This window comes from Megalops cyprinoides, chromosome 1 (assembly GCF_013368585.1).
Source record: "Megalops cyprinoides isolate fMegCyp1 chromosome 1, fMegCyp1.pri, whole genome shotgun sequence".
NCBI lineage: Eukaryota > Metazoa > Chordata > Actinopteri > Elopiformes > Megalopidae > Megalops > Megalops cyprinoides.
Window position 1 is genome coordinate 25,027,842 of NC_050583.1, and position 288,358 is coordinate 25,316,199.

Below are 288,358 nucleotides of genomic sequence, written 5' to 3' on the forward strand. Positions count from 1 at the left end.
TGCAACGGGTGACACCCACTGTACATTTCCTTATGAAGTTTAACATGCAGCTCTGAACAGTTCATCTCCAAGGCTTCGTAGCCAGACTTTATCTTTAGACTGCACGTTTTTCTACGCGTGCAAGTTAATTATAAAGTCGGAAAATCATGTAGTAAACACATCAGCAATAAATTTTAAAAACACAAACAGAACTCTATGATCCCTACGATCCTTCTCACACATTTCTGAGGAATGACAGAGTTTCAGATACATTAACAGCAGCAAGTGGCACCATACACACAAGCAAATAACAGATGAAGAAGTTTTTCCACAAATAGTTCAGGTTCCCTGTGAATCAAATTAATCTCTTATACTTATTTTAGCATCTAAATGAAGATCAACATAAGCTGTGGTTTAGCGTGACATGCTCATCTAACTATATAATCCATACAGAGTGTTCTCTCACAGCATCCATGCAAGCAAGACATTAATTCAGTATTAATTCAGTATTTGGATGATCAGAACTACTATTTTCTTGATTTTATCACTGTCACCATTGTATGTCAGCTGTGTATTGTTATATGTAACATGTACTGATTTAGTGTCTGTCCGCACCTCAGTTTTATATATACATTTACCTTGTCTGGCCTTGGAAGTTTTGGAAAAAAAGCCTTGTCTCAAGTAATGATCTCCTTTATAAGATAATGGGTAATCATTTAAAAAAATAAAATATGTACTGACCATCAAAAGAAACATTCTATTATGCGTATTCATTTCTTCAAACAGTATACTGATGGCTTTGTCAGCATTTTTAGAATTCTAACTTCAGATAAATCCAAAAATGCGCATATTCAACTGTGAATATTGGCTGTATACCATGAGTTCCAGTCATTCACATAATAACACTCCCAATCAGACTTCAATATGTCTTGTCAGATAACAGCCCCATTTTCCACTGCATGTATGGTACTTCAGATTTCATATAATAGGTTATATAGTATTAGTTCTGACCAACTACTGTTATGGCTTGGCTGGTCAATTTCTATGTCCATTTACTGCCAGCTACACGGCCTTGTGCTCTTCCTAATGTTATTTTTACCCTCCAAACAAGGCAGTGTTTCCACCTTCTTGAAGGCGATAATGGCTTTTTCAAAACCCACTTTCTCACTCACACACTCACTCCCGCTCTCACTCACTCACTTAATCCTGGAGACTGTGTAATCAATTCCCTAATGTCTATACAGGTGAAAGTACTATGTCAAAATGAACAGTTTTTAAAGGTTTCTGAAATTTGAAAAACTGTGACTTCAGTCCAGAAAAGGCAGTTGCACATTAGTGTTAATTACTGATAAATAATAATAAGTCCACAGAGGCTGAACAAACTGGTTTCATTCTGTCAGGTTTGTTTAATAGCAGGCTGTCCTCATCTCAGTGCTGTCAGATACCCTATGACTCCTTCGGCACCTAGGACACAGATGACATCAGTGGAGACATGCATATCCTTCACTGTGGTGCACTGTAGGACTTGTAGTGTGGAAAGTATTCATTGCTAATGAGTAAGGTTTCCTTCAGGACGCTTTTCATTGTTTTCATCACTCACTCTACTTCCCTCATAAATGGGAGATGAGACATCAAATAATATTTGCATACACATTGGTCTTTATATGATATTCTGTATTGGCCTATATCAAATAAGCAAATAACTTGGGTGGCAGTGTAGCATAGTTGTTAAGGGGCAGGGCTCGTAGCTGAAAGGTTTCCGGGTCAATTCTCCGCTGGGGCACAGCTGCTGTACCATTGGGCAAGGTACTTGACCCACGATCGCCTCAGTAAATATCCATCTGGATAAATGGATAAGATTGTAAAAAAAAAAACTGTAACTGATGTAATTTTGTTGCTGTAAGAGCATCTGTTAAATACCAATAATGTAACGCAACTTGACTGAAGGAGTATCATGCTAAAAGTTTACACCATCAAGGTGTAATGTGGCTCCCGACTGTGTGCTGTGGTTGTTTGTATATCGTTGTTCTGTGTGGAATCCTCTACGCATCTCTTGATATTTCTCTTAAGTTTTCTTTTGAGGACAGAATGGTGAGTCAAACCTGTAAAACATCAAATGTCATTGCTGTCACGGCTAGGTTTTCCCCACAGCTGTTGCAGACTGTTCAGCAAGAATCTCCCTCACTCCAGCTGAAGACCTGACTTGTTTCTGCTTTTGACAACTGCATCCATCATTTCTTCATCCAACCACACTGACACGGCCCAGACATCTGTATTCTGTCATATGTGGCAAATACAGTACAGCTGAGAGGCCAATGTGATGACTGTAATTACCTCCTAAGTTACTCAGTAAACACTAAAGTAGCTCAGCCACGAAGGGCTACATTTCTTGCACCAAATGTGCATGTTTGAAGTATACTGTAAAAGAATCATCTTGAGGTATTGTAATTATCTTCCATGACTATGATCATTTTAATGGTCCTGCTTCATGATGTCACATGAGATGGATATGTGGTCTTCATAATGCATCAGTTGTATCAGTTTTCCCATGTTGTCTGAAATGAGCAACACTGGGAAATATTTCAATGGCACGGTCAAAGATTAAAATCTTTAGAATGCTGAAAGGCAGCCACAGACAAGTAAGAGCAGCTGTATTGCATACTTTCTGCTGAACCCTATTCGTGCCAGTCATTATCACTGCTCATGTCTCATAATCTTATCTCCACTGAGCATTGCATGAGGCCTCCAAATGTTTACTATACCATAGCTCTACTGTAATGAAGCACAAGTGAGAAGCACTCAGAAAGTGATGCTTACTTGTCAACAGAAACTATTTAAATCTGTAAAATATGGCACTGTGGAGAAGACATGGCATTTCCATGATTCTGTTTCTGAAGCCATGATCAGCAGAATTGGCTTATGTTATTTCACTTGACTGGCCTCACAGTGTGCTGTATCTGGACAGTGCAAAAAGCATAAAAAAATATATAAGAAAAACTATTATATTGTTATATATCCCTTATGAAGTGTGATGAATACTAAAATACAATGTTGAAATTTTAAATCAAGAGCCCAAAACCACTATATTATTGGATCCCTGTAAGGCATAGGTTTAAAATGTGACCTTTAAAGGTTGATTGTCTATATCTTGCTTTCTCACTAGTCCACAAGTAATGTGTTCCTCTCATACCCTTTACATCCGTGCTTTTTCAAATGTTTACATTTATATTGTACAAAAGAGTTTTTTATAGCAGGGTCAGTGGCATACTGCAAAATCCCACCCCACCACCAGAGTAAAACAACTATTTCTAGCTAATGATTAGTAAACGAGTTGCAATTATCTAACTTCCATCCCAGGTATTTTAGTCATAGCATTAATTGACATTCAAACTCTTAGCAACGTTTCTTACACTTGCCAATCACCCGCCTGTGTGAGTGATTGAAATGACCATAAGATGTATGCATTGTCGGTGGTCACGGGAGGGCGGCTGACAGGGGTGAAATTTTATTATTCATAGGAAAAGCATAATAGACATGGACATGGATATTCTAAAATAATCCTCGTTCTGATAACAGTCTAAAATCTGGTACAGTGTAATTAAGGAACTCTCACCATCACCTGCCTGGATGAAGATGTTCAGTTTCATTTTTTTCCTCTCAGGGACTTCAGCTAACAGTGAGATCCCTCTTTGATGCTACTTCAGTGCAGTCTTACAGAGATCTGCTCCCAAACAGTCAGCAAACTGCTGAATTGGCTAATCAAGGGCTTCCAGAAGTTTATGTCACAAAAGACTGAGCATTGAATATTTTCTTCCCATCACTGACTGTATTTCTCTACTTTTGACATGCTCCAGGTGCTTATGCACTTAATTTTAGTGCTTTCATCAGCAGATAGCAACACACATTAAAACACTTTGGCTTAATTGCAATAAAGTAATATGATATTTTGATGTCCATTAAAAAAAAAGCTTTTTGACAGATTTTACCAGAGGACAAGGAAAATTCTTGGGAGTATCACTGGTCTCCTGTCACACCTCAAGCATCGAACAGGCACACATGTATTTATCATGAAACTGAGGGCATATCCAGGCTGGTCACACCATGATACTGCACAACATAGCTAAAGAATGGGACCACTTAAACAGGTTGTAAGTGACATCAATATTGGCTCTGGTCATGGTACCTTGATAGCTGTGATCAAAAATTGCCATATCATTTAACACACCTACTGTATCTTATGGTCCAAGCCTAGGAGGACCCTTGTGTGGATCAATGCTATTCCATTCTGGTTGGTCTACATGCCACTACTAACATGTCTCATCCAAACACTAAACTGCCCACCCTGCTGTACTGCCTGCCTTGCCTCTCCACTCCTCTCTCCACCGACTGCTAGTCATGCCACACTTCCCTCACTGTTCTGCCTTTACCTCTTGCCAAACCCTAATTACTCCCCACAGTACTGCCCTGCATGCCCTGCTCCCAGTGATCCTCGGCTTCTAGCCATCTGCCTGTCTCCCGCAAACCCCTGAGGCAAAGGCCTGCTCCTATTATAGATTACTAGTTGCTCTTTTTGACACTTTTAAATTTTGTACCTCACCCTTTTCTTTGTGCACTGCACTTGTTTGTGCTAAATGATCGAAGTGCCCCCAGATAGGCATATGTGGCAAATAACTGAACTATAATAACAAATTAGTGGAAGTGATCAAACTGAAAGCATCGACCTGGGTGTCTCCTTTCAGTCCTTGTAATTAGACGATGAAAAGGCCTTCAAAGCGTTCAGTGGACAAAAAGTCATTTCTAAAAGTCATTCTTTTACCCTTGTTAGCTGAGTTCACTGTTGTTCAGTTAGGCCCTGTGGGCCAACACAGAGGAACACTTTGACTGGTATCAGCCATCTCGTTTCCACCAATGTTCCATCAAACAAGCAAAAAAAAGTTGCACTAATGCTCCACTGCTACAATAAAAACTGAAGACATATGTTTTCACCTAGAGCTACAGCTACTCAGTCTTATAATCATATAGGATACGGTGCCTTTGGCCTTTTGGGGTTGTTCTATAATGCATGTAAAATGTTTGAAACAATAAATTGTTTACAGTAAATGTGAATTTAAAATAAGTTTTAAACTATGTGATTTGCATTCAGGCATGAATTACCTTCACATGTATTTCAAATAACAATCAGATGTGTTGGGTTACACAGGTGTTCTAAAGAAGCATATTATATTAGAACAAATAAAAGGACACAACTTCTTCTGCCTTTTGTAATTAAAAGTCATTTAAAGTCTTGGTTTAGAAGACTCTGAGCAAGAGCTCAGCAAAGGTGAAAATCTCATGGAATTTCCCATGACACCTGATAAGGAGAGAAAGAGCTCTGGTTGGGAGAGGTGTGGGTCGAACAACTGGCTGCAGTCTGTCTTCAATAAAGCTTTTGTTCAGAGCAAAGAAAAGCAAAGCCTGTTTTATTTGGCCTCAAGCAAAGTAGCCTGTATTGAAACCACTGCAAAAAGGTCAGGAAAAAACATGTCATCAAAGTGTTGTCATCAAAATCGTGGTAGTAACAAAAGCTGCACAAACAGCACTATCACAGATCTATCTCTTAGTTCACCTAAAGGACACACACATCTGCTGATCAAAAATGTAACCATTGATTGAACTGTCTAACATAAACCATAAACCATGATGCGCCAACAACTCCTCCACCACTGGAGATCACCGAAATACAAGGGAAGTGATCCAAATCCAAAAAGTCATGAAAGTAGAGACACCTGCATAAACAACAGGTGACCAGTTGAAATAAGCAATGGAGGGATTTACTGCTCAATCATGACAGACAGGCTGGATGATAAAGACATCGACTGCTTCAAAGTCAGGCAGCAAACAGCTGCAAAACACCCGAGAGTATTCCAAACTAATGCAGATAGCTTTGAAATGCAAAGCTCCCCAAAGTAAACTTCTCAGAGGCTAAGCAAATTTTGAAGCAAGCCAGGCATATCGCCTAACCTTTTACATCTCATCTCCAGATTGAACTAATTAACGTTGAGAGCACCCAAACTTGAATTCCCCTGTCAGCATCATGCTTTTGATTGCACTGCATGTTATTTCCTCAAATTTCCCCAATGATGCCATTTTAACTTGACGATTGCCTTCCTGACTTCATCTTGATCACTGTATAAATGTACCAGTAACACATATTCAGATGTTAGCTGCCAGACACATTTTACTGGAGGGTGCTCATATGAAAGATCAAGACCTGTACATTAGAGCTTGCAGAAATACAGAACTATTACAATTCATTAATTTAGTATTTGTGGACCTCTTGCCTTTAGTGACCTTGAAACAGTAATATAATTGCTGAAAAACATTCTGATATATATAGACGAAGAGAGAGATAGAGGCCTATCTTGTTATACAACTTTGTAGCCATTTGAAATAAACAACAGCTAAAACACATGCAAAATAGTACTAGTTTTGCACAGAAGGAATTCCTCTTACAAACACATCTTGTTGGGATGATAAAATTATCCCTGGGTTCACTCACACACACACACACACACACAAATGCGTATATGTTATACCCCAGTTCTTTCATTATACTGTATCTTTGTGAAGTTTTGACAAAAGACCCAAGATTAGGTCCACATTAAATTAATCCTCGCCTTCTAAATTCTAACCCATTACTATCTGGGCTGGCTTTTGGTCTAGGCTCCAAGTCTGTGGAAAACAAAAACTCACTTAGAAGTACAGCTGTGCATTCATAGTTAGCAGTTGGCATATTTTGGTCTACATTTGGTTTTAAACTCTAAGCCAAGGTCTCTGAAACATGCACGGCAGTATTGTATGCTTTATGCAGGCTGTGAGTAAAAATACTCAGGCCTGTGCCCTCAGGTTGACATTACAGCATCACCACACCCACAGCAACGCTGCTGAGACACAGTTATCACAAAGTATCACGGGTTTCTCTTGGTATTAAATACTTTAAAAATTCCACAGCCTTATCATTAGCTATTACTACTACTATATTGTAGTCACACCGGCAAGATTCTACTCTGCTTTTGAACTGTGAGCTTTGAAACCACTGAGAATGATGGCAAGACTCACACATACAACCTGAAGGACATGGGATCACTAAGAAAGATTAGGAGGTTAGGTTACAGGTTCAAACACTATGTGGTACACTTCTCTTGTGCCCTTAAGTAAAGAACCTGTTTTAAAGGGCTTTGAAGAATTGTTTCAATACACATCCAGCTCTATAAATGGATAATGGATTAAAATATAAGGCACATTGGGTAAGAGTATGCGATAAGTTAATACATAATGTAAAATTATATCTGAGCAAGTCTTGAAAACACAATGTTGTTGTTGTACTGCATATTATACTGCATAATGATATGTTCTGACCACTTTAAATCAATTTCAAGAGAATTGACCATGTTTCTAAAATTTATAGGTATGATTTACTAATGCCTTTGTCCCGCTTTAATTTGAGCCTAAAAGTGAGTAATGAACCCAGTGAAAAAACACCAATCAGTATTATCATTCTTTTGGAAATTAAGGAAATTAAGTTGACATGTGTAAAAGGAACACTGATACGTATAGTAGCACATAGATGATCAATTAATTATATGGGCACATGCAAAATAACAAGATGATCATCACTAGCGTTGTCAACAATATAATGAGTACAAGCTAAACTGCATATTCCAAATTATTTAGTGGATTCAGCTCCCATGAAACTGAACATCAGGGCAGAGTAAAAAATACTCTTAAGTATAATACTATGTGGCAGGAATAATATAGCTGTAGACCCTGTTAAACTGTTAAACATTCCAAAGCTACTATACTGGAATTTTAGAAGAGAAATTTTACACTTCATTGTCACAGTGGTTTATGCTGTATTTGATTAGACTGCATGTGAATTTTACAATTGTAATAGTATGTTACCACTCAAATGTACATGATGGTAATATGCCATTAATCATATCTTATTTAGTAATCTAGCTCAGGAAGTACAACTGACTTCCTCTGGAACTCATCAACCCCGTTATATAACCATTTTTCTTCAGGAGTACACAAAAAGAGGAAAGGACAACTCTTTTACGCAGGCACCTGAGGGGACAAGATATGCCAGAAGGCAACAGCACAGGAAGTGTTGCAGGGCCTGGCAGTGACAGCCAAAGTGAGCAGGGACAGTCATTCCCCAGTCACCGTCTCAGATATTCCTCCAGGCTACTCTCTCCCCTGCAAAAATATAGTGTCCACTGGCCTAAACTTGAAGTGACACATCATAGCTGATGCAAAGGCAGGCTTCTGTTTGAAAACAGTGCAGAGGTTGCATGCTATTTTACACACCATTCAGCTACACAGCCCAAATATCGTGAATATGTCTCTTACATTTATGTCAAAATAGGATTGATGATTGTTATAAGACACACTTAACGATCACCTTTAACTATGACTCAGAAGCATAACATTCACCCTATGGAATCTGAGGAGTGATTTATGACAGGGTTGTCCTAAAAAAGGTCAGTTTTATAAAGTAAAGTGGGTTGGAGCATGAAAGATCAACAGTGACCTACAAACCTTTCCTTTCCTTTCCTTTGAATATAGTGTTGTGCAAGCACACAGAGAAGAGTCTGAATCCTCCTGTTTAGTCAGCAATCTGTATTTGGGCTAGGCCAAAGGGGCCACGGTGACATTTTACAGTCTGTCAGCCCTGTTGATAAAGGCTTTGCCAAGTGGTGCTTGGCTCTGCAGAGTGTGTTAGCAATGAAAGAAATGGCTAAAACCTGCTCAGTCAGCACATAGATCTGCAGGCGGAGGTTAATCATGGGAGGAGGAGGACTCAGGGGAAGAACGTCATCAAAACATCCTCCTGATTTCGGGGCAGTACACAGGAGCCTGGTGAGGGATATGAACACTAAAATCAAACCAGCTTTGCATAATAGCTCATGTCAGCTTTACAGTGGGCCAGGTTTTCACACTGATAGACTTGCAGGAAATATTTTCAACTTAGATATACTAACATGGCTCTCAAATACAAAGGTAGCACTGCTGATACAAATCTAAATTTATACAACTCCTTCCTGGGGTACAAAAAGATTTCCTGGGGGAGCTTATCTACACTGAGAAAAACTACTCTATCAACTAATGGGGGGTAACTTCCATATGCCACACCCATGCAGTAAATGTTATGTATGCCTAAAATGTAATACTACATAACAAGGTAGGAATCCATTTATCAAAAGATTACCAGAAGTACTGAGACATGTGTCCAAATATATTTTATTTCTGGGATGATTGCTCAAGTCTCACAGCTTGCACCTTATTATCTAAGTAGCTGGCCACTGTTTAGGGAAAAATCACTACATCCTCAATGTATTCTCTACATGCTCAAACCCTTGTTTGTATATACAAGTCATTTTTATATCCATAATATAATTTCCATACTTTCCAAATATAAACAGAAATCAGTAGTGGTTAGGGTAGTGCTTGTGTTGCCTCTCCAAAGAGACCCAAAGCAACAGGAACAAACTGGCAATCAATTCATTTTGTATTGCACACAAAACATGACATGAAGAAAAATCTAATTCCTTTGAGACAAAGATGTCCCCCACAGTAGCCTGTTAACATGGATTCAGTTATCCAATTAAGGAGTGCAGGGCCAACTGTGTATTTAATGCCATTCCCATTATTTCCATGGCTTTGTCATAAGTTGCATTGACAGGGTTAATTCAGGGTTAATATGAAGTGGAATTGATTAAAGTAGCCCCCCTCCCCACCACCCCCCACCCATCTGAGCATTCTTGGAAGACCTAGGACAAGGACCCTTATGCCACTCTTGTTCACACAGGGAATTATGCAAGCATTTTAGAGTGTGTGTTATCATCATCATCTAACTGCACTGCTCTTCAAAAGACACAGAGATATAGAGAGATATTCATGTGTATCTCTATTTCCATATAATGTCATACACATTGCAGAACATTATTTATCATTATCTTGAAAAATAAAGATATACTGTATAAGTCATCAAAACTTAACATTACCTTGTTATAAGAGAAACATATACAAAGCAAAGAATAACAAAGAATAATCTAGAAATTATATTTGAGTAAATATATAAATTAAAATTGCATAGAAATATACTTATAAAACATTACTGTTTAAGATTTTTAAGACATCCTATCCTGTCCAAATTTAGTCTAACCCAAACATGCTTCAACCTTACCTTTGCCTCAAAGTTTAGGTTGAAATACATTGAGACTTGGCTGAGTCTCGCTTGGAGCGGCTCAGACTGCTTTGCAGAGAGGTTTTAACTCTCCCTCCTGCAAATAATGAGAATGGGAATGCAAAGAGCAGAAATTGCATTCAAGCGCTCAAGACAGCTCTGAAAAAAAGGTACATTGGAGCAGTGTCAGGGGAGTCGAACGAAAGAACATTTTCATCGTGTCAGAGACCCATTGTCCCATCTGGTGGAGAGGGGAGATTCCTGCTCTCTGCAAAACCTCTCTTCTGCTGTTCAATATCAGGAAGTGGCTGAAGAGCAGCTCTCTAGGATACTGTAATGTTCGTAACGGTCACACAGGGGAAGTGATCTTGCAAGAGCTGCTGACTCATTGTTACAGTGTAGCACTGGTGCAGTGTCAGACAGCAGAATCAACCCTTAACAGCATCTGCATAGAATGTGTCTTTATCATGATAGACTTTGACCTACATTTTAACAGAATCTTTGGTCCATTGGATGGTCATTTTTATGTTCACTCTTACTTAGGTATGCTGGCCAACAGCAGCAACAAGTTCATGCCCTCATCATTCTATTGAAATCTAAAGGAATCCATGTACATCATTTCACAATCCAAAACTGCGTATTCATATATGTTTATGTATGCGTTTGGTGTGTGTGTGTGTGTGTGTGCATGCTTACATTCAGTTTGAATACAGTTTATCACTGTATCTCAGACCGGGAATTCCAAAGCCTACACTGTCTAAAGTCCTATGAAAAACTAAGGAGGCCTCACGTCATGGAAACAAATGTGAATTGGCAACTTAATTATCATGGAGACACACAGCCAAATTACAATTTTATGTTTTCATTTAGTTAAGGGCATTGACTGTGCTAAGGCATTGTGGCTCAAGCACTGTGGCACCAGCTACACATCAAAGTCGTGTCATTTTTATTTCATTAAAAAAAAACCCATAGTATAAAGACATTGAACGATGTAAAGTATGCCTTGTTCCATGTTCCAAGAACATACTGTAGCTAAGGAACCATCTTCATTTATTAAGAAAATTATTTTTGTAAAACATAGAGCTCCATTTATCCCTTCATTTGGAACTTGTCTTTTAACAATCAGAATGTGCTGGATGGATGCAGCTTTTATAAGAGAAGTTTAGTATATTTACTGTATGGAAATTTTGGTTCTGTAAATATATAAATGTAATTAATTTTACTAAACCATTAGCTTGCATGTAACATTACTGATTTACAGACAGAGAACAAAAAACAGAACTCTGACAGCTGAGTTAGCTACTTCAAGTGAACTGTAGACTAGGCAGGCTAAATGAAGGCACAGTGTGATACTATGTTAGACAGTTAATAGCAGCTCTCCAGCTATAACTAATACATATGGTTATCATAAAAAATGACTATTTACAAGTTCTTTCATTCATGGGAGTGGAAGGTTTGCTGATGTTGGCTCACTCTCTACAACAGACGTATCCTGTGTCCAGGACCGGACACAGTTCTTGGAAGGACACTAGTGTTGAAGCAAGCAACAGAGAGCAGGTCGAAGAGGTGAAGAGTTTGTCAGATTATTTTGGTAGCAAGTGACATAGAGAGAATGAGAAAAACAAACTTTTATTTATGCCAACATTTGCTCTTATCAGGGGGGGCTATTACTATAATCAGCATGAACCTATCGTTCCTCGGAAACCCACACACGGAAATAAACACACACACATACGACGCTGCTCATCCCCTAACCTCACACTCCACAAACCCATCCGCTTCTGCCTAATTATAGGATTAGGTGAAAGAGCACAGGCCAAACACAACAGAGCTCTCAAGACCCAGCGAGTCAGACACAGAGGCTGCTCTCTTCTTGTGCCACTCACACCTCCCCCCATCTTTCAAATCATGCCTAAACAAATATATAGGACGCATGTGTGTAGGTGTAGCTGCCCAAACAGACCTATAAATAAACAAACAGGAAAAGGAGACAGGAAGTGGGCTCCAAAGGCAGAGGCAGGCAGAGTCATTTCACAATGGCTGGTTATTACAGCCTCCCTCATGTGCTCCATCACTTTGCCACTGGCCGCAACAGCTGCAGACATCAGCTGCCGTCTGCTTCCGCCCTCCTCCTCCTGTCCAGCCAATCTCATTTGCTTCCTCTAAAGCATTACAGAGAATGTAATGTCCTTTGTTTGTTTGATAATCTACCGGTGTATCAAATTAACATACTGCAATATTAATTGATTCAGGAATTCAAAACATGCACCTAGTCTGAAGTAAACATGATACCACTTACATGGTAAATATGATGTTGTAGTAAATTGACAGCATATTGAACATATGTCGTCAATTAGAACTTCACCATTATCAGTTATGAATGTAATATTGCTTTATCAAATGTTACAACTTTTTTAATACTGCATTGATCAAATGCGGTACACATAAATCTTACTTGTTGCCATATTAACAAGCCCCTGTAAAAAGCATGGCTGCATGAAATAGGCAAACTTGTACTGGAATTGCAGCACATGGCATCCCACCTGATTGTTCTAACTGTGTGCTGCTGACCACACTGCCACATACAATGTAGCACCCTGGGGGTGAGAAGAATGGTGGGCTTCTTTGCCTGGTCATGCAGGTCCCTGGTGTTAACACAAAAGCAGAGTTCACATGTGATCAGGTCTACAGAGAGTCATCCATCAGCCCCTAATCTCTTTGTAGCTGGGGAGCTATGACAGCATTAGGACACTCAGTGACAAGCCAATCGCCTGGGAACCGCTCACTTATGGCCACTTGTGGGCCAAACAGGGCCACACTGCATCCACAGTCAAATTTAAACAGCGGGGTTTCAAACTGTGATCAGTACAAGAAAGAAAATGTAGGTGGCTTACTACACAGAAAGTAAAAAGGGGCTGATCATTTCATCATTTGCTACAAGTGATTCTATTAGTGGATGTTCAATAGTTTGTGTATGGCTAAAAGCAACACAATCATAGATGGCAGCTATAATAGCCGAATATTGTTGTAAAATGTCAAGATAAGACTAGTTGTGTTCAATGCGTGTCTGACATCATCCCAACCTCTCGAACATTCTTAGGTCATAGCCAGCAGATGCTTCAGGCCATGGTCCAAGAAAATACAGTGTAACAGATAGAGGCATGGGATTTTTGTGGCCAATTTATCTCAGGTTTCAGCCAGAGTTAACAGTGAACAGATAACTGTTGGGTAATAAAGCCCTTAGAAGATATTTTTATTGTTCTACTGAAGGATGACCGGTCTATAGAGCAGACACCCCCCTGCTTTCTTTGCCCCTGTGGAAATGATGGACAGAGATGGCAATATCTGTCCCTGTGTTGCAATATGGTTTTGCAATACTACCTTGGTGTAAGACAAACTTCAACCAACAGAGGCACTATTATCTGTAATACCACCTTTAGTTCTCCAACATCTAATGTGGTCTGGTAATGGGGTGGAAATTAATTGCATAGGCGTTTCATTCAATTAAGGTTAAACCAGATATGTATCCAGGCAAATGTAACCCTGGCATTGCATATTTTATGCAATGTTTGTCTTAATGTTGTTCCTGGATGAGAGTATGGAAATAGTGAGAGTTCTTCTCTGACCTTGATCTAGAACAATTGTCAACAATTTCCAGGAGGAATGAGCTTGAGTCTGACTTTTCAAATAATATTTAAATATGATGTAATCCCCACCCTTTCCTGTGAAAAAAGAGTTCTTTTTCCACTCCGGCATAGAAGTTCCAGATAACATCATTCCAGCTTTTACTTTATTTTTCAATTTGCCTTATAATAATTTTGCACTTAACTGCCCAATCTCACATTCAAATGCATTGACCCACAGGAGAACCCATGTCCCAGCACCTATACTCTTCACATCTGCATGTGGCTCAGACACATGGACACAAACGCGCCGCACACACACACACACACACACGCACACACACAGATATATATGCCTGACCCTATCCATCTGTGACATGTCCATCTGCAGGATGGAATGGGTTGCCATCTGTACTGACTGTCCTCCTTGATACCTGACATCCACATAAATCTGTACCTGCTTATCTACAGTCAGTACTGCAGCCAGCCATTTGAAAAGAACAAATCCTCTGCTATCTGTGCTATCTGAGGGTCCGAAGCACTCTATTTCCAATTTCATATCGCTGGTTGACTTGTCAGTGGAAGATAACACAAAGGCAGGTTTAATTGTTTAGGTGGCTTTCTGGCAACAAAGCAAGAGTAAAAGATCTTAGTCAGGTCTACTCCGGTGCTCTGCCTATAGTCCGGCTCTAGTAAAATCTGCTCATCACGTTAGTTTGTCTCCTCATGCTAGTGTCTGTCTGTTTCCTCTGGTGTCTTTCAACATTTTAGATAGCTGGGTGACAACTGATATTTGAAGTATGGTCCCATTCATATACGCAAAATAAAGATAAATAAATTTATTTAAAAAATAAATACAAATAAACACAATTAGATAAGTTTCACAAAGTGATGCACGTGTATTAAATGTGCTGTACAAATATTCCGTGCATTATACATATACAGCACAAATTCACAACAGACTTGTGACAACAAAAAGTTTGAATAGTGTGAGTTTATTCACAAATCAATAGCATACCTGGAATCACTGTTGTTTTTGTTGCATCTGTGCTGAGAAGACTATAATGTGCATTACCAAGACAAGTGTGTAGAAGCATGCTAAGTGTGTGTAAGTATCAATTTCTGCTGGTACTGGCAAAATCATTGTTTGTTATTATGATCTTTCACAGTATTGATACTGGCACTGATTGTGTATTAGTGTGATGACAGTGTGTTAGTGTGACCAAAGTGTTTTGGCAACATCATCAGAGTGTTTTTGCCCTATGACCAGTAAGCGTCAAAAAATGTGTTTTTTCCACATCATCAGCGTGTTTTGTTCAATGAGGAGCGTGTGCTATTATGAGCAGTGACTTTTGGCTGCATGATCAGTATGCATGTTAGTATGATCAGTGTGTTCCAGTGACATAATCAATGAGTGTTTTCATGATCAGTTTGTTTGGCTACATGAACAGTATGTTTGTGGTAGTGTTTGGTTACATATTTGGCTACAGAGTGTTTGAAATAGGGCTTGGCTGCGTGAGCAGTGTGGTGGTAGCAGTGTTTGTATGTCAGTGTGTGTTGTCATGATGACTGTGTGTTAGTATACGAGTGTGTGATCAGTTTGTCACACGATTAGCAAGCATCCCATGAATAGTGTATGTTACTGCAGCCTATTAGTGTGTGTCAGTATGAACATTTTGTCTCAGCTGACACATCACCCCAGCTTTCCTCTTTGACTGGGCAGTGACTGTTAATACAATGTTCCACTGTTGCTGTCAGCAGGCTATGAATCACATTTGCTCTGAGGAGAGGCGCTCATCTTCCACCTATGATTCGTTCTTATTCAGAACATGCTCACCATTTCAGCCTTCAATAAAAACACAATGTGGGACATTGATTTGTCCAAGAAAAACTAGAGGTATCTGCATTCAAATGAGGATGTATTGTATTGTAGTTTGTTTTCTGGAAGGCAAATCAAAGCAGAAAGATTGTTTCTCTAAGACCTACCATGTGTAGGCTTACTAATTCAATCCACACTGCAATAACCTTGCTGTCTAAAGCCCCTCTGGATACAATGAGAAAACTGCAATAGTGCAGATCTGAGCATGCTTCCTCTTTTCATTTATACAATACAGCAGTACAATTAGCTGAAAATTAATAATTCAGTCTCTGACAATAATGTTTATTTTCTTGTGTATCTTTTTAAGGAAAGCAAATAGATAAAATGTTTTGCAGACCATGTTAAAATGGGACAGGTTGCCTTGTACTGTGCTGGACATTTAAAATATCAAAACTACTCTGTGACGCAATGGAAGCCATCTGTTCATCAGTCCTTCTTGGACATAAAGCCCAGTGGAAATACAACGTCAAGTTCTGCTCATTGTAATGACCAAAGTCACTGCACATGCACCATAATACAGAAAATCCAGGTCCTCCAGAAGAGATAAGCAAAGCCTTGCACAAGCAAGGTATTGTCTCTATAAAATGACTGAGGTCTGTATCACTGTCATCAAACACCAGAGGTATTCCCTGTGCCCCCTCCCCCGTTGAAACTACACCTTTTAATTAGCCGCCTTTTCTCAGGTGGTTTTGCCAGTCAATGCACAATATACTGCCGGACACATCTGATACTGACCTCAATAAGCCGGAAATGTGTCAGCTTCCAGCCCAACAAAGGAGCCATCTACTTTCGCTGTATTTTATGGGTCAGTTGATTGATGTGGCTTGATTTCTGGGCAGCATATGCTGTCATTTCGTTATACAAACTGGACTAAAGTCAGTGGCATACCCACACACACAAAGAATGAGAGAGATGGAAAAACAGGCACATGTGGAAATATCCTGGTAAAAATGTTCATTGCGGACAGCAACTCAGTCCTTTTAAATGCAGGAGCTGAAGTTCACAGTTAGTGATCAGTAAGGAATTAAAATGACACTTAGGTGTCAGGCACATGACAGAGGGCTTATGTTCCTGTAAACACAGATGGATAACTGCTTCTAAACAAAAAGTATATCAGCATTGTCCTGGCTATCGAGGCCAAAAGCAAAGAGGATTTTATTTCATGCAAAATAATGCATACATAATGTGTATTGGACGGATTACTGCAATCTATTTCTGAGGCAGAGATGTTGCTCTACTCTGACTTGTAAAAGCCGTGTCATTTCCTGCTATCCAGACGCTGACAGAGTAATCCCAAGGCTGCCGGGTCAGTCATATTGGCACACTGGCAATTCATCACCCCTATTCCTTTCACCTTCAGACTCTTCTTTGTGCAGCTTTGAATGTGTTGCCCAGCCTTCTACATTACTATAATTCTTATTAAACACTACACATGTTTTTCACTCCTCCATTCAGCCATAAAGAATTGAGCAGAGATGGGTGTTTGGCAAGGATAGACACCAAATTAGGTACCAGCAAAATTACTGCCATGGGGGAAGATTATGAATGACATGGAGGAGAGGGGTGAAAAATGGTAATAAGGCCACATTCAATATTTGTCTGTAGCCTTTGAGACTGTCAAGGCAAAATATTTGTTTTAATGTTTTGGGACCCCAAAATTTGCAGATCCAGGTGCATAGACCAGAACCATGGAACAGCCTGCTCTGCACTCACAGAGGACTGCTGGACTTCTGCTCTTATGCGTACATAATCATTTTTATTTTCAAATGTAGATTAAAAGAAGTAAAAAAAAAAAAACTATTTTCAAAAGGACCGTATACAGGGAAACTAACCCAGTCTCCCATACATAATTGAAAACCTCTGAAGGTAATGCAAAATAACAGTATCAAGAGTGTTTTAGTATTCCTTTATATGGTTTAGCCCATATTAAAATTCCCTTTTCACCAAAGCAAAATGAGCTAAAATGAAATCAAGTATTCCACCAAAAAGAACCTAAACTACTGTAGAATATACATTATGCTCAAGAGGACCCTTAAGGTCCATGTCTATGCATTTTACAACAGAATTACCACTCACAGCATTGTCTGCGAGGAAAGACTGCACAGGGAGGTGTCCAGAATACCATTTACTGGTTTGGTAGTATGATTATAATTTATCTTTTGGGAGGGAGGGAGCTCTTAACTCTTTACAATTTTCCTCTTTCTCACGACCCACTTAAATACAAATAAATGGTATTATCACACAGTAGTAAAGTACAAGTAGTAAACATCATAATAAACATATGCATGCCCCTCCACGCCTTCACCACCACCCCCACCCCCTCATTTACTCAGACTGAACTGACTTCTGAACAAAGGCTCTACCTTGTAGCGAAAGGCAGGGAAAGACAGAGAGACAGAGAGATCTATAGCGACATGAGTCTACCCAAGAGGTGGGGAAACACAGAACAGTGTGTGCTGTGAGATCGTATCTGCACGACAGCTGCTAATAGTTTTTTCTTTTTTTCTGGAATTATATGGACTCATTGAGCTGTTATACCTGCTGTTACCTGAAACCTTTAAAATGTGCAATCAAGCCTCCACTTTCTCTGCTAACATGCACATAACTAAAGCAGAAAAGCTGTGTGTTCAGTGAAAGGGTATTTCCCTGTGCCATAGTGCAGACTAGCTTTGAATTCAGTAAAATGATCCTGACAAAAAAAACCCACTAGATTCTGGCGATGCTTTTAAAATGTCTCTACGGATATCTGACCTACCCTTGTTATCCCAATGTTTGCTGCTTAACATAAAAAGCCTTTTTTGGGTGTAGACTGGGTTTCAGCTCCAGTATAAATTCAGGATTATCAGCTATAGTGTCATTTCTAATTGCCAAAATAGTGTTTTTTTCCATTTTATCTTTATTTTTATGGTAGCATCACATTGTCTGAGGGACTATTTAAAAATGTCATCTCACTCCATAAACCTCTTCAAATAAAGTCTGTTTAAAAACATTGGCATATTGGTTTGGCTGCCTTCTCCAAGACTGTATATGTTAAAAAAAAACAAACAATTGATATTTTGAGGAAATGTCTTTTACAGTTCAAAATCAAAGTTTCTAAATCTATGGCTTTAAAAACTTCACAGCGACTTTGTTGTTTTCTAGGACACAGCACTATCAAAATTTGATAGACAATGCCCCCAGGCAAGGGTGACGCGAGATAAACTGTAATTTTAAACCCTCGAAAAGTTGTTTATACAGACATATTATTTTAAGCCTAAACTCTATCATACTCCTTTTGATCTAAATAAGAGAGACATAACACCGCAGACATTTGGAATTGTGGAATTCAGTACTAAACGTTAATCTCATGAAATGTTTTCCACAGTCATTTCACTTTATTGGCTTAGATCTCATTTACAGAGTGGTGCATTCCGCCAGCTATGTGCAAATTGCCAGAACCCATCACTGGGAAGCAATGGGCCAACACAGTAAATTTTGACCCAATGGTTGTGTTTTGTTATTGTTAGCTCTCCTTTGGTGAGACAGCCAGCCTCCCACTAGCTGCCCAATATAGACAAGTGTCTAGACTAGGTGATATGGAGTTGTCTGGAGGACAATGGCATGACCTCTCAATCCTGTTTCCTCAAGATGATCATATTGACTGCTCGTCTACTTTAAGCAAACCATTCCATTCCTCATTAAAATGTCTACGAAGTGGCCATTTTGATCCTAATCCTGTTCCTAATGTATTTCTAAATTATTGATAACAATTTACATTTGCTTTAAAGTGATGTATGCAGGGTAATGTAAGTACAATTTTCAACTTTATCTGAAACATTAAAGAAATTATAAGGTGAAGGGAATAGCTACCCAGTGAAGAAATGGTGCTTCTGTACCTAGTGTCACACAAGGGGTTGGTTAGGAGACATCCTGGTACAAGGGGCGTATTACACAATTGCTTATACTTTATCCACATAAAATAAACTTAAAAGGTTAGTCAACAGATGTAAACCTGCATACTGCAACACAGTTTCAATACATAGCACAGTAATAACCCCCAGTAAATTCGGATACTCCATTTTTAAATGAACAAACATCCTTATGGATCCAACAAGTAAAGATTCTTTTAGATCACTGCTTAAATGAAGCTCCGTCTTCTTTTTTTTTTTTTTCAAAATAAGCAGCAAGTAGGCCAATCTACTGAGTAACTTTCACCTGTTAATGAGTCTTTGCACCAAGAAAAACTATTATTGAATGTTTTTTTAATATATGTTAAGCTATAATAAATACATTTTCTCTCAGGCTGAGGAAGACTTTTCCCCATTAAAGACTTGAATGACAATGTTAACCCTGCAGCTGGGGTTGTTCCAGAATCACTCACCAACCACTACCTTTACAAATGACACTTCTGCAGAATACCGCCAAAGTGTTTTCCAGTCTAAAAAAGTGAACCATTCAATCAGGTCAAAACAAAACATTACTTTGACCAAACTACTCTTGATTATTTACTTCATGTCTGAAAATGTGTTCTTATATTTTTTCTACAACTGCAAACTGACAGCTTCTTTTGAAGCCAAATATCAGTTTAAAGTCAAAGCAAGTGCTGAGAAAACAAACTTTTGAGATTATAATTTAAACAAATTTAATTTCTGATAGAGTTGAAATTTACTCTCCTCTTCACATAAACTTAGAGGATTCTTTGGTATGATAGTTACCGTGGCTACTAGCCTATCATTTCACGAAGTGGAAAATCCCATAATTGGCTGACATAATGACTGACATTAGCAGACTAAATAAATAGCAGGTCTTGCTGTGTGGTTTGAAACATCAGTTTGCTAGCTCTCCAAAAATGTGTACATAACAAAAAATGCTGTTTAACTTTGAATGAGATTTTATCACATAGAATGCACCTTAGACATATTCGAACAGTACATGCATTTAACATGTTATTTTTCACAGAAACCTGAAAAATCACCTAATACGATGGTTTGCACAGAGCTAATAACTTAAGAAATTATGGATGGCACAAATTGCAATGAATAAGCATAGTCAGTAAGACACTTTCACAACTTGTCGCTATAAGTTGAAATAGCAGGTGGGGCTAGATGAGAGTTTAGGCATTGAAAATTCTGTAAAACCAGGCCTGAAGTACCCACTCCCATCCAGTAACGGCTTACTCTACTTTGTGTAGCAGATAACTTGGGGGTAATTGCCTCCTATACAAGCAATGTGATCCACTGACTATCACTTCAAGAAGTAAGATAGTTCTTTACATTACATGTATGATACAACAAATTATATTTCAAATATTGGCATATATTTTGTAATGACCACTGCAACCAGTACTAGAATTCACTTTCACACAAAGACACAACCATTTTAGAAAAAAAAAAAAGTTTGCACTCCCGCTGTTTCTTAAAGTTTTTATTAAAAAATCAAGCTCCCATGAGACTTACAAACCATTGCACCCGCATATAAACTATATCAGCAGTATTATAAATGCAATGCAGTCTAATCTTCCCTTTACTCTTGTGCCAGACTTGGCCCTGCTGTGCAGCCCAATGTTAAACTGGGTAAAAGTTGATGAAAGACATGAGCATGCATTATAAGTCTTGAGCATATGCCATGTAGAACATATAAAGCTGCACTTTAAAAAAGAATACTAAGTGACAATGGTCTGCGTCTGTTGAATAGGTTCATTCATCCATCCAGTGGTGACATGAAAGAACTAAGGAACCAAGAAAGGCACTAGGACTAGAACAGGAGGCTGTTTGGTGCAAAATCTTGGTGCAGAACCAAAGCAAAGATGAGGCTGTATCATTTATAGTCCTTCTGAAATGGTTGATTAAATTTGGATGTACGGTAAGATATTGTAAGAGTGATATTGTACTGTCAGGACTCACCATGTTTTTGATATTGTGATTTTAATAGACAGAGGTAGCCTAAACTTCTTTCTTTTGAACATGTGTATATATTGGTTTAATGTGATATTTTACCTCACACATTTTACCTGCCAAACTGCATTTTGGTTTCAACCTGTTTTTACCTAAATGTATTATTTGCAGCAGTAGTAGGAAACTGGAATCCTAATCAAAAGGTTGCCAGTTAAAAGCCTTACCAGGACATTGTTGCTGTACCTCAGCTACAGTATATTGCTAACCTCATTTGCATCAGTGACTATCAAGCCGTAGTGGCTGTAAAATTAGATAATTAGATAATTAGATAATCTTACATTATACTGTAAGATAAAAAAAATCTAAACTGTGTAACACATTGGGGTCACATTGGTTGCAGTTGTCTGTCAAAGGATTTCCTTAGAATTGTGGTATCTCAATGTACAGCATATCTGAGTAGAATATGACACCCAGTTCTGGATTTGTCTGTGGAAAACCTTGAAATAGAAAAACAAACTCTTTATTCTGTAACAGACAGTTTCATTTCCTTCAGGTGCAGCCATGGGCAGGTATGGTAGCACATCCATAAAGCCAAAATTACTCTCTGAAACATACAAAAAATATTTGACAAAATATTGTTGTTCAGATGGTTCTTCAAATGTATTTCTTGGGATCTGGACGATAAACACTTATTGATTGCAAAGTAAACACCTGCATCTTTTAAGCTTGTGCTGTAGGCCTATATTGGGGCTAAGTACACATAGAACAGAAATCTGGTGATTTGTGGCCCCATCAGTTTTTAGAGAAGCTCAGCACAAAATGAACTCTGGAGTATGAGTTTGACAACAACAGATCTCAAAATATTTCCCCTGGCACCAATTGTTCCTCTGCTGTCCGCGCAAAGAGGCATGGGGGATGGTGAACAGAGGTCACTTTCTGGATTAAAAGTGACAATCCTACAAGCAAACATTTCTGTCGTGACCATGAAGATATCTGAAGAAATAATGTGTCAATGACTCCAAAATACAACAATCATGTAATGCTCAGCAATCACATAATTCTCAGCCTGCACAACGACTCAGTTTAGGTTGTTCCTCCTTTAGGAACATGGGACCATTGACTTACAACATCCATACTCATGACAGAAGGGGCTAGGGATTTAAAATGAGATAAAGGGTAATAAAAATAAAGGGTCATATTTCCTACCCCGTTGTGTCCTTTTTATTCTTCTTATTCATGTCCCAGCATTTCTATGCCGTTATGCAATGTGCCACAATACTGAATACTGCAGCCTGCTTCATGCATATAAATGTACTAATATTTATATGGTACTAAAATCTTGAGCATGTTTTTCTTAGTTCTGTATTTTAGCCTTTTTTATTTTAAAAATCCATTCTTAAACCAACTCGCAACATTCTGAATATGAGAAAATAAAATTCGATTCCCGACGATTCAGTTTATGATGGCGTTTACAGGAAGGCAGTGTCGTAAAAGCGCGTACTGCCTGTATTACCTTCCACCCATTTCCTTGTATATTTGGAATCATACGCCCTCTTGTTGTTCTAATGGGAGCTGCAAGGGAAATTATTTGGGTAGAAAAAACGAAGCTTACAGTCTCAGATTGTTGCTGCCTTTTCATGTTACTACCGCTGCCTGTGTGTGGACTCAGCCAATCTCGTTCCTATGACGCTTGGTAAGGCTGGATTTAGAAGGGCTTGATCATAATATTTAACACACCCACCCAGCCTTAAACAGCAAGAGCACTAGCTCGACAAGCCTGCAAGAGGTACGGCTTCAGGGGTGAAACCAAAAAATCTGCACCTGCCAAAATATCTTCTCTTTACTCGCTTTTGTTGTTTTAATACAGCATATAGCCGCGTGTGGGTACGTAATATTACAGGAGCTAGGGCTTGAATACGTTTTCGAAGTCTTGGTTTATTGGGCTAAAAGGATGGATCATCTGTTCTATTTAAACAGCTTGTACAGTTGTTTTTTCTCGGACGTTTCGTTTTTTTGAGATTATTCTGCTTTAAGTTGCTTTACTGAAAGAGGACTGTTTCATATTCGCTCACCAGAGAACGGTGAATTGGTTCCATTGACATTGATTTGGACTTATTGAGGAATTAGACGAACAACGTTTGCTTTGCATTTCGCTTCTTTTGAAGGACGGGTTGGACAAATGTCTTCTCCATACTCAGATGATGTGAACCAGCCTCTCCACCACTGCAGAATACAGGTTCTGAAGATGGAACGCCGCTATCGAGACCTTGCTTACACATATTATGGATGATTTTCTATAACGTTTTGAACCTGATTTCAGTACCTGCGACTGTCTCGCACAATTTCTCACGCACTGTACACAGCAAAACCAACAGTTTTTTTTTTTCGATACGATAAGAGTTGCTTCAAACCTGCTTGCTTAACATTTTTGTCGGTTGGTGCGAGCGGTCACATCTCACCTGGCTGCATGTGAAGAATTCTAGACTATGCTACCTAGAAGAACAGTTCGCCTTTACCTGGATTTCTAAGCAGAGAAAGCAGGGATTATTCGGCTGAACACTGAGATCCTTAATCAAATCAGCAAATGATGACGGGAAAGTGTTCAACGTGTATTTTTCTAAATTTGCAACCAGTCTAATAAGTGCCGTTGGTGATGTAGTGAGCTTTTTTCTTTACATCATAATCCTCTCAAATAAACATTTCAATTTGATCAAGGTGGGCACTACGAAGATGATACTCTTTCGTAAATTCCGAGTTTTAATTCTCATGGTGTTTCTGATTGCGTGCACCATGCATATTATGATTGACTTGCTACCAAAGCTAGAGAGACGAGCAGCAGGATCTAACACGGGCAACAGCGCCTGCTCCTGCTCTCATAGACCGAGCGAAGAGCCTCAGAGCTGGGGTAAGCAACGAGCCCGACCAGGAGCAGAATCGGGCTGGCCTAATAAGCATACTTTGAGAATCCTACAAGATTTTAGCAATGAGCCCAGTTCCAATCTTACTTCCCACTCCCTCGAAAAGATCACCGGGGCCGGGGAAAGAACCGAGGCTTTTAAAAAAATGGAACACTACGCGCAGAATGGAGAAACCAAGAAGCACTTCATCCAGGACATGAACGTCGTGAAGAATCTACCTGTCAAGGGTTTTACCAGGTTATCAACTCTCTTTGAACACCCTTTGTACAAGACAGCCCTTCCACCGCTTACCGACGAAGACACTTTATTCAACGTCAACACGGACATCAGGTTCAACCCGAAAGCAGCGGAGAATCAAGAATGGTAAGATCAGGTTAATTAAACTGAGAATGGTGTGCATGGCGGATCAATCGTACAATAATTTGCGCAGTCTGTCCAAAATACATGTGACTTGCAGTCCCATCCATGGCCAAAGATAAATTAATTTTCCTTGTAGTAACAACCAGCAAACATCGAGGTGATTGTCATTCATATTCAGCAATCAGTTGCTCTACGAACAAATTTCCTGAGGTCGCAATTCATGTTGGTACATCAGTAAAAAGCTAGTAGGAAGATTAAACAAAAGTAACTGTACCTGGCATGCAGTCTCTTCTAACCATTTAGCACAGTTACGAACTCTATACTGTTTGTCAATCTAAACTATTAATGATAAACGTAACTTCAATAGTGAAGGAATAATAAAACACTCGCAAAAGTAGTACTGTTCATAGTCGTGTGTGGCACCCCGACATGTATTCAGTGTCGTTCCTGCTTATTTGCGATGGAGTCGTTGCAAAACTTTCATCTCATATAGGCAAGAAAAACCACAGTACCTACACAATACAGAGGTAAATTCTAAATTTAGGATTGAGCCTTAAATCATAGACCAATGTTCGTTATCTAAGAAAAGCTCAACGTCATCACATATTGCATCATTTGTTTAGTAGACAGTAATATTTAGGGCAGCTTGCATTTCGCAGGTCATCCATATAGTTACAGTTATTTACCGAAAATAATAAGGTGATGTACTTTTTGCTCAAAGGTGCAACAGCAGTGACGGAGCTTCAACCGGTAACAGTCTGGTTATAAACCAAGTTCCCCAACCATGACTCGACCCTGTGCATGCACTCCAAGCAGGAATTAAGCAGCTCCTCAGATAATTAGGCATTTTAGAGTCAGCAGTTTTCGATGCTCATCGGGTTATGACTACTGCCCAAGACAGAACGGTGGCCAGATCCAGTGTGAAAAGTGCGTCTGGACGAAGACGAGAAAATTATATTTGGCTAACTCCCAGACTCTGAGCAGTTTACCAATGTGATGCACTTGAATCAAGACTGATTTTTTTTTATGTGGTGACAAAGTGACTTTCTTAGATGCAGTGTTGTGTTCAAGTGGAGTTTGGAATTTATGCTCACTGCTACTCATTGCTCTAGGCCGAAATAATCACTATATTTGCACCGAAAGGCTATGTTACTACTTGTTACTGTTGTCACTAAATGATATATACGTATGCCGAGAGGTAGCTAGATAGGTAGATATTTGCAATGTTCACGTATTCCCTCAGGTATAAATGCAAATCACGTATGCATTTACGTCCCTTTTCTGTGCTTTCAGGCACAATGAAGGGAATGAGGAGGAGTATGCTCCAACTGGAGAGTCTTCTGCAGACTCTTACCCGAACTGGCTCAGATTCCACATTGGGATTAATCGCTACGAACTGTACTCCAGGCACAACCCAGTCATGGATGCTCTGCTGAAGGACCTAGTCTCTCAAAGAATCACCAGTGTTGGTAAGTCTGTGTTATAAAAATAACACACACACACACACACACATAGGGACAAAAATAAATGGTGTTTGTAAATAATTTAGATTTAGATTTAGACTTCGATTTTAGAAGGGAGCCCATCTTCATTTGGCTGCAGAGCTCTCTTAGAAAACTGAATCAGTTTTACTATTGATTTAATAATTACAGGAAACATAAGGGACTGGGGGAGGCATATTCATAGTATTTGCAAGAATAAAAAAAGGAATGAAAAGGTCCTTGAGGATTTCAGTGTTGTATAATTGTGTGATTTTGACTGGGAAAAGAATGTTCTCTTCTAAAGCAATTATTTCAGATGGTAAGATGTCAATATGTACATGCGTCTGGTCAAATAGGTCACTTCTGTGGGTGATGATCTTAGACTTCCTGTGCAGTGGAGCTTGAAATCCAAGCAATTGGATAAATTAGGCTGAAATAGTGTGAGGGTTGTTTGGTTCACAGAATTAAGGCATACGGTGTGTTCAGATGCATAGAGGCGGTAGGAAAAGGAGTGATTCTAATGGAGATGGACCCATGCAGGGGTGTGTGCAGGAGCATCTGGTCCATATCAGCTTATCAATCTTTCATAGTCAGTATGTAATCCCTCTTATTCGTTGAGCAATATGTCTGCCTGGAAGTTTGATGGTATTTTTTTTTAGTTTTGCATCAGGTCATCCTTCATGTCTGTAGATAGTTTCTGAATTAATTAAGCTTACTGCAACATTTTAAGATGTGCTCTGCAGCACCCAGCCATTCTGTTCACTAGAAAACAAAATCACCACAATTGAGAGCAGAATCATCTCTGACCTTGCGTGCAGAAAGCAATCAGCAATATTTATTTTGATGCCTTACATGTCACATATTGCTAATTATGTTGCATTTTTTCTGTATTTTAGTTTTGACCCAGGTCAGGTCATATGTTTTTTTCACTCCATAGAGGAAATTGATAGAGAAATATTAAGTCTGTTGGCACTTCAGAATTCCAGGTAGAATAATTGGCCTATTTCCGTCAAGGCAGGCAATGACAAGTATATCAACAGTGCAGCAAAAAAAAAAAAAACAAAATTATCATTTCCTCTTGTATCATGATATTTTTCGTCTAGGCAGCTGTATAGTGCTGCTACTAAACCTTATGAATATTCTTTTAAAATTAAAAGACATTTTGTGGTTTTAGTAGCATCTTCACTTTTGTCAAAGTGTTATTTGTTTGTTTCAGTGTTGTTTTTCTTCACATTTCCAAAGTAACTCATTATCAGCTGTCTGAGCTGTCATGTTTTTTATTTGCATGGAAACACTGAAGAGTCACAGGAAGCTGTGGGTCTGACACTTTCGCATTCCTCTTTTTTAAATTACGCGGAAAAGGAACTGCACTTGAACAGAGAAGAAGTGTAACATGCTAGTAACATGGCAGTGAACCAGGGACAGTTCACTTCAGAGCAGTAACAGAGGAATATACCCAGAGGAAATGTTTTTATCGAAGTAATATATTCACATTTATGCAATGAATCAGGACCCAGTCCTTCATAAAAGCAAGCTGTTTAATTGTTGTCATTTTTGAGCTCTTTTCTTAGTAAGGCAATAAGTGGTACACTGTGTCTGATTTATTTGCGTGGTGAAGCACCCCCCCCCCCCCCCCAAAAAAAAAAAAACTCTGTCCCCATTATCTCTAAAATAGGCTTGCTTTTATTAAGCACTAGGACAAATGGATGAAGCAGTAAGAACAAATGCTCATTGAGCATCTGGAACCTGTCCAACTTGGACGAGCTTGGTACACTTTCAGATCTGGAGGCATCTCAAGCACGCTGAAAAGATGACAATGTAAATATTTAAACAGTCTTTAGGGAATTGATTTAGTGGGCGTTCAAGCTGTGTCGATATTTAACCTTAACGTTTCAATCAACAGTGTAAGTGGCACAAATGCTAAGGAGGTAAACACTCATTTTCATATTTTTTCATTCTTAACACAGGTGCTCTGATTCTTTTTCCTCTGTTAAACGTACCTGCATTGATATGAAATTCATTGGCAAAGCAGTTGCAAAGATAATTTACGTAATGTATTCATAAAGTTTCGTATCATGTTAATGGAGTCTCATCTAATACTGTATGTTCTGCTTGACTACGTCCGGCTCAACTGCATTGCTACCTTCAGTCCAGATTGAGGTACAATACAAGATTACAATACTGACCAATAACTCATAAAGGCTATGCAGGAGAGAAAAACAGATATGTAAACAACTTACTGCAGTTTATGTGCAAATTTTGTTTAAGACTGTTAATTGCATAAGTCACAGGTGTTGCCTCAGAATAGTATGCTCAAACATAGCATAGAGGTTGAATGCTATATTAACACCATTTCATTTATTCACTACTTTCAGAATACATTATTCTCTTATTCATATTATTCATATTATGGTCTCTTTATTGCAGACAGAAATGTACTATTTGCATATTTCATTTATCCCTTGTAGGTTCTGAAAGGGTAAAACAGTAAATTGAAGCAGTCTAATTTTCATAATTTTACTGCTCCCTCATTGCCGTTACATATGTCTTATCTGGTTTTACCAAGAAAAAAAGAACAGTGAGTGCTAACAGACCATACTTGCTGTCCTTCACCCCTGTGTCCCTTCCTAATCAAACAACTGCAGTCTGACATTATCAGGCACTCTGAGTACATAGCCATATAATCTCTGCTTTCAAGTGAGTTAGCATTACAGGTAGAAGTTCCACTCTTTAAAGCCACTGCACAGCAGGAATACACCATATGCATATTTAATTTTTAATAACAGTTTAATTACTAATAGTACAAAGGTAAAATAATCAGAGAAAGATCTTAAAATACTGAAAAATAAAGTTATACTACATTACAGAATATATCTGCTCTATTTCTTAATAAAGTGTAATGGATGAGGAAAACCTGACGCAACTTTTATAGGGTTAGATGTAGGACATATAAGGCAAGATAGACTTGCAACACTAGGCTGGGCAAGTTGAAATCTGTGATATGTCATTTTCCATATGCAAGAAAGACTATAAAATCAAATATTTGTAATTAACAGTCATCCACAATGAATTACGTCAGATATTAGGGTTGCTGTGGGATGGTTAGTAACTGTTTTTATCCTTTCCATCAAATTTGTATCTCCAGTGACACACAAAAACAAACCTATTAAATTAAGACAAGATTAGATTTTTTTTTTAAGAAACATGCTTTTGGACCCCATGGTATTTCTTGCCAAAGCCTCAATGCACAGGAACTTGATTTCACACTCTGAATGTCCACATAGGCAATAAATCACAAAGTAGCAAAACAGATGCACTGCAGTATTGTGTTAATGTAAACAACTTTGACATTGTAACTCCTTTTTGTGATCCTCAAAATATAAGATGAGGTAAACTAATACAATTTCACTCAGTGGAAACATCAGTGTCATAATGCACTCTGAAAAGGCAAGATATTACTTTTTGAGAAAATTATCTTAAAATTTAAAAGATACATTTAAAGAGAGTACAGAGAATAGTGGAGAATATTTGTCTGCAAATAAAATCTTGCTAAAATTGTGTTGGATCACAATGGATTTCCCAAGCTTGGATTTAACTTGCCAGAGGTGGTGACTGCCCTGTGTTGAGTAACACAGAGTGAGCTTCTGGTTGCTTTAGTATTTGTGTGTGCGTCAGAAGAGATGAGGTGTAGCTGCATGGTTACACCACTTGTGTATCACCGCTGTTGTGTTTCCTTTTTCACAACAGCCATGAAGTCTGGTGGCACCCAGCTGAAGCTTATCATGACATTCCAGAACTACGGACAGGCGCTGTTTAAGCCAATGAAGTAAGTTGCAATGTGTACTAGTAAAGTCAAGGAGGTTGTCTGGCACATCCAACTAAAGAAAATGAAGGAGTGTTTCACAGTGCTCCCGTATCATCAATCATTTGGCCAATTGATCCAAATGATTCTGTTGAAGCCTGTTTAAGAATGAATCTGGGTTATTATTTTCAACAATAATAGTAATAATACTAAAGGATAAAGGCCTATCAAATTACATGCACAGAAAAGTATAAGGTCAGTTCTGTTTTTAAAGCACACAGTTATGTGATCTGATGTGTAAAAAACAGTTTAGAAGAAATGCTTCTTATATTTTATGTCGCATTGTTCACAGAATGTTTTCAGTGAATGAAACTTGCATTACATTATTTGAGACATTTGTTGATAGCCACAAGAGATGATGGTGATGACGATGATGATGATTATTATTGTTATTGTTATTACTGTTGATGTGGTTGCTCCTGGAATTCCTCAGCATTTTCATTCATATTTTTCTTTCAAACATTGATTGCTTTGAATCTGTGGGTGTTCAGCTGCACTTTGCTCAGAAGAAAAGTCCTAGTGTGAAACCACAGGGAAACATTCCCTACAGCCAGTTTCTTCCCTGTTTCTACCATCAATACCATAATGTGCTGTTGATTCCCTGTATGAAAACAAGCACTCAGTCTTATATACAGTATGCTACTCTTTCATTTTTTTTCCTTCTTGCATTGATGCTGTTCTGGTTTGTTGCACACAAAATATCTTCAATTCCACGCTTTCATCTGTGATTGCAGTTTTGTTGACAGATGTTCACATTTTTCTGCAGAGCACACACACTGCTAAAAGCATAGCCACAAATAAGAGATTCATTTTTTATGCACTACAATTGTAATTTAAATGTAATATCCAGTCCAGTGCCTAAGTGCATAATGCACTATGAATCATGGTACTATATTTTTAAAAAATGCTGAATTGCAAAGATTATTCCCAACTGGCTGTCTGTGAATTTCACGCTATGTCACCACAGTCTAGCTGCCCAGGTTTATCAGTGACCGCTAAGAAGGCAGGTCCATGTAAGATATGACCCTTAGCCCACCTTTTTAAAGATAATGGCAAGCCTGGAGTTTGACAGCTTGGCCTCTCTATGACCCATAATTTACTTTAACAAATGGGACTTACTTGCAAATGTATGTTTGCATGGAAATCACATCAGTCATTGGTAATTGGGCATAGGATCATATCTGATGTTTATACAGGGTGAAACAGTACAGCCATGAGAACAGCTCACTGATTTACATTTTCTTAATAATAATCATTTTTACTCTTATTATGATAATCAACTGAAGTGAATGATAGTGAAGTGGAGTGACTCACCTCAGCCACCACCAGTGTACAGCAGGGTGACTCATATCAGTAGTTTTTTGCTCATCAGACATCAGTTAATTGTTTTCACTTATTTTATAGACAGAACTGATCTAGCTCGTTGTGGGTTGGTGCTAATTAATAATGGCAAGCACAAGCTAACCATGTCTTAGCTAATTGGCACTACAGAGGATATGATTTAATGAAGATATAGTGTAGTACTATATTATTATATGTGTAGGTTTTACAAGAACTAGCTTTGCATATCTGAGCTGGCTTGGTTTTGATGTGATCTGACCCAGAGAAAGCTGGCATTAACATGAATAATGTACGCCAGTTATTTTATGGAGATTTCAGGTCCATGACATTAATATCTTTTTGAACTTTGATTTCATGGAATGTACAGATTCGGATGTGTTCAGTACCTACAGAAAAATAGAGATTGTTCAATGAAATAATAAGGGATATTTAAATGCTTCACATATTGTTTTTTCTGTACATCCTTTGCTGTAGCTGTGTGTCATTGTCTCGTGTTGTGTAGAAGCAATGCTGCAGCAGATTCGTTTGAACTGAATGCAGAAACATATCTGAGAGTCTGGGTAATGGGTTCAGCACCTACTGTTTCAATAGACTCCCTGCTGGCCAGCTGAGTTCTAAAATTCACGAGTTTTGTGTTGCATTGATCGTACAGCATTCCTCCTTGAGATAAAGGTACAAACACGCTTCAGAATATCAGTGTTTTCCCTTTGACAGCTTGAATGCCTTTTTATGGGTGTGGTGGAGCAATAGCAAGTGGATATGAAGCTGTGGTTGTGGATGCACTTTTTTGAATTAAAGGGCGGAAATCCTGGCAAGGCAGAGAGATCCTTCAGCTACGTATTGGACTATTTTACCATGCAGAATTAAGCAGTGGCTACCCTGGCTGACAACCATGGTTTTGAGGTTGGAGTAGAGGGAGGCATATACATACAGTGATGCTTATGGGTGTTTGTGGGACACAATGAATTTTACAGTACAGACAGAAACATGATTCTATTCATTTCAGTGGCTGCCAAAGCTTATTCATGTGGACTGTGCAAAAGGACATGCATGTTACAATATTATGGACATGCATCCAGAAATGACATACTCTGGTGGCCATTGCCAGGTAAGACCAAGCTGTCAGTCCATGCAGTGGACCATGCCATATACCAGGCTGAGTCCCTCCAGCACTGGTGGAATGTACAGGGATGGAGAGAACTCCCCAGACTGAGGGCAAGGGTTGATGACTCAACTCTATTTGTTGTACTGTTTTGTGCATTACCCCTAGAAGGAAATGCCAATAAGGGAGAGAAAATAAACTGCACTTTGCCAATATCAGCTTGTTTTGTCCTCCTGTACATCTTCTGAAATGTGTTAAATCTCTCAGTTTTGAACCAAGAGCTTGAAATACAACAGCCTTTGAAGCATTTCTTGGAGAGGGATCCCACGTTGCTGTCTCTTTAACTGCACTCTTTGCACTCATTTGTTCATTGTTCCTGCTTTGTAATTATTCTCTAAAAGTTAAGCTCGACACAGGCTAGTACCCCAGACATGCAGCAGGTATATCTAATGCCTGTGCTTTACCTTAATCCAAAATGGGAAGCAATATACATTTTAATATACTATTGTGGATTTGCCTTGGACCTGGTCCCAGCATTGTCCATCATCTTTAAAATTCATTGTACATTACAGATAGATGATATGCTGCCTTTTAGTGAGGGCCTGCCTTCAGATCTACACATAAACGTCATATGGCACCCTCTGTATTTTTTTCTCTCTGTGGTACAATGGCTATAGAATCTTCATACTCAATTCTTAGCTTCTTTACAAGCTGTTCCTGTAAGGTGTATAGGTTTGAGGCTACAGATTTCAAAAGGAAAATATGGCACATCTGAATATTTTCAAACAAGCTTCCTGGAACACAGCACTCAAAACAGCCAGAGTTGTGAAACATTGCTGCATGACAAATGTTGGTTCGTGTGACTCATGCCAAAAAACTGCTTAATCATCTTTGCTGTGAAAACTTGTTTAAAGTAACCTTTTTTTCCAAGTAAATCCATTATAAATATGCTCCAGACATTGACCAATTCTCAACATTTTTTACTTTTCACTGTGATCCACTTGTGTTTTATTAGCCTGGCTTTGATTTTTATTTACATATATGTTGAGTATTTACAAACATAGTTTGAAGACTATAAATACAAATTCCAAATAGCAAAGAAAGTCAGAAATTGGTGTGTAATCAGCAGGTGTTGACTTGAACACAACAGACAAAACCTAAATATGAAATTGGTGTTTTATTTATTATAATGTGGGTTTCACTGACTCTGTTTAAGTACTGCACAGTTCTGTGATCCTATTAATATGAAAAAACCACTTGGATTTGTGAGATTTGACATTGTTAACATTTAAAAGTGTAAAACTGTTTAAGACTGAAAGAAAGCAAACATATATTAAATGTTTACTAATCTAAAATAAAATCATACATTTTATTTTACTTTGGTATTGTATGTTGTAGTTATTAATATTAGTACAATATTATTACAATAATATTAGTAGTTGCTAGTTAATAATTAGCATTTTGGTTACGTTTCTGAAAACCCTGTTATGTATGGAATATTGGTGTGTTTCAACAGACTGCATTGTAATTCAGTGAGGGAATGAGTCAGCAGCGTTGGGGAATCTGGAGACACACGTTGAGACAATGCGAAGCTCTGAGACAGGCCTCTCTATTGGGACATGGCCCCATGCCAGGATAAGTGTCCCCCAGTCATGCACACACAGTGATGGACACTTTATCTAATAATTATTTTAAAAGCAGCAGGTCGTCGTAATTACTGATTAATAGTCTAAATTCTGCTGTGATTATTAAATAAGCCATTTTTTTTTCTTTTAGAAAATAATTTGAGGGTTGCTGTGCAGTATTCTGATGCTTGAATACAGAGGAAGATTTTGCCTTGCAATTTCCCCTCATATTTGCTCTGCTGTCTCCTAAACAGCACACTGTGTAAATACATCAAAAGCATACAAACAGACCTTTGGCATGTCTCTGTGGCCACAAACAGGCCGACGGGTGTGTGTCCACTGTGTATTAACAGGCAGGAAGATGGTGAGACATGCTGCCAGCAACAATCCGCGGAGGGACGCAGGGAAAAAAGGTTTTATATATTTATTTCTTTGATTACATGACTAATTATTTTTTCTTTCTCCAAAAAAAGATTAAAACATTTTAGGCTTTGACAGAAGTATTGGTGCGGGAAACCCCTAGTAGTTGTAGTTCAGGCAAAAACAACTCGAAGGTGAAGGTATTCAGATGAGCAAAAACCATTGCGTCTGACCACGTCCATTTTGAATAGCGGCCTCTTAGTGAAACCCAAGGGACTGCATAAGTAAAAATAAGTCCACAAGGCAATATTGTGACAAAAGAAGATGTAAATTACAAACAGGCCTGAGACTGGAATAAGCACTTTGAGAGACATTAATTAAAAAAAGGATCTGCCTTTGTCCAGGAACAATAGAGCTCAAGGACAGTGACACAAAATAGTTTATTTTTAATATAACAGCAGCAAATGTCAACTCAACTTTGCCTGTATACTCACCCCCCTCTCTCTACATTTTAATTTATTTTTTATTATTTATTTCATAACTACAAGGTAAATTATTCTTTCAGCATGGTCAGCTACTAATGTCTGCATCCACTTTTTGACATGCATAGACTTAGTATTGTTATTATATTTTAGCTGTGGAGCTGTGTCAATGTAGGATGTAATGAGAGCATTTTTTTAGACCATATGAGTGAAATTGGAGGGATTTCATCAGATTGTAAACATAGCTATTTCCAAACCAGTAAGCATATGTATTGTGCCCATGCATTTTCATTATACACATACACAGAAATAATATTCACTTGCCGCTACGCCTGGACTTTGACACAGCACTTCTCACGCATTGGCATGAAGCCTGCGGGATGGCAAATATGACCTCTTCAATCTCAGCTCTAAAAAAACTAAACTGTGTTGACGGCTTGCGCCGCAGTGCCGCACGAGTGCCGTAGCAGTGAGCACAGTGGCTGTTCACTGCTGCGCAGTAATGCAGTGTCTCCAAGGTCTGTGTCACTAATTATAGAGACGGTACCAAATCTCCAGGTTTGATCCATGGCCTCCCATTGGTGGGATACAGTTAAGACCCACCTACTGCATGTGTTGTTTCACTCCAGGTGTCACCCATGTGTTTCCACCGTAGGTCCTTATTTCACGTATTTCAAATTTGTCAAAATTAAGGCTAATGATATATTATTGTTTATTAGATTTTACTCCATTATTGCATATAGATATCTCACTTTGGAGAGTAATGTAGCTGCAAGGGGAAAACAATTATACTCCTACATAATTCTCATGAACTCTTATAACATGAGAGGAAGGTTCACTTTAAAACAGTCTGCTGTGTATCCTGAAGCACTAAGGATTCATCACCGGCACATATAAATAAGAGAGAGCAGACATGACACAAGGCTGAGTGTAGACAAAGTCACACAGAGGGAAAGAATTACAACAGCAGGATGAATTATGTTGTGTGAGCAATGCTGGACTGAAATCAGTGAAGGAGCTGAAGTGCAGATCAGCTCCATAACAGCTTCTGAAACTGTGAGTTTGGTTTGTGAAAAGGGATGCTGAGGAGGTAGGTGGGGACAGCAGGGGTTGTATTCAGGTAAAAGTAAAAGAGTATAGAGTAATAGAAATTGAAGAGGTTCAAATATAATGGCACAGTTTTTTAATGTGTCTGTTATAGGTCAGCCCCAAAAAGCCAAGCTTGGATCCAGACCTGTCATTTGCAAATTCTGAATGAAAAGGAAAGTTAGAAAATGTTATATAACAGATAATGAGCAACAGTTGACATTTTGAAGTGAGACATTATATTCATGTTTTAAATATAGAACATAATGAAATGTCTGTTGGCAGAAACACTTCCCTCATGGCAGACAATAGACAGTATACAGACAGTCTCAAAAATGTTATCTGTTGCTTTGCTTTCCTTTTTCACACAGTGTCATCAAAGATTAGATCAGCGTTACTCAACCAGGGTGACACAGCAGCATGCACCTTCACATGACCTGGTTCTAGGAAAATCTATAGCAAACTCTACACACCTGAAATAATTTTGTTCAAGCGCAGAATGGTTTAGAAGTAACAAGCAGCATGATCATATCAGCAGAATGTATTGAGAGAGAATGTAGTGAAGAAGTCCCTTAAAGGCAAAAATGTTCCCTGCTAAAATATCACCCAGGCTGAAGGAGTCTGTTCCTTTTGGCAACCTTTAAAACGTTTTGATATAAACACCATTACCAGAAATAAACCCTGCTTTTTCACATTATTTAAACTAAGTCCTAGCTCTGAGTGAGTGAGGTTGTTGTAAAATAAGATAATTACATTACAGGAATGATAAATAAGATCATGTATCAGCATGCCTCAGAATAAATTGTGACTGAAAAGAGGTTAAGAACCACTGGAATGAGATATTTATTTGAAAGTCTCCTTCGTATAAAACAAACATGCTCTTAATTCCAGTAATATAGGAAACGTGTTGAGAGGTGGGCTGCTCGTTGCTTAGATTAACTGCTTCCTCCACACATCCCAACAAGCACTGTGCAGTCTGTGGCTGTTGGGCCTGCTGGCCCTTGTTTTTGCATCTGAATCACAGGCGAGCCTGGAATACAGAAAAACAGGAAAGCAGTTTTACATGGCTTGATGAACACCCCAAATGTATTTAGGAAGTCAGAAAAACATTACACTGGGTAATTTCCCCTCATTCCATAACATCAAGTAAAAACTATGAAACCACCTTTCTTGACAGCCAGTGTTACAGTAGCCTACAGTGTGATTCCTGCAAAAGTCAACTCTTGCGTCTCTTCGTGTCAAGTCACATTTGAGGCGCCGTCCCTCTGTGCCAGCGGAGCGCGCTCACTTGCTGCCAGGAAACTGGGCTGCTCACGATAACTTGTCCATGCGGATCAGGCATCGATTCGTCAGGCCACACTATACTGGCCGCGCTCAACCCATTCTCCTTGAACACCAGACATTGCTTTCACAAACGCTGCCAAGACGCGAATGCATTAGATTAGTGTTGTACGTTCTGACAAAGGGGGTTTCTACTTGCTTGTTCTGCAATTTGTAAATTTAAACTTTAATATTTAAACATCATGTTGAAATCATGAATCTAATTTTTTGGTCTTCCGTTCTCATCTGGTTGTCTGAAGTTTTACAAGTGTCTTTTTTGTGTCTACAAGTGCAGGTTGCTTGGCTCTTGAAAGCCACGTCGCTCTAAGCAAAAAAAAATATCTATTTTATAACCCACGGTTAGTGCCAGGAAAATGCTCCGGGGAGTAATTAGCCAATAATGAAGCAAGAAGTAAAAGGCTGTGTTCATACTTTTGAAAATTCTTGATTGTCACTTTTAATCACAACAGTCCAGCCCGAGTATGTTTTGTTCCGTCTCTTAGACGGTGTGTCTAATTTGTCTTCTGTGAGCCAAACAAATTTGAAATGTCAAAGCGCACGATGACTAATAGGAGTGCAACAAATCTGCACTACCTAAACTCAACCACTGCTGACAATCAGAACAGCTCATGTCCCATATATGGCGCTGAGGACATCTGTTCCCCAGCTAAGCTTTAAATGAACACAGTGCTGCTCTCTGAGATTCAGAGCGAGGCCTTTTTCAAATTTCGCTCTTAAGCTGATCTGACGCGGATATGGATTGCTCATCTGGGATGACCTCCCTTTTCTCCCTTTTTTTCCCGTTGTACTGTCTGAAAGATGTTGGATAGTCAAAACAAGTGATGCAAATGGCCTCCGATTCAAGTACCAACACGCACTCGCTGTCTCAACACATACTGTCTCTAAAACACCCCGCTCAATAGACATGGGTTCAATTATATGTAAGACAAAAGCAGCTTTGAGATTTTGTAGACACATCATTATTGCTTTGTATTTTCTTCATAGAGGACAATACAGAGGAGGTGATTGCTGTTGCATGAAAAGATAACAATCTGAATTGTGTAGATCGGAATGTAGTTTGTCAGAATGTCAGAACTGAGCTGATGTTTAATGATCGTTGTAAAGCAACACTGTAATGTTACATTTCAAATGGGGATAGCTTTTGTCCTCATTAGCTTGGAATGCAAGGTAGCCAGAAGATTCATGCCAAGGTGAGAAGTGCTACAGTATGTCTGGGCTGAATGTAGATCAGTCCAGCAGTCACATTATAATATGAAATTAGATTCAAAAAGTGAACCATTGTTCTACCCTCTTTTTTTTAAACCCTCCTAGGAAAACCGAAAAGATGCATGCATTTCTTAAAACAAAAGCTTGTCCAGTGTAATGTAAGTTTTTCTTTTGCATCTTGTGCAAATTCTGAAAGACTATTCTTTAAAAGCTTGTGGCTAATCGTTTAAAGTATCAGTAAAATTGCACTAATCATTGGCACGGCTTCTAGGTGGGCTTTTATTTGTGTGTGTGTGTGTGTGTGTGTGTGTGTGTGTGTGTGTGTGTGTGTGTGCGTGTGTGTGTGTGTGTGTGTGTGTGTGTGTGTGCTTATCAGCCCCTGCATTGGTGACCTCCCTATAGTATTCATCTTCCCCTATTTTCTCCATACTGAGTTTGTGTGGGAATTAAGTGCAGCAAAATGAAGGGATAGAGACAATGGCTTGTGTCCATTTAAAAGACTAGAAGAAGGATGAACATTTGTTCAAATGAACCAAGGATAACTACTCTTGCGGCCATCACATGGCTGTGCTGGAACTTTTATAAAAGTCCATGGTGGATGAATAGAAGACAAACAGTTTGCTGGTTGTAAACAATAAACATCAAATTGTTTACTCATTGCTGCCAGCATGGCTCAGCCTCTTCCTAAAACTGAGAAAACCTCTAACGTTTTTAGTATACCATCTATTTAACTGTTCCCACTCTGAAATGCAGTCAGTCAAAACAAGGTATCTGGCCTCTTGTTATTGCTCAATCACAATCCATTTGTGGGTGGTGAAATATGACACTAGATTGACATCAGGGATCAAAATAAGCCTCCCACTGCAGTGTGTGTCTGTGCTAGCTGCACTTTCTTTTATGAGAATGTCTATTGAACGGGGAGTGATCCGCTGTTACTGCAAAGCAAGTGAGAGGGGTTGATTTCATGACCTGTCACACGAGTGACCATGAGCTGCATAATACCATGCCTGTGTGGCATTCGGGATATTTTTCACTAATTTAATAATATGAAATAAATGTAATAATTAAGCAAGGTAATAATAAAAAAATGTAAAAATGTAATAAAAAGTGTTCACAGTGCTTTTCCATTATTCTTACTTTATTCTTTATTACATTATTCTTACTCTCCCTATATGTATCTACAGTATGACTCTACTCAAGACCAGGAGGGTTCTAGTGAGCATGTGTGCAGTGCATACATTGGCACTGTGCAGTTATTAGACAGCAGGACCAGGAATCTGACTTCCAGTCTCAGGTTTGTAGGCTTATTTATGTAGCGAGTGATGTCCACAGGGTGCTGCAGCTCAAGGTGAGTGCATTATCTCTCCGCATATAGATGTGTTTCCATGGCTTTCATACTCAGCAGGGGTGCATTCTCAGAGCGGGTGCGAAATGTTTGAGAATGCCTGTGGCAGGGCTTGGGTGGCAGATTGACCACCATGTGGACAGAGAAGCGAAAATGCCCAGGCATCACAAGGGCTTTCTACTTCATATGTGAAAGTGGGTCCATTTTATGAACAGTGGAAAATCAAGGTGAATGCCTTTCTGTGGCTCCTCTTAGAAGTTTATTGTTTATATTCTCTTGTTATAACCAGCGTAAGACTTGCTGTCTGAGGGCTGAGTCTGTGGAAGTAAGCATGCTCCTTTAGTGCAGTTTGATGGCACAGCTGTTCACCCTCTGTTCTAGCTGTACTTTGTGTTTCAAATTTTATATAGGAATGTCGAAGGGTAATTTATATCCATGTGTCAAAAGAACAGGCATTTTAACACAAGAGTCAGTTCTGGCAACTCCACTTGAATCTGATTGCTGCAACTGTTGCTGTTCCGTACTTCCCAAGATAGTCAGCCTCATACTGTGTCACAACACAGAGCAATCCAATAAAGTTTTAAAAACACGTCAACAAAATAGATTCAAATAAGCGCAGGCTCCACCAGGTCAACAGGAGAGATGTTACCTGATGGATGTGTAATCAAACCATTTGTTTCTCATACCTTGCCAACAGAGTCATCAAAGGGGAATTCCATTTTCAGTTCTTCTTTTACATAGTGAAAATGGTTTGTCACAAAGGTTTTTTCTGGTGAGAAACTTGGCCAGCAAAGCATGGGTTTTGATTAAACTTCCCCAGGGCCATGTGGGTTTTCACAAGGTCAAAGATCAAAAAGATCAAGAAAGGTCAGAAAGATGTGATTTTTGATTTCCAATAACTTTGCCAGCTCGTGGATTATTTTTTTGTTTACACAAATTCTTACTTTTCCTCAGAGCACTATTGATTTCCAGGTCTCAGTGGCATAGGTCAATATCACAAAGGCCTATACAAGAACAACAATTATCCAGATCACTGAAAAGCATAATGTCAGCCACATTACTTAAAAAATGGACACCTGTCAGGGAATTAGGCATATCAGTGTCACAAATTTGACACAGTTGACTCTGGGTGCAGAGCACAGCTTAACACTACAGAGCAGATGGTGTCTTTCTCACGTTATACTTTTCTGACCGATGCACTGTTGCAATATCAGATAAACTCAAATGTGCTTTTACACACTGAATGGCCCCAAGCCCAGCAGATGCTTCTGCCTCTGGTATAAAATGACAAAATCTAAAAATCATAATAATATAGTCTGCAAACATATTTTTGAACAACAACATGAATGAATGCAATGTCTGGAACTGAGCTTTAACCCTCAAGGAGAGCTTTTTTTGGTGGGGGAGCGCTGTGACTTGTTTAGTGTGGTTTCCAGTCTGCCACACGGATGCTTTTGTAATGATTGGCAGCACATATAAAGCTCTCTCTTTATGGTGTCATGAGCAAAGTGGTCACGTCTGCAGAGCTTTCTTTTTTCCAGGAGGAGTTGCCATCTGTGTTTCTAATCATCACTCTCTCACAGCACTGCCTTCTCCGGGCCTGTTTTTCTATTCTTACTTCAGTAAGGGAAAGAAGGCGACCGTTTTCCTCTAGCGACATATGAGCCAGTATGTCATACATTCGTTCATGAGCAGAAAGAACACTTTTAAAATACTTGTTTTGTGTGTTTTTCCTACCCTTTGTTTTTATGGCCTTTCTGCTAAATGAGTTTCTACACAAAGTTGGAAAATGTGAACACTTCAAACCTTGTAACTGCCAAGGGTGTAGTTTATTCTTGCTATTTTTTACAAACTTGTTTTTCTTCCCTAGTAAAGTGTCTCAGACAGTTCTTATAAATGTTTAACAAGGTCAGCTTCGACGGTAGTTTCCACAGTGTATCCGGTATGTTTCCTGTTGGTTTATTGTATTTTCCTTGATTCTCAATGGCCCTCTGGTGAGTTCACAGACACTCTGTTCATTACTTCATAATTTGCATCATACTATAACTTTGCATTTTAGTGGCAGTCTGTTGTAGTTATGTATTTAACTACGCAGTGGTCATTGCAACTCAGTAAATAATGAATAATGATTACCATGAACAGAATGAACAGAGAAATGACTTAAAATATTCTGAGCAGTGCAGACTGGGCTTCATAGCTGCTTTGCTCATTTGTGTCCTCACAGTACACTGTAGAGATAGCCAGCAACAGAGTTTAGTTGCTAAGACTTATTATACTGTCTGGCTCATTTTCATAACCCAATTAAATGAGGTATGTTACCTTGAAACAAGCAATAATGAGTTGGATATCCCTCTCATCTCTCAGCTGGATATTTCCTTGCTACTTTAAAATGAAAACATTGGAATTAATTTCAGTCTCCAGTAGGCGCTCACAAAACTTGTAAGTAGCCGAATGCAGGAATGCTGAACTGAAGGTCTGCATAAGGAATATGACCCAGCTGATTTGTGAACAAGCTTTCACCAGTTCATTAGAATATGAAACGGCTGTGCTGATTTTCCCGCAGGGTTAGCATGATGATTGGAGCAGTCCTCAGTGTGGCATTTTGTTCCACCTGTTATTTAATGCCACCGTTTTACATTTGGAAATCCATGTACTTTGTGCTAACATTATTAGCATTTGCATATTAATGAATTTAGCCCAGAATGAAACAGATTTTGTGGAGGGGCTAATTACCGTGCCTGTCTGTCATGGTGCTTGTATCAGTGTGCCGTATGCATGGATTCAATAGTGGGCTCTTTGTGGCCACCTGAGCACCAGACTGGGAGTTGGCTAGAAGTCTCTACTTTTACTGCTGCAATGCCAGTCACATGGCCTCTTCCTCAAGTTTCCTTCTCCCTATATTTTTAGAGCATGAGTACTGCGCTGTACCTGCATATCAGCTACCATGGCTACTGGGGAGCCTTTAAATACAACAGTTCCCTCTTGGGTATGATGCTGACCCTGCACTCTGAGAATCCACCAAATTTACAGCATGCCTGTAGTATGCACTGTGCCTACCAATGTTTAGAAAATAGTACTTGCCACCAGCATTGAGTACATTTAGTCAGCAGTGTTAAAACTCAGCCTTTGTGTATAAGAGTTTTGAGACATGCCTAACACATTTTGAGGTTTATGAGCAAATTACCTTCACATTAATCCAGTGGATTTCATGGCTGGGATCATTGCATACTGCCTTTGCAATTAAGCACAAAACGACAGGGGACAACAGTTTACTATACACATGCAAGTTGAATCTTGCCTAAGGCCTGCTATCTAGTTACTATAGACTACAGCAGTGTAATTATTCTAATTGTTGCTGCAATAAATTTCAATCCAGACAATCCAGACTTGAAAGAATTTGGTGAGCATACTTAATTACATATACACAGCACACCTAATAAGCATCATTGCCCTCATGAAAGATTTGTCTGAGGAATTTTAGTCTGAAAATGCCTTACTTTTGCCAGTGGGAAAAGGTAGATGTGCTGGGACAATTAGGGGAGGAGGAGGGATGGGTTAGACTGTTCAGGAACAAAATGTACAGGAACAACAGTGCCAGTGTTTAAGATTCAAGTTAACCTTATGAATTCAGGAAGCATAGTCATATGTCATTGGCCAGCATGGAAAAGGGCATAAATGTCCCAGATATAGCCTAACTGTAAAACACACCAGTAAGGTATTCGTGCTAGTTTTCCTTTGTCATTAACGTATGACATACTTCATCAAGCAGGTTTTAAAGAGTGAATAAATCACATTTAGTGCCCACTTTAATGAATTACATTGAATATCCAATGGCTATTGAACAGTACATGCTGACAGTGTCAGTTGAAAAAAATTGAATGAGCCTAGTGGTTATTTAGTAGGGAATATATTTTATTGCCAACAAAAAGATTGTCAGAGCTGTAAAATGTCTTAAATGTCTTAAAAAGTTTTAAAAAGATAAAGAATCAGTACATGCTACTAAAAATGATATGGTTTGCACTCAATTCCCACTGTGGTATAATTATCAAACTATTGCTCTGATCTGCAGTTACATACCAACCTGTGATATACCATTGTTTTTAGAGCATTATTTTGCATTACAAAAATTTCATGTAAGTATGCCAGTCATATACTTTCAGATATGTATGTGTGAATAGGAAATGTAGAACTATCTGAGGAAAACAGTGACCTTGTTAGAGGTTAGATTACCAAATTGGAGTTTTAAGGAGCATGACATTTTGAATTACTATAGACATTAACTTTAACTCACTCTTATCACCACTAAAAGCACCTGTGAGCAAACATAACATACAGATATCTAGACGATTTATTTGGAATGTTGCTTAATTTACTCATGTTTCTGTGAAACCAGTGATACTGCCATGAAGAGAAATATCCTGATTTCAAAGAAGGGGCTTGTTTAACCTCACCAAAGAAGGATGCCTCCTTTGTGGGACTAAAGACTAAAGACTTCCCAAGGAGAGTCAGGCCGAGGGAGGTAATTACTGCTTTGATTATTCACGTCCATAATGTAACTTCAGTGGATGAAAACAGGAAAATAATTGTCTAACAATTATAATAGACCACTTCCACCCCCAATCTTTGTTCAAGCAGGACTATGGTGGGTATTCTATGAAGAGGTCAGGTGTTATTGAGTTAGGGCACAAGAAATTTGATCCCAAAGTTGTTTTTCTTTTTTTTCTCCCCCATTTTCTCCGGGCTCATATACGTTTTAACAGAAGAGTCTCTGTGCTGGAATTGTACCCTGCTGTTGGCCATTGTCTGCTCTGTGGCTCGCTGAGCTGCAAGGCGTGGGGGGTACGTGAAGGTGAGCGGCTTATTGATGGGAAATCTATCCAAAATTAAAAATACAGCGTCTAACCTTACATGCACAGCGAGGGGCCAGGGCCCTCAGAGGGCAGAGTGAAAGGCTATAAGTAAAGAGCGGGTATACATTCCTCCGTGGGAATCAGTGCTTCCGCCCGTCATTCTCCTCAGCATAAAGCACATACAGAGCAGTGCATCCCACACAAGTGGTAGGAACGTAAGCCGGTTTAACTCTATGCATTTGAGGTCTGATCAGTGAGAACACTCACTCAGTCACCGTCTTAGTCCGCATTAAGGATAAGTAATATTATGCAAGCATTATGTAAGCACAGGCCAACATTCTCTTGCATGATGTGCAGGGATGTGTTTTTGTTTTGGTGCGTGGAAACAGAACTCTGTGTGATTAGGTCATACATCTTCACAAGCGGTGGGGAAAAGCAGTGCATTCATCAGTTTTTCCTATAACTGTCTGTACAAACCCAACAGAAGTTAAATCTACACGAGAACAGTGCCACCTGCAACTGCAGGTGTCTTGTCAAAAAGAAAGAAAAGATCACTGGCTAACAAAATGCATTCATTTGTAAATCTTTCCAAAGCAGCTGTGTTTATACCTTACACCTTCATTGGACTGTACAAAAAATATCTTATAAAAAAGATTTAAAAGACTTTAGTGTAGTCCTATCTTTCTGTCTTTCTTTCTTCCCCTTTTGTTCTCCTTTGTTATTTCTTGCTGATCGGAAATCAGCATTGCTGTGGTCAGTAGTGACTGAGGGAGCTGTTTCTTCCTGTTTCTACAAATGTCTTCCACCCAAGCACTGACTAGACAAAACCTTCCTAAGTCAGTCAGTTGGCAAGAAGTCTGCTTGGTGGTAAGGTAGCATGTGTGTCAAAGAAAGCTGCTTCAAGTTATGAATGGGTTTAAAACAAATATGGTAAAACAATCTTTTGAAAAAAATATGAAATTTCAGCCCATACAGTTGAGCAGCTATAGAGCTATAGAGCTAGCAACCCCCTCCCCCTTTCAAAAAAAAGCAAAAAGGATCTCTGACTACCATAGCATGGTAAATTAAAGAGTCTCTATGTATAGGATCTACTGTGTATGTAGATGCAATCCAATTATTATGTTGTGACCACAGCTTTAAGAAACCACAAATTTCCATCTTCACAACGTTTATGTGGTGTGGCCATGACGTTATGATACATTTACATCTCAAGAGGATGGTATCTGCCTCATTCGAAGTGGCTATAAAAACGAGCTTGAGGTTTATGGATAATCCCCTTAAAAACAGTGGTGATAACTGGAATTTTTTGTCACCCATCCACCACAGGTTAATGGTTTTTCAGACACATGCTGATTTAATTAGAAAAGCAGTAATTGCCCTCAATCCACAATGCCTTTATGCATCTATTTATACAGTGTTGCAGATATAGCCAAATAGAAAGGCCACCAAATTTTCTTGTGGTTGTTGTGATGTGACAGTGTTTTTCATGAGACAGATGTAGGGCGGCTAAGTCGCCTCTTGTTTTGAAGAAGGTCACACAGAGGTTTGGGAGCCCTGGCTCGACTGCAGGCACGAGGGTGATAGCTGGAAGCAAGCGGCAGGACAGCAGCTTGAGGCAGGTGTTCTTCCAAACCCAACTCCATTCAGCAGTACCAAATCCTGAGGGGGTCCTCGTGGAAAATATGAATAGGACTGGAGTTCACAGTGGAGGCAGAGATCAACTCACTAAAGGATCCCAGGAAAGAAAATAGTTTGATGTTTTTGTCTTCTTCTTTCTGTTAGTGGGGCTTTGACTGGTAACAGATGTATAGGTGGGGATTTCATCAACACGTTGTATGGATTTGATTGGCAGTCAAGACTGGTGGACTGGAGTCTGAAAACAGGCAATGCACTTGTTAGTTCAAGCAAGGTTTTGCTTGTAAATAAAACTGCTCCAATGGAAGAACAGTCTGCCTACATGTGAGTTACTTGAACTAATTTTGCAGCTGTAAATAGCAGCTGTGACTAAACTGATTTCTTCACCTCAGCTGAGGTAGTAGTCTATGTGCTAATGTGACCGTCTTCTAGCATTTCCTCTCAAGCAGCTGTGTTTTCCTGTGTATGTTTTATTATTGATGAATCTCCATATAGTGATAAGGAACAGGGCATGTAAGCTTGACAGTTCGATTCCCTGGTGGAGCACTGCTACTGTGCCCTTGGGCAAGGTACTTAATCTGAATTGCCTCAGTAAATATCCAGCTATATGAACTGATAATATGAACAAATGGTAAGCTATGTAAGTCACTTTGGTTAAGAGAGTCTGCTAAACAAGTGTAATGCAAGGCAATGAAAGTTCAAGTTTGGATGCTTGTCATGAATAATTTGGATGGGACTCCAAAATCCGATGTAACACAAAGCATCACTCCTCTGTATCAATGTTTAAAAAAATATAAGAATATAGTGTAAATCTTAAAACTCCTCTGACTGACCAGCTCCTCCTTCCCTTTTCCATGTACTGTAGCTATCAAAAAGAATGGCAGCTCCTGACACCTTCTTGCAATCCTGCTGTGCTGTCATGTTTTTTTTTTCTTTGCCGCATTGACCGCAAATGTTAGCTTTTGTGACTTTTCCTGATAATGTCAACCCATAAAGATATCTTTTTTCATCCATCTGAAATGTTATGGTAAGGTACCATTGTAAAAACAGGGTTACCCAAATCAGAAAGTGACAGAGAATGGCTAGTAGCTTTATTCACCAGGCATTCCAGCAGAGTCGAGAGCAGAGACCAGCACTGCCTTCCAAAGAAAGCATGTGCTGTGTTTTCTCTTACATTTCCTTGTTTAATAACAGATGCCAGGAAGATGAAAGTACAAAGTTCCCCCGAGGTGCCATCCTCTTTTTACCCGGCCTCGTGTGGCTGTATTACAAGTTCAGAAGGAGAACCTTTTGCAAGTCCTGCACTTTTGTGACACGTTCTGGCTTTCCCATCGATGCACAGAATGCCTGTGGTCCAAGGCGCTCAATACCCAGGCCACGCTAGGATGAGCACTTAATATATACCCATTGATTTGAGATGGTAGAAAGACAAGGGAGAGTGGCCCCAAGCCGTATCAGAGTTAAGAAGCTGAAAGCGTTTTGACTCGTCCTCTTTAGTGTAACGATCAGTGCTTTGTAGTTCTATCAGCTTTGCAGCACTAAGAGCTTGACATTATTGTAAAACGCTACATTTTTACTTTCATGCTTTGTTTTGTGATGCCAAATATGGCACTTAACTGCCATTCCACCCATCTCCTCTGTAGTGAAGCCGCAAGGCACATAGGGATCAGCACTGCGTGAGACTCGCCCAGCTTCTCATAGGATGATTAATTTAGCCTCTATCCCTTTGCAGAGCATTGCTTTGGGTCTGTCCATTAAGCTGTGTGAAGCAGCTTTGTAATATGAAGGAATGGACTGCCCCTGGCATTCTGACATTCTGACTGTGTCACCATTATCTGGCTTCCTGTAACAGCCAGGCTATGTATTTCTGCAATACAAGGCTGCCTTTACTGCAGGACAATATTACTCAAATAGCACAAATTATGCTTTTTTTACGAGAAGTGCAGACTATCCGATTAAGTCTGAGAAGAAAAGTAAAAAAGTGAGGGATACACTGGCCTTGAATGGAATGAAAACCTCTCTGGACACCAAAGAGAATAATCCCTCTACATCGTCAGAAAACAGCGAGTTGCACCCAGCCCATCTTACATGCTTGGCTGCTTCCTGGCTGATTGATCCAAGAGTGGTCTCCAGCTGCTTTCTAGATGTATCTAAAATCATTCAGCCTGAGCAGCAAAGAAGAGGGAGGTTTGTTCCAGTCTTCCATAACCTTGCATGGAAAAAGCACCCCTTTTTCAGCCAGCCATGCATGCAGTTTGTAGCCCTAGATCGCCCTGCATGTTTCAATCAGCAGACAAAATCCACAAAATTGTGGACTAGTTTCTGAAATCCCTCACTTTTTACAGTAAACACCATGCCATAAGAATGCTGACTCGTAATGCTGCAGCTGCTGCTGTCACATACAGCCAAACTTGGCTTTCTGAATACAGAGGGGCTTGTTTCCTTGCTGGAGCTCCCAGGTTTAAGAGCACAATCTTCATGTTAATATATTTCACTGCTAGACTACTCTTATTCCCCCAAATCATAAAATCATAACTGGCTGGCTCACCGTTGAAGTGATCTGTATTAAAAAAAGTCCCTGATCTGTTGTTCATTTTAATATGGAAATCTTGCGTCTCTGTTGCCACAGATTGTAGCACCACGCACACTGGCTGATGACCAACAGGGAGAGATAAAATGCCAGACATTCCCGTTAATGCCTTCTAAGAAATCCATTTTATGGATAGGAGGGGGGGGGTGGGGGGTATAAATTATGTAAAGGTCTGTGCTCAAGATGTAAACTCATCTTTTTTAGCACAATGTTAGCAGAGAAATCCTGCGGCATTGTTTTCACAAAATCAAATAGAGTGTGGTTTATGTACAGACGCATGCACAAGTTGCAATAATTGAGCCATCAAACATGCATCAAGTGTAAAATCAAAATGGTTGAATCGGGCCAGCAAAGTACTGCATCATGTGAAGAGTTTTATTTATGGAGAAAGTCAGCCTCACTTTGTACTCAAGGTACAGAGTTTGCCGCACAAATATAAAAATATTTCTACACTTAATGCAGTGGAAGCCACTAACATTAGTATGTATATTGGACTTGCAAGTGATAAATGAGAAAGAGAAGCTAATGTACATACAGTGTACAGTAGTTATGTAGAATTGGATTGTGTTAAATTTGAATCCTAGGGACTCAGATTAAGATAATACAGTGCACTGTTAGTTTAAACAGTTGTTCCGACAGCAGAGTTCTTGCCTGTGCCTTGTAGATAATGAGTCTTCCTACCTATACCATCATAAGGATGCGCTCCCACAGAAAATTACTCAGAAGGCTTGAGGTAGCATTATTCTCAAACATTCAATTCACATGGCCCATATATTTCGTATAATCACTTGATCCATATCTTACATATTAATATGCTGGTTATATTACTAACACAAATGCATGTGTAAAGCTTAACATTTCTGCATGTTTCTTCCTTATTTTCTCTGGCTCCTTTTTCTTAATTATTTGCTACTATTTGTTTTTTTTTCTCCTGATATCCTAAGATTCCTGCTTGCTGTTTGGTAAAAGCCAGGTTTGCCTCCCAAGGTCCTATATATATGCTGTAGATCTGTATATTATACTTATACACTTAGAGCCCACATTATATTGATATCAAAACACCATTCTGACATCATGGCTAATTTTGTTCGTGCAATAGAAATGCATGTACTAGTACCATTTTAGTATACTATCTATGAAAACTAGCCTCTTTCTATTGACAGAAAACATTTTCAGTTCATATTAGCTCTCTTGAAAGCTTTGTACCCTCACAGGCACATTGGGGTTGGATAAATTTAGTTCTTGCTGTCCACAAAGCTGATTTTTGCACATTTTACTTTCTTTTAGCTTTAATGGTCACCCACTGCAAATGGTAGGATTAAGCTACATATAGTAGGATTTATGAAAGTGTGCTGTGAGAAAGTTCCCCCGCTTAGATATCGCAACATAAAGAGTCAGAATATTTGAATGCAATATTGGCTTTTTTCACATGTCTGATTTCATTGTAGTTGGAAGAATTTTCAACTATAGAGCTGAAACGAGGGACAAAAATAGTAACAGCATGTCATAAAGCACACCATTGTATTGGGGTTTGGAATAATGTACTCTATATGATTAAAGGTACACCCAGAGGACTACCTCATACTCCGCAGAGATTTAAGCCCTTGGGATTCAATCGAAATTGAAAGGCGAGTCCATTAAGAGCAGATAATAGAAAGCACATCTTTACACAAAGAGCCAGGGACGTCCAGGACAAACTACCTTTTGTGTACACTGAAGCTCATTCACAGCAAATTTTTTGAAAGGACCCGGGTCAGAAATACAGGGCCATTCCGTGAAAACCTGCCAAAACACAGAAGCTTAACTTATTTAAAGGAGGGTGTTAAATTTGCTTAGTTAACACAAAAAGGAGAATAACCAGTGTTGCACTGGAGACAACCATCAAAAAATGATTGAATACATTAGGGGCTGGGATTACTCAAAGATTTGATTCATCCAGACAATAACAAATTACATGTCTGGTACCAATGGTACTTTAGGTGGTGCTTGTCAGAAGTCTCAACATTACACTAGATGCCAAGCCCACTATCATTTACATTTACTCATTTGGCAGACGCTTTTATCCAAAGCGACTTACATAGGTTACAGTTCTTTACAATGTTATCCATTTTATACAGCTGGATATTTACTGAGGCAACTGTGGGTTAAGTACCTTGCCCAAGGGTACAGCAGCAGTGTCCCAGCGGGGATCGAACCGGCAACCTTTCGGTTACAAGACCTGCTCCTGATAGCTCCCACTATCACTGCCGCAGATAAGACTAGCTGGTGGGACTACCCAGTTATTTAATATGGTCTATAAATTTTGACCTTTAAACATTTTTATGAGAGTGAGGTAGCATGGGCTCATGGACCAGGACCCCACCAGCCCAGGCAGTGTCAGTCAACACTAGCAACTTAGCCCTTGTTCAAGCTCCTCCCTTCACCCCTACGGGTCCCACTGCTGCGGAGACAGACGACAGAAGGCCTTCCAGACAGAGTAAAGCCCGAGCTAGAGACCTAAGCGGACAGGAGGTAAATCTCAGTGTGAAATGTCAGTTTCAGGAAAGGCTGGGTCTGGACGAGAATCAATGTGCTATGCTCCTCATCAGAACAGGGGTCAATTCTAATTAAAAATGACAATGAGAGCAGTTATTTTTACTCCACTATATAATTACTGGGTAATTCTGTCAATTCCAGTCGTGAGTAAGTGATTAGAGTTCTTTTACAAAGCAATGAAAACACAAGCATTATGACAGTTGTATCATCATCTGCATTCATCAAAATTAGCCTTTGCAGAATCACATGTGTATCACACTGTGCACTATTAGACCCAAACCAGATAAAACGATGGCTGTAAAATTGTTAGTCTCCATAACTACAAAATGCTCGTATTGCATTGCCTCTCAGAGTGTGGCATCTAGATCCGCGGATTCATGTGGGAGGATAGTCCATTTCACATGTATTTTTACTCCTAATTATCACCATATGCTGTAACAGACACATGCATACACATATCACATTTAGTGGAATGGAAGCCATGTTAAAATCTGGATGCCGCATTGGGTGATAGCTTATCACACTATCGATGTTGTGAAGATATAGAATACTTTATTACAAAGTGTAAGTGATGGTTACATTATATAATTTAATATCTGTAATCTTGTTCTGTACCATCTGTGTATGGATAATTACAGAAATTATGCATGCTGATATGCAATTCAGGCTTTATCCTATCCCTCACTGTGGTGAATGAGAGTTAGACATGCATTCAAAGCCACCTGTTCCTTGTATTGGCAGAAGGCATGACCATTAATTTTGATATTGAAGTGACTGGTATGACATGAAGTGGAGTCAGGGGTCAGAACCACCACATGAGATGGAATTGAGCCTCAGAACTTATTTTGCTTGTTTTCTTAGCCACAAGAATGAAATGAGCCTGTGTTTGAAATACCTAATTGTATTTTCAAGTTTCATTTTTGAATCAAAGAAATTTTAATTAACTATCTCAGAATGTGTGCAGAGGCTTAACAGTTTCCTGGTGGGTTTAATTAACAGAAATTGGGCTATATATGCATACATTTCCAAGAATATTCCTGGAATTAAAAAGAACATTTTGCAGTTCTTTTTTATGCTCAATCTGTCTATATCCACTGATAAATAATAATTAGGAATAAACTTCATATTATTTATTTCTAATTATCACACCAGACCCTTTGAGACACACCATTATACAGCACTTTACACCTTTAGTATTTGGAAATACATATTTAATGTTATTGTTATCTGAATGTCTGTATGGATAGATGTTTTACTCAGAAAGTCATACTGCACAGAAACACTGTCTATCAGTATTGTGTATCAAAGCAGGTTAGACTTTCATAAGAAGATAATATTTAGACTGTGGGCATATTTAAGATTTCTGAGCTCACATCAGACACTGGATGGTCAGCTTTTTCTTAATTCTGGTGCATTTGTACACATGATGTTGCCATAATTTGGAACTTTCTCATAACATCTCTCATCTCCTCAGCATGCATGAGGTCTGCACTGTGGAGAACCTTGATCAGACTCCTGTTCAAAGAAGGTGGTTTCTGCACCCTCCCAGAATCTGGACCTGGGTCATACCTACTGGAGGGGTAGTGTTGGAAGGCAGGCAGAGAGAGATCAGCTCTGTCATATCTCTGATCGAACTCTGTGCGGCTCCTGTCTGCCTGCAGTGCCAGTGCCTGATCCCAGACATGGTGTCAGATAGAGATGCCTGTCAAAGGAGGCTGTGAATCTGCCCGAGATTACATACAGATGATGGATTCCTCTTTATGAGGCCTGTATCTGTTTATCGCTATGGAATATTTACAAGATGCCATTACGGGGTCAGTGTGCATTTGGGTGGCGTCGTCTCAGTTATCTGGGCCTGTGTGACAGCTTATCAGTGTGAGCGCCTTGAGTGTACGTCTGGGTCATAACAGACTCGCAGATCTGTCCTTTACTCCATACCAGGTGCGCTGTCACACGCTCTGACAGCTTGAAGGCCGTGCTACAGGATACCAGTGATATGCACTCAATAATACAATGTTATCAGCGAGACATATTGATAGGGAAAACATGGCAATGTCTAATGTGCAAATCTCAAAGTGCATCTTTTAATACCAAGTTGTCAAACTATACCCAGACTTCCAAGCTGAAGGCTGCAGAAGCCTTTTTTGTGCTTGCTTGGTTTTCGCTCCTGTTTTATGCTATGGGCAAAAGACAGGGTCAGTGTAGTCACCAACACCTTCATAATCATGCAGATATGAATTGTGAACCAAACGGCATTATACATGTGTCAGTGTATTGCTGACAATGATATTCTGATTGCAGGGCAAAATCAGAGTTCCTATGTTTGTAGACCATGCCTCAAATCCATGCCAAGCCAATGTAACCCAGACAAATATGGTGTTTCTGGCACACATACTTGGATCACATTTCCAAATGTTGCCTTGGCATACATTTTTGTGATAATGTGACATCCTTTTGATGTTTGAGTTAAAATATGTTTGGGAAATGATGGCCATATAATCGATGGTGAATTTGGTGACCACATTTTGGGTATGATTGCATGTGCATTTGTATGTGTCTCAAAGTTGTGTGCATTCTTTGATAGGCTTACTACATAAAATTTGTTTTGAATGTGCCTGAAGCAGACATCAGCCTGGAAGCCTATCAGGATGCTTGCAATCTGTAGTTTAAAATATAGTGTAAGCTAAATATTGTTGAATATAATAGAATATAATAGTTCACAAAGCAAACTTTGATTTGATTGACATCCTCCTCAGTAATTGGGCTCATCTTTGAACTACTGTAGTGGCCATAATGATACTGCACAAGTTTTCAGCTCATTGTATTCACACACTTTACATGAGCATACACCTTTTTACATTACATTTCTTAACAAATGTTTAAAAAAAAAAAACACCTTCAAAGAACATTTGCAAATGAGTTCCAGATTTAATAGGTAGAAACCCAAGCCACTGCCACTGTGTCCCAGGCTACTCATTTATCTTTTAACTGGTATTTTTTTTTACCATTTTTGTCTGGCAAACAGTACCATATTTCAGAGATCTTAATAGAAAGAGGACATTTTGGGAAAGGTCTGTTAGACAGGAAACAGAGGAGGAATGTACTGTTTCTGAAAAAGCCCAGTGAATAGGTAGGACTCCTCTGGCAGTCAGCTGCTGCGCTCTCCAGATCAGCGCCAACTCATTCCTCATACTGCAGCCGGACTGAAGGGAAACAGCTGGCCTGGGATCTCCTCCATACATTGGGTAGGGGGCGGAGGGGGACTTGGGGGGGGGGGGGGGGGACTGGGCACCTTGTAACCATTAGAGTTTTAGAGCTCTAGTGCAAATGCACTCACACACACCTGGACCTGCCAGCGTGTGTGCTACAGAGCTGTAAAAAAAAAAGACTGAAAGCAGCAAGCTGGGAAACAAGAGTCCTCCATTGGAATTTTTACTGCATCGCTGAGCATCAGTCTACACTTACTCGCATAAACAAAGGCTCCAGCGGAGATTCAAGGCTAGCATCAGACCTCTTTGCGGGCCCGTGCCTTGCCAGCAGACAGCTCTTGCCATGCCTCTGAGACAGAGCACTAAATAATGATCATCTGGGCTGGCACGTGAGAGAGCGAGGTGAGCCAGCACGCTTTGCCCTCAGGGTCCTTCCTGTTTACTGAATGCCATGAGTCTGGGGGGGGGGGGGGGGGGGGGAGGAGCTGTTCAAGAAGAAGAGAGTAAAATTACCTGCAACTGTACTGTCACTAAATTATGTTTAATCTCTTTTTTTAGAAAATAAACACCATGCCTGCCTCTTTTTGTGATGATAGACCATAAACAGAAGTGTTCTGTGCAAGGGTGAGTGGGAAGTTGCCTGTGCTCTGTGGATGTTTTTGCTCCCTCCATAGCACACTGGGTATCAAGGGTAACATTTTCTCACGCCGGTACATTTAAAAGAATGATCACTTTTCCAGCATCAAAATCTATTCCTGTTGTGTGCCATTATTTTCTGTTAGCCAACTTTCAGTGCTTATGAAGCAGGGACTTGTGGCTCAATAGGGCCTCCTTGTGGCAGGAAGAATAATAATACATGCAAAGCTCCTTTTCCGGAGAACAAAAACAAGCCTGGCTGTTGTGCTTTTGTGACTGTGACAAATGGTCTCTGACAGAGCTGTGGACTTGGTCTTTAAAGCTAATCTGACTATAGGGTGGCCTTGTATTGTGGGGTTGTTGAACATGCGGAAATCTCTCCATACCGTGTTAGTTGACACGTCCGTCTTATCTCAATGTCAGCCCTGCACTGTCACTGTAGGACACTGAACAAAATCATTGTGAAGCAAACCATTTGATGACCCTTTGTTCTGTTGTTACTTAAAAGCTGAGAATTCAGCGGTGGAAATGCTAGACTTTCCCCGTTAATCCCCTCTGTGGTTTATCACTGCTACATTCTCCCAGTTATCCACAATCACTGGAGAGCACTTCCTGTATCAGCAACGACCAGACATACAAGTAGCTGCTATTGGTGGCCCTCAAATCTGGGATGAGTGCCAGCGAGCTGTCTGACAAGCGAATGTAAACAATGTGTTTACCCTGTGCGCAGGGTCACGCAAACAGCCAACTCAGCACAGTTTTCCTGCAGGGAGGGACTCGGGTCTCGTCTGTGTGGTCACGCTGAAATAACTGCTTTATAGACATACCCCCAAAATGGCCTCAAGAGAGTGTCAAATGCAGTGATCACTCAGCCAGTTTCCCCACTGAGGTGAGCTGCCTTATAGCAGCGAGCCGGCGACTGCGCCGTGCTCACTGCCTGCCACTGACTGCTAATTCTCATGACACGCGAAAACTGCCTGTTTGCCTTTCCCCCTGTTTGTTTTGCTGTAACCATTTCATCTGGCCCAGAGATAAACGCTTTTATTGTCAGGCATTTATAACTTCAGCGTGCGATTTTGAGTATGATATTCCAATTACATTTGCTTCGTAAACTGCCAAGCAGCCGCACGCCGGCGGAGTTGTTATCACCTTGGTTTTTTGCTTTCAAAAGCTCTTCAGAGCACAATGGAGGCCCCGATATCTGCACTGTGCTGACAGTCATCAACACATTCTTCTCAGCCTCAGCCCCACAGCAAGCCAATAATACCATGTTTCTGATGGCTTTATTGGCATTTGAATCAGATGTATATCGCGGTAATTACCCGCTCTAGCTGCTCAGCCCTCGTTCATTGACAAAAGCGCATTAGCACAGTGTGCTCAGAGCCCTGGCACACAAACTGTCACATCTGACCTGTCAGAGGAGCACATCCAGCCACTATTTCCTCCCAGACAGGAAATTGCAGGCAGGGTCGTGGTGACTGGAGCAAAAACGCCAGTAATCAAAGCGGGGCGGTGTATTCCACAAGACAGCGGTGCACGTTAAGCAGATAGAAGATAGGGTAAATGGCTTTGATGGAGCAATTCTGCAAGATGGGGAGAAGGGAGCAGCAGAGTGAAGTGCTGATGAGCATGCTAGCGGCTGCGAGAACGCAGCCACCAGAGGGTTTTTGACTTACACCTATAGCGTGTTGAATTGAGAAGTATTCCTGAATTGCAGCAGTCTCGAAAGTACAGTAGTGCCTCATCATTTATTTTTCATCTTCTGTCATGCTTTATTCTGCTCCATCTCTGTTCTCAAAGGACAGCTGACACCCACTTGTCACAGATTTAGCAGAACAGCCATTTTGTTTTAGCCAATGTGTTTGGCAGTCACTTGAATGTCTGGAAAGCAATTCCTGAAAAAAAAAACCTTACAAAGCTGAAAGGTGCAAGCTTAAACAACCACGGGGCGGGGGAGGGGCACAGGAACTGCCTTACCGATGAATAAATGGCATTTACATGTATACCACTGTAGCTGTGGAAGAGTTAGCAAGAATAAAATGGGTACAATTAGGAGGCTAATAGTAATAGACAGATGCTGACTCTTCATCTCCACAGGGTACTACACTGCTATCCTTCATGCTACTGATATTAATACAAACCTTTTAAAATCCCAACATTTGTACGATTACTGTGTCAGTATTTGTCCTAGATATGTCATGCATTAGATAACATTGTGCAGGGAATCAACAGTGTATTGTGACTGTGCAAGTGTGGAGCTACCCGACTGATGGACATTGTATTACAAGGCAAAGCTTTTCTGATACTCAGTGAATCTGTATAAATTTTATTTGCTAGTAAGCCAGTGTTATATCTTTTATTTTTCCTTCCTTGCAAATAAAAGCCATTATTTTCTCGTAATCCAGGAAATTGAATTGGATCATAGCAGTAATGGGATATTTATGGTGAAAAGTCAGCTTTCTTGTCAGGAAAAAGAAAAATGCCTTTCAATGATGGCTGTCCCTGAAGTGGGGCTGTCAGGAAGGAGATGCTATGTACTCCTCTCAGGCACGGGCAGGAGGGGGAGAGAGAAATGGTGAATAAAGTGGCATGCTGCCGGATTCCATGCTGAGTTTTTAATGATTGGTGCATATGTCAGTTTCACAGCCGTGGGTGGGGGAACAATTACAGCCAGCTGAAGACTGGGTTGAGTACGTCGCACTGCCAAGATTAGGATCTGTTTCCGTTCCATCCCTGGCCTGGCTTTACCTTCCTTCACCTTCATCTTAGACCATTCAACATACTTATGAAATTATCACAAATAGAATCGAGTTACCGATCCCTACACCCCCCCCCCCCCCCCCAGATATTTGTTTCATTGTGCTGATTGTTTAAAACGAGAGTTCAGAAACAAAACAGACAGTGAAGATAAAGCTTGGACTAATTAGTATTCTGCACCAACTCTGAAAAGGTTCCTCTCAGAATACTGTATTTTCCCTCACTGCATCACTATGCTGATATACATTAGAATATCCTAAGACTAATTGTGAGTTATATGAAAACTGAAACTGCAGTAATTATGGATTATGAATGTGTCATCTGTCATAGGGAAAGGGACTATGCCTGTATGGCTGCTGTGTGTGTGTGTGTGTGTGTGTGTGTGTGTGTGTGTGTGTCACCCTTTTCATCTATGTCTGCTGTCTGGAAGCTCAGCAACTTCTCTGTCTGTCTGTCGTTTGGGTAATAGGATAACATCTCGTTTGTAGCCCAGCACCTGAGAGCACAGATTTCTCATTCACAAACACTATGCCTCAGGACGTCTCAGCAGGAAAAAGCACCGGGCGCCGTCTGCCACCTCCATATAACAGGCAGAGGTGTCGGCTGTCGCGGAGGAATGCTGTGAATGCAGCTTGCTGAAACACTCTCAGCTCCTCAGAATCTTTCACAGTGAAATCAGGTGGACAAATTTGCATCGAAGCATTGATCTCAAAAAAACATCGAATGTCATTTTCTTCGAACAAAATATGAAAGGTGCAAATTTTTATTGATTTCAATATGAATAACTGAATTTATATAGAATAAATGACCAGGTATGTCAATCATTCTATGCCATACAGCTTTCTTTTTGAGTTTATTTTGTTCATTTATAGTTTATTATTGCGGCATCATCAAGGGGGGGTGGGGAGGGGGGGCAGTGAGGATCGAACTGGCGTCTCCCACACAGCAGGAGAGATCAATATCACTTTCCTTAAAGATCCCAAGCTCTGAGCAAGGCAGTATATAGAACCATCAGAATGTGGTGTCACTAGCCTCAGACACGCACACTACACTGCTCCATGCCAGTGAGAGTCTGGCTTCACGCTGTGCCTCCACAGAGGGCCACATGCAGGCACTAAATCATTACTGACACCAATAAAGCATCTCGGGAGGAGGTGTCAAGAATCGAACTCAGGTCTCCTTGCGCTGCATATGAGATAGGGCAGCTGAAAGTTCAGGATCAAATAGCATGTAGCATTCCACCTGGGTGACCCATTTTTGCACCAAAGCACATCAGTGGAGGTGGAGAAGGAAGGGTTTTTTTTAATTAGCCAGCTAGACTAGAGGATGGATTGATGACCAGATTTATAGAGTCAGACTGGGACTTTGTCCAGGACCCTGGGGTTATACACCTGCTCCATTGTGAGTGCTGTCCGTGATGAGTTAGGAGGTTAGTTTAACCTTCCTCATTCAAAACAAAGTACATTCTACCACACAGAACCCCCAGCATTACGTCTGGGCATTTTTTTGTAAATTTTTTTTCAGCTTCATCAAGTGGGCATAGTAGCATAGTTGCATAGTAGCTCTCCCATCCAAGTATTAACCGAGCCTTTGCTTAGCCTCTACTCAAAAGAGCACGCCTGCAATCTTCTGACTCATCAACCAAGAAAGCCTTTGTTCCTTCAAGAGCAGCCAAAATGGGAGTACTGAAGACATCCATGAGTGTGGAAGCTGCATGTCTAAATAATCTTTCCACAGCCAACAACACATCTCCCTTCACAACTTGGAAAAAACTTCGAACATCAGTTTTGCCTTCTTAAATAACAAAACTGCCATGGGTTTTTGGTGTTTTTTCTGTTCATCGAATGGGATAACATTGTGACTTAACTTGTGTCTTCCAGACAAACAAGGGAACAAGAGACACCCCCGGACTTCTTCTACTTCTCTGACTTTGAGAGGCACAACGCTGAGATTGCGGCCTTTCATCTGGATAGGTAAATGTCACACCTGAGTCTCTAAATGTCAGCCGAAATGCTAAACAGGCTCCAGCATGTGCCTTTGTGTGCAGCAGGTAGTTTGTTTTAAGAGAGGCGTCCTGTGCACTCATCATAAAATGATACTGATCACAAGGACAAGGTGACGGCGCAGCGTTTGAAATGAGAGAGGCATTCCTGCTGTCAGCTCCAGATTGAACAATGACTGAAGGGTCTTTGTATCTCAACGCCACAGTTCCTGAATACAACTGGGTCTCCAGGGCTGAAGCTCTTGCCAAAATACCAATTTTACTTAATTAAACTCATCATTATTAGGTTTTGATTAGACTTAATTATATCAACTGCATAATCATCTCGCCCAGTAACTGTCAGGGGTAGCTTTGCTTGGACCGAAACTTGAATTTAGGACACACCAGGATCCCTAATCATATACAGACAACAAAAAAGCCAGGTACCATTTGTAGTAGGGCTTGAACTCACAGCTCGATTTCCTCCACGTTAGAACCTCTATGGACCCGTCTCTCACAAATTACAGCCCAGTGCCTGAAATAAGCACAGACCCACTTTTCCACTGTCAAAAAGGCCTCACCGGGTAATAGCTTGAAAGTATGCCGTACGGAGGTGGTTCAGAACTTGTGAGGAGGACTTCCCTGGAACAGATAAAACTATCTTGGAGAGCTGAGCGTTTCATAACTGACTTGTGAGTACAGTGTGTACACATTCACCGTTATCATTATCGCAGCGTCTCGGTCAGTAATGCTGTGAAGATTGCATCACGTACTTCTGCAACGCAGAAGTCTGCAGGGGTGTCAGCAGTGACCCTGTCTGGACTGGGTTCAGGCGGTTGGAATGTGTACAGCAGTGCACGTCTCCTCAGGAACAATATCGGCATACAGAGGGCCTGCAGCTCTCCCGGCTAACTGCACATCTGGTGCTGTGAAACATCCAGTTGGTGGTGCAGAGGCATGCATGTGGGAAGGGAGAGGAAACCAAAAGCACGCAAAGCCTGCAGTGTTTCTAAATATAAGGCAGCCTGGGTAACCCAAAAGAACAGGTTTTATTTCTGTTATAAATTAAATTCCCATCACCGAGTATGTAAAGGCCGCTGGCTTCCACCGAGGCCTCAGTAATCCTGGCTTTTTAACAATATTCAGCACACCATTAATTATCGGATTGGATTAAAAGGGAAACGCATTTAGAATGGTGGTTTCCTGGTGAATTAAACAAAGAGTAGACAGAGGGAGAAGGAGAAGTGATGAATGGGGAGCCGAAGCCAATGCTTTTTTACACTGCGTCACTCCACTGTCTCTAGCCTCAAAAGACCGCCCCACACAGCCTTATTAGAACTGAGGAGGGAGGTGGAGGAGGGGCGGGGGGGAGGAATGGGTGGTGGTAATACAGAATCTCTTTGTCACTGGCATCGACATGACTTGGCAATTTGTCGTCCCGAGTGTTTTCATCTCGCCGCTTCCGTTTTCGGTCCTTTGGCCACTTCCACTTTGGCCGTTCCAAGGATTAATCTTTAAAGAAGGCATGCTGCAGGATGCGCCAGCGGAATGGCAGCACATGCATAAAATAAGCGGGGCAGCACGCACGGCGGACGGTCCACAGCAAAACACTCGCCACGGTGCATGACAGAGGCCCGCTCCACCTCGGCCAGCTCTTTTAAGCTCAGTGGGGCTTGGCTCTGCGCGATATCATAAACTCGTGAATTATTCATGTGCTCCTGTTCGCAGGACACAAAGTGTATTCTGTTTCAGACACAAGTATGGAGCACCCGGCATCTGATGCAATGTTAACGTACAGGTCTGGTGGCATACATATTGTCTGCATGAATAATTCTCTTCAGTTTTTCAGCATTAATTTGATTCTCAATGGTTACGATTAGTCTTACTGCTGGTTAAAAATCTTCGCAGAGAGACCCAACCCCGCCGTCAAAACTGCCTGACTATATAATAGAAAACAGAAAATCTCCAGCGGGTTACTTTGCAGCACACAGTACACAAGTGGCAGTGCTTAAGTCTGAAATCATTTTCATTACACCTAGTAAAATAAAAGTCTGACATTATAGCTTTGATTTTAAAACAAACTGAGCATGCACCGTATTGTTATAGTTACTTTGCTTAGAGCGCCCTCTCAAGGTCACATTAAGTGACTGCATTATGTCCTGATTTTTTTCCCTCCATTAGACTGGACAACTTGTTTACCTAAGCTGAAGGGGCGTAAATAGGTTTTTCCGACACATCTTAATGAACACATGATTCAGATGCTGGAGGTATTTTAAGTGTCATGTACAAATTAACAGTAAAATTGTCCTTATTTCTGTATATAAAAAGGAGATCATAGAAGTTTACTATAAACTGTAACGCTGCAAAGGATGACTGCCTGTTTTTTGTTCACTCTGTGAATGCAGTGATGATTAATGCCAACATCTGCTTTACATAAAAATTTTATGTTACGAGTTATATTAAATTAAACACCCACTGTCTAAGCACACATTATAACCCAAATTTTAGATTTTGTCAGGCTTTCTCTCGTGAACCAAGAGCAAGAGAGGAGCCATCTAAGGGAAAAACCCACTAGAAGTTCCTTGTTCATTTCTAATTGGTGGATAGGCTTGGATTTATAGCCATTTCTCTGTGTCCAACCCTGATGCAATATACAATTTTGTCATTACAAGCTTAAAGAGAGAGCTCTATAAATAAAGTGAAAATCCATTGATTAAAGCCCTGGTGTAGTGGCCCTCCTCCCACCCTCCCTCCTAATAGCACACTACAGCGCATGGGGTTAGGGCTGAGGGAAAGAAACAGTTTAAGAGTGTGGGTAGATATATTATTTTAAAATAAGTATTGTATGCACACAGAAGCCCCAACATGCTTCCCACCGACGGTGACACTTTTCTGGCAGCGACAACCGCGCAGAACTGTGCCGAGTGCAGCTGGCAGATGTGCCGGGCAAGAAGTGTGAGCGACCTGGGGAATCTGAAGCCAGCGTGTCAGGGCACTTCTCGATACTAATCCAGGGATTTGCAGCCAATCTCTGCGCGTTAACGGCCAGCATCAGGAAAGCACCAGAATCTCTGACCTTGTAGATGTTTGGGCGGCAGCCTGAGAATGCAGCGCGCTGCCAGGAGCACAGGGTGCTGATGTATTAGGCTGAGTGTGTGTGTGTGTGTGTGTGTGTGTGTGAGTGTGTGATGCTGAAAGCTGTGGACATTAACAAGATTGTGATGCCATAAATGGGTCACCTCAGATATCAAGGTTATGTGTCTTATTTATTTATTTTTTTATTTTCACAGGATCCTGGATTTTCGACGTGTCCCACCAGTGGCCGGAAGGCTGGTTAACATGACGAAGGAGATCCGGGATGTAACCCGCGACAAGAAGCTGTGGAGGACCTTTTTTGTGTCCCCAGGTGCAAACTTTAGTAGAACAGGGATTTGCCTAGGTTGAGCTTTCAGAAATTGTAGCTGTGGGTGGGAGATGGTAGTGGTATAGAGGGTTAAGTACAAACATTGCAGATTGGGCCATGATGAATCATTTAAATGCCCATCCACAGTGCTAAATGCTCCTCTGTGGCACAAATGAGAAAACTTACCAAATGGCTTCGGTAGTGTTCTCAAATCAGATGTCAGCCCCATTAATTATATTCACAGAAGAAAAAAAGATTACAGGCAGAGTCAGATCTGCCTTGACAAGGACAGAACCAATGACTCCCTTTGGTTTATTTGTATGCTGTAAGAAGTCAATCGCAGATTTTAAGGTCTCTAGTCACAAACATGTGCCTACATTTGTAACTCTCACGATGCTAACCTTGAGATGTAAAATAGAAATACTCTGGTCCTTGAGGTCTGAATTCATTTACTAGTTTTGCTCAGGGCATTAAGCAAATTCATGTTTTACTGGTAGCCCTTTTCAGTGTTACGAAAATGTCTTAACTTCTGCTTCATATCTTAACTTGTACAGCCAACAACATCTGCTTTTATGGGGAGTGCTCCTACTACTGCTCCACAGAGCATGCTCTGTGTGGGAAGCCAGATCAGATCGAAGGCTCACTGGCTGCCTTCCTACCGGACCTGGCTCTGGCCAAACGCAAGACCTGGAGGAACCCTTGGCGACGATCCTACCACAAGCGCAAGAAAGCAGAGTAAGGTCTCCATGCACAGCCAACTGAATTGTTGCAATTTCCAAGTTTCAGTCATGAAACTGAAGTTGTGCCCCATCACAATGCTCCACTTCAGATTTCTACCAATGACTATTGCAGATCTCCAGCTGAGACCGAATCTTTCTTTTCACCGTGCTAAACCTGTCACAGTTCCCAGCTCAGACAAACAGTGGGTATTACAAAGAGGAATAAAAACCTGACAGAACATCAGTAAGGCCAATATTGCACAGTTGTGAGAGAACTCAAAAGCTCAGTGCCTTTGAGTGAAATGTTTCCCACCATCTCCTTTCTCCTCTTTGTCTTTAATTGCATGACATACATAGTTAGGGCTTACATCATTCCCTCTCCTTTCATTGGTATTACTTGTCGCTTGACAAGACTCCTACGTGTCTTCATTTACACCCTATGCACTGCAAAGGGAGACCAGCGGGAGGCTGTATTCAGCCCTGTGCTTCCAATGTTGCCAAAATAAGGAGCTGGTCATTTATCTGGCAGCATCATGGGAGTGGGCCAGAGCAACTAAGGCCAAACTGACCACAGTGACAATCATCTGCTATAAATAGCTAAATCTGAACATATGGGCAAAAGAGGGTTGCTCCAGGGAGTTATAAATCAAGTGCCCACTCATCGTTCATGCATTGAAGTGGAGTAATGCCACGTGTGGATGGCGCTTTAACTTGTAAAGACAATAAAAGTCTTGATCCTGAACATGAACAGGTCATTAGTCTGTGCCATGAGATGAGCCCATCAAATATTGAGTGTGCTGAAATCTGCAGTACAAAAGGCTGCGAAGGACTGCTTTAGAATGAAGTTAAAGCCCATCCTTTTCCTGTTTCTGACATGTATAGCTGTATCAGCTATTAAGTAAACATCTTTGTGTTGTTAGGGGTGATGAAAATTTGTTTTGGTTTATTACAGCACTCTTTTATTTATGAGAAGCATAAACTGGATATTTTATAAACTCATATCTCTTTTAGATATAGTATGTAACAGGTCTGTCAGAGCTGTTTTGTATAAAAATAACACACTGTACTATGCGTTACTTTGTGTGCTTCCAACTCTTCTTCCATCTGTTTCCATCCTTCCTTTGTGCTTCATCTTGATGTTTCCCTCCATCTGTTCTTACTATAATTAACAAATCTCTTTTTACTCATACAAACACTGATGGATATGTAAAGGTCAATACAAATAATAATCAGTGATTACTTGAAATGCCATCTCTTTCTTGTAAATGTACAGAGCTCTCCGCTCATAAGAATCACAACCATTCAGGAATATTTGATTGTAATAAGCAGCTGATTCTTAAAAGCAGAATTATAAATTAATCATAAAATGGATGTTAATATTTTAAAAAAACATTTTTCTTCTAATTGAGGAATGGATGTAGGCTGTATTCTTCAGATGTAGAGCAAAAAGTGTTTGAATGTTTAGCATTTTGGGACAATCCTTTGTTAAATACGATAAATACATTAATTATTGAAGTGTTTTTTTCTCTAGTGCTGTGAATGCTACAGTGCCGTGCAGTGTGTGCAATCAGTGTCCCCAGCTAGCTAAATTTACATTAAGTTAGTTCAAACCTGTAATAGTAACATAACTCGGGTTTATTGTTTTTAAGTGTCTCCAAGATATTTGGCACTGTTTGTTTTTCACTGCTGTAGCCCGCTGTTTCACCACAAGCTTGTCCAGAGTACCTTGACCATAGATATATTGCCAGTTTACCTTTGTTGCCTGTCTTGTTTGTTCTTCATAATTCTCTTCACATAGTAAGACTCAAAGGAACATCTTTCTTTTTTCTGTCACGTTGACTGGCATACAATCACTTAGCGAAATGTGCAACTTTGATGTGCTAGGTGTTGTTGTAGTTAACATAAGAAACAGGACTCACTTTCATGTTCAAAATTGAAATTCTTAACAGCCCTTGCTTATTAGAGGGTATTGGACTTGATTGAGTGCCCTGTTCCATGTTGTTTCTTAGAAGCAGAGCATTTAACAGCATTATGGGAATGATATTCTTAAATCAATAATTCATAAAATGAAGCACACTGTGTAACACCATGTACCAGAGTAAAATTCAAAGATTAATCCTGGTCAATTGAGCTCCAGCCTCTGTCAATTCAGAATGCAGATATCACCAGGACATGTTAAGAGTTTAAAAACTGACAGGAAATCCCTTTGTGATTCAAGTGGTGGCTCTCAGAACCTTGAATTCACATCACAAATATCTCAGGCTCCCATATGTCTGCTGTTTCTCCATGCCTTGTTTGATCTGGTGAGATGCCACTGCAGCCCATAGAACTGTGCCGTGCGGTAATCCTCACCCCAGCAGGGTAGAAGATGGAAGCATGGGGCTGTGAGCTGCTCACAGACTACGGGCAGGAAGTCACTCAGAGTACTGGGTCATTGTGTCTACGAGCCGCTCTTACTGTCGCAGTATAAAATGACATTACCACCATAGGTCTGAGGACAGAAAGTGTCTTTTGACAGATATCAGATATAAATTGCACTGAGAACGCAAGCACACTGAAACTGGTATATGACATAACCACATAGAGGGAGAGAGAGAGTCCATTTGAAATCGCTTTCATTGTATTTGCTCTTATTAGATTGCTGAAAAGACTGAAGATGATAACGCGGCGTTCCCCATGGCGTGGATAGTGCAACATGGCCAGGACCTCGCTGTGTAGATATCATGTGCTTCCTCTGATCTGTAACCACAACGGTCTGTTGACAGGTGGGAGGTTGACCCCGATTACTGTGAAGAGGTCAAACAGACGCCTCCCTATGACAGTGGCACGCGTCTTCTGGACATCATGGACATGACTATTTTCGACTTTCTGATGGGTGAGAGCCGTAGCTAACCCAAATTGAAATCACACTGTCCAGAGTCTTGTGCTTCCTTATTCCAGCACAGCCTTCCATTTGTCATGTAATCATAAATTCAAAGACTTGTTTCTTAAAGAACTGCTCATGTGTGCAATGAAAAGCAATACAATCTGGAGTGATAATATTGCACAGTGTTTTGTTTCTTCGCTGCAATCCTTTACTCCAAAAACCAAAAATTTAAAGCTGGATCCTAGATTTGGTTACATCTCATAATTTGTATTTTTTTGCTGTATCGTCTTATTTTAACCTTCAGGAAATATGGATCGTCATCACTATGAAACATTCGAGAAGTTTGGAAATGAGACCTTCATTATCCACTTGGATAATGGCAGAGGGTGAGAAGACTCTTACTTGCACTGTGTCTTTTCTGGAGAAAAATTTGATATTTAAATTCTCAGCTATTAGTGTGCATATGAGCAAAGACAAATCCAACTGAATATAAAGCAAGATTAGGAAAACAGAGCTCCACTGACCTCTGGCTCACGCTGCATGCAACCGTCCAACCTGTCCATCAGAGAGCTCCAGGATCAATTCAGTCCGGTATCAATTCAGACTCTGTGAATGATGCAGTATTTTTTTTTTTTTTTGTGGCCAGACCTGTTCTTATAAATGGTTTGCACCCATTTCAGAGAATAGCTCATCACACAGAAGTTGAAAAATGAAACACCAGAGGACACTGTGCATTAGACTTACTGACCTAATGATTTGGTCCCATTTTTGCGAAATGACATCATGCGACTCATGCAGCTGTTAATATTTCTGAGCTCTGATCACTGAGATCATTCCAGCCCAGCCCTTGGGCCTTTGTCAGCACACTGCTTAGTTATTACTCCTGTGTTTCTACAGTTTATCTACTCTCTCATAAAGACTCATTGAGAAACCACACAGAATACCAGATTGATTCTGACAGCCTGATACCATACACAGAAATTGTACCGTATGCTGCTTGTATTTTGCCATCAAAATTGAAAAAGAATGTGTTTTGGTATTCAAGTATTCAACAGCTCAACATGTATTTCAGCAATTGAGCTGCCTTATTGTGCCTAATTCACACAGTAAGAGTTCATGTTGCCATTTGTCATCCTTATATCAATAATTGTCAGATGCCATGACTCATGCATGTAACCAATACACTACACTACATTGTATTAGCTTAGCAGGTATTCTTATCCACAGCAGCTTACAAAGGTTACATTATTGCATGTTATCAGCTGGATATTTACTTTGGCAATTTGGATTAAGAACCTTGACAAGAGTACAACAGCAGTGCCCCACCTGGGAGTCAAAAGCCAGCGGCAACTTTTTGGGTTAGCAGGCCTGCTCCTCACCGCTATGTCACACCACTGCCATTAATAAATGTTATTAATAAAACATTGAATTACTTACTTCTCTCCTCAACCATTCCAGGTTTGGAAAGCACTCCCATGATGAGGTCTCAATTCTTGTGCCTTTAAGCCAATGCTGCCGGTAAGTCAATCAGCCAGTCCTTACAAATCAGTGATGCTTTTTTTCTGTAAAAAACATACATTGAAATAATATTCATGTACATAACATTTAATGCACTTACATATCATAGTATTCTAAAATTGTTCAGACTGTGGAGAGTATGTTTATTCCTTTGAAAAGTTTTGTGGAAAAGGTTTGGAAGGATTTTACCATTAACACCAGGGACAGCTATGTGGTCAGCTGGATGCATCAAGCAAACATTTCATGTCAGTCTCCTTATGAGGCTGATTTTAAAACAGAAGGTTTGCTCAACATTTGCCAGTTTTACAACATTTGCCAATTTTCAATGACAGGAGCTTTTTAGGTTCAGGTGTATTTAGAACAGGATGGAAAAAATGCGCAATCATTATCGGTAGCTTAGTATGCCTTTTGATGGATTGAACAAGCACAAATGTTAAAAGAGGAAACATTTATTTAAAAGTGATGAGATTCCACCTTGTAAATCCATGCACTCAAAATCAACAACCCTGTGCTGGCTAATCTCAGAGTGAAGAAGTCGACCCACCTGAAGCTCCAGCTGCTGGCAAAGGAAGAGTACAAGCTGAGCGCCCTGATGGCGGAGTCCCTGCTGAAGGACAGACTGACCCCCGTCCTCATCCAGCCTCACCTGGACGCCATGGACCGTCGACTGCGCCTGGTCCTCAAGGTGCTGGCCGACTGCATCGAGAAGGAGGGCTACTCCAACGTGGTGGAGGATGACCTGGACGGGGAGAGAGTTCACACGGCCACCAGCAGGAGGTAGTAGGCCTGGACTGGAGAGAGCCTGCTCCCCACACCACCACCCTCGACCACTGAGACACACCCCGTGGAAGTCTTGCAAGAGACGCTCTTATTTATGCTACTTTTTGAATTCAGTGAATTCCAAGACTCCTTTATTCCTCTATCACCCATGTAGGTGTGTTTATATATACTATGAGCATACATGCACATATATAAACATGCATAAATATGGTGATAGACTTGGTCTTAATAATGAAAAAAGGTTTTATTGCTTATATTTGATGGTACATAAGAGGAAGAGGAAACATTTTATTTTCAGTTTTTTTGTGGTTTGTTTGTTGTTTTTTTTAAGGCTTTGGAGTGCCGGTTTGCTCCAAGATTTTTTTTTTGTCCTGCCAACATTAATTGCCCTAAAATTATTTATTGAGTTACATTTTTTCCAGAAAGTCACTAACTTTATCTGTTTCTCTACTCTAACAGCCAAAAACTAGTTAGACTGACACATCATTTTAAATGTTCAGTTTCAGCATGAGGCAGAAGCAGAGGGGTTTCTCTGTCTCTCTGTGTACTACAGAGACTGAAGGGGAGAAGACAGTGTTTTCAAAGATTTTTTTTTTTATCAATACAACCATCCTACCTTGACTCAACAGTGTTATTTTGTGAGACAGGGAGCTTGAAACAAAAAGTGGTTTATTTTACTTCCAAGGTCAACAAAGCCCTCATTTATTATTATTATAGTTATATATTTTACTTTTAGATTTTAAAATCAATGCTGATTTTTTTTCTATTTTTTAACACTAAATTTCATTAATGGTTGGTGTTTATTAACGCTGTCATATCTTAAGGATCAAATTATTGTCAGAGCAGCACACATCCCAGATAAACCAGTAACAAAATGACATGAGTCATGTGACAAAACAATGTGCAGGGTTAAATTAGTCTTAAAGAAATAGGATGTGTGTGTGTGCGCGCGCGCGTGTGTGTGTGGACCATCTTCGCATTTGGCTTGAAACCACAATATGTAGAGCTGTTTCTCATCCTTTATGATATTACCTGTTTTCTTTAAGAAAAGCTTTTAAACTGCTCATCGTGAGGTGTTTCAGATGTCAGTGCAGTTTACCTATATTACAAGGCTGTTAGATTAAATTGGAACATTGGCTTTGGATTTATAAAACACAAATTTACTAAAAAACCTCAACTAGAAACAGAAACTGAATGTTTAATTGTTTAATCCTTCTCATTTTAAGGCTTATGAGTATTTTCTAGAGATGAAAATCTTTTAAACCCACCACTCCCCTTATATATTGTGGAAAAGCAGTCAGAGCATATTCCGGACAAAGGTATAATATTGTGCTGAATGAAAAAATAGTTTTGCTGTGTTCATGTTGTTACTTATTCCACAGTATTTAGCCCTCCCTTCATGCATAACAAGAAATTAGTAAATGTACTGTGAACAACAGTAACCATTTAATGTATAAGTATCCCCTAAAGTGCATCTAAGGCTGTTCACCGAAAACGTATCTGTAGTTTAACTCACAAACACTGCTGTCTAATTGTATGCTTTGATAATTTGATTTTTAGAAAGTTTTCTGGGAATAATCAGTTAGTTAGTTGGACATACCAACCAAATCAACTTTACTATAGTTTTTTTTCTGGTGCATCCAGCCAAACCTTTCCCTGTGTTTTTTTTTTTTTTTTTGTGAAGCAAGTCTAGGTGCCTTTCAATAAGGCAAGTATTTATAATGTGTTACTTTTAACTCAGAATCGAAGTAGGTGAAACTTTCAAAATATGTTCTCACTCAATAGCAACTTTTACAAATGCCTAATGATAGTTTGTTCAGAGATAATAAGCTGTACATGTATGCGTTAAAGGTGATTACTTAACTAATGGTTAGTCAAGTGCACTTGATTGCTACCAAAAATTTTCAGGGTGGAAAATATTGTTGTGGGTTGTTGGAGATTTAAAATTTTACCATGTTGTGACTAACACTGTTATTTTAGGGTTCTGCATGTCATATTGCAACTCTGGCCTCTATCCAGTTGGATGACTGTGGAAGGTTTTCCATTCCTGCTCAATGAGTGTAATGAGAGTCAAATTTTATATCCCATCCCACTTAAAAAAGTGCTAAATATCAAATTTGCAAATTGGCAAATCTGCATCTGGCCACCTAATAACAACCCCCCCCTTCCACACACACACACACTGTGCAATCCTTTGCATTCCTTGTCCACCTTGATTCCCCAGGTGATCACTGTGACTGCAAAATTAGTTTTCTGTTGACGTTCCAAGATAATATATGATAAAGAAGTCAAAATAAATAAATTAACATAAAGCAAATGGCCTCAGCTATTGCCTATGCCATTACCAGCAATGAGCTCCCATCTCTGTAGCATGCATTTTATCAAAGGTAGCTGACTTGACTTGGGATTTCCCTCATGTATAACAATATAACATGGGCAGCTAGTTAACTTACCTTTGGAGTCAATCAACATTTTTCTGTAACTTTTACTGTAGAATAAGTATAAGGGTCTTTTTTTTCAATATAATCACAATTTTGTTCATGGATTATGGTCGTTGCTTAAGTTGCCATACTGTGTTTTTGAATGAATACTGGCATTTAATCAGGGAGTTTTAAGGGCAAGTGTTGATTGAATCTAAGATTTGATATGGTTACCCGAGTTACCCAATATTAATGTCATTGTAATAACAGAAAATTGTTTGTTAGCCAGCTAGTTAGCTATCCTGTGATGGAGATTATTTGCCAGGTGGCTAGTTGGTTAACTACACAATAATTGCTTGCTAGATACTAATACCAATTTAGCTGTTTTTCCAGTATGGTGTCATTATTTAGCATTACATTTATATTAATAAGCATCACTTTCAAATAATATTAACACAGGATGATTAAAAAAAACGCTGCATACATTAAGTAATGTTTTGGGCATGTATACTTTATTTTGACTAAATATATGGCGCACACATGCTGTAGTCTGCGGTATTAACAGACACCACAAAGTTTTCAATGAGATGAGTGCAGAACCCTAAAATGTTCCAAGTGAAATCTGGAGGAAGAAGAATCCCAGTCTTAATTAAATAGTAAAATATAATCGGAACACATTTCTAAGTTTGTTTAATATACTCTCTGGTTTGAATTGAAATGGAATTTAATCATAAACGGTGTAAACATTAAATGTATGATCTACTGTTTTATCATGTTATTACAAAGGCAGGTTGAACCCCATTTTAAATGAATTGTTTAAATGCAAATGTAAACTGTGTTGTTTCAAATTTAAGCCAACTTTAGCAGTCATACTTTTAGAGCAGAGAAAATGTTTGTTTACATCTATAAAATGTATGTTGCTCACCACTCGTATGTGTAAAATCGTGTCCAAAACGCCATTGTTTCCCCCTGTGGATGTGAGTAGGTATAAAGCAGGAGTTTTGACTCATGATCAACTGTATGTAAAGGTATTGTGTGGATGTGAGTGTAAGTTTGTGTAATACTTTTTGAAGAGGCTGAACAATGACAAGACTCAGATGAAGGTAAAATCCTTCTATCTAGATTTTTCTCCATGGCCTTTTGAAGGCTCAAGGACTACCTGTTCGAACTGTGTGAAAGCATCACATGGATTGTAAATACCATCATGCTCAATACTCTAATGCAGAATAACATATTAAGTCAAGGTACCCGGTGAGAAATAAAGGTACTCTAATGTCCAGTTTACAAACATTCCCTCTAAGTGCGAATAGGAATGCTTATGTACGCTATGCTGTTACACACTCAACTAAATATGGTAGCGTTTTCTCCGGCAGTGAGGTTGTGTTACTATAAACACACAATGATCACAATGGAAATGCAGTGTAAAATAATAACTGTAAGCTAGGCTTCTTCATCTGTTTATCCAAAACATTGGATGCCAGAACTGCTCAAAGGTTGTATGTATGTTTGTTTCTCGATCATTGTTCACCAATGCATCACAACAATCCATACATATACTGATACAGTATGAGCCATCCTTCTTGAACACAATACACAGTCTATTCCATTTCAAAAGAAATAGGTACACATCCTTTAAACACTCTTGTGTTGTATATTTTTCTTTTGCAAATAATATTATTTATTGAAGACTGAATCAGAAATTGAGACAATAGAGGGATTTTTTCTGTATTAATGTTTTGGTTTCATGTGATGTCCAGATGTTGATCTCTTACTGATCAGAAAGATAGGTTGTAAATGTATTTCCTGTCAGACAGCCGAGTGCAATGCTAGAGTAAATATTTAAATTACAGCAGAAAATGAATATATGCGATAACCCAGTGCCTGTGCAATGATATGATAGAAATACTTGAATGTTTGGGTTCATTATCAAAACGGAACATTTAGCAGTGGTCTTTTTACCTGGACTCAAAAGACAAAGAGGCAAAGAGGGCATGGGGTTTCATCCATTCTCTCCTGGTAGAGGTTGCCAAGAGACTACTTAATATCTCTCCTTCAGTTTTCGTAGTTCAATGTAAATAACTATAAATACTTTGGACAGAAGAAGCTGTCTTTCTGCAGCGATAGGCTTCTTTTTCTTTTACGCATTGTTTCTGTGGAATTTGTTTGCAACATGGTAAAAGTGCAATAAAACAAAAATGGCAAAAAGGAAGTGTGTGTGTTTTTTTTCTGAGAGAGAGAGTGGGAATATGGCATTGGTGATTACATTATCAATTATCATGTCTCAGAGACAATTCTGTCTAGTAAGAAGTATGATTCTGCAGTTGAGATCATGCCTTAGTGAAAAGGTTACAATGCACCATCAAGTATGTGACATCCACTCCTACAAGTTATTGTCATCTAAGACATTGGCCATTCATCTTTATCCCATGATGCTGGGTCCTGACTCCGTTATTGATAATATGGTTTGTGACTGAAAGGTTTCTAAATTGTCTCTTACAGAATGGCCAAAATTTAAATCACTAAGACCAAAGCAGAGAACAAATCCCTGTTCCTGAACAAATGACTCCAACACTTGTGTGCTCATCATCATCTGGATTAATTGGGATGAATAATAGATAAATGAAACACTGAAGGGTTTAGATCCTGAAGCTGTTCACTGTTCTTTGGGCTCTGTCAGAGTAGTCGCTCGCAGCTGCTTTTTTGTCCTTTAAACATGTTGCTAGGGAATAATCTTCAAATGCAGCTCTGGATGCTCCTCAGTCCCTGCAATCACTGCTCATTTTCATTCATTTCATCTCCTCAGGGGGTGTGAATGCTACTTCCAGCTGCCATCATGCTCAAAACATGATTGCCTCACCTACTTCTGAGCTCCAGACTGCCACTATCCCACATCACACTGGGAGAGGGGCTTTTGCTTTTCACACTTCAAAACAACGCACACTCTCTGACTTCCATACTCACACTCGCGGTTCAGTGTGTGTGTACATGTGTGTCTGCCATTTCTTACACAAAATAGTGAGTTTGGCAGTAACTGAAATTAACAAAAAATGTTATGGAATAAACAAATAAATAAAACACTTACATATATACACTTAAATTTGGAGGGGACCTCTTATGAACAGTTCTCTTCAGGTCAGTCCAAAGATTTTCAACAGTGTTGAGGTCAGGGCTCTTACTCGGGCCTTCCAGGACACTGATCTCCTCTTTTTTCAGCCATTCCAATGTGGATCCAGTTGTGTGCATTGTGTCATTGTCATGCTGAAAGGTGAAATTCTTCTCCATCTTAAGGTTTTTTGCAGAAGGTAGCACCGTTCTCTCTAAAATGTTTTGGTATTTTGCACTGTTCATTTCCCCTCTATTCCTGTCAGAGCTTCTATCCCTGCTGAATAGAAATAGCCCCATTGCAAGATGCTGCCACCACCACACTTACCACACTTTTGACAGTAGGAACTGTGTTCTTAGGCTGATGGGTTGTGTTTGGAATTAAAGCCACAAAGTTCTACCTTAGTCATGTCAGACTACAAGACCTTTTTCCACATGGCAACAGGAGATCAAAAGTGTTTTGCATAATTCATGAGAGTCATAATCAGACTCTTCTTTGTGAGAAGCGGCTTACGTCTTGTCACCCTACCCCACATCTCAAAATTGGGGAGAACACATGAAATTGCTGCTATGTGCATATCATTGCCAGTCCTTGCCATGAAGTCCTCCAGCTCTTTTAATGTTTCTGTTGGCCTGTTGGTAGCCTCCCTGAAGAGTTTTCTCCTTGCACAGTCATCCAGCCTGATCCATGTTTAATCCATTTTTTGATTATGGTTTTTACTGTGTTTCATGATATATTTAAGGCCTTTGATACGTTTTTATAACCCTCTCCTGATCAGTACCTTTCAACAATTTGATCTCAGAGATGCATTAGTAGCTTAATCTTTCCCATAGTTGCTTTCCTATACTGGTATGCACTAAGAAACAAGAAAACCTGATGAGAAAACCTCTGAATCTGCCTCCAATCAGTTGAGTCCGATTAAAGTATGCATGCAGGATATACATTTTATAGGGCAGTCATATAGTATTTTTAAATTAATTCCCCATTCACTCTCATGGAGAAATGACTAGTATTACTCCCACTTAGGACCACCACTCGGAAGAGGTAAGTAGACTTACAATTCCAAAATGCTCAATAATGCAAGTAAGTTGCCTAGTTCATACCTACAGTACATAACATAAACATATCAAATATGAATTCTTAACCAGTCCTCCATTGTGTACGATGTCTTGCAGTATCTTGTTCGACCACTAGGTGGCGAAAAAATATAAGAAAACATAAATACCAGCTCAAAACTCATCTGTGAAACAAAATTCTGTCTACTGCAAATTGGTACTGCACGTGCCATTTAGAAGAATCAAGCGAAACCTTCCTGCCTAGCTAATGTATAATAAGGTGTGTGTGTGGAGAGAGAGAGAGAGAGAGAGAGAGAGAGAGAGTACGCAAGTAAGTATTTACTTAAGTCAATAGCACACCATCGTGTCAATGCATCGGTTAAACACAAAACAGAATCAACCCACATTGACAGACTCTGGACGCATATCTTAGGTAACGTGGTCTCATTTTAATTCCTAAAACACATGCTGTATGACACACAAGCTATCAATAATAGTAATTTTGCACCAAGAACATTTTTATGCCATGGCCTTGATGTACAGGTGTTGAAAATAGGGGTAATCCTGTTTGTTCGGTGATGTTGGTGATGTTCTTGTATCACAAGAAGAACATGTTATTATTTAGTTTTTATTTTGAATATCTGTAACCGTACATCCAAAGAGGTTTATGCAACGTTCACATATCATTTCTTGATAGGCATTTAAACACGAGATGAAACAAATACCAGCTTCTGTAGGCTGAAAAAATGGCATGGATGTGATAATTCGCCTTTGATTCATGCATTAAAGTCACAACCAAGAAATTTTATTTTCAAGAAATTAATTATGGTTTTTTCATTTCAAAGTTGGACAAAACCGTAAGAGGGCGCTACCGTCAAACTGTAAGATTTCATGATACCTGATCATAACACCTTACGTTTCTTATTTATTACTAGCTTTTCTCATGAGCAGAGTGCGTTCTAGCTGTGATACTATACAATTCGACAGTGTACGGATGCTTCATCTTGCATTCTGCGCCCCGTCTCTTATCCAAGTCTAGTTCGAAGTAGGTGTGTGAGCGCAACCTGCAGGTGACAAGGGATACCTTCTTAAATCCTACATAAATAGAAAGTTAGCAAGGCTTTTCGTTGCTGCTTATTTCACTGGATGTTATCGCAGCAGAATTTGAAGAGTGCCAATTTTCCTTCTAGCAATCTGAGTATGATGTAAATTAACAAAGATGTAGCTACAGTATTAGCTGTTAAACCGTGTAAAAAAAGACTGTCACTACATAATGTGAGGTAGCTCCTAAGTTAGCTAAAATCAGTGTGCCTTAGTGAGTTGAAATCCAGAACTGCCACGGACAGTGGGGTTACATTCAAACTACTCAAATATTGTAAAAACACGCGAATAAAACGCAAAAGTATATTAAAAAGCGCAAAAGTATATTAATCGAAATACACAATGTGAACAAGCCGTTGTTCATGCCGTTTAACAATTTTGTTGTTAAAAAGAATAGAACTTTTCTCTTGACAAAATTGTTCGAACGAGACCCTGGCAGCTCCAGTGTTTAAAACATGTACACGATTTCTTTCTTCCAGTTTTCATTTGAAATTGTGATATAACTACTGGCAATCTCTAGTTACATTAAGAATATTTTCAGTCTTTGAAAAAGTCACCCAAATGTGAAGTCATCATACATAAATTACACTGGTCGCAGCATTTAAATTCAATTTACTTTTCTTCGGCAACGCGAATTACGCCTCAAGTTGCAACGGAATAACAGAGATAAGTGGAAAAACTGAGGAACGTGCTGAGATTTTGCAAAGACTCAAATGAGCACTGCGTTCATGCAACATAATGTTTCACCCAAAAGCACTGTAGTACAAATTGCTTTGTTTATCTCATGTTCTTCTTTCCTAATAAACATTTAATCACTCTCACTGGACACATGCAAAAGTGAACTAGGATATTTGATATCAAGTATCTGTCAGTGCATCCCTTTTGTGGATGTGATGATATTTGACCCCATATGGGTGATTGCAATTAAAACCTCACATCCTTGAAAACAGTTTGCAGATTTGTGCGTTTTTTTTTTTATATAAAGCCCTTCATTTCAACTTTAAAATTCCATGATGCAGCTTCAGTGTTTCTATGAAAACATTCAGATACACTGAATATTTTCTTAGACACGGGGAATGCTAATTAAATAATAAAGGGATATTCCTTCTCAGAGATGATCTTTTTTATAAGAGACACGAAAACAGACCTCCATATGGCATTCCATTAATGAAGAAACTATCATTAAGGCAAACAGACAAGTAGCCCAAATTCATTTTGCCTTAAAAAGAAAATTAGCTATGCCGCATGAGCAACATGTCAGCAAAACAAATTAACTACCTGAAATGCAGACACACTGTCACTAATCATGACATGAAAAAGGGTGAATAATGCATACTTTCTTTATTTCAGTGCATGTGTACACTGGTTTTTAAGAAAATGGATGGTACATGGGTTTAAGCCTTTTACATATATATCTGAGGTTACTGCTATTATTTCATTGTTCTATTAGATACAATACTAGAGCAATACAATAAAAGATCATTTTAAACAATTACAGTTCATTAAATGGCTTGAGAATTTTCAGTTAAAGCCTGTCAAAAGTATGACATGTTCATAAAGTTAGTACATATTCCCTATATTTTATAAACTACAATCTTTCCTGTTAAAATATTTATATCAGGAACTGCTGATTAAAGGCCAAGATAAACGCAGCAAAAAAAGGCAAAACAGCTGAAGATTAAATTGTATTAAATATTGTTCAGATTCAAAATGCAGGTTTAACAAAGTTGTTTACCAGTTAACTACTCTCAGATATTTTTGTTTTGATAACCTTAACATAGGCCTACACATTGCAGTCCCCGGAAAACAGTCCCACTTTATAAATACAGCCCAAAGATTGCCTCGTGAATGAAGGAAAAACAGTTCGGACAAACATCTGAAGAGACAGGGACCACAAAGTAAAGTGCTATAATCAAAGTTGACCCAGACAGTCCAGCAGAGGAAACGTCGTCATGGGAATGCACAAGGGCTCCTGTGAGACTGTTATCTGATTGCACACTCTTACCAGTCCACTTTCCGGCAGACATAGTATTCTGGCTTCACCATCAATGTATACCCGTCTATTTACAATGTACTAAAAGGGTATGTAGTATATCTGAATGACTTCTCATAATGTTTTATAGTCTAAGAAAGAATGCAATATTTCCCTGGATAAAAATACTTTCTATCAGACTAATTTAATTTAATTCTCTGAAAGTAGGCCACACTTCTGTGCTGAAAGAAATTACAAGAGAACATGTGGCTTCAATGACTAATACAGACACCAACCCTCAGTGAAATTAACGTCTATATAAACCAGGGGGTAATTATCTTAATTATTTCCGCAGAGACAAACATTTTTTTCTTACACAAATACTGTACTTCTACATCAAATCTGATGGGCCATTGCTTTTTTTCTTGTCTGGGGGAGAAGTGAGATTTCAAGCCACCTGAGCCTTCATATTTGTTCTTTATGATTCATTCTCTTTGCCAAATTTTAAACTAAGCATGTACCTCCAAAACTCGGAATAAGACTTAAGGACAAATACATATGAAAATACTAAAACCTTACCTGTGCTATCTGTGCCAATATACATTCAATTGCCTTTAATCAAAATTCTATAATTCTGCAAATATATCTGAAATTCCCTCTTTGTGCTAGAAAATCATAACACAGACATGGGCAAAAACATCTTTGAATCCACTTGCAACCACGATACTGTCAGGTGCTGAGCTTCTGATTTCTGTTCTGTCATTAACATGTCCCTCAGTCTCCAGCACAACCCACTTAACTTTAATTGTCACAAGTGATTTTATAGCAAAATTATCATTTTTTATAGCTACAGCAACAGCTGAACAAATAATTCTGTGTCAGCAGAGCCATGTCCTTTTTATTCCAGTCTTTTGCTGGTACATGGAAATATTAGCTGATAATATGTCAAATGTTGTGGAATTCTCCCACCTTCAAACAGCATATTGAAGACGGTCATTCACTACAGGACTGCCCCACAACTCAGATTCTTCAAATAGCTTCTGTTTTTTTTGCCATTTTACTCCCTTTTCAGTCAGTGTTGTCCTTATAGTTCCTTTTTTCAAGGTCATTTTGTCTACAATGCAGCAGTTTACATTATGATTTGACAACCTTAATCAGGGTGATATTCTATGTTTGCATGGTATTTCCACAGGTAACCAGACTGTATGACACTGTAAACACCCTGTTGAAGTACATAAGAGTCCCTGGGAATTGAACCTGCAATCTTTTTTAACCAGCCCAAATTGTAAATCCTGCCTTGTTGAGATTTGTTTGTGTTACGGCATTTCCATAGTTACTCTATGAGCTCTGTCTAGGTTTATGCTCTGTGGGTCAGCCCCACCAGAGACTGCCTCCACTTTATCAGTCACAATTGTGCACCCAAACACCCCTAAGATGCTCTTGTCCTCACACTGTGAACCAAATGTCACTGCAAATTGTTTGCAGAATTTGATTGGCTGCCTGGAATTTGCTCCAAGTAAAAACACAATATTGTATAAACATGCCTTAAAATGCATATGCTATTTGTGAACAAAGGGTAGAGAGGATCAATTTAAGAAAGCTCAGACTGGAAAGCAAATTATGTAATTATCCATACACGTATAAGTGATTGATTTGCCATTGCATTAACCGGTCATCTCTACAGTTTCGTTAAAATTAACCCCAAAAAATGCACTAATGCACGAATAGCTGTTCTGCTATTCGCACTGGCCTTGATTTGCTCCATTTAGTGGAAAAGCAGGAAAAATAGCCTAGCTTTCTTAAATTGCTCTCGTCGAGTCGATGCCAGCGCACACTGGGCTACTACATTCATCTATCTCTCAGATCAAAGCCCACACACGGAGGCCTCGCGCCGAGGGCTATTTTCCTCGGTCTCCGCTGCCTGACAGTAGTCCAACAAATGCTCCGATTCGAGTCCCTTTGAACATACGTTCCCCTTTTAGTCACGGAAACACAAATTATGCCTATTACACAGTATTATAGATTAAATCTGCAGTGCTCGCATTGTTGGATGCAACTTCTGTAATTCGAGGAAACAACACTAAAAAAAGCATTTCGCTTCAGTGTATAAACAAAACATAGGGACGGGAAAACAGAATCGAGCCGAAGATAGAAAACGGACATCAAGAACTTGTTTGTTAACATTAGTTCAGTTGTTTAAATTCTGTTAGGTATATGTCACTATAAAAAAAAGAAATAAAGTAAAAATAAAGAAAATGCACTGCCCTCTGTATTTTGGACCACCCAGAATCAAAGAGTGGGACCTAATAGCAACTAGTTGATGACGCCCTGGGTTCAGGGGTTCACGCAAGCTTTGGGAGCTAACCAATTTACTCTGTTATCAGCACTAACTACCTAGGGACCGACAACCGTGGAGGGAAACGGGTTGTTCCAAAGACCCAGTCATTTGGTAGGCGAGGGAGATTTCGCAGTGAGTAGCGCAGGGGTAAGCAACACAACTCATTTGAAGGGGACAAGTCTTCGCGGCACAGTATCGGACGACGACACAAGCAGCATTCTACCATAGTTATATATGGCAATATCAATAGTCACTCTGCAAGTGACATAGTCCAATAATGTTTGATAACTCACAGTATCCTTATAATTGTTTCAATTATGATGGAGATGGATATCCCACTTGTAGTACTGATGAAGAGAAGAAAATGTGTCGACCTGCTTACAGGTATTATTATTATTATTATTATTATTATTATTATTATTATTATTATTATTATTATTTGCTGCTGTTTAACACGTGTAACATATGAATGATTTGTGTTTAAAATAAACGTTCACAAATTGGCAAACTCTGAAAAGTACTAATACGGGAGATACATTATATCATCTTTTATGCAGTGTTGTATTAGTACAGTTTAAGTAACCGGAGGCTTTATATCTGTTTTAGTAGACGCGAGCTAAAAGAAATAAAGGAACTCTTTTTTTATTCATGTCTTTTCAAAAACGTCAAAACATCTGTCCATATTATATGTTGACATATTAATAGTAGTAGTAGTAGCAGTAGTAGTGGCAGCAGCAGGAGCAGCAGCAATAATAATAAACAAATAGTACATTTTTTAAGAATCAGTTTTATCTTAATCAACTACATTATTGGTGTAAAGGCAGCACAGATGAGTCAATCAGAGCAATGTGGTTTTTACCAACTGAGGTAGGACTGAGGACATTATTTTTATTTAATTATAACTGAGGTCCTAAATCTGACCCTTCTCTCTGTTTCAGTTATATCGCACTTATTGCCATGGCCATCCAGCAAAGCCCAGAGAACAGAGTCACTTTATCAGGGATCTATGAGTTCATCATGAAGAGATTTCCTTACTACAGATCTAATCAGAGAGCTTGGCAAAACTCAATCAGACATAACCTCTCCCTCAACAGTTGTTTCATAAAGGTATGGTCGAGTTTACTCTTTCACATGTTGCCTATACCGTAATTTATTTACTATAATGTATGCAGTGAAAAGAATTTCATGTGGCTTCATTGGTCTTGATAATATTGACAGTAGTATTATGACAGTATTATTTTATGGTTTAATTCAGAGGGAGACAGCTGTAACAATTCATCATAGCTGGTAGAATAATTCAGACATTTATTCTTACCGACTCCAATGCTTTGTGTAGATCCTGTTTTTGGTTAACTGTAGAAATCTGACTTTAAAATAAAAGTAGTATTGTTAACACAGTGAGGGGCAAGTATAAACTATGAATGACAAGAGATGGGACAACTCACCTGGTTTTCTTTGAGCTAAAGATTCTTGCAGATATTAATAGTGATGTGGAATATCAATGTTTCTCAAGATAATCTTCATAGAAAATGATATTTTCTGAGGACTGCAAGGGGGGACAGTCTTTGTGCCTCATATGGTGTTTATATGCTGAGGCTACAGTTTTGGCTCTGTATTTAAAGTGGGAAACATTGGTTCATTTCATGTCTCTCAAGAGTTGAAAACATCTTTTTCTCCAATGTGCGATTTTGCAGAGACATACTTTAGAGTTGAAAAAACTGGACACAGATGCGCACAAACTTTTCTGCCTTTTCTCTACCTCCATCTGTGTTGATTAAAGGTTGGAAGATTCTGTGTCATGTTGCAACTGTTGTGCTCTAGTGGGTAGTTTATTTTCATTTAGCTCCTGATTGTTCGAAATGAACATGAACACAATATATGCATAGGTTGCAAATCTGGAAGGAAATTAAAAGGGGCACTTTTGAAAACTCAAAAGCCTGAACACACCTTTGTGAAACAGTATGTGTCAGATCTAGCATCAAATTAAGAAATGAAGAGTTGGGCAAATCATCCAAAAAAAACCATCCTTTTCTCTTTTACTCCTGTTCCTGTTCACAGGTTCCCAGGACAGAGGGCAATGAGAAAGGGAAAGGCAACTATTGGACATTTGCTACCGGTTGCGAATCCATGCTGGACCTCTTTGAGAATGGCAACTTTCGCCGTCGGCGACGCAGACGCAATATTAAGATGGGTTTCCGGGAGCCGGCAGAGCCTTTCCTTCAAGTAGACGGTCAGCATGGAGGCGCAGTGCGGCGACTGGACCCCGACCACTTCTATCCAACCGACCCAAGCCACAGACAAGCCCAGCTCAACCCCTCAGTGGGGAAGCCTGAGTCTGAAATCAAGTTCAGCATCGATTACATCCTCTCCACCCCAGACCCCCTTCCTGGTTTCAGACCCCCTCATTGCGGTGCTCCAGGGGCTTCGGTCCACCTTTTGGAGCCCCAGCACCTCAATCTGCACTTCTGGACTATGTGACTTTAAGAACAGATTGGCCCTCTTTTGAAACAAAGTGAATGGACCACTGGAGCCAACTACAGGGTAACACTCAGTCTGTCCCTACTGAAAATAATGGCATTTCTTTGAGAAATGTTGCTTTGTTGTTGTTTTCTCTTACTGAAAAAAATTGAGAAGTAATATACTATGGGCTTTATTGCCTTGTTTCTGAAGTAAGGTCTTAATCTACATCGCATAAACATACCTTTGAATTTGTCTGTTCTGTCCTGTAATTCATTCTGTGTCTGCTGTCTCTCTGTGACCAGAATAGATTTATAGGTATATGCATAACAATAGTAATAGCCTCAGTAAATGCATAACAATAGTAATAGCCTCTGTGAAGATGGTTTTACTGAGGCTGTCTCTGTATAGATTTCGGAGGGACACTGCTGTGTTACTGTAATTAAAAGGGAGATAATGGCTTATGCACAAGCAAGTTATCACTCCTAACCCAACACTGGGCAATGGTAGAGATGGTTGAAAATATATCATATCATATCATAGTTTCCAGATGTAGACCTGGCATTCAGGATCGCTGTTGTAGCTATAAAATATGCTCGACAAGCAAGGCTTTACAGTCTCTTTGACTCATCCGCTTAAAAAATACCACTTACATAGCTCAGAGGTTGCTCAGAGAAGAAAATAAATGGCAGTTTTTCAAAGCACATACAGGGCTACTAATAGCTCTGATACATTAGAAATTTAGATTAGAATATTGAATATTGCACGTTTGCCCATGGTGACATATTACAGATACTCAGTTACTCATGTAGTTAGTTCAGCTGGTGAATTTTTAGTTGGTAGATATGAGAATGTTTCCTAAATTTTCAATTTGGATCACAACGATTATGCAGAGGATGGACACAAATTGCCATGACAGTGTTATTTTGGGTCAAAAGAAAAGATGAAAATGGTAGATGGCCATTGTGACGGGAATTGACAAAGTCATTTAGTGAATTCCCAGGTATGCAAATTTTTTAACAAATTAAAGGAGGGATAACTATGTTGTACCGTCATTGTTGTCCCATACTGGAGCTCTGTTCTGGAGCCTGCATGCCATTCAGATATTTAATCTCAACACAAAGCAGAACAGGACATCCTTCACCGAGATGGAGCTGATCAGGTCATGTGCACTTACAATAATGGAGAACCAGTGTTAATCACCATTCATGGATCTGAATTATGGTTACAATAAATAACAAAGAATAAAAATGTCAAATGGACAATATAGAAATAAACTCTGACTTATGTTGTGATGTGTATGAACATTAAAACTAATAAAGTCTTGAAAATCCACACAGGGAACATACTGCATCCGGTCTCTCAATATCATTTTATGTAATTGCAATATAATAAATGTAGTGTAGTTTTTGTAAATTTAGGCAGAATGTTGCGAGAACATTACTGCGCATACAAAGCTGTCATGCAGGATTATATGCAAGGAATTTGCATCTGCTAAATAAACATATAAGAAAATAATATTCTCGACAATAAAAAGGTATCACTCTGAAATTACACACACATACACATATATATGTACATACATGTAGGTCAAGCATATTTTCTTTCCTGTTGATCTGAAGCAATTAAAATATTGCCAGATCAATCCTATTCAACCCTTTTCAACACCTGCTAATCCTCTTGCTTGACCTTTTCACTTCAAGGGAAATTGTAACATTCCAAGTTTAATCCTAATAGTGCATTTAAATACATTTTATTCATAAAGGTAGGAGTTAAGAATTGGGGTCTGTTAACATTTATTTTCCTTACAAGGGATATCAATCATCACAGGTTTTTCTGCTGGTGGAGGGACATTTTTCAATTTAACCTTTATATTATGCTGTGACTACATCAGGAAGGTTTCAATGCACTTAACATGAGTGGCATTTAATATAGTGTTACACTTGCAAGGTGAGACGGAGATGTGACCTTATTCAAATCCTGCTGCCATTACAACACCACTCCTGATGCAATTATAATTAAACACCTTATGCCTTCTTGCAAATCCTCTGATCGATCACTGATACTAACATTAATATTGCATTGCCCCCCAGCAAACGTCTACCACTCAAACTGTTATGGATCAGCAAGTTTCCATTAACAAAGTTGTTGATGTAGTACGGTGTGCTGTGGATATATTTAGGTAAATTAACTTAGCATAAAGTGCTCCAAGGCTGGATCTTGAAAGAGAGTAAGATACCAAAAAGAGAACACAAGAACCTGAGTAACAGCACATAAATACATTTTCAACATTCCCTCTCTGTTTTTGTGATCAGATTTACCATCATGTGTTGTTCCACAATCAAATGCAAGACTTTTTAAAAGAAAATATGTATTTTCACCATTCAATTCATATTCATATTTTGCTTTACAGTTCTTGTATTGTGTGTTCCCCCGTGTGTATGTGTGTGTGTTTCTCTGTGTACATATTTGTCTGGGTTTTCAATCTGAGAGTAAATGTAGTTTCAGGGGTAAACTGTAATTCTGCAGCTCATTTTATTCCAAGGTGTGGACTGCAGCTGAAGGTTGGAATTTAAAGCTCAAGGCAAAACAGAAGAGAATTGCATGTGGAAATTGGGAAGTCAGTGATGTGCAACTTCAATAACACCTAAATCATAAACACAAATAGGTCATTTAAATTAAAATATTTATTTTATTTTGTAATTTGATTTTGATCCGTAAATGCTTGCTTTGACAACGGTAAATCTAGATCATTTACATTTTCTTTAAATACGATATGTGTGTTTACCAATTAGAAAGCTTGTGTAATTTTACACTTCCTGATTAACAATCACCATTACCTTTCAGGGAGGGGGGGGGGGGTGTTAGGGGAGCATGTACATACATTAACAGCTTCTACAATCGAACACAGTTTGGTGGGTATTGATATCTGAGTAAGCTTTCAGCTAAATGAAGATAATTAATGACTAGGGGCAAATGGATGTAAAGGCATTGCTTTAGCTGTGCGTTTCTTACTGCCTCTGAAAAGTCATGACATTTAAGTGGGGGGATTATGCTCCCTGTGCCACATATTCTGAATGCGCCGACATACTCACAGACAAGTCAGGTGATGCGTGACCCTCGAAGCTGGCTGTCATTCAATGCCACAACTGTGGCAGACATGGGGTTTTTTCCATGTTTGTATTTGTATTTAAATACCTTCAGAGTGGCTGTTTTACTTGTAGCCGTTAAATGGATGCACTGAACAAGAAGAAATGGTGAAACATTTTTAAAACTCACTTGAGGCAATAGTCAAATCTGAGTAGCTTGATAACACCAAGACAGGTGTATAAAAAAGTAGCAAGGTGAAAGAATGTGGTAGGGATAGCTCAGCTACAGGGATAAATAAACATATTGTAGGGTTACCAATGCTCAACTGTCACAATTTTGGTGGAAAGAATTTATGAAATGCAAACTTGTTGCTTGGAATTATTTTTTTATGTGTCATTTATTAGTCCAAGAGCTTGTGATCCATGCAATGGAGGAATTTAATGGTGTTTTTTATTTTACTTTGGGTGAATAATTTGCTCAAATAATTGGTCAAGTCATAAACAAATGAAACATGAACTGAAGACAGCTTTCAATAGTATTTATTAGTCTTAATTGGTGATGATTTTAATTGTTAAATTGAATTGAAAGGAATAATTGTTTTCTTTGAAAGTGACACTATGCAAACTGCACAGTTTCCTATCGGAGATATGCTGTATCTGAAAAAAAACATAGATATATATATATAAACATGATTTAAGGAATGGATTGAGAGAAAAGTAGAGAAGTTTATTTTATCTTTCATTGACTCAAACAATACATACAAGCTATGAAGCTGCTGGTTGTTATACAGTATGATTTTGTGTAGGTCTGACCTTGACATCAGTAAACGTATTACTGAAGACATGTTTTGCTAGAAATAAGACTAATAAAGGATTATACGATAGATGATATGAAATGTTCATTTTATTTTTATTTTTTTACAACTTGAGAGATAGCATTTCCACATTTCCACGCGTTTATTAAATACGTAGCAGTAACACCACTGTTGCATGATAAAAATTTCTTTAGCACCTTTTACATATCATTTCTTAGTGCTCCCTGTCAACATGGCAATATGAACATTTCCCACTTATTTATAGCCATATGTGCAAACATAAAATAATACAGGTTGACATTTATACATATACGTCTACCTGGTACTTGTGGAGGTACAGGGGGTGAACAACCGGGGCCATTCTAACATAGCGTCTACCCTTTTTTGATGTGTGACCCAAAGCTGGGCATGTTGAAATATAAAGTGTTGTGAAATCCAGTCATTCCAGGCATTCTTGAACTGGTACAAAAACAGTGGTTATTGATTCAATTACCTAGAAGGCCATATGGATCTTTCCCTTTTCAACTCCAGCTAATTGAGTGCCAATTGAGCCTGCTTCATTTCTCCTCAACGGCAGGCCAGTTTGTTTCTTTAAGCCAGCACCGTGTACATAACAGAGCTTCCCTTAGGCCTTTGATCGTCCAGAAATGTCTTGCGCCTCCACAGTCAGCTTGTAACACACAACAAAATAGCATGCAATAAACTCAGCAGCTAAAAATAATCCATATACCTCAGAAAAGAGACACTGAGCACCTCAACCTCCTGTTACTGACACAAACATGGTCCCAAAAGATCAATGGTACATAATAATACCCTGAAGCAGAGGGTTACAGATGATACCTTGGGCATGCAGTGCTTGACCACCTGAAAATTCTTAAAAGCATACATTACATAGATTCACCAGAGGGGGGGAAACTATGAGGCCATTTCTTAGAGTCTGGGAAGCTTCTGACACTAAATTAATTCCTGGGGTTAAACTGGAAAGCCACAAAATGCAAGTGCAAATGGAAATGAATTTATTTTTTGGAAATCCTACATGTACAAATGAATTTTGTACACTTTTTTTCATGAGACCTGAGCAGGAATATGGACATCCTGTGTTGTGAAAATATTAATGTCCATGATTCACAGTAAGAACCCAGCAGTAGATGAAGCCCAAAAGAAGGCCCTGGAATATAAGTAGGTTATTCCACAGAAATGAATCAGATATTGTCACATATTTTCCAAATATCTGGTGCACCAAAGGAAAAAAAGTCTTTTAGGAAAGTGACTCAATATAACAACTCAGAAGGAAACAAGTCTGTAAACCTTTTCAGACACACCCATTAAATTCCATGTCATGTTGGCAGTGATTGTTCATCTCACTGCTCCAGGGCACCCTGTGACTCATCAGAAGCCTACAGGTTGCCTGAATGATGCCATAGAATCTGCACCCATCCTCCACTTTGTACTTAGCTGACTGCACTGGGCAACTTGCAGTCTGAAAAATATTTGCCGCTGGTGTATAAGCATATCGAAGGATGTGCCAGCATTTTTCCATGATTATAGTGATTGCTATGATGAGCATAACATATCCAATCAATGATTCCAAAATAGGGCTGCATTAAGGGGAAAAGCATTTTAAGACAAATTCCAAGCCGTGCTCCACATTAAGCATTTAGTGTCCACTACTACAGGGGTATCCTGATGGACTTGGTTTGAACCAAGGTGTTATGTCAATTTAAAAAATTATCTTTCAGGGATCAAACCTAGTAAGTAACCCCCCCCCCCCCCACCTCAATCCAACATAAAATATTAAACTTTGATACCTACCATGCATTACTCTATATTGAGCAGCCACACTTAAAGACAGGCAAAAGGACTATTCGGTATCTCTACTCTCAAACCATGATGTCAGTACCAAAGAGATCATTCTTACACGAAAAGGACCTTCTGGTTGAAATGCAGAGCTGAGCTGCCCTGACTGAGTAGGGAGTATAATTCTACACTACACCTCTGTAACCCAGTCGGAACAAAAACTGTATGCTGAGAGCTTCTCAACGCTACACGCGATATTGATGGTAGGGCTGCCTTTGAGAAACTGCTTGTGCTCACATACAGTATACTGTATACAGAATATAGCAATTCCTCCTGACACAGATGTTTATATTTACAACATGCTGCCACTAGAGTGAGCTCCAAAGCAAGAAGTTGAATATTTCCTAAATATAAACCTATTTAAACGAAGACCATTCATCACACATTACAAGATCTAAATGTAATATCTAAACCAATTTAGCTGATCAGCTGAGTCAATCTTGATATTGACTAAGCACAAGACTTAGTGTGCATATTATAGCATTTCATAGCAAGCAAAAACTGTATGCATGACAGAAAAACCTATGACAGAAGCTAGCTGCTGCTGTAACGTTACATAAATAAATAAATTTGGCAAGTTTCACCGATTTCCCCTCGCTAACTTGTCGTAGCAATGGTGGCATTTCTGTCTGCTTCGAAGTTCGGTCACGATTGAATGACAAATGTTTTTCGTGCTTAAGCGTGCTGACAAAATGGTAAGTGCACTCACTGATATAACTAGAGCTATAACTTGAAGAATTTTGATATATATATAGCTTAACGCTGTATGGGGAGACGGCGTACGGCACAATACGTCACCGGTGAGTCTAATAGAGTCACGTGACATACGTCACGTGGCATACAAAGGTGTTAGGCCAATTTTTTAAAAATCGTCTTTCAGGGATCAAACCTTAAAGTAACACCCCCACACCCACCCCCTCCCCAACACACACTCACACACACCTCAGTGCAATGTAAAATATATTAATAGAGTCACGTGACATGCATACGTAATTAATTGGAGCTTACGCGACTGTGATTCTCAGTAATGCAATTCATTACATTAAAAACATTACGTTACATTAAAACGGTATTATAAAATATGGCCACTAGATGACGTACTTAACACGGCTTCAGTCAAGCGCCAATATATAACTTGAACTTGTCTTGTTCCACTGCACGGTCTTGATGTTTTGATGTTTTGACAAGGTAAGGGACTATAGGTTAAAATGTTTTTTTAATCTATTTTTATTTCCATTTTGCCCTCTGGGCATAAGTGAAAGAGTTATGAAAGTTTCATATATTCCAGCTAACCACATCACCTCCAAAAATGTAACCGTGTTGTCTTAATTTTATGACCTAAAATCTGCTGGTTCGGTGATGATAATAGTATTCAATAGTCTTTGAAGGACATGTCTCAGAATGCTTACTGTCTTATTAGCATTCCACAGATCAAGACCTGTGTTTGTTGGTTTTGTTTATACAGATCAGTTCTTAACCTTGGAAGTAGAATGGGTCGTACTGGAGAGCTCAGTGACTTTAAACATGGCACTGTTATAGGATGCCATCTTTGCAACAAGTCAGTTCGCGAAACTTCTGCCCTGCTAGATCTGCCCCGGTCAACTGTAAGTGCTATTATTGTCAAGTGAAAGCGTCTAGGAGCAACAACAGCTCAGCCACGAAACGGTAGACCAAGCAAACTTACAGAGTGGGGCCGCCGAGTGCTGAAGCACGCAGCACGTAAAAACCACCTATCCTCTCTTGAATCACTCACTACAGAGTTCCAAACTGTCTCTGGCTGCAACATCAGCACAAGAAGTGTGCGTCGGGAGCTTCATGAAATGGGTTTCCATGGCTGAGCAGCTGCACACAAGCCCAACATCACTATGCGCAATGCCAAGCGACGGCTGGAGTGGTGCAAAGCACGCCGCCACTGGACTCTAGAACAGTGGAAATGCGTTCTCTGGAGTGATGAATCATGCTTCACTATCTGGCAGTCTGATGGACGAATCTGGGTTTGGCAGATATCAGGAGAGCGCTACCTACCGAAATGCACAGTGCCTACTGTAAAGTTTGGGGGAGGAGGGATCATGGTCTGGGGTTGTTTTTCAGGGTTTGGGCTAGGCCCCTTAGTTCCATAAAGAAGTTTAACGAGTTTGGTGTGGAGGAACTCCAGTGGCCTGCACAGAACCCTAACCTCAACCCCATTGAACACCTTTGGGATGAATTAGAATGCTGATTGCGAGCCAGGCCTTCTCGTCCAACATCAGTGCCTGACCTCACAAATGCTCTTTTGGCTGAATGGGCACAGCCATGGAAGGAAAGCCTTCCCAGAAGAATGGAGGCTGTTATAGCTGCAAAGGGTTAGGGGGAGGGGGGGGGGCAACTCCATATTAATGCCCATGGTTTTGGAATGGGATGTCCAATAAGCTCATATAGGTGTGATGGTCAGGTGTTCACATACTTTTGGCCATATAGTGTATTTCAACAGAGAGGTCCATTCAACAGAGAGTGCTACACATTCCACATATTGTGGAATGTTTTATATTGAATGGTCAGTTCTTTTGTTGTGCTGTGCAATAGGGCAGATCTAAGATACAAAGGCATTCTATTACATGCTAACACATACTTTCTGAAGTCAGAGTTCATAGGATTGTTCAAGAGACATTAAAAGTTTATTTTAATATTGGCTTCCCCCTTTCCTATTGGTCTGTTTCATCTCCTGTCAAAGCTCTTGTGTTCCTTGAAAACCAAGAATCCACCACTTCATCAATGACAGAGGTAAGACACTCCTCTGCACTCCACATGCAGTTGGTCCTAACCCAGTTTTGGTATTAATTACACCTGATAGCTGAGTCTGCTGAGGCAGGGTTTTGAAAGCTGCGGAATGTGTTCGAAACAGGTCAAGTTTAACCAAAGGAGAGATTAACTAAGGACAGAAGAACTCTGCCTAGAGCACACAGAGCCATTAATGTTTTCTTTTCCTGTCACTATATGATTCATATTGGTTAAATCGTAAATATGATCAAAAAGCTGGTAGAGCAGTGCAGTCTCAGCAGCTGTGCTTCTCTCTCAACTGTGCCTTATATATATATATATATATATATATATATATATATACACACACTGTTTCTTACACACAAACAAACACACGCACAGACACACGCACACACACACTTATTTCCTGCCATCAATCACAAAGGAAGTGTATGTGTCTGTCAAAATGCTAATCCTCTCCCTCTTTGCCTGTCTGTGTTAGGCCACTGGAAGGTCACACGTCTCATTAGAATGATTAATCATGCTTTTGGAACCCCTACTTGATGATGACTGTGAGGCCTTTAAATAAACACAAAAATCAGAAAGCTGAACATACTGTATTGTTACTAATGCTGTATTTCCACTTGCTACATGTTCTCTTAGAACTGATTATTTGTCTCCTGTACCTGAGAGCAATGACTGAATGCTATCAGACAGGCTATCTTTATGAGGATGGAACAATACTTGTTAGGGTCAGCAGTTGTGGTGCAGGCATTTTTTGATGACAGAAAGACTTTCAACTCATTTATCAGGGCCAAGGTCCCATTGTTCCCCCTTTGCAGACATGAAGGGATAATAGCGTTATGTTGAACACTTTACAAGTGCGTGCTCTTGCACTAACTACTGCAAATTCACAACCTCAAATGGTGTGACAAGCAGACATGACGCAGACAGGCAATGCAGGGTTTAGATACTGAGGAAAGAAGAACAGCCTCTAAGAATGAATGTGATCTCATTAAGTCAAAATACCCCATGCTGCTAATACTGTAATATACAAATGAATGTGTTATTGTATTGGATGATGAGGGATAGCTATACAGCGAGATTCACAATAATAAAATAAGCTATTTTAAAATGGCACGATAGGAATGCAGTCTCACATTATAGTGAATAATGATTAGTAGTGATGTTCACTGTATTTAAATTAGTACAAGTGCTATACCCAGGTCTATAAGTGAACAAGTCAAAATGAAGTTAAAGGTTATTTATGGTGTAAAAGCACTTGTGTCTATGCAAGCAGCCTGGCCTTGTATTTAGTGACAGCTTGTGGCACAAGTAACACAATGTGGATTGAAACATTTTCAGCATCGCTTTGTAGTTACCCAGATTGGTTTTTCACTACCTGCACAGCAATATATGCTCCAAGTTAATTATTTTCATAACATTTCTAGATCCTTTATAACAGTTTTGATCTGGTAAATATTAAAATATACTCCCCGCTTTTAGCAGCTAGGCCAATTACAAACAGTAAGAGCTGATAGTTCTTAATACAATTTTTCTGGATCGCATGCTCAGCTAGCTCGTAGACTTGATCTGCTCATCCTTGTTTTCCTTTTAAAAGTCACGTTCAGTTAATTTTCTGAGTACCACATCTGTATGTTTAACATCAATTTATAATCTGAATAGGGGACAGGGTCCTCATACACTTTAGTATGATTTTAATGGCTCCAATTAAAGTGACAGAGAGGCCAGCCAGAGCTGAGCATGTAGCCAGGCTAATTAGCAGGCACAGTCCTGTTCAGTTATCCCTAACACAGAGCTTACTTCTCTCCTCCTAACACTGCTAAATCCTATTCAAGCTGGCACCACTGCAGTGAGCATGCTGATGAAAGGCACCAATGGCTGTGTCCCAGGAGACCACACGATTGCACCAGCTATGTACAAGTTCCCTCATAGCCTAGTTATAGCTCAAAGCCCAGAAATCAGTGTAGGCTCTAAGAACACCACCGTCTGGTTTTTAATACTCAACCATCATAGCATATTAAACATATCTGCAGTTAAAAATGTAGCATAGCTAAATCTCCTAATGAAATGATTTAATTTACCATGACAGACAGAATTGTGACCTTTTAAATGAACTGCTTGTCATTATTCGCTATGTTAGCATATCCAATTAGTGAGTAGTATAGACCTGATATCTTTCTCAAGGACATGCCACCTCACTTTTTTATGTCATAACCAGCAAGAAGTAGATGAAATTCCGAAACAATGCAAAATCCCTAGGTTGATCCATGAATATAACCACATGCATATATGTATGGCCCACTGCAAATACAAAACATCAGTAGAAGGTAAATAATTTTGTTATGTTTTTGTGGAATGATTGAAATACATGGATGCATTATTAACACTAGGCACTTTGCATATTAGTCCACTGTTATGTTGTGAATTTCTGCTGCAGGTCTCCACTATTGGGGGGGACTGCTGCTCTGATAGACAGTGTGCCTTCACTCAGCAGGGATGAAAAGGAAACAGAGTGACACAAGCAAGGGGATTCACGCTCTACATGTACTGTCCAGATTTGTCTGGGCCACTGAACAGCCGTCAGTATTTTTAAAAGATTGGGGAGGGAGGGTTTTTGGAGAGATCAAGCTGGGAGGGCGGGGGTACTCATTTCCATTCTCTCTCTCTCTCTCTCTCTCTCTCTCTCTCTCTCTCTCTCTCTCTCTCTCTCTCTCTCTCTCTCTCTCTCTCTCTCTCTCTCTGGCTTTCTCTCTCACTCACTCTCTCCCTTGCCACCCACTCACACAGAGAAAAGCGAGAGCTAACCAGTGAGAGCTCCTCTGAAGCAGGCATCTTCCTTTTTTTCCGTCTTGCAGTTGACACTGCTGGAGCAGCTGGTCCCCCAGCTCGACCCTCCTCTTTTCTCCCCCCCCCCCACCCCCCCAGAGCATTGTGCAGTCACACTCTCTCTCTCTCCAGACACACACACACACTCACACACACACATACACACACGCACACACACACACATACACACACGCACACAAACAGTCACTTGCTCACTCCCTCGCTCGCGCACTGCCTGCTAGAAACACCAGTAAAGCAGCCCCCTTAGCTAATTCCATTATACATTCCGTCTGGAAGCTATAGGGCTGCCTTCTAATTGCTTTTGTATCCCCCTGAGCCAACCCCCCCCCCCCCCACTCGCTGTAGTGAACATGGCAGTAAATGGAAGGAGGAAGGCAAGTTAGAGAGAGAGCGAGGCGGACGCTGACAAGGAATACTGGTGCCATTTTCACCTTGCAGGAGGCTCCAGTCCTGCTCGGCTTGGCAGAGGACAGAGGCTGAACAATACTGCAGGTACTGTTATCTCATTCATTCTCTTAATATGCTGGGTTTCATTTCAGTGGCTGAGTGCACTTACGTCTGCTGGGCTAGGGGTCAAGGGGACAGGGAAAGAGAGACCTGTCATCCATGTGTCTGTATGTGTAAGTTGCTGACATTGTGAGTTGTGATTATTATATCACATACCGTGTGTGTAAAATGATTTAGTAGCTTCAAGTGATGCCTTTCGGACAGCGCGAGCTTGACTTTTGCAGATAACGTGTAGTTGTTCTTTCATGGTTTTGGAAATCACTACTTTTAGAGTAATTCTGATTTATGGCAAAACTAAGATTTCATATGAACAGCAACAACATAAAAGCATTTATTTGTCTCTCAAAGTGTCCCTGGTTTTGTGTGACAAAAAAGCCCTTGCTTGCCCCATTTACCTCAAATTCAGAGAGACCTAACTTTTGGCACGTTATACATACTCAATAAATTGGGACCCTTGCCACATTATTACACCTGCATATTTTGTTAAGTCCATCGTTTGTTTTCTTTTTTTATTCATAAGTCAGAGAAACTACAAGATAGCTCCCCTTTTTTATGGTAGCAACTACTACTGCATTTCCAGAGGATCTGATGGATTGTGTGGAGTCCGGGATGCAGAGTGCCTATAAAACAGAGACAACGATGCTAAGGTAGCTTAAACCTATTAAATGCTGCACTGAGATTGCAGTGTCATACTTGACTGAAATTGATGCTCTGGACAGCCTCCCTCTCTGCAAGAATCCATTTAGAGAGAGAGGATAAGAGACAGAGTGGGAGAGGGAGGGAGAGAGAGAGAGAGAGAGAGAGAGAGGGAGAGGGGGGTGGGGGGTGCTTTATGTCCGCAATGACATTTAATTGGCAGGGGGAGAATAATATCAACTGCCATAAATCATGATCATTCTTGAAAGCCCTGACTTCACCTGAAATTTTGTTTAGGTGCATTTGCAGTCGGAATACTCTCTATGGAGCTCTGAACAGCACACAGCCTTTACTTCACAACTGACAGAAGTTCATTCAGTCATTCTCAATGGTGGTTATTATTTTCAGTACAGGTTTCTATGTCTGCCACAAATAAGCAGCATTGGAGTTGTTTGTGATTGAACTGATTACCGGCACATGTGATTATGTGAAACGCATGTTTCTGTCAGACTGACATATAGAGGCCCTGGTGAAATAGCAGTGAGAGAACTGAATGCCGAAGCAGAGATGGTTAGACCTCCTCCTCTTTTAATGTACTTGTCCTCCAGAGTTGGTCAAATCTCTCCTTACTCTGGCTTCCTGGACACTCTGGTGCTGAGCAGACAATTAAAAGCACAGTGCAAAATAGGCACACAAGGCCTGAAAGGTGCAGATGAGAACAAGAGAGCAGGAGTGAGATTTCTTAATCATTTATTTATCTCCAGCTGTAGCACACCTGTTAATAATGCTCAGCAGACCCGGTCAATCTTAATTGAACTGAACTAATCCCCTGGTACCAGGTTTGTCAGGGAACTCAGAAAGGCTGTCTGGTCTATTAAACATTCAGCAGTCTCCTTCTCTCTCTTGGTACTATCAGACCCAAGGCAGCTCCTCAACCATGAGTCCCATGAAAGGTTATTAAAAAAGCGTTTTGGAGCAATAGACCCCAGACAAAGAATGGAAGTGAAAATGTGGCTATCATCAAAAACATAGGCATGCCACTGTGCAGATAGAGGGGCTTGTGTCAGCAACAATGTCGTGCCATGTATCGGAGGTCCCAGGGAACCTGAAATGGAAAGATAGGAGTCAGAAAGGCAGATCTTTTCTCCTGCCTATTTATATTTAATCTGTCCATAATTAACCTCTGAGGGCAGCCAAGGTGTGAAGCCCAGTGCTGATTCAGTGCTCTTTAGAAAAACTACAACAAGAAAAACTTCAATTCCCCTAATTGGTATCTGGGCTGTTAGCAACTGGACCTATGTCTTGTTATATTTTGACCATGCCTTTCAAAACACTTGTGTGTGTGTGTGTGTGTGTGTGTGTGCGTGTGTGTGTGTGTCTGTGTTGGTGATAAGGATGTGGGGAGGGGGGTAGGGGCAGCACTCTATCTGCGTTCATTGATATTACCCGGCGTGAGTCCAGAAATGTCCAGATTATTGGCTCCTCTAAGTGAATCTGCAGTTAAATTCTGATCTTCCCCTTGTGATATTTATGTGCCCAGTGGGTCACAGCAGAACCCTGCTTGTCCTCTAGTGTGGTACTAATGAGGACCTCATGGAGTGGTGTCCTGTACTTGTACCTTTTTCTGCTTGTTTTGTGCTAGATTAGGTGTGGATTATTGTTTATTGTGTAACATTTTTGTATTTATTTTAAACTATTATTTAATCATGGATTGGAATGGAACCCAACTGTTTTATGCATTGGGTTATAATGTGTACTTCTGGAATTGTAGATAGGAGGGTTTCATTTAAAAGTATTGACTGTAATGTAAACTGTACTTACAGTAGTAGATTTTTAAACTTTTAACCACTATTGCTGTGGTTATATGTTCTTCTTGATTTCAAAACAGTCATTTTTGCATGGGTGAGAGTTGAGCTACTGTATATTTTTATGTGATTCCCATCACTATAGGCAAATGATTTCTCAAAGTTATTTTTATCCACTGCAGAAAGGGCATAGTAATTAAAATTTTTTCATGTTTTTGTGATTGACTCAAATATTGTCAATACAGGAGGGTGCGTCTAGGCATATTTAAAAGGAACAATAGGCTTTTAATAATATGTAATGTCATAAGTGTGTACCATCATATGTGAACGGGAATGGAAATAGTTACTTCTAATGCTGTTAAAATCATGTTAACGGAAGAGTAATAGGGAAGTATGGCTTCATGATCCTCATAGTGGGATCATAATTATGAACCAAACTACTTTGCTGTCAATAGCAAAAGACTGATTTGAAGTATTCATTCAAATCATTTTAAGCATAGGATGGCTTCACCTGCTCTGGGGTTCATGAAGCAAAAAAAAACAAAAAAAAAACAATGGCAATAAAAAACGAATTGATGGTAATGTCTGACTTCAGGGTGAAACTTAAGCAAAGCCTGTCCCATAAACACTCCTTCACCTAGAGCACTGTGCTCATAACAGCTGTTATAAACAAGGCCATGGATTTCCCGTGGGAACACAAGATGCATCCCTACATTTAAAACTGTGTGCAATTGTTCCTATGGGAAATGGCATCACCTTTACTGTGTAAGATTACTAGAGATTACAGAGAACCTTGTTTGAAGGAATGTTACAATTTGTAATAGATTATTATTAGTAGTAGTACTAGTAAAAGTAGTAATAGAAGTAATAGTAATACTAGTTGCTGTTGTAGTTGCAGAGGTAGTAGTGGTAATACTAGTAATGCTAGTGGTTGTAATAGTGTGATAGATATATAATCATTTAAAATACAGTTTTAGAAATAGTCTATAACCACAACACTCAATTAAGACTCTAAGACTGTACAGTAAATTAAAGGTGCAAAGTATATTGTGTAAACAATAACAATTTCAGTGGTTAGCTTGACATTGTACACAATCAAAGCATTGGTTGGAGCTATACCAACATTTCAAAACCTTTTATAATGATACAAATACACTCCATTGATATCATCTTTCATAATATTAAACTTGTTAAGGCAACAATTACTGTTTGTTTGTTTTCAACCAACTACCACTCACCTTTGGTTGTTAGCCAGACTTTTAATACCACTGGCAAGCCTGTTCTTTGCCACCTTCAGGGTGGCCAAATATTACTTTTTTTGCTCTTCAGGTGTGTAGTTTAAAAATGATGAATTTAACCTACGATACCATGCTTAACTGTAGAAAGTTGTGAACTGTCAATCAAAGTCAGTAGAATGGTGTTGTGAAGGAATGTTGTGAAGGGATGTCATTAGTTGAACTAACTTTGCATAGGGAGGTATTTATAATCGTGCTGGCAATTTCTGCATGTCTACTCCACTCTTAACTTCTTGTGTACTAATGTTTACTAATGATTTTTAGGTTTGTCAGTATATCCCAGGTAGGATTGGCTACCTAGATTACCACCACTTTGCAATATGCTGGTGACGTCATAGTGCACTCCACTATTTATTTTTTAAACAAGGTCCTCAGATATGGAGGAAAACATATCTGAATGTACATCATTTCTATACAATCCATTATTAAATAGAGAAAAAAAATAATATTGCTCATGTTAATAATTTTGGAGTGTGGAATTGCCGGCTACAATGCTCTGCCATAGTTAATATCCTTAAGTAAATTCTTTCCTGCATAAAATGATCACTTGACTCACACTATTTATTTTTGAGTGTCTCCATGTTACTTGGTGCTGTTTAACTACAGTACTGTAGTACAATCACTATTTGATCTCAAAGTTGAGGTTAGGGGTTAGGGGTTAGGGTGTAGGGTTATGGTGAGACAAGTCCCAACCCAATCACAGGTGCCATGCCAGTTTTAATTTGTCATCTGTCTCCTTTGTTCTTCATGATGTCCTTTAGAGTCTTAGACAGTAAGACTGCCTGTGGAATGCCCAATTTATCATTTCTTTGGTTGGTCTTAAGAAGACGGTGACAATTTTTTTTCTCAGAGGAAAGGGCTTTTCTTTTTCCTACCAATCAGCACTAGCACTTTGATAACCATTGAGCTGTGAATGTGTAATTTTTCTTTATACAAAGTTGAATTATGAATACAGAGGGATATACAGTCACAGAACTATTTTATTAGTTTTATTAAATATTATATTGTCATGACAGCTTTTCTTCAAACTCATGCATTTCTTTAAAGCCTGAGAATATCATTTTAAAAGATTTCATAATCTTTGAACAGTCATTGAAATGAAACATTGCTGAAAAATTTATCCAATGAGAAATGGAAGAAGAGAAGCTGTGCTTTCATCACTCTTTTCAAATGATCAAGCCTTCATCCGACAGCAATAAACCACACACACTGCTAACTCACAGATGTTTAAGAGAGCTCTGTGCTCGGCACCCTTGAATATGTTGAGATTTTAACCTGCAAAGCACATTTCAAACACTGTGAAATGCAAACCACAAACACAAACCAGTCCCCGTGCCTTAAAATTCTCTTCTTTGTACAATGACGTCTATCCTTGCTGACATTGATGCATATTTTGTATGTGTGTGCATATTCGTGAATGTGTGTAAGTGTGCTAACGCATGGATGTGTGTGTACATGTGTGCCTGTATGTGTGTGCATGTGAGCCCATGTAAATTAGAAATACTTACACTGCACCAAGCACAAGTGATCTGCTGATGCTCTACAGAGCCAGCTGCACTGCACAGATATAAAGCTCCCCTCGAAATGGCCAATCCATAGGCCCGTCAGGTCTGCTGCAAAATGCGAGAGGTACTCTTGTGATGTGTTGCATCAAAGCCTCCACCCCAGGTAATGCCAAATGAAGGTTGTCCAGGGAGCCATGCCACAAGGAGGGATGGCAGCGTCTCAGGCTGACAGAACACAGAGCACAATGCAATGCAAAGTAGGCCATGAAACCCTCTGCACTGCCAGCACTCTGGGAGTATTCTTTTCTCCTAACTTTGTATGCCTCTGGGACACTTGGTCATGTGCGAGAGTGAGAGGGAGGAGGTATTCATATATCCCCATGGTGTGCTGGTTCATGAGGCTATTAGTGAACTAGTGGCATAGTCTAGAGGGCAGCTGATTGAATCTATGTGAAGTTGTCAGAGACACGGTTGAGGCAGTAGCTAGTCCTTCATCCTTTTGTCAATGGTGTTACATATTATACATCAGACTCTCTGTTCACTGTAGGATTGTAACTACATGAATTAGGACTTGAGGGGGGTCGGGGAGGTCTGACCCCCCCTAATTAAGACTTGGACCCCCCCCCCCCCCCCCCCCCCAAAAGAGGTAAAAACAACAGTTCGGGGGCGTCGAAACATTTATATATCCTTCTTACCTGTAATTGTAAATATTTCAAAGTATGGTCCACTTTAGGGGTGTCTGAAATCATATTACAGGATTCCTCCAGGCATGAATATGGGAAACATATTATAATATTTACAATTACAGGTAAGAAGGATATATAAATGTTTCTCCTCCCCACCGAACTGTTGTTTTTACCTCTTTTGGGGGGGTCCAAGTCTTAGTTAGGGGGGACAGATCCCCACAATCCCCCTGTAATTCAAACCCTGAATAAACGCGGGTTTTTCTGGAAGTCAATCAAATATCAACAATGGAAGTTTTACCTACTGTATCATTTTGACATGACCTTGACCTCCCCATCTCCCCTGTTGTTCAGTTGCCTGATATCCAAAGGCATGCATATATATGTCACTTTTGATTCAGAAACAGCATTGCCTACGCTCGATTCATTTACCAAGACAACATAGTAAAAGCATTTTTCAAAGGCAACGCCAACCCCGCACCAGTTGGGGAGACCTTTTGTTATGTCGGAGAGACTCCAGCATTAAGACAAAGGAGTCCCGCAGCAACTGTCTGTCATGGCAACCCAAGCCTCAATGCCAGCGCATTGCCCTCCTGCTCAAAGCAGAGTGCAGGCATTCCAACAGCAGAGACAAAGAGCAAACTGACAGAGAGCAGTGGGCTTCTCAGACAAGGAGCGTTTCATGCATCTGTGAAACAGACATGCTGGTGCCGGCCTACCCTTGGAGTGGAGTGCCTTCAGCTGTCAGACGGCAGCTCCACACGCGTGCAGACAGAGGGTGGGGTAGAAGCGAAAAGAGAAAGAGAGGGTCTGTGTGTGACAGCACCCATCCATCAGCAGAGACATCTGTAGACACACACAGAGGCCAGCAAATGAACACACCGCAGCCGTCCTGGCTGGCGGCCGCTTGGTCCCCAGAGCATGATGCGGACACCGCACCAGCCGGTCGAGATTCATCAGTCTGTCTCAGCCCTTACCCTGTACTCCTGCTTTTCCTAAGAGTTGTCATTATCGCACTTTGCTCACTTTTCCATGCTGATACACCAATAGCAGGAGCTCTCAGTGCTCTGCGGATTTGAACATTTTGGCTTTAACCAAATGTAGATAAATTAAATTATTTGAGGATGACAGGATGACAGGAAAATGCAATCATACTGAGATGAGTAGGGCCCATGCCACACTGTTATCTTGTGGGTGGCATATAATAGCCCTCTCCAAAACCCTTGGCACAGGCTTCTTTGAACTGGGAGGGTTGCTTCCATCCACACACTACAGAACATGCTGAACACACATCAGATTCACCTTGACTCGATTTCTTTTCAACTGCTATCTCAATATTGATTCATGTTAAATAGAAAATGGGGGAGGTGGAGTATGATGATAATCATTAGAGCACAGACATCTGTCTGCCTGTGGGAAAGAATATTCACAGAATAAGAAGAGCCATATTTCAGTCCTTGGAACAATAATTAGGCATTACTTCATCACAGAGAGTTAGTAAAAATCCACAGTGTTTCATATAGGGATTAGGGTGATTCAGTGCAAGATGCAAACATCATAGTGCAGTAACAGCAGAGAATCAGAGGATATTTGTTCCTTATCTCCCTCAGTGCGGGGGTTCAGCCTCAGTTTTAGATACATGCTTTATCACAATTAGAGCATGTCGAAATAGGGTTTGGGGTTAAACATCAAAGGCAATGAGATTATTTTGATTAATGATATTCCCATCTGCAGAATGGTAATCCCAATTTAAATCTGATTTCATTTGCTGAGGAAATGGAATTACAGTGACTTCATCTCAAAGACTTCTTGTTACTGTAAACCGATGCAGTCTGATCTCATACATTGATCACTGCTAGTATTACACATTTCTGCTGAAAGCCCTCAGTGCTGTCCTCTAATTGTACTTATAACTGTTCCATCCACTGAAGCAGTGCCTCAACCTCCTTTACTATGCAGGTCGTCTCTGTTGTGAGGAAACCAAAGACGCCCTCAGAGAACACACGCGCGCATGCACACACACACACACACACGCGGCAGAAGCGGCAAAGGTGGGGGGAGTAAGAGAGTCAGAGAGACAGGATAGAGGGAGAGGGAAAGAGAGGTGAGGTGAAAGAAAAAATATGTGGTATGTTTTAAGTGGATGGGATATAGGAATAAAGAAAAGGTGGGAAAGAGGAAGGAAGGAAGCGCTTCAATGTCTGCTCACGTTGGCAGCGGGAGCTGTGATTAAAGTGATATTTAGAGCGGAGATATACAAATTTTCAATAATTGGCGGGCTGGGGGGGGGTCTCAAGCAGCCTGTGCATTAGCCTCACACTCCTCACAGCTCCCTCCCATGGTGTGGAAATGAAAAAAAACACCTATGTCTCACAGGATTCATGCTAGCATTAACTATTAATACACAGCAATATGAAATGTATAGAAATAACAACAACAGTGTCTTGTTGTGGGGATGCATGCTTCTGTGGAAGGTAGCCCACACATGCCGAATAAACAAAGGGTCACTAGTTTCCGTATAAACAACAAGGGATTTGTGTTGTAGAAGTGATATTGTTGCATACTAAAAGCCCACTCAAAGCAGCAGAACGGACTGTGCGAAGCAGTGAGCTGTGTGCAGCCTGGTCTGACATGATTTGATAACTGGACTTCAGCCAAGGCCCTCCATATGCAAATGCAGCCTAGTTACTGACACCTGTAACGAAAAGGGGGGCTGAATAAAGAAACAACGCATTAAGAGCAAGGATATGAGAGAAGCCTTCCTTTGTGTGTGTGTGTGTGTGTGTGTGTAAATACATGTGTGCGTGTGCACGTCAGTTTGCGGTTCAGTTCTGGAGCAAGTAAAAAGCAAAACTGTCTCTGCCATCTCCTTTCCCGCATGTAATGGCAAAAGGAGGTGGCTGGGGCTGAGTGGATGTGCAGTGTGTGGTGGATGTGTGAGCTTGATGTGAGTGCACCATTTGCTACTGCAGAAAAACAGCATGCTCCCTGCCTTCTCACCCCTCCCTGAGATCACACAGCTCATCCTGCCTGTCTCTGCGCATGGACAGCCTGTCGCCCTCCCTCTCACGCTCTCTCAGTCCCCCCTCCTCTCTCTCTCTCTCTCCCCCAATAATTTATGCTAGCCACATGCATATGTTATCCTCCAAGGTTAACTGCTGAAGTGCTGCCAGTTTTTTTTTCTTTTTTTTTACTCCAAGACAGGGAAGAGTGAAGGAAGGATATTTGTGAAGGGAAATTGGCTGATGATGTGGAAAATATCTGTTATTTTTCTATGCAATTCATTAACTATAAAGCCCTTAGTCTGATAAATAGCATCATTTCGGATATACAGACGTTTATTTCTAATCATACTCAACAATTATGACATTTCATGCTTTGTTAGACTTATCCTTCTGCAACGTAATCGTAGTATTAAATAAAAATTATTGCTAAACAGTAGTTTATGTGTACATAATTCATTGTCATGCAGTGAATACAGCTATAGACATTTGACATATATCTGAGCTGTACATAGTTATAACACCGTACTGTAAAAACCTCTCCCTCCCTTGTTTTCTCTCTGTCCTTCGCTGCCTGCAGCCAGCTGTGTCTCTTGGCCAATGCTGTTTTATCCAGCCCCTCACCCCCCACCCCCCACCCCCATCCCCAACACACACACACACTTTCCCCATCACTGATTCACACAGACAGGACAGAACATCCCCCACCCACCATCCCCGCTGTCCTCAGCCACTGTGCGCCCCTGTGCTGTTGTCACCAGTCACACTAATGCTGTTGGAGGTCTACTGTTCCTGTTTCCCACCATGTCAAAGGGACATTGTGCAGTGGCCTGGCTTCAGCTGAACCGTCGTACTGCAGTAATCACATTTCCCATCACATTATCTTCGCTCCTCTCGGTGTAAGCACCATGACCGATCCAATAGGGATTTCCTTTTAACGCGGCCAGCCAGCGTACGAAAAATGCCATTGTTTCAAGTTCAGTCAAATTACAAGGGGAAAAAGGGTATTGTTCTTGCAGATTTGTGTATATGCATCTTCAAATAACAACCCCCCCCCCCCCCAAAAAACAGTAAAATAAAATGAAGAGAATTCTGTTATAACCAGCCTGCAAGGAAATAATAAGTACGGAGCAGGTGAAATGAAATATAAGACTGCAGAACCAATCATTTCTCAAAGCTGTGGTGGCAGCTGCCTGTTGCCAATTTGTCATCCTAAGGCCTCCCTGTGTTGTCGGCTGTGTGGGGATCGTTGCAGCTTGGGTGGGTAGATTGCTCTTCAAAAATGACATTTCCTAGCAAAAAAGTCCCCTGAGGCATTGACTTCATTCCCCTTTATCTATTTGAATGACTGTCTTTTTCCACAAACAAATATGGATAAGTAAGGGCAGAACAGAAGGCAAAAAACCTGAAACCAGCCCATTACACAAGTGAAACAGCAGTATGCATTACCTCACCTTCTTTTACACTGTATGATCTAATACACCCGCCCCACTCCCTGAGTCCCTACTCTTCCTCTGCCACTTCATTGATTAAATCGCTGGCTTTTTTGTCGTTTCACAATGATACCACCAGGCTTGAATATGGAGATGTGTTAATGAGGTCAACAAAAGCAGTTCCTCAGCTGTAGTGACACAAGACACAGCACTGTTACATCCCTGCCCACAAACCCAGCCCCTTACCACATCGGTTTTGTGTTGTGTGTGTGTGTGTGTCTAACTGAAAGACATGCAGTCTGAGTCTGATTTTACTCACAGACTGAAAAGCAATGCCTCCCTCTCCCACTAAATCTGCAGAATTCTCAAAGCACTTTCAGAGAGCACCATTAGAACTCATTTTGGCTCTGACAATTAGAAACTAATGTACCAATCAATCTTTCAGAATGCCCCCTCAGTAACATTGGACTGTTTTAGCCATAATGGGAGAGCAAACGTCTTTTTATCAAATTAGTTCACTGCAGCATGTATCAGCATTTTTTTGTTGCTTCTTTTTACGGGGCTGGGGTCACTAGGCGTTCATGCAGACATTTCTCTCTCCTCAGTAGCACAGGGTAACGTTCCTGCACTTAATATTCGGTGCGAGTCCCATTCATATGTTTCTAAATGATGAGCTAAATGATAAGCGATTTGGCTGTTTCAGGAAACGTGAGGAGAAATTACAAGTCTGCCTTCCCAGGATGGGAAAAATGAAAAACCCCTTGAGTCTTTTCTTCCTCCTCTTCTTCCAATTGAAAGTTAATTACTGAAAAGTATTGAATTGAACCCTGCCTGCTGGAACATCTTAGCTGAACTTTTCACATGCAGAAAAGACGCATGCTAGTGTGATTCTAACTGCAGAGTCGCAGCCAGCACCGCACCAGCCAGGAAGTCGATATAATCCTCTCTGGTTCAATTTTCAGAGCACCACACTGCAGGGCGAGCGGGATGGGGCATCTCTTTGCAAGTGTGTGAGCGTGTGTGTGACTGTGCAAGTGGGGCCTATTTCCATTTCAAAGACATCTACAACTGCAGACGGTATCGGCAATGAAATAACACAGTGGAAAATGTCACGTGTTAACAAACTCTAAAGGTCTTAAATTGAAGATCCTAACAATCACCATTGCTTATAGAGATGCATTCATACAGGCGCTAAATGACCGCCCCCAACAGACATGTGCACACACATACACACTCACACACACACACACACATAGACACACACACAGGTGAGCATAAACACAGGCGCACATGCTTGCATGCACACCCACAGATGCAAAGACACACACACAAACAAATCCAGAGGCTAAGTCAGGCCAATCAATGCCACTTCAGTTTTCTGCGGGTTAATGAAAGCAGTTTCCCTGTAATATTTCATTATGTTGGATTGTTCCTGTCTTCAGAGCACATTTCAAATCTGCTGTTAAGGATGGTAGGGGTTATTACCCCTACCCCTGGTACAGTGGCCTGACAGACTATTGTTCCAGGTTGGTAGATTAAAAATTTATTCTGAGTCACCCCCCTCCCTTTCTTCCTAACCAGTTTATACACTGAGATCATAAGAGATGTGGTCATACTGCTTGGACAGACAGTTGCAATGATAAGGAAATTGCAGCTGACACTATAACAATATTGCATAGTCTTTCTTTCCAGCTCTCTTTCTTTCCTGATATAATGCAGCATTGTAGGTTTTCAGATGTCTGTCCTTCTCCCCATTAGATTGTTAGTTGGGGCATCATGCTGAGAGCCTTTCCTTACTTGGGGGACAGGCTGCTCATTAAAACCTCTGACATTTTTCCAAGCAGACAAAGCAGCAACTCCTGCTTTGTTTCTCCACTCAAAACCTAAACATAAAAATAGATATGATAGGTCTATTTTCATAGCTTTTTTTTTTACAAAAGCCTGTTCATGTAGACTATGCTAGAGATTATTCTTTTATTTCTTTTAGATTTAGTAATGAATTTCCTCTCAGAAAGACAAGTGCGTATGTCATAATGCATCCCTGTAAAGTCACACCACTTTATCAATAAACGACATTACCCCCCCAAAAAAGTGACATTTTTGGCCTTGAAACCTGTTATTGTATTGCCTCCAGGACAGACTGCTTAAATGAGCTCCGGTAACCATGGTAACCTCCCCGGAGAGGCGAGCACACTTGTTTATCTGTGGCCAGTGAGCACGCTCGAGTCGCTCTGAGAGGCGTCTGCGCGCCCAAACAGATGTGAGATCCCTGCTGGCAGGAATGTTATTGATCCGGCGTCACAGTCACGGTTTCCGCAGCCTCCAAAAGACCCCGTCTGAAATGTCAGCCCTGTTAAGGACTGTATCCACACCCAACGAAATTTGAAATTCAAAAAAACAAAAAAAAAACAACAAAACCAAAAGACGAACAAGCCAAAAAATGTGGGACATTCGATTACACATTGCTAACTACAGAACAACAGAGACGGGTGAATCAGCACACAGGGCCTAAGTATAAATATTGAATACGTTTTGAAAGATGAGAGGAGACTTGTCAGCTTGGTCTGCATCAGTGTGTCTGTGTTTGGACTGGCACTGTATCAGCCTGATGTCAGCTCAGGGGTTGACCAAGCACAATCCCACAACTGTTTTTTTTTTTTCCAGATCCCATTGAAAGGGGGCCTAAGGCAAAGTAAACGATTGCCATGTATATCCAGCACTGTAATGTTGTGTTTGCCTCAGACGGTAAGGGGGAATTTACATTGCTATGAGTGGTGTACAGTGGCATTACTGTGTCTTTGGTGTTATAGCCTGAACTGAGGCTACAGCCATGTGCTAACATTGTGTTATTATCTGTGGTATTTCAGAATATATTTAGTATGTTATTTTAGTATCTGCTGGAATGTTTTCTTCATGGAGAGATATCATTTTAGTGTTCTATATTAGACTGATTACAAAAGAAAAGAACAAATGATTGCATTGTTTTAGAAATACTGCTGGTATGATATGATCATAGCAATAAAATCAGTGCACTGATTGTTCAGATTGAGGAAAAAACAGAACAATGCCTCACCTTCCAGGTAGAAGCATAAAACAGCAGGAAAAATAATGGAGGAAAATTATTAAAGAACACCTGAGAGGTTAGCACTAGAGTCACCTCCTAAAAATAAGCCCTGCTTCATGCCCAGTTGTCCCCCAGGAGCCAGCAGGCCCGTTCTCTGCAGTCTTCTCCTTTATTGGTGCCCTATTTCACAAGCTCTCTGCCGCATTAATAATAAGCCGGCTGTATTGTCATCCTCTCCTCTGTCTCACACAGCCAGCCTGGGGCGCTAATGTGCACCCCAAGTACAAAATAAGACCCATGCCTTTCTATCCAGTGTCACTTAGACCTCTCCTCTGACAGACGTACCGATTTGCGTGTATTTGTGCATATGCGTGTGCGTGCATGTGTATATGTGTGTGCTGTGCAGCCCTTACCGCTTCAGCCCACAGCGGTATTCATCCGTAAAATCACATTTCCAAGATGTGCACATGATGATACATCGCACAAAGCCCAGCTCTGTCTGTTCAAACAGAGGTGGCATGTTAGCAGCAAACGCACTCCAGAAAAACGTAGCGTGCGTGAGAATGATGAGAGGGGAGGATGGGGAAACGCAGAGCGTCCCTTGGCAGCAGCTGTGTTCGAGGCGTTCTCTGGGCCTGCACCCGACCTCCGACGCCATCAAGCAGAGAATGCATCAGTAATGCACGCTCCCCCGTCTCGTCCCTGCAGACTGAAAACACTAATTGCACGAGCGGTGCCAGAGCAGATGAGGAATGATTTGCCTCTAATGCGGCCGCTAATAAATGCTGGCTGGAGGTGAGAAGGAATCAATGAGTTGCGGAGGACGCAGCCTCCGACAGGCACTGCACTCGCGGCGCTCCTGCATGACTGATGGTGTTCTCCTCTGGACGTCTCACGCTCGTCTAACCCCGCACTGCCAGCCAGCAGTCAGGGAAGAGAGAGGAGGTAGGTGTGCCTCTGTATGTGTGTGTGTGCGTGTGTGTGTGCATGTGCGCAAGCAAGCCTGTGTGTGCGCTTGTATGTGTGTGTGTACGTGTGTGTGAACGTATGGCGACATTCTCAATATGCACGAATTGGACTGAGTGTGGGTCAAAGAAAGACAAGTAATGAAGATTGATGTGGATTAATGCTTTAGAATTTAGAAATTTTATCATTTTTATTTCATGCCAAGTTTTGAAGAGATCTGTTTGTAGCAGAGAAAGTGACGACTACTAAATCCTGAAATGAAGGCGATGAGAAAGGCTGTGTGTATGAAAGGCATTGTTCAAATACAGCTATCCATGGTGCAGCTCATGACAGTGTGTGTGTGGGGGGGGAGTGTGCAGGCAGAGGAGGGGGAGGGAGGGGAGCTGTCCTTCCTCGAGGTGTTGTGCCTGACCTGGCAGGGGGGATAAGAAGCTTCAGAGAGAATCAATGTGTTTGAACTGAGAGATTGCAGTGAAGTGCAGCCGCAGCAGCAGCAGGGCCAGCTGTAGAGGAGGCGGAGCACTCGCCCTGACCGTGGCCACTCCCACTACACGGAGCCAGAAAAGGCCTGGCTGCTAGAGTGCTGGAGCCCGCCTGCCTTTGACTTGAGGGAATGGATGAGAAAGAAAGCGGTGGTGAGAGAGAGAGTGAGGGAGAGGGAGAGAATTTGCGTTAAAGATACAAGCTGAAAAGGCTTCACTCTTTTTATCAACAGACACCATCGTAACTCCTTAAAACAAATCCTTTTTTAATTTTCCACTCATATATATGCAAATCAGACAGCCTATGCAAATGGTCCCAGGAAAGGGGGGTGGTGGCGGCGCGGGGGGTTGCTGCCATGCCCCCCAGGTTCCAATAAGTTATTCATGAGGCTGGCTGGTGCGCACCTGATTCAGGAGCTGAATGGAAATCCTATTGCGGATCAGCGATAAGCAGTTCAAGCTCACCTCGTCGGCGAACAATGTCATTCATCTGAGCGCCAGCCGCTGCCCGCTTTCATTACTCCTGCTGCTGTCTGCTCCGGCTCTCTGTGACACCGCCAGGAATAATGAGCAACCCACAGCTCCCTCCAAGTCCCACACTTCCTGCGCTGCACTAAGCTCTCTCTGCACGGCTGTTTGTGCCTTCTGCTCAGGGATTTTGTGGTGCAACAGCATAATTTGTTTTAACGCTCCAGAGAGGGGCCGCCTCTGCATAGCGTTCGGACCAGTTCAGGTGTTCCTGACATGCAGGTTGTCTGGGAACCGAGCATGTGCCGGAGACTTGAGGCCTGAGTCATTGATGTGTCCTTAGACCAAACCGACGTGATATTTTTATGAGGGGTAGGGTACACACTGTCCCTTCAAGTTCCACATTCATGAGAGATGATATGTAAATGCAGAAGCAGGTCTGCATGGTTTTATCATGCCAGGATTTACTGTGTCAAATATTCTTGAATCTAGTGGAATGCAGTGAGAGTAACTGCTCTGCTATGAATCACATTGCATGTTAGCTTCTGTTATGGCCATGGATTTGTAAAAAAAAACAAAAAAAACATTTATACATACATACTTAGACACGTCATATTAAAGCCATCTTAATTACTACCGCATGCTATAGGGAAGTTAGATTTTATCATCTGCTAACAAACAGTCAGGAGAAGGCTGAAGGCAGAAGACTGTAGCATAATGTATGCCACTGGTTCAGCATGCAGACGTCCCTCCCTCTCTCCACACAGACACAGGAAGCACTGGGGACCCCTATTGCACTGCAGCGCATTGGAGAGGAGCTACATCAAGGTAGAAAGGGGCGATGGGAAAAGGCTTCATTGTGTGGGTTTCACATTAGCCTAAGATAGGCACAGGAAGACAGGAAGAACAGCTGCACGGTCCCTTTTCTGGGGCATCGGTGTCAGTTGAAAGAAGGGCATTTTCCCCGCAGGAGAACATGACCTTCAGTCTACTTCCCTGGCCTGGACTTGCAGCCTTTTAACTGCAGCTCCGGTCAATTACGTCGCAGGTAATTTGCACCGTGCTGGAGATTAAAGTTTAATTAGAGAAACTAGAGCCATTTAGTCCTTAGTCTAATATAATAATGGTGTGCCATTTAGTCTGGATGTGCCTAATATCAGAGAGAGTGGGAGTGGGGTTCAATTCCACTTTTCATCAACAATGAACACAAGCTCCCAGCCCCCCTCCCCCACCCCCACCTCAGCCTGCTATCTTGGCTCCGTTCCACAAACACATTGACACTCGCCCATCCCTGTCCACACTCACTCCCCAGCCAGACTGCACACACCGGAACGGCACAAAGGAACAGGCCAGGAAAACACATAGTCTCACAGCATCACCCGTTTTAAAGCGTGTTTGATATAAAAAGGGATCTTTTCCAGCAAAACAACTTCCATCCCTGGCATATTTCAAAATGCATGCTTCTTTCTACAGGCTTTTTTGATCCATCCTATTTTGTGATGTATTTTGTTATTCTAGAGGTTGTGTATGTCATACTGTGGATCACCCTGTAAATAGTAAATCTAAGGAGGGATAAACCTGTACAGAATATTCAGGGTGTTTTTAATAAACACGTTGTGTAACTGCAGAAGTAAACAAAACCATGAGATGAGCCCTTTTTTGGAGAGTTTAGGTACAGCCTCACAGCATCTTATCTAAAATCACACACACATTTGTTGTGTTTCTGTCAATTTTAGGTAATGATTCAGGAAAAAAGGGATTGTATGTTTTTAATATGTCTGTTGCTACCAATTCAGTTCACCAGTGCCTTTTTACATGTATGTGTGCTTCTATGTAGATGATATTTTGAAAGAATTTTAGATTTACTTTGCATCAGCCATAGGTAACAAATACGTAAGTTGTTCAGGAAAAGTTATATTCATACTTATATCATTCAATGCAGCCACCATCAGTAATATCTTCTGCAAGATATGTTTTTGCACAAACACATCCTTCTCCATAACCATAAATCCTAGCAGCTTTAAATCTCGCATCTATCATCTATAGGTAACAGGCTCATAAAATTGCAGAGGACAAGTTCCAAAGTCATGCAATATTGCTCGCTGTGGTCCAGCAATTTTGCTCATTGGCAAGGCCCCTCAGAAGCCCATTGTCTCAATGAAAACACTATCCCTCAGAGCATCCCATGAGACATATCTTAAAAAGTAGTCTATAGCATTACATACTAGTGTCTACTGGAAGCTGGAGACGTGAAGTGCCTGAATCTTAGTTCAGCTGCCATAATGAAAACAACCAAAATACACCGACAGCCATTCCTTTGGGCACATTCAGGCTCATTGTTTTGAAATTTCAGAATGATACCGTTTTTATCAGCTTTGTAATGAGAGCGTTTTCATGATTATGCTTGTCACGCTTTAGATAACTGCATATCACCTCCCCATGCGCAAGCACATTTTAGAAGGCTTAGAGGCCTGAGAAGGAGCTTGCGAGCTCTACCCTCATTATGCTATTCATGTGTCACTGGCAGAGAGAAAGCCTTTTAGTCGTAGCCTGTCTAATTGCTCACAATGGCAGTTTCTTTTTCCTGGAAATACACCCATGTCAGTTCCTCAGTTAAGATAACACCAGTGCTGTGTTTGAAGGCAAAAGGACAGAGCTGAAAAGAGGTAGATGGAGATATTAATCAGACCACCTCTAGCTGGTGCCAAAGTAAAAATGGCCTCATAAAGGAGAAACTCACACATCTACAGACAATAAAATCAGAGATGTAACCACCTAACCGAATTTCCATCTTTATTTGTGCCACTTTGTCTCCTAACTATGTTATTATACTCTTTATTTTCCTTTTTTATGACAACATTGAAACACTGCCAGTTGTGGGTTTGTCTATACCATGACAGTGATATTATAAGATTACTCTTGCTAACAGGCTAATGGTAGAGCCAGATATTATAGTATGTGTAAATTACTGGAAGAAGTCACAGGTGATTGAGATGTACATGTATTTATAAATTATATACTGTTTACGGTAAATTAAATATTGTGCAAAGTGTAAGATAGGACTATGCAAAGTGCTAAAATGAATTGAAAAAGATTTGTTGTGCATTGATCAGTGCATGGACAGATGGTTGAAACTAATCTTAAAATTTAGACAGCACTTCAAAAAACAGACCTGTAGTCAGATTGACTAATGTCTTGAGGCACTGATACCATGGGGTGATCACAGCACTTACCTGCTGTGGGTGGACACTGAAACTGATGGACAAAGAGCCAGAGGACCCTAAATTTATTCTGCCACAACTGCAGACATACAACGATAGACCGAATGCATACATACTGCAAGGTTATCATGGCATTATCAGTGGGGCAAGGGGTTAGCAAGGGGTGAAAGGTTAATCTGTGATCCAGACAGAAATAAAACAGGGGAGAATAGGTACAGGCAGAGGAATAATAATGAGGAGAGGAAGGAGAGTGTGAATGAGAAGGAGAGAGAGGAAAGAGAGAATGACACTGCGACCGCTCTGCATCATCAATTAGGCAAGCTGAGGTAGCACAGAATGAACAGGAACGAGTGCAAACCGGTCTGCCTCACAGAGAGAAATAAATGACTGTGTCCTTATTGAAAGCAGCAAGGCATATAGCATTTCAGGCCAGTAATGTCACTGTGACTTTGCACAAGCACTGTAACGTCTGTTTAGACAAATGTAAACCCCTTGGTATATGCAGGGCTTTCCTTTCCGAATGAGGATGAGCAGAAATGTAGAAATAAGTTAGAGGGAAACAGCCAAGTAATAATTGCAGAATAAAGTGAGGAGGGCTAGGGTAGCAGAGGTGTGCAGATCAAAGGCTGAATTCCCTTTGCTTCACTGGAGCGTGGGACTGAAAGACTCAAACTCTGCCAGTGTTTCCACCTCCTCTTCCCAAAATGCCTCAGTAGCTCTGCTTTTCAACACCGCCGCCTTCCTGTTCCCCACTCTAGCCTTTTATACCACAACTCTGCCCTGGAATATGAAGTAGGGTTATAAAGAGAGGTGCGGCCTCAAAGGATCTCAGCACCTTTTTTTATTTTACTGCACTCTCCATTTCATAATCTCCTCTGTACTTGAAGACAAATTCCCAAAATACGAGCAATTTAAGATAATTATATGACTGCTGATGTCTCTCTGCTGAGGCCTTTCTGAATTGCATATTTTGTGGCAACCCAGTCGAAGCATCCAAATCCAAGGACCATTTCATTCTTCTCAAGCTACCACACTCATGTGCATGTCTTATAACACAAGGTACACTTTAGCCATTGAAAGTTAGGAATGCTGGAACCAAAGATTGTAAAATGTTGTGTTTAATATGTCAGGACATACAGGAAAACACTGAAACACAAAATGCAGGGATATATAAAGCAAATTTTGACTTCCTGTGCATACTCACTAGGCTCACAGTTTTTCTTTTTTTACATGCAAACTTTCATCAGGCAAGGTGAACCTTATTGCTTTAAGAAACCTTAGTGAATGAGCAGGAATGGTCTCAAACCTGTTCGCCATTTTTTAAACATGCACATCTTTATTGCACAGAACTTACGTCACCTCTAAAAGCTGAGGCCCTACCCCGCACACAAACATACATCCGCACTCCATAGACAAGGGAAATCAAAGCTGAGCAAGGGACACTTCCAGAATGCAAAGCAACAGCCTCCTGCACAGCGTGTTTCACTGAACACAGCAGCATGAGCCTCAGATTGCCCAGGGCTCTTCCTGCATGGATGAGAAGGACACTGAGCTCAACTCTCCGCAGAAAAAGCACAGCAGCTCTCCCACTCTCTCTATTCAGCATCTCCATGTCAACAAAGCCAGCTTTAATCATTGAAAGGGTGCCGTGTTCCACTCTCCCATTCGAAGTGACAATTAGCACGCTAAAAATACCAGGCCAGAAAGAGGAGAAAATGTTTCATTTTTGAGCTACACAAAAACATTCCACAGCATAGTGTACAATTCTTTCTGTTTGTGACATCCTACTACTAAATCCTACTTTGGCTAATGCATGTCATGTCATAGGAGCAGTACCTGTCCTGAGGACATTAAAAGGTGGAATCCAAAAACATTTCCTGGTTTGTGTCAACCAACCCTGCCTTCCCTATTGGTACCTCTGTGTCTTTAAATAGTATTTTGGGTTATATGCAAATAGTGAAGTAAAGACATCTGCAAGGACAGCTGGCACATGCAAGCAGTATATTTCATACTGGTGATTCATGTTTTCAACAATGACTGCCATTGTATTTCTTTAAATGGGGAAGTGTAAAAGCTTTTGTGCCTGACACTGAAATTCATATCAAATTGGAAACATTTGTTAAGAAATGTGAAGCACCATGGCTTAGACAACTTTTGTGTGAATATCCTATCTGATAAATATTGTGAATACTTCAGAAAGGAGGGATGTAGGCCAATTAAATTTGAACACGGTACTTGTCAGTCTTGTAATACTGCCATCAAAATCCTACTTTTTTATCAGATGCAGTCTGTGGTGTATATTTATTTTCAGAGCCAGGTAATGGAAAAAAACAGGAGGAATGTGCAGAAACAAAGAGTGCCGGGCAAGCTTTAGAGACTGCAGATGTTTACAGCTACTGAGAGGACCCGACAGAGCCTGTTGTCTGCTGTGCCCATTGCAGTGCCTGCGAGCAGTCAGTGTGCACTCTAATTACAGGTTGCTGTGTACGCTTGTCACAAGCTGTTATATGGAATGCTGCTAACCGGTTTGGCGTGGTTTAGGGGAGGCAAGTGTAAGGGTGTGAGAGGGAACACCGCAGGACTGGGCAAACTGCGAGAGTATCCAGCTCAGACTCGAAACACATAACCGTGAGGTGAAGCATTTCACGCAAAATCCGCATATAAAATACAAACCAAGTGAATTCAAGATGGCTTACAGTTTCAGCCACAATGCAACTTAAATGCACAATGCTAAAAATGTCAAATTTAGCACATTCTGTAACTGATCTGTGTATGCCCTTTTTGAGGTTTCATACAACAGACTCATATTGCTTATGATGGGACTTTCTCTTCTTGCTCTTGGCTGTGACTCTAACTGATACTGTTTTGAAGGAATAATGGCAAATTAGGTTTCCAGCTTTTTTAGAATTTGCTTTTAATTTTATACATTTCCTTAGACTGCGGTACATGGAGTTTGAGGAACACACAATGATGACAAATACAATTTGTCTTCAATAACCGGTCAGCCATCCCCAGTCAGTTTCCTACAGTAATGTGCCCTATCAATACTACTTCAGTAGATGCAATGCTGGTGCAAGCCCCACTCAGAGGTGCGAGGACTTTTTATTGTTCTAGATAGAGCTTCTTGCCTATACCCTTGGGTGCCTGCCCGCTGGTCTGCATCACACTGCGGATCGAAATGTCATGCTTTAGTTCAGACCTTCATTCTGTCCATTCTCTCTCCTTCTCTCTCTTTCTCTCTGTCTGTTGGATGAGCTGATTCTTACAGTATTCATGAAACAATCATCTTAAGAGCCACTGTGTGAGTTCGAGATGCTGAATAATCACTTATTCATGCCTACCGCTAGTACACTGTAGGTGCTGCCACTACCTGGGACACGCTAGCAGGAGTATTGATATGTTTTGTATGGACCTGATTGGACAAGTTTTGAGAGACGAATACACAGACATCTATGTCAATGATGCAATGATGGTCAGGGCACACAATGCTGCCAATGGTATGGATGTCCAGATCCACTGTCTATAAATGAATACATTATTACAAATGTCTCCCCCTTGCTTGCATTTGGTTAGGATGCATGATTAGACCTCCCTTTATCATCACAGACTGTTCGTTTTTCTTTGCTTGTTGGGTAAGAGATGAAAGGTAAATGGATGGTAGATAAGATAAGATGAATGTTGGTGTTGTGAAAGACTGAAGGGTATCCACCTTCACAGGTTTACAGCTACATCTTTTCACTAAGCTAACTTGAATCACCTGCAGCATAATGCAATGCAATTGACTTTCATCTATTTCATACGTATTATCTCGATATTGTTAAAACAGGATAAATCCGTGGTCTGCCCAGTAAAAGTCCAGGAGTGTGTTCACACAAAGATTATAACATGGTATTAATCAAGATATAAAATGGATTTACTTTCTATAATAGTAGATTATGTTTGTTTTAGCATTTTGGCTCCTAAAATATAATGTCAAACTCAGTGAACAGTAGATTAAAACTGTGCAACTAAGACCCTGAGTTAAAATAAATAAAGTGATACAATCACAAGGTTGTGGAGTTGAATCCTGTTTGGGACAGTGCTGCTAGGGGAGTCACTGGTCATTAAGTCATTATATATCCTGCTGTGTGTAATGTTCTCCTGGGAGAAAGGTACCTCATAAGAGAATGTAAAGCAGTTCCAACCCAGTAGCTGTGGCTGATTTTAAATGGACATGATGGGCAGAGAAAAACCCAACAAGGCTATGACTTAACCAGAGGCTGTATGTGTGGATTTCCACAGAATTACTGAAATGCAGATTGCACTTGAGGTAGAAACTGCTCTGATGAGGATACAGTAACAATAGTTGATTTGATTGTCGAATTACATTAGAAAACACATGCTTACCATAAGGGGATTATACTATGTACCTGTCTTTTTAAAAAGTTCGGATCGTGTTACAGGGTGTGCTGAAATGACTGTAAATTTACAAAACTCTTCAATGACTGACATCAACAGGCCGCTGACTAGAAACATTTTCTTGTAGTTGTCAAGAGCTCCCTTGCAACTCAGCCAATAAAAATGAAAGAAAAATAAATGTATGAGCACAGTATTTCATAAACGTTTTGAAAATGTAATACTATTATGTGCATCGTGGTACTAAAGAACTGGAATGTTCTTTTTTAAAACGTTATTGTCGATAGAAGAAAGAGGCGCATTCGTTTAGAGGATGGGTTTATCATACAATTTAAAAATCTATTAGCATATTCAAGGTCATAAATATGCAGAACAAAACGAGGGCAAAACATTCTTTGAGCAGCGTGTTGGGCCGTATTTGAATCTCCTCCAGGGGCGCTCCATATTCCCACCCAACTGTTCCGGCATGCATAATAAAGGAAGAGTGGCTGCGATGTAAACACGGGGAGGAGCGCTCCCGCCTCCGCCGAGACCGCTGCTTCAATCAGCGATGCGAGCGGAAGACGGGGAGAGAGATCCTGTCTGCCGCTGCCAAGGAGATGATGAGATCAAGACAGGGCAGCTGCATTCGGTGCGTGCCGGATTATCCGCCGTGCAGCGGAACAATCAGATTCCATCCCACCTCTCTGCGTCCGCGCACGCAGGCGGTTTATTATTCAGCCTCACGCTCCGCCGTGGCGATGAGAGCAGGCCGTTTTGGCACGCCTGTTAAAGTCGCGCGTCAGCGCGGGTCTGAAATCTTCGCCCGTCGGCTGTTTGCTGATAGCTGCTACCACTGGATGTTCAAATCGAAATGCAGAGGTCAGTGCTCGCGGAGAGGTTTGTGTGAGGTCTTTAAGCGATGTGCGCGGACGTGCACACTGCGGGAATCTTGAGTGAAGATCCTTCTCCAGAGAAAAATGCCGCTTGGCGGTTTAGCCCAATCCAGACGCCATGTATTGTTCCATTTTTTGGCTTTCACGCAACCTCATATATCCCATTGAAAACTGTTCTAATTACTGACTCCCTTCCCCCCGTTTTAAGCAGTTTTTCAGGTGTTTTGCACCACAGCACATTACAACATACAGGTGCAAAAACAGTATCCTCTTGATATTTCCTTAAAGCTGTTGAACGGGGGAGCACATAGGCTTAGCTCAGAATGAACTTTTACCCACACATACATCTAAAGTGTTTTTAATGCATAGTGAACAACTTTGATTGTTCACAACAGTTGTATTTGTACGTGATTTATGTGTTTGTTTATTTATTTAATTTTATTCTTATGAAAGCAGACAAACCCCTGCATAACACATCCCCCTGATTGAATATGTATAATAAAAATATGCAGAAAATATAATAGCTACAGTTCTAGAAATTCAGAATTGTTTAAATTATACTTTTCTTCAAAGTTGATGTACAACAATCAGTGAAAGAAAAAGTAATGACAACACCTGAGAAAGGAGAGACTCGTTCCTGTTGTTTGTCCAGACATAAACATAATTCTTTTTGTACTACAGAATACAGACAGGTACTATTTTCTGAAAAAGAAATGGGTGATGTTCTGCACAAGCCTAGGGTTTTCCCCCAGGTTCGTGTACTGCAGAAAACCAGTGTGACCTATTTGGAGAAAATGTGGAGATATGGCAAGTCAAGCATGTTTGCTACGATAGGTGCATTTGTCATTTGTCAGCCGCCTAATGTTTTTCTGAAGTGACCAAGATATTTTGGTGAGCGTCCCTCATGTGATGTGTTAAAAGGATGAAAAGGTGACAAATAGCATAACACAATCACACATTTCATTATATCATTTGTGAAAACATAGGTTTGACATCTCAGTCAGGGGTCTGTGCTGATTATGACATTGATTGTTTGTTTTGTTTATTTCTTGTTTATATGTACAGTACTTCAGAGTCAATTTCAGCTTGATTTCATTGTGTGGTAGTTTTGATTAAATATTTAATTACCATTTTATGTGAACTGTGCGAATACAGTATGATTTTGAGATATGGGTTTGATTCGAAATTCTGTCGGTAATGCAGTACAACTGTATAAATAAACATGCGTAGTAATGAGGACATTATCTACTGCTGACCCATCAGAAAGAGATCATGGTTTGATTCACTTAGATCAAGAAACTGGAAAAAAGAAAAACTGTCAGATGAAAAGGTAAATACAAGCCGGGAAGTTTAGCACTGAGCACTCTCCTTCTGGTTTGTTTCCTGTTTTTTAGAGCGCCCTAGTCGGAGTCATGCAGTCTTTCAGAGAACGGAGTGGTTTCCGTGGTAACCAGCACTGCCACCAGCAGGAGTCCTATGAATTATCACGCCTTGAGAATTACAGACATCATCACAGCCAGAACAGACAGGGCTATGAGGCGCACTCTCTCACAGCGGTAGCAGCGGCATCAGCAGCAGCAGGCACAGGAGCTAAGGATTGTTACGGCCAGCAAGTCTACCCCGGTTACAGCAGCAACTGTGCCTCAGCCGAGAAGCAGTACAAAGGAGGCAAAATCCCAAGCCAGCATCTGCTAAGCGGATACAGCAGCCATCTTAGCACTGCCTACTCCACCCAGTATGTGAGTGAAGGCCACCTTCAGCAGAAGTGGGAGGATTCGTCTCACCTTCCCCAATATGAGCAGAACATGCTTGGCAGGATGGAGTCAGCAGGCAGGGCAGGAGGTGGCGGGTCTCAGTTTCTACCACAGAATATGCTGTCCATTTCGCAAAACCAGTGCTCCCATGCCAGCCAGCCTTCCACTCCAGTCTACACCAGCCACCATCAACAAAAACTCCCACAAGACACCTCCCCATCCCCTATGACCTACACCCACGGGCATCTCCATTTCCCACAACACTCTCAGTCTCACTCATCCTCCACACCTTCCTATGTGGAGAAATGCAGCCCTGCACCACACTGTTACAAAGGCTATCCCATGCCTTCTAACTCTCAGTACATCCGGCAGTCAGGAAGCAGCAACAGCCTCAAGCAGAGCAGCTACAGGTCCCAGAATAGCTACACTTACCAGCAGCCTCCATCCAGAACTGGGTATGAACAGCAAGCCTCTCTGCAGGGGATGCCCAACACCCAGGACAGCCTTTCAAAATACCAACATTTCAACCAACCACAACAGAACTACTGCCTGTCAGACATCTCAGTGAGGTCACCGGAACAGTACTACCAGAACTGTAGCCCCAGCTCTGGCCACTCACCTGCCAGATCGGTGGGCAGGTCTCCCTCTTACAGCTCCACCCCTTCCCCATTAATGGTCAATTCTGAGACCTTCATGTATAGCCAGCCTCCCATCACCTCAGGGGCCTCTTCTTCCTCCAGTCTACGAGAACCGGGCTTACATATGTCTCAGCAACCCCACCCATCTCCTGGCATCAACCATCAGACTACCAGCTATGCAGGTTCCCTAAAAGATAAGTTCTCTGAGAAGCTACTGTCCAATCCTAGCTTGTGGAGCCTCAACGCCCTGACATCTCAGGTGGAAAACATTTCCAACAATGTCCAGCAGCTACTTCTCTCTGAGGCTCTCATAGCCAACAAAAAGGGCAGCAAGCGTAACAATCCTAAACCGGAGGAGGACTTTAAGGGCCAGCATCATGCACTTGAGGACAGTTCGTGCATAGATGCTCAACATGCTGCCCCAGTGCCAGATGCCTTCTGCGGTCCTCAGGCCATTGACACTGAGCTACAAGAAGGGGGTTGCTCTAATGGCTCTGAGGACCAGCAGGAGAGGAGTTACTACTACTGCAGCCAGAACACAAGTCCAGTGCAGGCCACCACAAACTCCCAGCTCCCCTCCCTGGATGTAGTGTCCTCCTGCATCATGAACTCACCCAATGGCATGTCCAATAAGTCTGAGGACACTGTCCCCAGCCTTCAGGCTGCACAGGCTGATGGGAACAACCTGAACACATTACTGAAGAACATAAGAGAGGATAAGTCCCCACAAAGCACTGTTACTCCCAGTTCTCTGAACCCAGAGCAAAACTCTCCACTGGACAGGCAGAACCTAAAAAGGCCAGTGAAGGAAAACTTTGAGGACTCAGTCTGGTCAGAGAAGCTAGTTGAGGCAAAGGAGGAGGCAAAGGAGCAGCTCCTCACAGAGTGTGATAGCAAAACTGAGGTCACTCCAAGCAAGCAAGAAGAATGGGAGGGAGACAAAAAGTGCCCATCTCTGTTTCAGAAAATAAGTGAAGCTCTGACTGGCAAAAGTGATCCCAGTGAAAAGGAGGAAAAAATGTATCAGGAGTTGGTACAGGAGTATGGTCCAGCTGATGGGAATATTTCTGAAAAGCTTTGCAGTCCCTTGGATGTCAATTGCAAGACAGATGTGGATTCTGATGCACAATCTGAAACGTACAAATCTGATTTTCCAACCGATTCTGACACTACTGGGAAAAGAGTGCCGTTTGTTTGGAGAGATGAATATTTAACCATGAAAGAGGACAACTCACAGTTTCCATTTTTGAGCTCCAGGAGTGAGCTTTTTGAAGAGAGGCTTTCAACTGCCACAAAAGAGAAGCTGAAGGCACTTGAAGAGCAGCACTCTGTCCTTTCCAGTCAGACCACTGAAGTGAGAAGTGAGAGGGAGAATTTGCTGTCTTCTGACGAGGTCATTAATAATAAAACATGGTCGCTGGAATCTGGAGAATTTTTCAGCTCAGCTGAGGAAGAGCGGGGAAGCAAGTCCCCAGCTAACATACAGCCGGAGGTGCAAGACGCAGCTCTTGGAAACTATGAAAAGAGGCCAGTCATTTGCGACATTACACCTCTGACAAACTCTGCGAAGACAGTCTTCTCAGTGTTTAATGAGGAAGCAACACCTCTGTCCCAGTCAAGGGACCACATCGATCGGCGCGATGCTGTGGTTCTGGAGCCCGATTCTCCTCAGCTACCAGGCAAGTCAATAATGCACTCAGCACCTTCCTGGGCTGATACTCCACCTTCCCCAAAGAAAGGCGATGAAGAAATCGATCCTGGAATAAGCTGCCCCAGTGCGGTGACACCTTTAACCAAATCTGAGCCAATGGCCCCATCTGCAAACCTTAGGGTGTTCAGCAGAAAACCCGCGAGGGGCAGGAGACGCCAGTCTGGAATGTTAATGCACACAAGTGTTCAAATCAGGAGGCTCTCCAGTCTGGGAGAGGAAGAGGTACCAGCAGCTCCTCAGAAAACCATTTTGGAGCCCAGTCCAAGCATAGTTTTCTCAGAACAAACGGGGACTGCTCACAAAGACATCTCCAGTCAGACGCCTACTCTTTTTGCAGAGAACTTCCCATCAAGGATGTGTACTCGCTCCTTCACAGCAATGGCTGCCCCCAAGGCTTGTCTCCATTTAAAAAGTCGAAGAGGCCCAAAGCCTTCCAAAGGGGTTGCTGGCAAAGATACACAGGGTGATCCCAAGGGCTTGATTTCTAAAATGAAATGGAGGAAGCAGCGAGGCCCTAAGCCTGCGGTTATAGGTCACAGGAAGGGCAGGAGAGGCTTGAGTGAGAACAGGCAGCAAGATGAAAACCAGGAAGCCTCTTTGTGTTCATCTCCCTGTGTCAAAAGTCAAAAGCCCATGGTGCTGAGGTCCAGAAAGCAAATGCAGGAGATCCCACTGAAAGAAAAGGGGAAAGAGAAAAAGACAATGTGCATTCTACCCAAGACTCTAAAAGAAGTGAAGAAGCAGAGGACAGCATTTCTGAAAGATCAAAGTTGTGCGAGTTCCAAGCAAAACCTTTCTGCTGTCCACCGGAAGGGTGTCTACAGGACATTGATTAGTAAATCAGATAAGAGTGTAACCCCCATCAAGAGGAAGTCCAGTTGTCACTCCCCAGTAACTGTGAAAAGGCAGAGAGGGGTGAAAGCAGGCAAACCTGAGACGTTACAGCCCCCTCTAAAACCGAAGCTGATGGGCGTGAAAAGTCCCAAGAAAAGACTAATGCAAGGAGAGCATTTCAAAATACCTTTGAGCAGTTTTCTTACCAAAGATCCCTCACCTGCAAAAGTAACTGACAGCCCTTGTATATCTCCTCAGTATCCAGCTAAAACAAAATATTTGCCCCCCAGGAAAGGCCGAGGCCTAAAATATGAAGCAATGGTTCAAAACATTACATCACCAGGGTCAAAAAAACACATAACAATTCCTCAAGTTGAGAACGTACATGGCAATTTGACAACAAAAACTACACTTCAAGATCTGGGACAACAGAAGACAGTCAAAACAGAAGAGCTGAAGCCAGAGGAGGGTAGAAACACACAGAGTGTGGAGGAAATACAGGACACATCAACAGTCAAAGCCTCCATTGTAAGAGGGAGAAAACGGGTGTGTGCAGAGATTAGCGATCAACCCCGGTTGGTGTCAGGGGCAGAGGCTCTTGTCATCAACACTCCACGATTAGCTAAACAAAGAGCAATCAAAAACAACCATGAAATGCATTTAAAGCAGAGGAGGAAGAGGAGGAAGGGCCTCATTCCCTTAGAGTGGATGGGCACTTCAGAGCAGCAGGAACCACTGTCTGCCTCTATATTGCTAGGCTGCACAGGGGAGCAGATAGACAATGCTCAGGCTCCCACTGATGCTAGTATGTGTAAAAAGGGGAAATGCACGATCACCCCATCAAAAAAGAGACAGGCTACAGCCTTAGGTAAACCAAGCAGCAAAAAGCAAAAAAAGGTTGAAAAAATGGAGCTCAAAACAGGAAATATAAAACATTTACATGACGCCAAGCCTACAAAAAATGGGCGAAGACTTAAGACTAGACACAGGCAAGAAAACACTCCGGTGGTAGAAGGGCAGCAGCCTGCGGTTCGGTTAAAATATGTCTTGTACAAACCTCAAAAAAACGAAAACAAACCTTTCAGTCCATATGTGCACATTGATGGCTCAAAAGAGTTCGCTTCCTTTTGTGATATCATCAACAGGCCTGAGGAGGAGCTGCTGCTCCAGGCCAGGAAAAAGAAATGTGCCAAAACACAGAGCCTGGTTATCGTTGCTAAGGCGATACCAAACTCTTCAGTCATGCTGCAGGGGCCCTTGGTGAACAAGAACCTGACTGACAGGTGTCTTACGTGTTGCCTGTGTGGAAAGACGGCCAATTACAGAGAGCTCGGGGACTTGTGTGGGCCATATTACCCGGAGGACAGCGTACCGAGGAAGGCTTTGTCTTTTAAATACAAACTGGAGTCTAGGGATGAGAGAGTGACAGTGAACTGCAGTGCTGTGCAGAGCGGCACTCTGAAGAGGGAAGGTGCGAAGAGCCTAAGTGGGGGGAGCAGTGGACGTCTTGGGCGGCCCAGGAAAGTAGAGAGGGTGTCGGGGGAGAGTGCCACAGTTCGGCCCAGATTCCTGGAGAGGTACAAAAAGCTGCAGCAGTTTCAAGGCTGTGAAAGGAGAGCAGGGGAGGAAGGGGCTACTCCCTTCTGGGTGCAGGATGGCAGCGCAACTCTTCTACAGAGGCTGGAACTGGAAGCAGAGGCCAAGGAGCACTGGGTTCATGAGGCCTGTGCCGTCTGGACCAGTGGAGTCTTCCTGGTTGCTGGCAAGCTGTACGGACTGAAGGAAGCTGCGCATTCTGCTGCTGAAATGGTAAATCTCTGAGGCTGCACACAGTACTAGGCCAGCTGTGCTATAAATGTGATCAATAACAAAGATTACATGAAAAGCCATGAAGGTGTGAATAACACACACACTTTTTAAAATGTTTTTCATTTTTAGAATAATAGGACAAGCATACGATGATTCATTAAAACCTATCTACTCTCAAAGTGTTACGACCCGTCTAGGGTGAGGTCACTAAGTAGCTGTAAAAGTTGCTACAGACATGCTGATATCTCAGTCTGATGTGCTTTTCCATAATAATCGTTGTCTGCCCTCCACAGAGCTGCTCAAAGTGCCAGGAATTGGGTGCATCAATCAGCTGCTGCAGTAAAGACTGCCCTCAGAAATTCCACTATGTCTGTGCCAAAGAAACTGGTAAGAACCCGTACAGAACGAGTGTGTATGCGTGTACTTCTTGACTGAAATAATGAGCGAACCCACACAAACCCAGCCTTGCTCTCTCTCCTCCGTGGTGATGAAAACACAAAACACTCTGTGCAAACATATTCCTGGCACAGATTCACCTTGCATTCCTTCATGCCTTCAGCATTCTTTTCTTAAACACTGACATAGGCTGTTTACTATGAGAAAAGGTGGGATCATTGAATTAAGGACAATATTAATCAAGGAGAGTACAGAGCTGATGGCTGCTTTCCCCCTTCCCTTCTGTCTCTTACCCTATTTATCTTGTCCTTACAGGTTGTTTGTTGGTAGAAGAAAGCTTTTCATTGAAATGTACAAAACACAAGGTAACAATTTACTTCATCTAATATAAATGCTGCAAGGAGAGCATTGCTCACCTGACACTGTAGAGTTTTTGGTTTAAATGCATAATTCAGTCAGTGCAAGTGTAATTCTTCCTGTAGTATATGTACTGTTTTTATTTTATGATTCTGCCCTATAAGAAAGAAAGTAATGGCATTTGGTGCATTGAAAGAGTGGAGCTGTGAGCTTGTTTAGTAAGATCTCTAGGGGGGGAAAAAACCTTCCACCCAGCCCTCCTTCACTTCCTAGAACTACCCATCGAGTATCGAGTACTTTACTGATATTCGCGTTAATACCAGCCGCTAATTAGGCATTTGCTGCTCAGAGCCCTGCGGTTCTGAATATTTTCCTCGATACCTGAATGGACGGCGCTAATGCAACAATGTGGAGCCAAGCTGTGAGGTACAGAATGCCGCATAACAACTCTACTGTTGGATTAAAAGGCATAAGTGCAAAAGGTTCCTGTAAACAGGATGTTTTAAAGGGCATGAGTGGAACAAAAAATGTAATGCAAAAGCACCCACAATGTAAAAAGAAAGTTGCCCTGTATCTGTTTTCTGCATGTTTTAGCTAAGATAGACACATAAAAAGTAAACTGAAATATCTTGTCATCGCTCAACATATTTGAAGATTTTGATTTGTAGTGTTATTTATAATGTACTTATAATGTACAATTTACAACATGATTTGGCCAATTGTCGATATGATGTACCCAGTTTACTATGAGGTTTTCCGTTGTCATCTCATGCATTTTTGAAAGAGCAAAAATGTTACTGATTCCACTGCCTTTCTTTCGGGTCCTCTGACAGCATCACACGCCACCCGATGGCCAGTCACTGGCACTGCGGTGGGGAGCAAAATAAGGGAAGGTCAGAGCGGGAGCACAGGCTGACATTCAGCACAGAATAGCAAGCAGCTCTGTGTGAAAAACAACAGCCTATCCTCTGCAGACTGACAGAGAAGAGAACTTGGCTGTTGATCAATACAGCCTCCCCTCTCTGCCTCCCACGTAATGAGATCTCAGAGCAGGCAGAGAGCACATCAAAGTGATTCACTGACTCAGGGATCTAAAGAATTTGGTCTCTGCAATGCCACTCCACCGCCTTTATAAAAGAGAGAGGGGATACCACCCCCATACAGGGCTCTCTGGAAATAAATGCAGGGAAGGAGAGGGGTAGAAGCCTCCTTTTTGCTGTGTGCACATGAGCAGAGCTTACAACAACACTGGAAAGGAACATATACAATTTAGACATCATACCAGCAGGTGGGCTTCATGTTGGTTTAGCAGCCTAAGACAATAGGTATCTGTCTGCTTTGTTGGATTGATGCGGAGAGTTGTGGCTGTAATTTGCTGAGAAGTCACTGGACTGTGCTGGACAGTTCTGCGCAGGGCAAAGCAACAGAGAACCAAACTATGAAGCAGGCCATTTTAATCAGTCCCTCTGCTGCCGAAGAGGAATAACATTAGATATCACGAAGCCGCCCCTCTTAGCCTCTGCCCTGCATATAGCACTCCAAACATGTGTATGAAATGTGCCGAGACTTTCCCTTGTGTGCGATTGTCTGCGATGTGTGTATCTTTCGGCGAGTGCTCTGTTTTTGTGCCCGTCTGTGTTTGCGCTAGGCAGTGTATCTTTGTTACAGTCTATGTTTTTTTGCTGAACTCTATGTGTCTTTGTGCTTTGCCAGTGTTTGTGTAAGCGGCAGTCTCTCCCTAATGCGTATCGGGATTGTTCCGTTTGTTTTGTTTTCTTTCCAGGCTTTGTAAAGCCCAGCCAGCCTTGTGAAGCTCTCCTATGCAGTGCATCAAAGGACATACATCCCTCTACTGACAAGCCAATATGGATTACAGCTTAACGCTCCACAGCGAAACGCCCAACAGGAGCTCTCCTGTAGCACCACAGCAGCAATATGGATACTGGGTCAACTGTACAGTATTCTCATCAGTTTCCTCTCTTCTCTTTCTCTCTCTCATTCAGTGGTTTTCTGTCTGGAAGCACTATTGATGACTATTTACTTTCCATAAGGACTTTAAGGGAACATAAACGAAAATGTGATCTTTAATTATTGCTACAAAAAAATAAACTTAACAGAAGTCAGAGTAGTCTGTAACTGAGGGTTCTTACGTCTTTGAAAACAAGTATGTCACTCTGTTTTTAGCAGCATTTGTTTTCATTTGGTACACTCTACAACTACACCCCACTCAGTATCAGATAGTGAAATGTTGCAGATTTTAGTGTTGTCATACTCAATACATGCGTTCCGATGAGATCAGATTCAAGATGTTGTGCATCAATGCCTACGTGATGTATTTTAATATAATGCTCTTCCACAATATATCAACGTGCATTTTATGATAAAATTGAATCGTACATATCAGCATCTGTTGTTTTAATTCTTTATAATTATCCAAATTGTCCATTCCAAAATGTATGTCCAGCTCACAAACAGAATCTCAGAGATAGTTCTCTTAGATTTGAACTGCACCATGAATCAGCCAAAACGACCAAGTGTTATTTTATGCACAATTACTTTGTGTTCATGTCACTGACAGTTTTTCAAAATATGTTTCAAAATGCTGTTGAACAAATTTATGTTAAGGAGTGAGACGGAAAGTCAGTATTCAGTTTTCTTTCTTCCAAATTACTGGCATAACATTGATATCCATGTTAATGGAAAACTCCAGATAAGGTAGCCTTTTCACATTGTCTCGGTTAGTTCACTTAGATAACACTGATGAAAAATAGAGAACATTCAGGCAAAGCAGATATCGTATACAGTTATCAATTCAACTCTGGTTAATTATTTTATGGTGTACATAAAGTATTTGACGCCGTTTAATTGTAAGATGTGATGTACTTAAATAATTGTGTATAGTATTTCTTAGAGATATTTATTTTCTATAAAATAAATATGTTATTGCCAATAAAATGTTATTAAAAGAATGAATTAAAAGGACTTTTGGAATGTTACTGGTCTGGTTAGGATCTGTGTGGGCTGTTCATTTCATCTTAAGTAGTTGTCATATAATTTTTAAAATCTCTCTCCCCCCCCCCCCCCCCCTATACAACCCATATTTTGAAATTGCCAACTGTATATAAGGCATGTCTCACTATAACAGCCTCTGCACTTTTGCAGGACCGCTGACATGAGACGAATGCAATCCTCTGATACACTCATGTGTGGCCAACAGCTATTTTTTCCACACTGTAAGTCATACTGTATGCTACAGTGAAATGGGCACTCACTGGACATTATCTAAGCAACCCACAGGCACCTGAAGAGTCACTGGGTGCCTGGGAGTAGTGAAACAGGGTGACCCCAACAGACCTACCAACCCCTATCCTTAGAGGAACAATTTCAGTTTGTTCCACCACTGTGGGACCCCAGTCATCACCCTGAGGACACAGCTAGGATGAAACCCTGGCTGTAGAGCTCACCTTGTGTTGAAGGCAAGCACCTTAACCACTGAGCTACTGGGGAGCCCCCTATATTTATTTTTGTATCCACCTTGCATGCCCTTGTAATGAATATATGATTTTCACAAGCACAAAGCTGTGTTTGAAAATGCCTTTTGCTGACCATGAAAAGACACTGATGCCACTTCAGCCCCCAGACTTGATTATGAAAAATATTACTTACTAATAGGCCATTATCATTAGGAGAAAGCAAGTGATTGTAAGCAATAGATTTAAATAATTGTACAGAATTTCTGTACAAATTATTTAAATCTTAATACGTTTTGTCCACACATTGTTTGATCATAGTTTGCTCTCAACAAAACAAATGGTCCATCCCTTGGCTGCATGTTACAAAATCATACTTTTATTTACATCTTCAAGATACAAGTCATCTAGTCAGTTTGAAAATAATTACAAAGATATCTACTTCTTTGCTATAAATTAACTTATAACTACACCTGTTAATCAAAATTAGGAAGTGGTAAAGTGCTTTGTGTTGAATTTCTACACACTGTCTTAAAAATCCTGCTACAAAGAAAGAAATTAAGGATAACCTCTGGTAGCTGTCAATGAAACATGCAATAAGTGTTGGGGGCCTTTTAAAAACAGAAACACCGGGAAGCGGAACAGAATAATTCAACCTTCCTGTGAGAAGCTCTGCGCTCAAATGAAACTTGAATTAACTGACACCAATGTGCAGAAGCCAACAGACAAGGAAATGACACATTTTTACATGAGATTTTACTGAAAATCCTCATGATTGCTAGGGCTCAGCCATAGTAAACAAAACTCAGTGAATACTGTGTAAGTTGTAGTAGAGACCTTAATGGACACAATACTGAATTTGGCAATTTAATTTACATGGAATGTGGTTTAAACAGTGAAATTCCTAAAGCTTCAGAATCCTGGTTTATACTCATCCTCTTTTGTTTAATGAACAAAAAATAATAAACATAAAATTCTCACAAGATTAAAATGAAAATAACTATCTTTGTACTTTGTACTATTGTAATTTGTAACTTTGTAATTTGTACTACTACGCCAAGGAAGCCCAGTCAACCTATCACCCTTCCTTAGAGAGAGTAAGGTCAATGCTGATGTCAAACAGTTCTTCTTCAAGGGACATCATGGAATGCATGAGGATATTTTTCATTTTGGCCATCCCCTCTAATTTCATAGGAGCACTAACAAGCACTCATGCTCTGATGCAGGAAAAAGTGCTTTACAAATGGGCTGAGAGATGACATTTCCCCCACTTAACACACAAGACACACAAATGCAAATCATGCCCATTCGGTACCCCGAAACGTTCAGATGAAACGTTTTAAACAGATGCTGAGTCTGTGGCCCGAGGGCTCCATCCAAATATCACCTGTAATTTTTTCACAGAAACTCCACTTCCTCTCACTCTGCATCTCTGCACCTCAAGCCTCTTTAAGCAACAATGAGGAAAATGAAGCAGGAAAAGAACAATTACTCAAAAGAAAAAAGAGCAGATCATTCTAGATTTCTAAGCCAAATTATAAATAGATTTTAAATAAACAGAAAAAACATCAAACTATAGGAACATAAAGTAACGATAACAAAGCATACAGAATGTGTTAAAACGAAGCCCAACTAGGGTAGTGCAGACAGAGAACAGATCCGTATAATAGCGCAGAAAAGGAGTCGATCCCCTGACTGTGTGACAGCTGCTGCTCCAAAGCCTTTTTGCCTCAAAGCACACAAGCAGACAGACAGACAGACGGACAGACAAACTCCAGCCTTGTCTGGAAATAGAGGCTTGTGTGCATTCCAAATGTACACAAGATCAAAGTGTGCTGCGGGGCTTATCCAGCAGTGCATATTTATTCAGACCCCAGAAGCGATTAACAGCAGGATGAGAGGCGAGCCCTCGCGAGCACAGGCTTCCATGCACCACACAGTGGCTGAGCGCCGGCACAGCGGAGCCGCTTTTTAACATAAACGTACTTAGAAAAATTCAACTCATTTTCAGTGCAATATAGAGAATAAAATAAAATTTCAATTAAAGCAAAAAAATATCCGTGACAAACACTTTCATTTCAAAAACGGCCAGGGGGAGGAATAGAAATAGGAAATTGATTCGGCCCTGAATCATTAGCCTGCTTTGTTTCCAGAGAGTCAATATTCTGTGCATTTTTAAAGGTCTATAAAGTGATCACTCGATGGCTTTAAGCCCAATATGACACATGGATTAGGAACCGCATATTGGGATGAAAGCAGGAGAGCAGGCGCTGCTCTCTGAGCCAGCCGATGGTGTTCTTCCTTTGATATGGTTCATTCTGGTCTGTACTGAAAGCTGCAGGATTCGGAGAGCTAAGCGGTTGTGCATCCCGGGCTGGCCGCTCCTACGCTGAAGGGAGGCTGTGCATTCTCTGCTTGCCTGCGTGTGCGTGCGGCGCTAGGTGGAGGTGACGGTGGTGCCGCTGCCCAGCCTGATGATCATCTGCTGGCAGTCGTGGAGGCTGCGCTTGTCGCCCAACCTCTCCAGCGTGCGGGCCGCCTCCGCCAGCATGCCCACGCGCTGGCCGGGCGCCGGCAGGAAGGAGGGGGGCAGGTACCGGCACGCCATCATCGCCGCCTCCGCCTGCTCCCGCCGCCCCAGCCGCGTCTCGCACTCGTCTGCGGAGAGACACACGCACACACGCACACACACACGCACGCACACACGCACACACACACACACGCACACACACACACACGCACACACACACACACGCACACACACACACACACACACACACACACAAAACACCTCCGTGACACAGCTACAGGACCACCATACAGCCGCAGGGCCATACCGCACGTAAAGGTGTGCTAGTTGCATGTTTTGAGGTGGCAGTGTAGCCTAGTGGTAAGGTGCAGGGTTTGTAACCTCAAGGCTGCCATTTCGATTCTCCGCTGGGACACCGCTGCTGTTGTACCCTTGTGCAACGTACTTAAGCCACAGTAGCCCCAGTAAATACCCAGCTGTATAAACGGGTTACATTTAAAAACTAACATATGTAAGTCGCTCTGGATAAGAGCATCTGCTAAATGACAATAATGTTAACGTTCATGTTAATAATGGCTCACCTGTCTTACCGATGGAAGTGGTGCGGCGCCTCAGGCTGCGGTCTAGCAGCTGGTGGGTGCGTGTGGGACTGGCTCCGGCCATCAGCCGAGCCGTTGCTTCATGCAGGAAAAGCTACAGACAAAAACGGGGGAAGGGGGAAAAATATCAACGGGCTGCACAAACACTGCTCCTTAAAGACATCCCGATATCTTGCTGGCAGAATTGGTGTCCTCCAAATGTCAGCTACTGTAACTGTAATCTCCTCTTTTACCACTTCATATCTGTCCATCTCTGTTTCTTCTTAAATATTTCTATGCCTTACCAATATTCTTCCTAATCTTCTGTAATGTGTATTCTTTTCTCTTCCTCCATGTCATCTACACCTTCCCTTTTCAGTCTGCATTCAAAGCACCATTTTGACTTCTCGTGTTTTTGTTTGATATTGAAGGTCCTGGTTGTCTCCCCACCCTGTGCCCTGCGACTCCCCGTCCCCTCCTACCCTGTGACTCCCCCTTGTCTTCTGGGCCTGAGACTCCCCCTCTCTCACCCTGCCCTGTGACCCTCCCTGCCCACTATGGCCTGTGACTCCCCATTCGCCCTGTCTCTCCCTGTAACTGCCCCCTCTCTCTCTTGCCATGCAACTCTCCCCTCCTCACTCCCCAATGGCCTGTGACTCCCCATTCTGTCTGTCTCTCTGCGACTCCGCCCTCTCTCTCTTGCCACGCACCTCTCCCCCCTTCTCTCTCACCCTGTGACTCACCCCCCACCCCGCGCTCCCCTCTCACCCCGCGGCTCCCCCTCTCTCACCCTGCGTGTGGCGGGTCTGAAGCTCTGCGCCAGCTTCCTGAGGGAGCTGAGGTCCTGCTGGAAGCCGCGCAGCTCCTGGGGAGAGGCCTGCAGACCCCCGCCATCCGCCGCACTCTGCTGCTGGCGCCACACGCTGGTGCGCGTCACCAAGAGGAGGTCACACAGCAGCAGCTGCACCACCTGGGACCAGGGGAGAAGTGCAGCGCACGTCACCCACAAACACTTACAGCCACACACTGAGCAGTATCATTTACCACCATGAGCCACACATTGAGCAGGGCACACAGATGTGTTTAATCCTTTGGTAGCCTTGGACGAGCAGGATTAAAGACTGTCCTCTTTCATTTAAGGGACAGAGGCTGTAACCCATCTCCTGAGGGAAGGCCACTGATATGCTGTGCGCCTGTGGAGAATAGGCTGAGCTGAGAGAAGTGCACACCATACTGTTTCCTTTTCTAATTAGGAACAAAAGTTTTTTCTTAGTAAGGAAAACGTTTTTTAAAAAAAAGCTTTAAAATTGGTTTTAATACAATTGTTTTTCAAAGGCATCAAAAACAGAAAAGCATTCCCAGTTGGTTTATTCATCCACTGGTTTGAGCTCCGTCCCTGCTCTTGTTCCATTAAAGAGCACAGCGCGTAAGGAGAGAGGAGAGCGACCTGATGATCAGCCTCTGCCTACAGGTGTTGATGCACGCACACATGTAAAGGTGTTTGTGTGCGGTCTGCGTGCGGTGTCTGTGTGCACTGCAGAGGTGAGACGGCTGTGAGTCAGAGCAACTCGTCGTGGGGGCTGCAGGGTGGCCCAGCTCTGTGTTGCACTGCAGGAACATTGCATCCAGCAGACACATGCAATGCAACTACAATGCACAACAGCCCTGGCCAAGGCAGATGGGAAATTCTGTCTAGTTGATACGAGCGTGTGTGCATGAACGATCAGTTTACGGCCCGAGTCTGAGCGACTGGGGCCGGCGCGGAGCTACCTTGTCGATGCTGCTGCTGCGACGGCGCGAGGCCATATTCAGGCTGTCCTTCAGGAGGCCGCTGGCTCTGTCCGCGTGGCTCAGAGCCAGTGGATAGTTCTCTGGTCTCGCCAGAAGGGTGCGCATCGATCGGAATGTACACAGTGCTGCTTTGGGCAATTGGTTCCTGAAGGATTGAAAACAAGGTTAGGCAGTGCTCGGACATACAAAAAAGGAAAGGCACGAGCCTCTAGGAGCACCAAACGTAGGGTCTTTTTCAACCGGTCTCACGACAGCTAACAGGGCAGTGGCACCGATACAGTAGGTGCCCTTCTGCCTCTGGGTGCATGTGTTCATGCATGCGCATGTGTAAAGGTGCATGTGCGTGCGGTGTCTCTCTCACTCTGCATTCTGTAGGCTCCTGGGCAGGTGCTCTACAGCTGGGTAGAGTCTCTCGGCAGCAGAGTCGTCTCCTTGCAGCCAGTTGGCAAAAACCACAACCAAAGAGGACCACCACTTGGACTGAGGGTCACAGCCTGACGGTCACAGAGAAGGTATCATCAAACACAGGGACACGTCAATAGGACAGGCTATCCATGTGCTCATACGCAGTTCATACCGACATATTTATGTTCAACAGTTTTATGGTGCTACATGTTCTGTATTAATTATATGTTTCGCAATGACAATATCCGTGGTGCTGGTGTGCAAAAGGATGCAGGGCCACTGAATTCTGCGTCTCCCATGTGTCACTCTGACCTGTGACAGAGGCCATGTTAGATCCGATGGCAAAGGACTGCACGGAAGCCCCTGTAGCATCAGAAGAGCTTGACAGCAGCTGGAGGTATTCCAGAGCATCTGAGTACTCCCTGAAGGCGAGAGAAGCATTTTACCAGTGTTTCAAACAAACCAATAAGATACAATATAGAATATGTAACACACAGCAGGACTCTGCGATAAGTCAAAAGTAAGAATAGTGACGCCATCAAACAGGGCACCAAGCAAACATGTCCCCAAGGCCTGCAAAAGCTGTGGCCATTAGGAACGAATGTAACGTGTAGGGTCCAGCTGGTCTTGGATGGTGAATATGGACACTCACCCCTCTCGGTCGCCGGGGGCCTTGTCTCTTGGGGGCTCGGCCATGCAGTACAGGGCTTTCTCCAGCAGGTGTTCCCGGAAGGCCTGTGTTACTTGGGCCAGCGGGTCCACTGGAAAGAAAACCATACCTCTGAGCAAATCCACTGTCACTTCAGGTCTTTGTTAACAGTAGCCATTCGGCTAGACATCACCACGAACACATTTGTGAACCGAAAGAAAATAAACACATATGAACTAAGACAGAACTTGAACATCATTCATGTATATATTTACAATTCACTGGCTCATCCCATACAATACATAAATTTTGCCACTGTAGTTTCAGCATTTGACTCTATGATTGCTATTGACAGATTTTCTGACATGGATATACTTCTCACTTGAGAAGAAACAAGCAGTGGAACTGAGATGTGGACGTTTGCCTTAAGAATCTTTTCAGTGCATGGAGCTGGAAATATCCACTAAATGTGCAGTGCAAAGGAAGATAAACTAATTAAACACAATTTAATCATTTACTGGACATAATTCAAACTGCACATTTCAGCTAAACTATATATAGGATATTCAATCCTACAAATTTAAACAGCGAATGTAGGCTGCTGTAACTTGATTTTGTTTGCTGGTGAAACAAAATGTCTGTGGTGGCACAGAATCTGATTTGTTTCATCAAGTAATGCTTACAAGTAGCGCACCGTAAAGGTGAATTAAAACTACCCAGTCATCCCAGTTTCCCATGCTGATTTTTTCACAGAAATAGGAAACCTTTAAATGGAGAAATCCCAGAATCTTGCGACCTAATTCCTAGTGGCGAACGAAAGAGTATCCATTCCAGTTGCTCATTCAACTTGAATGGATAGGCTTCTGTTCTTTTTTTTTTGGATAAGAGTGTCTGCTAAGTGAATGTAATGTAATGTAATCTAACTAGAACTTGACTGAGGAAAAGGTAAAGACCAACCTGCATTTGCAGCCTGGCTGTAGATACTCTCTTTAGGGGATCTGCGCACCTCCCAGTCCTCATCCACAAAGAAGCGATGACCCAGCGGGTGACAGAGCCACTGCATGGTAGGTGGGACACTGCTGCTTGAGGAGAGGCAGGCCTGCCGTGCACTGCTCAGGAACAGGCGCTGTGCAGGTGGAAAGGGCAGTTAGCTGTTAGCAGGTCAAACACACTGTGCATACAGCACTTAGGCCTCATGCAACCAGGCGAAACCCGTAAAAGACAGAGACCAATCAAATAATGTCTTAAGAAAGCACGTGTTACTCGTTTGACCACTTATGGTTCAGCAGCACCTGTGGTCCAGAAGGTATTTTAATTAGCTGGAAGTTTGCTTATTATGTGTTGTGCAAAGTCTGTAACAACACTAATGATCTGTTAAAAAGAAAGCCGGTAAATTTTGAGGTGCAGGCTTATGTAAGGTGTGTATCATAGCAGTGCAAGTGTTGTTCCATTTACTCAGCAGAAAAAAAGAGACCTAGCAAAAAACTTTGCTAGACTTATCTGGTTCTAAACCAACCATGTCGTAAGGGTGCAGGAGGTGTACCCTGTACAAAAACCTTAAAGTTCTTACCAATACCAGCATTCTAAAAAAAGAAGACAGTAGGTACAAATGAGCGCCAGCAATGTTGCTCCATGACAGACGGTACAAGGTCACGTCTGAGGACAAAGACATATTGAGAAACACCAGCAATAAGCAATCGCAGGCAATGCCGTTCGGTGCCAGTACTCACAGCGGTGAAGTACAGGGCTCGGGGCAGGCTGGCCTTGACCCTCAGGGCAGCTGCCACATAAATCTCAGCCAGTGTGGTCACAGTCAGACAGTCTCCCGCGCACTCAGCCAGGTTCACCGCGCTCAGGGCCATGTGCACTGCAGAGAGGTGGCTGCCGCCCAGCTTGCCTGTGCAAAGAAAGACACCCCTAGGACGTGGTCACTCGCCCAGCGACACCTACTATCACGGTAGCACCTTCACACAGGGTTAACTAAGCTGGCATATTGAATAAATGCTCCAGGTTCCAAAACAGTTCTTCAATGAACAGTTTGGCAGCTGGTAGCCATTAACAAAAGGGGGTCTTTAAGCTCCTAGCTTGCCAGCGCAGCAGAATTAATGCCCATTTTCCCAGGTATGTAGCGGTTACAAAAGTCCTGACGCTGACGATGCTTCACTAGCGCCCCCCACCTGTCATGTGCAGCTGGTGCAGGCGGTGGTAGACGAGGGCGGCGTCGTGGCTGCTCTTGCGGCCGTTGTCCTGCAGGGGGTGGTCCGTGCGGAGGCTCCCCGCCCTCCCCGCCAGCCAGCGCCCCACCCAGAGCCGCTGCAGACAAAGCCTCAGCCCCGCCCACAGCCCAGCGCAGGCCAAGTCCAGCTGAGAGGTGGGCAGCGGGCGGCCCAGGGCCTTCAGGCACGTCCGCAGGTTGTGACAGGCCCGGGCAAAGTCCCCCTGTGGAGCAGCCAGAGGTAGGGGTGGAGGGAGAAAAGGAAATTAAAGGTACTCTGTCCACGTGTCAGACACCCGTATCTCTCAACTGTCGACATGCACCACAATGATGCAGGAAAACCCCTGCACACTTTTGGTAGGCAACTGCACCACACTTATAAATAGCCTACTCCAAGGGAAGTCGCTCACTGTTCATTCACCTTGGTGAGCACTGAGACAACAGACAAAAGTGTGCTTTAAACAGCGATGACCATATAGATAAATCCATGCCGTGTCCTGGGGATCTTACCCTTTCCAGGTCCAGGTCAGCCTGCTTTCGGTGCCTCCAGAAGAGAATTGAGGAGCTAGTGTGGGGTCTGGTCACTGGTTCCCCATAAACCAGCAGTCGGATCAGAACTGCTGCTACCAGCACCCCGTTAAGCAACCAAAGGACAAGGGTGGGCACCATCAGGTCCAGCCAACGTGCTGACTCCACCTGGGCAGCTCCTAGAGTGACATTCATTTCACAGATCAAATGCCACACCAAGAACATACTGATGTATTTTATGCTGGTGGAAAGGCATACTATTTGTATATGTATGAACCTTTATAGATATATTCACACTTCTTTGTTTATGGAAAACAAACTGTTGGCTAAATGAAACATGACATAGGAACGGCAAATATGTGTGAATAACTCTTCTGCAGCTATTGTGTTTCTAGTACCTCTGCTCTGCAGAACCAGCATACTACGGCCTGTCCCAGAGCGCTCCGCAGCGCCCTCTGCTGCCCCGCTTCCTGTTGCTCTGCTCACCAGGGCTGCCAGAGGATTTAGAGAGAGGAAGAGGAAGGTGAAGACACACAGAGCCACACGGGAGCGGTCCGGCATACCCACACTGCCTAGGGAGCAGCGATCTGGCCTCACCACGGGCTGGAGAGTGAGAGGGGGACAGACACCAGCAGGAAAGGGATTTATACACTATGTTGTACAATACAAAGCTACTTATAGACAAGCAACCGGTTACACCAGCGACACACACTGCCTGATGTGACTCATAGCAAGCTGATTTTTTTTGTTTCTTTGTGCTTAACAAACGCTTTGACATAGCTTACCATTTTAAAACTGAAGTCCATTTGCCAATTGTGCCTGACACACCACAAAATTGTCTTACAATCACACTGGGTAGGGTCCCTCACTTCAAACACACGGAAGTAAAAGTCTCAAAAATGAAAGATGCAAAACACTTATAGTGATGGAAATTGTTTTACAGTGAGCAAGGCTTCCAGAACCCGATAACAGGTGGATAGGCCAGTTTCTGAGTCCTAACTTAGCAAATTAAACCACTTTAATCTCCACAGAAAATAGACTATGCTTGTAAAAAGGCAATGAGTCACCTGATGACAACTGACAGCTCCACCCATTTTCATGAAATTATTTTTTTCACACATTTAAGAAAGGTGTTTAGTGTGTTTACGTCTATATGTTGCTGAGAGTGCAAGTACCTTGCTCTCCTCTCCCATTGGGCTGTCTGACTCAAAGTCACTGTTGCAGTGGGAGAAGGGGCTGTTCAGCAGAGGCGATCCTGCATCGGAGGGTGGGGGTGTAGGCAGCTCAGTCTTTACATCACAACCAAGGCCTTCCACCTCCATGGACACAAGGTCCTTCAGAGACTCTGCAGGGAAAGACGGAATATGCATACAGGCGTGCCCTGCAGTGGTGGATGTACCGGAAGAATGCGCACGACTCAAGACTCACTGTTCTTCTGAGCTGCCATTCTCAGAGCCATGTTCTCCTGCTTCAGCTTCTGATTAGACTGCTGGAGGTAGCGGATGTATTCGATCGCTTTTCTCAATACCGACGACTTGTTGAGCTGACAGTACAACAAACCAAATTCCTTAGTGAAAGCAGTGACATTCAATTCAATCATTCAATGACTCTTATAGAGGTTTCATGTTTCACTCTGAGATCTACATGGCATATTGGATACAAAATGATATGTTGCAGTCCGGGCAGATTTAACATGATGAGCATATACCTTAGCTTCAGTTCCAGCGACCAGGTCTTTAAGCTCGATGATCTTGTCATTGATTGACGAGCGGTAGCGCTTCTCAATGGCGTTGTGGGCGGTTCGCTTCTCTCCCCTGTTGGGCAGGCCTGAGGGCTTCCCACTGACGGTGATACGGTTGATTGGGAGTTTCTCTGCGTCTACCACCACTGGCACAGTGGTCAAGATGGTACCACCACTCATCAGGGCCTGAGAAACAAAGGAGACAGTGGGGAGTGTGACACTGAACCTTAGGACAGAACATGCTAAGATGACCACAGACAGATTCATCAAAAGACTGGCCTTTTCCTTTTGGGATAAATATCACGTGATAGCTAAAACAAGAGCCTGGAGTCTGTAACATTGGATAAACAGGTGCAAACTAAAATAGGGATATGAATTGGGATATTAATTCTGCTTTCATTCAAATGTATGACTTTTTTACAGTGTGACTAATTCCAGCAGAGAAAAGGAGAGACTGGTGGTGTAAATATACGGACGATGGCAGTCAATATTACATCCATTATATTGGAGGCGGGATGGATTACCTGAATAGAGGTGGTTTGGACAGGAGCTGTGGAGGTGGCCAGGGTTGGAATAGAAGGAGAGTTGACAGAATTCACCATTGTGCCTGCCTCTGGCTTCAGGGCAGTGAGCAGAACAGAGTTAGCCTTGATGAACTGTGGCTGGAGAAACACCTGCAGCCAGAAAGAGGGAGCAGACTTATTGAAGGGAAGGTGACGGGTCACCTTTGCAACCTTCACAGAGCAGTGAATTGTGTAAAGGCTACACTATTACGTTGAATTTACTGATTGCAATTTTTACACCTGTTAAATACAAGAGTTGTGCTGACAGTGGGTCTTTGCAACAGAACTCACTGGAACTTGTTGAATATGAGGAGAGATGGTCTGTGTAGGTGGGTTTGATGAAGAGGCTGTAAGCGCCTGTGCCTGCAGACTAGGAACCTGAGTCTGGATGGCCATTTGCTGGGCATGTGGTCGAGAGGCCGGCTGACTGAGGAAAGACTGCACAGATCCTCCTTGATGGACAGCTGTAGGACACAATAAAAAAGCTTTTAGAATTAACCAAAAAGCTATTCAAGAAGATACAAAAAGGATTCAAAATTGGGTAGACACTGGAAAAATGACAAATTTAACAGATGGAAAGTTACCTCATCACCACATTGGGATATTAACAATTTTATGTAAATGGCTGTTTTATGTGAAGCATTAAATTGTGTGCTATATGAAAATGGCTTGGGTATAATAGTTGACCCAAGTCTATATGGATCTAGACATTGTGCCTAAGCATTAAAAATGGTAAATAGGATTCTGTGATAAATACAAAAGGGTATTGATTACAGATCAATGGATATATAATAAAATTCTGCAATGCCCTTATCAGATCACACTCAGAGCACTGTGTCTTGTTCTGAGCACCTCACCATGAAAAGGACAGAGGCTCTCGTAAAAGTACACAGAAGGTCAACAAGAGAGGTTCTAGGTATCAAAAACATAAATTATCAAGAGACACTAGAGACACTTAATCTCTCTATACATGCAGCAGCATTGATAGTGTGGAGGCAAAGGCACTTAGTCTCCTAGAGTTTAGGCTTAACATAGTGCTATGCTGTAGACAATAGGAAAAATGATCAGCCTAGCTGGGCCGCATGGTCTGTTCTCGTTAAACTTCTAATGTTTTGAGACCTCAGAAACCTATTATATAAAGGTTCTGAAAGCTCCTTGCACTGATCACTATCAATATCAACAGAGAACATAACTGTCTCTGTGTCTAATCAGCAAACATGGAAATCTGTGTGATATCTTTCTGATGTACAGTGGTGGTCTTTGCTTAAACCGCAAAGCATTAGCACTATTTCCAGCCAACCTAATCCTTGGGGAACCACACTGAAAATTTCACATTAAATTACATTCATTACACTCAATATTAAACTTTTTTTTGCTGTACACTGCTAATAAAGAGTTTTCAAAGTGGGGGTTCAGGCAAAAGTGTGGTTTTCTCACATTGAGTGAAGCTGGCTAATGGCTACCTCTGCTGGGTCAGACTACTCATGGGAAGAGGAGGAACAGATAAGAAACTTATCCGCTTGTCTGCATCTTCCAAATCTGTACCTCAATCAGTCATTAATACCACTGAGAACAGTCTGAAAACAGCAGCCCTGTGGTAATCTGCACGGGTATCCCAGAAATTTACTATGCAGTCATTACAAGTACAAGGAGAGAGAGCAATTGCCTAACACGTTCCATTAAGACAATCTATTACCAGCATCTCACCACATTCACTCTGACCTAATGGAATCAGTCTCTGTTTTATTTATTATTTCAAAACACAAGACACATTTATCACCCATGCAAGTAAATTATTCAGTTAAGGAAGGCTCAACATGAGGTTATTACAAGCATATTATAAGATGCATCTGGACATTCATGAAATTTGATAAGTCTGTCATGTCATTTTAAAAATCAATATTAAACCAATCAAGCAGATAAATGCAAAGGCATCATTTCACTTTTTTTCTGAACTAAACAGTACTGCATAATCTTCAAAAAATATTTGCCTGGTACAAGTGCCAGCAGGTTTTCCACTGTGACTGCAAACTGTGTCACATAGCCCTGGTTTAGGCATTGCATCAGTGCTCATTGTCAGTGGAATGGATAACTTTCATCTGATGATGAATTCTGAGTTCTGTATTGCTAGTTATACAACTGCAAGAGCCACTTGAACTTGAATGCAAAAATGTAATCTGCAGGTAACACAAACACCTTTGACCTTCCATCAATGCACAGCTCATACCTGCATATCCATTATGACTGGAGTAGTTAATCAGTGACTGTGGTTGCTGTGTTTGCTGTGGTTGTGGTGGTTGCTGTGGCTGCTGTTGTAGTGGCTGCTGCTGCTGCTGGGGTGCAGGTGAGGCGATGAGAGCCTGGGGAGAGGAGCTGAACCCTGAGGCCATCCCTGCAGCTGGATGGGGTAGAGCTGCCTGGCTAGGGTGGTGAAGAGCTGCCGACACCTGCTGGGGTTTGGGCTGCCTGCTTTCCAGGTTTTCCTGAGCAGGTGAGGGTGCCGGCTGCATGGTGGAAGCCGATGTCTGAGGAAGGTGGGGCTGTGCAAAGACAGGGGCTTGGTACATCTTAGTGGGAGACAAACTTTGGGCAGGGGGATCTCCCAATAAAGCATCCAGGTGAGGGGTGCTGCTGGATGCCCGGAGAGAAGAAGAGGAAGAGGACGGGACAGAGGGAGAGAGGCTGGAATGGTCCATCGCAGGAGCACTCCCAACATATTGATGATGGTCAAAGATGCTGACAAACTCCATGTCCTGGTTGCTGATGAGCTGCAGCATGTCTGGGAAAACAAGAGGGTAAGACTAGCATAAAGAGGGCATGCAGTGGAAGCCAAGTCAAAACCGTATTAGCTTCTACAGAGAACACACTCAACATTGAAAAGGGAAGCAGAGGCTTACTTTTCAATACTATTGACTATCACTGACAATTATTTTACTGTACTCTTACTCCTCAAAATTTTATCAACTGTAAACTGTTATCAACACTAATGCAGATGACCTTCCCCCAAACATTTATTGCTGTAAGGTAAGCTCCTCAATCTTTGTTAGATTGATACAATACTGATACCATCTTAACATTATAACAGCAATTAATGTGGCAATTAATGAAGACCAGCGCTGTCCCTTCTTAAATGCGATCACTTCTGGAAAATCATTACGTTTCTCCGTCATGCAGTCAACATGGCGCCTCTTTAATCCAGTCACTGTCAGTAATCCAATTAGCAATTAATTGAGTCCTGCAGTGGTGCTGAGTTGAAAAGCTGTGTCTGATTGCTCTTTAAGTGGGGTTCACACAGCAGGTGTGTGGTTGCGCTACCCTCCTACTTCCACTTTTAGCTGCCCTATATCACAATCTGAGCAGCACCTACTTGTATGGGCAGACATCCAACTCTGAGAAGTGGTGTAGAAGTGGTTAATATGTTTTAGGTTGAAAATTCAAAAAGGTAATTACAAAATAAAATAATATTACACTGCGCACATTGGAATGTTGGCAATTTCCATGATCCTATGCCTTCACATATTATAAGTAAGATCAAAACACATACTTTTGTATATGTAAAACATAGATTAAATTAGTTTCCCCTAATTCCGTACAGTTCTAAGATCATCAGTATTGAATATGATAAGCATCACTTCTATCTACTGGATTTTTTTTTTTTTATTACCACAGCCGGTGAACTGATGTTAGCCAGTCATAACCAAATGTAGTCAGGTGCATTGAAAAACACTTGTCTGACAGGAGGGAAAATCATCAAAATTAAGTGTATTTACCTTCCAATGTGCAATCCATATTGACAGCTATATGACGTTAGAGGACACGAATATCTACCACAGAACTAAGAGCCACGCAAGGAGGAATCCACAGAAAAGAGTTGCCACTATTACTTCATATTTTTTTTTGCAAGAAGTTAAACTAACAAGTAGATGAAACGTATGCGACTGTACATTGCACACCTCCCTCTTAACCCCGAAAACGCATGGCAGTCGGGATGGATTTGTAAAGCAATGTTTTTGCATGAGGTGATCGCTCACAGCCAATGAGAAGCTTCCTAGACGCCTTGCTATGCGGGCCTGCCCCCCAAACAGACAGAGAGAGTGTGTGTCTGAGGGCTGTCGCGTCCAAGACAAGGTGAATGACCAAGGCCGGGGTTACCATCGGCCATTCGGTGACAGGGTACTACCGGGCAATTTCCTTGGACCTAAGATTTTATTTTTTTTTATCATAAACAATCCATCAATCTAGGTGACTAGTTTACCTTCCAACGACTGAGCTGGATACAACTCGCCAATTTCTGCATCCGTTCATGCAATGTTGTAGGTAGGACGTCTTGTACTTATAACAAGATACCAGAATAAATACTTTGAATATTTCAGAAGTATCAGACACTCACATTTTAACATAGGCAGCGAGCGCGGTATGCAAATTTTCCAGTATGCATCGCTTAACCGCTTGGCTCAAAAGCGGGCCAGCTAATCTAACCAGTTATCGGCAATAGTACAGCATTGGTCGATAATATAGCTGACAATACATACAAATATAGTACACAAGTTGTTTTCAGCCAAATACAAGCGTAAACAATAGCTAAGTATTCAGCATAATACGGATGCTACCATAGCTAGAGATCGCAGACTGTCACTTAGTTCTGCCAGTGAACTCTGTGGAGGGAATGCTCGAAAGTAACCTCAGATGACGTCACATGAGATTGAAGAGGGCGGGGAGCCAAATCACAGCTTCACCACAAACTTGCTCCGAATGGCAGAGCTGTAGATGACTGAAATTTGATGCTAAACATATAGCTATGTTTTTACCACCCAGTAATGTAAAACAAATCATAACGACTGCATTGAATTCAATGCATACTCACAACGACTAGCTATCAAATTACAAAAACGTGTGACGGCTGTCTTACATTCGCCGGCTAGTTCACAATGTAGGTTAATGGGCTATCTCCTGTAACTGCTTGCAGTAGCAAGGTCTCATTGCACAAACTTCATATAGATAGCGAGCTAACGAACCCTTGTCATTTTTGTCCATATTCCAGACCAACATTAGCAAGACAGCTTGCATGCCCCATTAGCTAGGGAGCTGCAAGCTATGGTAATATATTGACCAGTTAGCTAGCTAGCAAGGTTATGCCTAGAAAGAAAGTAGTTGTTGAACACTTCTTTTTTTAACTAAAACACACGATGCTACCTACATTTTTTGTCCTCCCAACTCGTGACACGGACAGGTGTTTCTCAAGCAGCCCAGGACTGACAGTCTTGCTAATCCCTACAAACGATGAGCGCCAGCACGCTTGTTTTTAGCAAGGGAAACTGTCTTACCGTCAATGTCGTTCAGCAGCGTCGTGTCAATATCGCTGGGACTATTAAGAGAGACATTCGGGTCCAGAGTGTCCAGCAACCGATCGTTCAAGTTATTCATTTTGGACGTGGTTTATTTAAGGTACCCACCTTCCCATCGACCAACTTATTTGAATTAGCCAAGTTAACAGCGCTGGTGTGGATGTCTAAAAGGGGACGACACTACAAAATCAGATAACTGTATCTGGAAATGAACTGCTGGGCACAGAATGTGTATAGGACTTTTTGAATGCAATGTCTCGCTCGCTGTCCACACACAGTAGCTAGCATGCCTTCATAATAGTCAGCAAACTTGTCCAGGCATAAGGGGATGATGGTGCACAAACACTGGAATCTACGCAAGCCCGTAGGATACAAAACTAATTGATTGACACTGACCTCAACCAACCATTCCAACTTCTTCTTGAGCGGTTCACATGGCTGGTGACTTGACAAGCCCACTTTTCTAAGAAGCCGTCTAAGAAGAGATAGACAATCAAAAACTTGGAAGCAATTCCTTAACACCGCCTTTGTGACTGGTGTACAGCTTAGTATTATAAATTAAAAATATTGCCAAACTGTCCTTATTTACCATATCAATGCATTATTGTTCGATCAACTATTTCCCTATCAGATCGACATGCATCTTGATATTTAGCTGGCTAGCAACAACACGTGTATATATGTGAGGAAGGTACGGTGTCTAGTTCGTTAACTATGAATTTTAATAATATTTAAATAAGTAACCAAATGTGCGTGACCGTTTTAGCAAATTTATGTGTTTGGAGAACACGCGCGAGAGAAATGAAGGGAGTGGTTCAGCCGATAGATGGATCCGTGGAAGCGAAAAGCTGCGCTACAGGCGCATCACTGATGTGCACTTACTTTTACTTTTAGTTGTTTGTGTGATATTCAGCCATTGACATTACTAAAAATAAATAATAAAGGCGCAGTACACACAACCGTTGCAACCGCATAAACCCCTTCTGAATATGTTTACAATCATGAAAGCACTTGCAAAGTATAATGTGCATCTTATCTGGTAAATAAAACGACAGGTTCAGTATACATTTAGAGGTGAACCAATTAACACGTCCCAGGTTTACCTGGGAGTAAATGCATTTAATACAAGCGTTTAGAGATGAGATAAAAGTAAACATAGACGCATAGACTGGACTTCCTCCTGCAACTCCCCGGAATCACCACAAACTGGCTGCATCCATGTGCAGATTTAGGATAGAGGGAGGCGTGGTGCTTTCGTTAGTTTGGCCAGCAAAGTCTCCGCCTCTAGAACTAGATGGGCTGACCAATAAGAGTGAAGAACTACACAGTGGGGTGATTTCACATCACAACTCTCACTCAGCGAGTCAATACGAGGATGGCGGGTATATCAAACTGAGGTAGTCTTTGGTCAAGAATGTCGTTTTGGCTACATTAGCGCATATTTCATTATTTCACTGCGAGATTTTGGGAGTGTTAATGATCAAAAATGTTGCACATGGCACTAGTGTTATGTGCGTATAGATAATGACGAGGTCAATAAAACCATGACGGTCCACTGAAGACACCAAAGCTTACAATATATCGTTGAACTTACAATAATAGAAATCGGTTCATAACTGTACCATGTTTATTTTTTGACCGTGAGTCTGGCTTTGGCAAAATGTTACAGGTCTGAAGTGTTATCTGTTACCTCCCACAACTCCTGTAGTACAAACGGAATGTTTGTAATAATGAACTGTCTGCATGGGAAAACATGTCAGGACTGTTTACAGTCTTTCCAGTTCTAAACGCTTTTGGTTTCTAGCACCAAAAAAAAAAAAAAAAAAAAAAAAAAATCCTACAGCCCTAAAGTTACATATAACAAACACCATGGTGTTGTAACTCTGCAGTTACGAGTTTGTGTGTACTTACTGAGTTACAAGTGCCAAAGATGTTGCTAGTGAACCTTCCTTTACATGGAGATATTTTTATCTGCATGGAGCTATACCTCAACATAGCCACACCTTCAGACACATTTACATGCTGTACAGGTATACCTGAGCACAGGCTGAGATCACCAGAGCGCAGATGGTATTTTAAGGTAAATTTCACATCAACGCTTGGAAGTGTGCTTTCTCGCAGTTATGAATGCATAGAATAGCTGACTAGTACTTTGAATGCAATTAGAAACCCTTGACCTGTTCAAGATTAGAGGCATACACTGCTAGATACACTCTATGCTACTACAGGCAAAATGATGAGCCTGTTTGTGCCAAATGACCTGTTCTTGTCAATACACTTTATATTCTTATGACTCACATTAATGGCCTGCTGATTTTGAACAGAAGTTCTTTCTAGAGAAACTGAGATCACAATTTAGTTACTCTGATTTCTGTCACATTTATTCTTCAGTCTCCAAAAAATAAGTCATTATTCTCAAAGAAACAGAAAACATGAAGTATGGGTCACACACTGCTAGTGTTTTATTGGAGTTCAACACATGCAAGAGTCAAACAGCAGAGCTCAACTTAAGTAACAGCAGCAGTTAGCACATAAATCCACACAAACACACCAGTTCCAGTCACTGTAATAGTCCCAGTGACATCTTAAACCTTGTCCTTGTGGGAAATGGTTCATTGTTATACAGAGCAAGCCAGATGAACAACTCACAAGAACTGAACATTCTCTGACCAGCCATTGGCCTTTGCTTCACCAGACATCTCTGCTCTGACATACATCTTACGATACCTACAATTGTTCATCTTTTTTTTCTCTCAACCAGTTCAACAGAACATTGCTGCTACTGCCAAATTAGTTTCACATGAACACACACATACATACACACACACATACATACATACACACACACACACACAGACACACACACACACACCAACCAAATGCAACTGGTAAGTAAAATACTGAGTCACGAGTGATGATTCCTGTTAAACCATCTTTGAAAATTCAAAAGAGGGGCTAGTTTTCTTAAGCTTTAAATGTTAGTAAATTGTTCGTAGTTGGTAAGGCTGCCATCAAACTGAGAAATTACAAGGGATAAAACAGTTCTTCAACAAATACCCTTATGGTATTAATTCATTAGTTATATGGGAAAGTTTTACAGAGAGGAAAAGGGTGCTCTCTTGCATAAAATGGTAGTACCATGACCAATAAACAAGTACACAGGTAGAGAGGACCCTGGAAGCAATGAATTTAAATTAATCTATGAAATATTCAATCTTCCAGTTCCTTCTACCATTCGCATGCCTGAAAAGCAAGAATTTAACATACATCAGCCAGTATATCAACAGGTTGTTTACCAACAGAAAAGAAAGGAAAAAATAACAAAAACAAACAAACCCAATGAACAAAATTCAACATCTGGGGAAAGGAAAAAAATGTTAATACACATTTACCATGGATAAAACAGACTGTTCCATTTAATTACAACATTTTGTTTTAATATTCTAAAATACATTTTCAAACATTGAAGCCTGAAAGGAAAATTACAAATAAATTATTCTTGTTTTGTCAATATTTTCTAACATTCTAAAGTGATTACAGATATAAAAATCTTAGCTGCAAGCGATAAGAATGCTTTCCCAGGATTTTGATAGATCGTTTTTAATAACTGACCAAGTAAGGTACTTGCTGATTAGTGTTGTGTAATTTATTCTCATTTACAGTACACTGTACATAACATTTGATGAAGTTAAGGAGCTTGTTGCCTCCCACACCAGCCGCACATCTTGTAAGATTGCCTGTGTACTGCAGACCTGAGACACGCCTGGTGAGCAAGGTCAGGGGGCCTGATGGTGAAGGTCAAATGGCTCCAGCTAACTGATGCCATTGTAATTTAATTTTAGTGTTTTCAGTATTATATCTGTGCATTTCATGTTATGCATGGGAGACTAGTGCTCACAGTCAAAGGTCACAACCAGAAAAGCCCACTCTTCATTATGGTTTCTTGTCAATATTGTAGAAACGGACATGAAGCAAGACAAGGACCATTAGCATCACAAGTCTTTTACAAATATCTCCTGCATGACCCTTAACCCTATTCAGCATCAGCATTTAAAGTATTTTATGAAATCCTCATTATATTCTACTTTATACCTCAGCTAGTGATTTAATCATCCTCTCCACTGCTCTCAGGTTGGTTAAATCTCTATGTTATGCAACCTAAAACAGTAATAAAATTAAGTGTTTCAACCAGAAATGTTGCAATTTGAGAAGAGGAGATCCAACACACTGCTTGAAAAATAAATGATCCTGCAAAAAGCTTTAGTTAGTTCTGACCATTGCATATTATCTTTCTATGAATTTCAAAAGATCTTTATAAAAAATAAAAGGAGTTGGGTGGCAGGGGTAATTTCAACAAACATTAATTCTATGTTCTTATGTTTACTGTATATGAAGAAACAGATCATTCTGGAGTTATGGAGAACTTCTGACACAGACATTAGGTAGTGATTCATAATAACTACAAACTGCAGTAAAATGCAGTGTCTGAGCTATGTTTACAGTCTATGTGAACATGGGTATATAATTTTGTATGTATACAAAGAAACATACAGATACCCATTTTGCAGATACTCCATGTCTTCTGTCCTTTAAATAATCACTAAAATAAATACGTGAACCTACTCAATAACAATGAGTAAATGCAATATTTGCAACTCCTTCATTCTTTTCATTATTTCTATTTCTGCCAAATGTAATCCAACTTTGGTCCGCAATTTTACTTATTCAGTATCACAATAACCTCTCCTGAAGTGCGCTTCAAGGCTTTAGAAAGTGACTACAGAAGAGTCCAAAGTTTATATCTGCAGAAAAAATGGGGAATTCCTGCTTGGCCACGTAACCATCGTGAACACATAATAAACACAGCAAAACACTATCAGTAAACTTTCTGATAAGGCAGGATACACAGCTAAGCCTTTCAGCAAGGGCAGAAAGGAATCTAACTGCAGATTTGTTCTTGTTCAAAGTACTTCAAAAATGTTTTGAACCACTATACTATAACTAGTATCAATTGAGTTTTGAGTATTAGCCTGAATATAAGGTGTGTTCTTCCTCCCAAAATATGAGTTTTAAAAATACAACTCGTGTAGAAGTCAAAATTGTTAAAACTAATTCTAAGTGGCGAGATATGGGGTCATTGGCCTAAGCAAAGATGTGCATTTATGAGTTGCCTTGGTGCACTGTGGTAGAGAAATGGATGAGCCTACCTGCAGTGACCATGTCGAAGTAGTTCAAGATCTGGGCAAATATATCTAAGAGATGGCATAAATTATTTAATGCCATCAAGTTGATGGATTGACATTGCAGCACTTAACATTTTCTATTAGGAAAATTATATTTTTGTTTTTGCAAAACATGAAAATAGTTTGCTGGACCTTCAATGCTAAGACAATGCTCACATTTTTAGACCTTTTTTGTAATTCTGAAAAAAAGCCCATCATCAAACCAGGTTGCCTTATGATGAGAACAGTCTTATTTCCAGGCCAATATGGTATTCCAAAAACTCCCTTAATGTTTTAATGTTTAAGAGGTTTGTCACTAAACTGAAAGATACATAGCACAAAAGGGTGTGTCTCTGGGGGGTAGCAAGACTTACTGACTGTGTGGCAGCATGCCTTGTTCAAATTGCACCATAATTGTTCACTACTTATCTGAATAAAGACTCCATGTTCATTGACAGACATGTACCTTTACAGGTATTAACAGTAACACAACAAAACTCAGAGATGTCTCACTTTTAAATTCCCTTTTCAATGCTTCAAAGATGAGCAAGTGTAGTGTCCCAGGCCGCATTCAGAATGCAGTGAGAGGCCAGTCCAGCCCCAGACAAGTAAAGCCTTATAAATGCATTTGACGGGGATATACTCAGACACCGTTACAATGCCCTCTCTCCCTTCATTCCTGTCTCTTCCCTTAAAAATGGCAAGTTTCAACAAAGGCAGATTTACAGAAATACAACCTGACTAATCATAACCAAAACAAACTTAATGAAGTTAATAAATACACTGAAGATTAAAGATTAAGAATATTTTGGATAAATTCATGTGATCAATATCCCAATATCCCAAAGTATATATCAGACAACATACTTAAATAATCCAGTATGTCCCAACCAACATGTATCAACTGGGGCTTCTTTTAGTAAGATGTGTTGCTGGCAGGGGTTCATACAGGCAGCATGACGGAAAAGTTGCTATGTTCATTAACCATTTCTCACTGCACTTGGCTAATCTCCCTTTATAGCTGGGTGGTGGGGGAGGGGGGTGCCAAACCGTGCAAAACCGTACTCCTGAAGAGATTTTACACTCTAAAAGGAAATATGACATACAAAACGGCTGTCTTGAATATCTTTGATGATGAGTGGTGCGCTGAGCCAGGAGTTGTTGAACTGGGCGTGGTACTGGCACAGAGCTGACCTTGTACATTGTAGCTGAGCTGGGGCAGAGTGCAGCAGTATGCGCCCAGGGGGTCAGAGGATGACAGGGTTATGCTGGAATGCTACAAGGCAAAGAGGGCATCTTCAGATCTCTCTGGTTTCTTGCGACTCCCACTGGCGCCGCTCACTGGGGGAGTGGGTTCTCCACTAGGGGGCGACGGCAAGGTTGGTACCATCTCTGCTGCTTTAGCCCTCTCCTCTAGAAACTTGTCAAACTCTGTAGAGAAAGCGTGGAAATGCCGATAACGTTCACTGAAGTACAGCTCAATTCACCAATGTAAGATTGCAGAATTTTAAAAAAAATTGCAGATTTTTGCAGACATTACATAAGATTCTAGAAATGTGTGGAACAAAACCTCTTCAATATGCCAGTGTTCATTCAATATGAAAGAAAGCAAACACGTAAAGCAGAAAAACAAAAAGAACACTAGGAAAATACAAATATAATATGCAGTCTACATCCATACCTTCACTTGTCACACCCTCTTCAGCCTCATCCCCCTTCTGTTCACCAGAAAAAAAAATAAATAAATGAAGATGTGGGTTAACTTGCAGTAATTTTACAGGAAAACTCACCCACCCCTCTCCGTTCTTAACCCAACACCTGTGCAGACAGGACGTATCTGACTGGCCTCACAAAAGGGGGACCACATTCACCCATGGACACACGGTAGAGCTGCTCCTACAACAGACTAAATGAGCCTATTCCCTCCACAAATGGGCTCTGGTCTCTGACAGAGATATGCAATATTCTTATTTATGTTGCCACATGCCTCTTCAAGTTATAAATAAATGAGAGTATGTGTATGTTGAGTAAATGTGAATATGTGTATGTACATGGTATAGATTTATATATGGTATATGTTTATCCCTTAATCTGTTTCTCACAACTAAGGTGTGAAAAAATAATACGCCATATTATATCTTATAATTGGTATATTTCAACCCACTAGGATGTTTTAAAATTCTGGCCATTTTATACTCAGGAAACACTTTTAGCCAGACAGACAGCTAGATGACTTGTCAGTTCTTTGCATTTCGCTGATTCATTGAGTTTCGTCATATAAACGGGAAAAATATTTTCTGCATATTGACATATTGACTTTTCTGCATGTGTTTATTCATAACTAAGAGCACTGGTGCATCTTAACCTTTAAACTCTACACACTTCCCTTCTTCTATGTTACACTTGCACTATTGCAGTTTGGTAAAGTATGCACAATTTCAAGTGTTTTAAGTGGTTCAGTTATGTAAAGTTGATCGATAATCTAAATGTGCGCTGACAATATGGTGTTAGACCACAAGCCCTACCCCTACCCTGACCCATCAATTACATCTGTTCAACCAAGTTCACTCAGGTACAGCATATGAACAAACCAGAAGGGCACAGCCAATTGTAAAGCACACAGAAGATATTACAAATGGCTTCACATTGAGAAGATGACTACTTCAACACTGCCTGGTGTTGCCCTGACTGTATGACTGCATTAGCAAGCATAACTTAGAAGGTTGTTAGTACAAATAACTGAAAAAGCTCTCTTTCCTATAATACACCATCACCATATCCATTTGGGGAAACAAGATGCTACAAATCATATCATTGATTGGAAAAGAAAAATGTAAAGAAAAGGAAACATGTTGCATCTGCTTATGTGAGATAATTTAATAATGTTATAACAGAAAAGAAGGGGAACAGAGAGAATGAAATCAAGATAAAGAAGTCTCACCACATCAGTACAGAGCCACTCCTCTATGTCATCCATGACAGAGGACTGCGCAACGGGAATCTACGGAGCAAAGCCACGGACAAACCAAGGGCCGGCAAAGCCACAACATATTCCCAAAACGAAAACAAAACAAAACAACAACAACTTCAACGCAAAGTCTGGCAAAATGAAAACACAAATCACAATTATTGAACATCACTGAACAGAACAAACAAAAAAAAAAATGAAACAAGGCACACACCACACGCGCACCACACGCACACACAACACTCTACAGAGAAGGCAAGAACAATGCCGCGTGGCATGCAATGAGAGTGGAAATGGCAGGGAAATATCTCAGGGTGCACTAGAGGGAAGATCGATTGCGGATACAGAATTCATGACTGAGGCAAATGGGGCACTGGCTGTGCAGAGTGCAGGTCTGCACTGAGATCCGTCCACAGCTGCAGCCAGATTACTTAGACATTCCAGGAGCCAAGCTCATTTCTTTGTCCTCTAAAGCACACACAATATGACAAACATTAGAGTGACGCTTTCATGCCGTCCTTGTGTGAGACACTATTGATCTACATTATGGATCTCCAGTTAGAAAAAGGAAAAAGCTAGCTCAGAGAAAGGCAAATACACAAACCCCCCTTTGAGTAAAGCTGAAAGCTAAAGTCAAACTTTTTAAAGTATATTTAGTGACACAGAGGGAAATCTAGACTAGGTGCTGGTATTTTCCACAGCTTCATTTAGATTTCCTCATAACAGATCACAACTTCAAATTCTTCTAATATGGTGGTCACACAGCCTACAGCAACACAATAGCACATAACTGCTCCTGCAGTGGTAGTCTCACCTGCTTAATTTTTACTATCCATCCTCTTAACCTTCCACCTCTCAGCTACTGGACTTACTTAGGCCTAAATACCCATGGTAAGTGCCCATGGTTCTAGGGGGTGGCTCATTTGCAAAGTCTAAACCCTGTTTTGTGCAGATATCTGTGTCAGGGACACTGAGGGATGTCATTTAGTCTCTGACGGTCAGGTCCTGAAAGCTCCTGAGCATCCTTTTTCAGGATGCCAGGGGACTTTCCCCTGCACTTACAAACCTGGGAGCCTCAACAGTGGGAAGATGAGTGGACGTGATAAGATTGGGCAGTTGGGCCAAATGTGTACAGCACCATGTAGGCCAATGCTCATGTTTAGTTCCTATATAGTTTTTTGTTTAATGCACTGTGATAATTACAAGGGCCATGAAATGAACTGGTGACCCAAAGTGATGATTAAAAAATCTCTCATCAGAGAATCCACATTAGCTCACACAACTACAAACAAAAGGAACTCTGACATGACAACGCTGTCTTAATCATCCACACAATTCATTCAATACAGCATCATATCAGGACAAATATATTTACAAAACTAGCACACTTGTTAATGTGTTAATATCTAAGAGTTTTAGTACAGGACTACATTTAGCATATACCTAAGGCTTGGATGTTTGGAAGACTGTAACCAGCTGGAGAATGAAATTATGATTGGCAGTAAGACTCCCATTACACCGCAATCTCATGCATTCTTACACATTGCAGAGACTATTTCATACTGTATCGACAGACTTCCAGACCAGCTGATTCAGGGTCAGGGTAATATCTATGGCATATCAGTAAAATCTGATGGCCAGTGGGGGCCTTTGTTCCTGAAGGGGGTCATTCCTGGAGGAATTAGGGACCTGCCGTGCAATAAGAGTCTCCAGTCCCTATTTTAAACAAACCTGGATTAATTCTGTCCTTCTGTAATGAAAAACCCAAGCCTGCTCTGTTGGAACAAGCGAGCCTTTTCATTCTGAGTCAGTGATGGATAAGGTGGTGGAGATGAGCTTGTGAAATGAATCTGAACAGTAAAAGGGACCGAGCAGAAGGAGGCCATTGGGAGTGACTGGTGTGACGGCTGTCGTGTGAATAGCCCCCAGTGCGTATGGGCAGTCAGAGTTTCCGTGGGAGCATGCACTGGCGTGCATGCGGCCTGTGATCGGACCAGCCGACCAGTTAGTTATAGGCAATGACTTCAGCAATTGATCGAGGCAAAAAAAGGCCAACTCAACTACAAAAGCGTGTAGCTAAAAAAAATCATGGAAAGGTGAGACAAGCGTAAATTAAAATAACAGAAAGAAACAAGAAAAAAATATTCCAAAATTGAGCTTGAAACCGAACTTCATGAAAAAAAGGCAGCATTTTCCCACGATGAAACTGACAGAAAATCAATCCCCGGGTGAAGAGGGAGTTAAAAACATGAGCGAACAGAAAAAGCTCGGAGCAAACCAGGGGCAAGAAAAATGACTCATATCTCAGTCCAGAGTGTGACTTCTACTAGGGTTCTGGGTTTCCCAAAACCACATCAAAGGGAAATATAAACACACTGAATTAAAATTGTGTTTCCACTTGAACTGCACCTGTGGTTTGCATCCAAAAAAAACATTTTAATGGGCAAACTTGAAACACAGTACTCTGAAATGTTTCATTTTCTGCTATACCAAATCAGGGAAAAATAAATACACATGAACAGCATGAAATGAAAATCAATCCAATAGAAATGAATAAATACACAGTGTTTTGGATGCCTCGTTATTTATATATAACACATTCATAACATAAATTGAGAATAATTTTTGAAATAGGCTTTGAGGCCTTGAAATAAAAAGTCATCTTGAAACATTTACACAGTACTGTAAATCAATGTGCACAGTCCTCAGAACTAAACAACCTCTGTGACAGTGCTGGAAAGACTGCTTGCCCTTTTTGGGTGCAATCCTGAGGCTGACACTTTCATTGTAATGGCATTGCTCCAAATTGTGCTCTGAAGACCCCAGTCTTAAATCAGGCCTGTAGTGTCTGTGAGAATTTCAAGGACGCAGAGGGTGTCACTCAAGGCTCTCCCTTTTACTGTTTTAACAGGGCTGGTTTTAGCAGTGCAGGGGCACAGTCAGGAGACATGACGGGGTACGTGGGGGGGGGGCAGGGACACCAGGGGGGGAGGGACACGGAGGAACAGCGGTGTTGGTGAAATCCTCACCATTCCTTGGGTAATAAGCCAGCTGTCTATTGGCTCCATGTCTGCGTTACCATCTTTTACCCTCAGCTGAATCAACAACAGAAAATGGCTTAAACATGTGAAGAAAAACAGCTGCCCAGAATCAACAGAGTAAGCCAAACAAAATATGTACAACTCACACCAAAAAAGGACAAGGACACATTTTTGATGACAAAAACAAATAAGCAAAATCAAAAGGAAAAAATACAGGAAGAAATCCAATCAAAAAAACATAACTCTCCAAGTCTTCTTGTTGTCTATAGTCCTACTTACGACACTTTCTCTAATATTCTTCTTTCACCTCAGCTGGCATTACCAAATTGTGCAAACAGTAATATGTGCAACAAGCACTACTATTTCAACAATTAGGAAATTGCAAGGTTTTCAGGGGGACATTTAATGTTGCTTAATTATCACCTTTCCCACTATGAGTCTGAACAGTCTGAAACTGACTTCTACTTAACCCCTCTCAAGACAACGGACTCACTTTTTGCTTTAAATATGTTTACACACACTCACCTGTTCTGTCTGCTCTATTCTGTATTTACACACTTGAAACCTTCTCTTGCACCAAACTAAACTACCGCAAGTGATCGCTGCACTTATATTTCTTGGCTGCTGAAAGTAACTCCCAACTGACTGGCATATGAATTAATATCATGTGCCCCGTGGATTTTTTTTAAGGTTGTGACTGGGCTGTTAATTGATATCCCTGTAAACTTTGATACACAGCAGGCTAAACGTTAACACAGTAAAGAAAACACACACAACACCTTCCGATAAGGCAAAGTCCAGCCATGTCTGGACACCTCTGCTGCTTCGGGTCCAAGACAGGGTTCATTAATGGCAACTTCCACGTCATCATTATTGATTTTGGATTCTGTGAATTGCCACTTACATTAGTAAGCGGCAATGCACACAATCAGAGGCTATATTCCCTGCCCTGGAACTGTAACTGTAAATGCAGTTATTCTAAATCTTAACACCATAAAATAGGTTCACACTGAAAATTGCTTATAGTAATTGCCTTTAAGTTTAATTACAGAAAACAATGACAAACTCTAATATGAATTACAGATTGACTGCTATCCCTCAGTCTCTTTGACGCAACAGTGTTTGAAGTTGATCCATTCAGCAAGGCATAAATACAGAACAATATGGCATGCACTATCAAGAGGAAGGAGGAAAAGGAGGTTTTGTCCGTGTTTCTATGTCCCCTGAGAGGAGTAAGAATTGCTAGAAAGTTTGTCAAGACTCATTTTGATGCTTATTCAGGACGTAGAATTGAAACAACTTTTAAAATAACCCACAAAGACAACCTTTCCATAACAATCAACTGACCTGTCTATCGCTAGCAACATGGTCTTAGGTTATCCCTTCCTATTATTTTGCAGAAAATAACAACAGGAATCCGTAAAATTATACTGTAAAGCAGCCAAATCCAACAATACCTTTGTCTGACATTGAGGACATTTTTGACAGGGTATGTGAGAATGAAAAATACTGACTTGATATTGAAAATCTCTGCAGGGATGGGATCATGTCAGAAGATAGGAGATAAGTTCTGTGTAAGTTCCAATGCCTCATAACACTATCAAAATTCGGTAGCTCATACAAGTTAGCAGTGTAAAGTAGCAGTTAAGGAAGTCTGTCTGTAACCAAATTGGCTGGGGATTAAAATCGCAACTGGGAAACCTGCCACTGTAGATTTCAGCTAGGGACTAAACTTAAACTGCTTTTTGTAAATATTCATCTGTAAAAAGGGATAAAATGTAAAATGTACACTATATACCTGACCCTGACAATAAGCATATTCTGCATAAAAAGTAACAATCCAAAATGACATACTCTTTCATATAACACCTTGTTTGATGCCCTTACCAGGCAATAATCAAGATTCTGCATGTGTTGCATTTATTTAGCTCGCTCCCATATATGGCTACCTGAATGGTCTCTTAAACGTACAGATCAGGTTAGACTCATGCTCAAGCTGAAGTCAACAGCACATTACACAGCAACCCATGCAGAGAGGAGATCCAAAAACAGTTCCTAAATCAGGAATTCTGAGCTGACGCACAAGCCTTGTCAGCCATTTCTGCAGCACACCACCCACACTCACTGTCAGTACAAGGAACCTGAGAGGGTACAGAAATGTAAAGACTACACCTCCCACTATGCTTTGGTGTACTCACCCCTCCAGCATTCTGTTGTCTGACATCCAGACCAGAGGCGAGGCCACCTAAGGCCTGAGGGTCTTCACTCTTCACACTGGCAACAAACAAATGGAAAATTACAGAATGGAAGAGCCATTGTGTGATTTCAGTGAGCCCTTAATTTCCTAACCAGCCAACATACAAGCCTTTACAGGATTAATGTCCCTGTCCTCAAGGCACTGAGTGACAGATAACACAGCGGGATATCTGGTTCGACAGGAGCATGTCTGACTTCTTCACAGCACAGTACTTACTTTTTACGCTGCTCTGGTTGAGAGCCGGTCCTGGTCTGAGCAAACACTTCAAAGTCATCCTGAGGGTTACAGCTGGGCAGGGACCTGAGCGTGCCACTCACGCTGTCTGCACCTATGTCTACACGGCAGCATTTGAGAAACAGGCATGAGGTCCAATGTCCACTGAGCTAAAATGACCACATTATCTTACAGGCCTCAGTTAAATCATGCAGCTTGTTGCACTGAGGGTCTCCAGAGTCCAGTTTACATCATCTGGTGCAGCACCATAAGAAACAGTACGAATATGATGTATGTACTTAGAAGAGAGCGAATTAGACTTCAGACGAAATTATCTTTCCATCTCCTATCCTTTTATCAGCTGTTTCACTGTTGGCTGTTTATCAAGAAACTCTGTAATTCTGGGTTCTTGACATTTTACAGAGGGGCGAGACTCACCCAGCCCAGCCAGCTGCGTGGACAGGGAGGCCGGCGTGGACGAGGGCGCCGTGGCTGCTGTGGCCGCTGGGGGCAGGCTGGAGGGGGGAACGGCGCTCACCATGGGACTGACCACTGCAGGTGACCCTGGCCCCAGGTCAATCAGGTTGTCCTCTGTGGCCTCACTGAGGACCTGGGGACACACAGTCGGACACAGAGACAGGCAAAGGCAGTCACACAAAGACAAGCCTCCCTGCCTGCCGGCTGCACTCAGGCTCTGCTCACATTCTTCCTGAACATATCCAGCTTCCAACCCAATGACCCCTCATGCACAGCTTGCGTGGAAATGAATTCCGATGGGATTTAGGTAGTGAACTGATGATAATTAGCTACCACAACTACTTTAGCAAATATATAGCAATAATGATTTAGCCCATGACTTCATTCTACCGCATACTTATACTACCTTTAATTTTTGAAACACTCTAAACACTGTACTTAATGTCATTCAAAGACATTAAACCCCCAACACCACATAAAAATATTCATACTTGTTTAAAGTCAGGAATCAATTAAAAGTAGTTAACACATATGTTCTTTCAGAGCATTGGAATTTCTATTTCACTTACCACAGAATTCTATTAAAGGTTTGATCATTTATTCAGAAGATTCAATACTGTGTACTCATTCATGCACAGTAAGGATTACTTCTAACATGTAATTGTGGATCCACGTTCCTGGCAGTAATGTTTTCATAATCAGGATGTCAGATGGCATACTGAGGACAGAAGAACGGCAGGGACAGGGGGTTGGGTCTGCGACCATGGCTCTCAGTATCTCTGTCAGTTTCGCCAGCGCCACACAGGAATCACAGAGCTGAACACAACAGAAACCTCGGGTTGTGCTTTTTCCTAAATGTTGTTGGTGTCTCGTGTGTGGGGGCTGGTGAAGTCCGCCAGGGTTATGTGGGGCGACTTAAGGACAGTATGAATCATCATGGAATTAAGGACAGGACTGCTTCCATCCTCTTCCTCCCCTGGCAACAAGCATGATTTTTTTTTTTTTTTTCTGAAATGATTTAGACTATATTATGATGGAATTATTCTGATCTAAAACAGCGCTAAGATAACAGATTAAGAAGTTTTGACAAAAATTCTTGTTTTTTTTCTAAACAGTTGCCTCCACCCATTAGAAAAATAAATAATGATGGAAACGCTTAAATACTGTTCTGTCAGACTTTCACCTACCGACTGCTTTTTTTTTTTTTTTTTTTTAAATGTGCAGATAGAGGGCAGCAATGAGTAATTTCCAAAGCCTGACACCAGCTTTTGGTATCATAACCTTTATATTCATGACAAATGTCAAGACAAATATCAATAAACAAATTGCATGTTGTAAGGAATGTCATGGAATTAAGGTACATATGCAGCTCAAGAAATGTCAATGAATAAATTGCCAGTTTTGTAGGGTGGACAGAATATTGATGGTGCATACATAGCTCATGCCATAGTGTCACCGCAGAGATCTGAAATTGTGTTTTTCTGCCACTCACACAAAAACATTTTCCTGCCAGAATACTTTCAACTCCATCTTTCAATTTGTCACATCTGAATACGGTTTTGTATGGTTTGGTGATTCTAGAGTCTAGAGTCATGCCCGCTGTAATGAGCTTACAATGCAGAAAGTGGCAGATGGCTTTAAAATACTGTGGTTCAGAGGCTCTTTAGATGCCTTTCATATTGGCTTAAAAGAAGGATGACTAAACAGCCCAAATATCTCTTTGAAGTATGGCGCTGCCCCTGTACATTTTGGCTGAGAACACAATGCTTCAACGTCACATTAATGGTGTGTTTATGGAAGCTAATCCATACTGATATGCTGGCAAGCAACTGTCCTTAACATGCTGTCTATCCATTGGGAGTGTGGATGGAGCGGAGGGGGTGGGAGGGAGGGGTAAGGGAACACCATTCCTGATTCCCGTGCTTCTGTTCAGGGGAGCAGACGGTCAAAACATGCCACATGGTCCAAATGAGATGGAGAAGGACATGTGCTGTCAGCCATGTTTCAACATTCCGTTAAGTGACTCTTCTTGTACCAAAATTAAAAAAAAACGACAGACGTGGGGTAACATTCATACTTGCCTGCCTCAGCTAGCCATAACAGAACAGAAAAGACAACATAATATTACCATGCATTCCCACTGACGGTCTTTTGCTCTTGCATGACACCTAACTGTACTGCACCCAAAGCCAAACACAAGGCCACCAAATAAAATGAACACATACAGTAACAGCAACAGGATGGACACTGCTGTTGAGCGTAACACCAACAAGGCTGACATTACGGCATGAAATTCTTACAGGGCCAATGAGAAAGACTAGTTAAAAACAAATAAAACTTGTAATTGGTCATGCATTCGCTTCCACAGTAAAAGAGGAAGCAAATTAGCTTGAGGTGTTATTTCCCTTTAGGCAGTGATGTCATTACCCTGCGACTCCATACTCACCCCATTATTGGCCTTCTGAGCAGCTCTGCCAGTGCGGTACCTCTCATACCTGACAAAAGGCACAAGATATCTCATAAGGAGACCACTTAACTCACTTCCAATTACAAAACCCACATTGGCTGGGTAAATTAAACGACCACGGCTTTAATTTCTGTAGAACCTTATGCACATGGATTTTTAAACCATGTATAGTTTTACTTTTATCAATAAATGTAACAGTCTAAGCTAAAATTACATTTGCAGTTAAATCATGGCTCCTTCCACTATTAGCCATTCACTGCATCTACAGATGGCTACGGGAGACCGCATATTTTGCATATTCAAATACAGCAAAATCAGCGGATACTTTTCACACTATGAGCACACACCACTTGCAATACAATTACAACAAACTTATTCAAATTCAGTGTTTACCCAAACCAATTGGTAAGATTTAAAAAACGAATAGCCTTTAACAGGGTCAATAAAATGATAATTGCATGGCCTTTACAACAGTCCATTGCTGGATTTTTTTGTAAAGACTGCAGTGTCGCAACAGCATCAGCTGGGGCACACAGACAAGGTTTGGATCTCGGGACGGAGAATGAGGGCACTGAGGCAAGGTATGGTCACCTCTCATATCGCAGGAAGATGTTGTTGAGGTCATCGTTGACATGGAGCAGCTCCTCAGTCACCTCCTCGTTGGAGACACGGGAGATGAGCTCCACTATCCGCTGCTGCATCGCTCTACAGGTACGGTTGAGCTCCTAAAGACAGAATACTTTCCTCAGTTTTGAATTGCATACTGTGGGGGGAGTTACATTGCTGAGCTTCAATTTCTTGGTATTTTTTAAGCCAGTGCATGTCCACACAATTCTGTTTTTAAAACAAAGCTCCTTGAAACAGTAGAAGCACTCCCTCTAGTGGCTGTGTCAGACTCAAATAAGGAATTATGGAATTACCAAAAAAGGACCTCATGTTGCAATTGTCTGGTTCTAAACCTTTTGTCGTAAAACAGATTTCCCCCACAGAGCAGCAAAAAGTTTCCATGTGTCCATGTGTCACTGTCTAACAATCTTTTAACAAAACACTCTTTTAACACACGTCAACAACAAAATGGGAAGACTACAAAATGAAATTTCCCTGTAAACAGCTAATAAATGAACAATCATCCTGCTGGGACAAAGTGATACAAAATGTAGACAGCATTATGCAGACAGTGACTTGTGAGGTGGTGTCTAATGTGATCACTCTAACAACCCCTTGACATGATTAACTCCCACAAATCATAAAAACACACATTACAGAGTATTTAAGAAATCACTGCTACCACAGTGTAATGAGGAGATCACCTGCTCAGGATGGAATGGAAACAAAGGCGTGGGCGTTTCTGAATCTCACCTGCAGAAGCTCATGGTCTGAGGGGTCCTCCTGGCCTGGCACCATCTCAGTCAGCATCTCCGACATCACCTTGGTGTTTCCACGCACAACGTCCAGCTCACTGCGCAGCCTGGCAATCTGGACCCAGAGGGCCGGGTTTAAACACCACAAAACGAACCCCAGAAACGTCCTATTCTGTGATTTCATGCTTATATGAGTGTTTGCTGTCCCAGCTGGAGATATGCTGACGTGCGGCATGTTGATTTTGGAAAAACCTTTGAAAATACTTGCCTAGTGTCAGTCATTCACTAAGAAAATCAGGCATGCCAAGAAGCAAGAAAATGGCAGAGAGAAAAAACTCTTGAAAAATAAAAATGAAATTTGTGCCAGGTATTCCAAGATTTCTTTGGAGGAATCTATTGGCAAGTAAACAAAGCTTACAATTCACTGCCGTCCATATAATGAGATTTGTTACTTTTAGAGCCACTCGAAATATAACTAATATCACTGGAACAGAATCACTGTAACAAACGAGGCACTGAAGACTCTTTTCTGACAATCTGATACGATCATGCACGGATTAGTGGAAAGAGAGGACTAGAAACCAAAGACACTGGTGTCACCACTAATGTTCTGAAACAGCAGCATCTGTTCATGCAAAGGCTGAGGATGGACAATGATAAACGCTGGAACTCTGGGAGCGGCTAGGGCAATTCATAAACCAATATGTATATGGACTATGTAATGGACATTTGAGGTCTGAGTGGTGAGAAATGCTATGAGATGAGGGTTACACAACACAGGTCAGCTAAGGTCAAGTCTATTGATGTCGCAAAGCCGCCTACACCAGGGGTACAGGTATGACTGGGCATAAGGGGTACAATATAACTTACCTGTTCAGCAGAGGGATTGATGGCCCCAGAGGCCTGCAGGCTGGGGATCTGTGGTGCAGAGTAGGTGGGGGGAACAGTGGCAGAGAACGGGGGCGCAGTGCCCACATGGGACTGGGGAGGGGGGTTGTACTTGTGGGCATCCGGTTCCACTTCAGGGGCACTCTGCACAGCACACAACTTTAAAATACAAAAGACAAACGTTACCTCTACTGGAGTGCTAGGGTGTAACTATCAAACCAGCCAGAGAGCAACTCATTCCCTTATTTCCCAACACTGATATATGCCAGCATTTATGACAGCTACATTTATCTGCAGCAATAAATTATTTTGTTGTAATGCTTTTTAGCATTGTATATTATTTGCAATTCCTAAACTTACTGTGCCACATATAATCCCCAAAGAGGATCTTATAACTGTTGTTGAGCTGTTCGGGTTAATGAAGATTTGCAACTTTATGTCCACGCAGTGCCATAAGAACCTGTACTATACATAGGGCTTGGACATGTGTCTCACCCTCTGTGGTGTGTGGATAGGAGACAGGGTGTCCAGGTCTGCCATGGGGAACTCAATGCCTTTCCTTTTCAGCTCCTCATAAATATGGACCACGCCGGTCAGGTCTGGACTACTCCTGAAGGCATCTGCCCAAGCCTGAGACAATGAAGAAACAGATAACAGCCACGTTTTAGCATGTTCTGTACAGGCTTCACCTGACAGCTACCATCAAGACAGACTCTCACAGGACTACCACACAAAAATATGCATGGAGGGGCAAAATAATTAACTCACGGCCTAGATAGAGAATGTATAAATGGCTGTTGGACTTAACTAAGTCTCTTTCAGAAAAGATTAAAAGCACATTTACTGTAGAAAAAGGTACAGGTTGTGATGCAGTTTTGAACCATCTCAGGGACTCTGTACTGCCCTTAGCTAGGTATACAGTTACAGTGAGCAGGTGTCTGGACTCAAGACAAACGGAAGTCTCATGCATGATTTAGGGTGTTCGTTATGAGAGTTCAACAGTGGCATTCTTCTGAGTGCACATGAAATGGACTACATGTCCAGCACACACATTCCCAGAAACCACCCACCTCTCACAAAATGGTTAACAGAGAAACCATTATTTAGTCAAACAGCTCATTTTCTCCTGTGTTATTTCCACAGCAAAGCACTGGTCAGAGTCTTTTTATACTTCTACACATTAATGCTGTGTCAGCCTGAAGAAAGTAAAGGACTTCCTTCCACAGCTTACTTAAAAATAGCTGATTTAGTTCTTGTCAGTACTAACAATGGCTTGACTGTCTTTGTGAACAGGGCACAAAGAGTGGTACAGTGGTTCCCTTCCAGAGAGACAGACATAAAATCAGCAAACTAACGCTTACAAAAAAAAAATCAAATACATTGAGAAATAAATTCCTGTGTAATGCTATTTGTAAACAGTTGCTTAAAAATATCTCCTTGAAAGGTTGAGACATACAGTACATACACTTGGTAAGCAGAAGCTAAATTCAAGTCTCAAAGGTCTGTTAAAAGATATAAATACTTGGCATCACAGTAAGAGAGTAGCGCATTTGAGCTGTTCCAGGTTACCTGAGCTGTCCCAAGTAACTAGAGACAGACATATGCTTGGCTGCAGTCAGCACAACACCTGGGGGTATGAGCTACGCTGGAGTCCCCTAGCTGCAAAACTACAGGCACTGTACATGTGCTATTCAGCTCTGTCTGACATCTTTTTAGTCTACCTGTCTATCCCTTTAAGCACAGTCAATCCAATGTCCCATTAAATACTGTGTCAGTGACAGTTCTGTCAAGTGGTTTAACTCTCATAAGTAAAGCTAATCTGTTCAGACTGAGATATCTGTCTAAATAATATCTTAAGTTCTACCCAGCTGTGCCAGTCTGCAGTCTGCTACTTTGATTCCGTTTAAACATCCTGGAGAAAGACATGTCCTCCATCTTAGTGACGTCTCAGACAGACCTGAGCTTTCAGAGCCCATCCAGAAAAAAATACCATAATTCTCTTCATAGAGAAGTTCTAAGATAGTTGGTAGGTTGGTACATAAGACTTTGTCTGTCAAGGGCATTACAATGGCAAAAATATTAAACTGGAAATTGATATGTAGGATATTAATGTAAATACAATCTTGGTGACAAACTAAAACTACATGTCCCAGTATAAACGAGCTGCTCTGTCAGAAAAAAGAAAAACATGTAAATGTTTATTAACTTATTTATTTTCCAAAAAATGTCTAAACCAAAGCACAGTGGAAGACAGCCTTTGTCTACGTTTGCACACTGTACATGTATGCTTGCGCCATATCTAAAATAAATATGCACCGGGGCTTGCTAGGGAGAGTTATGTGACTACTGCTAAATGTGTTGGCTATAAAACATTAGTATAACACATAATTTCCTCTGTGCTGCACAGCCCAAAGGGGAAGTCTGAATATACAAATCACATAGCACTACCCCAATATTTCAGTTTATGTACAGTATGTGGTCTGCATTCACCTGACAAAAAAGTTCACCCAGACAGCACCTTCCCATAATAAAATTAATTTAAAAAGAAAGAATGAATAAAAGAAATAATGAATGAATGAAATAATGAAATAGCAACAGCAATAACAATCGTATTCCTGGCATTTAGAGTTGATGAGCTGTCGTGCACTCATGTTTAACATTTCTGGTAATGCTGTCGCAGCGTGTGAGAATGACAGTCTCCTCCTGCAGGGGCATTCACAGGTGAAACAGACGTAGCCTTGCCTCCAACAATGGGGTATCACACACAGTAAATATGCCATTCCAAGCCTAATACACTACACTGATTAAGGACAGGCACACATCTCACACATTTTTCATTACCTGGATCAATGCGAGCACTTTGTCTTGTACTATAGTGGGTGGGTTGGTTTTAGGAGAAATTATTTTCACCAGAACCCCATCAATGAAGTCCCGATTGGCGACAAGAACATGAAAACGATGACCACAGTTCTTCACGCATGTCTCCAGGACCTGTGAGAGGAAAATGAAGGGGCATAATCCAAAACTATACAGTATTTTTGCATCTGTGCGCGCTGGCATTTTGGGTTCTATCCTCAGAGGGCATAACATACACCAGCCGAAGGCAATTGTTTGCATACAACTTCAATTATGTTCACACTGCAGATTTTCTTGAGTTCGTAAGTGCAGTGTACACATTTATAGATGAGTAAATATGGTCAAAGATCACGGTGAGGTGAAGCGCCTGAGATAAACTGTCAGTTTAAAAGACCCAAAGTGGCTCTTCACAAGTCTCCTTTGGACACTCACGGTGAGAGCCAGCATCACCTCCCGGTAATTTCGGTTCCCGTTCAGCCTCTTCTTCACTGCCCTTATGGCGTCTTTGGGTCTACAACAATGGGAGAAGGATTCAGCTCAGTTTCAGCAGTGCAACGGCAGAAAGAGGACATCAAATGAACTCTGTGAGCGCAACTTTGTTTTTTTGGCACAAACTGAGATTGTGTAAAAAGCTGGGACACTCCATGACTCAGTTTACCCACAGCCTCCATTTTCATTTTGGTGGAACCATGGCACAGGCGCATTTATAATTAACGGGGATTTGTGTGCACCGTACTTTCCCTAAAAGTCGGCTGGTGGAGAATCTAAAAGGAAAAACCCATTATCATTTTGATGCTGTGAGACACTAAAAGCCGAACAGTGCATAAACAAAGGTCATCTTTTCTGCCCAAGGGAAAAGAAATGGGGGCCAGTCTCACCCTCCACAAGTCCTCCCACAATCAGAAGGATTTTCTAATAAGGGCATTAAGCACAAAGTGCTTTGACGAGTGTCGTGGGTGGGTTTGAGGCACTGCGATCCAGGGATCAAATGCCTTTTATGTTTTAGAGAGAATTCCATTCACTGAAGAATAACTGTGAGACTAGGAAATGTACAGAAACAAGACACAATGTGAATTCTGATACCTGAATTAAAAAATTTAACTGAACACAGTACAGAGGAATTTTCCCACAAATCTTATCTATATTGTCCTTGATGTTTGAATTATGTCTTGAAGATAAATATAAGACAGTCAAGGATTATTTTCATTGCTGCAATAGTCAACAGTGTAATCATCATTCACACTGATAATATTTAGCCCACAGAGGATGACAAAATAATCCAGACTGTACCAAAAAACAATGTGCATTAACAACATGTATGACTTCTCTCTAATCTTCTGTTGCACAATCACAGTAATCAACATGGTTAAGGTGACATTTTTTAAAATTGATAGCTGTATTTCCTGTGAAATCAGAGTACTTTCAACATGCAACTGTATAAACTGTGAAAGAAAGACTGGTAGAGACATATTACTTTCAAAACATGTTGTGCTGATACTTGCAGATGCTCTTGGCAGATAGCAAGCTGTTGGGTTAGCAAGAAAAATGTAGAAAAATTGTTTTAATGATAACAAAGCACCCCAACAGCTAAATTTAAACATATAGGTTTAGACTTTTTGATACATAGAACATAGAACATCACTTTCTAAAACTCTAAATCACATTCTAGAAGACTGTAACTTTATGCATTCTGAAAGCCTCTGGTTTACCTTTTGTGTGTATGTGTAAATACATACTATGTGGATTGACATAACCTGATAAAAGTAAAAATAGAAAAAACTCATCTGAATTTTTAAAGGTCAGTGTAAAAAACCCTCCCTACTACCTCATTTCGACCCTGCTCAAGGGACGTTAAAGTTCAGGGCAGGCCACTGATGTGGCTTGGGGCGGCACCTTCAGCTGTAGCAGGAGTGTAAAAGGGAATGTACTGTGACGTTAAATTGTGCTCCACCTCACACACCCGGCTTGTGAATGCGTGTCTCTGTAACCTGACTTTCCACTCAAACATTTTACCTGGTTTGTGACGAGCACACATGGTGCACAATGATGACATTTTCCTATAATTGCCAGATTGCCTCTGTGTTACCATGCTACATTGTAAATAGTTACTGTATATGTTTGTTACCCATTGTGTTTAGCGCTGACACATCCAAAATTGGGATGGCGGTTAGGGACCTACTCCCATACTTCTACAAGATCAAGAGTTCAGCCTTTTTCAGGGATCCTACAGCAAAAATCACACCGATGCCAAGTCCTAACTTCTGTCCCACCTAACCTCATTTAAACAAACAGTATTTGGATACAATGGCCCAATATAGATCATTTTGCACTTAATTCCTTGTCTTTTTCTTCTCCATGTTAATTTTTTCTGCATGCATCACCTAAAATCTCCCTCAGTTTCCATAATAATACTTCTCACCATAACTCTGTCCATCTGTCCAGGTAAATTTTATTTTAAATGACGATTGCTCACTTCAACTTATGTACCTTCACATGATTTTGTTACTGTTTTTATTTATTGTGTATAACTTAACACCATGGTCAGAATACCAAGCTTATGTTCTCAGTTTTTGTGAAAATACAAACTCACAAAATCGATGAAACTATTGTCTAAATGTGTCAATTTATCGTTTTCCTATTCTTGGATAAATCTGCATGCAGACACCCAAGCAACAACAATTTCAGTCGAGAAGGCTGGCCAGCCAGTACCAGAAAGCTCTTCCTTCTATCTCTCCTGAGACATATTGATAACACTTGCAGATATGTCTGCATTTATTCCATTCAGGAAAGGAAACACTGCTTCACTATACAACCAGTTTGTTTCAACTGAAACTAGACACACTTTCTGGATAAGCTGGTTTGCCTGGAATGACACAAAAACAGAAAAAAACAATAATAACAATATGTGAGTTTAACACACCCTTAACTACGGTTAGGTCAACTTGCAGCGGCATCAGTTTTATGTGACAGAGTACCATGTGGGAAGTATGAGGAGTGGTTTCTGTATAGTGCTCTGCTTTTCCCCCCAGACTGTCACTAGCTTCAGTTTGTCTGAGGATTACATTCTTGTACGGCAGAGTCACCCCATTAAACAAAAAAGCCATCAGACCACACCCAGCTGAGGAGCCCAGCCCAGGTCCATTATCTACATTTTTTTTCAGGACACCAAAGGCTCATTCCTCATACTTTGATATTCACAGACACTTGGAATTTCTTTGAAAAGCATTATTCATGAGGTTCCATGCTTTTCCATGCTGTCCTCACTAGCACTGAGCAAAAATACTCCAGAAGTTCAACATGAATTAAGTTAGAGTTAAATAAGAGTTAAGGCCTGTATCAATCTTTAAATATTTTCCATTTTATTACTGTTTGTAAATTTGTCAAATGATTGTTCATTACTCTTTGTTGTAAATGTGGTTGGGGGCAAATATGAAAATTTCTGTGCAAAATTTGTGTTGTTTGAACAGGAACCAGTCATAAAAATGGACCTTTCGTAAGAGTGACACAGCAAGATGGTTAATGCCCAGATTTTTAGTGTTTCCTTATTTATTCATTTTAGAAGCTCATTTTGCCAATAATTTACAACTTTTTACTTAAAAGATGAGTACACTGTGTTCTTTTCCAACAGAACTTCATTTTAGAAATCTCAGACTGCATTAGATGTCAGTGAGTGAACACCAAATCTAGGATAGATTAAGTCATAGCTCACGGCACCCACAACTTGTGAGAATTAGCAAAAAGGATCATTTACATATGTCACCAAACCTGCTGCCTTCTATGCAAGACAATCCAGGGCTGTGCTCAGATTTGCATGCATTTGGATAACAAAGTGCTGGAGTGCAAACAGAGAAATAACTGTACTTGCAAGGTTCACAATGTGTAAAAGGACAGACCAAATCAGGTTAAATGCTTAATAACTGTTTGCAGTAACGACTTCACCTGGTCGGAGTGGCTTCGCATAACGGGCTCCACAGTGGTGGCTGCTCTGTTGCTTATGGCCGAGTGAATCGGAAAGAGCACCAACGTGAGCCACCCCCTCTGTGCTTTTACTCACCCTTCCTCAGTTTCGTTGATGATATCGCAAATCTCCATATTCAGTGTCCAGTCTTCGCTCTGAAGCGACCCATCTGTGGCCTTTTCTGAGAAACACAAAATGTAAAAAGAAATAAATTACACGACACTGTCAAACATCTGGAACAAATAGCGAGTAATTAGAGTAACTCTATCTGTATGCAGGCTATCACCCTAAAGGCATTATTACCATCCATGCATTTAGTGCATAGTTTGAAGACTGTATTTCACCTCTAAAGTAAATTCCTACACCCATGAATGTGAGGACACAAAGGCTATGCAAGGTCAGCAGTGTGGATAACCTCAACTTACATATTATCAGCAATAATTTTGGTCTGCTGCGTCTGTTATAAAAGTTGTATGCCAAAACATGTGTAACCCAGTTTAGCAACTCTGAGACCTATATACAACAGCCAGCTTCTGAATCAAAGTAGAAAATGAAGACACAAAGCTGGCCTGAATAGTTAAAGCACCAGGGGTACCTGTGTGGTTTCTACAAAAGGACATGTGTATTGCAATGTGAAAGAACATGTGTACTGTGTAATCTTTCCAGTGCAATCGTGTTTACAACCAAACATCAGGTGCGCCGCCCAATTTCCATTCACATACTGTGTACAGACAGCTAGTTGTTCATTATCCCGTTATCTGAGTGTTTAATTTACCGGATAGCTATTTCATTCAATTCATTTTTAAGTATTTTCTTATTAGAAACACATTGAGATAAGGTTGAATAACAGTCAAGGCCTAAACATCTAGACATGCCAGCAAGCTATGACACCAAATCAAAGGACACTGCCATGAAAATATCACTAAAATGTAACACCTTGTAATGTGTGTTCTCAAGCAGTTTGCAAGTGAGCAACACCTGAATATCTGACTTGTGTGTTCTTGATGGTAGATTTTCATGACTATTGGTCATTTGAAATAAAACTGGAAACTTTTTATGGAAACCCAGTTGTTGAATTGCAAATTGCACTTAAATTCCCATAGGTGCAATGTGAAATCATTTTTTTTCACAAAGCTGGAGAAATCAGGTTAAGCATTCCTAAGATATTAAGAGTGTACAATCGCTGGTATATTTATATACTGACACGTCTAAAGAAAGGTATATATTCAGTATTACAACAAATACTTCAAAACATTTTGTGAATAAAAGGAAGTATGTAGAACTGCAAACTGCAAATTGTGGCCTTCGTATCGATGTTCCCTTACAGGAAAAGAGAGGCAGCACACACATCTAGACTCAAAATAAGAAAATCTTACCCTTATAGGTTCACTGAATAAAAACAACAAACCAAAATAAGAAAGACAACGTGGCCAACTTTTTAACCTTCTAGCCCAATTCTTGACATTGTTAGCCTCATTCTTCTACTTGGTAAATTAAAAAAAAAGAGAATTAGCTTACCAGATTTCAAGTTCATGATAACCCAAATGACTGCAATTGTCAGTGGATCTTCATGTATAAATAAAAAAAAAGTTCCTATTGCAGTGGTTTATGTTTGTGCTTTACCTTAAATAACTACAACCTCAAGAGCAGCCATGGCAACCGATTGCCTATTTCAGAAATCATTACATTTCATTATTGTCATTCAGCAGATGCTCAAATCAATGACGGTTAACTGTGTGGGCTTTATCACAAGCAGTTACTTAATGCTAGCTTTTATAAGGCAAGATGACTGGGCGGACATGCCACCAGGACAAACCATAATAGCCTAAGTCAAAAAAGTCTTCAAGATCACCACAATTGAGAAGAATAGGTCAGGGAACATCTGTCAGGGACAGAAAGCAGCTTCCGGGCACCCAAGCCCTGCCTTGCAATCTGGCTGGCAACACAGAGAACAGTATTGATGTGAAACAAGTAGAGAAGAAAAAACTATTAAGTAATGCAAACTGCAATGAGGTCAACACACTAGGACCAAAAAGAAAGAATGGTTCTCATGGTAACCACCAGTTCAATTACAAGAATAACAATTTATAATTAAAAGCCAAAGGCTCACTTAATTATTGAATCATTATAACAGAGGAACAGACAAAAAAGTCATATTTATTTATTTTAGAAGTCAAAAACACTTACAGATTTTGAGGGAAAAGAGTGAAATAGATTTAGACATTATGGATGGATATCGATCATTTCAATACCAGCTCTGTTCCAGAAATGTTTGACTCTGATGGCAAGGTATTGATTACTTGAGAAATTTCAAGCATTAGAAAATAAGAAGAAAGAACCTGAACTTCAGAAGAAAAAAACATTACTTCACTGGATTTGAGAAATCTAATATTTTACAAAATTGATTAGGCTACATACCTCACATTGATGGAATGCAGCTTATTTGCTGATTTGTGACATTTTGAAAGAGACAGGGTTATTAAACTCAAGTTGCACTTCACATGTACAGAATTTCCACCATAAGTGTCATAAAATATATTTTTACAGTGTAATAATCTTGGTACCTTGGCACGACCGTGGCCACCAAAAATGAAGTATAAGCAAAATACTGATTCTTGAATTTTGAATTTGTGCCTGTTGCTTGAAAACTTACAGAGCAGTATGAAATGCCTCAATAGTATGTCTAATATGCTTTGTGAATTACTTCTATGTTTGATTTGAGCTTAGATTGTATTAATTTGCTTTTAAATGCAAAGCATCAGTATGTGCATTAGTAAAAGCAAAATTGGCAGTGATATCCATCACCAGGCCCACTAGATCCCTGTTGCTGAGCTAAGGTACAAATTCAAGGATGTCAAGTATACCTCAGAAACACACATGGGTTCAAGTCATTGTCATAATCAAAACTTTGATTTTTATGAGAAAGAAAAAAACCTCCCTACGAAGAAACAGGAAAACAGAGGAAAGTAAAGGAAAGATAGGAATGCAAACAAAAGCTGCAAATAACAAAAAAAGCCATCTGCAAACTAGAAGACATTTCTTTGCAGCCTTTAAAGACCCAAGCCCTTGCTGCTAGTTGAGGAAGAGAACTTTAAAAACGAGATTGGCAACGTGCTTAACATAATTAATTACATCACATTTTTAATCACCTAGTTATTGACACTAAAAACAAAGCCAACACGCAAGTAGCGTAACACTGTACCAGATTTTGTGGTTGGTTGAAACAAATTGGTGGGCACACAGGAGCATTTAACATTCTTAACTTTCAATAGGTAGAATTTTGGAAGTTGAAGCTGTCAAATTTAAATGTAACCACCAGTTTCTGTCAAGGTCATTGTAAATACTGGGCAACTAGTGACCGGCATAGATAAGTGAACGGTGTATACTCTTAAAATATATATGTGCAAGTTATACTGGTTATACTGGTTACCTAGATGCCAAGTATGATGAGCAATAAATGCAGGCACTGAACTGGCACGAGAATGGGGACAGTTCACAACGCTCACCACTGCTATCACAAGGACAATATTTTGAGAAGAGCTGAAAACTCTCAGACAAGCAATTGACTCTCCACAAAAGCAACATCCCTTTGCAAAAAGAATAATAACTGGTCCATTAGAACAAAAGAGGAACGTGTATTGGTGAAATCAAAAGCAATTAGTATATTGCTTCTGACTCCATTTAGGATGACTGGTACAAGTCCCTCTTGTGCCATACTAATTGCCTCTTGCAAGGCACAGGGAACTCACTTAACCTACAAAGGCGTCCTTCCTTCACCAGTTGCATCAGTGCTTTTTTTTTTTTTTTTTACTTCCCCACACCAGTGCAACACAGTAGCAATGGATGCTGCTAAGAATGTGCACTAGCCTAAACAAACGTCCCTCACTCTTGCTGATATCAGCAGCGATGACCGACTCCAGAAAGATTTTGGATTTTGAATTTATTGTCTTCTATGGCTTTGGTGAACCCTGGAGCTATGTTGTTGCTAACCATAAAGACAGCTGCCCTGACCTCTTTTTCTTCAGGCGCAAATAAATTGTGCTAACAGGCCTTTCAAGCACCCATAAGCTGCTGTTCTATTCTGGCAAGGCAGGGTGTTTGTCAGAATTGTGCTTAGTGTTGGATTTCACAAGCCAACTTTACAAAAATTAAGCAGCGCTGCCAGTAGCCAAAAACAAAAACGACCATCAACAACGTAATTTGGCAACAGATGTCTGTAATAAGCTTCCTGTAAATTACAGCTACATTAACAAAAAGCAGTGGAGAGAACATAAGTATTTACGTTTCACCTTAAGAAGTCAACCAACATAAACAAATAATACATAAGTAGAGAAAAGGAGCCAGCTTAGTAGAGGTGGTAAGTGATTCTACATGGGCCACAAGTTACATTCTGTAAATTTTTGAACAGGCTAGCAAGAAAATAGCAAGATCGGTAGAGCTTTAGTAAGAATAATACCCGCATCCTGAGGTGGTGACACATACTACAACTCCCACATTTCAAAACTCTAAAATGTGAGCTACATCTCCCACGATTCAGAAGTAGCCAACTCACAAGTACAACTTTCTAAAGTCAAGGTGTTCTACGCTAAAGATAACATGTTAAATTTAGATTATACCAAATCAATCTGATATGTCTTTAAAACATGAAGCAATTCTGAGTTTTTAAGAGATCCAAAGTAAGAAATACCTGTTGTAAATCTGTATTAATACTGACAGCAACACCAAATTGTTGAGGGAAGACTAGTGAAAAAGAAAGGGAAAAAAGAAAAAAAATTGACATACTAGTTAATTCAGTCTAGACCTACAAAATATGAAACCCTTTTTGTTGTTTTTATGGCTGTAACGATTCACTGGTGTCGTTGCTAGTACACAATATTGATTCTTATCATTTTATTATTGTACTATCATGACTAGCAGCATGCAATTCAGCCTTTTATAGATAAGCTACTGGACTTTTTTAGTGCTCTTACACTCTGATTGTTTAAAGTGAGAATTTAAAACTCGTGATGAGTTAGACCCCTCATGTTGAATCACAGGAACTGCCTTTGTTGTGAAATAAATACTGCCTGACAGATATGTTACACCCATTTGCTTTTTCACCTAAGACACTGTAGAGCTGCCCGTAGAGCTCTCACTCGAACACACCAACGACGGAAGTGCCCGAGTGGAGAAGGATGGCGCGCTGTCTTACCTCCTCATAACATCAGGTCAAACGGCATCGGCTTACTATGTATTAGACTTAAAAGAAAACAACACTGCAATGTTAACCAAGTGACTGTGAATGTCATGACCTTTATGGAAGTGATAAATCCCAGCTATTTGGCAGCTTATTATGTTGTCCAAGGTGAAAATGAACAGATAACACTTTCATTAACAGAATCCTTCCTGCAGAGTGTGCAATAGGAGTAGAATTGAAAACATAAAAGCTTTGCTTACGCCACAAACTCTTGTAGTTTCCTAACCACCATTTAGAAAAATGCAGAATTAATTATACTGCAGTTTCCTTTGGCAACTATAGTATGCTTGTTTACTGAACATCTGTATCACGTTTTAAAAAATGTGAAAATAACAGCATGGACACTAATGAGGAATAGCTTATAACTCAGTTTAATGAACATCTGAGAAAGACTTCCCCCTGTGCAAGTAAACTCTGAGACAGTTCGTCTGCCTGGACACTTGGCCTGAAGTACTTAGCTACCTTTCAGACTTGTAAGGACCATTTACATGGTACAATGATACAAATATATGTGGACTTCCCATTACCCACTCAAGCACAATTCGGCTGCTTACTCTATGGTTAGATTAGAGCCATGGGCTCTGTACACCTTAACCACACATTAAAAGTAACTATTATATGTTCATTTGAATTATGCAGTTAAAGAAAATATTATTGCACAGAGCAACACATTTTATTGTCACCATCTGATATAAAGGGTGAAAAACAATAAGGAAAAGAAAATATGAGGGGCTTGTGTCTATGATAATCTAGCCATTTACAAGTCTGAAAATGTTAGCCAAGATATAATACTGAAGGCAAATGGAGTTTTTTTTTTTCATAAAAGTGTAGATTAAATTAGTCATTATTATAATTAATTGGTATTATTGATATTGTCACCTCGCAAAAGGCTAACAGGGGTTCAGACAAAGCCAATAACTTACTGGCAGTGTTAGATATCTGACTGTAGATAGCACTGAGAGGTCAAACCCTCTATCTGTTGTTTAAAATTGATGTTTATTCCCATCCATATCTTTTACAATTAGTGTACTGATGGATCCAAGCATCTGTCCCAGCCCTAGTTGCTATTATGTTGATTCTGGCACCTATGTGTTGTAATGTAGCACTGATATTGTTCTTTTACTTTCTCAAATGCATCTGAGACGTTATTATCACATGAGTAACAGGAGACGAAAAACAACATCTGTGAACCAGTTTTATCTGAGAGTAATTAACACTTCCATGGACTAATTAGGGTAAATCTTGTTTCCATTAATCTGTGACAAACTGCACCTTCGCTAGACTGCTTTTCCACTTAGATTTTCCACATCCATTCAAACACACCAGAGAGAGGCTAGAGAGGACTGAATCCAACTAAACAGATGCAGGTGCGGAAAGAGGAGCTGTAATTATTAATTTAAAGCATGGAAATTATTTTTCAAGTGTGAAAAATAAACTTCCTCAAGATTCCAAATGCATTATTTAGATTTATAGGGTGTTTCAGAGTTAGTTGCCCTAATTCACAAAGTCAATGCCACCGTTACCCAACCAGCAAATGAAGCATTTGCAAGCAATATTTTCCGCAAAACCGTGTAAACTGTAAACTTGTAATTTACAAATATTTTCCGCTACATCACGAGGAGAAGGAGATATTCAAAACAGAGAACACAAATAAATATGTCCACACACTATACAAGCTTAAATACAGAATTTGCTAGTATTGATTAAACCGCTTTAATTTTCAAATAGAAAGACCGAGAAAAGCTGCTGAATTTGCTACATTAACTATTTGCTGCGGTCAGTTTCGAACGCACACCTCAGATTACACAGAGCCAGTGGAACCCGCCGTGCCTGCGTTAAACTGGGTACTCTGTGGCTATGGCACTTTCTTACATTTTAACTGTTAGCCAACGCGATGCATTACATTCTCTGCGAACCATAATTTGGTCAACAGTCTAGACGTTAGACAAGTTTAATTTTTTTTTATTTATGTTAGCTAAGTAGCCATTACCTATATCTACAGTTCAGCTGATTGGAGTTGTCAACATCACGTTATTGAACGGTCCACTGCGATAATGTAAGCACAAAACACAAACATGTCGCCAAGTGTTATCATTCACTGCTGACGGCTATAAGGCTAATTAGAGCAATGCTCCTATTAATCAACAGAAGTCAAACTGTAACTTCGTTAGCTAGCTAGCAAGATACATCCCAACCAGCAAAACCACAGAGTAGCAGTTTATAACAGGCATACGTAGATGTCTGATGCAGCAGTAAGCAACCTCCATAACACTAGCTTGATAACCACCGAGGGTCATGAACTAACCGTAACATAAAGAAATAGTTTTCGGGGAAAGCCCGCACACTAGCTAACTTGTAGTTAGATGGACTGTCATTCGAGTTGACAATCATAATTACAGCCAGACCCTACTTATGTAGATAGCTAGCTAGCTATATGTGCTATCTAGCTAAATGCCTGAGAAACGCCAGTAAGCTAGATAGCAAGGTAGAAATGACAAGGAGAAAAACATTAACGTTAAATTGTGTGCATGAAACACACAGATGAATAAACTATCTAGGGTTAGCTAACGTTAGCTAACTAGCTATGATGAGTTAGCGACGGAGTTTAGCTCGCTGGCTACCTAGCTAGCTCTGCTAGCTACGGGAGGGTACGGTATCAATAACAAAGGTCATATTAACTAAGAAAATACACCGAAATAAACAGACTGGCGAAATCACTGCTAACTAAACAAAATTATACGTAGCACCGGCAATGTTACCTACCTATGCATTGTCCCACTGGAGTGCTATATGGATTTCCCAATAAAAACTCCATCTTGATGACAACAAACAGTTCGCACTGACTGACAGTGCATGGAACAGAGGAACACTATCAAAGCATGCTTTCCAAAATTTTCATTGGATGAAGCAACAAGCATCGAAATATTATTGGACACAGTAAATGCCAATCATAATTCCTGTCATTCCATTGGTGGATACTGAGCCGGTTGTTGATGGGTTCTCCTCCGGTGAAACCTTGATCTTGGGTCAGTTGGAAGTTTGATAAACCTCGCAGGCTACGTATACGAGATTGTTAGAAGCAGAAACACGGATGGATGAGCTAACGGTTGCTGAAGTCAAAAAGAATGCTGACTGCGTAGGTAAGAGCTAATAAAAACAAGCTAGATATACTGAAATAAGTTACACACGTGTTTTGTAAAACATCTGTGCATAATACCAGAAAATGTGAAAATGGCAAGGGAAGTCGTCAAGGAAAATACATTTGAGGCAGTTGTCTAGCTATCTTATAACTACGATTAGCATGACCCGTCTGTTGACGTCATACCGCCTTTGGCATGTTCTCCGATCTGGTAATGGGTGTTGTCGGCACGCATTATACGCCCTCATGAACGATTGGTGCAATCGTAACAGACTGGGCGGCTGACCCAGCCTAAAAGACGGCGCATTTCTTAGAAATATGCAACATGCCTGTCTACAGTGCTTTTGAGGAACAATCCAGTTTTGTGGGATGTTGGCATCGAGCCTAAATATCCTCTATATAAGAAGAAAAAAAAATGTTGTGTGCTTCTTTTGACCAAGTCTCATTGAGGTATTAAACACAGCCTGTTGCTTCTCCACCCCTTGGCTTACCATCAGATCTTGCTGCCACTTCATTTGGCCTTTTACAGACTCTCAAAGCTATTAATTGGGAAATGAAGTTTTTCAATGCTGACAGCCAACGTGTGTTCTAAATGGTATCAGAACTATACCCCTGCAGACATGAAAAACATCCTGCCAGCATCACTGAAACCATGTCAAACCTCAGTACACTGCTGCACCCATTACACTTCACCCAATGTTCTTCTTTATTTTGTTTTTACACACTTCTGACAGGGAATGTACAGATCAAGGATTCAAGGAGCACAAGTATGGTAACACTGACACCGCTTAGCTTCTCATATTTTCATCTAATGCTGGTATCTTGAAGACCAGCAAGAGAACTTGCTGGATGCGGCCATAGAACAGCTTGAGAGGGTGATCAAAAAAATGTACAGGACTTGCCCCATAATGTGCACATGTTCAGTGTCCAGCCAAACTTGTGCCCCTGCTCAAACTACCCCCAGCCCTCACCTTAGTTATTAACTCCATGGCTATTCTTTCATTTGAGCTCACGCTCTCCTTCAGAAGGCTTACACCTCACTTTCATATACTCCCTCCCTCTAGCAAAACAGCCTTTTTATTTTTAACCAGCCTTGTGCTCAAAAGGACATTGGCCTGGATTCACAAAGGGAATTTTTGACTCAGGAAGGGTTTGTTAGAAATTAATGACAAAACTCACTACTAGACATAGCTTCTGAACACTAGTAAATTTCCATATTTGGGAGTAATTCTGTGTTTAAAGCTGTGTTTGGTAATAAGTTTTTTTTTCAGTTCATGTTGTACCTTCAGCTTTTTTAAGGGCATGATCATAAATAGTCAGCACATGACATGACAAAAAAACACCTGGTGGTGTGGTGGTATGACTGCAGTAATGAGCTGGAGACACAGCTCTACATCTAGGTGGCACCACTTGAGGCATGGCTAGAGCACAATTAATATGCAATAATTATATTGTGCAATAAATAAAAACAAAAATAAATGAACTGGCTAAATTGCCAGCATGTACACATCTAAAAGATGTACTGGTATCTGCAGAGGAATTATGATGAAGTGAGCAGGATTCCCTTTGTCATGGTGATATTCACCAGTACACAGACAATGTGAAGGACAATTGCACAAGGCCAGTCTTAATGAGACATTGTAAGTACATCCATCAGAGTACTGAAATTTTATATTCATAAATCAAATCAATGTACAGTAAATATTTTATACATCAATTTAACCTTATGAACAGAACAGTGCATCTGGTCAGGAAATCCACGTTACCAGACACTAAAACTGATAACTCTGAAATAATAAGCCCCCCCCCAACAAAAAAAAAAAAATCTTCCCTTTGATAAATTCAATAGTTAAACATGAAGGTGTGTTTCTTTATCGACTGACAATAACGTTATATTACAAAAAAATTAAACAGAATTGTGAAAACATCCGCAGCAAAAAATATGTTTCAATATTCACTTGTTCAGGTTCACCTAAATAAAGTAAATAATATGAAACAGAGAAGTTGACTGCAGTGGACTTGATTGCGTTCAATTTTCCATGACTAGGACAGCAGCTCCATCTACTGGCTACAGATGATATGTGAAGCACAGAAAATCAAGTTCTCCATTATACAACTCGTACAATGTATTGTCAATGCATTGGGGTTTACATCAGAGAATCTCTTCAGTCCTGCAGTAGCTTGCGCTTGACAGTGGAGCTTTCAGAACAGAGGTGTACAAACAGTGTGCCAGCAGCCGTTCGAGCTCGTAGTTCATACATGTCATAGTCATGGGCCCACTCCACATTTCCCCAGCGCTGGATCTATGGAGAGAAAGGAGGTAAGAAATACTCATCAACACCATGTAAAAACAATGGCCCAGAGAATATTCTAGTCATGGAACAATGGTCAAAAAAATGATCAAGGATGCAGAGGCATTCCTAAGCTAAAATAGGACCCCACTCTGAACAGCCATTACATTACATGCATTTAGCAGACAATATTATCCAGAGCAACTTCCAGCACAATAGAACCTTGATAGGTCTTGATATATAATACACCCTGACATACAACAGACCTTAATATCTGTTACAAACTATGAAATCAGTGGTAATATATTGGCTTGTCATATAAGCAGCCATTAGAGGTGGTCCTATACCTGGTATTCCTCCTCCAGACGGGACAGCAGCACAGCCTGCTCCACTGTAAGGTGTCTGTCAATCAGCCCAAAGGACAACACTACCGACTTCAGCTGATTGATCACATACTCCAGTCCTGTTAACAAACACACACTTAATGATAATGCCCCACAACCCACAATGCACACTCAGCGATAGCTTCTCTTTAAATGACTTACATTCAAATTCCCCAGTTCTACATACAAATCTCAAAACATTGGTACAACCATCACACTTCTCTTGCGAATTTAAAATTTCACTCTATGACCAAAACCACAGATGAAAGGTACCAGTAACTTGTGATACAGTGAATTTTGAAACTGGGGAAAGCAGGCCGGTTGCCTGTACTTTACCTGTCAGGGCCCAAAAGTTATAGGAGCCCAGATGCTGACGGAAAGTGTCCTTGGTCTCCTCTGGGATTTGAGGCCCCATTATACTGTCAGATGAGCCGATGACAACATTATACCTAAAAGAACACAGAGATAAGATTGCATCTTCATATTCATACCTATTGCACAGAAGCTCAGAAAGAGTACAAAGTATGCTGTCATAAGAGTCTCCCAAGATATATCTCGCACTGGCAATACACACACATATCTGAGGTTCTGCCACAGCACTCACCTCTTTTCAATCCAGTGTAATACAGGATCCCACTCATTCTTTTGAAGCTCCACTAGCCCTGGAGGCTCCTCTACTCTGTAGCTGCATGGAGACCACATTGTTAGAATTACAGTCACCAAGCAGACATTTAAATACGCCAATCCAAATGTTCCAGAGGAAATCATGTCACCGTGAACGGAAAATTCAGTTTGCTGAATCAACAATCTATCAAATATCATTCTAAAATGTCAAAATTATTCTTTTATAAACAACTTTCAACAACACTTAGGCTAAACATCTACTAACTGATGCACGCGTACCAAATGGTGTCTGTCTCTAAGTACTTCAGGGCGGCTGTGATCATTTGGTCCTTGTCCCTATGGGTAGGGTTATCCAGAGCTGTGTTGCAAAGGGTGGTCTGGAGGAGAAAATGAGTAATGGAACAAAAGTACCATTCAGGTCATCTCCAGTGAATTTTATTTAAACATTCGAAAGCACAGTAAGAATCATACCAGGTGCATGGTGTAGAACTTGAGTGTGTCCTTCTGAGAATCCCACTCCGTTGCCACAGCAATGGCCAGGGCTTCATTAGGTACAGTGAAAATCTTGCCTCCTGGAGTCTTCAGCTTCCTGCGGTCTAGATTGATCTCAAACATGCCATCTTGAAGTGAAAGATAGCACAGCAAAAAGAAAGGGTCAGAGTAAATCAGACATAAATTAGACAATCATCGATGACCTAAAGGACTACTGTGGTACTCTGGAGTCAGAACAACTGAGTACATGGGTCTATCAGGTGCATGCTGTCCGAATTTCTGGATACAATACATAGCATTTCATATATTGGGTATAAAGGGATGTGTCCTCTGTTTGCTGTGCTGGTGTATCACTGCCCTTTGAACACTGATACTCCATATAGCCATATGCAGGTCTTTCACATGCCTCCTGCAGCCTCTAAGGTACAGCAACCAAAAAGCACAACCATGAAGAGTTCAGGAGTGTGTCTGTGGACTATACCAGAAATACATGTATGGAATGTGTATCATATCTCTGTATCAAAGATATGAGTGACACTGTTTGTAGAGAATCCTCCCACCAAATCACATAACCAAGTAGTTCTAGAGTGTGGAAGTTAAATTCTGCCTTACTACAGAATGCCAGTGTCTCAGCTTGGACTGGGGTAATGTCCCATGAGCCATTTCATGTCATAGAAGTTTATGCAGGCTACCACTTATAAAAATGTTTCCACTGCAAACGTCTAAAATATATTTACTAGGAAGATGTACATCAAAAAATAACTATGATTTATATGGCAGTTTACCTTCTCCTTGTGAAATACTGACGTCTTGGTAGAATTTCTTCCTTTCTGTAGACCAAATAAAAAGTACATCCATTTAAAAATCGAAATGACGCTGTCGCAAATGCACCAGCCGAGTCGTCCAGGTAACTATATAATTATTCCACCATTTACCCATAACTTAATTAACCGATTGTAACTGGGTAACTTTTTGACGTACACAGGACATTGACCAATTGAGCAAAGCTTGCCATCTGGCCAGCTACCACAGTGACTAACAGAAAGTGTTACCTAGATGACTAGGTAAATAAATGTATCAGTATTACGGAATGCAGCTGCAGAACGTCGGCCTACCAGATGTCGCAGTTGAATAGGCTTTCACGTTCTCCAGAAGAGTTGGAAGCCGTGCTTGACCTCCCTGACAAACACCTGACCATCGTTCCAAAACAGCGCAGCACGTCCGACCGTGCAATCTAATAAGATTTCGCAACATATCAAACAGCTGATAACAAGCTAGGTAGGACTAAATAAAAAACACAAGCCAAATCATCAACGCCTGCTGTTTCAACTCGCTAGCTACCTAGCTAGCTGGTGTGCACAGTACAGTCCAGTTAATTAAAATAAATTACGTTTAAATTATACTTATGGCTTTGTTAAAGGTTATTTTTCATTCGGTGATGAGATAACATTCCCACGCTCACTGCACCTAGGCAGCCACTTATTCCATTTTAAATGAGAAACACCACTCTTCAGCAAGCGCCTCTACAAGTTCGCCGCCATGCTGATGACCTTCTGTACGTGCTACATAAATTTGACGTAAATGTTGCAGTCTGGGAATTGAAGTTTATTTTAACGATGTGGCTAAATTCCTGTAGTAAACTCGGGTAACGATTGTCCCTCCTCCTTGTATATATGCGTGCGTGCATGTATGTATGCATTATTGGTCTTGATTGTGGGTACATTATTTTACTGTTCGTGCAGTGATCTTTCACTGAGCAAGAAGAGAAGCATGCTGCCATGTATTCAGGGTGTGAATGCATCAGTCAGTCCAATCACCTCCTCCAGATAATAATTAAAATAATATAAATATAATAAATAAAATAAATAATTTAATAATTAAAATAATTAATTAATTAATTTAAATAGTGTTTGGTCTGAAGTGATGCTCTTGAGCAAGCACGGTTTCAAGCTAACTACCCCATGAGGTGATCCCACATTCATGAGATCTGCGAGTGCAATTGGGGAAATGCCTAAAACATGTATCTTTTCGCGCAGGGGAGACAAAACGCTTAAACATACAGAACTTAATGTGTGTTAACTTCCTTACACAAAGATATATGGTTAATTCTAACCAGCACAGAACAGTTACTAACATACAGATAAATTAATAGGAAAGCTTCCCTGGAAAATTCACAAAAATCCAGTGGGATAAGAATATCAGACTGATGGAAACTGATATCTTCAACTGTTTACAGAGATGACGAACACAATCGCAGCTAAACATATGAGAAGACAAATTAAACTGCCAATCGTGTGTGGGTTCTTTGCAATACCTCAGCTCTCATGAGGCAAAACGCATTGATGGAAAGAACTGCCCATCACTTCCCAGTGTCCTACAATTCCCAACAAGCATTTCGGCATATAAGCCAATGAGAATTACGTTTTGTAGAGGGTGCGCGCCTTAATCTAATCAGGGAAGGTGATGCTGCTCTCTGGCTCTGCGTTGAGGTCCCCTCGGTTTTCAGGGACCCTGGTAACGCATCCACTGGCAGCCCGAGGAACACTCGTGAGCAGGTGAGCCGCCTCGTCAGTGCTCCCCGTTCCCTCTTCCTGTCTCTCTCAGGCGGGTGTCGACCGCCGTCGGGGCTTTCCCCGCGAAGCGATAAACATGCCGGTCCGTACTGAGTGCTGCAGCAACGCCTCTATGGCCTTTATATCCTCGGCCTCGCTTATCCCTCCACCACCGATAAACACGCAACAGCCCGGCGTTGCCACCTCGCTCTTGTACAGCGGCTCCAAGTTTCGAGGACATCAGAAGAGCAAAGGAAACTCGTACGACGTTGAAGTTGTTCTGCAGGTAAGTTTGAAACACGCATGTTCCAACCGCTTCATGTTAGGAAGGTAGCTAGCTAGCAACTGAAAAAAACGGTTACCGGGCTAGTTAGCTAGTCTAGCCAGCCGGCTATTCAATGACACGAAATCAGTTGGCAGGTCTACCATGATTGTTTTGACAGCGGTTTGGTGCAAATGTGACCTAAACCCAAGTGTTAAGTTATAAATCTGTCAATTAGCAAGCTATTTAGTAAATTATGTCAACACAATACCACGCACGGCAGCAATTATAGTGATTCGTTAGCTTGCTGGTGAGCGGTCTAAATCACCTTTGGGAGAAGTAGCTAACAACTGCGTGTTAGGTAAGTTAGCTAGATAGCTATATTAACTAACGTTACTTAACTAGCTATTGCAGCTTGCATTTCTGTCAAATGCGTACTAGCTAACTATGTTCCAATAAAATTATACACTTGGTTAGATTACATGGCTTATCATTGATATCTTAACAGTCCTCAGCAGTGATCATCATCATTACAATCAGCTAACGTTATTGGAGCTAACGCTACCCAGTTGACGATTAACCTCAAGAAGATGTGCGATATTTATTGAAGCTGAGAGATAATTACTTGAGATGTAACATCTTAATTTTTATACTTTTGGTCGTGTTAATGGGTTTGCTCTCATGATTAGCTTAAAGTAGCTAAGTCCGTTGTTAAGTAGTAGTTGCATTGCACGGTTACCTACCAGGGTGATGACAAGGTTACCTCTGTCGCAGGTGTATGAGTGGGCATGAGTGGGTTTAGGATCTCTGATGATATGGTTCTGGTCTTAAGTTTAATGTGCGTTCCCGACCATCACTGAATGCCAAAGTTATCTGTTATGTACCTGTGCGCATTGGTTGTCAGTTTTATTATATAGCCTGCTTTATTTGTTATATCCATTCTGGTCTTCAAGGCTCTCACTTACACCCATTTAGAGCTAGCACTTTGTTCCTGATGTTTCTGTGCATATAGGACAATCTCAATAATAGACTGAGGGTGAGAAATAGAAGCACTATTTACATTTGGATTGCGTGTATACAAGCTATACCCACTTGTGAAAGCAGAAGAATTATCCATTGACACCCACAATTATTAACAAGGAATATTATACTCATGAAGATTGCCACATTATAAAGATGACATCATGAACTTCAAGCCTGTTTTTCTTCACAAAATGGCAGTCTGATAGACCTTTCAGTTACTCCTGTGCACTTATGTTTAAAATTAAGTTAACAAACTGCCTTCATATTTTGTCTGTAATTCAAAAGATGACTGCACAGGGGGTTTGTACAGGCCTTTGAGTAGTTATAATTAATACTGAAGTAGGTCTCCAGAAGTAGCTGGACACCATGGCATTTCTCAGTGCCTCCCTTCTTGCGGTGCATGTACTGGGTTCCTGGACACCCGGCTCGTGGCACACAGCACTGGAAGATTTCTTCATTGGAATTGCCAGTTTAGATTTGTAGTATTTGATTATTGGAAGAACTGGTGATTCTGTATCATTTTAAAAGGCTACTTTGCAATAGTCCCAACATCCAAGTCAAATGTGCATGCATTTAGACAAATATTGTATTGAGGGTCAATTATATGACATTGCTGCTTGATGGACAGCTTTTATGTACCTTATACTGGTTTCTTTTGCAGCATGTCACCATGGAAGACTCATATTTGTGTGGGTATTTGAAGATCAAAGGACTGACAGAGGTGAGGTGGCAGGTGTCCTCCAATAAATTTGTCTGTAGTACATGAATGAGTATGGGTAGTTAGTCTTTTCTGATTTTTTATCTAAACCCTGTAAAAGTAAAGCTGTTATGGGGCCATTGGCAGAAAAATAAATATCTTATACAGTTTAATTTTATATGTAATCCCTTGATATCAATTTTACAGTGTAAAGATGGATGCCTTCCAGATACTTACACACTGTTACTATGCAGTTTGAATCCTGTGGTCTGATAATGTTATAATGATGAAAAGTATCTTCAGCAGGCTATCATTTACAGAATGGTGGAGTCATTTCCTACGATATAGTGTCATCAATGATGTGTTATCAAATATTCATAATTCAAAGTATTGGAGCCAAGTTATATGTATCAATTGCCTTCAAAACATCAAGACGTAACACATGATTAGTTTCCTCATACCAAGCACAGACATTTTGAGGCTCATTCTAAATAGCCTCCAAGCCACTCGTGAAATTTTACGGTTGAAATATTGAGCTTCTTAAAAGTCAGTATTTTAGGCACTTGGCCATACTCTGAAGAGCTCAGTTTACTGTTCAGTAATGTCCACTCACTGACGCTCCAGAGGACTGAAGTATCTAAAACAGAGGTGACAGGAATTGTGGTAACAGGCCTCTCCACAGCAGCTACACCCAGCATTGTCTGTTTACAAATAAAAGCCACAATGCAGGGCTTTACCAGAATGTGATTGGTGTGCAGTTCCTTTCACTGGATACCCAATTTCATGTTACTTTCTTGTTTTTTTTTCACATAATTTGTATGCCATTTTAATTGTTTGTCAGGGTACAATTTTACATTATATAGCAGTGTTTCTGTATTGCTTGGTGTAAGGGCCCTAGGCAGCACATAGGGGGTTCAGGGATGAAAATATTCTGCCGATGAATCTGGTGGCAATTTTGCAATTCATTGTTTATGCAGTGGAGAGCATGGGGAATTGGCTAAAAATGACTGCTTATTCAAATTATATAGTTGGAAAGTGATGATAAAAAACACATTCCAGCCCAGAGGTATCTGCTACAATGAGGGAAGACTGGAAGAAAATCAGTGTATGTATCAGAACAGTGCAATGTGACTGTAGTGTAAGTAACGATGTAACTTTATACTGCTTAAATCTGTCTGTCGTAATGCACTAGGGAAGATGGTGATGGTCTCCATGATCTGGATATCTATAGCACATGTGTATTCATGTCCTACACAGGAATATCCAACACTTACTACATTTTTTGCTGGAGAGATCATCAGCAAGAAGCGCCCCTTTTTAACACGGAAATGGGATGCGGATGAGGATGTAGACCGCAAGCACTGGGTATGATAGCAGTTACCTTACTGAAAATCATTAGTGTAATAACTAAGTACTCTCTCATTGGAGTTATTCTTTCCTTCTGTGAATTTTGTAAGTAGATATCCTTAGGTAAGTATGTAACAAAAAGGCAAATATTTAGATGCTATGCAACAATGCTTTGAATGTGTCTGTGCCATACTGTACTGTATTGTACCCAAATAGTTTTAAAATTTTAAATATAAGTTGAATGTGAAGTCTGACTTCCAGATATCCAATTCTTCAAGGCTTGATCAGTTTACATGTAATTACTTTATATGTCTGTATTGTGAGGGTTTCATTTCTGTTCCTTTCTCTTTTCTTCTCCTGCATCAGTTCTGTCAGTCAATGTGACGTCTTATTTCTGAATGGGCAGAGTGCCATACCCAAATAATAGAGTGTTGAACAGTTTTTCTCTGGTTTCTCCTTTCCAGGGCAAGTTTCAAGCTTTTTATCAGTATGCAAAAACCTTCAACTCTGATGATTTTGATTACGAGGAGCTGAAAAACAGTGACTATGTCTTCATGAGGTGGAAGGTGAGGCTCAGTACATCACTCTTTTCTCTTCTGGCATTAAGCATTCAAGCCGTTTCTTTTAAAGAAACTGATGAATATTAAATTTAATACAATTCTCAAAGCTGTACTGTTTCATAACATCTACTCTTACATCAAAATCTGACTTAAGATGTAATCTTTAAAAAACAACCACTTCACATTGCTCACATGAAAATTATGGTTGTGGAAATCAGTGCTTTATTGCAAAAGAACAAAAGTGGACGGTCTCAATGTTCATTACATGGTTGTATATCCTAGCAAGGTTGTATATACTAGATGTACAAGGGGCATCCATTTCTACATGGGTGCAAAGTGAGAGTAGGTCAAACTGAATAGGATCATTTCCACAGAATTCTCATGAGATCTCTCTCTAAGTCATAACCTGGTTTAAATGTCATTTTGAAGTTATTTTCAGCCTTAGAGCAGTCAACCACACTCTCCATACAGAGTATAGGATGTATGCCTTCTCTCTGTGCTAAAGAACATGGGTCTATGTTAGGCCAGTAAAGTCATTGCTACCATGATGTTTCATGTGTTAATTGACCTCTCCAAAAAGTGTTCATTGCACATTTTATTAGCACTAGAACAGCAAATCTAATAAAACATTGTCTATATTAAAGAGCAATAATAGGTCACATACTGATTTTGGGCAAATAATTTTAAACAGAAGTATAGTGCTTTTTGTCAAGACAACCAATATATTATCGGCTAAAGGAAACCCACAGCACAAATGTGGTTGAACATCTGTCATTTAAAAATTGGTTTTATTTGATACTTGCTTGGTCAGTGACCACCTGTGTGGTCCATTGTCCCTCAGTCTCCCTCTCAATGGTGTTGTCCCACCCCCTCTACAGGAGCAGTTCTTAGTCCCAGATCACACAATCAAGGACATCAGTGGTGCTTCCTTCGCAGGCTTCTATTACATCTGCTTCCAGAAGTCCACAGCAACCATAGAGGGCTATTACTACCACAGAAGTTCTGAATGGTAACGGAGATAAAACTCATCTCAGTGTACATTATACCTATTAGAGCATCATCAGATATTTCTGATGCAGAAACAGATACTTTAGGTTGATAATAGAAGTTGTTCAGATGAGCAAAGGTTATCGTTCTCGTGTTTGCCCACCTGAACTCTGTCCATTTGTCCATCTGTCCACAGGTACCAGTCCTTGAACCTCACCCATGTCCCTGAACACAGCGCGCCGATATACGAGTTTCGGTGACATCAGTACCCAGGCATCACTGGCAGAGGAGGACTTATGGCACTGTCAGGAAAACAGTACAAACAAGTGGATTGGGAAGATAAACTGTCAAGTCTTGCTAAGGATATGCCAGTCTTCTCTAAGTGGCCGTGGAGGGACGGGGATGGACCGAGAGCTCAGGCATCAACGAATGAGCAAATTTGCCAGCAGGAGGCAGTGTGGAGCTTACATCCTCTGGAATTTGCAACAGTGTTTTGTTTGTTCTTTATTCTCTCATTTTAATATCTGATTTTAAGCTCCTTTTGTTTACCCGCACTTTTCTTTTGGCCTCATTTTAAGATGGGATCTTCCATTAAGACGTTTTTTTCCCCGAAAATGAAAAGCCAACAGCAGGGGGCGTTTATGCTTGTGTCTCTGACACATTCAACTCCAGTTTAGAAAAGACCTGTAACATTGACTTGTACACATACGGACTTTGGAGTTTTTGTCTCTGTGAATAAGAGTGATGCCTATTTGAGTTTAATGGAGTGATAGCTGGAGCAAATGTCATTCAGTTGCAGAGAAGCTTCATGGACAAGAGCCCGGATAAGGACTTTGTTGCTGAAAAGTAACGTTGTAAGTTACATTTGCAAGAAATCCACAAAAATGAGTTTCTGCTGTGTGTGGTGTGGAGATTTTCCCCATTGAACCATGATGGGTTGGTGCTTTGGAGCTCTGTGGCCGTAACGGTCATAACCGGAGCAAATCTGTGGGGTGAAAGGATGCATAACGTCCTTATAAAGGTCATGTTTCAGTGTTCATAGCTGGTCTTGCGTTTGAGGCAGGTGTTGTCATGGAAACGTAGCTTTTGCTGATTTTCTGGAAAGAGTCACCTAACACCAGTCTATATAGGCAATTGCCACTAGACCCCTTCTGACAACCACTGATGTCTTTCTTGCATTACCGATTTATTATTTTTGTCCTCAATGCGCCACTCATCTCATTCATTTCTGACTATGCAACATGATCATAAAGGTGCATTTGTCATGAATTAACTTATTTTCAGAAATGAATTTTTAGTAACTAGTATTATGTCAAGGCTTAATATAAGCTGAGAAATGAAAAAATATCCGTTTGCCTTTAAAGCAGTCCTGATAATTTTCCCTTTTCTTCCTAAGGTGCCATCTTCTAAGCATCTCTAAGAAAGTGCTGGGTGTTGGCCTACAGGTGGCTTTATTTTGGCACAGGGCTCTGTTAAGTGTATAACCTTACAGAGGGGTTTGTAGGATTTTATTTTACTGTAATTGGAGGTAAATGCTAACAGCAGTGCAGTATTGTGTTGCAGAGACCTTTAGACGCCCTTGTTGTGCATTGGCTGAAAACACACTGGACACTCAAGGAGAAATGTGAAGGGTAAATGTAGAGTACTCCCATACCCAGAAAGAAATGCTCCAGCCCAACAATTACTTTAACAGTGTAACAGAATAACTATACCCTGATAAATACACATGGTTTTACTGAAGGTGGTGTTTGGAAAGTAATGTGTAACCACTTGGTTTTGAATAATAAACACATAGAACAGCTGCCTCACTTCAGATAAAAAACTTAAATAGTTAACTAAATACTTCCATGGTATCTCCCCAGTGAAGCAGTGTGGAGCAGCATTAGAAGTTTGAGCAGTATGGCTGGCAGTCAGCTGCATTTTAGGTTAATTCTACTTAACATAAATCACACACCCCTAATGATTGAACCAAAACGGGCACAATTTGTAGTGGGCTGTAAGAAACATTTTTGATTTAAGAGTAAACATCTGATGGAACATTCATATGATGAAAACTCCATGAAAAGCTAACAAGTAGTGCTAGTTTCTAAACTTGTGTTAACATGAGCAGTGAGTTGTGCTGTAGTTTTATTTCAATAAGAATGTGAAAAAATAAGCCTTGAAGCTTTAGCAAACCCTCTGCCTTAATACAGTATACAAGACAACATTAGAATCATTCAGAATTATAAAGTATTTTCATTTGAACCATTAAATAAAACATTAGTACAGCCCTGATCTAGGCTTAGTTTTGATTTGTGTATGTGTGTATACACATGTGCTCACGTTTGTCTGTCTGAGGCCATGTCACACCATAAGATCATACTCGGAGTACTGCCAAAAAGATTTGTGTCACAAAGCCACATTCCATTTTGTTTTTGTCATTCACAATCCTACCCTGGCTGCTCTCCGCCTGCCCTGTAGCTATGAGTTTACACCCTGTCCTTTGCTGTTGGTCTCAGGTGATACCAATGTGAGCAAGGCAGTTAAACTCTTAATTTACCTACCTCAAGGGTCAATTAAATGTGTGCCACTTTGCATTGGCTGCTGACAGGTCACTGTCGGGCTTTAGTGCACCCTGTTTAAAGGGAGAACAAAATAGATTCCCAGTGTATTGCATTTTTGGTTCTTGTCATGTGTGGAGAAAGTAAATGTATTACAGTTTGTTATGGAGAACTGATAAAATGGTCAGTGGCTTATAGTGATCAAAAGCCCGGAACAAACCAGTGCAAATCTTTAATATTCTCAAATCGTATCCAACCACGTTGGAGATGTTTGGACAAATTTTAAGTGTCCTAAGTCATCCTTAATAAAAGCACCTGCTGAGAGAATACATAATTGAAGATGGGGTTTTTGTTAGGGGTGTCTGGTATTACAGTGTTTTTTTGGTGACATGCGGAAGGCCTCGCAGATGTCTATGGCCTCTGTAGATGTTTCTGTTGGACTGTGTTTGACTTCTTACATTATGTGTTTTGAACGGGGGTCTGTGGGGTTGAGAGAAAAGGAGTCATCTGGTCAACACTAATTTGATATGAATTTAATGTTAATTTTCAACCATACCTGCTACTCTGCAGACATCAAAGAGGAGAGGCATTGTATAGAGGAGCAAAAGAAATATATTCAGTGCATAAACACCATGTAAAATAAGGAAGTAAAAATGAATACTTTTGTAAATAAAGGAGCTACATTTGTCATAGGAATTATTTTATTCTCTGAAGGTTTGAATGATCTTTTTATATTAATATATGTAATGCTGTATTTCAGGCAAATAAGCTGAGTGAAAGTGGTAAAGACAATGCAAATGTTTAACTAAGGTTGATGAATGGCATATAATGACCTGAAATGTTGGTCGAGGTAAGAGATTGGAAATTTTATTGAATGCATCTGTGCATGGACAGATTTTAATAAGGATTTTGATGGTTGTGAAATTAAAGGCTGAGGAAATGAGGTTCCAGTGGCATTTAAATAAAAAGATTCCTATGAAATAACCTCACCTGCTTTGTACCCTGTGTTTCTTTTCCACCCAAAGGAGAAATGGGAATAAAAATGCTAGGAACCAGTAAAATTGGAGGTGGCCTTTTAAATCTGATAGTGTGACAGTAGAGACGGTAATGCTGCTCAGCTCCGCTAAGGCGTCACCCACTGGAGAGTGTCCATTGATGAGTTTGAGGTCCCCCGTCAACTGACACTGGAAACTTGAGGCATGTAGTTAGTGTCCTGTGTCTACCACGTGTTCCCTCTTGTGCTGCTCAAATGACCGCCCGATCATCTTCCCAGCACTGACACTGGCATGGCCTTACAATGTGCAGTAAGTACCTTCCTTAAAGGTTAACTAATATTAAGCAAAGAAATGGTCAAAGATGCATGACACCTTGTTAAAAAAATACCAAAGAGGACAGTAAAGTAATAATGAGTTAGTTACACCTATCTTTGTTTTCCATTTGTGCAAAAATGTAATAATTTAAATTCAGACTGACAATCCAGTTACACTGATACCTTACCAGCAAGGTGGCCTTCACCTGTGCTGGTAAGGTATGGCTGTTCAAGATAGGTGTGGAACACATGCCATCTGTGCAGTCTAACGGCTTACGTTTTCTCATAAACATTTGAAGAGAGATGGCTCAGTAATGTGTGAACCAAGATAATTGACAGTCATAGTCCAAAATAAATGGTCTAGTTTAACTCTGATGCTCCTGGTGGTCATAAACATTGCACACTGGGGCACTATTGACTGTTTGGCCACTAAATATAATAATCTGCTATTTGTGCCAGGTTTATCATCTAATTTATTCATTATAAATAAATATAGTTTATTATCTAATTGGGGAAATGGATAAGGTTTTCATGGGCAGTCTAATGTTGTACCAAAGTCATGTGTTTTTTGAGTAACCACTAGAGGGTGGGACAGCTTAACATTTCAAATATCCTGCTGCGTTCCAGTGGACATACACTTGGACAGAGTTAATGAATGCACTGTAAGATGTATACCACTCGTCTCTTCTAAAGCAAGCAAATTCTTTGGTAAAAATAGATGAATAAAGGTATCAATACAATAAAGATACTTAATGGAGAATGCTAATGCCATTTTCTTCAGTATATTATGTATTAGTCTTTTTGATTGGCTATTGATCAATCTATGATCTATGATCAATCTATCAACCCCCCCCCCCCCCAAAAAAAAAACCCTAAGGTATTTGACAATCCACTGATTCCATTTAAACACCCTTGGGTCAGTCACGAGGTGTAACACTCCTCAAATTGCCCGGACAGCTTGCTTTTGCTCCATTTGTCTTTGTTGATGATGTCTGTTCAAGCCATTCAATGCATCTAGTTAGAGACATCACATCATAACTAGTTTTTACATGTCGCTAGCATAGGCTATCATCATGTCAAGCTCAATCTACCTATTAGGAATGACCACCCCTGAGGGGGGTGTGCATAGCTTACATAGCAGAAGTTTAATTGAGTGAGTGTAGTGCCAAGCTGAGGCCAACTGTAAAGAATTCCCTATAAAAAGGAGAAACTTTTTGGCTCATAAATTTAGGACCAAACCCAAGCCTCGAGAATTCTGAAAGGGACTTTCCACTCCATTAAATGCTGTCTCCAAGTGTCAAAATAGCAGCATTCATACTGGCAGAAAGGTCGGTAAGATTACATCTCTGACAAGAAAGATGTTATCAAAATATACTTGTTCAGAATACAGTATGTTTGTTCAGAGTGCGCAGCTGTATTGCTAAACTTGTTTAGCTGGTTTTCTTTAAAAAAAAATCTTAAAGCATGAACACAAAAGACTCACAAGGCTCCAGTTTTTTAAATAAATGATGAACGGTAAGGAATCAGCTCTGGGCTGTTACTGGCACATTTGACCCTTTATGGAATCAAGGTCTGCGGAGAGTCCAGAGGCAACCCCTTACCATCCATCCTTTATTTAAAATCTTCCACCCTGACCAGTGAACCCGAAGGTTTTTATAAAATTCTAAGAAGGCCAACATTGCAAAACATATTTTAACATATTTATAATATTGTATTTTTTTGTTTAAAATTTTTTCAGAATTGTTGTACTTTAACCTTGATAGCATTGCCCAGAGCAAAATCATGTTGTTGACAAATATGTATTTTAATGCAGAAATCATGGCTATCGCATATATTGACACATTTAAGTGTTTTTAAAATAAAATCAAACAGAAATCTGCACTAAAACAGTGCATCTTGTAAGTTCAATGGAAGGTTCTGGAATTGTTCAGAGGCTTCTGAAGGTTTTCTGTTTCCATGGGCTATAGAATGAGGTAACATACAAAAAAAATCACTAGTTAACTCTTCAATTGTTATGACCATTTATTTATTTATTATCACTATCAGTAACTGAAGCTCAGAGCCATTCTTTTTCAGGAGGATTCAGTTTCATACTGTTGGAGAAAAGAATGGGGAATTGGTACATATCAAGTCTTCCTAATATGGTTAACATCAAACTTCAACATCAAAATTGGACACGTGAACTCCAGTGAAGGTCTAGCATTAAGTCTGCATTCGAGTAAACAATCGAGTAAACTACCTTTCAGTGAATGACCTAATAGATCAAGGACAGCATGCTGTCCAGGAGGATTCCTGTTTCACCTGAACACAACCACCTGATTCAGATTGTAGGAATGGCTGGGATAAGGTAATTATATCTCATTGAGGGCATGGGCTATCCTACATCTGATCAGTCAGTCTATCCAGCTAGCACACAAGTCTGTTTAAAATAACATTTTTTAATGCATTTAAAATAACATAATAATGCATTTTTACCTTAGTAAATAGATATAACAGAAAATGAAAGAGTTATCAAGAAATTATTTTTACTAAGTTCACCTATTTTCAGAGCTGCTGGTGTATAAATCATAATACAGGACAGCACTATCATACGTAATAAACATGTGAAAAATATTTTTTTGAAGAGAACAAAAACAGCTTATACCATTTTCTTAAATGATCCTATGAGGAAATTAAACTTTGAAATAATTTCAGGTCAGTCAGTGTTGGGAAATGAGTCCCCTTCCTCTTAACTTACCAGCAGCTACGGGGAAAGTGTGTGACAGCTAATGCTGCAAGGCATACTCTGAACTAACATTTTTGGAATGCAATTGAGAACATAGACACAGATGTATGAGGAGAGTACAGGCTGTGAGTGATGGCATCTGCAAAAACCTTAAATTTTACATGCTATTTTTTTGTCACCTTTACACTTGCCATGTATCTAAGTTCTGTGGTGTGATCACAGTTTCACAATGAGCAGCCACCAAGTTATCACAAAGAGGTAGTGTCAGTACTATTCAGACATTTCAAGGAAGAGGGAAAGATAAATTAACTCTCCATAACCAAAATGATCAGACTCATTTCCTCCACATAAAGGAGACCTTTATGACCTGGTTTACTGTAATGCAAATGCTGAACCAGTTTCCTTGTCTGACCACCTCCATAAATTCCCAGGGTGTTTTTCTTCTGTCTTTCAGGTTGTGGTGTCCTCCCTACTGTTACTAAACCATTCTGAAAGAAATTAATATCATTGTAGTTGGACAATCGGTAGATGATTCATTACAGCTGGCAGTGTGAATTCATATGATGTGTATATGGCCTTGAGTTTTTGGATCTTTTGGGATCTTAGTTTATTCATCTTATGATTCACTTGATGCAATCATAAAGGCCATAATCTGGACTGATTGAAGTTTCAAGGAAAGAGTGTGTGGCTTTGTTGCCAGCTCTGTTACAGTGATAGGAGTCTGCATAAAAAGCGATGAACATTATTTACATTGCGAATGCCATGTGATATATCAGGTAAGGATGATAAGATAAGGACAATATTCTGAAGGCCTCTGTTCTGGACAAACACATCTTAAGAATATGTTGCATGCAGTACATTACACTTACAGTCAAAAGCAGCAGTGGATCAATAACAATTTTCTTTGGACCTTTGCTGTCAGGAAACAGGTCAGTCTTTAAACGTTCATTGGTGTCCATGTCAACTTATGATCTGCCATTGGCTATAATGAAGAGGTTTACAATGAGAGACAGTCAGGCACCCTACCACATTCCTTTATTACCCCCAGCAGCATGTCATTGTTTCACGTGTACAGACCATCTGTACTAAATGTCCTTGAGCGAAAACAGGAGAGAGTGATGGTGAGGAATGTTATTGTAACATAGCAGGAAAATTTAGGTACAGAATGAATGGAGGAAGACAAGGAGGAAAGTACAACATGATCCATGTTTTGCCATTTATTGTGAAGTTCGTCAGAATCTTGCATGTTAAGAATAGATAGTACAAAGGTAAATGTTTTCAAGGATTCAGAGCTCAGGGTTATTGTAGTTCTTTCTGATGAAACCCCTAAAAAGGACCTAAACCTTGGTGCTGTATAGGTATAGGGTTTTCCCCACCAACCTTTAACTTGGCAGATGGCAAATCTGCCATTGTTATACAGTGCTGGCCAAAAGTATTGGCACCCCTGCAATTCTGTCAGATAATGCTCAATTTCTCCCAGAAAATGATTGCAATTACAAATGTTTTGGTAGTAATATCTTCATTTATTTTGCTTGCAATAAAAAAACACAAAAGAGAAAGAAAAAAAAGTCAAATCAAGTATCAATTTACACAAAACTCCAAAAATGGGCCGGACAAAAGTATTGGCACCCTTTGAAAAATCATGTGATGCTTCTCTAATTTGTGTAATTAACAGCACCTGTTACTTACCTGTGACACATAACAGGTGGTGGCAATCACTAAATCACACTTGCAGCCAGTTAAAATGGATTAAGTTGACTCAACCTCTGTCCTGTGTCCTTGTGTGTACCACATTGAGTATGGAGAAAAGAAAGAAGACCAAAGAACTGCCTGAGGACTTGAGAAGCAAAATTGTGAGGAAGCATGGGCAATCTCAAGGCTACAAGTCCATCTCCAAAGACCTGAATGTTCCTGTGTCTACCGTGCGCAGTGTCATCAATAGGTTTAAAGCCCATGGCACTGTGGCTAACCTCCCTAGATGTGGACGGAAAAGAAAAATTGACGAGAGATTTCAACGAAAGATTGTGCGGATGGTGGATAAAGAACCTCGACTAACATCCAGACAAGTTCAAGCTGTCCTGCAGTCCGAGGGTACAACAGTGTCAACCCGTACTATCCGTCGGTGTCTGAATGAAAAGGGACTCTATGGTAGGATACCCAGGAAGACTCCACTTCTGACCCAGAGACATAAAAAAGCCAGGCTGGAGTTTGCTAAAACTTACCTGAGAAAGCCAAAAACATTTTGGAAGAATGTTCTCTGGTCAGATGAGACAAAAGTAGAGCTTTTTGGGAAAAGGCATCAACATAGAGTTTACAGGAAAAAAAACGAGGCCTTCAAAGAAAAGAACACGGTCCCCACAGTCAAACATGGCGGAGGTTCCCTGATGTTTTGGGGTTGCTTTGCTGCCTCTGGCACTGGACTGCTTGACCGTGTGCATGGCATTATGAAGTCTGAAGACTACCAACAAATTTTGCAGCGTAATGTAGGGCCCAGTGTGAGAAAGCTGGGTCTCCCTCAGAGGTCATGGGTCTTCCAGCAGGACAATGACCCAAAGCACACTTCAAAAAGCACTAGAAAATGGTTTGAGGGAAAGCACTGGAGACTTCTAAAGTGGCCAGCAATGAGTCCAGACCTGAATCCCATAGAACACTTGTGGAGAGATCTGAAAATGGCAGTTTGGAGAAGGCACCCTTCAAATCTCAGGGAGCTGGAGCAGTTTGCCAAAGAAGAATGGTCTAAAATTCCAGCAGAGCATTGTAAGAAACTCATTGATGGATACCGGAAGCGGTTGTTCGCAGTTATTTTGTCCAAAGGTTGTGCTACCAAGTATTAGGCTGAGGGTGCCAATACTTTTGTCCGGTCCATTTTTGGAGTTTTGTGTAAAATGATAATTGATTTAATTTTTTTTTCATTGTCTTTTGTGTTTTTTCATTGCAAGCAAAATAAATGAAGATATTACTACCAAAACATTTGTAATTGCAATCATTTTCTGGGAGAAATTGAGCATTATCTGACAGAATTGCAGGGTGCCAATACTTTTGGCCAGCACTGTACCTATAGTTCTTTAGAACCATTTAGTGATGAGTGACTGTAATGGATTCCTGAGCAGTCAAACAGGACACAATTGGGCTGCACAACATGTCCATAAATGTTTGGTAGTAATATCTTCATTTATTTTGCTTGCAATAAAAAAACACAAAAGAGAAAGAAAAAAAGTCAAATCAAGTATCAATTTACACAAAACTCCAAAATGGGCCGGACAAAAGTATTGGCACCCTTTGAAAAATCATGTGATGCTTCTCTAATTTGTGTAATTAACAGCACCTGTTACTTACCTGTGACACATAACAGGTGGTGGCAATCACTAAATCACACTTGCAGCCAGTTAAAATGGATTAAAGTTGACTCAACCTCTGTCCTGTGTCCTTGTGTGTACCACATTGAGTATGGAGAAAAGAAAGAAGACCAAAGAACTGTCTGAGGACTTGAGAAGCAAAATTGTGAGGAAGCATGGGCAATCTCAAGGCTACAAGTCCATCTCCAAAGACCTGAATGTTCCTGTGTCTACCGTGCGCAGTGTCATCAATAGGTTTAAAGCCCATGGCACTGTGGCTAACCTCCCTAGATGTGGACGGAAAAGAAAAATTGACGAGAGATTTCAACGAAAGATTGTGCGGATGGTGGATAAAGAACCTCGACTAACATCCAGACAAGTTCAAGCTGTCCTGCAGTCCGAGGGTACAACAGTGTCAACCCGTACTATCCGTCGGTGTCTGAATGAAAAGGGACTCTATGGTAGGATACCCAGGAAGACTCCACTTCTGACCCAGAGACATAAAAAAGCCAGGCTGGAGTTTGCTAAAACTTACCTGAGAAAGCCAAAACATTTTGGAAGAATGTTCTCTGGTCAGATGAGACAAAAGTAGAGCTTTTTGGGAAAAGGCATCAACATAGAGTTTACAGGAAAAAAAACGAGGCCTTCAAAGAAAAGAACACGGTCCCCACAGTCAAACATGGCGGAGGTTCCCTGATGTTTTGGGGTTGCTTTGCTGCCTCTGGCACTGGACTGCTTGACCGTGTGCATGGCATTATGAAGTCTGAAGACTACCAACAAATTTTGCAGCGTAATGTAGGGCCCAGTGTGAGAAAGCTGGGTCTCCCTCAGAGGTCATGGGTCTTCCAGCAGGACAATGACCCAAAGCACACTTCAAAAAGCACTAGAAAATGGTTTGAGGGAAAGCACTGGAGACTTCTAAAGTGGCCAGCAATGAGTCCAGACCTGAATCCCATAGAACACTTGTGGAGAGATCTGAAAATGGCAGTTTGGAGAAGGCACCCTTCAAATCTCAGGGAGCTGGAGCAGTTTGCCAAAGAAGAATGGTCTAAAATTCCAGCAGAGCATTGTAAGAAACTCATTGATGGATACCGGAAGCGGTTGTTCGCAGTTATTTTGTCCAAAGGTTGTGCTACCAAGTATTAGGCTGAGGGTGCCAATACTTTTGTCCGGTCCATTTTTGGAGTTTTGTGTAAAATGATAATTGATTTAATTTTTTTTTCATTGTCTGTTGTGTTTTTTCATTGCAAGCAAAATAAATGAAGATATTACTACCAAAACATTTGTAATTGCAATCATTTTCTGGGAGAAATTGAGCATTATCTGACAGAATTGCAGGGGTGCCAATACTTTTGGCCAGCACTGTACCTATAGTTCTTTAGAACCATTTAGTGATGAGTGACTGTAATGGATTCCTGAGCAGTCAAACAGGACACAATTGGGCTGCACAACATGTCCATAAATAATCAACTGTCTTGAAGAAATGTTCATGGCATGCCACAGAAACCAGTATATTATCCTTTTCTGAAATGTACCCTTGGGCAGCTGGATTGTTTCCATTGATAAAACTTCACAACATCCAACCATTTGGAATATTTTCATGATGACAGCTTGCATGTTTTCATTGGTATTTTGTATGTTGCATTGCATTAATTTAGCAGATGCACCCATCCAGAGTGACTTCCAGCACAAAAGAACAGAAGTGTGCCCAATCAAGATGAATGAGCAAGTGTAAGACCAGGCTAACAATACGCCCAGACCAGTGAGTGTGAGCATACCACCATTGAATCCCTACCACAAGTTAGCTTGTACCAATCTGAGTTGACAGCCTAGAAACGAAGGGAAGCCAAGTGCACACATTACCAAGCATCACAGTCACTAAATCACAAAATCAAAAACACATTATGATACTACACGTAAAATAAACAGCAAATAATGCAAATAATACATGTAGCAGGTGTTTGGGGGTGGGGATTGAGGTAGAACCAAGATGCAGTCTGAAGAGATGGGTCTTCAGTCTACATCAGAAAATAGCTAGTGATTCCACTGTCTTGATCCCTGTGGGAAGTTCATTCCACCACCGAGGGACCGGTACAGACAGTCAACATTGCTGAAAGCCGCAACCAGGACTGGCGCATGCACTTCTGCCGCTGTAGGTGAAAAACAATTATGCCGTTGCATACCATACCTGCAACACCACACAAAGGCCAATATGTCATACACATAAAGCAAAAACCAGCAACAACACACAAATGCCAATATGCCATACACATAAATATAAAAATATATGATTTTAGATGAGTTGGTATAGATATGCGTTATGAGAACTGTCAGCCAGAGCATTGTACAAAACTGGCAATGTATGACATTTGTCAGGAGATCATATGCCTGCAGCAGATAAAGATGATATGAAGATAATCCTGTAGTATTTAAGTCTCCCCCTAAGGGCAGGAAAACATTTAAAGACTATGACTGCAGTTGAGTGATGCAATAATATTGTGCTGTGAAGTAACATGGATGTTTGTTAGATGTGGGTGATCTGATGCTAATCCACAACAAATAAATGGTAAAACTGTCTTTACAATTGCCTTGAAGGACTGAATTTGTTGAAGCATTGATGGTAATATCCTAGTTAGCTTGATCAATTGCCCTCACCTGTTCTGGCTAATTGTGACACACCTGTGCTGTATATTACACTCACTTATAAGGCCTGTAATGACTCGGTCACTGTTGTATGCAGGATTAAGAAGGATAAATGGGGCAAATTATTGCAGTTATACACTTTTGCTGAACCAGACTGTGAAACAACTTATAAATTATTGAAAAAATATATAAATTGTAAAGGCTGTGGGAACAGAACAAGCCTCATCGATGCACTGCAACAGACAAACACTGTTTCTTCGAGAATCAATCAGCAGCAGCTATCAACAAGATGTTTGTTAACTTGATAGGCTCAAAGTCCCTGAGTTATTTTCACTGGCAGCTTCTGACATCATGTAAACTTGAATAGTATGCAAATGAAAGGGAAATGAGAAAAATCGGGATTTCTTAATGTCTGTTAAACCATTGTACCACACAGTTCCCCTCATATTCCTCTTGCCAAACTCCACTAGCCATAATGGTGTATTGAAACATAACTTCCTCGCCCTGCAGTCCATTCTGGCATGCAAGTAATCCTTACGTTATTGTCCATAGGTTTGACTGTCATTGCTGTCTGTATGGTTATACATTTGAGACTGGGTTTTGGCTGCTGGCATTTCCATGTTTTTGCCACCATTTATCACCCTGACTTTGGGACTGCCAATTGTGCATTTATCTCGCCCCTTGCAACATCCTCTACACTCTGCAGGAGCATGAAAACACAACGAAAGGAAACCTGTGATATACACATGCATTCTTCTCGCGCTGATGTCATCTGAGCCATTCATTGGCGACTGGCACCTGAGCAGTTGCTAGAGGGTACTAAGGTGTGGTCCGGCGAGGGAACCCTGCCCAGCATAACCCACTCCACCCTGGCAGAACAAAGCCAATTGTGTTCTGGCGCTGTCAACCAACTGAGCCACACGGCAACCCCTGCTTCTGGCTTTAACTCCATTTTATGTTGAATCGGGCATTATTTATGCTCTGCGTTATTATATACAACTTGAGGCCCTTTGCTTATGCATCTCTTTGTTCTTCCCTTCATTTTTTGTTTATGCATCTTTTTGTTCTTCCTTTCATTTTTCACTAAGTATTTTAGTAGCTAACCTGAAAGTTTTTTTTTTTATTTATTTAGGTCTCATTTACATTCGTTTTGTATATGTGTTCTGTTACTCCAAGGCTTTTCATCCAGGATTTCAGCAGTTGGCAAATGGTGTTTTCTTTTTTATTGTTTTTGGTTGATACAAAGAAAAAATGCACTTGGACTCTTGTTTGTGTACTTGAGTTCTTTTTTTATGAGTGTGCACCTGTTATTTTGGTCAACAGCTGCACAAACAACGGCATCAATAAAGACCAATTGTTTCCGGTCCAGACCAATATGTTTTTAGTGAGCAGCAACCTTTTTTCTTTCTTATTTACCTACTGCTGTCTCTTCAGTACTAATTAGTTCAACATTCTAACTGAGCTCACAACATCATTCCTAATGTATTGTTTTTGGTTACCAAGGTATCTTTAACTGTGATTTAGCATAATTGTAATGAAGGCTTATTTTTGTTACTCTCCATGTCTCCATTACTGCTATTAAATTAAACTTTAGAGGAGAGGCAAAACCAGAATTAGTCTTATCACATCTTACTTATCTTCAGGGTCTGCTCTGACTGTGCTGTTTATTGCCCGTAGTGAGGTGGCACGGACTGTAGTCTGAGGTGTAAACTGGCACTGAAATCGCACCCCACCCCTCCCTCCCAGGTGACCTGCTCGACAGGGTGAATCACAAGGCATGAAAGGCAGACCTTCTTCCTCCTACTGCAAGGCTTGTACAAGGCAGATGTGGCGCTTATTCCAGGTGATGACTTGCACTGAGTAGCCTGACTGTGTGGACAGGTGATGACCTTGAACAGGAACGTGAGGGAGAGATTTGGCAGCCTGGTACACAGACACATGGCGCAAAGCTGCCTCAGATCAGTGTGGCGGCTGTCTTTGCAGCCAGCTCCCTCTCACCACCCTCACTTTGAAGAGACACCTGTGTGCCCCTCAGTTCCCCCCTTCTCTGTGCCATTCTGATCAGTACAAGGAAATTACATAAAGATGACAGGTACTGGTCAATTTCTCCCACCAGCTGGACTTAATGAAGAATCTGCAAAATAGAAAATAAAATACCGGCTGGAACCTGCCCCCAAAGGGCATGTCACATTTGATTGGAACACCAAAAGAGCACTTATGCATGATGGTGGCTTTGAATCACATGTCACTGTATACAGCTGTTATACAGAAGTATCTTCTTAGAAATATATTAATACAGTTCTTGGCAAAACAAACCGTAAAAACTGGGGTTCAAAGGAGAAGCAAGAACAAATGATGTTCTTTTGCCTGAGTGGCTCAGCCAGAAATGCATTTGTTTTGAGCGCTGGCTGAGTCTGACAGGCCATGTAGATTGCCATCGGGATCCCACAGCAGCAGAACAAATTGCCTTTGCCTATCACCAGGGACAGGGGTTGTCAGCCTGGGCTTCCTCGTCTCACCACTCGCAGGCACCCCCGCGATTTGTCAGCCACTTCTGAGTTGCTCAGATGACATTAGTGGAGTTGTGCCTATTGTCAAATGGGTACCCACGCCACTGTAGTGTGCTGCGTGACTTGTAGTACAAAAAGTAGCCCATAGTTGCATGCAAAATTGAATGAGCTGTATGACTACATTCATCTCACTTCAGTTCAGTTCAGATTGCACAAGGATATTGTATTCTGAGAGATGTCAGAAATATTGTGATGTGTCAGAGTATTTAAACAATGTTTTGTTTTGTAATTGTAAAATGTCATGTTGCAGAACTAATTTTACATAATACATAATTTAGAAAAGGCACAACACTCCATCAAAATAAGACTTCCTCAATTGCTGAAAGTATCCTGTAACAGGACAATATATTCCTGTCTACCACACTCATACATACATTCTAAAAGAATGTTGTCGTCGTCGTCGTACACCCCCCCCCCCCCCCCCCCCCCCCAGAACCCCGCTAAATTACTCATTTCACTGGATAACAATTAATATTATTGTTGTATATAATATTAGTATTATATTTTTCTATTATATTTTAATTTACAACAATAATACTTTTAATGAATTACTAGTAAGTAACATGAGTTTTTTTAGGGGAGGTGAGATGAAATGTAGGTGTGCTTGAGCACCCCTAAAAAGAGTCTAAAATCGCCAATGCCTATTTCCCAGAAGAGATTTGTACGCACGCACGCGCGCGGGGGCACACACACACACACACACACGCACAGCCACAGCTCTAACAGCGCTGCTCTGTATTAAACGTGATATGAGCACAGCTGGCGTTGCTCACGTTTTTGGATTGTGTCCAAATAAAAAAATGCGTCCAAATGTTTCGCGGAAGACAAACAGTACGGCAGTTCGGCACCGCCTTTTCACAAGTGTATATATATAGAAGGTTTCAAATCTGCGTTAGACGTGGCGAGAGCCGAGAGCAGACGGAAATTAGCATTACTTCTTATTGAGCAAAGAGCTGAAAGACACTTACGTACTTCTTGCTGGCAACAACCATGAGCAACGAACGATACCCCATCGCCGCCAGGCTTATTGCAGTGATGCGTAAGAATGAAAGCAAGGTACGGTATCTAACCTAAGAAGCGCCCAAAGCATCCGCTATCGCTCGTTACTACGCATATTCAGTACTCTGTACTATGTAGATATATCCGTGTTTAATTCCAGGTGTAGCAAATCATGTTTTTTTTTTTTTTTACCGAAATGAAGCGATGCTTATTTTCATATCGCAACAGATCTATAAATCCAACATATATTTAACAAAAGAAAATTGTCGCAAAAAAAGAAACTAAGAAAATGTGTAAGCTTATTCTGCTTAAAACAATTAAATCACATTTGACTATAATCCGTTTAACATATTCATTTGTTCATTTTCTTTTTCAGATGTTCATGATAGCTGTAGTTTGGTCAGACCACAGTGAAATCATTGTTTACAGATCATTTCAGGAGTTCAAGAAACTGCACGTAAGTTAGCAGGAAAAAAAAATATATATATATATATATATAAGTTATATATACCACATATACTCCACACAGTGGAAGTTAAAATGTCTGAAATAATGTCTACTTTCGTCCCAACAGAAGCGTTTGAAAAAGCAATTTCCTCTAGAGAACCCATTCCGAAGATCAGACAGAGTGATTCCCAGGTTCAGAGGTAAATTACCTTTTATACAAATCAGAAGCTTGTCAGTGTACTAGGATCAGAATCAGAATCTACTATTTAATGTATTCAAAGGATGCATCATTCATCAAACTCATTCTCCCTTTCCAGCAAGGAACGCAAAAACCTTTCAGGGCAAGGATCCCAGCAAGTCACTGCGTCGCTTAGCATTCCTAGAAAAGTACTGCACTGAGCTGCTCAGCTGTGAACCTCGGGTTACTCACAGCTCAGATGTGGTCCAGTTCTTTCTGCCACAGAACCAGGACCTGCAGCCAGACTTTGGGAAGAACAGGTATTGTGATCTGTACAGCTGTGTTATAACTGAATAGCCTGCTGCACAAGTGATGCTAATGGCCATGATCTTTTATAATATGTTGTTGCTTATCAAACATTATTTGTGGTGCCCTATTTTATGGGCAGCAGGGTATTATAGTGGTAAGGAGCAGGGCTAGAAACCCCTGAGGTTTGGTTCTCCAGTGGGGCACTGCTGCTGTAGGAAAGGTACTTACGCCAACTTGCTTTTTTGAACAGATAACATTTAAAAATTGTAACCTATGTAAATTCCGGTATGTAAGTGCAATTTAATATGCAGTATTTGGCTCTTACCTTTGCCCAGGGTGACTTTCAGGGTATTAGTGGACAATTGCTATAACATGTTAATGTTTTTCTTTGCCATCTTTGTCTTATGTATCCTCAGCATCGTGATCCTGCCACTGGAGGATATTGAGAACAAGAGTGGAGGGGTCGGCCATGTTACAGACAAGCGTCTCAGCATGGGCAACGTGACACAGCCCTTTGTGACAGAGACATACCGCTGTGTGGCACCCTACGAGACCAAGGACACCAAGAACAGGCCCTTCAAGGTGGCTGTGGATGAGACGGTGGATGTTCTCATCAAAGACAAAGCAGGTTGGTTCCTTCAAGCGTCCAGTACTTTCTGGTATTGATTCTGAAGTCTTCACCTGACACAGCTCATTTTTCATTTTTGTTGAAAGAGGTCAAAGTTTATGATTTAGCTAATGATGTCTAGAAAACCTCTCTTGAAGGGATGCTGCCCAGATTGTGCATATTGTGTGTTTACACATCAGCTAAAGGATACAGGCAGCATTTGTCAAAAAAAGTTTAATTTCAATAGTCCTTTGCCTGTGTGTATGTGATTGGGGGCATGGCCCCCCTAACTATTCACACCCCTTCATGGGGCCCTTATGTTTCTTACTGACTCGGTCTTTGCAGGCTGGTGGCTGGTGGAAAATGAGAGCAAATGCCTGGCCTGGTTCCCCGCACCTTACCTAGAGAAGTGTGACAATGAGGAAGAAGAGGACGATGACGAAGATGAGACACCTGAGGAAGGTAAGAGACAACTGAGATCTTCTACTCAATCACGGACATCAGTTTAGTTTAGGGCAGGTCCAGTACAGCTCCACTTATCTTTATATTGTATAGATTTCTGAATGTTAGCATCTGTGTCTACATTGTGTTAGCCCTATATCAATAGTTTTTCTAGCTTTCTCTAGCTAGGACTCTAGCTTTGTACTCCCTCTCATTGTCTACCTGTCTAATGCATGCTCCTTATACAAGTAACATCACACATTTCATGCAAAATACCTGCATGTAGTCTCTAGTGCTCTCATGGGAGGGAGGGGCAGACCCCCTTACAGGCAAAGATGCATGACCCTGCACTGCATGCTGACTAGCAGCTGTAGTGTTCTCTTGGCGATAATAAGTGCTCTGGCTATATCATTAAAACACATCAGCTTATTTTACCCCCTTTCCATTTTTTTGTGTCTAAAACACCAAGCTTTGGAAGTTTGTTTTATTAGTTTGTATTATGTTTGAGAGTGATTTGGATTCTAGCTTGTGAAACCTAGAATGATAAATATTTTGATGGAAAATATTTCTGATTATAAATAGAACGATCACTTTTTTGCTCTGAAAATATGTTCCGTTCATTTATGCATTAAATGGTTATACAAACATTTGTTAATGTTCTGATTGAGACTATAGGCTATACATTGGTAAGAGATGTGAATGTGTTTACCATTGTTTCTGGGTTGTTTTTTACCTTTAGGTATGCTGTACTGTGCAGTAAGGAGCTATACATCAAAAAAGGAGGATGAGATCTCTGTGAACATTGGCTCTGTGGTGGAGGTGCTGCAGAAATCTGACGATGGCTGGTGGCTCATCAGGTACCCGTGCTATCTCATGCCTAGCCTGACATTGACACGCTTATAGAGAATATTAGGATTATCATTGGATTACATTTCATGGGGAATATATATCTTCTGTGTAATGTGAAAACTCCCCATTGGCCCAGTTTCAATATTCATGTACTCTATGATCTAACATTACTCCAGAGATTACTGGGGCATTATAATCCTTGAAGTATTCCGCAATGTTATACAAAACAAGAGTTCCCAACACATGTTTTCCCAATGAAGCACTGACAAGCAAGGGGCCCACTGTCCAGTCCTTTAATCCCTGACTTGGGTTTATCATCACAGATTCCATGGCAAGGCTGGCTACGTGCCCTCCATGTACCTGCAACCCTACACCAACCCACTCCTCCACTTCCAGACTCTGCAGAAAGAGATGCGTAGCTCCACACTTAACCTGGCACAGCTGCATACCTCTGAGGGCAGCACACTCTCTAACCGCACCCATGCACTCAGCCGCCCTCAGGGCAGCCAGGCCCCACGTTCCCTCTTGCCCAGGGGAGCCCTCCTCAGTCGGGCTGACAAGCAGAAGTCCCGCTCGCTGGACGTGCTGTCCGAGCCCCGGCCCAGCCCAGCCCTCCCACACGTGGCGGAAGAGGGCCAGGCAGAGCCCGAGAGCCGCAAGAGCAGCCTGAGCGGAGCCAGCGAGGGGAGCGAGTTCAGCTTCAGCGACGACAGCAGTTCCTCGGGCATCGACTCCCTCAACGGCAGCCGCCTGGAAGGGGAAGAGCCGCAGTACAGTAACGGCTCCCTGCTGGCCATGGTGGAGCAGCGCAGCCTGGCTGAGGGGAAGCTCAGCCCCAGCAGCTCTGACCCAAACCTGTCTAAGATCCCCTCGGTTCCCAAGGTGCCTCCACGGCCCAGAGACCAGGAGATCCTGAGCCGTTGCACCACCTTCACCCGCAAGGCCGCCCTGGCATCCAAGGCCCGGCTATTTCCCGAGAACAAGCAAATTCAGGGCCGCTAGTGGGATAGACAGTTTGTGATGACAGTGGCAATGAGGCTGTTTTTATTGTATAAAACTGTGTTATTGTATAAAATTACACTATAGACCTTTTACTTTTTGATCTAGGTATTTTACTCACACTGCTCTCAGAATTAGGTTGCAATATGACTACCATAGTATAACAATTCAGCATCAGCAGTCTGTACAGCAAGACACCAGCATATAGTAGATCTGTACCTAATTAAATGTTAGTCAATACTTTTGGTTACAGGTTGATTTGTGGTTAAAAAGTGGTAAATGGGATGAGGACCATTGGTTTTCCAGACACATCACTATCCTGCAATTAAGATGTTTGTGGTTAGAACTCATTATTTTGTTTTCTGTGATGATGGTTTCCCTGCAGAATATTCCTTTTTGCACACTTAGGTTTTGAGGTCTAACTCTGTATTTTCCATACTGGAAAACATTACTGTGCCTTATATGCATGTTGTTCTTTTGTTCATGCTAATTCATATATACTTTCCATTGTACTGTGAATTATAATAAATATTATACCAATATCCACTTGTCTACATATTCCATCTCCTCTGTTACTGAACATTATTATAGAAGTATGTGGCCTTTTCAACCTTTCTTCCAAGCCATTTTCTTCATCTGTCCAAAATTACAACATTTGACAGTTAAAAGATTTACAATTCAATTTCTTTTTGAATAATTTTCGACTCCCAACTCCAACTAGAAGTGCTTCTGCTCCTTCACAACAATCCCCATAAGCACAGGCTCATAATAAAGTCCTAACAGATTTGGAGCTGCTACTGAGTTACTCTTCTTTCTGCTTATTCTGAAAAGAGAGGATCTCACATAGATTCCCGTTTAAATCCTAAGAGTTAAATCCTAAGAGTCCAGAGCTATCCAGAAGCACAAAGTAGAGTGAAATGAAGTAAAGCTCCTCTCTCTCTTTACATACATCCGGTCAATGTCTTACTAAACACACAAATCTTTATATTCCACTGCATTTGGTGTTTACCAAGAAATTGACACTGCAAGCAGGGTAGAGGCCATCTCAAAGTATCTGTGAATCTCTTGTCTTTTGATTTGAATTGACAATGTTAATTTTACTATCACTTTAGTCCCAATGGAGAGAGACATGGAAGTCTGAGCACTGTACACAGAAGTACATATTTTTAAATTATTATTTTGAAAGGACAGTGTGTTTATAACTGAAAATTGTCTTGTGTTATTTGAAATGCATTTTTTACTTTTTTAAACAAGGAAATTTTTATATTTCATTGAATTTGGTGTTTACCAACAAATCATAATTATCTGTTAAAGTACATGTATCCATTCAATACATCATCAGCTACAAACACAGGCAGCTTAAAATATCTTATTATATTGCTGTATAAAGCAAATCATCAGTTCAAGACATTAGTATGTAGTCCCACTATACAAAGGAATATTGAAAAAAGTGAAACGCCTGAGCACTTATGACTGTAGTGCTAATCTTTATATTGCAATGGTCCACATGTGATGTGATGACTTACACAACCATTTTAACACACCTTTTTCCTTTTCATCCTTCATATGGACAGCATACTCGTTTTGTGCTCTGTTGACACTGGTCTCGATTTCTTTATGGGTGTTTTGTCCTGCATTCACCCATTTTGCGGCAGATGTGACATCCTCCAAGTCCCAGACACTCTCAGCCCTTGTCCTGGAAACCCACTGTGTGTCCTTCTTTATGTTCCAACTGAGCTCTTTCAGGCATAATGGTATGGAGCAGGACTCGCAACCAAAAGGTTGCCAATTCGATTCCTCACTAGGGCACTTCTGTTGAAGGTACTTAATCCAGAATTGCCTCAGTAAAAATCCAGTTGTATAAATGGATAACATGTAAGTCGCTTGGATAAGAGTATCTGCTAAATGGCAATAACGTAATGTAATGTAATATAATGTAATAACTCAACACATATATGTCTTAAATCAGGTAAAGCACATTAACAGTAGAGATACTAAACAATGCTAACTGAGCAGCTCACGCATGCTGAACTGAAAGCTAAAAATGTATTAATGTTTTTTCTCACAGAGATTTTGTGAGCTGTCCTTGCAGCTTAGTGGAATCAAACTGCATTGCAGGGATGAGATTTAGCTCTATGTGGCATCAGAGTGCATGCTTGCAGTGTTCATCTTTAATTAAAATGAACTGCTTGTATTTCAGGCATACACAATGCTACTCTGTTCCCCTGGTCCAGAGCCACTTTTAATGTACCTCTAAGTCAGGTCTCTGCCCTTGCTGCATGTGCTTATGTTAGTTAGTGCTAATTACTGCTTCTTGAAGTTAAAAGGGGAGCTATAACTAAAGTTTAACACGTTGTATACCAGCTGAACAGGATAAGCAAGTCAAAGGACAAGAATGAAATGTGTTTGAAAAGGCAAACATTGCAGGAAATCAAAAGGTTTTTTCCCCCTTCATTTCCTTCTACAATTTATCCAGCGTTTTTCAGTTTTCTGGTTGTTCAATCACAATCTTCTCACACCAGCAGCAGCTGAGTCTAGGTGCCACCAGGCAGCAGTCACTTTCACCGTGCCATCGAGCTTGTCACAACTTGTCAAGGAAAGCAGAGGGTGAGTGGAAGGAGAAACCAGTGCTTTGCTCTGAATGACATCAGAAGGATGTCACTTTCGTCCTTAAATGCAAACGGTTGCTGTATGATAATGGGACACACTCAATCAGCAGGGAGATTGAAGGCGGGTGTTTACCCTGCTCAGCACCAGACAGCTTATGCTTGGACCACTCAGCAGAAGTGATGAGATTTTGAGAGGGGGGCTGTCTGCTGGTCACGCTACACAAATGCCCATGTGAGCATTGCAAATTTAAGCAATATATAAAACAGCGATGATACTGTGACCAACAACAAGCCTTCAGACGACGGGAAAGGTCTCTCATTACCCAGCTATTTTTACATATACAGCTATACAGAGCTTTAACCTGTTTGTTAAAAAACAAATAAAATTACACTTTTTTGACTTTTCTGTTTATGGGCATAAAGCTATAAGCAGCTAACTGCCTGTCTATAGCAGCTGATATTTTATTGCAGTAGTAAAACTATAACCTGCTAGCTACTGTACTGTATGATGATATCAGGATTGACAGCAACTTAAGAGTTTCTTATTGTGATCTTAGAATGTGATGATACTTCCTTGTCCTGATTCTCTTCCAGAAAGGCTAGGAAATGATCAGTTTTTCTAAGCCCCCAGGCACTGAAGCACATGTGTGATGACAGCTGAGGCATCTTACAGCTATGCAACGTCAAAAGACTGAGACCTGATGCTGCATAGCAAACTCATTGTTACACTGTGTGTTAGAATTTAACAGAGGATGCCAGCCCAGCCTAACAGAAATGTGATCCATTTCTTTATCTGGAGGTTAATCTCATTGTCTGTCTCCACTTGCTCAATCATGTTAAGAGTGAAGTGTCATCAGTCTGTTTGGTTTTGCATATTTTTTATTCAAACCACTATAAGGCTGCTACAACCGGTCTATTCAGTCAGCTTAGCTAACTGGACCAGCACTCAGCTCATAGAGCCACAGTTAAGGTATAAAGGAAGTGAAGAAAGGAGTCCAAACCCACATGCATGGGGCAATACACTATTACTCCATTAGTATTAAGACAGTGATTTCTTCGTCATATTCAGAGGTTTTTCTGTAATTGATCATAAATGTCAAAATGTCTCATGCCTAGGAGGTATTCATGTTTAAATCCCTCCAATTAATGAAATCTTCCCATGTTACAACACATTGAGTAGCAGGAATTAAAGGAAACCATTCACAGGAAAAGATGTGTCTACCCAATTCCTAGTAATATTCAGTGTCATGTTACTTCTACCACTTATGGCTAACACATTGTATCAGCTTTTGTTTCTTCTGGCTGACAAGTCTGAGAATCGGATTCCTGTGAATGATACAATAGTGCTTTGTTAAAAAAGGGTACAGTTGGTTTCATATTTTCCAAAACACATGTAGCATTTTTTTTATTTGTATCTTAGTATTTAGCTGTTCAGTGGGCTATTCTGTTACATGTTTACCTCTAATTTGACATATAATTTTTGTATTAAATAGGTAGCCACATTCATCTGTTAGGAAGCATGTTCATGTGAGAAAAAGAACAGGAGAGGCCTAACCACTGAAGCATGATCCACATAGTTAGTCCATTATGTAGTTAGCCTGCTGCTTTAGCTAGCCAGCTAACTAGTACATTACTGAAAGTACTTTCAGACAGTATCACTTGTTAGCTAAATAAAGGTCTTCCTACATACTTGTTTACACATTTTTCAAGTTGCTCTGGGCAGCCAGCAGCTAGGCTAGAGAGTTAAATATCACCACTGTTTTTTATCTGTAGAAATAACAGCAGCAAAAGGTAGGGCACTGTTAAGAGGAGGACTTAAGAGGCTAACTAAGCCAAGGGTCTATGGAAACTTTTAGCAGTGGCATTCTCATGATTTGCAAAAACTTATTTGTCTTGATTAGGTAGCTAAATACCACTGTTGGAATGTTTGAATTACAATTTGAATATTTGGGTCATTATTTTTATGGTCATGGAATGTTGAACTCACACGAACAGTTATGCTACCATAAGAGCTGGTTCTACCTACCTTAAAATAAAACACATAAAATCCAACGTTTGTACTGCCAACTCAGAAAAAAAAATCAGAATGTCGCCAGATTCAGCCAATACTAAAATGTTTGTCCTCTACTTTTCTGAATTGGTTCTGAGTTGGTTTCATGATGATCACAGAAAGAAAGGCCTTGTTCTCCCTAAAAAAGTGGTGGCAGCAACAACACAGTGCAAATATTCTCTCCTCTCAATAATTTTCCTGACATGGGCCACATTCATTTGATCATAGTTTGACACTGCCTTGTGTCAAACTAGCCTGGTAACTTCTCCATGCAAGCATTGAGGCTTTGTATCCTGGACTTGCTTCCTGCTCTCTAAAACTACCCAAGGCTTGCTTCCAGTTTGAAAATCCTGCTTTGCTAATCAGACCGTTGTTCAATTGTGAGGGATGTTTCCCAAACAGTCTACAAGCATAACACAATGTAGCATTTCTGCATATAGAGTTGCAAAAGTTGTTTCACTTTCCCTTCCATTCAAAGGGCTTAAACATTGCTGCTGAAAGGACCTTCTTTGTTGTCCGAAGCTAGTCAGTGGATATACATGAAGGCTGATTTGTTTAGGTCCAGTATCTAATGATCCTAAGTCATCTGCCTCACTACAACCTGTGTTTATCTCCTCTTGTGACCTTCCTGACTGATATGCAATGTAAGAATTAAGGTAGGACTTGACACACACAAAATCTCAACATTGATATGATAGTATTTGAGACACCTAAGTTATTATCAACATCCATGTAATGTCCAAGGAGACTGAGGCATGTAGCCTGACTATCAAATATCACTAGTACAGTTTATCATCAGATTATCATTTAATAAAAATATATCATTTCTCACTTATCTCACCTTTAGGACCACAAAGACACAAATTCTAAGCTACATTATTATATTACAATATCCAAAATCCCAGATGATATCCCATTTTACAATCTATATGATCATATAAATATCTCTTTCAAGTGTTTATCTCTCTCTCTCTCTCTCTCTCTCTCACACACACACACACACACACACACACACACACACACACACACACACACACACATAAATACCATTTTCTCCAATGGATCCTGCCTCAGCTGGCTGCAGCAGCTCATCATGACCATCACCACCTGCACTGGCTGTGCTGTTTGTCATCTCTGGAGAACACAAATTTATGTAGATATTACAGTAAGACTACATGTGTGACAAAAGAGAAAACAACTTTGTTTTCTTTTTTATCCCTATATAGCCTATATGTATGTGTTTTGTTCCCCAAATGTGCTTTGGCAAGACTGTTTCTTATTATGGTCATGCCAATAAACCAAGCCTACTTGAACTGAAATGAACTGAGATAGAGAGAGAAAGAGGGAGAGAGAACCTTCACTTGACAGACTTGGCCGTCAGTTCACAGTAGGCTAATTATTGGTGTAAGGGCTATCTAGCTTGGGTTGATATATAGTCACATCAGTAAATGTTTTTTGGGCATCAACGTAATTCGATTCATTGTGTAATACCCACGCTCAATGATTTACCTTGAGTTTTCTTCCTGAAATAGCCAAGAAGGCTAGATTGGTTTTTAAAACCGGAGCTTTTCGTCTGGGTGAGCGTGTCTTCCAACTTTGTGTGCACTGTGCAGTGCTTCAGAGGCTGCAAGTCAAGTTCTGCCCTGTTACACAGTCTGTCTGTTGTTTCGCTATAAACACCTCCTTTTTCAGGGCAAAAATAATCACGACTAGGCTTAAAATATTCGCGCCCCCAAATGATCAGACCTAACAACGCCACTGTCGGTAGCTAAGTCTGTTTTATTACCCCTACTTTCAGTTCAGGAAACTATTTACAGCAGGCCTTTTCACAATAACATTCAAGATTAAAAAAGCAGGTTCAGCAGAGTGATCTGCAAGGACTTAACCCACATTCCAAATAAAGTACAAAATGGTGACCAACCATACTCCCTGCTCCCTCTTGAACTGTTTTGTTTATTCACAGAAAAGCTTTAGTTTATGCATAACATTTTGTTTCCTGTCCCTGCTCCAGGCTTCTGCCTAGAGCTGTAGTTCAAGCACCACACCCTGACTTCCAGTTCAGCTACCTAGTTGTCCTACCTGTCGAGCCAAGTGTGTGCCAAGAACCGGAAATTCCAGGATTACATTTTATCATTACTCTATTGTTTAATAACTGTTGTCTATAAAATTCAATTGTCTTTAGTACTTTATGCAATTTCAATGTTCTCTGTGATTCTATCTGCCCAGTGCCGGCCAGAAGCAGATGGGATCCTCCTCTGAGCCGGGTTCTGCTCAAAGTTTCTTCCTGGTTGTTAGGGAGTTTTTCCTTGCCACTGTTGCCGCACGGGGGGTCTCAGGCCTGGTAACAATGTAAAGCTGCTTTGTGACAACTTGTAAAAAAGTTGTAAAAAGCGCTATACAAATAAATACATTGAAAATTAAATTAATTAATTAAATTAATGCAGTGGCTTGCATAAAACAATCTTGATAATGAATCTGAGTATTTAATTTTAAAAACATGATGAAATCTAGATGAAATACCCATACCCCTGTGAGCAGCAGTGATGCAATAGTGCGGTGTGTGCCCTGTGGTGGTGGGAGGTCAGTGTGCAGAGATTGAGAGACATTGGATGAAATGATCAGTTTGTAGTTTGCAGTTCTGCAGTCAATAGGGATTTCCTGCCCAGACAATTACAATTGAACATTGTGGAGCACTTGGCTCCTGAGTGGTTGCTTTGTCTACAGGCAATGAGTGTGTAGCCACCATATTTGGACTGCTGGCACATGGATTGTCTTGAATTTGTTCCTGTAATGCAGTGGAAATGGCAGTGTGAAAATGATCACAAAGATAGATCATGATATCCCTCAGTCTCAGTGGGGATTTGTGACTCATGATTGTGGCTTATCATTCATGGACTGTGTTCAACTGTAATGCACTTTAGTTAGTGCTTGTTGTGAACACCCATATTGACAAGCAACAGATCACCAACTTAGTTGGTGAGCCTCTAAAATACCAGTACCACAAGGGAGTTGTTCCCAGTATTGGGGGGGTGTAATAGTTCCTAAGATATACCCGTTTAAATAGAGATATTTCTTTTTAGACATGCTATATTTAGCTTTCTCTTTTGATTATTGTACCACAGTGCACTATCTGCACATTCAAGAGTGTAATCAAAATTATGCTCTTTCGGACTGAGTGATATGTTTGCTTTGGGCTTTCCTGTAAAAAAAGTGGGAGTGTGTCCTATTTATGGTCTTCTCAAATGTCCATTACTTTACAGTTATATCATAAATAGAAACCAGGAAGCTGGACTCTCAAAATTGTTCTGTATATGCTGGGAAGCGCTTAATATGCACGCCTGCAAAAGAGGAAGCAATACCTGTAAACCACTGGCTTGAATATTAAAAATCTAAAACATTTGCTCACACTGTGTTATACAACATTACATAGCACATACATAACATACACATAGCACAACATTACACAACATTTTTTTAATCAGACATCTTTATCCAGAGTGACTTCATAGCTTTCAGTACAATTACATTTTATCCATTTTCACAGTTAGTTATTTACAAAATCAATTTAGGAAAGAACCCTCTACAGGGCATACACCAGCCTTTTCCTACACAAGTATGGAAAGAGGAACCATCTGATCCATTTGATAAGCTTGTTAATCAATAAATACTTGTTAGTGAAATTCTCAAGAAGCAGTTAAATTGTTGAGAGTCAAAAGAGAGAGTTTACATGGACTAGCAGGAATATGACAAAGATAATGAAAATTTGTAGATTTCTTTGATTTCATTGACTCACAAGGATGGTCCTTCATGTCAGTAAAAATACTAGTATCTCTGCAGTAGTAAGTGTTTATAAACACAAGTGTCCATTGATTCATTTGCACCTTACCCCCCATTCTGTATGATCATATTCTTTCACTGTTAATCTTAATCAGTCGTTACAATGACATTTAAAGAGATTGTAATGTAGTAAAAAGGGTTAGGATCAACTTACAATTTGAGATATTACTGCGTATATTTTGCTTTCACTTAACATTTCATGGCCTGCACTCCTTGCTAATATGCATGCAGTGATCTTTGAAATAGGACAGTGTGAACACAAAATATCTAGTAAAGGTCTTAAAATTTCAAGTTATCCTGCAGGCAGATTTATAATTCAGTTGTTCAAAGTGGCATGGGGGACTTAAGGTAAAGACGCATATTGCAAGTAGCAACTGTTCAGGGAACCCTGGAAGCAGAATCTGCAAATATCTGTAAAGATGTAGCTGATGGACATGTTACTTTCGATGCAACCAGAAATCACAAGCCTCAAGTGGAAAACTTATCTCTCTCAAAATTTCTACATTGTCAGGTCTTAGATGGAATGGGGCACAGCAATAAATCAACAGAATCACACCAAACCAACCAATCAAACAAGCAGTTTAATGATGTCCTCATAAACATAGGCAGAATATTTAAAAGGAGGGTCTGTAGTCTCACACAGATTCTCACAACTCTGCTGAAATTTACTGTAATTATATATAGTAAATATTTGGCTATAGTGAAAAAATGCAACACAATACCTATGAAGAGTTGTAAAAACATGTGATGAAGTATGATTGGGAACACCAACTCATTAGTTCCTCAATCATAAGTTGTTTGAAGGGTGTGAAGATCAATAGTGTTATACAATAAAAAGTAAACATTAACTCAAAGATGTTTTGCTTCCGTCCAGGTACTGTGGTGCTTTTGGCTTCCTGAAAGGAAAGTCACTTCTTTGCCACACACTCGCCCTGGCCAAACAAATGCATGAGGTATTACGCAACTTCGGAAATCCTTCCTACAAATATCTCCTCCTTGTGTAAGTATCAATTGTTAATTGCATCATTGCTCATATGAAATTGTTTGGTAGTGTAAATGCGGACAACAATGTGTGCCATTATGGAATCACATTTCTATTCTATTTCCCTGTGCCTGGCACAGAGAGCTGAATCACTTGGCTCTCATGGACTGAAACCAGATGTAGCAGGATTTCCCAGACAATGATGCTTCAGTTCCTTGGCATTCAAAGCATATTCAGCCCCAAATATGGAAAGCAGAGGTTTATTTTGCATTATGACTAAACCACAGTTTCGTAAACCCAGATTCATGACAAAGTAGGAATAGAGGTTGTCTCCATTATTGTCTCCATGTATTATCAATGGTGACAAGTTGTCATTATACTGCTAGAGCAATCAGTTAGGGAGAAAAGATAAATACAAAAATTTAGCTCAGGTAGGATTAGGATCCCAGGCACTTTCTGCTTTCTAAGATGTTTAGCTTGTAATGCCTGACCTATTATGACTTTGGCATGCAGAAATGGTCAACGGTTGAATGGCTAGTGCAGAAATGGACCTTATGGATATCCTTGTCTGCTTACTCAAAAAATGTTAAAGGTGTTGATGTGTTATCATTATTAATACCTGAGGAAAATGGTAGTGATTATAAAATTTAGGTGGAGACTAGCACAAACCTGCCAGCTCTGTTACCGTTAAGTTAGGGATGGAGAAAGTGACTGGTAAGTGGTGAGGGTGGTTTCTTGTATTAGGTGATCTCCGATTGGGAAATGTGTAATAGGGCATTGAGAGCAGTAACATTTGGAGTTCATCTTATCACAGAGGTAAGTGTAAAGTGTCAGCTTGCTGTTTGGATTGTTAGGGTTCTATAATATTGTTTTGAAAGTGGGCTTCTTTTCTGGTCAGTTCTGTGCAGTGTCAGGTAGAAGACTTTTATTTATTTCCTCCTGATACTGGTCCTAGGACAATTCTTACAATGAATGTTATTTCTTTGTTCCTTATCCATTGAACAGTTTTCCAACGCAAAGTAGGGGTAGTTTCTTTGTAATGACAAGTTAGCTAGTTTGTCAGGCTTTGCTAACTTGCAGCTCTGGGAACAGAATCACAAAATCCACTTAAAAATGGAAAGGATTTTTAAAGAATTTTCTTATGCGCAGTTCAGAAATTTCTTATGTGCAGAAATCTGCAAATTTCTTACATGATATCTTGAAAATTTCTTAAGGAACTTCATTTTTGTGCATGAAGGAATTAATATTGAGTTTCACAAAATGAGTTTTCCCATTTGATGCTTTGTAGCCTTACCGTTTCACAGGAATGAACATAAGACAGGTGATGCTAACATGAAGTTACAAACATGTTCAAGAAGAATGAGAACATCATTTCCAAAAATTTCCTAATTGAAAAAAAAGAGATAAGAAGAAAGCTATGGACATTTCCAATAACTGTTTTCAAGAATTGAAACTTGTCAAAATGTTCTTAAGAAACCTTAATGAATCTGGGGTTTGGCATTTGTATTTCTGGTATATATTATTAACCCATTTTTGAGTAGTTCATAAATACAATGAAGTTTGAATCTCAATAATAACCAAAACAATATTTTTTAATCTACTCTGCCTCTGAATATCAATTGAAATAATACTGAAACGCAACAGCACAAACCCACAAACCCTAATGGTGTAGTTCTTATGAACTCCAAATGTCATGATGGGAGGCCTACTGATAATACACAGAATATCCATTCTATTTTATTGTAATGAACAGACTATCAAACACACCCCACCATTTACGAAAGGCCTTCCATTTTTCGTGAACTTACTTCTCATCACGAATGATAGAACGAAACACTAACCCCATACATGCTTCAAAATTGCTGTCAGATGGGTCAAGTCTTATACATAAATTCACAAGCAAAACATTAACAAACTGAACGTGACTCTTTTCAAACAACAAGCTAATAGCAGCAAGAAGAGCCCTGAGACTGATTATTGACGAAAACAGAAGGTTTCAATAATAATGGGTCCCAGGACTGTGTACATGCTCTACAACACCATTAAGGTCTGTCTTCTATGGTGATGCTGCCCCCTGCTGGCTGTGGCTGACACATACCTCCATTCAGGATGAGGGAGAAGAAGTTTACTACTGAAATGCTGTAAGTTCTGGGGTTTTTTGTTGCCATGGTAATGTATTTGTTCATAAATCTTAAAGACAATGAAAATATGTGTACTGAAATCAGTCATAAAGCAACTATTATTTACATTCACAATCTGGCAAAGAAAATATTGGTAAAATATTGTTTTAGCGAAAATGTAGAAAAAGAAAAAACAAACAGAATACAATGTAAAGCACAGCTAAACACACACACACACACACACACACACAGATATATATACATGAAATTTATGTTTTGCTGAAAAAAAATAATTATATCTTAATTCTAGTATTCCATGATTTTGTAGAACAAGTAAAGCACAGCTCATTTACAAATTATACATTTGTAAAATGTCCTGTTTTCCTCATCATTGAACTCAGTCTTCAGGAAATGGTAGTCCATTAGATCTGCTGATGTATGACAAAAGTCAAGGAACTGCAGTTTGCAAGCAATGTAAAAAATTTACAGTGTGTTTAAAATGTACAATTTACAACGTATTTAGTGCAGTTAGATGTTACACAGCAGAAAACGCCACTGTATTCTAAAGAACCATTTGGAAACCACTCTCTAATATGGGCATACCACCAAGAGAAAACTGTTTGTAATCTCTAGAGCTGAATGCCATTGAAAGGTCGGTGGTTTCCATGGAAATGCCATTGTCAGGACAGTAAAACCTGGAGTGTACAAAATAGGTACAGGTGGTTTGTCCGTGAATGTCATCAGGGGATAAACATTGCTGCTGGTCACTGGTGCTAGAACTTAAAAGAAGGAAAAGTATAGAATATATGTAAGTGATCACTGAATAATTATTAGTCAAATGATCTTATTACAAGCTCTTTTAGTGGTTTATTGTTATGCCTGAGCATGCATAGATGTTCAATTGTGCTGTACTGGGCATGTCCACGCTTATGAACTGAGTTAAATGTACAGTAAAGGCATGGAGAAGGAATGGCCCCAGAATCAAGTGTGAGCTAATAACACAAGAAGTGAAAACGATGGTGAGTTTTCCATTTTTTTCACTCTAGCGTATGTTGGTTGAATTTTATCATTTTGTGTTTTGCTTCTACTTCATATACACTGATGTTATATTATGCTTTACATGTATCCATGTTGATGTATGTCTATATATATCTAGGTTATATATATAAGTTGTTCTACTTAATGTAATGTATGACATTAGCACATTTAATATTATTTAACAATATGGGTTGCTGGTTGACCACATTGAATGCATTCTGTACTGATATACTATTTACATCGCAGAAGACATACATAGCAGAAGACATTATCTGTGTAAATATACACATAATATAATGTGTTAATGTGTTATAATGTATAATCCTATATAGTAAGATAATTATATTATATATAATAAAGCACTTTAAAGTATTCTTCAGGAATTTACAATTTTTATTATTGGTTGAACAATATGGTCAGCTAGCTGAGAAAACCAAATATCAAATGCATTCTGTAATTTTTTTTTTTTTACATAAATATAATTAAAAATCATGAGACATAGTTAGAGATGTTTACTTTTGTTAATATTTTGATTACCACCGTGATTAACACACATTTTCAAAATGTAGTTCAAAAATGTAGTTAAAAAAACATAATGCTTTGTTCTGTCACATGGTCAATCAGCTGGTGTTCCAGAAGAATTCTGAATGAACTGCCAGTCTGTCAGGACACATTTGCTGCCATTCTTCTTGCTCACTGTTTAGACTACTGTGCTGTTTTTTATAGTTCCCCTCTATTCAGAAAATGCCAGTGTTTTTAGGTATAGAAGGGTAAACGTTAACATGAAATACAGGAAACGCAGTTTTAAAAAAGGTTTACTGTTATCAATACTTTAAACTTACTGGTATAAAAGTAAAAAAAAAAAACTTCAGGAGCTTTGAGTGAAATAGGGTGGTGAGAACAAAATGAAAACTGTTATGATATGTATGATAATACTGTTGATGATATAACGATTATGTCTATAATACTGTAGATTGGCCTGTTTTTTCTATGTTTGGGTAAAATACATTAGATCACACTCTAGGGGCAGGGATACCAGTGATTGACAGTACTCCCAAATGCCTCTTAAATTCAAGTGTCATCTTAGCAAAGGATTAGCCTCATTGAATCATTCTTACATAGCTATTGCCTTTCAGAGTGGAGGTTACGACGTGGAGCTGTTTGTGGACACTCCAGACTACGACCTCATCTGCACCATATGCCGAGGTGTTCTCAGGTGCCCCGTCCGAGTTGCATGCAACCATGTCTTCTGCAAAAAATGCATTTTACAATGGCTGAAGAGGTACAGTAGAGTAACCATGCTGGCTTAAATATTCTGTAAAGGGAAAAGTGTATATGCAAATTTAATTTCAGATTAATTCCTTTTTTTGTGATTCATAAAGAAGTTCTGTTACTTATAAATGAAGAACAGGTGTTGATGATAGAAACATTTGTAGGTATGTTTTCGGTGAGCATTTTTGCATGTTAAATTTGTAGAACTAGCTTAGTGGGATGAATTCTCATTCATGCTGACACCTTCGTTGTCAGAAACAGACTGTCATTAGAGACACAACAGTTAATGTTTTGTATTTTTTATGTAGACAAGAAACTTGCCCCTGCTGCAGAAAGCCTGTCAATCAGAGCTTCATATTTGTGATGTACAAGCTGAGTAAATCCATCAGTCGTTTACGGATCAAAGTAAGTAATGGAAGTGTTGGTGCTCTGGATGAGTAAAAATCAAACAAATAATAAAATGATTAACTGAGAGGCTTTTTAAAATGTATTTAGTAGTCAAAATGCTTATTTAACAATGATTGTGACTTGTTTGTATGTACTATGTAGTGTGTTTCAAGTATAGCACTGTATGCTTTACAGTGAGCAGTTAATCCATACCATTCTGCACCAAGGAGAGCTTTACAACTCCTAAATCATCACTGTGAATGAGAAAATAACATGACTAAATAGTCTGCCCCATACTCCCTGTTGTCTCTCTCCTCCTCCCAGTGCAAAAATGAGACCCACGGCTGTGCAGCTACCTTCCCCCTTTCCGAAGAGTACTGCCACAGCACCTCCTGCCTGTACGAGCTGGTGCCCTGCCCTCACCAGGGCTGCGGGGCCCAGGTGCTGCGGCGCAACCTGGAGGCGCACGCCCAGCGCTGCGAGCACTGGAGGCAGCTCTGCCACATGGGCTGCGGCACCATGCTGTCCCACCAGACCCAGGCCCAGCACAACTGCTACCGCCAGCTGCGGCAGGAGTACGAGGCCCAGCGGCAGACGCACCGCGCCATCGCCGCCGCCCTCCAGAAGAAGATGAGGAAGATGCAGAGCACCATGACCCACATGAAGCGGCAGATCGGCCTGATCTGCGAAAGCCTGGAGGTCATGGACAACCAGGAGGAGGCGGAGAACGCAGGGGAGAGCAGCAGTAGCAGCAGCAGCAGCAGCAGCTCCTAAAGCATACACTTCTGGTCATGGAGCCCTGAACTAGATCACCCGAAACAGACTTTGCTGAAAGAAGCTTTGAGTATTGCCAACTAGGAGAGTTTCTTTTGAACTGATTCTCTTCAGAACATTTGCATGCAAATAAATAGTCAAATGCTCTGTAGTTGAGAATAAAACCTATTTAAGAATACCCATAGAAATTCATATGAAAATGAATGTGCACTTTTTGAACTAGATGGAATGAACGGAATATGATATATTTTGTTTGGATGTTTTGTTAATAAAAACTGCAAGATTTTGTTTTGTTTTTTTTGCTGGTGTTTTTATGTGGTGCTCAAAATGTACACATTTAATCAATTGTATTAACATCTCCATTTTTACATTTACTTACTGTAAGCCCAATTGAAGTAAACCTGCAGGCTGGATGTAATCTCTATCAATTTCCATATTGTTGACCGTTTTCAGCTGCCACAAGATATGCATCTGACAACATGCATCAAATAGGGGACTATACAAGGGTAATACCTGCATTTCATTGGTGTGCAACTTTGAAGACTGGCCAATCGGAGCACTCCAAGAGATTCACTAGCAATGTATTCTCGTGAGTACACAGATTAAAATACTGTCTTGACGTTCTATCCACGCCCCTTTCCACACTAACCTCTTGCCCATGCATAGCAACCACAGCTAGCTAGTTACCCTTTACTTAGACAGTTAAGATAAGTAGTGGCTAAAATAGGGAGCATACTAGTATTTCCATCTACTTTATATTACTGGCATTGAGCAGACACTCTTACCCAGAGCAATTTACATAGATTACAATTTTTTACATGTTACCCATTTATACAGCTGGATATTTACTGAGACAATTCTGGATTAAGTACCTTGCGTACGGGTACAACAGCAGTACCCCAATGGCGAAAAAAAACAGCAACCTTTCGGTAATGAGTCCTGCTCCTTACCACTATGCTCCACTCTACGCCCATCTACACCCTGACAGGTCTTAGTCACCCAGACTAAGTCAAGACACCCAGAAGTCAAGATGGATGCCTAAAATGAAAATGCAGCCTCCAGTGCTTTGTGTTAAATGGCATGGCTTCACATCTGAATGCTAGACTTCATGTTTTATATATTTTTGAATACATTGACTTTTCAGTAACGTCAACAAAGACCAAATGCGAGTATCAGTTCATGCATTTTTTAATATTATAGTAGTTTTAGTGCAGGTCATCAAGGGTTCAGGCTGTCTACCTCTATGGTGATGTACATCGTGACACGTACATTTTTGCCACCTGGGTGAGCTGCTGGAGTTCCTTACCACAGGTTGCTCCTGTATCAACTTCACAATCATCTTGTAAACTATTACACGGCTTACCATTTCAGGGCATGCCTATTTTGAAACTGGAAAAATATCCTGTCACAGCACAGTACTAATGTCTGACTGGAAAGACCTCGTTAATCAGGTGATGAACTTTAAGTTCTTGAAGGGCTGTGCATATGGTGTTTTTGCTTCAGCTGAAGTCTTTATCACAATACTTGATGAGCCCAATTATTTGCTCTTTTGTCAAATATTTTGAAAGCAATACGAATTTAACTTATTCCCTATACAGGCTTGTGACAGAGTGCCGTCACTACGGTTGAGTATGCGCTCTGACTGCCATACCAACGAGCCTGGCTCTTTGGCGTCGCGGTCAAAGTTGCATGTTTGGTACCCCCGTAGACCCGCGTTCAAGGCCGGGCGGGGTGACTGCTCTCGCCCTTCGCTACAAATGGTGTCAGAAGTGGGATGGCTTGCTGCGAGGCCATTGGAAGCGTGCCCGGTGTGTGAGCCGTATGAGGGACCCCCAGGTTAGGTTGACCCTGGTGTGAAGGACCCCAGAGATGGGTGAAGCATGGTGTGAGGGACCCCAGAGATGGGTGAAGCACTGGTGAGTGGGGCACCCTGGGATGGGAGAAATACAGCAAGAGAATGCGTGAGGGATGCCAGGGTGCGTGAAGCGCATGGGCGTGCTTCCCAAAGGGGAGGGCAGTGTGACGGAGTGCCGTCACTTCGGTTGAGTATGTGCTCTGACTGCCATACCAATGAGCCTGGCTCTTTAGCGTCACGGTCAAAGTCGCATGTTTGGTACCCCGTAGACCTGGGTTCAAGGCCGGGTGGGGTGACTGCTCTCGCCCTTCGCTACAAGGCTGTTCCTTGTTTATGTTGGGAAATGGACAAATACAATAGAATGAAACTGTGCATTCTGTGAATCTAGTCCTGAAGGAACTGGCTCTGACACCCCTGCTCTTGACTGATTGATCTGTCTATCAGTAGTTTGCATGTCATTGACTAAGTTGTGTAGGTTGTTGTGGTTTGTGTAGGCTGTGCTCACACTTTTTACTGTTCCTCCAAAAAAATTCAGTTTATTACATAGAGTAGTACATACAGTGGCTCTGGAAAGTCTACTCAACCTTTCAAAATTGCTAGTTTTTATTCCTTTGAGGACCTAAATGAAGACCCATTAAATCAGATTTTTCTACTTTCATTTAGACATGGTAACCCACAATATTAAAGTAAAAACAAAAGGTAATACATTTCTGAATATTTGTTTAAAACAGAAAAACTAAAACACCTTAGTTGCCTAAGTTTACACACACTTTATAATGGGAGTTGTAATTGTGCTCAGTTGTAAACCTTCACCATCGAAATCATTTCCAATGCTAACTGACTTCACTTGTGATTGGTTGAAGTGATGCTGATTATTTCAGGATAAATTTTTTTTCAGGTTTTTTACAGGTTTCCTTATTTCTCAGTACATGTCCGTAGAAGGACTAAACTATGAGAAACAAGGCTGCCAAAACATCTCCAGGATTGAATTCTTGGAAGGTACAGGTCAGGAGAGGGTTATAAAAAGGTACCAAAGGCCTTAAATATATGATGTAACACAGTAGAAACCACAAACAAGAAATTGATTAAATATGGCACCATCAGGACCTTCAGGCTGTGGCTCCAAGATGGATGAATGTGCAAGGAGGAAGCTCATCAGGGGGGCCAACAAGTGGTCAACAGCAACATTGCAAGAACTGCAGGATTTCAAGAGCTGGCAACCATTTGCACATAGTAGCAATATCATCTGTTCTCCCCAATGCTGAGCCGTGGGGTAGGGCAGCAAGAAAGAAGCCACTTATTACAAAGAAGAACTTCTAATCTCATCTGAGTTAAGAACATAAGAACATATAATGACGAGAACAGGCCATTCGGCCCAACTAAGCTCACCATTTGAGTTAAATGAAAGGACACTCTGGATCTCCAACTGCCACGTAGGGGAAAGGTCTTGTGGTCTGATAAATCTAAAGTAGAACATTTTGGCCTTAATTCCCAATGATGTTTTGTACAAAGCCAACACAACCAATCAGTCTAAGAACATGGTCCCTACTGTGAAGTGTGGTGATAGCATAATGCAATGGGGCTGTTTCTCTACAGCAGGGACAGGAGCTCTGGTGAGGATAGATGAGAAAATGAATAATACAAAATGCCAAAAGATTTTAGACAAAAACCTGCTACCCTTGGGGAAAAAAAAGCTGAAGAGGAGGAAAAATTTCACCTTTCAGCATGACAATGACACAAGGTACACGGCTAAATCCACAATGGAATGACAGAAATAAAGGTCAACGCCATGGAATGTCACAGTCAGAGGCCTGACCTCACACCCCATTGAAAGTCTTTGGACTGACCTGAAGAGAGTTGTTCATAAACAGTCCCCTTGCAATTTAAGTGAGCTTGAACCCTGCTGCAAAGAAGAATTGGAAAAATAGCAAAATCTAGATGTGAGAAGCTGGTAGAGACTTATCCAGACTCATTGTAGTTTTCAAAGTAAAAAGTGCTTCTAAAAAGTATTAATTTAAGGGTGTACAGACTTATGCAACCATTTTTCATTTTCAATACTTTTTTTTGAAAAACTGACACATCACTTAAATATTGTTGGTTACAATGTGTAAATAAAGCTAGATTTACAATGTGTAAATAAAGCTCTGGGTGTCAGTGCTCCGCAAGAGCACAGCTTGTGCTATGTACAGACGTTGCAGCTGACGTCCAGCACATGTACTTGCTGATCTCTGATGCATCTCAGCTTCATAGTAACACAAGTAATCTCCCTGCCTACACTCGCATCAGGGACACTGTTGCTTGCTCTTTCTTACGAGCAATCCACCTGATTCAAAAGGTACTCATTCAGTCAAATCTGAGTGTACTTTAAAAAACACTTTTTTTTTTCTTTGGGTTAAATCAGGACTGCATGTGGATCCATTGACTAATCAGCCAGTGGTGTACAGTATGGAGGCTTTGAATAAGTGGTTTTATTGTAGCAGGTCTGCATTTAATTTTACAGTTCAGTCAGAAAAACTACTTTGGTTATCCTTTTGACCTCATCTCCTTTCTTCCATCCAAATTGTGAATCAAAGGAGTTAAACTGCTGTGTAATAAATGTAAAACCAGGAAATAACACTTCATTTGAGATGCATATTGATGCTTTCCCTATTATTTTTTTTCCAGTCAGGTCAATGTTTTTGTCATCACTTTTTATTCACCACCAGGTGGTGTCAACGCCTATTAACTTGCTTCTTGTGCTTTAAAATGCTGCTCCTATTACAACATAATGTAACAGTGAATATAATACAAATCAACAACTTTTTACAATGAAATGAAATTAGGTTCTTTGAAATTACAAAAAAACTGCCACTTTAATGCCATACATAGTCTTGCTCTCCGGGTTCCTGCTCTTACCTTATGCATCATGCCTTAATTTTTTTTTTTTTACATGTTGTTCTCTCCCAATGTGTGGTAGACTAAATATGGTCCTCTTTCTTTGGTTTGTGGTTGGTTGTGGCACATGACAATTGTTGGACACATCATTTGCTGATTATTCTGATTTATTAATTTATTATACATATAAAACTTAACAAAATATGTGTAATTATTTGAGGCATACAATATAGTTGATAAACTAAATGCTTCAAAATATACCAGTAGCAATTCTTTGTGAAGAATACGTCTGGGCCAACATAACAAATTATTGATAACCATTTCTAATCAATAAATAAATGTGTGTTTGTTGAGATTTTTCATTTTTTAAAGTCTTTTAAAAATACCTTTCCTTGCAGTGGGTGAAAATGAATTGACTGAACTTTCATTGGTCCTCAGTTTCCTGATGTGGTTGTTTGTGAGTCTGAAACAGTTGAGACTGAAGACTAACCTTTGCTTTTGACCTGTTTTTTTTATTTCACTTGGTTAACAACCAAGCAGTTCATCATCAGAATAATCCACACCAGTCAGCAGCCATTTCCCTTTCTGGTAACTGTATCTTGTAGAAGGGCTCCTTTTCCTTAAGTTATGGAAGTTAGGCAGCAATTTTAATTTGAACACACAATCAGCCAGCAATTGACTTATGATCATACTTTATTTTGGCCTATTTTAATATAAACATTAGTAGATATAAGCCTGCTGTTGTAATTAGTTATCTTTGGAATTATTTCGTTTATTATTTAGTTTATTGTACACATTTGAATAGTTCAGTGTGGAAAATCATACCAGAACTGCCTCACTTAGAAGTTCCTACAAGATGAAATAATTATTATCATAGGTTGATTAAAGGTAAGTTCTAATAAAAAATGTGAGAAATTATATGTAATTTCAGTGATATTAAATATTTCCAATGTCATTTGATTCAAGAGCTCATGGAAATACCTCAAAGTTTTGCCTTGGCTGTTTACATTTATTTTATCAATAACATTACATTGTATGTAAGACAAAACGGCTTATCATCCAGCCTTATTGTTTATTGTGTAATGTAACATCTGCAAAAAAAACTGCACTATGTGTCTGACTCTAGGCAATATTTTCCAGTCATTAATTATTACTGTGATATTATAGCAGCATTACTGTTTTCCATATTGACATTTATGTATGCCTCATACATTATTCATATCATAAATAGAGTCAAAAATAATATTGGTACAATGACTGATACATTACAGCATTGCACAAAGATTTCTTTCACAGGACTAAAGGCAAGAGGGTGACTAAATCACATGGGTTTTTTGTTTGTTTGGGGTTTTTTCATGTAACATAAACAATGTGAAGGACAAAAGGTAATTCTTGTTGTTCAAATTCTTGTTGATTCTCTGGCAGCTGATTTTGTCTATGCTGTATCTGATCTGCCACCTGGATTTCATTCCTGTCAATATATGCTAGAGAAGATCTTTGAGAGGGCAAAGAGAGGGCAAAAAAAAATTACTTTCCCAAAGAACATACCCCACTGACTCGAATGTCAGGTGGTATATTATTTGGATGCCTCCTTTTCAAAAGAGGTTTTTCATTACAAAAATGCATTTAATCATACCAGAAAAAATACAAGTTCAGATATCCATGGGTAAAAATCAATTTTTCTTATTTACCACAGAGAGTGTCAGCAATTCAATACAACCTGTGTTTATAAATAACACAGTTTGAAATCCAGTACGCCATGAAACCCAGTAACCCCATTGTACATATCTTCTAACCAACCAAATCTGCATCCAATATATTCTCTCATATTTAGCATTTGAGAAGCACTCCTTTGGCTCCTGCCTTCAGCTCACAATGGTTTTGGTGACATTGCATTTTTTAGCAGCATGACCACTGTCTGAGGCTTCTGCTTCATTAAATACCATGCACTTAAAGTTTATATGACAACTCCTTTTCTACTCTTTGGACACTTGGCTGGCGTTTCATTTACTTTTGAGACATGGGCACTGCAGATAGGGTCATCCTAGCCATGCTAGCTACAAATTGCAAATGTTGGATGCAGATTGTACCCTGGTGTCAGCTTGACCAATGCTGTCACTTTTCCATTATGTCAGTAATTTTGACAGGTTTGCAAATATAACTATAGGGAACTTGCATTTTTAGAAAGTGTATTTTAGTGAGAAAAAACTGTAATATATTCCAGCTAATGCAATGCCAAGAAGAACTGATTTGAACATATTCTCATGTTGCTTGGGAACCATACCCATCACAAATACTCTACTGTCAACATTAAAGCTCTACACTGCACAGGAACACATAGGAATGCCTATATGGTATATGACAGAGTTCCTCCTTTATATATTTCATTGAATAGGATCATACAGCTGAAAGGGTCATTGACATTTGCAGGTTTTACTTTTCAATATGTGGACTCTTGGTTAGGGAACTATTGCACTGACAACATCCAATGGCAGGGTCCCACAGAATGAATAAAACCCCACAGCAGCCCCTTTAAACAACCTGTGGTCTGCTTTATTATCTGAAAAGGAATGTACAGAACAATCAAACTGTATGAAAACATGCATTTGCAATAAGTTATCTTTGTCTAAGCACATAACCAAAGCACAGAGAACATCTACAGTATGTTCCCTTAATCAAACCAATGCAGACCTGTAAACATTTAGAGCTTTTAGTGGAGAGATGGCTTGTATAACAAGGAAACAGACCACCACAATTCCTTCCTTGCAACGTTTCACTTGTTAAATACCCAGGACCACCAACACATGTATGGAACAGGTCTGGATATTGATTTAACAGTGAAATGAACTGAGGAGGCTACATCATCACTGCCTTTACCAAAGCACTTGACCAACTGATTGAAGTAGCAGGAGAAGAGGATCACTTCAGCGTGATGGGAATCTAAAAAACTTCAGTAGATTATATGGCACATTTACATGTCTGTCTCAAAGTAAAAACAGTACTTTTTACAACAGTGCTTTCTCAGTCCAGACATAGAATGCTGAGTCCTCTAGCACAGACTGAGTGGCTCTTAAGTGCTACAAACACATTGAGAGCATGGCAGGGATTTCAGAGTCTCCTGATTTGTCTCTGAGCTAATCCAGGACACATATTTCCCCTATCTACACCTACAGATATATACCACAGGCTTTTTCTGTCAACACAAAGATTGGTACACTCAGGGCTTCCTAAGTGGAAGAAATTTCTCACGGGTTTTGCAGCATGGTTGCCCCCCACACAGCCACCTGGAGTCTGACACAGCATTTTTCATATATCTCCTCAAAAAGGCACTATTTTGACTCTGTTGTATTTTCCTGGACAGTCCTTTCCAGTGAGTCAACAGAGGACTGGCGTGAAGATTGGGACGGGGAACGCTGGGATTGTGGAGGATTGTCCAGACCAGAGTGCATGAGAGGGAGATAAATATCATCCATGTTTGGCATCACGAAGACTTTCTGGAATTGAAAGAAAACACTGATGTGAAAGTGTAGATGAGGCAAGTATCACGCATGAATCACATATGTGATGGTCAACACGCTGGACGAGCAGTCATTTCAGTCAGTTCCCTTAGGAAAACAACCAAAACCTTTTTTAGAAAAAGCCACAGCTTGGTTTAAAAAATTCTAATTATGTGGGTCATCTCAGAACAAGTACCACTATTGACATTTGTATAATATTACTACTATTATTATATTATTCTTAAAACTGACATTATTTTGAGGGTTTGAACTGACCTGGAACTCATGCTGTAATTTCCTCTCGATCCACTCAGTTACATGAGTGAAGGTGACCTCTCTCTCACCGAGCTTTGGTCTGACACGTAGATCCAGCCTGGGCGGTACACTGAAACTATACCTAAATACGCAGGCACACACATCCATACAAAACAAATAAATAATCATTAAGTGAATGAAGGAACTTGTTTTCTCAGTTTCCAATCACATGATATAATATTATACCACAGATTTGCATAAACTTCTACTCTTCTACTTAGGATTCACACCTAACCAAAGTTTAATAGCTTCATACAAATATTCATTGTTCATTTATATATTCTGCTATATCTATATACTCTTGATAGAATATAATATTACAATGTAAAATAATACATGTGTGAAATGTGTGATGTATGTGATTTGTGATTTGAGTGTGTACAAGGTGAGGTTGCCAACATTAAATAGCCATGGACACAGACATCTGCTAAACAAATGTATTTACATTAACAATCAGATACAAACTAAGACTATTCAAGCAATTTGCATGAGGACTCTGCACAAGCATTGTCCCACATGCATACTCATATCAGGGCAAAAAGACACTGAATGGTTTTAGAGGTAGCAGGTCTTCTCTGGTGTAGAGATCTGAGCACCCAATTTCAGGCACATCTTTGCAGGCAAAATGTGTTGTTCACACGGCAAATTAGCCATTAAAGTTCCTGTCTGTTGCCTGTTTCATTGACAGAACCCCACATGTAAACCCATAGCACCAGAACTTCTAAGAAGATAAGGGCAGTACCATATCCTGTCTGTTGGGGGAGGTGGAATATTGACAGCCAGGGTTCCAGACAGCTCCTGTACTTCCACTGTTAGCAGCAGTGGAGTGTTGGATACCTCTTCAAACTTCTTTTTGATGTATTCATTCTCTGTGGCCTTCTGGAAGTACTTGGACTTTGCAATTTTGTCAACAAACCTCAAAATTTTCCTGCCGGTACTGGCACTACCATGACTGCAACAAGAGAAAGGGGAGCAGAGCTCACATTATGTTTCGGAATCTGCTCAGGAGAATAACTCATACGGAAGGTCAAAATTATTTTTAATACAGTCTTCTTGAATTAATATGTACCGCTATATCTTAGAATATGTATGAGATAATTGTGCCACAAAATCAATTCATGATAGGAATCAATAATCATATTTTACAAGTTACCAGCTACCAAAGTAAATTAAGCTTACTTACATATCATAAGCATGTTTTCCTGCCAACTTATTTAAGTGTTGTTAATTTACCCAACCTGCACTATGCATAGGTACTAGAAGGTGAGTACATCATTACCCCTCAGCGCCAGGTGGAAGGCTTTTTTCTCCCAGACTTCCTTGGGGCTCGGAGAGCGGCACTTCCTCTTCATCTGAGGAACCAGCACTTGAAGATTCCTCATCACTGTCAGCCAGAACACACAGCCGAGACCTGGAGCTGAACAACACACAAACACACACACTCTTTCAGTCATACTATAAAGTGTTCGAGAGTACACACTCACTCTATATCCAAAAGAATACGAAAAAAAAACGTGTATGATCACAGCATGGCAATTGTTGAAATGATACAAAACTAAGTATTTCTGTTATGCTTTCACAGTTTGTTAAAAGCATAACAAGAAGTCCTACAGAAGGACATAGCACGGCGTCAGCCCCCTGCTGTATTCCCTGCAGGACCTCATTGTTCCCACTGTACAATAGCACATCTTTGATCGCTATTTTAGGTTCAGGCATTCCTGTGACAATGAACTGCTCCCATCCATATCACAAAGATTTGCTGTGACCCCCTGAGATTGCCTAAGGCGTCCTCAGTGTGCTCCACCAACAGCTGTGAATGAGGATTTCACACAATCTTGTGAAGTGAGGGCGGGGCACACAGGAAAAGGATTTGGACTGCAGGTTCTCTCCTTCTGGAAAGCTCTTTTTTTCTCCAATTTCCAATCTCAAGACAAACAGAAAAAGGATAGAAGGGGTACTCTGTTATTTTAGCAGAAAGTTATAGTTTTGTCAGCCTCAAGAAACAACACAAAAGTAGATGAGAGAAGGAGGCAGTGGGCAGCATGCTCTTGGCCGATTGATGGGGGTGTCAGGATTGATTGTAGTGTGGCTGAGAAGGGAGCTACAGTGGCAGTGTTTCCATTTAGGCCCATCTGGGGCTCTGTCAACAAATCGCTCTCTCTGCTGGCTGTAATCCACGCGAAGACGAACGCTGTCACTCATTTCAGAGAATTCTGTGCAGGTGGAAGAGGAATGGGACAATGACGGGTAGTAAGCCTACGCCACACTGCCGGTCTCGAGAGTGCTGTCTGCCTCCACGCCATTCTCCTTGCCCAGTTTGCACAGGTTCATCTTGGTCTCTAAGGTCATCTGCAGGGAACCTGTGTAGACCACCTCCAGCTCCAGCCACAGACCTGCCATAAATGGAGACACAGCACAGCTGTGACACAGGGAACTTTACAGATAGTGACCAGCAAAGTGTAATGGGCATTTGAAAGAAAAGCACATAACAATATGTGAATGGCTTTCGTTTAAAGTACCAACTACAAATAGGTAATTAGAGAGTTGACCTAATTTAGGAAATAGAAATATGTGCCAAGTTTATTATGAAATCAGAAAAAAATGAGTCAAAGCAGATTATGAACCCCAAACTGTAATAACATGTAATCCAGTAAAGTGCTGTACAAGTCTGTGAATGAGATGCGGCCTGATGCCTGAGCCTGGGAGTGTGACGCAGTGATTGCATAACTGGTGCAGACCATCATCTGTGAGGAGCAAAGGGCACACAGTGTACCCCTGACAATGCCAGCTTCCTTAGTGAGGCTTAATACAGGGACTTGGTAATCCTCCCTGAGCCTTAATGAGTGCTTTCAGTTTCATCTGTACACACACACACACACATGTTCACACACAGAAGGAAAGAAGGGATTGAGAAGCCTGTGGACATTGCTCTGCATCCCCATACGCTCTGGTGGGAGATTACAACGGGATAATAACATCTCGTCTAATACACAGTACAAGAAACAATCGAGCGGTTACTGTGCCATCCTTTCCCCAGCCATCTTTACTCTCGATTCTTGATAACCTGGCTCCACTCCAGACTCACCTCTGTGGTTGACCGAGGGCCTGGATGTGCTCACTACTTGGGGCATGCAGGTGCCCATGTCCAGCTCCGTAAGAGTCAGCTCATTCATGAAGTAAGGCAACTGCATTCAGAAACAAAAAAGAGACACGCGGGCAGCAGCCCTGATCACCTAACAAAATGCAAAACAACATCATAAGGTAGAGCATGAAGTAGGGGAATCTTTGAAGGCAGTGCATTCAAGCATGAAAACAGCTTGCAAACTCATTATTTCTGTGGTATAAACTCTAACACTTCATTAACTGTTGTTATGGCAATCCTGTCCTTTGCTCCTGCAATCTCCATTTCCGTCCAGATCTCTCACTCTCCCCATCCTCCCTCCCTCCGTCCCCACACTGTTCACCTTTCACCTTTTACGGTACTGATGCTGAACCTTTCCGACATTGATTCAGTTTTGCCATCTTCCTGCATTTACACCTCTCTTTGGAATGAACTGAACAGACAGCCAAATTGTTTTTTTTTCCTCAGATGAAATTGTGTTGCTAGAAAATTCCTTCATTTCTCATTAGTTGACTCACCAGTGTGACAATGTATCATAATTAGTGTGATAATGCATCATAACAGCTCTGAAGACAAATGACACATCACAGTATCTCACAGATGCCTGCAAGACTTGACCAGCATCCATAGCTAAAACTAAATTCTCTGTATTATCCATTCAAACAAAAACTGCATCTTTACAGGATATTGCATGCTAATGTACGGACTATCAGGGAACATACTGGCACAAAATTACATTATGCTTGCTACAGCTATGATGAAAATGTACTGCATGTGTACTCTTTATAGAATTCAGTAGATATCACTACACACTGTTTACTCACTGTGCATCTGCATGATAAAATCTGCTGTTTAGTGGGCTGCACTGCTATTAATCTTGGAATTTGAAAACACACTGTTGTATAACAATGTGGAGTTAAATACCGATACAGCTCTGCCCCATAGCTGATAGTGTGCACGTTATTGCACATCCCACACGTGTATCACTGAATCCATACAAAACAACTTTATTTCTGTTAAATTAACAAAGAGACAGAACATTAATTATAGATGACCTTATTCTCATTTGATAGAGGCTTTATGAAAAATGGCACTACAGACCTGACAAAGAACCACTTTTTTGTATTGTGAGCTTGTGTAATCTCTCTTTTCTGACTCTCTTCTCAGAATTGATTATGTGTATAATGAATGTTACAGTGGTGTGGTACACTGATAGGGATCAGGGCTTGTAACTTAAAAGGTTTTCCACTTGATTCTCTCATGGGCCACTGCTATTGTACAGTTGTATGGCAAGCTCCTTGATCTGTAATTACTCAGTAAAATATCCAGCTAAATGGATACTGCAAAGGTTAGAAGCTACGCAGTTTGCTTTGGATTGGAGCATCTGCTAAGCACATGTAACGTAAGGTAACTTCGGAAGGGCTGTCACAGCCCCAGCTTTACAGTCTGTGGGATGAGGCTTTTCAGAAGGTTTGAACTGGTGGATTCTCATACAGTCCTGGTATGACACTGGTATAGGGTCTGTGCTGATTTCTTATACTGTATGCTCTGCTAGAGTTTCAGAGAACCTATGACAATACCAAAATTAGGACTGCTTCTATTTTATAAAAAAAAATCAATAAACAGGTGATGTTTATGACTAGACCCTTCAGCATGGCATAATGATGCAATACACCAGCATGTGGCAGATTGACTGGAAGAGTGGACAGGGCTGACCATTGCAGTGGGGACTCAAAAAAATGAAACTGCCAGAATATGTGACAGCTTGACTGCCTTCTGACCGTAAATAGCCCATACAATTTCTCTGACAAAGAAGTGCAAGCTAATATGCAGCAGCTGCACAGCTGAGACCAAGCCTGACATTGCGCTGGAGGCTATCTTTTCTACCAGGGGGTTTGATTGCAGGAGAAAAATAATTACCTAACAACAACTGAAGAGTAAATTTCAAAGCTGGGATCTGCATAATATTCACTAATGTTCTATTATAATAGGGTATCATGGAGCGTATTTGTGAGCAGTGTTTTAACCTGTAGTACGGAAAGGTTACAAAGAACAGGGTTTGAAAAATGAGCTGTATTGTAGCTACGCTTTCATTGTCCAGTAGTTTCAAACCTCGATGATTCTCTGGCCTGCTCGGAAGTACATTCTCGTATTCTCGACGCTGTTATTCCCCCGTTTCTCTGTGCCTTCTCATACTGTGTCCATCACTCACCCTGATCTTACTCAGCTTCTTCTGGATCTTATGGGCCACCTGGTCTGCCCAGTACTTCTCACGAAGGAAGTCCCAGAAGATCCTACCTATGAGGGCGTTGATCCAGACAGGCCGCGGATCAGCGCGGTCACCTGAGTGCTCACAGAGGAACTGTGGGGACAAGGATCGCAGAAAGATAAATTGCAGAATACTTTTGTTGAAAAGAGAAGGCAAACCGTCAACATCACCAAGATATTTAATGCAGAGGGTATGGTGATGTCACAGCTAGCCTACAGCTAGACACATGTGTTGGATTACATGGGTGTGATGCCAGACAGAGACTGCCTGGAACTTTGGCTTTGTGATTGCTGGGGTCTGTTGCTCAAGTTCCTAATTTCACAGCTAAAAGGAGTGCAATTCACTGTCACATCCATTAATCTGTCAGACTGAAAATGGGCACATCCACAAATAATTACAGAGTATTTTAACTGATCAGCCCATCAACTGGTAGACTCATCAACATGGCTGAACTCTGTAGCATACTTTCTGCTCTTTAATTGTGGTGGAAGTCACAGTAAAACCCCAACCTTCACCGGTTCATTTTCTGCTCAGCTGATGCAGAACAAAGACTACCCTCCCAGATGCACAGCTGTGGACAGAATTAAAACTCTTCCTTTAGCACCAGTTGAGAACTTGAATGGAAAAATAGTTGAAAGCATTCCTCTTTTTTATACATCTTTTAATTTTTTACCTTTTTAAATTCTGTGTCAGTTATGTTTCTTATTTGTTTGCCACAACCACATTTCTACATTTCCCCACATCTCCAGGATGACAACAACCTGTCCTCACAGCACTGTCCTCACCTTCCTCTTGGCTGTGGGACTGCTTTCAGCACTGTGGCATGGGCTCAGGGGAGGGCTTCCACCCTCTGACCCAATGAAGCTTGCCATGTACATGTGATAGTCCAACAGAATCTTCTCCCTCATGCTGCCTGCCAGGTCCCGCAGGCGCAGAAGGGAGGGAATGTCCTCAGTGCTGCCCCTACTAGAGCCACCGCTGCACTGTGCCCAACCTGAGGGGCTGGACCCACACAGAGCTGACACATCTAAGGTGAGAAAAAACTGTTCATGAACAACAGCTCAGCTCAGCAGTGGTAATGATACCTGATATTGTCAAACCACTATGTAACTATTGCTTGAGCAAAATATGGAACAAAGTAGCATGTTTTTATTGGTTCAGACCAATGCTATGAAACCCAACATTGTTCTTCTGCAGCAAAGTCCCTTACCACGCCTGGAGCCACACATACTGTGGCTGTCCTTGTCTTTAGCCATGGAAGCAAAAAGGAAGTGCTGAAACCACTCTTCCTTCTCTCTGCCTGTCCTGCCAAAGAGGTAGAGAGTAGTGGGGAGGCCTGATGGGGTAACAGAGGAGGTCTGTTGCTCCGGTTTCTGCTCCTCTTCGTGGGCCTCCTCTGCACCATCCTCCTCCGTGCCGCTCTGTCCCTCCGCCAGCACGATGCAGATGGGATATTTCTTATTCCACACTCTCTTGCGTGCCAGAGCTGGTGGCAAGAGAGACACCTGTTGCAAAAGAAATACCAGCAATGACTACTGTACCCTGCACTCCATTTCAAACAGTCTTTGAGAGCAATTATTCCATGGGATCTCAATAAATCATCACACTGTGCCATTTAAAATTACCTACGTAATTTCAATCATAATAATCAACCGTCTCTGCCTTTTGCCCTGCGTGCAACGTAGTTATAGACAACAACATGCAAATCAAGATGGAAACTCCTCCTCAACAGCACCTTAACCGTTGCAGCTTAATGAGAAGTGCAGGTGAATGTGCTGACCTTGCTGTTGGCCAGCTGGAAGCAGCGCGACCTGATGAAGACGGCCTCGTGGGGCTGCTCGTCGAAGGTGGCCCTGCGAGGGACGTTGTTGCGGGGGTACGCCAGCCGCAGGCAGGAGCCTTCCAGTGTGGCGTACACAGAGTGGGTGAGGGACGGGTGGTAGGTCTCGGGGTCGTACGCCTGCATCTCGTTCATCCAGCCCTGCGGCAGACCAAAGTTCCCACAATAAAAAAGTAGTGTCAATCCACACCCCAAACGTGCAACACACAAGGGTCTGTTCATGTTCCCCTCTCTTTCATTGTTCTTAAAAATAACACTAAATAAAACTAAAACACTAAAAATCCTATCATACTGACCTTATCCACTTCTGTTGTTAATTGCTACAGCATGTCTCACAGAACCTTTTATCAAAAGTAATAGTATATATATTTTTTTTAATCATAAACCCTTACCCACACAGAGCTCTATCACAGGCTATACATTATGGACATGTACATTGCGTGTCCATGAATCCTTTTGTCAGTACTTCGGCCCCCTAGCTGTTGGTTTTGTGTTCTCCCTGTCTGTCAGTGTCGTCCATGTGCTTTTGTTTACAGTTCCCATGTGTGCCGGCCCTGCCCCACTCTCCACCCTGTCCCCACCCACCTGATTACCTGATCGCCTCCACCTGCCTGCCTGCCCACCTGCATCCCATCTCCTCATCAGCCCAGCCCTTTATACACCCTGCTTGTCTCTGTCTTGTTGCCAGTTTGTCTCAGTTTTTCCCCCCTCTGTTGCGTACCCACCTGATTACTTGTGTTGTTGATCCTGTATTGACTTCTGACCTCGGCCCTGCCCGCCATCCTGCCTTGGTTGCCTGATCTGCCTGCCTTCCCGGTTTTGACCCAGCCTGTTCCCTTCTTTGATCCCTGCTCCCTGTTTGTTCTGCCTCGGACTGCCTTCCTGGTTTTTTGACCCTGCCTATGCTGCCACCACAAACTTGCCCTGTGATTCGAATAAAGCTGCTTGGAACCTGAATACTCCTGGTCTGCATTTGAATCCATGCCTGTGTCCTGACACCATTGGTACATGGGTTGAATGCAGCTTTATTAAGTAATACAAAAACAACAGAGAGAGAGTTCCTGTGGAATATTTTTTTCATAATGTACAAATATACTGATTCTAAAAATAAGACATTAAAGAGGTCTGGATGCTGAACAGACATATTTTAAGTGACTTCCTAAGCAACATCATCTTTAGTTTGTGACCCCACCCTCTTGTTCTACAGAATATTTGTCATATTCAGCCTGTTCACCTGCTATTGAAAAGCTTAGTCTTAATCACTTATGCCTAATACCTATGCAGCTTTACTGTTAGTTTAGCATGTTTAGACATGCGCTCATATTTACTCACCTCATAAATCACCACCTCTAATTCATAATACAATGCCGTAATATTCAGTATCATTCAAAATCACAGGTATTTAAACAGTTTAAACATTTATACTTCTGACCATATGGAAGGTATTTTTTAACATACAGTAAATCATAGCTCCCAGGAACCATCCACGACAGATCCTGAGGTATTTGTCAAGTTTTAAACTAATTTCACTGCAAGAAAAAAATGCGTGTATTAGCCAGAGCTACATTAAATGCAAGACAAATAAAGCCAAAGAAAATCTCATTCCAGTATCAGTGCCCGCATAAGCAGTCATTGGTCAGAGACACACAGAGGTAAGCCTATCAGATCAACTACTACCTGCCCTCCTGTCCAATAAAAGTCCACTTTCTTTCTAAAAAGAGCAGCAGAGGACATTCAGGGGATAAGATGTGAATCTGTTGGTGTGCATCTGCAGCAGTAACCTCAGGGAAGGGGGACTGGCCAGTGAAAACTGTATCACAGATCCTACAGTAAGGGGGACATGAGAGGGGGTGATGGGCACATCGTAGCAGATGGGAACAACGAGGCCGCTGCAGCTGTGATGCTCTCCAAGAATGAGGCCACTAATTAAAAAAAAAGAATTACAAGGAATTAGGGAATGCCTCCCTTCCTTGTGTAACTGGACTTGCCAATCTATGGAAGTGTCGCTGAAGCCTTGATCTTAATTATAGCTTGATTTGACAGGCTGTGGGTAGTGATTAACTCTTTTTCTGATCCTGCACCTGGAGGTGGTCATGAACTAATTCACCGTAATGAAGGCCCTCTATGTATTATAGGAAGCCAGCTTGAAGACATTAATTGCATTCCTCAAAACAGTGAGCTCCCTCACAGAGAAAATTGAACAGTAGGCACTGTCAGAAAATTTTGGAGATTCTAGCTGCAGCTATTATTCTATTGCAATTACTGCAACGAATGGAGAGCAGCCTTTAGCTATTTCAAGTGACAGCATAGCTGAGCTTGTGGAGAGAGGTGATGCAAATTATAGCATTCAAATACACACCTGAACAGACCTCACAGTGACTTGGTACAGCAGTTAACCCAGAGTATACTGGTTTTTAACAATGGAGTATATTGGATTTATTTTAGCTTGAAATGAAGTAAAATAAAAGATATATTCAATTTCTCCATTTCATTCGCTTCTGTAAATTCAAATTCAAATTCAAAACGTGATTCAACATGATTCAAAACTTGCAAGTGGCATACATGGTACTCCGGAAAAGTAGCAGAACACAGATTCTCAGAATCCCTTACAAGTAAGGATGTGATGTTTTCATCCAATCAGATGTTCCTAAATCAACACTAAATTAAGCACATGTAGCATCCTGTGTGGTCATTAGACTCATTGCTGTTAACTCACCTTCAGGACCTCAGGGTCCCTGTGCTCTCTGCTGAGGATCTCAGACTGCAGTTTCTCATTCAGGGTTGGGACTCTCCTGCGCGGGAGAGCAGGATGGCGGGAAGCCAGCAGGAGGACGAGGAGTAATCCAAGCATGAAGCCGCAGGCCAAACCCAGGGACAGGCCTGACATGTAGGAGGGCAGGGGCAGGATGAAGTAGCTGTAGGCCAGCGCAGCTACACAGAACAGCCACCTGCCTGGTACAGGCGGAGAAGGCTGCGCTGGGATCAGGTCTCCTGGCAGTCCGCGCGGCCGCTCCCCGCCTTCAATCTCCACCACCTGAATGACATCACCGTAGGTGCAGATCTCGTATTTACTGCCTTGGGTGCCGAGCTTGCCGCGGAGCTCTGCGGAAAGGCACGGCCTCAGGGGAGCCCTCCTGGGCTGCCTCACTGGCGTGTCGCACACAGTCAGGCAGCTCCGTCCGTGAGTCTCTGTGGCCACACAGTCCCCAGCTGCTCTCCCCCCGCCCCCATAGACCCCCTTGAAGCTGGGAGAGTCAGCTGACCCGGTTGCCCTCTGCAGCTTAGGGCTGCCCGAGTTCTCATCCCCCATGATTTTGCTGAACATGCTGAAGGGCTCCTGCATGGCCTCGGACAGCTTGCGGCGAGTGTCCTCCAGCTCCACTTTGAAGAAGCCCCCTTTGTGCTCGGAGGGGGAGAGGCTGCTGGGGGACGGCGGGGCCGTTCGGGAGTCTCCGTTTCGAGCCTTGGGCTGGGTGAGCTGCTTCCACAGGTGCAGGTTGAGCCTGGAGTCCGACTTGGACTGAGAGACTTCAGGCTCGCTGCGGGAGATCTCCGTGGAGATGGACTTGACCAGACTGAGGAGAGGCCTGGGCTTCAGGGAAGAGGTCTCTTTGGACTCAATCTCGGTGGATAAGGACTTCACCAGGCTGGCTAATGGTTTGGGGGTGGGAGGAGCTGTGGCCGAGGAGGAGTGCGGAGACAGGAAGCTGGGAGCTGAAACGGACAGATCTCCCAGCGACCCAGGAGAAGAGGGGGAAAGGGGGACGTGGAAGGCCGGTGATCGAAGGCCCCAGTCCCCCTCTGGCTGCACGTCGCCATGGCTGGGCCTCTCTTTGGGGGAGGCAATAGGAGGCCCCTCCTCATCACGGTCCAGAGTGAAGATGAGGTCACTGTCCTCCAGACTGTCCCACTCGCCCTCTGTCCCAGTCAGCTGGATTACGATGCCCCGCTGGAGAGTGCCCTGGGCTCTCGGCGAAATGGGACGGAGGGGTTGCCTCTGGGTACCGACTAGCTCATTCTCTGTAGTCTCTGCCATGTCTTATCGTTGCATTGCAGGTTCAAGACACCTTGGAGTCAACAAAAGAGTAGAATTTAGAAAGACCTGTTTGCCTGAAACCTTTTTCTGCAGGTGCCTTTTCACTAAGAGGCCCAAGTTCACTGTTACAATAGGATGCTATTCCGGCTGTTACTGACTGACTAATTACTTTTGCCTCAGCACAGAATTTGCCCCCTGCCTTTTCAGCAAAAGGGAAAACCTCCCTTTGCTGTCAAGATGGATAAGTGTGGGCTATGGACATACATAAAAATAGCAGAGAAAGTGCTTTTTTTGTACAGGCATCATCTGAAAAGTAGGGCACCACACGGGCTTTAATCCAATACATTAAAGTGCAAACACCTAATCTCTAATGAAAGTCGATTACACCAGCTACCAAATAGGTTTAGGGATGCTTGGTTAATCCACATGTTTGGCTGCAGGGGCAGCAACACACAGCTGGGCTGCCCTGTGGAATTATTCTTGAGAGCATGAGTTCATCTGAGTATTTGTTTACATGCAGTATGTTCAACAGTCACATTGTATTTATCACAAATATTCTTTGATTTCAACATGCAATGATCTTTGGACGTGTCATCAATTAATTATATCGATGACACGTCCAAAGATCATTGTGCTACATGCAATAACACGCAAAATATGTAGGGAAAGCCTGAAAATGCGAAGCTCAAAGAAAACACTACTACAACATTGGTATCCAGGAGAGAAAAATGAATGTAAAATCCTATGGCAACAACACACATAGCAAGCTCTCTGCGTGAAAAGTTTCCACATATTTCTGTGTGCAAATTCAAGCTCTCCCACATCCACCCTTCCACCCACCCAAAAACAGAAGCGTGTCTGTGCATGCATGTGTGTCCATGTGTGTTGTTTACAGCACACACACGTGTGAGTCGGTGTCTGTGTACGCGACTGTGCAGTACTGAATGTTTCCATTTGTGTGCGGTGATTATCCTGTACAGTAATATTAAAATACTTCTACAAAGTCAAGAGCATCATTAAGTTGCCAAAGTCTTTCCCCATGAGCTTTTACAAAATGCAGCAAAGATCAAAGGAGGGGATTCTTTCTGGGAGGCTGGCTGCCTCCTCGTCACCTCGCCTGCTGAATTGCTGGATTCTTACTCACTCAGACCACAATACTGCACTGCAGCACAGGCACAACTGGCTCCTTTCCTTTCAGAGGAAAAAGATATAAGGCTATATCAGGGGCAGAACAGTTATGTCCAGATGAAAAAAAACAAAGGGCACATGTAAGAACAAATACTTACTGATACTTATCACAAAGCATATTGTTTTGCCTTCATTTCTATATTACACGCAAACGTACATCAGAATCTCTGTAGGTGGCATGTGCAAGTTTCCGGAGGGAATAAGAGTATCGGTATGGAAAGATATGACTGACAGTTTACTATGACTGATAGATCATGTGGGTGAAAATAAAATGACTTTGCACATATTCACCCTCCTGTATAAATTACTACATTTTAAAGTGGGTTAAACAGTCCCTGGTTATGTAATTGGTTCACACAGTCATGGCACAAATTCGTATTTGACAGCAGCTGGCAGATTTACTGTAATCCTCCCAAAAACTACTCTTTGTAGAGCTACAGTATTAAAAACCAAGGCGGCAGCAGTCCTGCATCACAGACACACACACACGCATTCAACAACACTGAATACACAACCACAACACAGTCACATGCATAATCAAAAGCTGTCAACACAAGCTTGCAGGAAGTTCTACACATGAAGACAGCATTGTATATCTGAGTGAAAAACAACAGTATTCAGTCCATAAACCTCTTTCCCTGGCAAATCCAGTCTGTGCAGCAAAGCTGAGCAGCAGATATGGATATGAAATGCTTTTGTTGGAATTATCCAACCACATCAGGCTAAAGGATAGCTTGGTCAGTAATGCATTTGACTGAATCAGTGCAGTAAGGACTGCGGACAGATATTTTTCAACTTCCACTTGATACTCAGCCTAGCTGAATGACATTCTGAAATACTGCATGAATTACAATCTGGATTTGAAATAGCTCATGGAATCGATCAGAAAAACAAAAATGACACTGATACTGGTTGAAAATTTTTACTACATGGACAAATTGTATGTTCATTTATTTTTCTCTAGCCTTGCAACCCAATTTTATATTCGTAAATATTCATCATATTCATACTCCTCTTGCATTTAACAGTCATGAGATTAAACGCATATTATACTTTGCAGATTATATAATATTATATACAAATGTATACATTTTTGTCATGTATAGCCATTCTAATACCAGTTGTAAAAGAAATTGCTGATCTTTCATTTATCTGTAATTTTATCTAATACTGCATCTGTAGTGAGTACCTGATAAAGTCCATCAGTTATAATAGAAGCAAACTGATAACTCAGATCGTAACACTGCATATTGTCACATCTCTCTTGTCATTTCATCAGTCACACAGTTACAGATATCCCCTGACCTAAAACCTGAGGGTTGCTGGTATGATAAAAAGGTAGATTCTGCTGATTAACCTGATCTCAGCACATTCAGGCAATTCCTGGAGGGCCCTGTTCCCCTTCCTCTACCCAGATACAGCATTTTGTAAAATGCAGGCCAGATATAGTCCTGCTCCTGCCCTAATCTATTAGTTGTTACAGTAGAGGATCACTGTACACGATAACTGTCGAACATTAAATCCATTTCAACACCACCAAAAGCCTTCAAATGTCACCAGGTCCCTGGCTGAAGTATGACATAATGCCTACTACTGAAGATAAATCATTTCAGAAGAAAACACAACAAAAAGATTTAACATATACAGTTGGCTTAATCTGGCTATGGTCTCGATTACATAACACAGTGCCATTTATGGCAACACGACAGATGCCACCTACCCACACGTGATGTCATTTTGTCAAAAGACGAAAAAGAACATTCATGAATATTTATGACATATGAATCATCACAGTGTTGTAACGCAGGAGTGATGTCAGCTACTGTACTTGATGATTTATAAAGATGTATCCAAAGTAGTTATCAGATGCCCCCCCCATTAAATACCTGCTAGCTACTTGGTGATAGACATGTAAAAGTAAGGACGTTCTGGGAATGGCTCTTTGTTTGGTGCAGTATTTCAGTTACAGTAATTCAAATGGGACAAAAATAAAACCATGAGCCCTGCTTTGGGATTAATTTTGATAGGAATGAATAATTTCATCCCCTTAAAAAGTAAATGCAAGTGATATGCAGGTGCAGATACCATGAGAGCCTTCACCAAATCCTCAAAAAAATGCAAATATGCATTTTAGTAACTGCAAATATAATACAACAGTATATTTATTAGATATTTATACAGTGACACAAGCGCATTGTATCACCCCAGCCCTTAACAAGCACGTACTGTCACATTTACCTTCAACTGTAAAGTATCCCCTTCATGAAATATGCTTTCACAACTAAAAGTAGGGCAGATGAATATTATTCTCGTGACTTGGTGTGCTGCTTGGGGAGTTGGTCCCATAACTGCAACGTTCAAATCTCCATGGGGCACTGCTGCTGCAACCCCAAATAATATACTAAACCTGAATTGGATCAGTGGATATGATATCTAATACACATGTAATGTAACATAAGAAAATGGAAATAAAAGCAATAAAGAATAGTAGCCCACAATCATGCGCTGATATGAAGATGCAAATCTAAAAGCAAATACCTGTGGTTCAATGTGTAGACACAAATATATCTGTATAAGGATTGTATTTATTCGTCCAAATCAGTAAGTAAATCTGGGCAATCGGCAGCTCTGTTTTCCCTGCTCATTTCACAGGAGGTAAAAGTGAAATTGTACAAAAATAACCAAATGCTGAAAGCAAAATGCGTCACAGTCTGCAGACTACATTAATCCCATCACAATGTGGCTTGAAAAATACGCAGTCCACCGTTGCATTTAGTCTGATAGGCAGACATTCACAGAGGAAACAGACAGAAGAGAAGATACCCACGGGGGCTGTGCTTTTGTGAGAGAGGTTGGTTATGCCATGGCCCAGATGGGACGTGCCAGTGAAGCACCATCATTTTACAGGCCAGCTGCACTGAATTACGTCCATCAGTAATCCTGCAGATTTTCCATTTTCTCTCTCTCTCTCTCTCTCTCTCTCTCTCTCTCTCTCTCTACCTCACTCCCTCCCTTTATACCCCTCCCACTATTTGTTTTGTAATCACATATAATACATTCATGTGCCCTGAAACGGAGGGAGGGTGGGTGGACATAGTCAGCCCATCTAGTAACAGGCAGATCAGTGCATCGCTGCAAATAACCCATTCCATTCCATTGTGATTTCATTGTCTCTAAAAACAGGACATCACAGGATTTTCATACTTGTTACATGTGGAGTAGACAAAATCAGAACTGCAGCATTTAAATCAGTCTAAGCCATTTTTATTAAATCAGATACCCATTAATGTGCATATCTACTGCAATAAATGCACACTGGAATGATAGAAGATTGGTAAATTACTATCAGAATCAGATTCAGAATAATTTTTAATGACCACACGACTGAGGTCAGTGGAATCATGCTACAGCATGGTGGGTAAGCTCAATTCAACAGTGTCAGTAACATCAAACATAGGCAGATATCAACATCACATTAGACATTAGAAGCAGAGCTTGTACCGGGGCAAGTCGTGTGGCTGCCATCTTTAAACTTGAATACTCTTTAATGTACTTAAATGTTACTCATTTCAATCAACCACAACATTAGCTATAAAATCACGGTCATTAATGCATTTCATTTTTGACAGTAATTTGTGGATGAATAGTTAAACAAGACTGATGGTCTAATAAAATAATTAAAGGCCTGTTTGATATAGAATCCTCAGGTTATAAGAGTTAACAGCTTGAACAAAAGTGTAAATCATTATAACTGTCATGACTCAAGGGATTTTGAAAAACTAGGAAAATATGGGGAGAACAGATATTAGACATAAAGGTGTGAAAGAGTTAGCTCATTGTACTGTAGAATATTAACCAGCTAAAAAAGACTGACATTAGTAAGAGTTTTGTCTTTATAATCCTATCCCTGTCACTTCAGTTATGCTTTTCTATCTTTTTCTTTCCTATCCCCCATACTCTGCCCTGTTCTCCTCTTTCACTGCAGCTATGACTTTGCAACACTGTCACAGCAGATGACTTACAGTACAGGGAGTATACAGTTGCAGGCCTCCGTCAGCTCTTCGGACTCCTCTCCCCTTCCTCTCATTTCCCCCATCTGATTCACGGCTCTTCTTGCATATCAGCGCATGCCTTGTAGGCATCTCTGCCTGGTTGATGATTCATCCTCTAAACTTCAGCCTCTCCAAAACAGACCTGCTCTACCTGCTGGTTAAACACTCTCCAGTTCAAGATCTCTCCATAACTCGGGTTGGCTCCACTCTGGTCCCCTCCCTCTCCACAACTAATTGTGGTGTCGGTCATAACAACAAGATCTCATCCAGTAACCCAGCCCTGCATTTTCTTCCTCAACCACATAAAGAAAATCACACAGCTCCTCACCAGACTATTGTAGATAATTCAGAATTCAACTGGTGTTACACCCCCCCCCCCAATAAATATGCCTATGCCTCATCACTTCTCATCTCTCTGCACTAAATAGAGATTGCAGCATGCATCAAATTCAAGACCCTGGCATTCTCAGATGGGGCATTCAAGGGAACAGCTCCTCTCTACCTTCACTTTCAGACCCACACACCAGCATGCGCTCTGTACTTGCCAGATCCTACATGCTGATGCCAGACCATGTCTTGATTCTCAGAAACAGGATTTACCCCATGCCTAGATCCTAACAATTTCATTCCTTCACAGTTCAAAAAGCACACTTTTATAGTTACATTACCATGGGAAATAATTGATGATAGGATTCTTGATGCCACTTTGTTACTGAAATATATTTATTTATTTATATATCAACCAATCACACCACTCTTCCTCTTCTCTTTGTCTATTCAACTGCAACATACATGTTCATTGAAGCTGTCTCATAAGCTTGCAGATCTGACTACATATTCATTATAATGAAATTGATAGTTCCTTACTGCACATGATTTATGTGCCTTTCTAATGAAGTCTCATCTTAAATGTATTTGTGCATATTTATGGTTTACCAACTAGAGTAGTCTGGACTATATTTTCTCTTGGTGTACTGAATATCTGAATCACAGGTCAGTGGATGAGAGCCAAGCACATGACAAAAGAATTGAGAAAAACAGTCACATAGTGAATTCTTTGTTCAAAACATTATTGTAGAAGTGACATTATGATATATAATACATGATATGATACATGACATGATATATATGATATACATACACGATAAATATGATATGAGTAATAAGTCTCATTTTGTATATGCCTGTTTATAATAACGTTGCTGTATTTCTCAACATCTGATATTCAGCCCAGCAAAAACAACTGTGATGAAATCAACATTTCAGTGCAATACCAAATTTGAATATGATGTGCATCTTCTTATTAAGAGAACTAATTATTAATTATTTTAAACAATGTTAATTCATAATTTATTTCCTTAAGGGTCCTGCAGTTTAGTTGACTCTGACATGCAAAGAGCAGGACTGATCATTAACATCCTTAGGACTTAGTGCTTTTTGTCCAGCACTAATACTAAAAATTAATCAATTTACATAAACAATTAAATCAGTGTCAATGTCAAAACTGTATAGAAACTTAATCAATGGCCCATTGCTGAGTAAATTCTTACTTTAAATGGTTGACACTGGGGAATGTCACAATCAGTTTATGGTTACTGAAATAAAGCAGGATTTGAAATTGAATTAACCGAGAATACAGCAGCACTGGCCTTTGTGGAGGCTTGAAGGCCACTTCTATAAGTGGAAGCTTATCTGACGAGCTGTGATAATTCACCTCTGACTAGATGCCCCTGGGGCTGAGTGCACTATTCGATGCTACAAATAGCTGGGGAAAAAAAGACAAGAAAGGACAAAATCCAGCATCTGGGATAGACTTGATATACTTCCAAGCACAATTTTACAGAGGTTGTCATTTTCACAACATAAACAGTAGCTGTATAAAAATAAGTGCTGGGATACACACACATTCATCAGGAAGTGATGAAATTAACAACATGATGATATCATATGATATGATATCATGGATGAATATGAACACAACAGCACAGGCAACCATCCCTTTCAGATTTTAGGATATAATGCACAGATTGTCATTACGCACAGGGTAAACTGTTTTACACAAGTGAACTGGCTATTTATAAGATCTCAAACAAATGTTGAGATGTGGCCTGAATGAATATCACTTGTAAAAACACACAGAAATTGTATACGTGCGAATAAACCAATGGCAAAGTTAACCAAGTAATGGGGTTGCTCTCTTTATGTAATGATATCATTCGTGCTATTTTATTGGTGATGAGGATAGATAACAAAGTAAATAAATAATGGCACACACATACAGAATTCTTACATGGATTCATGCATTGGGAAAAGCTCTCTAATATGACAATCAACTGCATTTGCAAGATGATTCAGAATTTGGATTTAGAATATAAAAAGAAGCATGCTGTCTCAGAGGCTGGAGCAGGTGAATACTCTGAGGGCATGTCAACATAATTCATACTTTAAGATATTATGAGCATGCCATTGGTATTGACCCAGACAGCACAGTCCCTTAGCGTGGCATGGTGGGCAGCAGGCGGCAAGCTGTTGCCAGAAATGCAGGTTAACAGCATTTCAGATGGGGCTGTCTCACCGATGCCTTGACTTTTGTCAGACAAATAGTCTCAACAGATTATCTGTTATTCTTATGAGAACAGTATGGCTGTCTTGAAACTGAAGTTTGTGTTTGAACTTCTTATGCACAAAAAGTGACTAAAATTGTTTACTTTACTGTCATATTTTGTCATTCTTATTCCCAATAATATTTCACAGAAAACAAAAAGGTCTCCTCATTTTGCATCATTTCACCTGTTCGTCACTGATTGACTGATTCCCATCTAATAACGTATTTGATTCTTCAGTGATTCATCTTGCACATACATTGAAAACCCACAACGGTAACTTCTATAAGGGAAGTTGCTTATGTACATTACTGCGATTATTATCAATGTGATCCTAACAGAAACATATACAAGTATCGGTAGGCTGATACGAACGTCGAACATCCAAGGTTTCTGTAAGGAACAGTTTCTGTAGAATCACTGGTGTCTGAACAATCATTTCTGATCAATTTGGGAGCTGTAAGTCATTCATTTATACCGTCTTTACGTCATCAAAAAATCTGCTCACCGAACCCCGGGCACATCCTAATATGAATTATGGGTACAACTGCTCTAACACTTAATTTACAATAACTTTGTCTACAAATAGTCACTGTATGGTAATACGTCGTGTAAACGCGCGCGCGCGCACCCACACACAAGGGGAAACTTACCTGAACATGAGGATCGCCGCAGTCCAAATACATGGTTTCTCAGATTTTTTGTCTCGCCATAAATTCGTACGTTGTTATCCCCGCAACTGAACCAACAACGCTTGTCTGATGAAATAGCTTGTCTGTATCCGAGATGCAATCCAACCATGAAGCTGTGTACGACGAGCGTGCGTTGTTCGCTGCAGAGCAAATAGGCATCACACATACCCAGGAGTCTGCTGAAGAGAGCTGCGCGTTTTAACTTTTCTTTTGGAGCATTGTCTCATTTCACCGAGCATGTTAAAACTGATTCTCCAATTGAATCACAAGCCGAATCAGGTACCTTGGTTAGCTTTAGCTGAAGTAGCAGTAGTCAACGAATGTTTTCCGGTATTATGTCAGCTCAGCTGCACTTTATAGATCGATGGTAACAGAATTATAGTTAGCCACGTCCTAAATTAACTAGCTCGGTCCAAGATTCTCCAGGTACTTACATCTGGGCAGTTGCTAACTAACCTGCTAAGTGGACCTTAATCTTATGATACTGCATAGCGGCGTCACTGCCAAAGACTCCACTGTTCGCAAAAGTCCCGATAGTGCAGTACTGGTCTTGCCTCGTCTGTTTACCTGACATGTCTTTAGTACAGTCCACTTTAGTGCTTATACCGGCATTGCAACAGTAACAGTGATACGATCATCTTCTTCCTCCCCCTCCTTTTAGTTGTCTGCATCCAGAAGTGACTTTGCGGATACTGTAGCACACCAATCTCATTATTAATGTCGTGGCTGCTGTGCTCTCAAATCCAGATTAAATCCCCTCCACACCCACACACACACACTCACACACACACACAGGGTGAAAGAGAGAAACGCATAAAAACAGCAATTCCCTTTCCCGACTTGTCAGCACATGTTATTCAGAATTACTCTGAATTCCCTTATCACGGGCAGTAACAGGAGCAAAAATGGTGCGAGTTATTCCAACCCCCTGTCGATGCAAAGGTTTATCGTCACAGGAATCAGCTGTTTAAAATAAATGTTTTGTCTTTGAGAACATTGTGACACTGAGAAATGAAAGTTTTTACAACAAAATTTACATCAAAATGAAATCATATTTTGATATATTTATATAACATATTCACTTAGTAATAGCTGACCCAGAACTATGACTCGTTGTCTTTGACAGTCTCTGACTGTGAGCATGAGGACACATTGCTTAAATGTGCATTTAACAACTACAGACAGGATAAGCCAAGTGTGAAATGTCTGGCACTGAATAATATTAAAACAAATCATTTGTCCAAGCTATGAAATTAAGCATTGTTTTCACAAAACTATAGAAGCCATATCGAATTGCCACAATGAAGATGAAGTGGTCCACAATACACGATTTACATGTTTTGAAGTGGTTTACTTCTTCTGCAGTGTATGTAATTATGAGGCACAAATACCCCCTCCCTATCGATCACCTAGGGAGAGAAAGTTAAGGCTCAGCATGAGGGGGGTCTGGCAGGATAGAGCTCTCTACATTATTAAGCACTTCCTTTCATCCCACTGGGATGCAGGAAGCTGAAGGCAATTAGAGAAATCCCTACAGAGACTGATTTGTATGATAATATACATCACCATTCTGGCATCCCTTTTACTGTTTTAATTATATTTTTGAATTCAATATTTGTATTTTCTAATACCATGCATATAATACACGTCCCAGTTTCTCTGCCACTAGGTTCAACATCTCTCATGGGCCCTTACAATCCAGTGTAAGCACTACCACCACCTACTGTAGAAAAGTAGTAGTTTAGAAAAACAAGACAGCGCTACAATGATTCTACCAAACCCTTTTAGCAAAGAAACATGATTCCATTTATTGAGTGAAATTAGTAAGAAATACTAGCTACACATAGGTTAATCACAAAATCACTACATTCCTTTATGTATTCAAGTTAGATTATATGTGGTGCTCATTCTTCCTATCATTCTCGATCTGAAACAGCTCTTGAATACTTACACATACAGTATAGTGTGCCCTAAAGTAATGTCCTTTTGGCTCCTTCTCTACCTGGATCACAGAGGATGATGACTATAATAATGATGATGATGATGATGATGTTGTTTAGGATGATAATGATTATTATCATCATTGAAGACCTGATGATTGACGACCTCCTCTCTGCGTGACAATAAGAGGGTGTATTGTTAGATTCAAAGGTGAAAAGCAGTCTCAGCTCCAGAGTAATTACACAAACATTCCTTCACAATGAGTCTTTTGCTGTAGGCCTCTGCTGATAGCTGGTATTATTATATTCCATATCCAGCTGAATAGCAGAGGGAGGTAAGAAAATGTCAGGTTTTAACTGAAGAAAGTTGTATGGCTGCAGTGTACTGCTGAGTAAGCCTTAAGCACAGCACAGCACAACATAGTACAGCAGGAAACGATGGCAGATGTCACACACCTTCGTTCTTTTTAGCTGTCATTGTTAGGCAGCCTTTTGTATTTTAAACTGATGGTTACATATTTATCATTCATAAGGTGCAAAGGCTATCATTTATTTGTGTGTGATGATAAAATGGTTGATTTAAGTAGGAGCTTTGTGTGCAAAATACAAATAGGAAAATTCACATCATATAACAATCAGAGGAGATGTTTGAGTACTATTGCTTGGTATTATTTCATTGTATTTCAGTTAGTTAATTATGCGTTCACCCGCAGCATTTTGATTTTCTCAGCATATGAACATTTTGTTAGCACAAATACTGATGTGACTTTTACATTAATGATAACACTGCTTAACTGAAATTTTCAGTCAACAGTACAGTACAGTGCAACACAGACCTGTGCTTCCAGACAATGTATCACACATCTTCCTGTTGGATCTTCCAGTAATATCCTACAGCTTCCGGACTCCACACACATAACACATTAATTATTGTTTTCCTACCATTAAAGAAGGCTGGCACTCATCACTCATAGGGTCAACACAAATGGCTGTATGTTTTTAGGAATGGGTGGCCAAACAAACTAAATGCAATTAGTTTGATGGATTATTCTATGATTATTTAACTAGCTATCATTACATCTGCCATGCGTATTCAGGGCTACAATATTGTTACTAATGATACTGTAGTACTAAAATAATCAGAGCATAACATAACAGTAGTAATTACATCTGATGTGTTTCATGTAATGATATCAATGTATGCACACCTATATACATTACCATACCACATTAGTCATGCCCTGTTTGCATTGTCCTGAAATGTCATACCTAGCAAACACTTGCATACAAACATTGTGAAAAACATTGTGGCTTTAAATAGAATACTGCATATCATTTTGCAATAATCATATCTACTGTATTTTCCTGTAATCTAACACATTTTGTAGATGTTGCGTTTACGTTGTGTTGTTGTATTTTAATGTAAATTTGCCTTTTAAATTTTGGTTTAGTTCCTAAGAATGTTAGCCCATCATAAATATGTCTCTCTTGGTTTTTAAAAAGGAAATGTGCTTGCTGGGTGATGTTACTTAATAGGAAACCTTCCCTGGGATTATTTTGCAACTGCTGAATTGAATTACATAGATATTTTAATGCAATTCATCATTGATTAATTTATTTATTACAATGTGTACAGTAAAGTTTAAGTTAGATACTCAGATATAATATACTGGAAAAAAACAATAGGCCAATAATTTTTGGGAAGAGGCTTTTAACAGCTAACAGGCTTCTTTTGCCTATGGGCTTTGCCTGCCATATTTGGAGATAATAACTCCGCCTATCCCAGTCTGCTCAATCTATCCCTGCACATGTGTCATCTGCTGAAAGCGTCCAGTGACACTTGCAGCTGTTCTAAAATAGTCACCTACATGGCACTAGAAACTTCCAAGCGCAGCAGCAAGGCTGATATTTACTCTAGCGTTGTATCTCTTTATCATTTTTCTGCCTAAGTGACTGCTTTATCAGGCTACTTATTAAGAGGGGGACAACATCAGAAATCTAGGCTCTGTTTACAGTTCTTATTTTGCCTTTTGTTTTTCCTCAGGGTTGTACAGAGCAGTTATTTTGTTGCAATCCATATAGGTACATAAAGTACTGTTTCTGTTTGTCTTTTGCCACATGAGAGGAAAGGCACACATGAGGTACGTCTTACAGTTGCATGTCTAAACTGTGTGACTGTATTTAAAGTACATTGTACATAATTGTCACTACCTTTCATATAAACAAATGGCTGCTGTGGAGGACCGGTTCCTGCAATTCCATCCAGTTCATGGATTAAATGTCAGACTGGACCCCTCTGGAACTCAGGCTACACGTGTGGAGAGCTTTGCTCATGGAGTCTGCTTCAGCAAACAGCCCTTAGCCCCAGGGGAAATTTTCCTCATCGAGATTGAGGACAAAGAATTGGGCTGGTGTGGCCACCTACGGATTGGTCTAACAGCCCATGACCCCTGCAGTTTGGAAACAGTGCCTGAGTATTCCTTGCCTGACCTGGTGAATTTGGGCGATAGCTGGGTGTTTGCTATCACTCGAAACCACAACAAGGTTGTAGAGGAGGCGGGTGAGGCGGGAGGAGAAGCAGGAGGCAGAGTTGAGGCAGAGGGAACAGAGGGTAGCAGCGTGCCTGGCACCTTCTTCACCAAGTCCCACCTTCATATCCAGAACGTTTGCATCCCTAGGGACAAACTGGTGGGCCGCAGCCGCCCCGGACGGTTTAGCCACATCCTTGACGACCTCTACAAAACCAACGCGCTGCCCCCTACTGCTCGTCGTAGCCGCATAGGAGTGCTGTTTGTGCCTCGGGGACAAGGCAGGGCAGACATGCACATTGTCATCAATGGCGAAGACATGGGCGCCAGTGCCAAGAATATCCCTACCCAGCGGCCACTCTATGCTGTTGTAGACGTGTTTGCTGCCACCAAATGTGTCCAAATTGTCCAAGTGGAGTACGGCTGTGAGTTCCTCAGTTTTGTACATATATTAAGAAACAGCGCAAGAATAGCATAACCTAAAGAAAGACAAATATTATTGTTCCGACATTTACAAATGTTACATGAACTGAAGGGAAATGCACTTAAAGGGAACCTAGTGATTGTCTTGTAAAAGTTATCAGTAGCCTTACAGTTATCATGCTATATTGATGTGCTTTCTGCAAAAAGTCAGGCAGGACTAATAATAAGATAAGGAAGCTATAAGAAACTGACACCAAGGGTGCCAATACCAAGCACATATCAAGGACACATCAAATCAATGAACCATATAACACTAATTTATACACTAAGATTGATATAGCCAGCCAAGCATGTTCTCTTGGTTTTGTTTTTCCATAGCACTGTCATATGTGTAACTGAAAACCATTATATTACTATTTGAAAATTAATGACCAAATTTTTCCTTTCTATTCCTCTTTCTCTCAGTCTCTTCTCTTCAGACACTGTGCCGGAAGACCATTCAGAAACACATTGTTCACAGAATGGCTCTAGATTGGTTGGAGCTCCCAGAATTACTCAAGAATTATTGCAAGTATGAATGACATACAGTGAAGGCAGTGAAAGCCAGTGATGATTCTGCTAAGGACATTAATGCTCAGTAGTATTTAATGGACTGAATTCTTGAAAAATTGGAGCCTCACCAATTAGTCTCATTTTCCATTTGGGATGAAAAACAGCAGTCATCTGATTTCAGATTTTGAAAAAGAGAACAAAAACTTTACAAATAAACATGCATAAATTAATTTTCTGTGTTTCTCTTTTTTTTTTAAATTCACATTAGATGGCAACATGTAGTATAAGGATTGTTAGGTTTTACTTGGCTGAAAGGACAGTCAGATGAATCAGATGAGACCAGTTTTTCAGAGACAAGGTTTATTCTCCAAGCGTCAAAGTTACACACACAGTGCCTGAACTAAGACTGCCTAGGCTCAGATGAGCACTCACATAAATATTCAGGTGTGATTTAGACTATACCTCTATAGTTGTTGATTGTATTTGGACAGAGTGAGATGAGAGTACTTACAAGCATTGATATGGTGATGACTCTTTGTTCTAAGGCAGTTCCTGTGAGCCATTTGGTGTGGTCTAGACAGACCTTCTACCTCTGATTGAATTTGAAATGATTTGAGCAAGTAGATAAATGAATAATAAATGGAATGATAAGTCAATCATAAAATGAATAAAAGACTCAATGAGTAGAATATATATTAGAATGTAGATCTTAACAGTACTACTGATTGGTTTTTAACAATTAAAGCCCCTGGTCTAGTTTTGTGTTTGTATTTTTAATATGTTGTCTAAATTGCTGTATATTGCAATAAATGTCACTTTCTCATACTGTCCTTTCAAAACAACAATCTCTTTCCTTCTGTCCTACATTCATGGACATGAGTACTGCACCAGATTTTCTATCAAATTGCTGCCATTGGTCAATCAAAGCAAAAAAGGACAACTGCCATAAAATTAATGTGTAGTGCATGGTTTCTTAGCGTTTCTGGTCAAAAGATTTCAGAGGTATTCCACATCGCCAAAGCAAGGTGGCATTTAGCAACATAATACTAAGAACATAACAGAACATAATACTAACATGTAATTGTCGAGTTATAATATTGACATTGCACCGCTGCACATTGCACATTGAAAATCTAATTGTTAATATGGTGAATTGTGAGACTTCCATGTTACAATGTAATTGCAGCTCGTAACTGAGATTAACAGTATCGCCATCTTGTGGCAAATTTTTATATTAAGATGAGTCACGTGACCTCCCCAGTTGTCACGTGACATTATGGCCTTATTTATGTAGCAGACGGCGGCTATTTACGGTTAGCTGATTTACTCTGCTGAGAGCAAATACATTACAGTTTATTTAGGTATTTAGGTATATAGTCACCTATTCAATATGTCCTTTTGTTCATTTCTGGGAGGCGAGATCTATAAAGACCACTTCAAACCGGGTAAGACGTAATGCTCTATATGAACCGGCCAGATGGCTAGCAAAGTGAATAGTTTATCTTCGGGTGCTGGAACTTGATCTGGTGATGTAACACAATGTTAGCTAACCAGACAGGACTTCCAAGTTGGCCAGAACGCAGCGTATTTTCTTGTCATAGGTAGATTTATATATTTTTCTGAGAAACAACGCGATGTGTTGTTTTGATAACTTGCGCCACCATTACTCTGTGACGGGTTATTTAATAGTTTTCCACCATTCTAGCTCACTCGCAAATTGTTGTTTGAACTCCAACAAGTGTTTGTTCGGTTATTGTAGCTGCAGTATGTAAAACTGAAAGGTCGACATCGGAGCCATTGCCCAAATAGGTAGCTTGCCAGTTTGTTACATGGGCTACTATTGCTACATTTTCGGAATCATAGGCGCATAACTGAAAACTGGCCATTTGCCCAAATCGGAGTTTCCATCAGCCCCGGCCATGTCTATACCGATGTGAACCAATAATTGTAGTTGCCTGCACGCATTTTCTAGCAACTTAGTTTCACGCAGTTCTCAAGAATATGACAGTGAACAATGTGAACCCAGGCTTCGAGTATGTGGGTCACCAATGCAACTGTATTGCACACCTTGTTGTGTAAACTTCAGCGTTTCTCAAACCTCTCCTGGAGGACCCCTTGTCCTGCATGTTTCAGATCTCTCCCTGCTCCAACACAGCTGATTCAAATGATATCAACTCGTTATGAACTCCTGATGCTGCTTAATAACAAACTGATCATTTAAATCAGCTGCTTTGGGGCAGGGAGAGATCTAAAACATGCAGGACAAGGGGTCCTCCAGGAGAGGTTTGAGAAACGCTCCAATAGTCTCTCCAACCAGTGGAGCCTGCAGCCAGACCCTTCTCAAAACGCTGTTTTAACTAACAAGCATGAATTAAGATTTTGCCCCTGCCAAAAAACTGCAAAAATGTTGCGACGTAAGGGTTAAACTTGCATACTATTCATAGTCCGGTTTAAAGAGAAGCCTAGAAGCTGGATATATTAAACTAGTGCAAGAAAATAGCTGTGCATTGCAAATATTCAAAATTGATTTCGTTTTAACGTCAGACAAAAGTATTCCATATGTGACTCCCACACTGAAAAGCATTAAGACATACACACTATCATTAATATACTGTAATGCAAGTGGAGCCATTTTAACTGTTACCTTAGGGGTGGTTTACATTACATTGTCAGATAGCAGAGCGACTTACAAAGGTTACAGTTTTGTACATTTTATCCACTTATTCAGCTAGATATTTAATGAGGCAATTCTGGGTTAAGTTCATTGCCCAAGGGTACTGCAGATGTTCCCTAGTGGGCAATTTAACTAGCAACCTTTCTTTAGCACTGTGCTACACTGCTGCCCACAATTGATTATGGTTTAGGTTGAGTATCTTTATTCCAGTCCAAGTTTCATTGTTGCTTTGCTGCGGGTCTTCTATGCAGGTTTGTATGTGTGCTCCCAATGTGGGCATCAGCTGTTCTCCAGCAGATCAAAGTACGAGCATTCATCCCCATGGCCTGCCTTCACTGAGACCATCCGTGAGGACAGCGTGACCAAAATGATGGAGACGCCATCAGCCTTCAAGGTGAAATATTGTGCCTAAAACTCTGCACTGAGGGTGTTAAAGTAGCACACTTGCAGCTTGAAGCACTAAACCACCAGATAAGCACAATAGAAACAGACCAAGATGATTCTGGGTTGATAACTGCCGTTCGGGAATACGAAAATGCGAGCATAGTCTTATTGATGCGACAATGTTGCTGTTTCAGGTGCTGTGTGGAAAGTGTGGCAATGGACTGGGTCATGAATTCATTAATGATGGGCCAACGGAGGGGCAGTCACGCTTCTGAATATTCAGTAACTCGCTGAAGTTTGTCCCTAAAGGTATGATCTAGTTTGTCCACAGGAGACTAAAACTGCCAGAAGCCAGAAAACCATTCATTACTAAATTTCCTGAGCAAGGCAACAGCAGTGTCATTGAAAAGAACCCTTGTGTTGAAGATTACAGTAAACAACTTCTGTAGTTCACCCTCATTAAATCGAATGGTTGTAATGTTCTGTCTTATTTTTATTCAGTCATTTTTAGTAGGTCTGTGTTTATTATTTAAATTGACATGACAAGTTGCTTTTGGGATGGATGTTTTGAATTATTGCATCAAACTTCCCTAGTTTTCTTGCTAGCATTTGTTTATGCACAGGAAATTGCTTGCCATTTAAAGATTTGTTTCACAAGTAAAATATTACTTTGATTGCACACAACTGTGTAATTGATCTAGTTATATTTAAACATCTTAACAGATTACAAAACTCTGCAGTTCATATTCAGTGTTGCTTCTCCTCATTCTCATTTAATGTTATGGATTATTTTAAAATGTTTGATCTGGAAATAAGTGGGTAAGGTGGTGATGCTGTGATGTACCTTTAAATGTTGCATTTGATTTTAGTTTTCATTTAGTATTTTAGAGTTGGAATACTCAATTTCTTAATCTTTGACTTTTATAGTTGTTGTAGACATTTGTTCACTCTGCTTTTTCTCATGTCTTTTTCAGACAAGGTTGACAGAAAGTAAAGCGAGCTGGTGGAGTAGAGAAGACAGTGAGAATGTGTTGAGTAATGCTGTTTTTGTCTTAACTGTGGCCAGTTCTTGAAGTGTGCTGGAAAAAGCCCACAACGGGACATTCAGTACGCAGATGTCTAAGTGGCCACACTGAGAAAGAAATGGATGCATTGATATTTATATTCAAATATGCACACTCAGTTGTGTACAGAATTACACAAGGATGGCCTCATAAGCTTTTAAATAAAATGTAGGAATTTTTTTTTTCTTTTTAATGATCACACTTTTTAGCAATAGGGGAATCCCCTATTTGAGATTCTACCGTATTCAGATAACTTGGGGCTGTTTTCTAGCATTCCCCTGTCACTGCAATGTTCCATAATATCCAGGTGGGCTTTCTGCCCTAGGATAGAGGCTCTTCAGATCAACTTCAGTATGAAAAATTAAATGTGTGTTTTTTTTTTTTTTTTTTTTTTAAGTTCTCATTCAAGATTTGTCTTGTCTCGGCTATATAAGATCAGAAAGTATAGTAGAAGTTATATCCTGTAGGGTTTGGCAATACTGGTATATTTTTTTCCATCAGTGATGACTCTTTGGAAACCCAGAGGAAAATGTTTAACTTTGTCTATGCACGGATGAGACACCAACTGTCTGTTCCAGTCCCTTTTTCTATTGCTACCTCTGGTGTTGCTGTCCTCATTATCTTTGTCTTGGCTGAAGTAAGAGGCACCGTTTCCTCTTGTCATTGAGTGAATAGATGCTACACAAACAACTGTGGTGACTATTAAAAGTCACATACATGCAGCATACAAATGTATTAAGCAATAAAGGATGTTTGGATGAGGAAGGAAATGCATTGTCATTGGATACCATTGCAGTTTAGAAGACCGTTGCACACATGCCCCTGGTTTAAAGTTTGTGTCTTTTAAATACTGACTGAACTTTAACTGGGCAGGCCTTGTGACTCATTAATCAGCTCTCATTCACCATTCACTGTTAAATGAATGACTGCATTATTGTGATGTGAAGCAGGTTTACTCATTTACACTACAATGAGATTTGAAGCACAGAGGCTCTGATCATTTCCATACCTTACCCTGTCTTTAATTACAAACTTGTGTTGATTGGAAAATGGGTTACTAGCTTAGCACAGAGTTCCTTCAAGAGTTATTTTAAAACCACTTTTAATGAATGCAAATAATCCTGCTTCACGGTCTGTGACAAAAGTAAACCAAACATGTAAAATGCATTAAATGTTTGGTTTTTGGGTACAGTAATGATGGTAGGACAATAAATTCATTCACAAAAAAAAACAGCTTTGTCTCTGGGAAAATTTCTTTCTGCTCTGTTAATGACTGGTTGGCTGTCAGAGATGTCAGGAAAAAAGTGTGTGTATTAATTGTTCAGTGCAGATGCCCAGCACACACACCAGAAAGACCTTCACAAAGGAACACCAGCTGTATGTAATGACGTCATGGCCACAACAACTACCCTAGTCAGGACATCAGATTAGTGTATGAATTCTCTCTGGACTGGTGGGGCAATGGATTATAATGTAAAGAATGGGATGGCCCTTTAGGGACATTTTTGTGATGTGAAGTTATCAAAGCAATGTTTTCTATTAAAGTTTTAATTTAGTGCAGGCCCTAATAGAATTATGTTGTTAAAGCAAAATTGAATTCATGCAGTAAGCTTTATCACAGTCCTCTTCCTCAACATTTAATTGCAGCAGTTGCAGATTAGAAGCAAGGCATGGTATTCATCATAATATAGAGGATTATGCTCTGCATATTATTCTAGTAGCAGAGACCATATGCAGCAGCATTTATTCAGTCAGCAGAGCTTTATTTTCTAAGTTTATGACAATAAACATTTTAGTAAAATGAAATATGGCAAAGTTGAGTTTCAAATAAAAAAAGCAGCACTTGAGTTCAAATCTATCTGGTGTTTTGTAGTTTGTATACATCATTGCCTTGATGACTAACGATGATGTTGTCAATGTACAATTTGCCCAGAACCAACACTTCAAAACTGCAATGAAATGGTAGGGACTATGATAGCAATGTGCCCTTTTTGGGACTATGGAAGCATACATTGCAATCATCAAGGTAATATTTCAAACATTCACAATGAATGAAAATAACATTGACTTTTTTTGTTAATAAAGTGACTCAGTGGCTCAGATTGAAAGGTAAGGTGGCCCAAGTAACTTTTTTTTCTATAGTGAGAGCTTTCCTCCGCTGATCCATGGCATTCAGTGAACCTTCTGAAAGCTTGGGATTTAAAAACTATTAAGCATTGTTTGTTTCCCTGAGATTAATCTCATTTTGGCATCTCTTTGGCAGTCTTCAAATCTTGCGGTTGCTACTGCTGGGGATTTGCCATTCGTAGCCCTGCCAACATCCTTCATGTCACTTACAGTAGGATTCCTACCAATGATTATGTGCAGTAACGTGCTCAGGGTATTGAGGTGAATTGTAAGAAGCATGGAAAAAACATACTGTGTAAGATCCCCTCCACAGATATTCACATTTATGAAAGTAAACTCTAGAAAGAATACCTGCAGGTTCACTCCTTAAATGTAAATGTAAATATTCAATATTTTCAATATTTTCCTAACTTTAGGAAAATATCTGAGAATATCTTAATCTGAGATGCATCACAAAGAATGTATTCTCTTTGGTGGTCTAGAACTTGTAAAGTCTGGGAACCCCTGCTGCACAGAACAAATGTACATGCAGGTAGGGAAGAAGGTAGGAAGAGAAGCCTTGGTATCTGAATGCCAGATACATTGGGTTTGTCAATCATCCTAATTCTGTAATTATATTCCTCCATGTTTTAAGGGACTGGAAAGAATCAGTTACTGGATACTTCCTTCTGTGCCCCCAGTTTCGATGTCTTCCCCTGCAGCCTCGTCCCAGACTGCTCTTTGGGGTGGGAGTGTTCAGAACCATCGGTTGTGTGAGACACAGTGGGTTAATGGGAGCCTCTGTTGGCCTGTGCTGCACTCCAGCTGGAAATCATTTCCGTGGTTTGGCATGGATCTGTAGGCGAGAGGAGGCAAGGAGCAGTGCTACCCGGCCCAGGAGAGCGCTGCTCATTACTGACCCAGCGGGCATCAGAGACACGCTGCCCCTGTTCCGTTCCCATGCATATCCTGCACACGAGGCAGTGGCCTGGGTGCCAGTATCAGAGGGAGTCGCCAAAACCAGTCGTTAATCGGTACGGACAAGGCCCCCTTTCTCACGACTCCTGGCAGATTCATTTTGCATGAACCCTTTGCTTCCTACTGTCATCTGCAATAAACCTGTGTTGCTGCCCTGTGTTGAGCTAATGGAGACCCAGTAAATTATAAGTACACTCCTCAAATCAACACATTTCTCAAGGAATGTTTATATGGAACCGTCATTTGTAAAGTTTCAGTTATTTTCCTAGAATAGATGCATAACCAAACAGGCACTAATTTCTTGTGAATGATTACATGCAGGTCCCCATGCAGCTCTTTTTACATATGTGGATTCTCCATTTATTAAAAGATAAAAGAATATAACTGACAGGTCAAGGTAAAGAGTAACTTCAGTATTCTGCTCAATAAACTGGAGAAATGGCTTGCACATGGCAGTTTTAAGACCCATACTGCTCAAATGGAAATCACATGCTGACTGCTTACAGTATAATATCAGTGTCAAAATTAGAAAATTTATTTCTTCAACTCCCTCGAAGAGTAGAATAGCCTGTGGGTTTGAGGGTAAATGTGGTGACTTCCCACTTTCCCAGCTGTGATGGCCTCCCATTGTACCCAGATTGATTCACTCTTATCAGAATGTGGATAACAACTAATGGGGAACAGGAACAAACAGTACTTGTTTCTCCAGCCATTCACACCTGTCTCACATTTTAAGGGGGATGGGGAGGGACACCCTGATGAGACATACAACACAATGTGTTTTGATTTTACCAATAGCCTTTAAAGTTATTCATCCTTCCAAGGAGGTGCTTCTCTTAATGTACTAGAATATTTTTGTACAAAATCTTTTTTCAGTGCCTCATTTTATTTGAAACTATTCCTGGTTCTAATAGCTCAGTAGCTCACCCAGAATAATGTAAAATATTGCAGCAATGTCAGTTGTAAATTTAGTAATGAATACATTGAAAAGTAAGTTGAGTGGGGCAAGTGTAGTTGGCTATGCTGGTCTGTTGTGAATATCTGAGACCCACCAATTCACAATGGAAACACACTTACCAACAGTTGTTTGCTCAGTCTGACCAAAAAGAAATAAGTACAAAAAGAGGTATAATCCAGGGTCTCTGCAGGCAGAGAAGATCATGTGGATACTTGTGTTTAACTGTCTTTTAGAAATAAACAGGTTTTAGTGTTCTAAAATTTTCTTTATTAAATGTTAAAGACATTATCCTGCTGTCAATTATATTGTTTACAGCATTTAGAATTTTCTAGAGGAACCACAGTATATGGCACAGTCTGTCTGACCTTATGGAATCAGATGTGGAAAACAATTCTGTTTCAGCACAAATGTCTCCCTGGCAGTTCCACCCTGTCAGGCCACAGCTTGCTGGGTGAGGAGAGAGTGAATTCATTTGTGAGGTAATTGAACAGAAATGTGTAATCATGTTTTACTGAGGAGCGCAGACACTATTGCAGGTGTTTGAGTCTGAAGCCATTTGACTTCTCTCTCCTTGCAGCCCTATTCATTGACTGGATTAGCCAAACATGCTTTTCACCACAGAATAGTTAGGTAATAATGTACTCGTCTGAACAGATCAAAAGTACCAGTTGCACAATATTTTACCTTAATATACCTCGCTGTAAAACTTTGCATTCCTCCTGACCTGCAGTGACACACTGTTCCCAGCTGATGGTGCTGTCTGCCACAAATATACCATAATGGTCTCTGTCCACTATGGAGAGTTATGATCTCAACATGCTGGATAATCACAGCCTCTTTTCCATAGGCTGTAATTTAGTTTTTGTGTATGTCTATGTTAGTATTTTATTCTATGACTGTGCACAACACTGACATTGTACTTCTAGCTGTCAAGTGTCAAATGAACTCTTAACTACAGAGTTTCTTTATTTGGTCATGTGTTCTCCTCCATACAGTGCTGGGAACACTGACTGCCACCACAGGGTGTTTGAGTGGTCCACTTACTGGATAGTCAGGGGAAAGTGCCACAGGGTAAGCTTCTCTCCCTTGAATATTATACAGAATGTTTTCAAAATAAGGCATTATGCCCATTGCCACTGGAAAAGTTTAGAAAGTCACCATGTCTTTGTTTTGCTTTGGTTGACTAAGATGAAGAAACATAGTCTAAGGAAAACACGTTTGAAGTGTTGATAGGAGGGATTTCACTTCAGAGGGATGTTTCATGTTGGCTGTCAGGAAGAGGAGCTTTTTGAGAACGCCAAGATGTGCAGCCCTACGGATGTCAGTTTTATGAATGGACACATGCCTTCCAGCTAGGACATGGCTGTAGATGAACCCTGCACAGTACCATCCGTATATGATGGCATGTCTGCTGATCCCTCCCTGTGTTTCACATCAGAAAGGACTGGCACGGTAAGAGACCTGAAACAACAAGGTGATGGATTACAAACATTAGGTGCGGAACAGATGTTTCTTAAATGCCCCCTTCAAACAGTGGCAGTGTAATCCCAAACAAGACAGGAATTTGGAAAGCATTCTCAAGCCTTAAAGTGCTGTGAAGTACAGGTGTGGATCTGAAATTCAGAGGGGTGGGGAGAACAGGTGGAGTTCAAAGGTAGAGCGTCAGGTGTGAATTTTTCTGGCACTTCAGAAGGCCAGCTTTATGGACACTGTCCAAGGTGGAAAAAAATGCAGAACACAGGTGAAGAAAGCGGGGTAAGCAATGAGTTTGTCACCTGAGCACCTGAAACACTTCCCCCATAAAGGAACTTCTCATGACTAAAACTATCTTCAAATAAACTTAACTAAATTTTTAAAAATCTAGTAGTTTAATGTACTTGTTAGCTTTACCTGCTAGTTTGTACCTTGCCTGGCCAACCTTTGGAACTTTGTCATGGAGTGCCTCTAATATTGTTGACTCTGTATGATTTTTCGCTTGTGTTGTATTGTACCCCACTTGTAAGTTGCTTTGGATAAAAGCGTCTGCCAAATGAATAAATGTAAATGTAATGTAAATGTCAAACTACTTCTAATCAGCTAATACTTGTATTGAATTCTGCTAAAGTGTGACTGCATATGCAAACTGCCCTGTGATACTATGAGAAAGTAATGAGGTACATCAGGTAGCAGATATTTAAATCATGCCTGCCTGAACTGTGAGGGTTTTGCCCATTCTGTCTATGGGCAGTATGTGGTCCCTAACTACCAAATCATTCTGTAAAAACCTTCCCAGTGTTTTTTTTTTTTTAACAGCAAAAACATGTGGGTAGAAAACACAAATTTACAAATTACATACCTCCACCTGCAGTAAAAAATAATTTGAAAAAAATAAAAAATGAATAATTTGAAAAAAATAATTTGCAAAATACAATACATAACTATAAAAGAAAAGGACTTTTGCCATCACATATAATTTGACTTAGGAATGTCATGAGACAGTAGTGTAGCTTTTAAATTGATTTAATGTACTGTACATCAAAGGGGCGTGTTTTTCCTAATAGGGGTACAGTCAATGATTGAACTCTGTTTGAGGTGGTAGACGGGCAGACATAGTTCATTTCTGTTCTCCATTAATTGTAATCAACAAACTGTTCTTTTCCACTCCTCAGTATCCTTGGGTCTATTATGAGAGTAGAGGGGTGGGGGTTGGTGAATGATGTGAACCAGTTTTGACTGGAATCAGAGATTAACAGGTAGTTTGTATAAGAAGCAAGAACAGGCTCAGCAAGGTGAGATGGGGTTGTCTTTCTTCCTGAACTTTAGTTAATAATGAACTGCATTAAAGTGCAGTGATTGTAAGAGAATCCTTCCAAGGCTAGGCATGTGAAAGAGCAGATTTTGGTTTCCACTTCATCCACGCTGTCTGAAAGCTGGTAACATAACCATGCCGCAGAGGTCAGCTGTAAAACATTGGTTCAGAATGCAACAACTCAATGTAAAATGTGCCTGTTTGGAAGCATTTGTTTCACCTTTGCTGCTGCATTAGCAGAGTGGTTTAGCTGTCAATGTTTAATGCGATGAAAACATTTACAGGGATGACTCTAATCTAAGCTCTAAGACTCTAATCAGTCTTAGTTACACAACATTTAAAACAGGATCTCAAGGGTTAATGGTGCATGCAGACAGCAGCTGTTTTGTCTGATGGATGCCAATGGGAGTGTTACAGGCCAGAAGACAAGGGCATTTGCAACGGTGGGTTGATTAAGCTGTGGGTGTGTGGAGTGGGCACACGGGGCTGTTCCACAGTCTCTATCTTTCTGTTGCCTAGACTGAATAAGCCATGGGATGCACACAGACAGGTGGAGTCAGAGTCACTCATCACAGCTCATTATGAATACACACAGAGGCCACGTCTTGTACTTGACCTCGAAACAGATCCACTGATGGGCCATACATCATTTAAGGTGTGAGCATCTCAATTTGTCTTGTGTCCACACAAACCCATGAAAAGAAGAATTCTTCAGAGCTCTCACAATTCTGTAATGCCAGAACATTTCATTATAAGGAGGTTTTCATTCCTTAATTTTTTTGTTGTATTAAAAAGATTTTTGCAGTGACTAATGAAATATGGAATGATTGAAATCCATCTCAGATTCTCTGTAAATATTCCACAGTTAACAGAAGAATAAAATGGATTGAATGATGGTTGATTTTTTTCTTGACATTGCAGTTAGCTTTGCATTCTTCTTGGGTAATTGAAATGGTTTGCCTACACGCATGTTTTGATTTTAGGAACACAAGAAAGATTGATGGGGAGAACAGGCCATTGAGCCTGTATAGGCTCATCATTTTGCCTACAGACTAGAATATGTCTAGTGCTGTATCAAGCCTGGTCTTGAAAGGGGTATCTACTTCCACCCAAGTTCTTGGTAAGCTCTTCGTATGAAAAAAAATGTAATGTTTACCCATAACTAATTTCTACCTATACACTCTGTTTTACTGAAAGAACACATCTTGAAATAGCAATCCATGTAATACACATTTTAATTCATTTTAAGAATGGATTAAAGAGTTAGAAAGTTAGAAAGCTCAATCAAATCCCTCTAAATCCCCATTTGCTGAGGCCAAAGAGATAAAGTGTCTTAAGTCTGTCTTTACAACTTTACTGTTGGATAACAGGAACCAGTCTTGTTGCCCTTTTCTTAATTTTCTATCTTCTATAACCATCTCATAATGGGGTGCTCCAAATGGGGTATGACAGAGGCGTTAATAATTTTTACACATCATCCTATTGGTTTTTTAAATCCTCTTGCACAATGCCTAAATCCTGACAAACTGATTGAGGTTGCCTATTACACCAAAGGTTTTTTTTTTGTTATGTTTTTGGTTTTTAGCTACAAAAACAGCAGGCCTATTGAAGATGCACAGCAGCTGTGTACATTTTCAGGCAACCTGCATATCCCATTACAAACAAAAGAGGGGCAAACAATACTGCTGTCACGGGAGAGAGGAACATCGGTTTTCTGGAAACAGCCGTCGAACAGCAGGATCAAGTATGAGAATGGGCAAAAAGTGCAGGAAGGTGTGGACTGTCTGGTGTGGGCAACACTGTGTAAACGCATGGCCCAAGCAACCAGAGGCAAGTTATAAATTCAGTCAGAGCAATGAAAACTTCTATTTCATTTTCCACACCTGACCTCTCAGGCTAATTCCACTGATAAGGAGAGCGGGGCATAAATTAGATTAAGGCAGCCCTCACATTGCCACATAATTACAGCTCCCCAGAGACCACACCTGTCAATGGCACCAATTCAGATAACATCTGGAGTGAATTAGACACCATTTCCCCTTTTCCCCTGGCAGGTAATCGCGGCATCCATCTTCATCCGCAAGTGCGACATGCCCCCCCCTCACCACCACTGGTTCTGCCCCACCCCAGCATATCACATGTTACTCTCATCATTCTCATCCCCCTCAGAGCAACAGCACAGTGATACATCAATGCTCAAGGATCTATCAGCCGATGATCTATCTAGCAATCTGTCAGCATGTTGAACTGCCACTCCGTGGAGTTAATCGGCCAACTAGAGTCCAAAAGAAGATAAATATTACATCTGAAATGCAAATAATATGCACAGCTCAATTTTCGCCCACTTTTAGATGCATAAATTGAGAGTCACTCTATCTTAGCTGCCACTTTTATACATAGCTCTTCCCCATTATTCAAAGGCCTTTGCCTTGTTCAACTCCTTCTGGAAAACCAGTGTTTTTTTAACCAGTAAAGGGTAAACCATGTTACTGTTCGTCAGTAAACCGAATGCAGCTCATCACTCTTTGTCTTTTTGTCATTTTACATATTCTGCCACACATTATCATGAACTAAACATTCATAATATCAAGTTCAGCGAGTTTACATACTTCTATGTGCAGACAAATGCATACAAACCTCCCTCTATCACAGGAATGCGATCCATGTGTTTTCACAGAGAATGCATATGTGCTTTCATGTGTGCAGCCAAACATCTGTCACACAGTGCATGGTCAATATGGAATTGTATACAATATTTTTTACAGAGGGGTGGAATGTTCCCGCCACGGATCAGAAGAATCAGCCTTCAGATTTCCAGTCAGAATGGCTGCTCTGAGGTGCTTTTGTTCCCTTGTTAGCAGACTGTTTGTTTCAGGGTGAAGATGTCATTGATGGGCGCAATGTTTATAGTGCCTGCTTTGTTCTCAGTATTATGCAAGGCCACGCCATCTGCGTTCCTACAGTGCAATGTTCAGCTTCATTTTTCACTCTTTCACTATTGCTGCACACCTTTTAACTCCTAATGGTCCTGTTTTTAACACAGCTGAAGAAATGCAGGAAATGTGCATCTAGTCTATTCATGCTCCTACCATTACAATGACCTACCTCAGGTTTAATAGATGATGCTTGAAAGTGAATTATTATGAATCATTGTCTGACTCTTCTCTGTGCCCTTTGTTATGGTGTGAGAAAAATAATAATGACAAACGCTTACCATTTCACCTGTTCCTGCTGGAAACTGTCATTCCTACAAACTCTGCACAGTGTAAAAAGTGACCTTCAGCCAAATGGGTGAGTGGCAGTCATTTTTGAAGATGGGTGAATGTTTGCAAACCTGATCTCTGTCTCATACTCTTATCTGCCCTGGCAGAGATAGTGGTGCAATACAGAACCTGGTTTATTGAAGACTTCAAAGCAAATATGTTCCAGGGCACTGAGATGCAGGTACTGTAAATATTCAATCAGTCTCTTTTCTCTTACCCTCTCCTGCAGACCTTAAAGTAGGATAACCTTGAAAAGTGAAGTCCCAGATAGTAAGAAAAGATTTACTTTTTTTTATCCTCTTCCGATTCTTTTGTCCTTGTTCAAGCACATGAGTTCAACAGACAAGCAGGTAAAAAATAATGAAAAACACTGGAGTGCAGTTTCTGTGTAGCTGTAATCAGGATTTGCATCTTGTCTTTTTTTTTTAGCATAAAACACAGATAAATGCTTATAAAGTTGTAATTATCAGACAGTTCCAAATGAATGTGTGGCATTAGCTTCTATAGCAGTTGAAAGAACCTGTTGTCAGTCTCAATAGAGAACAGACAACAGGTGGTGGAGGTTTATATGTGTAGATTCATGAATTTGTGAAAGAGAAGCAATTAAATAGGATAGTTTTGAATTATTTGAAGTTCTAACCTTAAGATTTTTTATGATTACATATAAAATGGTTTGACCCCACTGACATATTTTTGTATTTTTATATTTGACATGAATGTCCACCCCAAAAGAAAATTTTGCCAAATGGTGAGTCTTGTTGAAAGGAGATCCGTGTAATTACATGTCAATCTTCATTTTCAAGATGATGTCATGGCAGTTGAAAAGTCCCTCCCACTGATCCACACCATGTCTTCAGCAGAAACTCTCACACATTGTGCTCTATATGAAATCCAGATCTTTGAGGGAAGCAGAATGATTAGTTGCAGAAGCAGGGAGCCCAACAGAAGATGTCCCTCCGGGAAACACCCTGTCCTCTGGCACAACATGCGGCCCACAGCTGGCTGCGATGGGTGGTCTTATTAGAGCAAATTGCCCCCTCAGATAGCCTATCAGAAAGGGGGCTGATTGCTTACTTCTGCGGACAAAAGGCCAGCTTGATTGTTGTTGATGCAATTTAAGCATGTTCTTCTGTTAACTTAGGTTGTGGTAGCTCTTTGAAATTAAACATTATCTGCAGCATGTTTGGCAAAAAAGAAAGTATGCCATTTGGAAGTATTTTGATTGTCCAGAGAACCATTGTTTGGTGTTGGAACCCAAGCTTGTTTGCGTAAAATATGCAGATTATTACTTTTCAAGAGATCTGACATGCCTGTAGTTATAAACCCTTTGAAAGATTGTAATTTCCTCCTAACTGTTTGGAAGGTGTAAAAAAAAACATAACCAAGTATGAATAATCAGTGGAAAGGCAGAGGGGAAAAAAATTGAGTGCACAAGCCCTCCAGTCGTGGGCCATGCTCTGACTCTTCTCCTAATGTGGCCTGAAGGTATAAGTGTGAAGCATAAAGGACCCTGCATTCACTGCACCAGTTGGGGAAATTCCACCATGCAGCACATCTTGACTGTCGGCATTTCTTGGAGGAGAATGCTCTGTTTTTTTCCCTTTTTATACATTAATGTATCTGTAAAATTTTCAGTCTGAGGTTTTGCTTGTCTCAACAAATGACAGGGACTTAAAATGGTATGGCTTTTGAACCTAATTGCACCCCCATCAATTATACTTGTGAAGAGAAGAGCCAATCAAACTCAGTCATCACCAGCAGACAAATTGTGTGCAAATGTTCAACCCCTCTCACCTGATGTTGTGTCTGGCTAAATGTGGCTTTAATTATATCTGAGCAGTCAGGCTCACATCTTATTTAATCTTATTTCAGTTGTGCCAAGCATACATATCCATCATTACCTCCTATAAAATGCACATTCAATGGTCTGATCAAGATTCACACTTTCCATATTGATTAATAAAACCCAGGCTTCAGTTTTGGTCGCCAACGTCTTCAATTTGAGGGAACAAGGTGAGACATGTAAAAATAGATATTTACCAATATAGAATATGTGAAATCCTGACCAAATGTCTGAGTGGGAATGTTAAACAATAATTCATCAGCAGAGATAGAAAAAGAAACTCATGTGAAATGTTACTGTTAGAGGACTGTTCACTAGTATTCAGAAATTCTCCACTTCCCTTCAGCTCTATGTTATATGTGGGAAGCATTAGCCGTTCTCACTGAGGGCATTCTGTACCATTAGAGCAACATCCTTCAAACGGAAACAACAGAGAGTCCAGATGAGTGCCAGGGGCCACAGAGACCAGGCTGGGGGATGAGGTCAGTGATGCGGAGCAGATTCATACCAGCTTGGGGACATGGATCCATGAGTCATGTGGCTCATGTGTATGGCTCTCACAAAATGGCATTCTGAAAGTCAGATATGTTTCTCTCCTCTAACAATGTGAAGGGATTCAATGCTTTGAGAGGCTGTCTCCTCCTATTTTAACAGATGAGGGCCCAGAGACCAATGTGCCAGAGACTCCAGCTACCATGAATGAGTTTTCTCCATATTTTCACTGAACCACAAGCCTCTCATATGAAGAGCCCTACAGAGTCTTGCTCCTCAGGGCTTCCATAAGTGGGTACTCACTATAAGGTCTGTTGACAATGGACACTTTGCCATTTGAGTCACAAAGCCTCAGAACTTTACATGAAGTTTCCTGGTGTGAGAAAACATGGCTTTGAAGAGCATATGATTTCTACATATGTTCCATGAGATCCAGGCTTAAGACAGTCTTCCTCATGAGGACTTAGAGAGGGTCAAACATTGTCCAAGAGGAAAAAGTCATGCATATAGGCTTGGACTGGAGGGACATCTGAGAGCAGTCTTGTTTCTCAAGATGACTGGGTTTACTTGATGGCATGGTTTAACCATCGTTGTACTAAAGGGTTAATTCCCAAGGTCATTTTTTGAAAGATTTACAACAGCCAAAATTGCAAAAACTGTCTGCTATTGAATAGTCTATGATTAGCAGTGGTTATGTTGTCCATCTGAATTTAATAGATCTGGAATTATGAAAAGACTCCAAATGCTCTGGAAAAGAAAATAGCTTGAATGACAGAGAAATTAAAGTACATGATGATAACATAAGTGACGTGGAGCTATGAAGGCCAGAATGGGCAGAGCTATTTTTCTTCATTTATGAAACTAGAGCATTTGTCTCTCTCTGTTTTGAATAAATTTCATTTCTGAAGCACAATGAAGTGGACAGGTTTCATTTTATGGCGAATGTTTGAGGGTAACTCTTTTTCAAGACATTGGACTGATCTTTTCTCTGTGGTGATCATTTTGGCACATCAGGGCAGCAGCTCTTTGACAGATACTGAGAAGTTGATGGCTGGAATCCAAGGGTACATTACTGGAAACTGGACGGCATCAATGAGATGCTAAGAGTAATTTTAGTAATAGTGCAGGATGTCGTTTTGTCTGTCTACTCCACAGGGAGTTTCTCTTCTTGCTGTGAAAATTCGGTACAAAAACAAGGCAGGCTGATAATGACAGCAGTCATGAACTGTATGTGGGAGTTCCAACCTGTATTCACCCAGTTCTGGTTGGATTGTGAATAAGGCTAAAAAAGTAATGGGTTCCTGTCTCTGCGCTAAATAGCTGGAAGCTGTCAAAACACACTGTTGTGTCATTCAATCCCAAAATGCTGTTGGGCACTTCCTTCAATACTCAGACCTGCATATTAGTGGAACCTATATCCTCAGGAGCCTTAAAGCAGTTATCTGCCAAGCCACTGTACCCAGTGCAGTCAACTGATATTTTAGTACAGCTGTAAGGCTGCTGCCATGACATGTGTGTAAAAAGATACTCACTGTCACACCAATATGCTATGTTTGATGTGCTGTGAACTCCTCAGGTGCGGAGACATCTGAACAGGAGGGAAACTCTACCCTGTGTCAGATCACTGAAAAAAAGTCACCAAGAAAACTAAACTTTTCTTTCTTTAATGTCTGAAAACCCGACATTCGGTCACAATAAGTCCCTCTCTCTTTTGGCAGATTACTGTGTTCTCACTTTGCATGATAATAATTATCAGGTGGGAATGGAATAAAAATGCCTCCAACCCTGTTGTAAAATGGTGTAAATGAAAGGATAATGGGGGGAAATGACACTATAAATTAAATTGTTTTGTTTGAGTTGAGGGAAATCAGCATTTGGCTGATATCACTGGCATACATTCAAACAGCTAGCCTGAAAACCCATTACAGAACTGACACAAACACACACATACACACACACTCACTCACACTCACTATACATTAAACAAAAACAACCTTCCCATGGCTTGGCAGCTTTGCAGCCATAAAGCTGAGTTAATCCTCTAAGTGAGTTGCAAGCTATTAAAGCATGAAACTGTACCCCATTTTCTCTCTCTCCACCTTCCTCTCCCTCTCTCTCTTTCTCTCTCTCTCTCGCACTCCATCTCTCCCCACATATCTTTGTCATCGGAGACTAACAGGTAAAACAGTGGGAAAGCACACCTGAGGGTAGTGAGGTGCAGACTAACAGGCTGAACACAGACAGAAAGAGCACGAAAACATTTTTTTGGTGTGTTGCTCAATAAAAGTAAAGCAATGGAATAAGAACTGGGGAAGAGTTTGAGCTTTTGCATCTTTTTTAAACACACATGTGGTTGATGATAGAACTATAACCTTTGTATGTTTTTCACACATTATGTTATACACATTATTTTTCCACAATTGCATCTACAAGTGCTCCTTCATTGTGTATGTGCAATACAGACTCTATAATGAACAAGCTGTTAACCACATATTTTGGCATGGTATTACATGGTTTGGGGACCTTCAAGTAATATAGAATTCCTTATGCAAATATGTCACTACTTATTTGGTTTTAGGGGAGAAAGGAGAAAGGATATTGTGACTATGGATACATTTATTCATTCATTTTGAAAATATCAGTCAAGTTCACTGTTGCCATGGAAGTCAAACGCTGGACTAATATTTTCTAATGAAAGCTTGCTTATACCTTTTTTTTAGATCAATCCACAAATGATAAGGCCCCTGCAGGAAAGTGCAATCTACAATGTTTGTTTTTTTGTGGCCCAGATATTTCCAACATAAACCAGCTGAAGTTCTTCCTTCACAACACACAATTGATTTTAAACAGCCGTCATTGTGTAATGAATCCTGAAACACAAACAAACAAAACAGGAAATGTACTACAGGCTTTGATGACTCGAAGACATTCAAAAAAACCTTATTAGAGACACAGAAGACATTTTATCAGAATATACTGTAGTAAATGTTTACTGGGAGAACAGGTGACCGCTGAGCATTCTGTGGCCACTTTGATGACATGTTTGCTCTTGAGTTTAATTTCATGACTTAGAATGCTGATAAACATTTTATTCACAATTCCCTTGTTGCAAAGGACATTCCTGTGCAGACATGTTTGGTATTTACATCCTGTTCTTCTTTGAAAGCCTCTCACTCTGCTACGCCCATTTTGTAATGCACACAACTGCCTCCCCTATACTTACAGCTAACCACAAAACTCCAGTGCGCTGCAGAGTGCAGGGACTAGCCTCGCCACTTGAGTTTACACTGCAAACACTGTGCTGAAGACTGTGAGGTGCAATCTGGCAAAAACGTGCAAGTGTATCAAAATGTAATGTTTTCTTTTTCACTTGCAGCGAATTAATCTAGGATTGATTAACACACAAATCAGAATATATTTACATTATTCTCTTGTTTTTTTTAAATTCATCACTAGCTTGCTAGTAAGGTGAAAATTCCGTCCGTGCACATTTGTGTGCAGACAGCTGTGTTTACATGTCAGCTCAGCACCACCCTGATTACATTGTGTGCAACATTTTGACAGACAGGAGACAAAGGTCGGCAACCTGTAATATTGAGAATGGAGATTGTCTAGGCTCTAGAACAGAAGAACTTAAGGGCTTTAATGATGTGAACGGACCATTTCGGGCTGACAGGACTGAATGCATCCAGCACTGTGTAAAGCCTGACCTTGAACCCTCTGAGGTGCTCTGTGAGATGGGTTCTCATATAACTATGTTCAAACGTAAGATGGGAATTAATCTGGGAAAGTCTTCTGAGTTAATGTCCCTTGAAATAAATTAGCAGTTCCCAAAAGGGTTTTAATATGTATCCCTAATCAGATAAATCAATACTCTAGGTACCTTTACTAGGGAACATTATTCAGAAATGAATCCAAGTACCCAGTCAATATGACTAATATGGGCATTTTAATGCACCCACCATGGAGACTGCATGGGAAAGGTTAATATAGAATGTGTGCTGGTAAATTATAATTTAATAATTATAGTTTAACTCTAATTTAAATATACAGTCATTAGTTCTGAATTCTGGAACACTGTATTATGAAAGCTCGATGACAAATAGAAACACAAGATAACTAATAAATAATCTATTGTTTATAATCTACCATTACATGATTTGTACATATTTAAGTTCCTCCTGGAAACACCCAAAGTACTTTGCAGATATTATACTCCAAGTGGAATAAATCATTTATCATAACTGATATAACTTCCATAGTATTTCCTATAGCAGCTACAGCATATTCAGTAAAATTTAACAATGATAATGTGAAAACATGTTACCTTGCTTTTATGAGTAGTGACTATGCATCTGAACCTCCATGTGAATAAACCCTGACTTACGTCCTGGAAGCTTGCAGGGATCTGGGCACACAGTTCCTTCAGAAAGAGACTCAGAGCTGGAGGTGCAGTGTATTCCACTCTTCATAACAACAGTATGAGAACAATTAGATTAGGAAAATGGCAGGACATTCTTGTTCATATGGAAGACCTCAGCAACCAGCAAAGTAAATGAGGGGATGGTATTTTGTGATTATGGTGACATCATCCTCTTTGTCTTTTCAATAAAAATGAAAGTCAACATTAGAATACATTTTAATTTGTTAGGGCAAATAATCCACCATGTGTACTACGATAAATGAGATTGTTTCCCCTTTGTAAGTGATCAAGAAGGACTTCACTCTCAACTTTGCCATGACGTGATGGGTTGCCTTGATTAGGAGCTTCTCATCAATATAAACCCATTGAAATGTGAAACAAACAAGATTTTATATGTGAATTGAAATGCTTAATGTAGCACCATGCACACCACAAAAAACATCAGAAACTTACAGGAGTGAATTCCAAATGCAGTTCATGCAAATTTCAAAATTCAAACATTTACCATGATGATTAACAGAAACGCAAGTTTCATTCTAAGACATTCTGCTGATCCAGGTATACCACAGCTGGTCTGAACAAGCTGATCGTTGAGGCTCTGGGCTGACATTATTTTTCCCTCAGGAGAGGCATGCTCAGCACACAACACACATTGCATATAATGACTACAGGTTAGGAATGCAATACAACACATTCCACAGACACCTCTAACTATTGCCTCACACAAAATCATCAGTGCTCTTACGCCTCACTCTATCATTAAATCTGACTGTGGCCCCACACCAGCATATTATGAGAAATAGCCCCACCTCACCCAAATCACACACATTCAAACAGCAATATGCCTAGATTGTATCAGACATTATGTCAGCTCTGCTCTGCATGCCATTTAGTCAGTAATTGGTGTTGTGTTTTATGGACTCGAGGGTGTCTCAGCTATCTGTTCATCCTGCACCTCTTGCCTGCAGACTGGCTCTATCTGCAGGAGTCTTGGTGGCAGTGGAGAGGCCACTGTATGCACCGAAAAGGATAGAAATTCCTACATATCATTTCCATTTTAGCTTTAGCGAGCCAGTAGCAGCAGCTGCAAGGAGAGGACGATGCACACGGTTATTACATTTACATGATGCAGATGCAGCACCTTCAGTGTGTTGCTCAGCTGAGACAACGTAGTAGGTACCTTTTAAAAAGTTGTAATGTTTGTTAAAACCGCTAAGAATGCGTATCTACTGTTGCTGATGAGGAAATATACTGCGCATCACTTCATGTCTGGCCACAGAAGCATGGGCACTCCCTTGTTCTGTGTGATATTACTTTGCTGGGAACAACACTGCCAGGATCTTCTGTAACTTCACTTCCAATGAATCTGAGGGAAGATTATAATGATCCATTCATCTGCACCTGTAGTTCTTTCCCCTTTCTACTGATTTATTTATGGCCACAGGGCAAGAAGAGGAAAAAATGATGTCCGTTTGCCAAATGGTGGAAAGGGCTGGAAGAGGAGACCCCTATGAAGCTGAACTTTATCATTATATATACATCCTTTCACATTTTCCTCTCCCCCCCTTCCTTAATGAATATCACCAGCGACCTTTGAATTAGCCTTCATTTCATGTGGCTGCTTTTATGATGAAAGGCTGAGAGTATAAAAGAGGGAACATCACTTTGCGCTGTGGTGTCTTTGTTCTGGGTTGTCTCCTGTGATCCTTTCTGACAGCAGGTCTCCCCCCAGGGACAGAGCGCTTCCAGTCTGAAGGGATCTGTGCCCCAGGGTGAGGCCAGACTCCTGCATTCCTGCTAGGTGATTTAATATCCCATTTCAAAAGGACCTGGCTTGCCATGTGGACTAACCAGCAGGCAGAGTGGCGCAGGCATCATGTATTGTACCACAGTCCTTTTGTATAAACTCTTCTCAAAATGTGTTTCCTGCACTCTGTTTACCCCTTACAAACAAATGAGTAATAAATACTGGTGCTCAGCTAATTCAGTACTAGTTTTCTCATTAATGCGTTGTTATACAGCAAAGTTTAATTAACCGAACGATCATTTTATCTCAAATTCAGTACTAATGTTTATTTCCAGCTTCATGTAACTAGATCAAACGAATGCATATAAATATAAAATACCCTCGCGTTTTATTAGCACAAACACAACTGCAGCTTCACATTTTCTAGTGAAGTTATGCTAAAATACACATCAGTATTCAATTAGCAGCTCAGTCAAAGCCGATTAACAAAGACCTCAGCTGGAAAAATTACTCTGTGACCAGGGTTGAGAAGCACTGTTCTAAACCACACCACTGTTTTCCATTCAAATATAATACTCAGAGATTGTTCTGAAATTATGATCATTTTAAAGGACAGCACCTGATTCTGTTCTACCAGCACCCTTTTTGGGTCTTTTGTCTTAAAATCCCAGCCATTCAAATCTTAACTCAAATTCAAAATAAAAACTTCAGATTATGTCAAGGTTGGCACCAATTCACCCCATGTTATGAATACAAAAAGAAACCTGATGATTCTGTAGCCCCAAAACTGGGCTGTGATTCAATCAATTCTACATGATTCTACAGGTTTGGACGCTGTGCACCTTGGCTGTGGCCCCGTTTCACATGTGACTGAGGGCTTCGTAAGAGTCCTGGAAATGACAAACCATGGGTGGAACATGGTCTTTCATGGAGGAGACTTGTAATTTGCCATAATCACTGACATATGGGTGCAGCATCAGTGAGCCTAAAGCTAAGGAAATCTTCTCTGTCCACAGAATCTAAAACATAATACACATTTGCCAAACATTTGCTTTTATGAGTTTTGGAAGACAGAATTGTTTGTATAAGATTCTGACTCTCATACTCTCAAAATAGGATTCACTAACGCATCCAGGATATAAAAAATACAAAAATACATAAAGACACCAGAATAAATGCTATGTTGTGACCTGGTTACAACTTTGCATTACTGTGTCATGAAAAACTGTCCAAGCAAGTTGCTGAAGCCTGAAGTTGTTTTTTTTCTGAATTCAATAATCTTTCTAAGCTGTTCTTTTGCAAGATGGATGTGCCTTTCTCCATGTATTCTGTCAACATTTTAAAAGTGATACATCTTGTGCATACAGTAGATTACCCTATTTTAAATTTGCCTGATGCTCCTAACCCAACAGAGAGAAACAATGGATAGAGGCAAAGAAACATAGAGGAGCTTGTGATCAAACCCAGTTGTATCCTATCAAAGACCTGCCTGAGTGTCCATAACCTTCTGAGATTGAGGATCAATGGTTATTTCTCTGTGAAGCATTACAAAAGCAATTACAACTAACTGCTGTATATCAGCTTTAGTATGAAATATTCAACATTTTAAAATTTTGTTCTGTGGCGCTGTTGTGCACAGAGTTTCATTCAGTTCTGTCATTCACTCTGTCAGAGTAACCAAACATCACTACTCTTCCTTTCAACAGGAATTCTCAAACATTCATGCATTTCCCATTAGCCTGGTTATCGCTAATGCACTGAAGGGGTCAGAACAGTCACAAAGATCATCTTTTCAGGTATTTGACAGAAAGCCTGAGCAAATATATCTGCATTGGATTCAGCGGCTAAATATGTGCGGGCATGTTTTCTTGAGTGATATGATTTTTTTGTTTTAGAGGAGACGATTAATCATTTACTTTGCAAAAAGAAACATTTGAGTAGTATATCAGCTCTGGAGAGTTTTAGCATACGAATGCTGCCAATGAAGGTTGCAGTGAGGAGGGCTTCAGGGAACAACTAAAAGTATGTTCTTAAGCACCTTTAAGTGCTTTTGAAAGCTGTCTTTTGAACACCAGGATAATGGGATGGAGCAGAATGAGGTCAATTTCAGTGACATTCCTAAACATTGTCCAGATACAGCTGACAGTTTGAAACAATCTAAAGTAAAAAAAAAAACCCAGAAAAGGACCCATTCAACAGATGTATAGCTCCCATTTTTTAAGAGGATCTATGCACTAAAACATAGCATCTTTAGCACTATATAATGTTTGATACTTCATAGTAAGAGCAAAAAGATGCATAGTATACCTTTAAACTTCAACTTTACCTAATCCCTCCATTTTAGAATAGTCTATTGGTATGTCTGCTTTGGTTTGACAAATATGTATTGGCCTCTCATTTTGTCAATCATTATGTTATCAGTTGTCAATCCCTCTGTCCACAATTAAACATGTTCTACAAATTGTCAAATTTTCTTCTAAAAGGGTGACCACAGTCCAGAGTCACTATGGTTAATTTGTGCATTGTAGTCTTTTAACAGCAGTAAAGGCAATAATCAGGTTATAAGTCTTCAAAACTAATATCTACATAAAATGAGAAGCCATACCAGCAGTCCTAAGACCCTATATCTTTCTCTGGCCTGGACAATGAAGGTATGTGTGGCTGGGCTTGGTTAGTACTTTGATAAGAAATCAAGTTGTCGCTGTGGTGTTCCAGTGGTGGGCCTTTTACCTTCATACCAGTCTGAAAACCAATACCCTGGTGCAATGATGGGCTATATTCTTTTGTATCAGATGTTAAGATGAGATCCTGACTCAGTGTGGTAATTAAAGGTCTCATGACATTTATTACAAAGAGTCTGGGGTTTACTCACATGCTGGCCAACTTCTCAATCAGGCTCTTTCAATCTGGAAATCTCCTGTTTAATTAGCCAATGTGTTTTATTTCTCCTCCTGTGTCTTATCTTGTGGTCTGCTGCAAAATGACTGCTATGCATCCATCACCCATATGGGTACTATACATTGATGGTGGCTGCATTGGGTCACTTATCCTTCACTGTGAAGTGCATTGATATTGTTGGAAGGCACTATTTTCAAGCAAACCACTCTTCTTCTTCTACCTCTTCTTCTTCTTCTTCTTAATTTCAGTGTCACTCTTATTATAATTGTTGCTGTTGTTGCTTATTGGAAATAAATATATGTGTATTGTGTTAGGTACTGTCAATTACCTTGAATATGTCTTTTTTCAGTTTAGTCTTTGATGTAGCACAGGGCATCAGGAGTTTTGACATTGACAGAATAATCACTAAAGTAAGCACTCTGAGAAGCTCAAACAAAAGCTGAGCCTATCATATTCATGCAGCAAAACAAGAGCTGGAAATCTCTTCTACTTTTTTGTATCTGCTAATATGAATCATCTGTCAATGACACGTTTTCTCATATTTCGTTAGTGGACCTGCTATTGAACTGGATCTTACAAATGAACAATATCGTTAGCAGATGAAGCCAGTGCCAGAGTGGTTATGAATTTTGTAACAATATATGTGTAGCAGTGAGGAGCAGAGGAGAAGAGGGGAAAGGTCTCCTACCTTCATGCTGCGCTTAAACCCAAGCTTACTGGAAAGTTGCGTTCAGCCATTTGATAACAATTATGGACCCGGTTCTGTGAAGGGGCAACTCTACCACATCCCAAATCAATTCCACATCTTTCAGTAACTAGATACTCCAGTCTCCTTGCAGAACAGTGGAGCAGATGACAAGCCAAAATGAACATTGTAAAAAATCCAATATTTGCAATAAATCAGAAGATAACAGACATTGGATATTGAATATAAGATATCATCTCAATTAGACTGGTCACTCTACTCCAAAACTGATTTTAATAATCTCAAACACGCTTTACCTGTATAGCAAGAATGGAAAAAAATACAGTAAGGAACCATGAGCAGGAAACTTGTATTGATGCGGTACCTAGTACTGAGCTGGAAAACTGCAGTGATGGTCAAGACACATAAGACACTTTGATAGTACTATTTCTCTTTGTTTATCCATTTATTACTGTTATTTCAGATGGGGATGTGCTTAGCACTTACTCAAAAGTTAAATCACAGAAAGCATCCAGATGGGATAATTTGAGTGGCTCGGCCATCAAAGAATGCAAATGACGACTGTGTTACATCTACAAGATAATGTTTCATTTATCATTGGAAACATGTTACTGCTCAGGCAGTACAACATGGATAAAACAATTATGTCACTGTTCTACATGTCTTTCATTTAGAGTGTGTGTGTTTATATCACCATGCTTTATATTTTGTGGGATGTGAGACAGATTTCCACGACAAGGATGACAAAAAACAATCAATCAATCAGTCAAGTCAATCTAACATCCATTTTATTGTCACAAAATCCAAAATTCCCCAAAATAAAAAATGTACAAAACATAATCTGTATGCATCCATGAGCTTTTCTAAATGTGAAAATGTGGGAGATTATATTT

At 40.6% G+C, this 288,358-nt stretch overlaps 12 protein-coding genes across 17 annotated transcripts; 8 read left to right on the forward strand and 4 right to left on the reverse strand.

The window, feature by feature from the left end:
- Positions 1 to 24,147: 24,147 nt before the first annotated feature.
- Positions 24,148 to 69,713, forward strand: fam20cb (FAM20C golgi associated secretory pathway kinase b). The gene is made up of 10 exons (XM_036529595.1): positions 24,148 to 24,863; positions 26,154 to 26,329; positions 30,089 to 30,167; positions 60,184 to 60,276; positions 63,575 to 63,690; positions 64,242 to 64,422; positions 67,172 to 67,281; positions 67,577 to 67,658; positions 68,731 to 68,790; positions 69,316 to 69,713. The coding sequence occupies exons 1-10, from the start codon at positions 24,313 to 24,315 to the stop codon at positions 69,569 to 69,571; spliced, it is 1,704 nt and encodes a 567-aa protein (XP_036385488.1). The 5' UTR covers positions 24,148 to 24,312; the 3' UTR covers positions 69,572 to 69,713.
- An 11,859-nt stretch (positions 69,714 to 81,572) lies between these two features.
- On the forward strand, positions 81,573 to 84,083 carry foxl3 (forkhead box L3). The gene is made up of 3 exons (XM_036552312.1): positions 81,573 to 81,943; positions 82,498 to 82,666; positions 83,618 to 84,083. The coding sequence occupies exons 1-3, from the start codon at positions 81,837 to 81,839 to the stop codon at positions 84,035 to 84,037; spliced, it is 696 nt and encodes a 231-aa protein (XP_036408205.1). The 5' UTR covers positions 81,573 to 81,836; the 3' UTR covers positions 84,038 to 84,083.
- Positions 84,084 to 95,506: 11,423 nt separating this feature from the next.
- Positions 95,507 to 129,188, forward strand: LOC118787429 (retinoic acid-induced protein 1-like). 2 transcript variants are annotated; one of them, XM_036542991.1, is made up of 5 exons: positions 95,507 to 95,876; positions 121,116 to 126,467; positions 126,761 to 126,854; positions 127,179 to 127,228; positions 129,004 to 129,188. In XM_036542991.1, exons 2-5 carry the CDS (start codon positions 121,134 to 121,136, stop codon positions 129,010 to 129,012), a joined length of 5,487 nt encoding a protein of 1,828 aa, XP_036398884.1. In that variant the 5' UTR covers positions 95,507 to 95,876; positions 121,116 to 121,133; the 3' UTR covers positions 129,013 to 129,188. The 2 variants fall into 2 exon arrangements, with proteins under 2 accessions (XP_036398884.1, XP_036398893.1); XM_036543000.1 differs by lacking the exon at positions 95,507 to 95,876 and adding an exon at positions 110,231 to 110,259.
- A 3,595-nt stretch (positions 129,189 to 132,783) lies between these two features.
- LOC118777807 (sterol regulatory element-binding protein 1-like) lies at positions 132,784 to 147,248 on the reverse strand. Of its 3 annotated transcripts, none has more exons than XM_036528987.1 (19): positions 147,015 to 147,248; positions 143,918 to 144,469; positions 141,982 to 142,154; positions 141,652 to 141,801; positions 141,095 to 141,313; positions 140,815 to 140,929; positions 140,562 to 140,731; positions 139,785 to 139,989; positions 139,369 to 139,565; positions 138,821 to 139,082; positions 138,374 to 138,540; positions 137,601 to 137,769; positions 136,647 to 136,755; positions 136,307 to 136,416; positions 135,951 to 136,083; positions 135,569 to 135,734; positions 134,589 to 134,768; positions 133,811 to 133,913; positions 132,784 to 133,348 (listed from the first exon to the last, which is right to left on the reverse strand). In XM_036528987.1, exons 1-19 carry the CDS (start codon positions 147,112 to 147,114, stop codon positions 133,128 to 133,130), a joined length of 3,501 nt encoding a protein of 1,166 aa, XP_036384880.1. In that variant the 5' UTR covers positions 147,115 to 147,248; the 3' UTR covers positions 132,784 to 133,127. The 3 variants fall into 3 exon arrangements, with proteins under 3 accessions (XP_036384880.1, XP_036384871.1, XP_036384888.1); XM_036528978.1 differs by having other exon boundaries at positions 133,802 to 133,913; XM_036528995.1 differs by lacking the exon at positions 147,015 to 147,248 and adding an exon at positions 145,461 to 145,562 and having other exon boundaries at positions 133,802 to 133,913.
- Positions 147,249 to 150,916: 3,668 nt separating this feature from the next.
- On the reverse strand, positions 150,917 to 180,818 carry tom1l2 (target of myb1 like 2 membrane trafficking protein). Of its 3 annotated transcripts, XM_036521270.1 has the most exons (16): positions 180,743 to 180,818; positions 172,840 to 172,924; positions 169,218 to 169,296; positions 168,771 to 168,920; positions 166,425 to 166,559; positions 165,912 to 166,088; positions 165,040 to 165,156; positions 164,272 to 164,405; positions 163,660 to 163,708; positions 161,175 to 161,346; positions 160,740 to 160,857; positions 160,465 to 160,540; positions 158,255 to 158,320; positions 155,199 to 155,258; positions 153,939 to 153,975; positions 150,917 to 153,688 (listed from the first exon to the last, which is right to left on the reverse strand). In XM_036521270.1, the coding sequence occupies exons 1-16, from the start codon at positions 180,792 to 180,794 to the stop codon at positions 153,534 to 153,536; spliced, it is 1,662 nt and encodes a 553-aa protein (XP_036377163.1). In that variant the 5' UTR covers positions 180,795 to 180,818; the 3' UTR covers positions 150,917 to 153,533. The 3 variants fall into 3 exon arrangements, with proteins under 3 accessions (XP_036377163.1, XP_036377145.1, XP_036377154.1); XM_036521252.1 differs by lacking the exon at positions 158,255 to 158,320 and having other exon boundaries at positions 180,743 to 180,811; XM_036521261.1 differs by lacking the exons at positions 155,199 to 155,258; positions 158,255 to 158,320 and having other exon boundaries at positions 180,743 to 180,811.
- A 2,154-nt stretch (positions 180,819 to 182,972) lies between these two features.
- Positions 182,973 to 186,455, reverse strand: atpaf2 (ATP synthase mitochondrial F1 complex assembly factor 2). The gene is made up of 8 exons (XM_036545442.1): positions 186,024 to 186,455; positions 185,694 to 185,738; positions 184,888 to 185,036; positions 184,696 to 184,793; positions 184,397 to 184,477; positions 184,129 to 184,241; positions 183,757 to 183,872; positions 182,973 to 183,421 (listed from the first exon to the last, which is right to left on the reverse strand). Exons 1-8 carry the CDS (start codon positions 186,160 to 186,162, stop codon positions 183,284 to 183,286), a joined length of 879 nt encoding a protein of 292 aa, XP_036401335.1. The 5' UTR covers positions 186,163 to 186,455; the 3' UTR covers positions 182,973 to 183,283.
- An 899-nt stretch (positions 186,456 to 187,354) lies between these two features.
- Positions 187,355 to 193,583, forward strand: LOC118787278 (glucose-induced degradation protein 4 homolog). The gene is made up of 6 exons (XM_036542794.1): positions 187,355 to 187,746; positions 189,407 to 189,466; positions 190,700 to 190,807; positions 191,254 to 191,355; positions 192,228 to 192,358; positions 192,533 to 193,583. The coding sequence occupies exons 1-6, from the start codon at positions 187,558 to 187,560 to the stop codon at positions 192,594 to 192,596; spliced, it is 654 nt and encodes a 217-aa protein (XP_036398687.1). The 5' UTR covers positions 187,355 to 187,557; the 3' UTR covers positions 192,597 to 193,583.
- A 14,859-nt stretch (positions 193,584 to 208,442) lies between these two features.
- On the forward strand, positions 208,443 to 212,290 carry noxo1b (NADPH oxidase organizer 1b). Its single transcript, XM_036529813.1, has 8 exons — positions 208,443 to 208,514; positions 208,834 to 208,914; positions 209,032 to 209,104; positions 209,222 to 209,402; positions 209,808 to 210,019; positions 210,344 to 210,460; positions 211,179 to 211,296; positions 211,612 to 212,290. The coding sequence occupies exons 1-8, from the start codon at positions 208,449 to 208,451 to the stop codon at positions 212,288 to 212,290; spliced, it is 1,527 nt and encodes a 508-aa protein (XP_036385706.1). The 5' UTR covers positions 208,443 to 208,448.
- Positions 212,291 to 222,463: 10,173 nt separating this feature from the next.
- On the forward strand, positions 222,464 to 227,356 carry rnf151 (ring finger protein 151). The gene is made up of 4 exons (XM_036529934.1): positions 222,464 to 222,479; positions 226,046 to 226,205; positions 226,504 to 226,600; positions 226,907 to 227,356. Exons 1-4 carry the CDS (start codon positions 222,464 to 222,466, stop codon positions 227,354 to 227,356), a joined length of 723 nt encoding a protein of 240 aa, XP_036385827.1.
- Positions 227,357 to 235,376: 8,020 nt separating this feature from the next.
- On the reverse strand, positions 235,377 to 255,793 carry tex2l (testis expressed 2, like). The gene is made up of 12 exons (XM_036535817.1): positions 255,660 to 255,793; positions 245,844 to 247,194; positions 243,068 to 243,268; positions 242,498 to 242,792; positions 242,073 to 242,314; positions 241,231 to 241,380; positions 238,983 to 239,082; positions 238,158 to 238,290; positions 237,177 to 237,314; positions 236,640 to 236,849; positions 235,859 to 235,979; positions 235,377 to 235,579 (listed from the first exon to the last, which is right to left on the reverse strand). Exons 2-12 carry the CDS (start codon positions 247,161 to 247,163, stop codon positions 235,415 to 235,417), a joined length of 3,075 nt encoding a protein of 1,024 aa, XP_036391710.1. The 5' UTR covers positions 247,164 to 247,194; positions 255,660 to 255,793; the 3' UTR covers positions 235,377 to 235,414.
- Positions 255,794 to 259,537: 3,744 nt separating this feature from the next.
- neurl2 (neuralized E3 ubiquitin protein ligase 2) lies at positions 259,538 to 261,352 on the forward strand. Its single transcript, XM_036550430.1, has 2 exons — positions 259,538 to 260,591; positions 261,055 to 261,352. The coding sequence occupies exons 1-2, from the start codon at positions 259,865 to 259,867 to the stop codon at positions 261,168 to 261,170; spliced, it is 843 nt and encodes a 280-aa protein (XP_036406323.1). The 5' UTR covers positions 259,538 to 259,864; the 3' UTR covers positions 261,171 to 261,352.
- A 1,068-nt stretch (positions 261,353 to 262,420) lies between these two features.
- msrb1b (methionine sulfoxide reductase B1b) lies at positions 262,421 to 266,412 on the forward strand. Its single transcript, XM_036538789.1, has 4 exons — positions 262,421 to 262,586; positions 264,067 to 264,209; positions 264,394 to 264,508; positions 265,174 to 266,412. The coding sequence occupies exons 1-4, from the start codon at positions 262,532 to 262,534 to the stop codon at positions 265,191 to 265,193; spliced, it is 333 nt and encodes a 110-aa protein (XP_036394682.1). The 5' UTR covers positions 262,421 to 262,531; the 3' UTR covers positions 265,194 to 266,412.
- The last annotated feature ends 21,946 nt before the right edge of the window (positions 266,413 to 288,358 follow it).

Bases quoted from the DNA above. Each gene is read 5' to 3' on its own strand.
- LOC118787278 (XM_036542794.1), top strand. From the start codon at position 187,558: ATGCCGGTCCGTACTGAGTGCTGCAGCAACGCCTCTATGGCCTTTATA. The intron at 191,356-192,227 runs GTGAGGCTCAGT...CCCCCTCTACAG, and splicing joins ATGTCTTCATGAGGTGGAAG to GAGCAGTTCTTAGTCCCAGA. The intron at 192,359-192,532 runs GTAACGGAGATA...ATCTGTCCACAG, and splicing joins TACCACAGAAGTTCTGAATG to GTACCAGTCCTTGAACCTCA.
- LOC118787429 (XM_036542991.1), top strand. From the start codon at position 121,134: ATGCAGTCTTTCAGAGAACGGAGTGGTTTCCGTGGTAACCAGCACTGC. The intron at 126,468-126,760 runs GTAAATCTCTGA...TGCCCTCCACAG, and splicing joins CGCATTCTGCTGCTGAAATG to AGCTGCTCAAAGTGCCAGGA. The intron at 126,855-127,178 runs GTAAGAACCCGT...TTGTCCTTACAG, and splicing joins TGTCTGTGCCAAAGAAACTG to GTTGTTTGTTGGTAGAAGAA.
- fam20cb (XM_036529595.1), top strand. From the start codon at position 24,313: ATGATACTCTTTCGTAAATTCCGAGTTTTAATTCTCATGGTGTTTCTG. The intron at 26,330-30,088 runs GTAAGTCTGTGT...TTTTCACAACAG, and splicing joins TCAAAGAATCACCAGTGTTG to CCATGAAGTCTGGTGGCACC. The intron at 30,168-60,183 runs GTAAGTTGCAAT...TGTGTCTTCCAG, and splicing joins GCGCTGTTTAAGCCAATGAA to ACAAACAAGGGAACAAGAGA.
- neurl2 (XM_036550430.1), top strand. From the start codon at position 259,865: ATGGCTGCTGTGGAGGACCGGTTCCTGCAATTCCATCCAGTTCATGGA. The intron at 260,592-261,054 runs GTGAGTTCCTCA...TCTTTCTCTCAG, and splicing joins TGTCCAAGTGGAGTACGGCT to TCTCTTCTCTTCAGACACTG.
- noxo1b (XM_036529813.1), top strand. From the start codon at position 208,449: ATGAGCAACGAACGATACCCCATCGCCGCCAGGCTTATTGCAGTGATG. The intron at 209,403-209,807 runs GTATTGTGATCT...ATGTATCCTCAG, and splicing joins CCAGACTTTGGGAAGAACAG to CATCGTGATCCTGCCACTGG. The intron at 211,297-211,611 runs GTACCCGTGCTA...TTATCATCACAG, and splicing joins GATGGCTGGTGGCTCATCAG to ATTCCATGGCAAGGCTGGCT.
- atpaf2 (XM_036545442.1), bottom strand. From the start codon at position 186,162: ATGTTGCGAAATCTTATTAGATTGCACGGTCGGACGTGCTGCGCTGTT. The intron at 184,794-184,887 runs GTATGATTCTTA...TTTCTCCTCCAG, and splicing joins AGTTCTACACCATGCACCTG to ACCACCCTTTGCAACACAGC. The intron at 184,242-184,396 runs GTGAGTGCTGTG...GTGTTCTTTTAG, and splicing joins TTACACTGGATTGAAAAGAG to GTATAATGTTGTCATCGGCT.
- foxl3 (XM_036552312.1), top strand. From the start codon at position 81,837: ATGTTTGATAACTCACAGTATCCTTATAATTGTTTCAATTATGATGGA. The intron at 81,944-82,497 runs GTATTATTATTA...TCTCTGTTTCAG, and splicing joins ATGTGTCGACCTGCTTACAG to TTATATCGCACTTATTGCCA. The intron at 82,667-83,617 runs GTATGGTCGAGT...TCCTGTTCACAG, and splicing joins TCAACAGTTGTTTCATAAAG to GTTCCCAGGACAGAGGGCAA.
- LOC118777807 (XM_036528978.1), bottom strand. From the start codon at position 147,114: ATGAATAACTTGAACGATCGGTTGCTGGACACTCTGGACCCGAATGTC. The intron at 144,470-147,014 runs GTAAGACAGTTT...TTGTTTTCCCAG, and splicing joins GCTGCTGAACGACATTGACG to ACATGCTGCAGCTCATCAGC. The intron at 138,541-138,820 runs GTGGGGGGCGCT...TTCTTTGCACAG, and splicing joins GCACCAGCTGCACATGACAG to GCAAGCTGGGCGGCAGCCAC.
- tom1l2 (XM_036521270.1), bottom strand. From the start codon at position 180,794: ATGGAGTTTTTATTGGGAAATCCATATAGCACTCCAGTGGGACAATGC. The intron at 166,089-166,424 runs GTGAGACACATG...TGTATTTTAAAG, and splicing joins CTATCCACACACCACAGAGG to TTGTGTGCTGTGCAGAGTGC. The intron at 158,321-160,464 runs GTGAGTACACCA...TTGTTGATTCAG, and splicing joins GACAACAGAATGCTGGAGGG to CTGAGGGTAAAAGATGGTAA.
- tex2l (XM_036535817.1), bottom strand. From the start codon at position 247,163: ATGGCAGAGACTACAGAGAATGAGCTAGTCGGTACCCAGAGGCAACCC. The intron at 238,291-238,982 runs GTGAGTCTGGAG...CATTTATGGCAG, and splicing joins GCCCTCGGTCAACCACAGAG to GTCTGTGGCTGGAGCTGGAG. The intron at 235,580-235,858 runs GTCAGTTCAAAC...TTTCAATTCCAG, and splicing joins AATTACAGCATGAGTTCCAG to AAAGTCTTCGTGATGCCAAA.
- rnf151 (XM_036529934.1), top strand. The intron at 226,206-226,503 runs GTACAGTAGAGT...TTTTTTATGTAG, and splicing joins ATTTTACAATGGCTGAAGAG to ACAAGAAACTTGCCCCTGCT. The intron at 226,601-226,906 runs GTAAGTAATGGA...TCCTCCTCCCAG, and splicing joins TCAGTCGTTTACGGATCAAA to TGCAAAAATGAGACCCACGG.